This window comes from Rousettus aegyptiacus, unplaced genomic scaffold, assembly GCF_014176215.1.
Source record: "Rousettus aegyptiacus isolate mRouAeg1 unplaced genomic scaffold, mRouAeg1.p scaffold_m13_p_4, whole genome shotgun sequence".
Classification (NCBI taxonomy): Eukaryota; Metazoa; Chordata; class Mammalia; order Chiroptera; family Pteropodidae; genus Rousettus; species Rousettus aegyptiacus.
In genome coordinates, this window is record NW_023416307.1 from 40747107 (window position 1) to 41023741 (window position 276635).

At 46.5% G+C, this 276635-nt stretch overlaps 15 protein-coding genes, 1 long non-coding RNA gene, 1 other non-coding gene and 3 pseudogenes across 75 annotated transcripts; 12 read left to right on the plus strand and 8 right to left on the minus strand.

The window, feature by feature from the left end:
• The first annotated feature begins 37697 nt into the window (after nt 1-37697).
• EIF2B5 (eukaryotic translation initiation factor 2B subunit epsilon) lies at nt 37698-46089 on the plus strand. The gene is made up of 16 exons (XM_016137986.2): nt 37698-37983; nt 39018-39142; nt 39944-40129; nt 40222-40399; nt 40489-40569; nt 40842-40919; nt 41280-41592; nt 42510-42655; nt 42888-43029; nt 43151-43252; nt 43439-43546; nt 43728-43818; nt 44109-44232; nt 44813-44938; nt 45359-45469; nt 45642-46089. Exons 1-16 carry the CDS (start codon nt 37786-37788, stop codon nt 45699-45701), a joined length of 2169 nt encoding a protein of 722 aa, XP_015993472.2. The 5' UTR covers nt 37698-37785; the 3' UTR covers nt 45702-46089.
• A 5042-nt stretch (nt 46090-51131) lies between these two features.
• DVL3 (dishevelled segment polarity protein 3) lies at nt 51132-65910 on the plus strand. 7 transcript variants are annotated; one of them, XM_036218962.1, is made up of 16 exons: nt 51134-51589; nt 56645-56714; nt 57241-57362; nt 57481-57590; nt 57787-57919; nt 58097-58190; nt 58385-58454; nt 59202-59341; nt 59543-59619; nt 59734-59801; nt 59957-60106; nt 60705-60836; nt 61019-61186; nt 64149-64364; nt 64465-64875; nt 65701-65910. In XM_036218962.1, exons 1-16 carry the CDS (start codon nt 51429-51431, stop codon nt 65730-65732), a joined length of 2154 nt encoding a protein of 717 aa, XP_036074855.1. In that variant the 5' UTR covers nt 51134-51428; the 3' UTR covers nt 65733-65910. The 7 variants fall into 7 exon arrangements, with proteins under 7 accessions (XP_036074853.1, XP_036074852.1, XP_015993468.1 ...); XM_036218961.1 differs by having other exon boundaries at nt 51135-51589; nt 57784-57919; XM_036218960.1 differs by having other exon boundaries at nt 51132-51589; nt 59543-59801.
• Nucleotides 65911-69005: 3095 nt separating this feature from the next.
• AP2M1 (adaptor related protein complex 2 subunit mu 1) lies at nt 69006-78099 on the plus strand. 2 transcript variants are annotated; one of them, XM_016137980.2, is made up of 12 exons: nt 69006-69135; nt 71200-71316; nt 73090-73355; nt 74095-74177; nt 74588-74593; nt 74793-74928; nt 75021-75162; nt 75661-75780; nt 75879-76014; nt 76117-76214; nt 76700-76811; nt 77496-78099. In XM_016137980.2, the coding sequence occupies exons 2-12, from the start codon at nt 71243-71245 to the stop codon at nt 77628-77630; spliced, it is 1308 nt and encodes a 435-aa protein (XP_015993466.1). In that variant the 5' UTR covers nt 69006-69135; nt 71200-71242; the 3' UTR covers nt 77631-78099. The 2 variants fall into 2 exon arrangements, with proteins under 2 accessions (XP_015993466.1, XP_015993467.1); XM_016137981.2 differs by lacking the exon at nt 74588-74593.
• Nucleotides 78100-79957: 1858 nt separating this feature from the next.
• Nucleotides 79958-87994, plus strand: ABCF3 (ATP binding cassette subfamily F member 3). Of its 2 annotated transcripts, none has more exons than XM_016137978.2 (21): nt 79958-80159; nt 80386-80533; nt 80668-80747; nt 81249-81295; nt 81508-81605; nt 81707-81829; nt 81981-82247; nt 82582-82662; nt 82749-82808; nt 82908-82964; nt 83050-83072; nt 83188-83243; nt 83345-83545; nt 83643-83719; nt 85624-85668; nt 85747-85879; nt 86468-86556; nt 86660-86751; nt 86932-87064; nt 87187-87274; nt 87363-87994. In XM_016137978.2, the coding sequence occupies exons 1-21, from the start codon at nt 80087-80089 to the stop codon at nt 87519-87521; spliced, it is 2130 nt and encodes a 709-aa protein (XP_015993464.2). In that variant the 5' UTR covers nt 79958-80086; the 3' UTR covers nt 87522-87994. The 2 variants fall into 2 exon arrangements, with proteins under 2 accessions (XP_015993464.2, XP_036074928.1); XM_036219035.1 differs by having other exon boundaries at nt 80078-80159; nt 81216-81295.
• Nucleotides 87995-95852: 7858 nt separating this feature from the next.
• On the minus strand, nt 95853-95971 carry LOC118601904 (annotated as a pseudogene).
• A 13571-nt stretch (nt 95972-109542) lies between these two features.
• On the plus strand, nt 109543-121422 carry VWA5B2 (von Willebrand factor A domain containing 5B2). Of its 4 annotated transcripts, none has more exons than XM_036219450.1 (19): nt 109543-110727; nt 110803-110973; nt 112770-113001; nt 113168-113325; nt 113836-113967; nt 114203-114327; nt 114714-114869; nt 115323-115433; nt 115514-115722; nt 115808-115919; nt 116411-116596; nt 117445-117616; nt 117704-118017; nt 118490-118679; nt 118779-119135; nt 119929-120066; nt 120163-120246; nt 120326-120570; nt 120651-121422. In XM_036219450.1, exons 1-19 carry the CDS (start codon nt 110589-110591, stop codon nt 121197-121199), a joined length of 3780 nt encoding a protein of 1259 aa, XP_036075343.1. In that variant the 5' UTR covers nt 109543-110588; the 3' UTR covers nt 121200-121422. The 4 variants fall into 4 exon arrangements, with proteins under 4 accessions (XP_036075343.1, XP_036075346.1, XP_036075345.1 ...); XM_036219453.1 differs by having other exon boundaries at nt 117722-118017; XM_036219452.1 differs by having other exon boundaries at nt 114729-114869.
• Nucleotides 121423-121466: 44 nt separating this feature from the next.
• Nucleotides 121467-126761, minus strand: ALG3 (ALG3 alpha-1,3- mannosyltransferase). Of its 4 annotated transcripts, none has more exons than XM_016134580.2 (9): nt 126575-126761; nt 124693-124792; nt 124448-124595; nt 124183-124343; nt 123578-123698; nt 122929-123134; nt 122710-122786; nt 121930-122074; nt 121467-121786 (listed from the first exon to the last, which is right to left on the minus strand). In XM_016134580.2, exons 1-9 carry the CDS (start codon nt 126663-126665, stop codon nt 121624-121626), a joined length of 1212 nt encoding a protein of 403 aa, XP_015990066.1. In that variant the 5' UTR covers nt 126666-126761; the 3' UTR covers nt 121467-121623. The 4 variants fall into 4 exon arrangements, with proteins under 4 accessions (XP_015990066.1, XP_015990065.1, XP_015990067.1 ...); XM_016134579.2 differs by having other exon boundaries at nt 126538-126756; XM_016134581.2 differs by lacking the exon at nt 124693-124792 and having other exon boundaries at nt 126538-126761.
• A 738-nt stretch (nt 126762-127499) lies between these two features.
• LOC107504917 (endothelin-converting enzyme 2) lies at nt 127500-156356 on the plus strand. Of its 7 annotated transcripts, XM_016134567.2 has the most exons (20): nt 127500-127712; nt 132401-132684; nt 144291-144377; nt 144723-144858; nt 145069-145284; nt 145763-145887; nt 145998-146144; nt 146298-146363; nt 149009-149197; nt 149593-149735; nt 150096-150210; nt 151573-151683; nt 152699-152797; nt 152899-152976; nt 153493-153596; nt 153793-153903; nt 154022-154089; nt 154273-154463; nt 154579-154674; nt 155369-156263. In XM_016134567.2, exons 1-20 carry the CDS (start codon nt 127517-127519, stop codon nt 155543-155545), a joined length of 2739 nt encoding a protein of 912 aa, XP_015990053.1. In that variant the 5' UTR covers nt 127500-127516; the 3' UTR covers nt 155546-156263. The 7 variants fall into 7 exon arrangements, with proteins under 7 accessions (XP_015990053.1, XP_015990052.1, XP_015990049.2 ...); XM_016134560.2 differs by lacking the exons at nt 127500-127712; nt 132401-132684 and adding an exon at nt 143869-144012 and having other exon boundaries at nt 153793-153942; XM_016134561.2 differs by lacking the exons at nt 127500-127712; nt 132401-132684 and adding an exon at nt 143870-144012.
• CAMK2N2 (calcium/calmodulin dependent protein kinase II inhibitor 2) lies at nt 134117-136494 on the minus strand. The gene is made up of 2 exons (XM_016134568.2): nt 136054-136494; nt 134117-135147 (listed from the first exon to the last, which is right to left on the minus strand). The coding sequence occupies exons 1-2, from the start codon at nt 136220-136222 to the stop codon at nt 135077-135079; spliced, it is 240 nt and encodes a 79-aa protein (XP_015990054.1). The 5' UTR covers nt 136223-136494; the 3' UTR covers nt 134117-135076.
• A 1892-nt stretch (nt 156357-158248) lies between the features above and the next one.
• Nucleotides 158249-161425, minus strand: LOC118601687. The gene is made up of 2 exons (XR_004950510.1): nt 161300-161425; nt 158249-158474 (listed from the first exon to the last, which is right to left on the minus strand). It is a non-coding gene; the product is annotated as an uncharacterized LOC118601687 (long non-coding RNA).
• A 120-nt stretch (nt 161426-161545) lies between these two features.
• Nucleotides 161546-173101, plus strand: PSMD2 (proteasome 26S subunit, non-ATPase 2). The gene is made up of 21 exons (XM_016134559.2): nt 161546-161744; nt 162196-162252; nt 162630-162794; nt 163548-163669; nt 163833-164057; nt 164344-164502; nt 164662-164806; nt 164985-165045; nt 165274-165420; nt 165588-165694; nt 165874-166001; nt 169263-169350; nt 170109-170271; nt 170397-170498; nt 170682-170827; nt 171081-171164; nt 171374-171542; nt 171625-171719; nt 171917-172043; nt 172491-172609; nt 172759-173101. Exons 1-21 carry the CDS (start codon nt 161610-161612, stop codon nt 172939-172941), a joined length of 2727 nt encoding a protein of 908 aa, XP_015990045.1. The 5' UTR covers nt 161546-161609; the 3' UTR covers nt 172942-173101.
• On the minus strand, nt 166388-166506 carry LOC118602199 (annotated as a pseudogene).
• Nucleotides 173102-176448: 3347 nt separating the features above from the next.
• On the plus strand, nt 176449-195138 carry EIF4G1 (eukaryotic translation initiation factor 4 gamma 1). 15 transcript variants are annotated; one of them, XM_036218538.1, is made up of 34 exons: nt 176450-176594; nt 177414-177470; nt 177693-177786; nt 178071-178157; nt 178651-178671; nt 179256-179432; nt 179647-179746; nt 180803-180915; nt 181734-181826; nt 182033-182099; nt 182401-183225; nt 183488-183576; nt 183670-183856; nt 183951-184084; nt 184207-184365; nt 184536-184724; nt 184919-185116; nt 185339-185485; nt 185685-185921; nt 186102-186206; nt 186322-186481; nt 186687-186787; nt 187324-187426; nt 187684-187786; nt 187986-188218; nt 188364-188482; nt 188605-188777; nt 189083-189208; nt 189367-189448; nt 190957-191055; nt 191161-191295; nt 191408-191489; nt 191631-191798; nt 194516-195138. In XM_036218538.1, exons 3-34 carry the CDS (start codon nt 177727-177729, stop codon nt 194695-194697), a joined length of 4854 nt encoding a protein of 1617 aa, XP_036074431.1. In that variant the 5' UTR covers nt 176450-176594; nt 177414-177470; nt 177693-177726; the 3' UTR covers nt 194698-195138. The 15 variants fall into 15 exon arrangements, with proteins under 15 accessions (XP_036074429.1, XP_036074431.1, XP_036074432.1 ...); XM_036218539.1 differs by having other exon boundaries at nt 184539-184724; XM_036218534.1 differs by having other exon boundaries at nt 176451-176594; nt 183485-183576.
• Nucleotides 186531-186606, plus strand: LOC118602361. Its single transcript, XR_004950699.1, has one exon. It is a non-coding gene; the product is annotated as a small nucleolar RNA SNORD66 (small nucleolar RNA).
• Nucleotides 195139-195265: 127 nt separating the features above from the next.
• On the plus strand, nt 195266-208851 carry FAM131A (family with sequence similarity 131 member A). 4 transcript variants are annotated; one of them, XM_016134556.2, is made up of 7 exons: nt 195739-195936; nt 197146-197206; nt 198191-198333; nt 200497-200590; nt 200826-201008; nt 201191-201307; nt 202634-208851. In XM_016134556.2, the coding sequence occupies exons 4-7, from the start codon at nt 200521-200523 to the stop codon at nt 203107-203109; spliced, it is 846 nt and encodes a 281-aa protein (XP_015990042.1). In that variant the 5' UTR covers nt 195739-195936; nt 197146-197206; nt 198191-198333; nt 200497-200520; the 3' UTR covers nt 203110-208851. The 4 variants fall into 4 exon arrangements, with proteins under 4 accessions (XP_015990041.2, XP_015990042.1, XP_015990043.1 ...); XM_016134557.2 differs by lacking the exon at nt 195739-195936 and adding an exon at nt 196070-196480; XM_016134555.2 differs by lacking the exon at nt 197146-197206 and having other exon boundaries at nt 195266-195936.
• Nucleotides 204278-218343, minus strand: CLCN2 (chloride voltage-gated channel 2). Of its 15 annotated transcripts, XM_016134550.2 has the most exons (24): nt 218155-218343; nt 215739-215895; nt 215452-215583; nt 214977-215105; nt 214758-214891; nt 214582-214659; nt 214422-214500; nt 214173-214298; nt 213989-214073; nt 213792-213893; nt 212786-212870; nt 212521-212676; nt 212062-212131; nt 211719-211829; nt 211280-211493; nt 210836-210969; nt 210413-210585; nt 210175-210289; nt 209881-209954; nt 209585-209638; nt 209408-209446; nt 209099-209203; nt 205039-205125; nt 204278-204897 (listed from the first exon to the last, which is right to left on the minus strand). In XM_016134550.2, the coding sequence occupies exons 1-24, from the start codon at nt 218224-218226 to the stop codon at nt 204703-204705; spliced, it is 2706 nt and encodes a 901-aa protein (XP_015990036.2). In that variant the 5' UTR covers nt 218227-218343; the 3' UTR covers nt 204278-204702. The 15 variants fall into 15 exon arrangements, 12 of the variants coding, with proteins under 12 accessions (XP_015990036.2, XP_036074445.1, XP_015990034.2 ...); XM_036218552.1 differs by having other exon boundaries at nt 204681-204897; nt 209585-209991; nt 218155-218331; XM_016134548.2 differs by lacking the exon at nt 218155-218343 and having other exon boundaries at nt 204681-204897; nt 215739-216398.
• Nucleotides 218344-220017: 1674 nt separating this feature from the next.
• POLR2H (RNA polymerase II, I and III subunit H) lies at nt 220018-223363 on the plus strand. Its single transcript, XM_016134539.2, has 5 exons — nt 220018-220309; nt 221236-221319; nt 221405-221498; nt 222015-222098; nt 222993-223363. The coding sequence occupies exons 1-5, from the start codon at nt 220237-220239 to the stop codon at nt 223108-223110; spliced, it is 453 nt and encodes a 150-aa protein (XP_015990025.1). The 5' UTR covers nt 220018-220236; the 3' UTR covers nt 223111-223363.
• Nucleotides 223364-224652: 1289 nt separating this feature from the next.
• Nucleotides 224653-231641, minus strand: THPO (thrombopoietin). Of its 3 annotated transcripts, XM_016134538.2 has the most exons (7): nt 231612-231641; nt 230060-230234; nt 229695-229822; nt 229317-229403; nt 227669-227836; nt 227356-227436; nt 224653-227239 (listed from the first exon to the last, which is right to left on the minus strand). In XM_016134538.2, the coding sequence occupies exons 2-7, from the start codon at nt 230070-230072 to the stop codon at nt 226796-226798; spliced, it is 921 nt and encodes a 306-aa protein (XP_015990024.1). In that variant the 5' UTR covers nt 230073-230234; nt 231612-231641; the 3' UTR covers nt 224653-226795. The 3 variants fall into 3 exon arrangements, with proteins under 3 accessions (XP_015990024.1, XP_015990022.1, XP_015990021.1); XM_016134536.2 differs by having other exon boundaries at nt 224653-227424; XM_016134535.2 differs by having other exon boundaries at nt 224653-227436.
• A 2139-nt stretch (nt 231642-233780) lies between these two features.
• CHRD (chordin) lies at nt 233781-242772 on the plus strand. Of its 6 annotated transcripts, none has more exons than XM_036219773.1 (23): nt 233781-233959; nt 234186-234289; nt 234758-234887; nt 235041-235169; nt 235263-235362; nt 235485-235572; nt 235930-236071; nt 236184-236324; nt 236409-236491; nt 236568-236715; nt 236874-236980; nt 237105-237224; nt 237854-238010; nt 238351-238571; nt 239031-239144; nt 239476-239763; nt 239856-239949; nt 240141-240197; nt 240467-240570; nt 241020-241122; nt 241550-241704; nt 241835-241975; nt 242313-242772. In XM_036219773.1, the coding sequence occupies exons 1-23, from the start codon at nt 233812-233814 to the stop codon at nt 242715-242717; spliced, it is 3279 nt and encodes a 1092-aa protein (XP_036075666.1). In that variant the 5' UTR covers nt 233781-233811; the 3' UTR covers nt 242718-242772. The 6 variants fall into 6 exon arrangements, 4 of the variants coding, with proteins under 4 accessions (XP_036075666.1, XP_036075667.1, XP_015990019.2 ...); XM_036219774.1 differs by having other exon boundaries at nt 242316-242772; XM_016134533.2 differs by having other exon boundaries at nt 241876-241975; nt 242313-242480.
• A 22346-nt stretch (nt 242773-265118) lies between these two features.
• LOC118601976 lies at nt 265119-265237 on the minus strand (annotated as a pseudogene).
• Between the last annotated feature and the right edge of the window lie 11398 nt (nt 265238-276635).

Sequence of the window (276635 nt, forward strand, 5' to 3'; positions counted from 1 at the left end):
CTTTTTGATAAATCAGTTCTTACAGAAGTCCCTTAGGAAGGAATGAAGAAGAGAAATACATTAGAGCAGCTTTCTAAGTGACCCAGACTACAAGTTTTAGGGCAGTGCTCAGCGGTGCTACTAGGAGAACCCAAAAGGCTTGCGGTGGGTACACTAAAAGGCACCTCGAAGTGGCTGCCATTGCACCAAGGCTGAGTTTGCGTAGAGATTTGTGCAGATTTTGCATGAGGATGAAACAATGGGAATGAGGATAGAATACTGACTCAGCTCACCACATTGACTTCTACCATTTGCCTACCAGACCAGCCCATTCTCTCTGGTCCTGGCAGGAAGAGGCTTTGGCCTTGGAGAGTCTTAGTCCAGGAAGGAGGGCTCCCTTGCACCTCCCAGTACGTTTCCTGTTTTCACTCTCTGTGGAGAGGCTCCAGCTCCAGCAATAGAGACCCTCTCTCAAAGTCTCTGCTCTCTACAGGAAGAAGTGACACTTTCACCATCAATTGCTCAGGCTTTGACCAGCATGGGGCGGATCCTGCTGCCTTCCAAGCAGTGTTTGATAGAAAGGCCTTCCGTCCAGTCATCAACTTCAGCATCTCTACGCATGTCAACATCTCCTTCACCCTGTCTGCCATCCTGGAAGTGGTGAGACCTGGTCCCCACTTTCCAAGGCTTCTAATAGGGTACAAGAATGTCAACTCAGCATTGTTCTGGTTCAGTGATAAACAGTGGTACCCTAAATGGATTTCATACAAATAAAGGGTTTTCCTGTGAGATGGGGAGACATAAAGAAAAAAAGCTGCAATGATATTTCTCAGGAAGGATTTATCTTTGAGTCCTGTCTTTTCTGGAATGCTCCAGAAAGAAGTGGCCTGTCTGTCAATGAAAACCTGACTTGTACCTAGATACAAGAGGAGACGAGTAAGGGAAAAACAGTCCAGCATCTAGAACTATGCCTAGATCAATAAATTAGTGAGTATTGACAAGAGTATGGGGTGGGAGGGGGCCAAGTCTTTTTGCACTAGTAATCTTGATTGGGAATTTCTTTACCAGGATGCACAGCTCCAGCTTCTGACATTATTCTCGTGGATTAATTTGGTAAGGCATATTCAACTATCCCGTTCCCAGTTCCACTTATAAGTTTTATTTGAAGAGTAACTTAAAGGTTTTGCAACCCAGATCTCTGCCCAATGTATAAATCTCTGTGAGACAAATAAATCCATCTAGAACTGGGCTGGCCCTATAGACATGAATTTCCTTGGGCAGTTTAGGAAGGTAGAAATGTTGACCCAAAAAAATGGCCAAGTGGTTGCAGGCCCATCTGTTGGTGTGTTCCTGCATCCAAGTGGTATTAGGTTATATTTAAGGTCTCTCTGGGGGAAAATAAAAAAGGGCATTGAGGGGTACTTTGTTAATGACACATGGGTAGATAAAAAGGGGGAGATAGGCCGTGGTCATTAGGGACAAAAGTGGAGTCAGAGGATCAGAGTTTACAGAATGGAAAAAGCAGGAGAGGCTGACTGGACAAGCTATAGCATCCCTCACCTATGTTTCCCACTGCCCTGCATGCAGATTTTGGACAATTTTTTATCCATTGGAACCCAGAAGAATGTGTCAGTATCAATAAACTCGCTGTATCAGCTAAAAACCTGTGGCTCCCAGACATCTTCATCACGGAATCATGAGCTGGGAAAAGCCCGCATAAAGCCCATCTGCAAAGAACAGCCTTGGGTCAGTGCAGGGCACAGTGACACTGAAAGATTCAGACAGGGGCAAGGTCTCAATCAATCGACTCCAACAAAACACTATGAGAAATAGAAGAGAAGAGATAGAGTGATATGAAAGAGCCTAAGAGGAAAGCACAGCAGGAAAAGACCTGGGAAGAAAGGGAGACAAAATTAAGTTAAGGCACTACAGACCCACCTCTTCCTCTCTCTTACAAGCAGCATGGAAATGAGTCAGGCACCTCCAGGTCTCACCGCATATGTCAGCAGTGAGGGTCGAATGAGGTATGATAGGCCAGTGCAGGTGACCAGTATCTGTAACCTGGACATCTTCTACTCCCCTTTTGACCAACAGAACTGCACCTTCACCTTCAGTTCCTTCCTCTACGCAGGTGAGCAAGACACATTTCGGCAGCTATCTAAGATTCAGGGGGGAAATATTTAAGTGGTGTAGGTATTATTAGAGAAGAGTTTAGTGTTTCTTAACTCTGGCTGCCCACTAAAGCTTTTTAAAAGTACTAATAACTATGTATCACCCCAGAGAGTCCAATTTAATTGTCTCAGGTGGGACCCAGGCACTGTTAGTTTTTATACCTCACCAGATGTTGCTAATGTGCAGAGTTAAGAACTACTACTTTCATTCCTCGGTAAATTCGAAAACAAAACAAAACAAAAACAATAAACTACTGTTTTAGGTCTTGGATGACCCTTGTACCAGTTGAGGCCCACCTGACCCTGCAAACCTTCTAACTTTAGTAACCAACACACTAAAACCAGTAAATCAATGTAACTGAATGCCACCAGATGTCATGTGGCAGATTTGGATAAATCAATCATTATAATAGGCATGCATGTAATTATAAAAATGTTGAGCTGTTCAAAACTGATCCCACTAAAACAACATCATACAACTGGGGAATTGAGAAGGAAAATAGGAATGACTCCAAAAGTTCTTGATTCATGTCAAGTCATATCCAAAATACCCATAACAGCTTCGACTCACTCTTGTTTTCAATGAAAAAGATCATACATATATGAACTGCCAGTTCTGTAGCCCACTTCTGAAAAGCAGGATGCCCTACTTTAAAAGGAAAGAAAGGAAAATTTGTTGAAGAAACTTAGTGGGTAAGGAATTGAATTTTGTGGGCAGAAGGCTTGAGAGCATGGTGGACTAAGCTGCCTGGCCTCCTTTGCAGTGGATAGCACAGTCCTAGGCACAGACGAGGAAGTATGGGAGATAACAGACACATCTCGTCGCATCATTCAGACTCAGGGAGAGTGGGAACTCCTGGGCATTAACAAGGCCACCCCAAAGATGTCGGTGGGCAGCAGCGTATATACGACCAGATCATGTTCTATGTAAGTCCAGGGGTCACTTTTGACTTCTGATCCCATTTGCTCTGTAGTTTTCCATTTGATCTAAATCTCTTTGGGATATAAAAAGAAACTCTAGGGGGTTAAGCACCTGCTCCCCACTCCACCCTCTACCGTAATGGCCCTAAAGAAGGATCCCTAGAATCTCTGCCCTACAGAAAAAAAGAGCAACTTGACTGTCATAAGAATGGAGTAGCTACCTATCTGACGGTACAAAGGGCCCTGTCTGCCCCTAAACGTCTACAGTTGTATTCCTAGGAGGTTGGACACAAATGAAAATTAGAGAATAAATTGGAAGCACTTCTGTAGAAAGGCATGATTAAATGCATGAATTACCTAAAGAGATCATCCCATAGCCAACCTAATAGCACATCAACAAAGATTAGACAGTCAAATATACAGTTGGCCCTCGGGCATCAGTTTATTTGTCACATTCTCCACACTCTCCGCTCCCCACCAGGTGGCCATCAGGCGCAGGTCCAGACTCCACGTCATAAACCTTCTGGTGCCCAGTAGCTTTCTGGTTGCCATTGATGCCCTCAGCTTCTACCTGCTGGCAGAAAGCGAGACTCGCGCCCCATTCAAGATGACCCTTCTGCTGGGCTACAGTGTCTTCCTGCTCGTCATGAATTACTTACTCCCTTCCAGTGGCACCGCTCTCATCGGTGTGGCCTCTCCCACTTTCTGGGGAAGCAAAGGCAGCAGAGAACTGGGAGGGGGACCAGGAGAACTGATGGTCTCTCTTAAGGAGAAAAGGGGTCCTGAGGAAAAATTGATTTGGGGAAGGAAACTTAAGAAAAGTGTAGAGATGATTCTGCCCTGATTTACTTATAATTCACTTTACCCTCAGATGTCTACTTTGCCCTGTGTCTGTCGCTGATGGTGCTCAGCCTGCTGGAGACCATCTCCATCACCTACCTATTATACCTGGCCACCACCTGGCCCCCACTCATGCCTCGATAGCTCCATTCCCTGCTTCTACACTGTGCCAGCCCAACAAAATGCTGCCCCACTATGCCCCAGAAAGGAAATAGGGGTCCTGGCCTCACCCCTGCCTGCCTGCCTGGTAAGGAAGCCAGCTCCACCCACACTCTCTTTTCTCATGTCTCTGTTTCTCTGCTCCTGCCTCTTCCCTGTTCCCCTCCCTCCCTGGTGACCTTCGAAGTCCGTGTCTAGGTTTCTGTCTCTCCTTAGGTCTAAAGGAGCTCTTGGAGTTGGTGGGGAAGGTGCTAGTTTCCCGAGAGGCAGAGGTAAATGGGTGCCCTGGGCCAACGAGGCCTGGGCAGGAAGACGAGGCTCAGAAGCAGTGCTTAGCCAGTTTGTGGGTGCAGTTTAGCCACGTGAGGGACACCCTGCTCTTCTGTCTCTACCTGCTCTTCATGGCCACCTCTATCATCACAGTCATTGTCCTCTGGAACACCTAGGCAGACATCCACATCCACCTCTCCCTACAAACTGCAGCTGCAGCTTCTCCTTGTCTTAAGTCCAGCCAGGCCCAGGCTCCTTTCCTAATCTTAGCCACTTACCCCCAGTGACTACCATGTCCCTTTCTGTGTTTCCAAAACTTCAGTGCAGCCCTACCAAGCAAGTTCATTACAGCCCTAGACAGTTTCCTGACTTCTCATATGCCATGGTCCTCATTCCTGTACACTTTCAATGTCCCTTAGCCACACCTAACTTCAATAAAGGTCCAGGTCAGCAGAATCTCTTCGTGATTGATTGTTCTAATAAACGACTCTCTAAGAAGTACTGGCCCTTCAGTACATTTATGATAGGCCCACAAACACTGGAGTGGAGAGTCCTCTTGCAGAAGCTTTAATACTTCATCCCAAATAGGTGTAATCTGATTTGAGTTTAAGTCTTTCAGACACTTTCGGAGTTTTAAAAAAAATTAAAAGGTCAAGTTTGATTTGCAAAACATTTCTTTCCTCAACCATTTCCATTTTCTTTTTTTTTTTTTTTAACCTCTCATTCCTGAAATTACTCTTTGAAGTAAATATTGTATTGTTTTGTTTTGTTTTGTTTTGTTTTTCCTGAGAGTTTCCTCTGATTTAACAAAATCAAACAGAGAGGGCTTTCTGAATATACATGCTTGGAAAAGGGCCAGGAAGACAGTTAAGGACTTCAGTTAAAGGGTTCAAGTAACTAAATTCTCAAACAGCCACACAATGGAATGCTTTGTAGCCATTTAGAGTAAGAATGTAGATCTATATTAATAAACAGATCTATGATAAATAAAGCAGTGGAAACAAGTTGAAAAACACTGTGTATACACAATTTTTTTTAAAAAAGAAAAGTAGAGTGCTGGATAGAAATGCTGAGAAAAAGATATAGATGCCTAGACACCAAAACATGAGCAAACTTTATCCTGAATATTGGGATTATAAGTGATTGCTATTTTATTTTATATCTTTGTTTCCTTAAGTGTTTTCGAAAACGCCGTATTTTTTTTTACTATCAAAAACACCCTTTATCTAAAATAAAACTAAAAAAAGAGAGAGAGAGTTCCCTATTGATAGTACTTCACACCTTCATCAACAGACATCATCCTGGGGAGGATTCTAACAGCTAGCTGGAACGAGACTCTGAGGAGAGACAGGTAGTGATAGCGGACGTGAGAGAATACCACAGAAAAATATGTGAATTATATTTCAATTAGGTGAATCCTTTTCAAGGATTTATTTACATTTCTGCCTTCCCTAAGAGAGTGTGCTTTCCTAAAGGTCTGATACACTGTCTCATCCATTTTTATAACTCAGTATATGGTATCATGCCTGACTTACTTGATATAGACTTACTGAATGATTAATGTATGAACGAATGCCAGCCAACCAATAATCACTATTTTGTTAGCTCTAGGTGTAATCCTTTTATCCCATCCCAGAATATTTTATTTTATTTTTTCATATGTAATGTGGAAAATTAGCAGTCCATTTTTGCACGTCAAGGTAACTAACTATCTTTGTGTTCTCAGAGACATTACTTACAGACATTACTGGTGAAGGCATTTCTACTTCAGATCACCTTATGTTTCCCTCTTTCCATTACTTGGAACATATTTCTCACTCAGAAACTTATCCTCGACTTTTGCTAATAATTTAAAACGAAGAGTATTTAACACATCTTTGAGGAATTTCAAATTTCTTAAGATCGCCTTTGCACCATTTTTTTCCCTTCCCCATCTCTACATTTGTATTTCTCTAGATATTATCTTGCAATTTTTTTCCACCTCATATAGATGGGGCTTTAGGTTTTCTGTGCCAAGTTCATTGTAATTGACAATTGCCTTTGCAAAAGAACAATCTGTTCATATGTTAGGGTTGAGGTGAGCCTTGTGATCTAAAATATGTCCTGACAATGAAGCAAAACATCTTAAGCTAGAACTAGCCTAGACATGTTGACAAGAATGTTAGGGATATTTCACAACTTGGGAGGAGCGCTTCCGGTTTCTGATATCCTTCTCCCACCAAAAAAAAATTATGTATATCATACGTATAATACATATACACATATATTAGCCCTTTTGATAGTAACTTTATTTCATATCCTTCCATTTTTATTGTAAACCGTTGTTAAGCATGTGCATTGGAAATTTATGGCATCTTCATGAAAACCAAACCACTGACCCTGGATATACTACTCTCCTCAAATGCTTGATTATGTTTTTTCTCGGGTTGTCACTTCTACTAACTCTTCTCTTTCATTAGCAATATCCAAGGGTATCCTCACAAACTTCTCCCACCTCAGTGCTTGTTTTCTTATTCTTTAAACAATGTTGAGAAAAAATTTTCCCTACTTATTCTTTTGATATTCCATGTACCTGAGCATTCTTGCTGTATGTTTTTGTCTTATCACTCTCTGAATCTTTCCATCTTCTGGAAATTCAGAATATCTACAGGCCTCCCCATATTTCATCCTTACTCCTCTCTTCTTTTATCTCCTTGCTTCTCTCTCTAAAAACCAAGCTCCTCTTTCTGTTCTTTCAACACCATTTTCTCTTACCCTCCTGCTACTCCTCTTGTATTTTCTCTTATGCCTTCGTTATACCAACATTTTCCACTATTATTTCTCCTTTATCTTTTTACTAGCTCTTTCGAAAATCTCCCACTTATATCTGGCATTTAGGACAATTGGTCTACAGCATCATCCTTAATAATTCAGAGTCGATATCCCTGGTACTGATTATTTTACATATATAGCATAGTTGTAGAAATTTATACAAAATAAGTAACACTTTTTAAATATACCACTAGGATGTTCCATAACATGTGTGGCTACCTGTTTCAAGGAACCAGTAGAAAGTTTTGGAGCTTCCCCCTAAGCAAGTATGAGAATTTATAAAGGCATAATTTAGAAGACGGACGGTAAGCCCAATTAGGAAATAAGTCATTCTTCAAGATTCTTCCCTTCAGGGTAATTCAATAATTCTGCCAAGTTATCCGGAGCCAACATTCTCCATGCCCAGGTCTCACTTACTCCCTGGCTACCTGTTCCACCTGTTCTAACATGATCTTCACAAGACACCAAAGAAGCAGTACTTCTATCTGCATGCCGAGTTCCTACTTCTGGCAAAAGCTAAGACCACACCTCTTGCTTGTTTCCTCATACTTGCTGAAGAAAAATCTGCTTAGTCTCAGGGATCTTGAGGTCACAAACTACTTTCTTTTCACTCTTCTTAACCTTACATTTGGAGTCCAGCTTTCACGTATTATTCGAGCCAGTCCAAGACATTAGTTACCCGAAGTCATTTATTTCAATATTCAGTGATTCTTAAGCAATATCTTGAATCATTAACTCAAGCTTTTAACATTCTTTTGGTTTCATTGAATATTCAATTTAATTTATTATCTCTTTTAGCCTTTTAACCTTTTGAGTGCCACACACTGCTGGCATACCAAAACACAACAAAAAAAGGTTTTTGTTTCATCACTTGATTGTTTAAATTAAACTTTTTATTGCAATATAAAATGCATAAAGAAAAGTTTACAAATTATACATGTACCACTCAATGAATTATTAAAATTGACTACACCTGCATAACCACCACCCAGGTAAAGAAATAGACCAACTCTTGGGAAAATCCTTTATGGGGCCCCTCCCAATCATTACTTCCATCCATTGTCTCCAAACATAACTACTAACCTGACTTCTAGATTAGTTTTTGAGTTTTATGTAAATGGAATTACAGTATGTATGCTTTTATGTCTGGCTCCTTTTCCTCAATATTATGTTTGGGAGATTTATTCATGTTATATGAATAGCAATAGTTTATTCATATTAACTGTCATATAGGTTTTCATTTAATTATTTTTAGATTAGTAATTGTAGTTTTATTTATAGAGCTGACTCAAGTTTACATTAGATTAAAATCATTACTTCCTTATTAATATTTTAAAAAGTTGACAGATTGTCTTCAATCGTGCATTAAGCTGGAGAAATTAATTTTACTTGCTATCTCCTTTTATATTCTCAGATCAATGTATTTGGGTTTAATAATGTAAATCTGTTTGTAACAAGAAAGGGAGTGAGTAGGCAAATAAATACAGACATTCAAAGACCAAAAATGTAGCAATGAAAAAACTGCCAGTTTTTAATTTTTATAATATTAATTACTACATTCAGAGATTACCAATTTACAGATAAAATATATTCTAAATGTTAATTTATGAAATCATGGGTTTAGAAGTCAGAATGTACTTTCTGTAGGAATGTATTTTAAACAGCACTTGACAAACAAGTTAGGATATTTTTATGTCTGTCTAACCCACAACACAGCTGAAATACTATATACGTACAATGAAACAATTAAATATGTTAAAGAAGTTTTTTAAATGCTACGTCAAAACTAGAAATAATACAAGTAATCGATAAAATAAAAAAATTGTGAATTCTGCTTCTGTAAAAAAAAGATGTAACTGAAATCTTAATAAGGATTGCATTGAATCTATAGATGGCTTTGGGTAATGTGGACATTTTAACAATTTTAATTCTTTCAGTTATGAACATGATATACCTTCATATTTGTCTTCTTCAGTTTTTTTCATCAAAGTCTTATAGTTTTCAGTGTAGAGATTTTTCACCTATTTCATTAAATGTATCCTTTGTATTTTATTGTTTTTGATGCTATTGTGAAAGATCATTTTCTTTATTTCTTTTCAGATTCATCGTTAGTGTATAGAAATGCTGGTTTTGTATGTTAATTTTGTATCCTGAAACTTTACTAAGTTCGATGATTAGATTAACAAATTTTTGGTGGTGTCTTTAGGATTTTCTATATGCAAATTACGTCATCTGAAAATAAAGACAATTTTACTTCTTTCTTTCCAATTCTGATGTCTTTTATTATTTTTTTCTCGCCAGATTTCTCTGGCTAGGACCTCCAGTACTATACTGAATAGGAGTGGTGAGAGTCAGCACCCTGTCTTGTTCCTTATCTTAGAGGAAAAGCTTTCAGCATTTTACCCTTGAGTGTGATGTTAGCCGTGGGCTTAATATATATGCTTTATTATGTTGAAGTACGTTTCTTCTATACCAGTTTTTCAGGACGTTTTTACCATAAAAGGGTGTTGAATTTTGTAAAATACTTTTTCTGCATCTATTGAGATGATCATCTGATTTTCATCCTTCTTTGTTAATGTGGCATGTCACAATTACTGATTTGCATATGTCAAATCATGCTTGCATCCCAAGAATAAATTCCACTTGATCATGGTGTATGATCCCTTTAATGTACTGTTGAATTTGGTAAAATTTCCATGAGGATTTTCGTATTTATATTCATCAGAAATATTGATCTTTAGCTTTCTCGTAATATCCTTGTCTGAGTTTGGTAATGCTGGCTTTGTAAAAAAAGTTTAGAAGAGTTTTCCCCTTCTTCTATTTATTGGGAGAATTTGAGAAGGATTGGTATTAATTCTTCCTTAAATGTTTGGTAGAATTCATCAGTGAAGCCATCTGGTCCTGGACTTTTGTGTTGGGAGGTTTTATTTTCTAAAGAGAAAATATTGAGACATAATTGACACATTACAGTGTGTAAGTTTAAGGTATACAATATGTTGACTGATAAACTTATAAATTGCAAATGATTATCACTGTAGTATTACCTACCACTTTCATCATCACAAAGTTATCATTTCTTTTTTGTGGTAAGAACAATTGAGCTCTACACTTTTAGCAACATTTAAGTATATGATGCATTATTATTGGCTATAAGCATTGTGCTATACATTACATCTCCAAACTTGTTTATCTTATGACTGGAAGTTTGTACCCTTTAAGAAACATCTTTTGGGGAGGTTCTTTATTACTGATTCAAACTCCTCACTAGTAATTGGTCTATTCAGATTTTACGTTTCTTCATGTTTCAGTCTTGGGAGAGTTATATTTTATCTAATCTGTTGTTCATAGTAGTTTTTATGATCCTTAGTATTTCTGTATTATCAGTTGCAATGTCTCTTTTTTCATTTTCGATTTTATTTATGTATCTTGTCTTTTTCTTCATAGTCTAATTAAAGATTTTTCAATTTTATCTTTTCAAAAAGCTGGCTCTTAGTTTCATTTATCTTTAATGTTGTCTTTTTAGTCTCTATTTATTTCTGTTCTTTGTTATTTCCTTCCTTCTAGGCTTAGTTTATTTTTTTCTTAGTTTAGTTTATTTTTTTCTAGTTCTTTTTCTAAGTCTTTGAGGTATAAAGTTAGGTTGTTTATTTGAGATCCTTCTTTTTTCTTAATGTGGGTGCTTATCCCTATAATCTTCCCTCTTCAAATTGCTTTGGTTGCATCTGGTAAGTCTTGGTCTGTTGTGTTTTTATTTTAATTTGTCTCAAGGTATTTTTTATTTCTCTTTTGATTTTTTCTTTGACCCACTGTTTGTTTAGGAGCATGTTGTATAATCTCTACATATTTGTTAATTTTCCAGTTTTCTTTTTGCAACTGATTTCTAGTTTCATAACATTGTGGTCAGAAAAGATACTTGATGTGATTTCACTCTTCTTAAATTTATTAAGACTTGTTTCATGGTCTCTTATGTGAGCTATCTCAAAGAATGTTTCGTGTGCATGTGAGCTATCTCAAAGAATGTTTCATGTGCAGTTGAGCAGACTGTGTGTTCTGCTACTGTTGGATGGGATGTTCTATATGTCTGTTTGACTTATCTGGTCTAATATGCAATTTGAATCCAATGTTTTCTTTTGATTTTCTGTCAGATGATCTATCAACTATTGAAAGTGGGGTATTGAAGTTCCCTACTATTATTGTATGGCTTACTATTTTTCTCTTCAGATCTGTTAATATTTACCTTATATATTATGATGCTCCATATTTGGTATATAAATATTTATAATTGTTATATCCTCTTGACAAATTGACTCCTTTATCATTATATAATAACCTTCTTTGTCTCTCATTACAGTATTTGGCTTAAAGTCTACTTTGTCTGATACAGCTACCTCTGCTTTCTTTTGGTTTCCATTTGCATGGACCATCTTTTTCCATGATTTCACTTTTGGATATATATATCCTTAAAGCTAAAGTGAGTCTCTTGTAGGCAGCATATAATTGTCTTTTTTGTTGTTGTTGTTCATTTAACAGTTCTATGCCTTTTGAATTTATTCCATTTATACTTAAATAAAAAATAAAGTAATTCTAAACGGATATGGACTTAACTAGTGCTGTTTCGTTAATTACTTCTGGATGTTTTATAGTTCCTTTATTTCTTCCTCTCTTGTCCTCTTTCTTTGTGATTTGATAATTTCCTGCTGTAGTATCCTTTGATTCCTTTCTCTTTATCTTTTGTATATCTAGCATAGATTTTTGTCTGGTGGTTACCATGAGGCTTACATAAAACATCTTAGAGTTATAAGAGCCTTTAAGCTGATAACAACTTAACTTTAAACTTATACAAAAGCTGTACTTTTTATACTTCCTCCCTCCATATTTTATGTTTTTGATGTCACAATTTATATTCGTTTATATTGTGTATCCATTAACAAATTACTGTAGTTATGGTTATTGTTAATTCTTTTGTCTTTTAATCTTTATATTAGAGTTACAAGTGGTTTACACACCACTATTATATTAGAGTATTCTGAATTTGATAATATATTTACCTTTACCAGTGAGTTTTGAACTTTCACATGTTTTTAAGTTAGTAATTATCAAATTTTTGTTTCAGTTTGAGGAATTCCCTTTAACATTTCTTGTAATGATGGTCTGGTGGTGATAAATTCCTTCACCTTTTGTTTGTCTGGAAATCTATCTAGTCTTCAATTCTGAAGGACAGCTTTGTCAGGTAGAATATTGTTGGCTGGCAACTTCATTCTTTTCTATTTTTAAATTTTTATATATTTTTTAAATTATAGTTGACATACAATATTATATTAGTTTCAAATGTACAATGCAGTGATTAGACATTTACATATCTTACATGTGATCACCCCAATAAATCTGGTACCCATCTGACACTATATAAAGTTATTGCAACACTACTGGCCATATTCCCCACGTTATACTCTACATCCCCATGACTGTTTTGTAATTACTAATTTGTACCTCTTAATCCTCTCCCCCTAAACTTCTCCACCCTCCTCCCTCTACCCCCCAAATCCAGCAACCAGAAGATGGTCTCTGTATCTATGAGCTTGTTTCTGTTGTTTGTTTATCCTGTTCTCTAGATTCCACATACAAATGAAATTATATAGCATTTGGCTTTCTCCACCTGACATTTTCTGCTCACACAATACCATCTAGGACCATTCATGTTGTTGCAGATGGCAAGATTTCATTTTTTATGGCTGAGTAATATTCCATTTTATATATGTACCACCTCTTCTCTATTTATTTATCTATCGATGGACATGCAGATTGCCTCCATATCTTGGCTATTGCAAATAATGCAACAATAAATACATGGATGCACATATCCCTTTGATGCAGTGTTGTGGTTTTGTTTAGAAAAATACCCAGAAGTGGGATTACTGGGTCCTTCTTTGTCTCCTGTTATAGCTTTCGTTTTAAAGTACACTTTGTCTGGTGTAAGTATTGCTACCCTAGGTTTTTGTTTGTTTGTTTGCTTTTTCATAAAATATCTTTTCCCATCCCTTTACCTTCAGTCAGTGTGTATCTTTCAATCTGAAATGAGTCTTTTGTAGATAGCATATGCGACGGTCTTGTTTTCTAATCTGTTCAGCCATACTGTCTTTTGATTGGAGCATCAAATCCATTTACATTTAAAGTGATTGTTCCTAAGTATGTAGTTATTACCATTTTATTGTTCATATTTTTATCTTTTTTCCTCCTCCTTCTCCTCCTCCTCTTCCTTCTTCTTCTCCTCTACCTCCTTCTTCTTAGAGAAGTCCCTCGAACATTTCTTATAATACTGCTTTGGTGATGATGAACTCTTTTAGCTTTTTCTTGTCTGGGAAGCTCTTTATCCTTTGATTCTAAATGATAGCTTTGCTGAGAAGAATAATCTTGGTTATATGTCTTTACTTTTCATCATATTGACTATTTCATGCCTATCCCTTCTGGTTGTAAAGTTTCTGTTGAGAAATCAGCTGACAGTCTTATGAGAGCTCTCTTATAGGTAACTAACTGCTTTTCTCGTGCTGCTTGTAAGAGTCTCTCTTTGTCTTTAACCTTTGGCATTTTGATTATGATGTGTCTTGGTGTGAATTTCTTCAGGTTAATCTTGTTTGGGACTCTCTGCACTTCCTGGGCTTAAATGTCTATTTCCTTTGCCAGGTTAGGAAAGTTTTCCACCATTATTTCTTCAAATATGTTTTCAATTGCTTGCTCTCTCTCTTCTCTTTCTGGTACCCTTTCGATTTGAGTGTTGGTATGCTTGATTGCATCCTAGAGTCCCCTTAAACTATCCTCATCTATTGGGATTATTTTTTCCTTTTGCTGTTCTGATTGGGTGTTTTCTGTTACCTTATTTTTCAAATCACTAATTTGATTCTTTGCTTTATCTAATCTACTATTGTTTTTCTCTAATGTATTCTTTATTTCAATTATTATCTTCTTCATTTTTGACTGGTTCTTTTTTATATTGTCTAGCTCCATTTTTATATTTCCTGTCTCTTTGTTGAAGTTCTCACTGAGGTCATTGAGCATCCTTACAACCAGTTTTTTGAACACTGCATCTGGCCATTGCTTGTCTCTATTTCGTTTAGTTCTTTTTCTGGAACTTTGTTCTGTTCTTTCACTTGGGTCATGTTTCTTAGTCTCCATTTTGGCTGCCTCTGTGTTTGTTTCTACATGTTGAGTAGAGCTTCTAGGTCTCCTGGTCTTATGTGGCCTTATGTGGTAGGTGTTCCATGGGGCCCAGTGGCATGGTCCCTTGGTGACCTGAACCAGGTGCTCCAAGTATGTGTCTCTTGTGTGGATTGTGTGTGCCCTCCTGTTGTAGTTGAGCCTAGGTTGCTGTTTTCACATCAGTGGGAGGGGCGACCCTTTGGCTGATCGATTGTGAGGACAGGTCATGACTACAGTGGAGGAGCTATTGTGCAGGGACTGACTTTACAGAGCAAGATTTGTGTTAGCAGGGTTCTGGTGTCTGAAGGATCTGCCCTTTGGGTGTGTCATTTGTGAAGCCTCCCAGGTGCTGCTCTGGCTCAGTCCAAAGCTAGCCAGTGGGCCTCCTGGGAGAGGCCCCACCACAGGACAAATTCAGCTGCTGCCTGTGCCCTTCCCAGGGTCACCTGGCATGAATCACAAAGCAATCTGTATATGTCTTTTACCAAGCTGGGCTTGGAGGTGCCTGGGAGAGGCTAAGTTGTGAACCAAGTCCAGCTGCCGCTAGTGCCAGCCTTGGGGGTGCTAACCAAGAGTCACAGGGATGCTGAGGCCAGGTGTTGCTTGTTTGGGGGTTGTGAACCTTTGAGAGATTTTAGGAAGGCCCACAGCATGGGCCATTTATATGGAAAAGCCACTGGAAGCAACTTGGGTTGGCCCGATAGTTGGGCAGGGCAGGGTGTCAGGGAATCACCAAGATCAGGTGAAGGGTGTTAGCCAGGTTGATGGAGACTCAGATATGATGCCCCCCAGAGTCTGCACGCTGAGAGGGGGGCTCAACAAAGGAACAATGAACTCTGCCAGCACTTCTGTCTGGGAGAAAGCTGCCGCAAAGTCCTTGCCCCAAAGCCAGACAATTATACTTTCTCCCCATATGTCCCTGGCACCCCTCAAGCCAATGCCCTACCACTGGAGCTCAGAGCCAGCAAGTCCGTCAGCAAGTAAGTCTCTGCACCCACCTTGTAAGAAGAGCACCTGGGACTCCTACAGCTCTCCATCTCATTTGGCTGCAAACTCCGCTGGTTTTCACAGCCAGAAGCTGTAGGGATTTCTCTTCCTGGCACTGGTGCTCTGGGCTGGGGAGCCCTGTGTAGGTATGGGGTCCCTCGCTCCTCCCAGGGGATCTCCGCAGCCAAGGTATCCCTCTCAATTTTCCACCGCCACATGTGGAGGTGGGGCCAGCTCATTTCACATCTCCACCCTACCTACCAGTCTTCACGTGGTATCTTCTATATAGCCTTAGTTATAAAACTTTTGTTCAGCTAGACTTGAGGCGAGTCTCACTGACGGTTGTCCTCTAGCTTAGTTGTGATCATGAGAGGAGGACTGCATAGTGTTTACCTCCTCTGCCATCTTGGCCAGAACTGAGGGCCGGCAGCTTTTTTCTTTCAGCACTTTGAATATATTATTCCATTCCCTTCTGGCCTGCAAAGTTTCTGCTGAAAAACCTGCTCATAGATACAAACCTCACTGGCTTTCAGAGCTAGATGTTTTGGGGCTTGACTCTCAGATTGGACCTTAAAATTTGGGACACTAGATGTGCGGTCCAAACCTTTCGCTCCTCAGGAGAGGGTTCACGCTAGAGTTGAGAGTTTGGTTCTAATTATATGATGTTGTGCCAGGGGTGGGGTTTATGGTGAGAATATATCTCCATCTTTCCTACCCATTTCCATCTGGGTATTTTCTCACTTTCCTGATACGTAGGAGTCACTCAGTTAGTTTCCAGATTTCTCTCATAGGGAATTGCTCCATGTGTCTGTGGGAAGAGGGAAGTTTAGGAAACTCCTATGTCGCCGTTTTGGTTCCTCCCCTAAATTTACATGTTATTAATTTTTTAAAAAAGCATTACTTAACCTATGAAAAAGCACAAAGTTATTTGTTTTTATAGAAGTCAACAAGCTGATTCAAAAGTATATAGAGATTGCAAACACATAATAATTTTTAAAAGAACAAATTTTTAAAAGAAAAAATTTTAAAGAAGTGGAGGAATTAGACTATTTGATTTTTAAGTCTTACTATAAAGAGACAATAAGTGAAACAATAAAGGATAGACATAGATCAGTGGAATAGAACAGAGAATCTAGAATTAGATCCATACATTTATAGTCAATTGATTTTTAACAAGAGACCAAGATAATTCAATGAAGAAAACATAGTCTTTTTAACAAATCATGCTGGAATAACTGGATATTTATGTAGATATCTACTCTTACCTCATACCATATGCAAAAATTTACTCAAAATTAGCCATAGGTATAAATATGAAAGTTAAAACTATCAAACTTCTAGAATAAAATATAGCAAAACATATTGCAACATTGTGGTAGACAAAGATTTTATAGATTGAAGAAGGGACTACAAAGACAATCAGGTGTATTAGAAGAAGCAATATAATTTCTGAAAGTGAAAAATATAATTATTGAAAAATTTGAAAACCTGAATGGATGAGTTAAAGCAAATTAGACACAAATAAAAGAGAATTGATGACTTAGAAGACATGGCTGAAAAAATTATGCAGAAAGTGCCAGACAGGAGACAAAGAGATGAAGAAGGGAAAATGAAATAAGAAAATCATAAATAAATCCAAAAGAAGGCAAGAAAGGAGGAAAAGACAAACTACATGTGAAATAAGATGGCAGAAATAAATTCAAATATATTAGTATCCAAAAGTAATGTATATATATTAAACTTAACAATTTAGTCAGTGTTTGTAAAATTGGACACACCAAAAACATAAGGACACAGAAAAGCAAAAGGTAAATGATAGGAAATACACGTAAGCAAATACTGATTGAAAGTAAGGTAGAATTTTCTAGCAATATCAGACAAAATTTTCATTAAAACAAAAACAATTATTCAATATAAAGAGGATCTCTACATAATGATACAATGTTTAATCTAATTTGGAAGATATAAACATTAAAAACATAAATGCATCTAATAAAATAGCCTCAAAATATATAAAGCAAAAATTGAAGGAATTACAAAGTAACAGGTCTACCATTATAATGAAAGATTTCAACGTATCTCAGTGAATGATAACACATTAGTGAAAAATGATAGACTTTAACTACATGATAGAATTAGATTTAATGAGAGTACACAGAATTCTACACTCAAAAATTGGAGGATACACATTCTTTGCAAACACACACAGAATATTTATAGCAATTAATTATATATAGGCTATAAAACAAGTCTCAAAATTTAGTAGCAATCGGACTGTGTTCTCTGAATTTATTATTATTATTGTTGTTGTTATCATTATTATTAACAAACACTTATATAGTGCTGATGATGTACCAGCACTGTTCTAAACATTTATAATTATTATCTCATTTAATCTTCATTACAATACTATAAGATAGGAATTGTTATTATCATCCATTTTATAGATGAAGAAACTGAGACAAAGGGGTTAAGAAACTTAAGTAATTTGAGTCCAAGATCCTACAGCTTATAAATGTGGACCTAGGATTCACAATGAAGGAGTCTAGCTTTAAAGTTCTTGCTTTTAACCAATTTCTCTGCTGCTTCTTTAGTCACAAATAAACTAGAAATTAATAACAAAAAAAACCCTATTCTTTTCCACATGTATAGATTAGAAAGCATGTTTCTAAATAATACAGAGTTCAAAAAATAATTAATTGTATTTTTTAATTTCTAGAATTGAAAGTAGTACATATCAAATGGTAGTAGATAAATATTTCAAGGGGAATATATAGATTTAAATAAGACTATAAAGAAGGAAGGTAGGATGCAAGAATTCTAGGAAATATAAAAGTAATGTGTGGTAACAGATTAGTGGTTACCCGAGGATTATAATGGAGGTTGGAAGGGGGTGGGGGCAGGAGAAAGAGATTATAAAGGGACACAAAGAAAATTTTGGAGGATGATAGAATGTTCATTATCTTGACTGTGATGATGGTTTCACAGGAGTATACAATATATAGGCTATAAAACAAGTATCGAAGTGTATTCTTTAAAACAGTTTGTTTTATGTTAATTATACCCAATATAACTGTTTTTAAAATGTGCCCATGGAGAAAAATACTTTAAAATTTATAACAATGTAAAGTAAAAAGTTAAAGTTCTTCTACATTCCCCATCTACAACCACTAATGTCTTCAAAGTGTTCCACAAGGACCTTCCCAAGCACATCCATCTCCCTTTCCTCTAGGTAGGTAATAATTGTTCCGAATTTTGTATTTATTATTCTCTTACTTTTTGGTTTAGTTACCACATGTGCACACATTTTAAACAATATGTTATTTAAATATGTATACTTTAGAATATGCACACATGCTATATAAGATCATAGTATATATATTTTGCAGCTTATTTTTATCATTCGACATTATGCTCTTGAGATTTAACCATGTTGATGGGTAAAGTGAAGTTAACTCAGCTCTTTGCCTCATAGGATTCCATTACATAATTCTGCACTAATACTGAAGCCACAGCACTTGAAATGTGTCTTTCATGACTGAGAAACCAAATTTTTAATTTTAGTTAATTTAAATTTTAATAGCCACATGGGACTAGCAGTGCAATGCTAGAATATATATGTAGTAGCAGAATTACTGGGTCTTATGCTATCTACGTCTTCTATTTTAAGAGATAATAATAAATTGTTTTCCAAAGTGTTTTTACTCCCACCCACAGTGATTAGGTGTTCCTGTGACTCGATGGCCTCACCAACACTTCTATTATCAAGGAATAGTAGAATCGGAACCAACTGGGGAGCTTTTAAACACACACACACACACACACACACACCCCTCCAGAAGGGTGAGAGGGTGTGAGTGCAGGTGTGAGTGCAGGTGTGAATGATTTCCTACTCACACGCCTTTCCTGGTGGTATCAGGGCTGTAGGCCTTTAGAGACATTAAATTAGAAAGGAAAAGCAGGAGATTTCTGTTTTAGGAGAAAGGCAAAATGAAGGATTAGACTGGGGGAAAATAAGATAGAGGAAACCTGATAGTGCAAACAGGAATGCTGCAGATCTACACTATGGTGCTAGCCGTGGAGACAGCGTTCTGTTAGTTGAGTTTAAGTCATGAAAAAAGAGCTTAACTTCTCAATCAAGCTTCTTAACCCAATAATCCCTAACCTCCTCAGTAGGATAAAGGTCTCTAGGTCTGCGACACAATAATTACAAGTTCTTGCTTTGCGAAAGGAGTGGGTAGCCCCGCACGACCATCCCCTTCCCAGTGGTTCATGCGCTTTCTCTGAGGCACAGTTACTTCTGGAAGATCCTGATAAGGCCTTTATCAATGGTCTCACCTGCCCCATTTCCAAGTCATCATTTTCCCTGAAAAGTACTTGGAACGCATCTAGACAAGGCCGAGAAACAGGCACTTTTCCCCTAGTTTTGGCCTAACTTCCTCTCTGCCTGGAGCCTGGAAGGTATATCTGGGCCGGGCAAAGCAGGACACTCTGCTGTGACCTCTCTGGCCACAGCCTCTCTCACCAGGGAGTGGTCACCTGTCAAAAGCAATATTCAAAACTAGGAACCAAAGTGTGGCCTGAGCTCCTTTAAGCTCAAGGGTTTAGGGTCTCCTGGTGAGTCCCAAGAGAAGAATTCAGAAGAGAAGGATGAAAGGGAGGTGGTCTGCTTGCGGGCGGGGGTGGGGGGTTGGGGGGGGAGACTCCTCCTCTTCCTCAATTTCAGCCTTCTGCTTCAATGTAAGGTGGGAAAAAATAGGGGGGAAATGGGAATGCTGTTCTGGACAAAATCCAGAAGTCCTCTCATTCTTCAGAACTACAGTGCGTCTAAAATAGCTAGGTTAAGCATTTCCTTTCTCTGTAGTATCTATGGTTTGGTTTCATTTGAGGACAGATGAAAAACCCATTTTACTGAGCAGTACACACAGCCTCTCTCTCACTTTTCTGCATAGGCATCTATCAAATTGTCTGTCCTACCATTTTACCATCTCTCTGATTCCACTCCTCTAGAATATCTAACTTTCTCTTTCTAACAAGACGTAGTAACTGTGAACTGGGTAGTTTGGTACTGTTGGCAATCATGTAACTCCTTTCCCATCTCACATGGGAAGATCTCGTAGAAGAAGTGATGTGGAGGGAAAAGGACAATACTTGCTTCTCCTGGAATATCTTTCTCCTTAGTTTGGAGATGTATCTTATGAGTTAACTGGTATGGGGAAGCAGTGGAAGAGGCAAGAGAAAGAACTTACTGGGCTATAGTTACAAGAATAAGCACAGAGCCATCCGGGTTTGGGGTGCAGGTGAGGTGGGCAGAAGGGCTTTTACATTTTATTGTATAGCTTCTCCAACCACATAGTGGATGATCAATGAGATCTTCTCAAAATGATGATAGAAATGACTCCCACAGATCTTAGAGGAATTCACTGCATTCGGGAAGGGCACAGAGCACAGCACATAGGTAGTCAATAAATTCACACTGAATACACTTCTTTAAGTCTTCACATATTTCACATCACACTCATGTCTACTTCTCTTCAAACTTTTTCTTTCAGGAAATGAGGAAACATGGATGTGGGAAGGGAAAATTGAGAAACAAAATTTTAGGAAAATTTTGGTCAAGGACTATGAGGAAGAATCATAATAGAGCTAGAAAGAAAAAAGCATGGTCAAACAAGAGCCAGACCTTTAAGTGCCCCTAAAGGTTACAACTATGGAAGGAATAGAGGGATTGTTTGCATATAAATTTGGGTAGGCTTTACATGGAACAAAGGCACAGGAAGAAAGGTCTGAACCCTGAGCCTTGAAAGGTCAGCTCTCCACATCAACTTCCACCATTTGCCTACCAGACCAGCCCGCTCTCCCTGACCCTGGCAGGAAGAGCTTGGCCTTTGAGACTGTTAACCCAAGAAGGAGGGGCTCATGTGCCTTGCCCCATGTCTACGTTTTCTTTCTCTGCAGAGAGGCTCTTAGCCCCAGCGCTAGCACTCCTCTCACTTAGGAAACACGAAAGCCCTATTCCTATCTCACAAGGTCTCTGCCCTCCATAGGAAGGGAAAACGGTTTCACCGTCAACTGCTCAGGCTTTGACCAGCACAGGGTGGACCCTGCTGCTTTCCAGGCTGTATTTAACCAGAAGGACTTCCGTCCAGTCATCAACCACAGCATCCCCACTCAGGTCAACATCTCCTTTACTCTGTCTGCCATCCAGGAAGTGGTGAGTTCTTTCCATAGGCTGCTAATAAGGAACATGAAGTCTTTTATAAAAATATATTTTTGTTATTTTTCAGTTATATTTGGGATACAATATTATATTAGTTTCAGGTGTACAACATAGTGATTAGACATTTATTGAACTTATGAAGTAATCACTCTGATAAGTCTAGTAACCATCAGATAACATATACATATTATAATGCATAGTTATTATAATACATAGTTATTGCAATATTATTGGCTATATTCCCTATGCTATACTTTACATCCTAGTGACTATTTTGTAACTACCAATTTGTACTTCTTCTTCTCTTCCCCTTTTTCACCCATTCCTCCAACCCTGCCCCCCATCTGGCAACCATCAAAATATTCTCTGTATCTATAAACTTGTTTCTGTTTTGTTTGTTCTTTTATTTTACTATTTTTTTTATTCTGCACATAACTAAATTATATGATATTTGTCTTTCTCTGACTTAATTTACTTAGCATAATACCCTCCAGCTCCATCCATGTAGTTGCAGATGGCAAGATTTCATTCTTTTTATGACTGGGTAATATTCCATTGTATATATGTACAACCTCTTCTTTATCTATTCATCTATTGATGGACACTTAGGTTGCTTTCGTGTCTTGGTTATTGTAAAAAATGCTGCAATGAACATATGGATGTCTTTTCAAATAAGTGTTTTGGGTTTCTTTGAATAAATACCCAGAAGTGGAATTACTGGGTCTTTTGTCTCTTACTATAGCCTTTGTTTTAAAATTTATTTTGTCTGGAATAAGTATAGCTACCCAGATTTTTTTGTTTGTTTGTTTCCATTTTCATAAAATATCTTTTCCTGTCCCTTTACTTTTAGACTGTGTGTGTCTTTCAATCTGGAGTGAGTCTCCTGTAGATAGCATATATAATGGTCTTGTTTTCTTATCCATTCAGCCACCTTATGTCTTTTGATTGGAACATTTAATTCATTTACACTTAAAGTAATTGTTCCTAGTTATTGCCATTTTATTATTAATATTTTTTTATTTCTTCTCCTCCTCCTCCTCCTTTCTTCTTTCTTCTTCTTCTTCTTCTTCTTCTTCTTCTTCTTCTTCTTCTTCTTCTTCTCCTCCTCCTCCTCCTCCTCCTCCTCCTCCTCCTCCTCCTCCTTCTTCTTCTTCTTCTTCTTCTTCATTTTTTCTTTTCCTCTTCCTCCTCCTCCTTCTCTTTCTTCTTGAAGTCACTTCAACATTTCTTGTAATACTGATTTAATGGTGATGAATTCTTTTAGTTTCCTCTTGTCTTGGTAGCTCTTCATCTATCCTTCAATTCTAAATAATAGCTTTGCTGGGTAGAGTAGTCTGGGTTGTAGGGGAGCAAGGAGTTTTTACCCTATTAACTCAACATTGCATTGGTCCAGTGGTGAGCAATGAGTCCCCCGAATGAATTTTGTACAAGTTAGATATTCATCCTCTGGGGTAAAGAGACATGAAGAGGAATACTACCATGACATTTCTGCAGAGAACATTTGTCCTGCCCTTATGGGAATATTCTATATTAAAAAAAAAAATATTCCCACTGGGCCCCCATGATGTTTTTCCCTTACAATTTCCATGCAACCCACAATTTTCTGACCTACTTTCCTTTTGGGACTTGTGATTAAAAAGCTGAACTGTCACATGGGACCACTTAGGAAACAAAGGCAGGAGATAGACTAGGACCTGATTTCTTGGAGTTAATAATCTTGAGTGGGGAATTTGTTTTTATCAGGATGTCCAGCTTCAGCTGCTGACATCATTTCTGTGGTTAAACTTGGTATGTAAGTTCAACTTTCTTCTATCTTTCTCCTTCCCCCTTTTTTCTGGCTTTTTTTGCAAAAAAAAAAAAATCACATTTATCGAAATTGACAGTGCCCAAGGGAATGAACACATCCAACCAGAATGGGACCAGTGCCAGGGACAAATAGTTGTCTGGGCTGCCAATCAACTTTGAAAGACATAGCTGGAAAATACAAGAAGAAGGAGGGCAGTTGAATTGGAAGCTTCTAAGGAAGCTTCAGGGCCCAAATGCATCCAGCCCCCAGCTTAATATTTCTCTGAGTGGGAAGTGAAAGCCAATAAGACTATGTTAGCTGGGGCGGTGAAGGGGGGGTGGGCATTATCACCAGGATGAGAAGAAGAATCAGAGTTCAGAAGAAAATGAGCTCAAAAAAAGCAACATGTATAACAACGTATATTGTATGATTCTATCTGTGCAAATAATAATGAATGATAAAACATGTATTAATATTTTTCTAGAATGATACATAAGAAACTGTTAATAATTGGGAATATGGACTGAGTTGGAGTGAATTGAGGAGGAAAAAGATTGCTTTTTATATTATACCTTTCTGGAATGCTTTAAGTTTTATTATATACCCATAATACATATATTTAGAAAAAAAATACATACAAATGTACATATTTTTAAGGCAGTGGAATTCCTCTTCTTCAAGTTCCCCCAAATATCCTATACTTCCTGGGTCTGGCAGAAAGAGACCTTACCCACCTAGAAGGTGGAAACCCTATAAGCAGGATACCAGCTAGTTTTTCTGGAAGGATTTGTGAGCATTGGTTCCACAAATTCGACCTTAGTTCCTTAGAAGTGTCTGACCGTATTTGATTAAATGAGTGACATTCTTAACTATAACATTCCAGGCAATGCCTTGGTTGCATAACCAATGCTTGCTACTATGCCCTGGTTCAAGGGAAGACAGACTCTTATTAAATCTATCCCAACAACTGTGCTGTTATGAAAATATTATAATTATATTGTCATGAAATTAAGAATATTCAGTAAGAGTTTCCAAATTTTGGAGGGATCATGCAAGGAGAATGGTATCACCTACAAATGTTTCATTTCAGTTTATAAAAGCAGAGTCTTAAAAAAAGCAGTTATAACTCATGGATAGCTTATGAGGAAATGTAAAAGGGCTTTGTTAAATATCCAGAAAATAGAATATTACAAAAACATCAACAATAGTTCAAACAAAAACTGTAATCATCCCTCATCAGTTCTTTCAGTCTTATGTAATTAATTCTTATTCCACTGGGTCTTGGGCTAGCAGCTTCATAAACCCATTGGCTTCTCAACAAAAGTTCTAGAAATCCTGACTCATTCCACTAGTATGGGTTCAAAGTTGTTTAAGCGATGCCATCAAAAGCCTACACCACGAAGCATTTGGCATAGTTCTTTTCCACAGGATTTTGAGACATTCTTTTGTTGAAGACAAAGCACTCTGGCCTGCAGTTGATTGTCAGATTTTCAAGAGAAAACTATCTGGAGATGACAAAATATTTTAAATGGTTGTGGTTAGCTTACTAGCTTCTTACTGATAATTTTCGAAAGTGAAAGATTTGATAAAAATCTTTTACAAAACTATGAAGATAATGAGGAAATTTGGTTGTTTCTGTGGCACGCAAAGTGAGATGATGAAGTCGATCCACAAAAAAGCTTTGAACAAAATAATTATAAGCATTATGATTAACTACTTTCAAGAAGACAGTGAATACTACATCTAATTTATAAAAACAGATGAACATAATCTTTACATAGAAAAAATATTGAGACATAACATATAATCATCCTGACTTTAAATATCATGAATATACATAAGCTTGTTGTAAGACTATACCAGGAACATACTAAGAATATCATGTAAAGAGATTCAGTAAGTCTTATGTAACTCCTAAACACCTGTATATTAATTAAACTACAGTTTAACTATATCTGTATGTTAATTAAACTACTGTTAAACAATAGATCAGTGATATGAACCCCAAGTTGAAACCTAGAAGATGCTAGGTTCAAACTTTTAAAGTAAAAATGTAATCATAGTTATATTAAAAAGAAATAATGACCGAAATTATGACCAAAGGCTCCAACTACATGACTAAGAGCTCTGCTGCCCTCTCCTGGATGTGGACACCCCATGGTTCAGTTCTGGCTCAAAGGAAAGAGGACAGACACACGCAGAACTTCTAGACTTACTTTGCTTTTTCTTCCTACCCTACAAGGGATTACAGAGCATAACAGTAGTAATATTGCCCCAAAAGAGAAAGTATAATTTTAGCATTAAGATCACATTTTCTGGAGCCAGACAACCTGGGTCCTGGGTCCACCTTCTAGCTCTGCTTCTTACTAACTCTGTGACTTTGACACATTTCTTAGCATTCTGAGCCTCTGTTTCCTCATCTAAAGAGTAGAGAGACTAACAGTTCCAGCTTTATAAGGTTATTTTGAGGATTAATTCTTACAAATGTTGTGGAACCACGCACTCCGTAAATGTTAGCTATTATTACAAAACGAAAAAAAAGCAAAAATATATAAACATAAATGTTTAGTAACAAGTGTTCTAGTTTAGAAATTATCTAAACAGCCAATAAATATTTATTAACACAATTTAGTCTCAATCTAGAGTTTTAGGTTACCTAACACTCTACAAAACACATTTGAAATACGATTTTCAATAACATAAAATAATAAAATAATTACTGTCAGAATAATTAATCAATTTGGTTAAACACAAATCTATATTTTTCATAATCTTAAAAATTAAATGGAATACTAGCTTATTTAATCAGTAAATCTGCAGGGATTTGGAAGAACATACTCAAGTAGAATAAAAATATAAGCTTGTAGTATACTTAACACTGACAAATCAAAGAAAATAGCACTTTTGATTAAATTAAATTAGTTAAACCAGTCTCATTTGCAAAAAGTTTGCCTAAGTCACATGAACTTGAATTCTTAAAACAATTCAGTATCAGTTTCTATTTTCCCCCAACTCTTTAATCTCCCCTTCCCCTTCTCCTCCCAACCTACTGTTTTGCCCTCTCCCCTTAAGACCTGGATCTCTGAAGGTAGGGCATCTCCTCCCATGCACTGGGCCAGTGCACACCCTGGGCTGTGCATCCAGAGCCCTTCTCATGGCTCCACCTGGGGCAGGAACCAAGGAGCCACTGTATTAGTTTCTCTAAGAATACTTTTTAAATCATGCATATGGAAAGTATTAGAAATTCAATTTCTTTATTTTCTGAAATGTTGAGAAATATTCATTTTGTATAATTGCTTTCTTATTTCTTTAAGTCAATCAGAACACAGCTCCTTAAAGATAATTTATGATTGAATTTATTAATGTCATCTGGAAGTAGAAAATATTTCACTTTCACACCATAAGAGGTCAAAGTCTTTCTGAAGTATAGATGTAAAGACAAACAAACACAGATAGAAAGAACTTAGAGCTTAAATTATAAAATTTTAGTCATAGATCAAGTCCAGAGAATTACAAAACTCAGTGGTCCATATGAAAGAGCTGTTCTATCCCCAGTGGATATGAATTTTTCACTGATTTTAACCGAAAATAGACATATACACAGACAGAAAAGACTAACAAACCAGAATCTCTCTCATTTTCCATCCAGCAGGGACAAGGTATCTATAAACCATCAATCCATTTACAGAAATCATCACATGGTCAGACCATAAAACCAAATATCCCATGAGGAATAACTTATCAGGGAAAACAAATCACAAACAAGTTAAGTAGAAAGCAAAATTAAATTTGGAAAAACAAAGTCAGCAAAGTTTATTGCCTCTTTGGATTCACCTCTGGGAACCAAGAAAAAATGTGCCTAGGTTTATGCAGTCCATGAGGTAAACGAAGGTTACCTGGTTCTGTCAGGTGAAGTTGTTAGGCATCTTGGTGGAACTTCCAAAACTATTAAAAGATAATTTTAGGAAAAACAAAATCATGTCTCTCATACAGACATAAAAATGAGCATGTTAAGGTTTTAATTTTCCTCATATGATATTAGGGAACCAAGCATATGTTATAACTGGTCCAAGGGAAAAATCAAAAGAGTGTAAATTTATACTGAGTAAATGAACATTTAGATGTATTTCAAATAGAGACGAAATTGATTTTTCCACAGGGAGGGAAGAAGTTAATTATATCTCTACCCCACAGGAAAGAATTCACATATTTATCAGTTATCTACAACTTCCAAAGAGCTGCAAAATAGCTAACAGACAAGAAACAGTGCTGGAATCTGATAGCCCTGAAAGGTCTGCTATAGATGATTATCATTTTCCATTGAAACACAAATTTTTTTTCTACAACTGGTATTTATCATTACCTACTTTGTGCCAGGCATTGTGCTAAATGCTTCACAAGCCTATCTCATTTAATATTCACAGTAACCTTGAGAAGTAGGTACTATTACTGAGAACATTTTGCAGACTGGGAAACTAAGGTTTAAATAGGTTAAGAAAAACATACTAGAAAGACCTTTTCTTCTCTTCCTTATAACTTTAATTGCTTCTATCTCTTATACAAAAACGCACTTAAAAAAAAACTTTACTGAGATATATTTTACATATCATAAAATTCGCCTATTTCAAGTGTATAATTCAGTGATTTTTAGTAACTTTACTATGATCCACCATTACCATAAATCAGTCTTACAACACTTTCATTCCCCCCAACAAAGAAATCACTCTTGCCGTTTACAGTTGTTCCAAGTTCCACACCCAGAACCAAAAAATCACTAATCTATTTTCTGTCTTTATGGATTTGTCTTATCTGAACATTGCATATACATGGAATGATATTGTGTTTCTGAAGTTCATCCATGATCCAGCATGTGTCAGTAGTTCATTTCTTTTAATTGGTGAATAGTATTCCATTGTACGGATATATTACATTTTCTCTAGTCATTCTCCAGTTGATGGACATTGAGGTTGTTTTCAGACTTGGGCTATCATAAATAATGTTGCAATGAAAACCCATGTGCAAGTCTTTCTGTGGTTATATGTTTTATTTCTGTGGACAGTTAAATAAGAGTAGAATTGCTGGGTTGTCTCGTGGCTTTTTGTTTAACTTTTCAAGGAACTTCCAAACTGTTTTTCAAAGTGGTTTCACCACTTTACAATCCCACCAGTATGAGGTTTCCAACTTCTCCATGTCCTCGAACACATTGGTTATTGTCTGTCTCATTTATTGTAACCATTCTAGTGGGTATAAAATGGTCTTAATTTGTGGTCTTAATTTGCATATACCAGATGACTAATGACATTGGGCATCTTTTTATGTACGTAGGTTACATATACCATATTTACACAATACTTCTAGAGGGGTTTGGGACAGTACCCATAATCAAACACATTTATATTTCTGCAGAATAAAAGCATATATACTGAATGAATAATCACACTATGAGGAATAAATACAGATCATAAATAGCTTCGTGTTACTTTAGGTTAGTTTGTGCTGCTAAATCAGTTCACCCCTAACCAACCAAAATTTTTTCTATTTTCAGAACTTTCTGAATTCCAGAATTGTGGATTAAGACTTGTGGACATATTTATATCAATGTAAGAATTGAATTGGCTACCTGACAGTGTTCAGATTTTTGACATTTAATTAAATACTTATTAATTTTGACTCTTTCTTTTTCTTTTTATATTTTGATACCAATAACTTTTTCCCGAATCTCAAATATTCGATAGGCCATAGAAGTCTCTCAGGCTCTTCGCACTGTCTCTAGAGCTTTATAGATTAGATAACCCTGGATTTATGCAAAAGAGAGAAGAGACTCAGAAACAAGGACAAATACGAAGGAGCAGCATGAACTTGCAAGAATAGTGCAGGAATGTTAATGGCCAGAATACGTTAGTGCTTGAGAATAATGCCGAAATGAGGAAGGAGAACATTTACTCAGTACCTATGAAATGTCTATCGCTGAGCTAATAATTTTCACTTGTCCATTGATAGATGAATGAATAAAGAAGATGTGGAACATACACAAAGAAATATTACTCAGCTATAAAAAAAAAAAAAAAACTTGCCATTTACAACAACATGAATGGACCTAGAGGGCATTATGCTAAGTGAAATAAGTAGGGCAGAGAAAGACAAATACCACATGATTTCACTTATATGTGGAATCTAAAAGACAAAATAAACAAACAAAACAGAAACAAGCTCATAGATACAAAGAACAAACTGATGATTGCAAGATGGGAAGGAGTTGGGGAAGATGGGTGAAAAGGCGACAGGGATTAAGAAGTACAAATTGGCAGTTACAAAATAGTCATGGGGATGTAAAGCAGAGCATAGGGAATATAATCAATACCGTTGTTAATGACTACATATAGTGTCAGATGGGCACTAGATTTAGCACGATGATTACTTCAAAGTTATACAAATGACTGACCGCTATGATGTACACCTGAAACTAATATAAAATTGTATGGCAACTATAACTGAAAAATTAAGAAATATTTTTTTAAAGAAGTGTTTTTAATTTCCAAATGTATGGGGTTTTAAAATTATTTTTGTTATTGATTCCCAACTTAATCACGCTAAAGTTAGAAAACATGTTTTGAGTTAATACCTATCAAACTTTAATGTGCACATGAATTCCCTAGGCCTCTTGTCAAAATGCTGACTCTGGCTCAGACAGACTGGAGCGGGGCCTGAGCTTTTACATTTCTAACAGGCTTTCAAGTGATGCAGCTGTTCCGTGGACCCTACTTTTCAAGGAAAGGGTCTATATAATATAAATTCTTTGAATCTGTTGGTTTGTGTTTTGTATAGTTAATGTTCACAAACATTGCACAGGAATTTGGAAATAATGTATACTATCCAATTATTGGGTACAGTGTTCTGTATAAATCCATTAGATCAATATGGTTGTGATATTTGTCTTCTGCATTCTTAATTTATCTGATCTATCAAATACTGAGAGAAATATATTTGAAATATCTTGCTATGGTAGTGGATTTATCAATTGTTTCTTATAGTTTTGTCAATTTTTACTTCAAATGTTTTGAAGCTTCGTTTTTAGGTGCACAGAATTTGAAATTTAATCTTCCTGATAAATTAAAGCTTTATCATTAGAAAGGAACCATTTTAATTTTTAGCAAAGCTTACCAGCAGTTTGGGACAGCATTTGCCTGACACATCTTTTTTTCTTTCAGCTTTTCTGAGTCCTTATGTTTTAGGTGTGTTTCTTGTAAAGAGTATATTGTTGAATTTAATTTTTTGGTTCAGTCTTAACATGAATATTAAAAAGATCTTGGAATGTTTTCATTCTAATCATTTCCTTTCTGGCTTACATATCTAAGCAATTTAGTACTTTCTTCAATCCCCTATTTAGACATTGATTTATTATATATCATCAATATTTGTTTAGGCTTACACATTTACAATTTTTTTTACTAGACCTTCCATTTTGCACCTCAGACCTTTGTTCTGGAATTTTCTCCTCTGTTTGAGGTATCTCTTTTAATAGTGCTGTTCAATATGCTATTCGAGATGGTGGCAATATTCTATATCTGCACTGTCCAGTATACTAGTCGCTAGCCACATGTGCTTATTAACCACTTGAAATGTGGTGAATATGACTGAATTACTGAATTTTTAATTATATATAATTTAAATTTTAATAGCCATATGTAGTTAGTGACAACTGCATACAGTATAACTTTAGAAGTTTTATTAGTAAGGGTTTTCTGGTGACCAATTTTCTTAGTATTTTTTAATCTGAAAATGTATTTACTTTACCCATGTACTCGAAAGATAGTTTCTCTGGGAAGACAATTTTGGGTTGACAATATTTTCTCTTAACTGTTTGAAGAAGTTATGCTATTCTCTTCTTGCTTCCCTTTTTGCTCTAGTGAAGTCAATTTAATTTTTATTCCCCTTTAAGAAATATATATATACTTTCTCTCTGGCTGTTTTTAATTTTTTTTTTTATCTGTGGTGTTTTGCAGTTCTTCCACTACAAGCACCACAGTGTTGCTAACATCCTCCGACCCACCAGAATCAGGATCTCCTTCCTCTCCAGGCATTGGGGAAGCTCTGGTTATTTCTGCTGGTTGGTTCTTTAGGAGAGAGCTCCCACAACAGAACTCTTGGCTCCTAGTGACCTGCTTGTACGATGACTAACCATTTCAGTCAGTGCTCAAACTGGTGTAGTCCTGAGCAGTTGGTCATCTGACCTGTTTCCCCCTCCTTCAGACACAGCCCTCCCCATTCTGGACCACACATGTTCCTTGGGGGAGGTTGGATAGAGAAGACCAGGCACAGTGTCACACTGTTCTCTCAGTCCCTGCTGCATGTAGATTCAAGACCCTGATACTCAGGCTGATACTTTTTTCCCCTTGGCAATGCTATCTCAGGAACCCTTTTGGCTTTCTCCAGTCCAGCCCCATCTAGAAAGCTCAAGCTCTCTTTAAGAAGGATACTCTGTATACAGCTAGATCTCACAGTATCCAAGTCAAATGTTTTCCTACAGGGCTCCATGTACATCATTTATATGGCTGGGCTCCTACTTTACAGTTTTGGAACACTCCGTATGGAAAAGTACCTGAATGGTCTAAGACAATTGGTGAGTAGGTTGGTGCACAGCATAGCAATGACCTCTAGGGGGTGACATTGTCTAACTCCACTGTCCACCCTCCAGCATCTTAACAAAGTCCAAAGTATTACTGTATATATGTTAGCAATGTTTTTTTCTTAAGTTTTTGAGTGAAATTTATTTTGAATAATTCCAACATGCTTTGATTGCACTATAGAGAAATTTTAAAGGATATTTTTTTCTTAATTCTCAGTCTAGAAAACAAAGAGGATTATTATAGATTATTATGTCTCTGGAGGCCAGATATGTCTTCAGAGATGATAGTGAAGATTCCAGGAAAAAAAAAAAAAAGAAAACAGAATGAGTGAAAACTCAGAATTTTAGTTCTTCTTTCATTTCTTAGCGAGCTAGGATATGAACAGTAAAACTCAGTTATCCCATAGTGTATTTAGAAACTTCCACTTTCAGAACAACTCCAGACCCAAAAGTAATGAAAAAAATAAATAACATTCATGGCAGCAAACAATCAGTTCTGATCACTAAGAAACAACTGAACCTAGTTGAGAAGGATGAAAGCCCCTAAGATTTATGTTCCAAGTGCTCTGATGCATGCAATCACCAGAGCCCTGACTCTTTAGCAATATATGATCAGATCATATATTAAGAGTGCTCGGAAAAGGAGATATCTACCACTATTTTGACATCTTTATAGGTTGAACTTAGAGAGGAAAAAAGTGTCATTTACAAGTTAGAAGAAAACATAGGGGAAAAGCTTCATGACATTGGATTTGACAAGACTTCTTGGGTATGACACCGAAAGTACTGGCAACAAAATAAAAAATGGATAAGTTGGACTTCATCAAAATTTAAAACTCTTGTGTAGTAAACGCTATTAACAGAGTAAAAAGGCAATCTAGAGAATTGGAAAAAAATATTTAGAAATCATATATCTGAGACTGACATGAGATTGATGTACAGGATATATAAAGAATTCTTACAACTCAGCAACCAAAAAAAAGGGGAGTGGGGGCAAAAGACTTAAATAAACCTTTCTCCAAAGGTGTTATACAAATAGCCAATAAGCCATGAAAAGATGCTCGATGTAACTAGTCATTAGAGAAATGCAAATAAAAATCAAAATGAGATGCCACTTCATACCCATTAGAATGGCTATTATAAAATTTTTAAAAAAGAAAATAGCAAGTGTTGATGAGAATGTGGAGAAATTGAAACCCATGTGCATTGCTGGTGGGAATGTAAAATGGTATAGCCACTGTGGAAAGTGTATGACAATTCCTCAAAAAATTAAACATAGAATTACCATGTGATCCAGCAATTCTACTTCTGGATATATACCCAAAACAAGTGAAAGCAAGAACTCAAACAGATATTTATACAACCATGTTCACAATAGTTTAAATATGGAAGCGACCTAAGTATGTTCATTGATGGATAAATGGATAAGCAAAATGTGGTGTGTACATACAATAGAATGTTAGTCAGCCTTAAAAAGAAAGGAAATTCTGACATATGCTACAACATGTATAATAAGCCTTGAAGATGTTATGCAAAGTTAAATAAACTTGTCACAAAAGAACAAATGTTATATGATTCCATATATGTAAGGTTTCTAGAGTAGTCAGATTCATAGAGATATATAGTAGAGTGGTGGTTGCCTGGGGCTGGGAAGAGAAGGAAATGGGAGTTATTGTTTAATAGGTACAAAGGTTAAGTTTTGCAATATAAAAAGAGTTCTGTGGATAGATGGTGGTGATGGTAGTACTACAATGTGACTGTACTTAATGTCACTGACCTGTACACTTAAAAATGGTTAAGACAGTAAATTTTATGTTTTGTGTATTTTACTACAATTAAAAAAACAAAACCAGAAACATGAACCTCAGCTGGAGAGAACCCAAAATTACTTTTATTTATTTGTCTAAAGTCAATGACTAGAAACAGCTCATTGACTAGCAACAACCAGTCATTCATTCAGCAAATATTTCTTGAGCATCTGCCATGTGTCAGGTACTCCTCTGGACACCTAGGATACAGCAGCAAATAAAACAGAAAGAAAGCCCTGATTTTCACAGAGCTTACATTCTAGACTGATTGATATTTAAGACTCATTTTGAAACCTTCAATCTCATATATTAATTTATCAAAAGAACCAGAACTGAGAGTTGGCCAAAGAAATAAAACTGGTCTTTTAACGTATGAAAAGAGGTTCAACCCCAGTCAAAATAAGAGAAATGCAAATTAAAACTACACTTTTTTCCCCCTCTGTATTAGCAGGAAGTCCAAACTGTTGACAACACACTCTGTTAGTAAAGCTGGGGGGAAACAGGCATTCTCATACATTGCTGGTATAAGGGCAAAATGACACATTTTCCATGGACAGCAATTAAGTAATAACATCATGAGGATTAAGCCTCATCAGACTTCCCAGTGAGTTTAACAGCATATCCTCTGCCATGGGAATTGTACCTAATTTGAGAAGGGATTCTAAGAAGCAAATGCAAATATATAAAGACATCAATAGGAGGATGCTTGTTGCAGCATTACTAGAAATAGCAAAAACTACTAAAAAAATACAAATGTTTATCAATCAAGAAATGGTTGAATAAATAATGGTATATTCATACTACGGAATAGAATTGTTGAAAATAGCTAGGTTCACCTACATTCCACTATATATTAAATAAAAATCAAGTTACAGACAAAAATGTATCATCATAATAATAGCTAATATTTAATTGTGTTGACAATGCGTCAAAAGGTATTCTAAAGACTTTTCACATAGTATCTCATTTAATCCTCACAACACCCTTAGGAAATTAGGTGATATTATGATCCCATTTCAAAGATAAGGAAGTCCAGGCATAGAGAGATTAAATATCTAGTAAATGACTATAGCCTGGAATGGAAACTAGACACTCTGGCTCTAGAGTACCAGCATACAATCAATCATATAGTCTCTAAACACAAGTCTGTATTTAAATATGTCTATATGGTTTATGTGTGTTTAGGCATATACTGTAGTTATAGACCTAAATATATAAACTTAACAGGGAAATGGAAAGAATACCCACCAAATTATTAATACGGTTATAACTCTAGGGGCTGACTAGGATGAAATAAGTAGGGAAAGGAATTTTTATTTCTTTATGTGGTTCGTGTGTATGATTACGTATTGGTAGTTTTCAATATCTTTCCAGCAAGTTTTTCCCTCAATTTTTTTTTTGTGGTAAAATATACATAACATAAAATTTACTATTTTAACCATTTTTAAGTGAACAATTCAGTTACATTCTGTACATTTACATTGATGCACTACCATCACCACCATCCATCCACAGAACTCTTTTCATGTTATGAAAATAAAAATTAAGTTATGAAAATGAAATGAAACTCTATACTCATTAAATAATAACTCTCCATTTCATTCTCCCCCAGCCTCTGGCAACCACTGTTTGTCTATATGAATCTGACCACTCTACTCTAGATACTTCATATAAGTGGAATCAGACAATATTTGCCTTTTTGTGAGTAGCTTATTTAATTTAGCATAATGTCCTCAAGTTTCATCCATGTTGTAGCATATGTTAAAATTTCCTTCCTTTATTGTGTGTATATACCATATTTTGCTTATCTGTTCATCTGTCAGCGGGCACTTGGATTGCTTCCATGTTATAGCTGCTGTGAATAATGCTGCTATGAACTATGGATGTACAAGTATCTGTTTGAGTCCCTGCCTTCACTTATTTTGGGTATATACTCAGAAGAATTGCTGGATCATGCAGTAATTCTATGTTTAATATTTTGAAGAATCATCATACTGTTTTCCACAGCACCTGAACCATTTTATATTCCCACCAACAATGCACAAGTGTTTCAATTTCTGCACATCCTCACTAATACTTGATATTTTCTGGGTTTTGATAGTAGCCATCTTACTGGGCATGAGGTAATAGCTCATTGTAGTTTTGATTCGTAATTTCCTAATGATTAGTGATGTTAAGCATCTTTTCATGTGCTTATATTGGCCACTTGTATATCTTCTTTGGAAAAATGTTTATTCAAGTCCTTTGCCCATTTTTGTTTGTTCTTTTTTTGCTGTTGTTGTTATTGACTCAAGTAAGCTTTGAAACAAAAAAATTAACAAGTTAAGAGAGAAAGATTCTCTCTGAGATCCATCCACTAAAACTTCATCTTATCTGCTGCCTGTCAGAATGAGGCCTGGATTTACCACTCACCACTTTCAAAGGTCTCAGGAGTCATTTTAAATGATCTACAATTGTACCTACTTTCCACACCCCTCACCCCTCTCTTCCTCACCTCTTCCCCACCCTTCCCTGCACACACACCCACGGACAAACCATTAGTCCTGTTTAATCGCCCTTTTTTTTTCTGTCTGTGGGTTTGCTAGACCGTCAAACCTCAGCCTCTACAATGTACATTCATTCAATTGAAAACTTTTACTAAAATGCCTCTTCCTTTCCTTCTCCAAGCTAAATTTTCCAAAATTCTTAAGAAATGATTTTCTCTCAGCTCTATCATTAACTAATAGAGCTGGGGAAGAAATTACAGACTCTTGGCTCCACAAGGAGGGGAACTTAGTACTGCTAGTCAAGCCGCAACCGCCACATAGAAACAACGTCAGCCTTTCCAACTCCAAATCCCTATGTGAAAGGCAGGCATGGATGGAAAGAAAAGTTTGCTGAAACTCTGCGGGATCAGCCGATCTGGAATTCAGACAGTTCTCCTGCAGGAAGTGCGCTGTGCTTTGCTGGTAAGGTTCTTAATTACCAAATGACGCCCAAGCTGCTTTTACCTCTCTTCCCCCGCGTCGCAGCGTCCCGCACTTCCGCAAGCTTGATTTACTCCCTGCAGCTAGCGCCTCTTTCCCCAAATAGGGCTGCGCCTCTAGAGCCTCGGACTTTTGCGCTCACGGCCTGTTCTGGAAAGCCTGCTGCTTAACTCCAGTCCTACTCAACTTTATGGTGTTTTTTTGATCCACCCCCGCAGTTCCATTCTGATTAAGACAGAGTAGGGTTTCAATAAATGCTGATAGGCTGAATAAATGAATACTTGAAGATATCATGAAATAGTAAATTTTATCACCCACATACCTTGGCAGATAGAGTGCGGAACTGTGAAGTCACAGATTGAGCTTCAATACCATTTATTCCACTTACTAGCTGGGCAATCTTAACCCCTCTTAAGGTTCAAGAAATGTTGAACGAATAATTAAAATGTTCTCGCAGAGATGTGTGACGAATTAAATGAGATAATGCTTGCTTCGTCCCTGGCCACTATCAGCGCTCAAGAGAATTATTGCTCTCCCTACTATACCATGTTTTGCGATTATGTAGACTGTGAGTTCCTTGAGGACAGGGGATGTCTGACTCGATTCCCAGCTCCCCTCGGTGCAGGGTCGCGTTGCGCAACCGGAAAGACCGAGGACTACAGTTTTTGACATGCTTGGGGCGAGAACGATTACAGATCCCAAACGGATCTTGCCCCTTCGCAGAGACAAGTCCCACCATCCCTCGGGAATCTCAGCTTGCTCATGTACAAGCGAAGGCCTACTATACTCGCAGACCCAGTCTGCGGTCCATAGGACCCCACCCCCGGCGCTTCGCCGCGTCAAGTTCGCGGCGGCCGCGTCCCACGCCTGATTCCAAACTGCTAAGACCTCGGACACGGCGGGCGCCTAGGCGAGACGCACGCGCACTCTTCTCTCCTCGTCTCCGCCCTCCCTCCCTTCGTTAGGCCTTCGCGTTTCGGTCCTTTTTGTCCTTTACTGCGTGCCGTGTCAGTTTCTGTGCGGAAGTGGTGGCCGTGAGAGAAGAAGATGGCGACCACTGTGGTGGCGCTGCCTGGAGCGATCGCCAGTCGGGCCAACAAGCGCAGTAGCAGCGGGCCGGGAGGCGGTGGAAGCGCTGGGGGAGCCAAAGGGGCGGAGGAGGAACCGCCGCCGCCTCTACAAGCTGTTCTGGTGGCGGATAGCTTCAACCGCCGCTTCTTTCCCATCTCCAAGGACCAGCCTCGGGTGAGCACCGTGCGCGAGAGCAGCCAGAGGGCCCAGAGGTGGCGGAGCTGGAGCAAGTTATCCTTTCGGCTGCCTAGTGAGGGGAGGACTTGTGCCCACCCTCTGTCCCTAAATCAGGAATATGTAGTTAGGAGAAAGTTGAAGAAACGATCTAAAGCCTAAGTGATGGCCAAGTGAGTGGCTGGCAGATTTGGGCACTCGTAGTGCTGCCTACCTCTGGTTTGGAAGGCATGCAGAGGGCTAAATGCAGAAGCAGTGCTTTTGAGAAGCCTTCATGCGGGGATTTATCGCCCCAAGAGGAGGCTGCAATGCTTTTAGCTATCGGAGGAAAAGGGTAGTCATATGCCTAAAAAAGAACAGACTTGTCTGATACCATAGTAACAGCTGTTTTGGATCTCGCTTTTTTCCTTCCAGGTTTTAATGACAACCAGTGCCATCTGTCCAAAGAAGAACAAAATGGGTTTAGTGGCTGGTTGCCCGCAACCCCTGTATTGTTAGGGATCTGGACTGACTAGTGGGATTGCTCAGTCACTCAGCAGTCCCTGGTTCAAAGAGAGGGACCTGCATTCAGTTCGGGGAAAATCTCTTACTCCCCGCCCCACCCCCACCCCCACCCCCTCAAAAAAAATCTAACCGCTGTTCTTTTTGCACAAGTGATTGGGGTTGGCTAACCCCTGACTCTTAGAAAGGAATCAAGAAAGGAAATGCCTTGATGGTACTTAAGTTTCTGGAGATACGAGTGATTTCCAGTATTCTCCTTTGCCAGGGGTGGTCACCTAGTCTGTGGCAGTTCTGAGCTAAGCAAGTAGAATCTGTGCTCACTACATCCAAATTGCAACACTCTAGACTCTAATGTTTAGAGAATGACGTGAACGTTAAAGGCAGAAGCCTGATTACTTTTAAATTGGAAAGATAAAACTATAGTGTTTGGAAACACTGATATAAGAGTGAGAATTGTGGTTGTGGAGGAAAGGTACTCAGAGGGCCCCCACATATTCAAAACTTCATTCTTTTTTTCATCTCCTACTCTCCAGGTCCTCTTGCCCCTGGCCAATGTGGCACTAATTGACTACACTCTGGAATTTCTGACTGCCACAGGTGTACAGGAAACTTTTGTCTTTTGTTGCTGGAAGGCTGTTCAAATCAAGGAGCATTTACTGTAAGGCCTTGCAACTTTACTTTGTGTGTTTCATCATTTTTTTTTTTTTCATTTTCTTAGGATGGATATAACTAAATAAGGGGATATTGTAAGGGAAAATATGTCTATTAAGATTCCATCATAAGGTATAAGGGTATTCTGTTTACTTATCAGGAGGCGAGCAGCTGAAGCTATGACAGAAATTAAAGAACAGCAGTTGGGTTTCTTCTGAATTTCGTTTATACAGTTTGGTCCTAGGGGGTTTTGCTTTTTATTTAATGGCTCCAATACGGAAGTTAGTAGAGTGACATCTTTGTTTTTCCACTGAGCCTCTAAATACTGAGCTCTTCCTCATCTTTATATTCCCAGTGCCTAGCTTAGTATCAAACACATGTATGCACAAATGTTTGGTAAAATCTTCTTGAAAAAGAGTGAATTTCAGGATTTATGGAAGCTTAGGAAGTAACCATTAGGTTATTAACACAGTCTTCGTTAGACAGTTGCTAAACTTGGTCTGAAATTTAGAAGAAGAGTGGCAGGAAAAGTGTGTTCCCAGGATACTTCGTATACCCTATTTGGGGAAAGGGGTCAGGCTATGGAGAGGAAATAACATGTTTCTCCAACCCATAAAACAAGACTGGTGACACAAGATGCTGAAACCATTCATTATAGTTCATAAATCTCTTTGAAGTTGAGGATGCTGGCAGGAACCCAGAAAAGCCATAGAGAAGGAGTGTGAATGTTGAATGGGGGAGAAAAACAGGGAAGCGCTACATGATCTTTATGCTTGATTTATTCATTTTCCTCACCTCCTTCCTTTAGGAAATCTAAGTGGTGCCGCCCTACATCCCTCAATGTAGTTCGAATAATTACATCAGAGCTATATCGATCACTGGGGGATGTTCTCCGTGATGTTGATGCCAAGGCCTTGGTGCGCTCTGACTTCCTGCTGGTGTATGGGGACGTCATCTCAAACATCAATATTACCAGAGCCCTAGAGGAACACAGGTCAGGATGGGAAAATGGTAGGGACAATGGTTTGGGACCAGCAGAACCCTAAGGCTGCTTTTCTGCAGCACTCTCCTTCCTATCCTTTATAGGTTAAGGCGAAAGCTAGAAAAAAATGTATCTGTGATGACAATGATCTTCAAGGAGTCATCCCCCAGCCACCCAACTCGTTGCCATGAGGACAACATGGTAGTGGCTGTGGATAGTGCCACAAACCGGGTTCTCCATTTCCAGAAGACCCAAGGCCTCCGACGATTTTCTTTTCCTCTGGTGTGTGGGTATCTGGGTTCCTTGAAGTGGGAAAGTGACAGGCTCCAGCAAGAGAGATGAGTTAAAGGCCTTGTGACTTCTCCCCACAGAGCTTATTCCAGAGCAGCGGAGATGGAGTGGAGATTCGCTATGATTTACTAGATTGTCATATCAGCATCTGCTCTCCTCAGGTGAGCTCTTTGGGGCTAGGGCTGCATAATTAAAGAGTCGAACTCTGAGGGTGTGTTATTGCCCCCTTAGAAGGCCAGGGTATATTTCTTCTCCTTCTTTCTCTTATCTATTCTGCAGCAAATAGGTGCTGTCACCTTGACTCCAATATTGGGAACCTCTATGGGATTCAGGCCATTGTCCTGCTGTCATAGATAAGATCTGATAGGTCTCTTGGGGCTTTGCTTTCAGAGAATTTTATTTAATCCTGGCCCCTCTCAACTTCTCCCCACAGGTGGCTCAACTCTTTACAGACAACTTTGACTACCAAACTCGGGATGACTTTGTACGAGGCCTGTTAGTGAATGAGGAGGTAAGAAAAGGCTTCCAGCGCTTCTTTTAAAAGGGTTATGATTTCATCTCCTGTGGATAACTTTTGGCCCCCTTTGTGTTTTATCGAGCCTTAGTAGGAGGTAAAAGAAGGCTTCCAATGCCTGTTTTAAAAAAGGCTGTGATTTTATCTCATATAGATGACTTTTGGTCCCCATTTGTGTTTTATTGAGCCTTAGGAGGAAGGAAAATTGCTGAGGTTGGGAGCAAGTAGTACACGAAAGTCTCAGGCCATGACATTGAGAAACAGAGTGGAAACTTAAACAGATTGGAAAATTGTACCTGGGGGTGTTCTTCCTCTCTCGCTTGCTTGGGCAACCTCCCTTTCCTTATCCTCATTCAGATCCTAGGGAACCAGATCCATATGCACGTGACAACTAGGGAATATGGTGCCCGGGTCTCCAATCTACACATGTATGCTGCTGTCTGCGCTGATGTCATCCGCCGATGGGTTTATCCTCTCACCCCAGAGGCAAACTTCACTGACAGCATGACCCAGAACTGCACCCATTCCCGGCACAACATCTACCGAGGGCCTGAGGTCAGCCTGGGCCATGGCAGCATCCTGGAGGAAAATGTGCTCCTGGGCTCTGGCACTGTCATTGGCAGCAATTGCTCCATCACCAACAGTGTAATTGGCCCTGGCTGTCACATTGGTAAGCACAGGTGGGGAAGACAAGCCAACCATCCTAGGAGCAGAAACCTGGGAGGCCTCATGTCTCCAGAAAAGGATACAGAGGGATGCTTTTAGCTAGAGAATAAGGAAGTAGAGTGGCTACCTTAATAAGGAGGGAAAAGGGATGCAAAAACAGTAATGCTTTAATTTGTGGCCTGTGAGCCTCTTATTGGGTGACTCTTCACATTTTAGGGTACCCTATATTCATACTCAGGAACAAGTGGATAATTAACATGCAATAATAACATCTGTTTAGTGCGTTACAGTTTACAAAAGGCTTTTGCGTACGTTGTTTCATTTAGTCCTCACAAAAACCTTGTGAGATAGGTATTATTTATCCCCAGTTTATAGATAAGTAAACGAGCTCAAAGAGGTTGTGTTGCCCGAGGTCATGGCTAATAAGAGGCAGTGCCGATTATTAAATCCAGTATTCTTTTTACTCTGCCGTAACTGCTTGGTTAGTCTCTTGGTAACTCACTTTGGTTGTAGGAATGTGATGCTTCTAATAGAACTACCCCTTTAAAGGGACAACAATAAGATTCTAATTCTAAAATGTATAAGAAAAGGTGGTATAATTTGGTTCTACTTTTAGTTATGGACATGATTCTAATAAGGCTCTTAAGGTCAAGGGGTCCCCAGAAACCTTGAAGATTTTCAGGTTCTTAAGTCCTGTATATAGTTTGTAATTGTCATAAACCTGGTGAAGGGTGGTAAAGCTGAGCAATGTCCTATCCTCAGTCCTGAGCTTAGAGGGGAAGAGAGTGTTTCTGGTTGAGAGATGGAGTATTTGAGCTGGGCAGGAGCTGTGCTGGTGTCAGTCAGCTGTGTCTTCTAGGAATTGCCCTGGTCTGGAGTTGGAGCCCTGATTGACCAGGAGTCCTTCCTGTCCTGAGCCAGGTGATAACGTGGTGCTGGACCAAGCCTACCTATGGCAGGGTGTTCGAGTGGCTGCTGGAGCACAGATCCATCAATCTCTGCTTTGTGACAATGCTGAGGTCAAGGAAAAAGTTACACTGAAGCCACGCTGTGTCCTCACTTCTCAGGTGAGACCTGCTCCATACTGCATGCAGGCCCCAAGCTGAGTGATTGTCATGTTGAGCCAGAAGGGGCCTACATCCACCTATAATCTAGCCTGAATTGAGAGTCCAAATTCAGTGGTTTCATTTGCCTTCTACTTGACTTCATAAAAAAAAGTCACTTTCTTTGTCAGGGTATACTTACTTTTCCCCAACACACTAATAGATATGTGCTACCCACTCCTTTTTTCTCCCCTAGGTGGTAGTGGGCCCAGACATCACACTGCCTGAAGGCTCGGTGATCTCTTTACATCCTCCAGATGCAGAGGAAGATGAAGATGATAGCCAGTTCAGTGATGATTCGGGGGCTGACCAAGAAAAAGAGAAAGTGAAGCTGAAAGGTGTGAGACTTAGCAGGTGTGGGGCATCTGTGTGTCTCTCTGCCCCGCAGGAAAAACAGTGTTTCCTCCTGGGGGATTGGTCCTTCTGCTGGGCTTGTGCTAAAGGTCAATGCCTTTCCAGGTTACAATCCAGCAGAAGTCGGAGTTGCAGGTCAGGGCTACCTCTGGAAAGCTGCAGACATGAACGTGGAGGAAGAGGAAGAACTACGGCAGAATCTGTGGGGTGAGCTAGGCCTTATTTCTGTCGCTCCCCTCCCCCCATCCAAATCAGAATATTTTGAAAGAGAGTGCACTCTTCAGAATCAGACTACTTGTTTATTGCTTTATTCCTGCACACAGGGCAGATATATGGCTCTCTGTCAATGGCTCTTTCCTTATTTTTCTTTTTTCTCACCATATATGGGCTCAGGACTCAAAATCAGCATGGAAGAAGAGAGTGAAACTGAAAGTGAGCAAAGTATGGATTCTGAGGAGTTAGACAGCAGGGCAGGCTCCCCACAGATGGATGACATCAGAGGTGAGTGGTCAGGGGAGCAGGGTCCTAGGACAAAAGTGGAAAACCTCCAGTTTATTCTTTATCTGGATCAACTGGCCGAAGACTTGCATTCTTCCCAGGAAAGTTTTAGTATAAAGTCAGGATTAGATAATTAATGCGTTCTAGAGTACTGTTGGCCTATGAACTTTTGCTTTGATTTTAGTGTTTCAGAATGAAGTCCTGGGAACACTACAGCGGGGCAAGGAGGAGAACATTTCTTGTGACAATCTAGTCCTAGAGATCAACTCTCTCAAGTAAGAGCAGCCCCTCCCTACTTCCTTCTCCAGGCAGGTAGAGGTTCTCTCCTGTTTCTTCCCTAAATAGGAACCTGTTCCCTTGATATCCCAAATGGACAGGGCCAGTAGCATTTGGAGCAAGGAGAGCATTAAGTTCTAGCCTCAGCATAGACTTCCTCCTTCCCAAAATCATTCCCTTCTATGTTGTTCCATCTGACTTCCCGTCTCCCAATGCCCTGCCGTAGTCAGTCCTACAGCATGCTGAAAGGGCCAATGAAGGCCCTGGTGTCACCACTCTCTCCCCACAGGTATGCCTATAACATAAGCCTAAAGGAGGTGATGCAGGTACTGAGCCACGTGGTCCTGGAATTCCCCCTGCAACAAATGGATTCTCCACTTGACCCAAACCGCTACTGTACCCTGCTGCTTCCTGTGAGCAAAGACTGGGGCTGAGTACAAGGGATTGGGTGGAAGCAGATACACATCCTTGCTGTACTTGACTTTAAAAGAAATCAGGAGTAGAATGTTTTGTGGACTATTATGTTACTTTTGGTTCCTTTTTCCTCTCCTCTGGAAGCAAATTGGATTCTAGAGCAGCCTTGCCTGGTCCAGAGGAGTCAAGTTAGGTTCAGTCCTGAGTGGCCTTTGAGACTTCAGGTTTTAGACCATACCAGACCCCAAAGGTATACCCAGAATAGACTTGGAATTTCAGAGTCTCTGACTGTAAATGATTTGACCCAGAACGAGATCAACCTTTAGGCTGGGAATAAGTATTTTGAGGCAGCCCGCATATCTGACCCCCTCTCACTTTCCCCAGGGAACCTTTTTCCCCAATCCTGACTGCTAGTAACTCCCAAGTTCCTCTGACATGATTCTACAAGGCCTGTGTCTTCTCTGTCTCGTCTTCCCATATCATGAAAGACCCATGTTATCAATCTTGATTTTCTTTGCTGTTTATGTGTAGGTACATGCTCAGGGATATATTTCGGCTCCGTTTTCCTTTCTTCCGTAGCTACTCAAGGCCTGGAGCCCTCTTTTTAGGAACTACATAAAGCGTGCAGCTGATCATTTGGAAACATTGGCAGCCATTGAAGATTTCTTCCTGGAACATGAAATTCTTGGCACCTCCATGGCCAAGGTGAATACTACCTCAAGCCTCATAGATCTGCATTTGCTTTGAAAGAGGGTTTGGTGACCTCCATGGAGACACAGAACAGGTTGACATGAATCCAGTATTGAGTTGGGTTAACAGCACTGTCTGTCCTTACTATTGTTTTCGTTGCTGGGATAGTACAGCTTGTCTAGGAAGGTAACCATTTGGAAGTTACCCTGGAAATGTGCAAAGCACTACCCAGCAATCATTTCAGAAGTTATACCTGTCCCTGTACCAGAATGGACAGCTGACTCTTGTCTGTTTTGGAGGAGGCTGCTCAGTGTGTAGCAGGAAGCTGAGGACCTGGTAGAGAGAAGTACTAAGATCTTTCCTCCTCTTCCACTGTTATCCGTTATATCTTGCTGAATCTACATAGTCTCTGAGATCTCTGCTGGCCTTCTGCAGGTACTGATGGCTTTCTACCAGCTGGAGATCCTGGCTGAGGAAACAATCCTGAGTTGGTACAGCCAGAGGGATACAGCCGACAAGGGCCGGCAATTGCGCAAAAACCAACAGGTGAGTCGAGCCACCCTCTCAACATGGTAGTTGTCTGATTCCCTGGCCCTTAGCCCTAAACTGCAGGGTGGTTGGTACCTGGGGCTCTGTGGTGGTTTGTTTATCCACTAAGGAGATCAGGAGGGTTATGTGCCCCCCTCCCTCAGTAGCTCTCAACTATGCTTCCTTACAGCTGCAGAGGTTCATCCAGTGGCTAAAAGAGGCAGAAGAGGAGTCATCTGAAGATGACTGAAGTCACACTGCCTGCTCCTGTGGGTGTGGTTGATTGCCCTCCTGGCTTCTGGGCCATGGCAAGTGAGAAGCTAGTTGCAGAAAATGAGCGACCACCATCCTGGCTGAGACTTAAAGGAGCAGAGGCTGGAACTATAGTATTCTTCCCACCGCCAGCAACCATGTGCCTCGCATCCTGACTGGGGAGTTGGGATGAGGGAAGTTGGGCTGGAACAAAGCTCTGCCTGAGGAGGAGCCAGACAGGCCCTTCAGTTAGAGAAAAAAGGCCAGAGGCACAGCTTTGTGCTCTGGCTTTCTCTCCGGGAACAGGAGAGAGCAGCTGGCCCTTTCTGCTGCTTGTATTTGTTAATATTAAAAGAAGAGAGGGGGTATGTTTGGTTTCTCTCCAACTCTGACTGACTAATCAATCACTCGTTGACTTAGGTGATCAAAAAGTTCTGATGTGACAGCCTTTTCTTAATATCTGGGGGAGAAGGAGAGGAGTGTGCATGGCCACTAGGTGGTACTGTGGTTCCTCGCTAATGGGTTGTGGAGGGCATAAATTCTTTTCCAGTCTCTGGACCAGTTTCTGGTTCTGGAGTGGTTTGTCTGAGCCTGTTACAATAGAGCATCCTAGTCTGAACACTCTTCTGCCAGAGAGTGATGATGCCAAGCATATGTAAAGTCTGTTAACCACTTTCCAGTCCCTTATTTTTTGTCCAGTCGATCCAGTAATACTCCTGTCAGGGAAGCTGGGCTACTACTATTCATCTTAAAGATAAGGAAATTTGTTCAAGGTCTCATGACTCTTGAGGAGTAAAGCTAAGAGTTCGAGCTTCGTAATCCAGACTTCTTTCTGCTTCCACATATTCAGTGTCTCAGTGAAGGGAAATTGCCCCCTAGAGGCAAATATAATCCCAAGCCAACGATGGATATACTAAGAAAAGAGGGAAATCCTACAAAATCGGCTTTTCCCTAATACTGAGAATGTTTACTGTATGATAGGCATTTTGCTATAAACTTTTCACGTGTTATGGCATGGACATAGTAACTATAGGGCACCTCTGATTTGTACCTAATGGGTGGCAGAAATCAGAGTGGCTTATAGAACATTTTTTAGCAGGAAGAGATTCTTTCCAGTTGCAGTGATTAGGGAAGACTTAGAATTGTGACGCTTGAACAGCCTAAAAAATAGAAAAGTATAGAAGGGAACATTAAAAACAAAGGATTTCCATTTAAATTGGCATATTAAACAGATGGGCTTTTTACTCCCTCAGAAACCCCATTCAAATACCGCTAAAGGGAGGCACACAACTTAATGATAAGGAAAACTAGGTGACAACAATGAATGAGAGACATCAACATTTTGGAAAATGAAAAAAGATAAAAGTTGACAAAGCAGAGCAGAATGGGGTCAATTCTAACAAGAAGCAAACCAATGTGCCCTTGTGAATCCAGAAAAAGCTCAGCAGAAGTGGGTAAGGATTGGGCCTGAGAACTGGGGATGGAATGGAGGGGAATCAGACAAAGACCTTTATAAGAAAAAGCCCCCAGGTTTCTATCTCATATAATCCTGCAGGGTAGTTATTCCTACTTCTCCCCTGCGAGAAATGGGAGATTTATTCTTTGGAGAAACAGTGGGGAGAAAATTATCAACAAAGTTTTCCTAAACTCAAAGATAATGAGTTTTCAGACTGACAAAAGAACCCATAGTGCCCAACATAATGAATAAAATAGCCCTGTGAAATTTCAGAACCTCAGGGAAAACAAATTATTAGAGCTTCTAGACTCAAGCCATGGTGGGGATGAGGTATGGAGCTAGATTGAAAATGAAGGGTTAAGTAAGAGTATATGAGTATTAGGGCTCTGAATATCAGCATACACCAATTTATTTCCCCAGGCAAAAAACAACAACTGCAGAAAAGAGGCCTAGAAATACATTTTTGCCTCCACACACACAAAAAAATCTTTCTTCCACTTAATTACCCTACAGTGAACCTGTTAAATAATAAGGCTTGTACGTGGACAGTTTTCTAATCAACTTTCTAGTATCTCTTAAATATGAATAGACTGCCAAGGGCCATCAAACATTTGAGGAAATTTACACAATGTGGAAGGCAGAAACCAGAACAAAACAGAAACAACAACTAGGGAACTTTTGAAAAATTCAGGAGGAAAGAGAGAATTCTCAAATTTTAAAGGAAAATGTATGAAGAAAGTGCTATAAAAAGGAAAAATTGGAGAAAGAAAATCTTAGAAATTAAAAATAAATGGTTTTCCTCTACTGAGAATTGGAGGACTAGAGATTATATCCATTCTTACATACTTCTTGGATTTTCACCATGAATATTTTACCTGTCCAATTGGATAAGAGAAATGCTGGAAATAATGTTAAAATCTGCTAAAGGTACAATCACTTAAAAATAAAAGGAAGTGGATGATAAAGGAGAAAAAGCCTCAATACTGAAGGTCCAATATCTTTAACAGTTGCAAGAAGAAAAAAGGTAGTAATGTTATTAAATAATTCAAGAAAATATTGTTCAATTTCTACATGGAAAGGGTGCATAGCACAGTGAATGAGCACCAAGGCATATCGTCAGAACCCCAAGGATAGAAGACTTCCTAAAGACTTCCAGAATCATGTACAAAGGCATAGGAAAATTAAGAGATTGAACTGACCACTTAATAGCAACACTGGAAGCTAGAAGACAGTGGAGTGATGCCTTTAAAATTCTGAAGGTAAATCACTTTTAACTCGATCGTATTTTCAGATTGGCAAGTTTTCAAAAATTTTATTTCCTGTACTTTCAAAGGGAAGCCACTGAAAGATGTGCTTTACTAAAGTATAAGGAAGTGGGGCTTCATCATGAAGGAGAGGTAAAGGGAATTTTGAGGCGAAAAAGGGAAGTCCCAGGACAGTAGCTGTGCATAGGTCAAGACAGCCAGTAATGCAGACCAGAGCAAGAGAATTGAAGGCTCCAGAGAAGAAAATAGATGGATCGCCACATATATAGGCATATTTCATTTTATTGAGCTTAACTTCATTGCACTTAAAGATAATTGCATTTTTTACAAATTGGTCTGTGGCAACCGTGCGTCAAGCAAGTCTGTTGGTGCTATTTTTCCAACAGGATCAGATGATGGTTAACATTTTTTAGCAATAAAGTACTTTTTAATTAAGGTATGTACATTGTTTTTTTTTACATGTTATTACACACTTAATAGACTACAGTATAGTGTAAACATAACTTTTTTTGCACACTAGGAAACCCAAAAATTGTGTGACTCTATTGCAATATTTGTGTTATTGCTGTGGTCTGGAGCCAAACCCATAACATCTTCGAAGTATGCTTTTGACTAAGTGAACAAAATATGTATTGAGAAGCTATTAGATTATGTGGAAAGACTTACTGATAGGTACACTATATTACATAAATGAAAAAGCAAGGCAGTGGTTGATAACAGGAGAAACAAGTTGTAAAGAAAGCATTTTTTCATAGTCAAAATGTCAATACTAAGAACTATATTGACTTAACCAAAAGTGAGATTTTATTATTTTAAGAGGTTAGGGAGACGTGGAAGAGAGGGATCAATCAAAATTGGAAATCAATAAGCAATGTCTAAAATGCAAGAAATAGTATGAGCTAGTCAGGTATATCTCACCTTCCTAGTAATTTCATTTGTATATCCATGAAAGGAAAATAAAAGAAGCTCACAAGATAAAAAAAAAAAAAAAACAGTGTGAGCTAAAAAAACGAGTATAATGAAGTGAGAAGGGTAATGAGACAGGACTGCTATTAAAAGCTTTCTTAATACTGCTTGACTACACACAACATACTACTCTTGATAGAAATTTAAGGGAAAGGGTATGAGATGAAAATATACAAGTTGCATGCAAGGGCTAACAAATAGGTTGATTTGCTGAAGTCAAAATTTCAGCCAAGGGGCAGGAGGAAAAAAATGTTAAAAATAATAATAATAAATAATAATAAAGTAAGTGAGACCTGATCAAGGCAGAAAAAGGGCAGCTGAGCCAGAAAGGGAGATGACATGTTGGCAATAAATGAGGCACTGTATAATTACAAATAATGATTGGAATCAAGGAAAATGAAGGATAGACAAATCAGCTAAATAAGTTATCCATAGTTACATGACTAACTTAAAACATTCAAAAAATCTTTATCTTCAAGAAGATTTAAAAATATAAAAATAAAAATACTGTTAATTATGTAAAAAAATTTCAGGTAGGGTATAATGAAACAAAAGGTATGTAGAGGTTAGACTGTGGATGGCTTTAATATCATGCTACGAATATTTGTAAAGCACTGGGGAATGTGGGGAGGTTTCTGAGCAGAAGAGGTGTCTTAAGGAGGTACTTTTGAAATGCTAGTTTGGCAACCTTACAAAATGTGGGAGGAGCCCACATTTGTTACTGTGACCTAAAGGGAACTATGTAAGCTGGTCTCAGTCTACCTTTCCAACCTCTCTGTAGTCATAATAGCCTTCTTCAGTTCCTCAAATTTGTCAAGTTTATTCCTGCCTTGAGCCTTTATATTTGACTCTGCCCTCAACTTGGAATGCTCTTCCCCCAAACCAGACCTGATAGCTGTTTCCTCATTAGTTCTAGGTCTTAGCTAAAATGGAAGAGGCCTTCTCTGACAACCCATATTTCTTTCCCCTGTTATATCACAGCACTTCATTTTATCTTTTTCATAGCATTTGTCAGTCTGAAGTTATTTACAACGTCCTTCCAAATAAGCAAAGGTCCTGAGAACAGCCTTATCTGTCTTGTCTTTGCTTTATGCCTTGCACATAGTAGGCATTCAATATTTATTAAATGAATTTAAAGCTAGGGAGTAAGGAGATCTGTTAGGAACCAATTATACCTAGTTCTGATTTGGGTCTGTCTCAGTCAATGCACGCATTTTCATTATTGCACTCATTCTGTATTCATTTTTCTACTTTGCGCCTAGGTACTGAGATTACAAGAAGGAATCAGCGCTGCATCCTGGTCTGTCCTCAAGGAGCTTAATTTGGTAGACTCAATGACAGCAGCTACACTTATTAACAGATCCTAAAGGGCCATGTCAGGATCATTTCCCCCAGTGATACTTTATCAGAACCCCCCACCCATCCACCTCCGGGGACCAAAGCGACCCCTGCATTACACTCCTCCTCAACTGCGGAACAGCAGCCGGATCCCCTCGAGTCCAGAGCCTGGGCCTTAAAGAGTCCAGGAACACGGCCATCCGAAGATCTGCCCCTCCATCTCTAGAGCCCTAGGCGACCGCTGCCACGCTCTCGCCGGCCTGGGACCTGAGCGCAGGAGCTAGAGCTCGCGGTCGGGCGGGTGGGCGGAGTATCCAGGGGCCCGGCTGAGGGCCAGGCCATCTGCCGCGAAGCCAGCGCGGCTCGGCGGCAGCTCGGCGGCGGCCGGGGGCGGGGCCGCGCCGGGGCCCGGGGAGGGGAACGAGCCGGGCCGCAGACCCAGAGCCGGGTGGGCCGCGGCCACCGGAAGAGTCGCCGTTGCCAGCCGAGCCAGGAGAGTGGGGAGCGGAAGCGGCGGCCGCGGCGACGGCAGGCGGCGCTGGGACCCGGGAGCGGCCGGAGAACAAGGGACCTGGCACCGTAGCCGGCCTCGAAGCTAGGCTGAGCCACTGGGCCGCGCCGAGCAGCGCCGCCGCCGGAGAGGCCCGGCCCGGCCACCCGAGCAGGCCGCACGAGGGCCGCCGGGCCCGAGGCCGGAGCCATGGGAGAGACCAAGATCATCTACCACCTGGACGGGCAGGAGACGCCGTACCTGGTGAAGCTGCCCCTGCCCGCCGAGCGCGTCACCTTGGCGGACTTTAAGGGCGTTCTGCAGCGACCCAGCTATAAGTTCTTCTTCAAGTCTATGGACGACGATTTCGGGTGAGGATGACCCCGCCTCGTCTCTGGGAGACCCCCGTCCCCTTCGGCTTCTAGGGGCCACTCGGCCAGTTTGGACTCCCCTTGCTACACTGGCTTCGAACCCTACTCTGGATTCTAGGGGGCGACTCGGCCATTGGGTTACCCTTGGTTTTTTCAGATGCCGGAGTGCCAGACTCTCTAGGGACTCTCCTTTTGCTCTTGTGGGAGTCCTTGCCCTCCCCCGACTTTAGGGGGACTCCAACTCCCCAAAAGCAATCACAGTTCCAGCCCCGGAAGACCCCTCACCTCTCAGGGACCAGCGGCGCACACAGACACACCTCCCCACCCCTCCAGCAAGTTCCAGAGCCCGAGTACCCGATCCTTCTCCTGCCAGAGAGCCACCTTTTTAGCACAGACCTGGGGTGTTTGGCACTTGGTCTGTGCCTTCTCCAACTCCAGCTCCACAGCTCCGAGCCATATTTGGAGTACCGTGTATCTCTGGGCTGTGCTGTGGGACTTTGAACAGGGGGGAGGGGGAACCGAGGGTGCTCAGGCGCCAGGCTGTAAGCTAAGGCCTGCGGATCTGTTTATTTAGCTGTCCCCCCTTTCCTTGTGGGGTGTGTGGGATGTCGTCAAGGGAGCAGAGCGCCTGACCCCTGATGAGGAATCCCCACCAGCCCAGATGCAGATTTCCCCTCAGAATTGGGGCCTTTTTCCTCCAGATGGTGGCCTTGGAAAGGGCCCCAGAGCCTGGATGGGAGGGCCAGGAAGAGTCTCTTGGTATTCTTCATCTTGCCTCTCTGGCGGGGGTCTTCTCCTCCACCCATCTGCAAGGCTTTGGACAGGCGGAGTTTGGAAGCAGTAACTTCCCCTTTAAGAGGAGATGGAATGTTGGAGCCGGAAGGTTCTGTAGCAGCTGGCCTGGGAGGGAGAGCGGGGGCTTATTCCCTCACCCACCCACCCCTAACTCCCAGGGGACTGGGGGAGGAGGAGGCCCCCACACTAACTGGGCGCTGGGCCTGGACGCCTGTGGGGAAGGCCTTCCCAGGCCCTCCAGGCCTAAAGACAGCCCCTCTAGCGCTAGCCTGAGGCCTGCATTGCTCCTTGGAGCAGAGGCCCCAAAGCTGAGTGAGAGGAGACATTCTTCTTCCCAGTGTTCATCAGTCTGGCTTCTCTCCCAGGACCCCAGCCCTCCTGGCCCTGAGAAGCAAGCACCTTCTCTCCCTTCTGCCTGGCATGTTTTGCTGTCACCTTTCCCCCTGGAACTCGGGGTTTGATGAGCCCATGAGCTCATATGTGTGAAAGTGCTTTTACAATAGGAAGTGCTATACAGCTTCTAACTATTCTTGTTTCTGTTGTTATTCCTACCCTGGGGTGGGGTACTCCTTGTGTATAATGATTGTCTGGCTTCAGTCCAGAGACAGACACCCCTGATTGGAAGATTCTGACGAGGGATCGATCTGCAAACTCTGCAAGCTCTGCAAGCGGTGGGAATGAGGGGACAGATGCCTTGGTCTGGTTAGAGAAGAATAGAGTTAGGAGAGACCAAGATACTGCCTCAGGGTATGAGATAGGAGCAAATCAGCTGGAGTCCAGCACACTGGGTCAGTCCTGGCCTGATCCAGCTCACCCCATGCTGCTGTCAAGCCAGGCCTAACTGCAGTCATAGGAGGGCCCCCATTATATCTGCTCACTGTGTATTTAATATTGTTCTTTAAATCCATGGTCAGTCCATTCATTCTTTCTTAGCCTGGCCAAATCAATAATATGAATTCACAGGTCTGATTTTCTATTTATATTTTTTTCTAAAATATGTTAAAAATAAATATTCACTATCAAATTAAGCAGTGTTCATTCGGGTAACACCTGAACACACGTTGCACACATCACTGGCACTTAAACTGTCCTTTGCAAAATGTCAGAGTAGGCCATTTTAACAAGATCGAGAAGAATATTAAAGATGAAGTGGAGGAGTTTGATTTTTTGTTTTTTATCACCAGAAGGATTAATAAGTAGAAGACCTGGGAGAGTTATCACAGAGGACTAATAGCTGAGGAATAGAGGAATATATATATCATTCATTTAACAGCTCTTTTTATGGTCCTTATAGTATCCCAGGCACTGATCTAAATGTTTTCCACATTTTTACTCATTTAATCCTGATGAGGAAATACTAGAGCACAGAAACCTGAGGTAACTTACCCAAGGTCACATAGTCTAGCTAGTTAGTAGCAGAGCTTGATCCAACATCAGGAATCTGGCTCTAAAGTTTAAGGCTTAATCACACAATTGTAGGTATTACTATTATCACCATTTTACTGATGCATCCTCTCTGAGGGAGATGCTGAGCCTTGGCAAACTGTAGAGGTGATAGGGCTGCTCTTTATCCTAGCCCATGAGAGGAGGGTCAGGTAGAGGCCTTTGATCCCTACTGACAGATGGGAAAGTGAGTCAGGGGACGAAGGCTGCTGTCTCTCTAGTCTCTCCAGGCTTACCCTCTGAGGTTCTGGTTTGTGAGGCCTGAGGACTCACCAATACCCATCTGGTCTCCTGAAATATTATCAAACTCAGGATAGGCCCAACCCTCTTAAATTATTTGGGAAATAGAGAAAGAATAAACATTTTCAGCACTGAGGAGATGGTGGATGAAAGAACAAGGTACCCGCTCCTAGAGTGGCCTTGAGCAGTAGAAGAGGGCAACATGGGAAGTTGGGTCACTAATTATGTTGCTCTCCATTCCATGTATCACAATGTCCTTTCTCTCAGCTTCCTTCCAGAAGTACCCTATTCCCCTAGCTTCTCCAGGTCCAAATTCTCCTGTCCTCTGTGTTGAGCTTTTAAAGTTATGGTACTTTTCCCTATTTATTTATATACCTACCCAGCTACTAGCCAGGGCCTGACACCTAAATAACACTCAGCAGATGTCAATCCAGTGAACACCTCTGCTGTTCTCCGACCACTTTCCACTTTAAGTACACTGGGGCTCTCAGCAAAGGCTTTTTAATTGCATGCACGATGAGCATATTTGTTTGGTTCCTGCCCTTACACACTTACACCTAGTTAGAGAGTATGGGTCCTGCTAAAAATGGAGAGAAACTAGCTTTTATCATATGCCTAGATCATGCCAGGCATTTATGAATCCCGTTTACCAGGATGAGATAAAGGCTTGGAGAAGTTAAGAAACTTCTCTAAGATGGGAGGGCTTATAAGTGCCAGAATTGGAATTTGAACCCAGATTTGTCTGACTCCACTTGGGGTGTGAGTGAGTGCATGTCTGTGTCTATGTGATGGACCCTGAGCCATGTAGCTCCACTGTGGGAGGGGGTGGCCTGTCTGAGGTCCTCCAAGACTGCTGAAGATCAGCTGATGGTTGTGAGTCAGCAGAGCCTTGGCGACCTGTCAGTGACCCTAGAAAGAGAGGAAACATCTGTAGCTGGAGCTGTTTAGTGAGGCCTTCTGGGGGAGGGGCTGGTGGGGACTTAGCAGCAGTTTCCCACCTCAGGGAGACCCCCGGCAAAGCAGGTCACAGAGTCCCCGCCTTGTGCTCACATACCCCCTTTCCCTTTGAGCCCCAGTTCCCATAGAGGGCTACAAACTAATGGTACCCTGTGGCCAGACTGGCTGGTAGGTCTGAGCTACTTCTCTGTCCCTTCTTTCCAGCCTGTTCTGTCTCCAGGCTTTCTGTCATGGTGGGCCTGAGCAGCATGATTTGAGCTGCTTTCTTGGGGTTGCTGTGGGATTGGAAATGGTGGAGGAGCCAGAGCTGGATGGGAGGGAGGAGGGTAGGCTCGGCCTTCGAACTTGGCTGTGAGTCCAAGAATGTGAGCATCACAAGGAGCCAAGCACGTTCCCAGCTCTGGGCAGAAGCTCCTCAAAAACAGTGAGGACTAGGCTTCCCAGCCTCCTTCCTGGCTGTCTTCTTTATGTGCTCACAACTCCAGGCATGTGTCTTTCTTTTGCCCCTGATCACGTCTTTCCAGCTCTGTACTGCTAGGGTGTCTGACACGGTGTGGGTGCCCTCAAACTTTTCTAGTTCCTTTCACTACTGGCCCCAAACTGTAGCCATGGTCTGACTTCTTACCTCACTGCATGCCCCAGGCCAAACTACATGCCTGTGACCACATCTCACGTCCCACATCACTATCTCCCCCCACCCCCACAGACCCACATCATCTCTGTCATTGTACAGGGAAGAATGTGAAATACCATAGAAACAGTATGGGTTTTGGAGTCATACAAGCTTGGGGTTGAATTATAACTGATACCTTCTAGCTTGAACCTTGGACAAGTTACTGAATATTTCTCAGTTTCTTATTCATAAAATGGGGATCATATAGTCTATACAATGAGGCTAATGGGAAGATTATATATTGTAACCACAGGAAAATAAGATGGTATAATTGGTAGGAAATAAAGGCTGTGGAGTCAGGCTAACTAGGATTCAAATTCCAGCTCTTCACATACTAGTTAGTGGTGTGACTATAGGTGAATTTCTGACCCTGCTGAGCCTTGGTTTCCCCATCTGTTATCTATCTTTAGCATTGCTGCGTTAAATGAAATGATAGAGGTAAAGTGTTAGCTTAGTGCGTGGTCCATAATACATTTTCAATAAATCAGAGCAATTGTTGCTGTTATCTTAATAACAGAGGGGGATGTTAAGTAAATGCCTTCTCCTCTTCTCTTTCCTAATTTAAGTTCCTTGTCCACACCTCCTAGAGGAATGTCAAAATTTCCATTTGAGAAGGGAAAGAGCAATCAGCATGTGCTTTTTCCCAGTTTAGGGTCAGAGGAAAAGAAAAGGTCCAGCCCAGGGAGAACTGTGTTGGGGGTGGATAAGGAGCTTTTAAGATTCTAGGGGGTGGCTGCACTCATGAGGTGGCAGCTCTTTATCAGGTGTAATTTGGAATCACCTGATGGCTGAGAGGAGGCCCCAGGAAGGCAGCTGGGTCACCCCCACCCTTGCTCCCATTTGAACAGGCTTGTGCTGTAGTTTGATTTCCAATTTAGGGTGGAAGAGCCCCTGAGAATTGAGATTCCACCCCAGAAAGCTCATCGACACCCCCTCTTTCCCTGCAGAGTGGTGAAGGAAGAGATCTCAGATGACAATGCGAAGCTGCCCTGCTTCAATGGCCGGGTGGTGTCCTGGGTAAGGAGCCCTCCTTAGCCCCCTCCCCACTCAAGTTCTTGTAGTGGGCTGGATGGAGGAAAGGCATCACTGAGGTTGGCACTGGTATTGTTATGCTTCAGTATATGAATCTTCCTTGAGTTTTCTAACTGAACAGTTTCTACCCCAAATTCTGTAGCTTTGAAAAGCAGGGAAGTCATGGGAAGGGGGAAAGGCAGACACAGAAACACATATTAGAGACAAAATTGTCTCTTATGCCTTTTGAGGCACTTTGCCTCTGGTTCCCATCTGTCAGCTGCTGACCTCTGCCTTGGACCACTGACCCTTGTTCTCTGCCCCCATCCCCCTTCACCAGCCCATGCCTCCCTGCTACCCTACCAATCTGGCAGTGGTTCCACTTCTCATCCCAGCTGCCCTTGCATAGTCCTGTCTTCTCCCTTCACGTCCCCTTCTTTATTCTCCCCAAGTCTTCATGTCCTGCCAGAACCTAACCTATTTCTCCTTGGTGCCCCTGTGCCACACTACCTACCCATTTTCTCCCCATCAGCTGGTGTCAGCTGAGGGCTCACACCCAGAGCCAGCTCCCTTTTGTGCTGATAACCCATCAGAGCTGCCACCACCCATGGAGCGCACAGGAGGCATTGGGGACTCCCGGCCCCCATCCTTCCAGTGAGTGTGACCTGAGGCGGGGGAGGGCCTGTGGGGGAGGGCCCTGTCAGTTTAGCCTAAGGCTGGGGGAGGGAGCCCCCAGCTTGCCCCCTCCCTCATCAAGTCCTCTTTCCTGCAGCCCTCATGCTGGTGGGGGCAGCCAGGAGAACCTGGACAATGATACAGAGACGGACTCATTGGTGTCTGCCCAGCGGGAGCGGCCACGCAGGAGGGACGGCCCAGAGCACAGTGCGTCTTCCCTGAACAGATGCCTTCCCTACCCCCATGCCCTCTCCACAGCTTCCACTTAGCTGCCTACCTCCTCCCCTACTTCCTGAGCTCTGGATGTGCCTGGCCCTAGTGCAGACCCCGACCTGCTCCTCAGTCCTCCCTTTCCTCCTGCATTGTGCACTGTGAACCCAGCTGTCTCCATCCCCTGCAGCAGCCCGGCTAAATGGAACTGCAAAGGGGGAACGACGGCGAGATCCAGGGGGTTATGACAGCTCATCCACCCTCATGAGCAGTGAATTGGAGACCACCAGCTTCTTTGATTCAGATGAAGATGACTCTACCAGCAGGTGGGGCTTTGGTTTCATAAGTGCTGTGGGTCAGGTGACCCCTGAGGAGCCCTGAACCCTGAGGATGTTGGGCCCCTGGGAGGGATGTGAGCCTTGTGCTGGGGACCTGGGGCCTGCAGTGCCTCTTATGGGGCAGGGCTAGGCCAGCCTGGTGGGGAACGACTGTGGGCCCCACAGGTTCAGCAGCTCCACAGAGCAGAGCAGCGCCTCACGCCTGATGAGAAGACACAAGCGGCGGCGGCGGAAGCAGAAGGTTTCCCGGATTGAGCGGGTATGGGGTCTGGGATGCCGAGGATGGGTGGGCCAGGGCCAGGGCTTGTGCTTGCTTAGATTTTCTCTCCTTGAGTCAGTGTTAAAAACTTTGGAGGGGAGATGGTGCTAAGGGCTTACCTTGAGGAGGAGCTAGGTGGAAGCAGTGAGTTCCTGCCACCCCTGCCTGATGCTCAGAGTCTCTGTCTGTTACAGTCCTCGTCCTTCAGCAGCATCACGGACTCCACCATGTCACTCAACATCATCACGGTCACTCTCAACATGGGTGAGTCTGATGAAACACCTTGTGCCTACTGTATCCTGACACTGGGCAGACTCAAGGAATTCAAAGAAGCACAAGATATGTCCCCTCAAGGAGCTTCCACTTAGCTGCCTACCTCCTTGCCCTACTTCCTGAGCTCTGGATGTGCCTGGCCCTAGTGCAGACCCTGACCTGCTCCTCTTGTCCTCCCTTTCCTCCTGCATCGTGCACTGTGAACCCAGCTTTCATAAATATAAACTTGTACATAAACTGATCATTTCAGTATCTCATGATCAGGGCTATGACAAAGAGAAGCACCAGAGAGCTATGGAAGCAGAGAAAGCCATCAGAGAAAGCTTTCTGGAGGAAGTGACTTCTGATTCTTTTCCTGTTCCCATTTTTCAGCCATTGTATTCGTGCTCTCTGATTTTTGCTGTAGGTACTTTCTTTAGAAGATAGCTGGGTATAATGAAAAAAAGCCCTAACTTTGGAATTTAAGTCTAAGTTTGAATACTGTTTTTGCCACTTAATGGTTTAGAAAAGTCACTTAAATTCTCTGAACCTTAGTTGGCTGCCCTGTAAAGTGGGACTAAGAGTCCCTGCCTCACAGCCATCAAGGATTAATTGAAAGCATGTTTGAGCAGGTCAGAAACGATGCCTGATTCCAGTTCAAAAAATGTTAGTTCTCATCCCTTCCCACCCTTTTTAATAAGGGGTTCAGAATTTAGGTAGGAACCTCGCTCCCTCTCAAGGTCTTATTACTCCCTATAGAAAAGTATAACTTCTTGGGCATCTCCATTGTGGGCCAAAGCAACGAGCGTGGTGACGGAGGCATCTACATTGGCTCTATCATGAAGGGTGGGGCTGTGGCTGCTGATGGACGCATCGAGCCAGGAGATATGCTGTTACAGGTACCCTTGCTCACCATCCTGGCTGGGTGTGGATAGGGAGTGGGGAGATGTACCCTCTGTACCCTCTCATTCTTCCTATCCTCTGTACTCTGTTCAGAGGCCTCTTCTTGGTTGGGCGGGGGGACACCCTCTGACCCGCCAAGCTGCCCTACCCACCTTCCCAACACAGCTACTTATTCCACTCTTGGTCCTCTTTCCCAGGTAAACGAGATCAACTTTGAGAACATGAGTAATGATGACGCGGTCCGGGTACTGCGGGAGATTGTGCACAAACCAGGGTATGGATGGGATGGGCATTACAGAAGAGGAGGCAGACATTTCTGGCTCTCAGGCAAGGGGTTTGGTCTGGCCTCCACACATCCTGCCCTCACTAGGGACACCCTTGCTTTCAGGCCCATCACCCTGACTGTAGCCAAGTGCTGGGACCCAAGCCCACGTGGTTGCTTCACACTGCCCAGGAGTAAGTGGATGGGGGACTCAGTCCTAATGCTGGTGCCTGGCATACGTGAGCCCTGTCTCTCCTGCCTTTGGTGTTACCCTGAACCCTCACACCTACCCTGTAGGGCCTGGTACTGGGCAGTGCGGGCAGCCCCTGACTCTTCATCCTCCCTGCAGGCGAGCCCATCAGGCCCATTGACCCTGCGGCCTGGGTCTCTCACACTGCAGCCATGACTGGCACCTTCCCTGCCTACGGCATGAGCCCCTCCCTGAGCACCATCACCTCCACCAGCTCCTCCATCACCAGCTCCATCCCTGACACAGAGCGTGAGTGTCCAACCTGTCCCCTAGGCCCAGCAGACAGGACCAGGTGGGAGGGACTGATGAAGGCCCATATGGAGACTCTTGCTTGAAAGTCAGAGGGGCTGGAGAGGGGACTCAGCTCATTTCAGCTACCTCACACTGCAGCTTCCTTCAGTGGACACCTGACCCTCACTAAACAGTATTTGCTTCCGAATCAGTATTGAGCACCCGGTGAGCCTCAGTTTCCTCTTGTAAAATTGGACTAATAATATGCACTTTACCAGGTTCTTGGGCATTTAATGAGAGGATATAAGTGAATCATCAATCACAGTGTGTGACATAAAGTAAGCATACCAATAATGACTGCCATTTTTATTACCATAACACACGTTATGTACTGTGCTAAGCACCTTCATTTACATTATTTAATTCTCTTCGAACATCCTTGTAAAATAGATATTTAAGTTCCTATTTTTATAGAAGGGGAAACTGAGTGTCCAAGAAGTCAGTAATTTGTCCAACATTGGTCCATATTTATTAGATGGTAGAGCTGGAATGCAAACTCCTGTCTGCCTAACTCAACAGCCCCTTTCTGCCTCACCATTCTGCCTCCCGCCTCCAGGGCTAGATGATTTCCACCTGTCCATCCACAGTGACATGGCTGCCATTGTGAAAGCCATGGCCTCCCCTGAATCCGGGTTGGAGGTCCGAGACCGCATGTGGCTCAAGATCACCATCCCCAATGCTTTCATCGGTGAGAGGGCCCCATGGTGGGATGAAGGACAGGGTGGGGAGTGAGGGGGCTGGACAGGCCAAGGGACCCAAGAACTCCCTTGGGCCACTCCTTTGAGCTGGAGCCAGCCCTAGTCTCATGGCTTCTGTGAGGCCAGATGAGCCCAAGTGAGCCTCCCAATCAAGTGGTGGCCTTGCCCTCAGGCTCGGATGTGGTGGACTGGCTGTACCACAACGTGGAAGGCTTCACTGACCGGCGAGAGGCCCGCAAGTACGCCAGCAACCTGCTGAAAGCTGGCTTCATTCGCCACACTGTGAACAAGATCACTTTCTCCGAGCAGTGCTACTACATCTTCGGCGACCTTTGCGGCAGTACGTGCCTCCTCCGCCTCCTTGCCCTCTCTTCAGGCAGCGAATGGGGAGGTGATTAGGAATGTGGCAGCAGACCAGGGAGTCCAGAGGAGGAGACAGTGGAGCTGGGGGCTCAGTTCAAGGCCTGAGAGTTCTGTGGTAGAAGTAGAGCCCAGTCCAGCCTCTTTACCTGCCTTGTATCCTCCCCAAGGGGCTGGCACTTTCTAAGTGCCTGCTCTGTGCCTGCCACCGTACTGGTTGTTTCTAAAGCATCATGCACTTTCTATAAGTTCTCACAACCTCCTCTCCACCCTCAGGGCAATGGATTACTATCCCTGTTTTCAGATAAGGCAACTGAGACATATAGAAGTTAAAACAGTCTACTCCAGGTCTCACAGCTGGAAGCAGAGCGGGGTAGGCCATAGGTCCAGGTCTTTCTGGCTCCAGAGCCCTTCCCACTATCTGGGGCTGTCCCAGGTGTGTGGTCTGCAGAAATGTCGTCTCAGCAAGGCCAGACAGAGTTCCTTGGCCCCTGCTCAGCCTCCCAGCACCAAGCAGTTTCCACCAGGGCAAGACCTGGGGCTGGCCTGAGGCCCCAAGTCTGCAGTTTCCTCAGACCCCTACAGGTGGTCTGTGCCTCAGGATGGAGCTAGAGAGGATGTCAGGGCCAGGTTGTAGAGGACTCTGCAAGCTGTACAGAGGAATTTGGATTTGATCCAGAGCAAGTGCAAAGCCAGTGATGGTTATTAAGCAAGAGAGATCTGCATGGAATCCTCCTTCTTCTGAGCTGAGGACAGCCCTTGGGAAGGGGAGTCCTCAAAACAGGACAGCAGTGCTCAGGGCTAGGAGTTGAAGCCCACTTTCAGCAGCTATTTGCCTGAAGGAGCCTTCTCTCAATCCAGTGGTGTTGGCTGGAGTCGAAAAACTAACTCTTAAAGTGCTTCCGATTAGGTTCTAGGGACTAGAAAGGCTGTTTTCACAGAGCACAAGTCCTGGTGGAGGAAGAGTCCCTGGCGCTCAACAGCTCCAGCATGGTCCCATGGAGTAGCGATTGGGTTTTGCATAGAGTTTTGGAGTTAAACAGTTCTGGGGTCAAATCCTAGCTCCAACCTTACTGTGTAAACATGAATAAGTGACACAGCCTTTCAGTGCCTCAGTTTCTTGATCCAGTTATAGTAGAACCTATCTCATAGAGCTGTTTTGAGGATAATATAATATATATAACACTTTAGCACTGCCCTAAAAAAGTTCATTATTCATATATTTAATTGATTCTAAGATGAAAGTTTTTTTTACCTTTCAATATTTCTGAAATTGAGGTGTATCTTACACTCAGTGGCTTCTTTGACTCAATCAGATATGGTTATTATCCTGGGGCAGAAGTCGGGCCCAGCCCCAGATTTCCAGGAACACAAAGCTTTTTGGAATAGCTGTGGCTTTGCCCAAGAGACCTTATTCTATCCCTGGGGCCTCCTGGATCTTCTACCCATGGGCCAAGGCCACCAGAAGCTCAGCTCAGGGAGATGCTGACAGGCCTTTTCCTTCTTCCTGACCAAGGTCACCTTAGCTGAGAATGTGGCAGGCTCAAAGGAAAGAACTGAGGACCTGGGTAATCCCGGGAGCACACAATCACCACCCCTCCACCCCCAGAGACAACAGCCTAGAGGCTGAAATAGTCACCAGCTCTTCGAGCATGAGCCAAGGCAGGCCCCAGCTTTCCACTACCACCACCCTCCATGCTAGCTGCTGGCCTTGACAGGTTCATTTTGGGCTGGCAGACTTCACAGGCTGTTTCAGCCCCCTCAGAGCTTCCTCTCTTGACCTCCCCTGGAAGGTTGGGCTGGCCTACTTAAGGGCTTGGAACAAAGGGCTCAGTCTGTATCTGGCAGCTGGCTCCTAGTAATTACAGCTCTCTCAGAGCTCTGGGACATGGTACAGCGAGGGAGGGTATAAGCAAGGGGTGTCTCAGGCAGGTCATTAGTCCTGGTGGCCCCTTATACTCCCAGGTAGTTCCAACATTGGTGGGGGCAGCCTTGCTCTTAAGGAGTGCATAATTTACTAGAGAGAGAAAGTCATGAAAGAAGTAATGTTACTACAGTAAGAGGAGTGCTGCGAAGAACCAGGCCTGGCTGGAAATGGGGTGGAAAGCACAAAGGAGGCATCTAAGTTCTCTTTCTAGGCCCTTCCCACCTGACTCCCACCCTCCCCAGCAGCGCTAGAAAATTGATCTGGGCCAAGGGCCTTCTAAATGGGGAGGCTCTGAAAGGCTATGTTCATTCTAGTTTTTAGTGGGTATTTTTTTTTTTTAGTGCTAGGTGAAGGGGGAAGGCAGATTTTCACTTGAATTTTCCCCAAAGGCTCTCTACTCCTTAATAACACCCTAATCTGGAAAGGTAAGAAAGTAAAAAACTTTTAGCTTCTGGTCTAGCTACAATTGTGTTGACCTCAGAATGGCCATTTAACCTCACTGGACTGCACTTTCCTCATCTGGAAAAAAATGTGACTAACATCTTCATAGGATTGTGGTAACATTTGCATGAAGTGAAGTCCTTTGTATTGTGCCTAATGAATTGCTGTACCTGGTGGCGGTCTGGTATTTCAGCCTCCTACCTTCTCCTACCTTTTATCTAAGTGAACAGAGGAGAAAATTGCCAAATGAGCTTTGCCCTTTCCAGCCCACTGAGAAAGGAGGAGAAACTGCCAAAGGCTTGGTAGGGGGTCTCCATGTGACTGGGAGTTGGGTGTCAGGATTTAGTAGTGACTCAGAGCCTCCTTGAGGAAGGTGAGGGGAAGGGCTGGAGGGAGGGAGTCTGAAGGAATGAGACATCTCAGGCCTGTGCCTCCTCCCTTTTTGGGAAGAAACTACCACAGCTGTTGGTGTCATCTCAAAGGTACCCACCCGATCTAGGCTGGGGACCTCTCCCTTCTGACGGGGGCATGGGAGAGTACCACACCAGCTCATCCTGCCCTCTCCCTTCCACAGACATGGCCAACCTGTCTCTCCATGATCATGATGGCTCTAGTGGTGCCTCTGACCAGGACACGCTGGCCCCTTTGCCGCACCCCGGGGCCGCCCCTTGGCCCATGGCTTTCCCTTACCAGTACCCACCACCCCCGCACCCTTACAACCCGCATCCAGGCTTTCCTGAGCTGGGGTACAGCTACGGCGGGGGCAGCGCTAGCAGTCAGCACAGTGAAGGTAAGGCAAAGGGAGTCGTCGGGGGGAGTCACAGGCGAGCCCTAGGCTTCCTCTGCAAGCTCTGAGCATACCCAAACCGGTCCCTGCCTGTTTTCTCCAGGCAGCCGGAGCAGTGGCTCCAACCGTAGTGGCAGCGATCGGCGGAAAGAGAAGGACCCGAAGGCTGGGGACTCAAAGTCCGGAGGCAGTGGCAGCGAGTCGGACCACACAACCCGCAGCAGCCTTCGGGGGCCGCGAGAGCGGGCGCCCAGCGAGCGCTCAGGGCCTACTGCCAGCGAGCATAGCCACCGTAGCCACCACTCGCTGGCCAGCAGCCTGCGCAGCCACCACACGCACCCAAGCTACGGTCCCCCTGGTGTGCCCCCTCTCTACGGCCCTCCTATGCTGATGATGCCCCCACCGCCTGCGGCCATGGGACCCCCAGGAGCCCCTCCTGGCCGTGACCTGGCCTCGGTGCCCCCTGAACTGACCGCCAGCAGACAGTCCTTCCGCATGGCCATGGGAAACCCCAGTGAGTTCTTTGTGGATGTGATGTGAACAGGGCCCCTCCCCCATGTCCACCCTGCCCCTACCCTGGCTGGCTGCGTCCCTCTCTCCATCCGTCCATCTTTTTTACTTTGTCTGGTACCTGAAAGGGAAATAAACAGAACTAAATCCAGGCGCGCTAACTGCTCGCTGGGCTCAGTACGGGCGGGGTGCACCCACCGATCCACTAACCTGCAGGCTGCCCCAGCTTGTCCCTCTGCCCCTAACTGCTACACAGTACTTCCCAGGATCCTTCATGTCCCTGGGACCTGACTTGCTAGTCCTGCTCCTTACTCCCTTCTCTGCATGCACTTCAGGAGTCACCCTAGCGGTGCCCCTGAGTGCCTGCTTATCCCCTCCACCTTTTTCCCCCTCAGTTCCCTTTCATCATTCGTTCAGTTATGCCATTCCTCTGTTAATCTCATCCTCTCAAGCATGTGGGCCCTTCTCAACTTTTCCCCACAATACTAACACCAAAAAATACTTCATTTGTGCCTCCTCCTAACTGCCCCTTGTCTGCTGCCTGCTGCCTGTACCCTGGAGCTGTGGTCACCTCCAGTAACTGTCCATGCTATTCATGCCTGTGCTAGGCCTTTACCAGAAGCCCAGAAGGGCCCTTAGTTGCCTGATCTGCTAGTAGCTTCTATGGAGCATCTCTGCTCTAACCTACCACCACCCTGCCTTGCCTGCAATTGTGTGCCAGTTCCTTCAGATCCCTAACCCTACTAACCGGCAGGCTCATCTCATTCTGGGCCTGAAACATTTCTTTCTTTCTTTTTTCCTCCCCCAATTTTTCCTGGGCCTGGAGCAGCCAAGAATTTCGGGCTGTTTGACTTTCTGTGAGCCCCCAGCAAGGGGAGGCCCAGCCTCCAAGGAGACCAGGAACCCTGCTTCAGCAGCCCTTCAGGGCTTCCCAAGGATGTTCAGCCCTCATACCCACACTTTAACATGTTGAGTCACCAGGCTTCTGGGGAGGGCCCCCAGCCTCTCGCCCTTGTATGAGAGATTTCACTTTTCCAGAGAGTGTGTGCATGCTCTTTATTTCTCTCACACACATGTACACACACACACACACACACACACACACACACACACACGTGCCTATGCAAATCCACTTAAGCCTCAGGGCTGGTCCCTGCCCAGAGGGCTGGACCCTCTTTCCCAATCCTCTCCCAGGTTGTGGGGCTGGTCCCCTGACTTAACCCCTCCCTTTCCTCCCCTTCCTCATAGCCCTCGAGCCTCCCTTACATGTCCCTATCATCTTCATACCTTGATAAAGACCATAAGCTGGGGTCTCAAGCCGGGCTTAGCAGATGACTCCCCAGACAACTGACAGGCTGTTCTCACTGTACTCCCTGCCACATACACCCTTTCCTGTTTTCACAATCACCATGATACCCCAGAGCATGGCTGGGTAGGGGGACTTCTGGGACTTCCAGACAGAATGCCAGGTTTTACTTTGTATCTTATTTTTCAGTTTAAACAAATCATGACTTTTCCTTTAAGCTTCTTCTATAAATCCTCCTGGCTCACCTAGGCTCCCGTATTTTCAGAACTGGAGTGTTAGGAGTAAGATAAAATACTAAGCTCCAGCCTTTGGGGTAAGCCAGGGTATGGGCATTTTGGCATTCATTCATTTAACAAATGCATCCCAGGGTTTTTGGTGAGTGACGACTGTGTTGGAAGTCTGACTCAGCCTTGCCTGCCTAATGGAAACTCTGGATTTGCTCCCAACCTAGACCATGGCTTCCTCTAGCCATCACTATAGGGCTGCCTCCTGTACTTCTATTTCTTCTCTGACTCTTCTTTGTCCCACTCTCTTGAGAATTCCTCCACTATTGCTCATGTCTTCAGTGTTGGTGCTCCCATTGTTCTATCTTCAGTCCACTTCTCTTTCCTACTTACTTCCCAGATGGTGTCATCCATCCTAATGTCCTCAACTGCCACTGATACAGTGGTAATTCTCAGATATATATCTCTAGCCCCAACTTCCCTCCAATCTTAAGATCTGTATTTTTATCACCCAGTAGACATCTCCATGGATGTGTCCATATGGACTCAACTCATTTCCCCACCAGCTCCTGAATTCAAATCCTGGTTACCTTTATCACAACCTACATATGCTCACCAGCTGGAAATATTTATGGTCTTAAATTCCTTCCCATATCTTACTAGTCAGCAGATCATATCCATTCCACTCCAACAATCTTTCTTGAATTTGGCCCTCTTTTCCCCTCTGCCTTTACTCTAGTTCACAGAGCATGGGATTTTGAGTCAGGTGGTTCTGAATTGAATCTCAGCTCTACTACTTTTTGGTTGTGTGATAGGAGAGTTATTTAATCTCTCTGAGCCTTGATTCCCTCATATGTAAAATCATAATAATAATACCTACCTCACAGGGTTGTTGTGAGGATTTAAATTAGATATTGTACGAAAGTGCCTAGCACAGTGCCTGGCACACAGTAGAATAGGTGCTCAATAAATGGTAGCTATTATTATTATTATTATTATTTTATTATTTTATCTCTAAATTGGTTAGGGCTTAGGGCAGCAGTCCCCAACCTTTTTGGCACCAGAGACTGGTGCTCCTATGAGAATGTAATGCCTGATGATTTGAGGTGGAGCTGAGGCAGTGATGCTAGACCTGGGTAGTAGCTACAAATACAGATGAAGCACTTGCTGGCCAGCCACTCACCTCCTGCTGTGTGGCCTGGTTCCTAACGGGACTGGTACTAGTCCATGGACTGGGGATTGGGAAACTCTGGTTTAGGGTATTTGTTGAAGATAAAGCTTTCGGAAAGGTAGGAATGAAGCGTTGAGTGCTGATTCAGGGATCAGAAGTGCCTGTATTCAGTCACTTAATGGCTTCAAGCTATGACCATGGTTTGAATGAAGGAGATCAAATCATCCTGCCACATCCTGGCTTCTGGCAAGAGGATCCTAGGGACAGTAAGGCTTGCAAGGTTTGCCCTTTCTTGCTCTTCCTTCTTTCCCATGATGGGTCAGCCCTAACTAGGGAAGGCATTAGGGTATCTCTCCCTACATAAAAAGAAGAGCCAACAGATTTTCCTCAGGTCCTGCAAGAGCCAGGCAGGGCTTTCATGTTCAAGGGTTAGCTCTGTTTTCTCAGCTTGGATGTGAAGAGTAACACTGTTCATCAGAGAGGGGATTTCAAATCCCATGTCCAATTAAATTAACCTTGCCAACAGTTTTCTAAGCAACTTATCTGCCTGTCACTAGAAAGCACACAGGTTCTGGCCTTGAGGAGCTGACAGCCACATAGGAATAACTGAGGTAGAGCATGGACATATTCTTTTTTTAAAATAATTTTTTATGGTGACATTGGTAAATGAAATCCCATAAGTTTCAGCTGTAGACATATTCTTAAATAGCTTTATTTTTTCCAAGTATTTGCCTCCTCACTGTCTCTTTCCAAGTCTTTTTCTATTTTTATTTTTTTAACATCTACAGCACCTGGTATTCCTATGATCCCCCATCCAAGTACTAACCAGGCCTAACCCTTCTTAGCTTCCGAGATCAGACAGATCTGGCACGTTCAGAGCGGCACGGCTGTAGCCCTCTTCCTTGAGTCTTGATTCCTGGGAAAAGGCTCGTGTTTTGCACAAATATATGATGGGGAAAAAAAACTTGTGAAAATGAGAGGTGGCATTAGCAGTACGTTCAGTATAAAACTTCTATTGCCAAGTCGTGTGTTGTGTGGACAGTGAGGTCAGCCAGTCCTACGACTTGGAAACAGAAAAGGCCTACAGCAATCCAAGGCTAACAGATGAGCTTTAACAAATTGCACTAATCTATTGAGGCTCTCGGAAACACTGAAATAGGAATGGGAGTGACTTCAGAGACTACAATTCCCAGAATGCTGTGGGAAAAAAAAAAATTAAGTGAGCGGAGTGGCTTATGCTGGGCTGTGTAGGGCTCGATAAGGCCACTCCCATTCCCCCTCCCCCCCAAGGAACGCCCTCTCCTCCTTCGAAGATTCTCGAAGGCAGTCGGTAGTTGTAGTTTTACTAAATCTAGAGTGCTTAAAATTGTAAGCGAGAAGACCGACGGCCTGACGGGATTTGTAGTCCGCGCGGGAGGCAGACGCGCACGCGCAACTGAGGCCAGGGCGGGGCCGCGGCACTGCGGTGAAAGCCAAGGCAGCGGGCAGGCGAGCAGGGGGCGGGCGGACATCTTGGGATCCAGAGAGTGGCCGGGCAGCGGAGCAGGGGGCAGCGGACATCAGGTGAGCTTGGTATCTGGCATTACGGGGTGAGGGAGCGCCAGCTTTGCCTTTCTCTGCACTACGCTACTTGGAAGGCTGCCCACACCCAGGAGCTGCCTTAGCGTTCAGATCCCAGAGGGAGCTGACGGCGGGGTGGGGGCACCCGGAGCGCGGTTGCAGGACGCGCGGGGAGCAGCGCCCCCCCCTCACCTGACCCTCCTGGCGCCTCCCGTGAGAGGAAAACCTACTAGAATTCTCTTAGAGCAGGGACGCCGCGCGGCTCCCCCTTCCCTGGGATCGTGACAACACCCCTACTCCTCCGCGCTTCCTCTCAGCGCAAAGACAATCGCCCCATCTCCTAGGACAGTGACACCCCCTTGTGCCTTCTCCTTGGCCTGTGACAAGCCTCCCATCATGCGGCACCCCCTCCTCGCAGTTGAGTAACACCCCGGGGCTATTCTTCAGATCTGTGACAGCCCCCACAGCCCGTGGAATAATTTTTTTCCGCGATGTCTTTTTCCCTAGGGCGAAAAGCCCACCATCTCTTCATGCCTCTACACCTGAACCCCAGAGCAGGCTCCGTCTCCCCAGCGTTCCCTTATACACCGCTGTCAGTCCCGCTCCCCCACCCCGCGTTGTTTTTCCTCTTCAAAGCCCTGACCTTTGCCATACTGAAACTTTCCTCCAGGTGCCCCACCAGCCTCGTTGCTGCTGTGGCATATATATATATAGAGAGAGAGACAGATAGACAGACACAGACACAGACATACATAGATATATAGATATAGATATATGTCATCTGAGTATACCCCCTGGCTGTTGCTGCCAGTCTTTGCCCATACCTATTTCATTCCTGACCTGGTCCCCAACTTTGCTTCTCTGGTGCCAGAACTCCCTACCACTTGATACCTGTTAAAACTTGGTTCTTTGCGTAAGCCTCTACCTCCATTTTGCCTTTCCACTCCCATCCTCTTTGGGACTGAGGAATGGGATGAGTCCACCACCTTGAGAGACCTCTGAGTCTGGGAGACCTTGCTGGCCACAGTACTAGGCTTTATTTTACAGTTTAGAAAAGTCTGCTAAACTCCTCCCTGTGAAATTGATACCAGGACTAATCTAGGAAATCTAGAACTAAATTAACCCTTTTGTTCTTGCAAGCATTCTAAATTAGTTTGACCCAAATAATTTGGATAATGCAGGCATCCTGCCCCTTGCTTGTAGGTACTCAGGCCAGAAGTGACTTATATTGTGGGTCTGGGATCATAGACTTCCAGCTGGAAGGATCTCTTAATTTTATATTCCTGCACCCCACTTCCCCGTCCCTTTTATTTTTATTGCACTTGAGAGCTGAGAGGGAGCCTCCCTTTTTGAAAGGGGGTGGTCAAAAATAACTAGTAAGCAACTTGGGGAATTTAAATGTAGTCTGCCAGGGCTGGGGCCTTTCTACTCTGCTCTTTTTCCTGTTTATCTGACTGACTGGGAGAGGCTGGAGCCATACTCCTGGGTTCATGTCAGGGCCTAAGGCCTCCCATCTTTTCACCTCCCCCTACCCTGCACACCCTTTCCTGGAATGTTTAGACTTCTGTGAATTAGAGAGCCAGAGGGTCAGGTGCTGCCTCCTCAGGAGGGTAGTGGAGCCTGAGACTGGGTGCTCCTAAGGCTGTGCCTGAGGGCCCCAGGGCTGAACAAACTGGAGTTATTCCTACTGCCATTCTTGCAGCCGTAGGCAGGCCTTCGCAGTGACTCACTGTTCAGAGCATGAGTGAGAGTCTGCACAGGAAGGGGACGAAAAGGATCCTTGCTTAGCTCAGCTCTCTGAAGAGGGGGAGGGGGCTACACTCTGGGCTCAGCCCCAGAAAAGGGAGGGTCAAAATGGCCTTAGAATCCTGGGGCCAGCGTGGGATAAACAGGAACTGGAGCCTGGCTAAGGGGTGGGGCATGCCTGTGAGGGCTACAGGGTCACTTGCTGGAGGGTCTAATCTGGAAAAAAAAAAAAAACAACCCAGATTGTGACCTGCACAGCCACACAGGGGATGTTGGCAGGGGTTCTGAGGCCTTCCCTTACTCTGTATCTGCCTGTCCTAGGTCTATTCTCAGAGCGATGGGCTGTGGAGACTGAGCTGCCGCCATGATTGGAGGCCTATTCATCTATAATCACAAGGGGGAGGTGCTCATCTCCCGGGTTTACCGAGATGACATCGGGTGAGTCCCCTGACTGGGCCAGCTTCCTATTCCTCCTCCCCAGCATGCAACACTAGGTCCATTCCTATCAGAGGCTTGACTTGGACCACCCACACCCCCACTCCCACCCCCTGCTACATTATGGAGGCTCAGCTAGTACAGACTGGTTACCATGAGATCTGGTAATATTGGCCTGGCAGCCAGTTGCTGGCCACTAGGTGGGACTTTAAGAATGGCATGGCCCCCACAGTCTTAGGCGCTTCTGCCTTTCCTGCCTCCTGTTTTCCTTCCTGATAGACCTGGTTGCCGGAGATGAGTGCTTTTGCCTGGGCAGCTTGATTCCTCCTCTGAGATGGAGGGAGATCTGGCTCCTGTGGGTGGAGTTAGTGGCCAGGTTGGAGATACTAATCCATCTAAGTCTTGCTTTCAGAAACCTTTCACATAGTGAGAGCCTTCACTGGATTCTCTTGAAAGCCTCTCCAGGTTGCCTAATCCTCTCCCACTCTCTTTCTCAGAAGGAGGCAGGCTGCTGACTCAGCCGTTTCAGTTCCTCTGGGCCATTCCTGGAGGAGAGATTGTGAGCTAGCTTGAGGCATTCTCTGGGTCACTAAGGGAAAGGTGGAAGGGCAGAGAGGCCATGCTGTCCTTTCTGGCCTATCAGAGTAGACCTGGAATCGCTCCTTGTTCTGGGTCCCTCAGACCTTGACAAAGAGGCACAGCTTTACTTTTCATTCTGCCCCCACTGCATGCCACTGGTTTTTCCTGACTAAGGGGATGTGCCCTAGCCTCCGCAGCTCTAATGAGATTAGGTTCCTCTGGTTTGTCCTGCCCTGTTTTTCTTCCTCTAATTGCTTGGGATGGATGGTCATAGAATGGGCCTGCTACAGTGCCCCTGCTCCTTGGCTCCTGGCTCTCTGGCTAAGGGGCTGCTGTGGCCTTTGTGGCTATTTGTTGATTGGCTGGTGGTGGGGCATGAGCTAGAGTTGTGACAATTCCTGGCTTGCCAGAGCCTGGCAGACTTTACCTATCTGCACTCCCCTCCGGCTCTGGATGGACCTGGGCATACACCAGCTTGCATGCCTTACTATACTCTCCACCCCTTGCCTGTCGCTTGTCTGTTTCTACCTCATGGTATGTTCTTCCCACCCCAGTGTTTTGTGTGTCTAATCCTCTCTCTTGTTGGTGTCGCTCTCCTCTTCTTGCTGGCGTCATTTCTCTCATCCCATCTCATTGGCTGCTGTAGCAATAGGTAAGCGGCCTGTCAAGCTGCCGCCCAGGCACAGGTGGGTGGGGGGCCCTGCCCCCCATCGTTGTTTTCTTCATCTTTTTTCATTCCCTGAGCTTGCCCTGGAATTGGGCGCTGAACAAGAATGGGTGACCCAGCTCCATGGCCCCTTGGTGCTTCTTTCTCAGTAGATTAGAGCCTTCTCTGAAGTCAAGCTGGCTTTGTCTAACTTCTGGGAGAGCTGGACTTTGCTGCTGGTGGGATCACTAGTGGGAAGACTAGAGAAGAAGCAGGGTCTTTTTCTCTTGTGGGGCTGGAGCTCACCGAGAAGCTAGAGAGGGGGCAGCTGAGAAACTGGGGCCAGGCCTGGGAGTCAGGAACATACCTCCCTAAAGCTGATGGACCTCACTTTAATCAAGTTACATCTGTCTTCCTGTCATTGGGCTTTAGAGTATGTGTCATACTTTAGCAGTGAAGTGGGGGTGCTGTGGTGTTAGCAGCTGTGTTTGATCCCCATAGAGTAAGGTGTGCCTGGGTGCTGAGCAGCCTCTGTACACTCTTTTTCTCAGGAGGAACGCAGTGGATGCCTTTCGGGTCAATGTTATCCATGCCCGGCAGCAGGTGCGCAGCCCTGTCACCAACATCGCTCGCACCAGTTTCTTCCATGTTAAGCGGTCCAACATCTGGCTGGCAGCTGTCACCAAGCAGAATGTCAATGCTGCCATGGTCTTCGAATTTCTCTATAAGATGTGTGACGTAATGGCTGCCTACTTTGGCAAGATCAGCGAGGAGAACATCAAGAACAATTTCGTGCTCATATATGAGCTCCTGGATGGTGAGGCTGGTGGGGTGGTGGGCCTAGGGTGGGGATGAACCTGATGGGGCCTGGCCTGGAGGTAGGAGTATGTTTGAGGCTCCAGTGCCCTCTAAACTGTCTTTCCTGACCATCTGATCTTTTGAGCCCTGAGAAGGCCAGTCCAAATCTAGATCTAAAGGCTGCTCTGACATGGAACACAGAAATAGGCTAGTGAGTGGAGATAGGGAAGACCAAAAGGCATTTCAAGGGGCTAGGAACCTGACTAGGATTTGGTGATTGGTATACCTGCAGGAAGCACATTTCATCCTCTTACCTCTGTGGTTTGGGCCTTAGTTCATTGACTGTCCTTCCATCTTTCCATTGCAACAGCTGCTTCTGAGCCTGGAGGAGTGTGAGCTAGTATATGCCCCTCAGGTGTACTGCATTGTTCATCATCTCTGTTCCCCTGTAGGGTATGATTTAAGTGAGCAGAGTTTTTTTACCTTCCCAACTCTGTTTTCCAAGGCTCAGAGCTCGACCTCTCACCCACTGGCCATATAACTCTTCTGCTGATTTTCTCTATATGAAAAAAGTCTGACATTTTAACTTTTCTTATGAAGTACAAATCTCAAAATAAATACTATAAAACTAGAAGATTTTGCTGCCAGTAGTCCCACACTCTTCTGGAGCTGTGCTGACTAGTCATGGCCAGGGGAAGGATGGGAATGAAGGAATGTTTAGCTTTTTCCAAGGGCCGATGGTTCCTTTTCTTTTTCAGAGATCTTGGACTTTGGTTATCCACAGAACTCAGAGACAGGCGCACTGAAAACTTTCATCACCCAGCAGGGCATCAAGAGCCAGGTATTCGAATTATACATCCACATTCAGGGTTGAACCCAACCTCCTTTCATCTAAGCTGGCCCCTGAGCCTTGTTGTAGCCAACTTATGAGCCTGCCTCTGATGGGAAGTGCTGGGCTGAGCCTTCTGCCATTACCGCAGGCCTATTTTGCTCTGCGTGACCCTCTCCCAACTCAGGAGCAGCCGACTCAGCACCTGTTACTGGAAATATAGCTCAAGGAGTTTCCTTCTACACTGGGAGAAGGGGAAATTTGGCTTTCTGTGGAGGCCTCATGTTCCTTAGGAGGAGAGAGCTTGGGCCCTATGGGATCCAGGCCTCATAGCCTTCTTCTTCTCCTTTTCTGCCTGCTTCTTCCCGTCTGTGTTCCCCTACTGCTTCCTGTGGGCTCCACATTGGCCTTGTGGCCTCCAGCATCAGGTAAGCTATTCCCTCAGTTTCTACCCTTGCAGCTTTGCTCCATTTTCTCCAGGCCCTGTCCCTTGGGGCTTGTGGGGAAGGATGGGTTCTAGGAGGGGACTAGAATAGAGGGGAGATGAGGGCGGAGTGGGGATAGAGACAGGGTGATTGAAGGTGGAGAGGAGTGAGGCCATTGCTGTTTGTTTTTATCTCCACGCAGACAAAAGAAGAGCAGTCCCAGATCACCAGCCAGGTGACCGGGCAGATTGGCTGGCGGCGGGAGGGCATTAAGTATCGCCGGAACGAGCTTTTCCTGGATGTGCTGGAAAGTGTGAACCTCCTCATGTCCCCACAGGGTGAGGGCCCTCTTGTGATAAGCTGGAAGGGGACTGACTGGGACAAGGTCCTGGTCCTCATTCAACTGTTCCATTTATGTGTCTATCACCAGGGCAGGTGTTGAGCGCCCATGTATCGGGCCGGGTGGTGATGAAGAGCTACCTGAGTGGCATGCCTGAGTGCAAGTTTGGAATGAATGACAAGATTGTTATTGAGAAGCAGGGCAAAGGCACAGCTGATGAAACAAGCAAGAGGTACTGGTAGGAGAGGGTGGACCGTGGAGAGCTGAGTGGGACCTGATGAATCACAGGTTCCTTCTGGACACCATTTCTGCAGCATTGCAAACTCCCTCTTCCCAAGGGTGAGCTTGCCTGGTTGCTCTTGACTTCTGTGCTTAAGAGAGATGAGGGGATTGCCTTCATCCTGCTCAAAGTATAAGCCCCTTTGTTTGGTCTCCAATACCAAGGTTCTTCTGTATATACTGATGGCCTCTGCCCAGTGTACCTGAAACCTCTGGGTCCCAAGCAACAGAGCTTTCAGAGATGATGGCCTTGCAAAGCTCCCACTCATCCCTAACTCTGGGGCAGGGACTACTGAGTCAGAAAGCTGCTTCCTGGCAACTTTCCTTAGTCTATAGTGGAAGCCTTCCCCAGGTTCTGTCAGCATTTAGGGGAGGAGGGGTAGCCTCTCTACTCAACTCCTTCCTGCTACTCTCCCGTACCAGTGAGGAGACTTTCTGCTCCTTCTTGCAGCGGGAAGCAATCAATTGCCATTGATGACTGTACCTTCCACCAGTGTGTGCGACTCAGCAAGTTTGACTCTGAACGCAGTATCAGCTTCATCCCACCAGATGGAGAGTTTGAGCTCATGAGGTGCCATTGGGGTGTGAACAGATGGGGGGCTGCTGCTGGCAGAAAGGGAGGGAGGAGGACAGGGTCTGCTATACTAACCTTGCTCCCCACCTCTAAAGGTATCGCACCACCAAGGACATTATCCTTCCTTTCCGGGTGATTCCTCTAGTGCGGGAAGTGGGACGCACCAAACTTGAGGTCAAGGTAGTCATCAAGTCCAACTTCAAGCCGTCACTGCTGGCTCAGAAGATTGAGGTGAGGACAGGGACTTGGGGAGGAAGAAGCACTTGTCTCTGAGAATAAAGGCAGCTGATGTCAGGACTTGACAGAACTCCCTGACAGGTGTGTCACTTGTAGGTGAGGATCCCAACCCCACTGAACACAAGTGGGGTGCAGGTGATCTGCATGAAGGGGAAAGCCAAGTACAAGGCGAGTGAGAACGCCATCGTGTGGAAGTGAGTCTTTCCTTCATGAGGCCACAGCAGGGCTCAAGATGCCTTGGTGTACCCTTTTGTTCAGTTTAACTTTCGTCCTCTGAAGTGTGTATGTTGGCAGTGGGGGTGGGTAGGGAGTGCCTGTCTGCTTCTCTTGGAGCCTCTGCTTATGCTCTCACCCCTTAAATCTTTGAGTGTGCACTTGTTTACACTTGTTTGTATGTATTTATTAAGATGTTTTAACATTTCCCCATTTGTCCTTGTAATGTGTCTGTGAAATAGATGGAGAGTAAGGGATGGCATACCCATGTTATCTAAGCAGAAACTGCAGCCCACAGTGCTAAAGGAAAGCAGACCCAAGGTTTCATAGCAAGTGGTTATCAAGGTCCTCACCACATTTCCTTGTCCTAGCACCTCCTACAAGCTCCTGAATTTTCTCCCCCACCCCTTTGAAATTCCTCCAATCTACCAGGGGCACTTGCTGCCCATTGCCTGTGTGTTCCCAGGATCAAGCGCATGGCAGGCATGAAGGAATCACAGATCAGCGCAGAGATTGAGCTTCTGCCCACCAACGACAAGAAGAAGTGGGCTCGACCTCCCATTTCCATGAACTTTGAGGTATGGCAGAGGAGGGGCCTAGAGCCATAGCAGGGTATGCTAGGAAAACTCTTAGAGATCATTCAGATTGACCTCTGTACCTTACCACCTGCAGATAAGGGAACAGGCCTAGAGAGGGGAAATGACTAATTTATAGACCCATTCTTCTCCCTTCAGGACTCCAACTAGAAATTGTTGTTCACTCTAACAAAAATCTTTAACTTCTTTTGGCTTGTAGTAAGGTAATTCTTTGGAAAATTTTAGATTGTTTGAATGCTATTGAATGCTAGATAAAACAGTGTTTATCTATAGACAGGAAAATGGGCTGACGTTGCTTTGTGCATGTTAGGCGCACAATTTTCTCCACCTAATTTTTTTAAGTCTGAAACATTGAGTAGGAAAAGGATGTTCCAAAGCAGCTCTTTGGTTGCTGCTTCTTGTGGATTAAAGGAATTTATTCAGGTTATCAGAGGCAGAACCTGACTTCAAACCTAAATGATTGCTACTCTTGGACATGCTTTCTTCTTTAGTAATCTCTTAGAGGGACCCCTCACTACCCGCCTTCCCCCAGCTTCTTTCAGGATCCCAATCATTCAAATACCTGTAGTAGAGAAAGATGAAGTAGGGTAGGGTTATGGAACTTCCCAGAGGAGAGTGGCTGTGAGAGGAAGACTACATTCCTAACTGGAGCTGTCCCTTGCCCAGGTGCCATTTGCGCCCTCTGGCCTCAAGGTGCGCTACTTGAAGGTGTTTGAACCGAAGCTGAACTACAGCGACCATGATGTCATCAAATGGGTGCGCTACATTGGCCGCAGTGGCATTTATGAGACCCGCTGTTAGCTGCCTAGTGGCAGTTAGCCCGCCTCCCCACCTACCCTCTTCTACAGGTCCAAGTGCCCCTGGCCACCACACATCAGTGTCTCCTCCCTCCTGCTTTGCTGGCTTCCCTTTGCACCAGCCCAAGTCTAGATCTGAACCAACCATATCGTAAGTGGGGCTGGTGGAGCCATCCCTGGGCTTCCTAGGCAGTGTGACTTCTGGGGTTTCTGCTTTTCCATCCACGTCTGCCCTGGCCTAGTGCCAGGCTCTGAGTTCTGTGACCAAAACCAGGTGGGCTCCCTCTCCTTCCCTCCCCTGTGGCCACATCTTTTGAGGGGGAGGGTTTGCTGCCCCTCACCTCAGAGCTCCCTGATGGCCAGTAACGGATCCCCAGCCCCAGTCCCTACTCTGCTTTGGAATAGTGTGAACTTCATTTTGTACGCGTGTGACTTTGTCCAGTTATAAACCCAATAAACTCTATAGAGTGGCATTGCTGGCTAAATGTTGATGTGGGAGCTACTTGGGGAGGGGAACTAACTGGTGGGACTGCTCTTCTTTTGTCCTGTACTGCCTCCTTTAAGTAGAATTGTCTATTAACTCTCTCAAGGCTCTTCCCTTGTCTTGGTCTCAATTGTTAGGACCCTCCAAGGCCATCCAATCCCTAATTCAGAATTGAGTTAGCCCCAGGTCTTCTGTTTCTGAGAAGGAAACTGCTTCAAGGGCCAGCAGCCCCACATGGCTCCAGTTCTGCAGGAAGAGATTCTTCTGATTCAACCCTAGCCTTTGGCAGGTATTTTCTAATTAGCAGAGATTAAGCAAAGTTTATATTTGTTCTTTTTCAGCCTTCCTGAGAAACCAACAGACCTCTTAATTCCATTTTCTTCCTAACTGCCCAGTTTTAGGAAACATAGGTAGGTGGGTGGTAAAAGAGAAGATTTGACTCCCTTGGCCTCTATAAATATGCCTCCCTTCTATACTACCCTCTCATCAAAGAATCTACTCACCGGTTTTCCCTTGCTTGGTTTCAGCCTTTTTAAACCTAAAAAATAAATTATAGAATATTTCAAAAATAAACAGAAGTATGGTGGTAAACAGACAATATGCAAATGTCAAATTATAATGTACACCTGAAAATTATGTAATTGTATTAACCAATGTTACTCCAATAAACTTAATTTTTAAAAAGTTTAAATAAACAGGAGTAGCAAAATATAACGAACCTTCATGTTCCATCATCCAACTTCAACAATCAACGCAGCCAGTTCCTTAATGTCACATCCAGTCTGTTAACACAATCCAAGTGTCCTATAAAATTTTTTACAACTTAGCATCCAGATCCAAACAAGGTCCACCATAGTTGGTGAATGCTTCTACATTTTATAATTTATAATCAGGTTCTCCCTCAGCTCTTGCAATGTATTGAAACCAGATAGTTCCCCTGTGTAGAACTATCTGGTTTCTTCAGAATTCCATTTCCTATGAAGTGGTTATTATTAGCTCCAGGGGCTTTTAATGGCTTCTATAACCTTTAAGTATCAGGATTGATTCCTCACAACGAATGTATAATGGTGTAATTTTAGGTGTCAACTTTAGAGCAGAGATTATTCACGTTAAATGTAAAGTAGCATCATTTTGGGGAAATTACTAACTTCTACCTAAGGATTATCAGTGAAAGTAAATAACCTTCTACAGTCATTTATTGAGATTCATGGTGAAGTCTGCTTTAGGTGTAGGTAGGGACTAAATACCAATGAACTTACACAGGCCGTGTTGAGGATCAGGTTGTCTTGCCCCTTGGCAGTGACCAAAGCTGTGCCTTAGTGTGGTGGAAGGACTGAACGGGTGTGGGTATAATTCGAGTTGAGTGCGGGTCGCTGGCGGGCAGGCCACCAGGCTGAGACCAAATACCCGTTAAGCCTGGGAACTGTAATAAAACTTGGGGCTGCACAGACATGCGCAAGGGGCTTCTGAGAGCTCAGAGACAAGCGTGAGTCAGCAAAGCTCTAGGCTTGCTCCAAGATGGACTCGGCCGGTCACGCAGCAGCATACGCGCCTTAAGGGAGCGCGTACACTCTAGCAAGGCCAGTGTGTTGTATCAACCACCTGTCTCGCGAGGTTCCCACCCGCTGGACCTTTGCTATCTAGCTCCCTAACTACGAGTTCCCTTGCACCCCGCCACTGTCCCCTCTGGGATCCCCACCTCCCAGAAGGCAACAAAAACCGCACATGTGGCTTTTCAGCGGAAAGGGCATTGCGCAAGCGCGGAGGGCCCCTCAAGCGTAGACTGAGGAGCGCTTGCGCACGGCTCCTCTAGCTCCATTCACCCCGCCCACTGGGTTCGGCGCACTCCACGCCTTTCTTACGTCAGCATTACGCATGCGCTTTGGGAGGAGGGCTAGATTTTTTGGGGGCAGGGTAAGGGGCGTGCCTTTGCCGAGGTCTCACGGCGATTGCGTGGACGGGAGCCCGACTGGAACATGGCGACTTGCGCTGAAATCCTGCGGAGCGAGTTCCCCGAAATTGACGGACAGGTCTTCGACTACGTGACGGGTAAGCAGAACCGAGTCAAACTGCTGGGGAGGGCGAAGTGGAAGTCTGGGGTTAAGACTAAGGAAAGGCAGCGTTGGGGGCCGCTGCTAGGCCTCTCCTCTGCGTGACCTCTTGTCCCGAGGGCTGGTTGGGTCTGGAGCCGGGACTGGGGATGCGGTTCGAGGACTAAAATTGCCGTGTGTCCACCCTACCCGGTGTCTTTCTCGTCCTACCACGCCTGGCCCAGGCGTGTTGCACAGCGGCAGCGCGGATTTTGAGTCTGTGGATGACCTGGTGGAAGCTGTTGGGGAACTCTTGCAAGAGGTGTCCGGAGACAGCAAGGATGACGCGGGCATCAGAGCCGTGTGCCAGCGCATGTACAACACTCTGCGCCTGTACGTGCCAGGGCAGGGGGATTTGTGGAGGTGTTGGGAGGACGGTCAGGAGACAAGAGGTGAGGGAAGAAAGTCCGATGGCCGTAGAGCTTTTTCCTCAACTCCTAACTCTGCGCTTTGTCTCTACCATCAAGGGCTGAGCCACAGAGCCAGGGAAACAGCCAGGTGCTCCTAGACGCCCCCATCCAGTTGTCAAAGATAACGGAGAACTACGGTGAGAGTCAGGGAAGATTGAACTAGCTACCCTCTTCTTTTTTCTGCTTTCAGTCCCCAGTCACCTGCTCCTTGGAGCTCAGGAATCTTGGTACCTCTTTTCCATAGGATAAGATTGTAGAAGTTAGTCGATGTCTTTACTGAAGGCAAAAGAGCCCATTGATGAAGGGAGTAGGGTTGGAGGGCTCTTGTCAATGGTAGGAAGCATATGGGCTTTGGAGCTGGACAGTCTTGGGTTCCTCCGTCCCAATTTTGTGAATTGCTAACCAACTGCATGCTCTTGTAAGAGTTACTTATCTGTCCCAGTTTTTGTATGCTTAATCTATGAGATTTTCTTTTTTTCTTTTAATTTTTATTTAAGTGTAGGGTGGAGGATAGCTAGTTGTCTTCAGTATTGTAAGGCTTTTCTGAAAATGTTTGTATCTGGCTCCTATTAGTTACTCAAAATGTTAAGTTTCCCTTCCCTCAGGGAGAAGGTGACTGCTTTTTTTATCGCTTACAGACTGTGGCACCAACCTTCCAGGACTGCTAAAGAGGGAACAGTCCTCGGTGAGGAGAAGGAAAAGGGGAAGGGGCTGTGTTAATGGTTGGGGTAGGAGTTGGCTGTCTGTAATATTGGAATATCTATGTGGGGATTTCTGATTATGTCATTCCCTGAGTCTGTCATCGGTAAATTGAGATGGTTAACTCAAGTTGTTCTCTCTGGGGGTTCCTTTCTGAACCTACATGCTAGGGTGAAATGGTTGTGTTTGGACCCTTAGACAGTGAATGCAAAGAAGCTAGAGAAGGCTGAGGCTCGACTGAAGGCAAAGCAGGAGAAACGATCAGAGAAGGACACACTCAAGACCAGCAGCCCTCTGTGAGTGTAACAAGAAGGGTTTAAAAGAGAGCAGAGCAGTGTCTATGGGGATAACAGGGTGGTTGGAAGTGTTAAAAGACATCCCTTTTTTTCTTTAAAAGAGTCTTGGAAGAGGCTTCAGCCAGCCAGGCAGGCAGCAGAAAGGAGAGTCGGTTGGAGTCATCTGGCAAGAACAAATCCTACGATGTGCGAATTGAGAATTTTGATGTGTCTTTTGGCGATAGGTGAGGGAGTGAATGGTACTTAGATGTGTGTGATGTTTTTCTCTTTTGACTTAAAGGAGAATTTGGAGAAGTAAAAATAATTTGGGTTTCTGTTAAACTTGCTATATACTTATGTCTAGATCACCCTTTGTCTTCTTCCCGCTACCTGCAGGGTACTGCTGGCTGGTGCAGATGTGAACCTGGCATGGGGCCGCCGCTATGGGCTGGTGGGTCGGAATGGGCTGGGGAAGACAACGCTGCTAAAGATGCTGGCCACCCGGAGCCTGCGGGTTCCAGCCCATATTTCCCTGCTGCACGTAGAGCAGGAGGTTGCTGGAGATGACACCCCTGCCCTGCAGAGTGTGCTGGAGAGTGACACCGTGCGAGAAGACCTCCTGAGACAGGAGCGGGAGCTCAGCGCCCAGATTGCTGCTGGCAGGTGAGGGCTCCAGGTTAGGGAATAACAAGAGCAGCATGAATATGAGACACAGCCCTCCTTCACAGAGCACCTGCCATATTGTCACAATCTATAATTCGCATGCTCATCCTAATAAGTAGCAGAGCTTAGAATTCAGCACTGTGAGGCTCTCAAACCCTTGTTCCTTTCACAGTGTCCACGGCCCTCACCACTTTGAGTAAGTCCTTCCTGTACTCTATTCCTGTCCCAACAACAAGGCAGCCAGTGGCCTGCTTTCCAGTTGCTTAGGATGCAGGACATCCTTTTGGACTGCCCCCACTCAAGCTGATTGCTCTTCCTCCCATTCCCACCACAGGGCCAAGGGCTCAGAAGCTGCACAGCTGGCAGAAATCTATGCCAAACTGGAGGAGATTGAGGCTGACAAGGCACCTGCCAGGTATTTTAAATTCCCTCATCCTTCACATTTTACCTTTCTCTTCTGTTACCTGTTCCAACTGGGTTCTTCAACTTCTTCACCCATAGGGCGTCAGTCATTCTTGCTGGACTTGGCTTTACTCCTAAAATGCAGCAACAGCCTACCCGGTAAGTGGCCCTTGCCATTCTTGTATTTGAACACTGTTGGCCCTGCCCCTGCCTGCCCTGGTGAATACCCACGTCTGATGCAGCTCTGTCTGTCTTTAGGGAGTTCTCAGGTGGCTGGAGGATGAGACTGGCCCTAGCCCGGGCCTTGTTTGCTAGGTGAGTTTTCTGGGCCTTGGCTCTTGGGAAGTAGCAGTGAGTCGCTGACCTAAAACCTCAAGCCGTGCATTTTTCTTTTTCTTAGGCCAGATCTTCTCCTTTTAGATGGTGAGTTTGAAATGAGGCACCATGACTTCAGGGTGGGGGAGGGTGGCAGTACCCCAGTTCCTAGTTCTCTATCCCTTTAATCCTATATGTGTTCCCCCCACACACACATTTTAAGAACCCACAAACATGCTGGACGTAAGGGCCATCCTGTGGCTGGAGAATTATCTGCAGGTAAGTGCCTGTAGGTGCTGGAGTACATCTGGGGAAAGTCTGGGGGACTGGAAGCTGACTGCCCTCTCAAACTGGGCCTGCTGTCCTGTGACCCCTCTCAGACGTGGCCTTCCACAATCTTGGTCATCTCCCACGACCGAAACTTCCTGAATGCCATAGCCACAGACATCATCCACCTGCACAGCCAGCGGCTAGATGGTTACCGGGGAGACTTTGAGACCTTCATCAAGAGCAAGCAAGAACGGCTACTCAATCAACAGCGTGAATATGAGGCACAACAGCAGTATCGTCAGCATATCCAGGTATGAGAGCAGGCAGGGCTGGGGGGGCGCATCCCATGGGTATTAGAGTTGTAGAGTCTGAGGGAGCCTGACCAATGCCTACGCCATCCATTCGCAGGTTTTTATTGACCGGTTTCGCTACAATGCCAATAGAGCCTCACAAGTACAGAGTAAACTCAAGATGCTCGAGAAGCTGTGAGTACAATGTCCTTGACCGGATCCTGACTCCTGTTCTCTTAGTTTCTTGGCTCATTTTGCAGGCCACTCCTAGCCCTCCCATTCTAGGCCTCCTCCTCTCTGGAAACCAACTTTAACTCCCTCCTCTGTAGGAAGGAAAAGTATTCTGTACTGCCTTCATTTAATCTTGCCCCCAGACCTCAGCAACCACTGTACTATTTTCTGTCTGTGTATATCTACATGTTCTGAATGTTTAATATAAAGAGAATCATAACAACATAACCATTATGTCTGGTTTTTCTTTAGCTTAGCATGTTTTTTAGGTTTATCCATGTTGTAGCATGTATGAGTGCTTCATTCCTTTTCAGGCCAGATAATGTTCTGTTGTATGGATATGTTGTATGGATATATATATCACATTTGTTTGTTGAATCATCAGTTGATGGACATTTAGATTGTTTTCATTTTTTGACTCATGAATAATGCTGTTATGCACATTTGTGTACAGATTTTTGTGTGGACATATATTTTCAGTTCTCTTGAGTACATACCTTAGAGTGGAATTGCTGGGTTACATGGTAATTCTATGTTTAACTTTTTGAGGAACTGCCAAACTGTTTTCTGAAGCAGCTGTATCATTTTATATTTCTACCTGCACTGTATGACGGTTCCAATTCTCTACACCCTTATCCACATTTATTATCTGTCTGATTTTAACCATCCTACTGGGTATGCCATGATATACCATTGTTGTTTTGGTTTCCATTCCTTAGTGACTAAGGATGGTGAGCATTAAAGGTTAATCTTGAAGCAACCTTTCTAGAAGTACTGGTGGTAGGAAGCCTAAAATAAAATTATAAGTCTTAGGATTTTGTGGTATTGAAACGTACATTACAATATGTTAACTGGGAGGACAAAAAGGATCATCTTATTTTTTCAGCATATCATGAGTTAGGAGAATGTACAGTCATGCACTACTTAACGAGGGGGATGTGTTTTGAGAAATATGTCATTAGGCGATTTTGTTGTGTGCAAACATCATAGAGTGCACTTATACAAACCTAGATCGTATAGCCCACTACACACCTAGGCTGTATGGTATAGATTATTGCTTCTAGACTGCAACCCTGTACAGCATGTTACTGAGCTGAATACTGTAGGCAATTATAACAATTGTAAATATTTGTGTATCTAAAACTGAAGGGTTCAGTAAAAGTATAGTATAAAAGGTAAAAAAATAGTATACCTACTATGAAGAGAGCATGCAGGACTGGAAGTTCCTCTGAGTTAGGGAGTGGATATGAAAGCTTAAGACATTACTGTACATGATTGCAGACTCTTTAAACACTGTATGCTTAGGTTACACTAAATTTATAAAACCATGAGGTTAAATCAAACACAAGAGAAAATGATGCAATCAGGATATATGAGGCTGCTGCCAGCGTGAAATGGCATACTATTTTACAGCAAACTTTGTATAAACAGAGCGTACTTTAAAATAAAAAAATGTATAGTGTAATAAATACATAAGCAGGTAACATGGCCATTTATCATCATTATCAAGTATTATGTACTATAAATAATTATTTGTGCTATACCTTTACATGACTGGAATACGGCAGGTTTGCTTATACTAGCATCACCACAAACACGTCAGTAATGTATTACACTGTGGTGTTATGATGTCACTAGGCAATGGGAATTTTTCAGCTTTTATAATCTATGGAAGCACCTTTGTATGTGGTCTGTTGTTGATGGAAACGTCGTTATGTGGTACGTGACTGTATTCTAAAATAATGTTATCTGGGTGTTGGAAATACAAGCTATTTCTAAGTTTTCTCTGAAAGTATATTACTTGTGTGATAAGAACAAATAGTTATTTTTTTAAAGTCATAATTATAGAGGGCCCCTTTTCTCCTCAGACCGGAGCTGAAACCCGTGGACAAGGAGTTGGAGGTAGTGATGAAGTGAGTGCTGGGTCGGAGGGACTGGTGGGGAAGCTCTTGTTTCTGGCCCACCTGGCTCTTCACTTCCACCTCTTGCAGGTTCCCTGATGGGTTTGAGAAGTTCTCACCACCAATTCTGCAACTAGATGAAGTGGATTTCTACTATGATCCTAAGCACGTCATCTTCAGTCGTCTCTCTGTCTCTGCTGATCTTGAGTCTCGCATCTGTGTGGTATGATTACTATTTCCCTGTTCTATGAGTTGAGATTCTCCCACCTCCAAATGTACTGTGGATCAGCCCAGATGCTCGTGCTACAGAGGGAAGAGATTCACAGGAGCGAGAGTCAGGGCCTGAACCAAGGACTTTTCTGTACTTAATTGTCCCAATCCTCCAACTTCACAGGGCTGCCCAACCGAGATGAAAAGCCTGGCATGTGGTACTTTATGAATACTTAGGGCAGTATTTTGTCTTCTTGGTCTCAGCTCTGAGTTTTCTTAAACCGTGGAACATAAAGGAAAGCATAGGCTTCAGTTTCAGACTTCAGATCCTGAGTGCCATTTCCAAGCTTAGTTACTAAGCAGTTTTTTTGTCCCTAAAAGGGAGATAACATTTACTGTACTTGGTTATTGGGAGAATTAAATCCCCAGCACTTAGTAGGTGCTCGGATATATAGGTTCTCTTTGCATCTTTAATACTTCCTTCATTTTTCTCTTTAGTTCCTTAAAAATATTTTTTTAGTTGAATCACTGAGACTACCCAAGATTAATTCTCATCTCCTTCCCTCTGTGTCTCACACACATACACTCTTTAAATTTATAGGTGGGAGAGAATGGGGCCGGGAAGTCTACCATGCTGAAGCTGCTTATGGGGGACCTGACACCTGTTCAGGGCATCAGACATGCTCACAGGTAAGGCCCACACTTCCACTCCCCAACTAGTCGTACACTGTAGCTACACTCCTTTGTGGTCATTATCCTCCATCCCCTTTTCCACCATCATTTCTGTGTGCAGGAATCTGAAAATTGGCTATTTCAGCCAGCACCATGTGGAGCAGCTGGACTTGAATGTCAGTGCTGTGGAACTACTGGCACGCAAGTTTCCTGGTGTGTTAGGAATTTGAATTGAGGAAAGAGGGCCAGGGATGATGTCTACAGCTAGACCTACCTTGGGGAGGTGCAGAGAAGCCCTCCCGAGTCTAGGTGTAAGGACATGGACCTTTGGAAGTGGGCTGGGGAAGGATGAAGGGAGGGAGTTGGGCCATGATGGTGTGGACCCTGTTCCAGGACGGCCTGAGGAGGAGTATCGTCACCAGCTGGGCCGGTATGGCATCTCTGGAGAACTGGCCATGCGCCCTGTTGCCAGCTTGTCTGGTGGCCAGAAAAGCCGAGTAGCCTTTGCTCAGATGACCATGCCCTGGTGAGGCCTCATTTTTTAGAGCTCTTACCTTCCCCTTTCCTTCTCTTGCCTTAGTATCAGAGAAGTTCTTTTTCTCCCACCCTTATATAACTGACCACACCTTCCTGGGTTCTGCCTTTCAGCCCCAACTTCTACATTCTGGATGAACCCACAAACCACCTGGATATGGAGACAATTGAGGCTCTGGGTCGTGCTCTCAACAATTTCAGGGTGAGAGAGCCTTCACACTGCCCACTCCTCCCCAGACCTCAGCACTCCTTAAGGCCCCCCTGAGTGCCTTCTGTCTCCTGTCTTTCAGGGTGGCGTGATTCTGGTTTCCCATGATGAGCGCTTCATCCAGCTGGTGTGCCAAGAATTGTGGGTGTGCGAAGGAGGCGGCGTCACCCGGGTTGAAGGGGGATTTGACCAGTACCGTGCCCTTCTCCAGGAACAGTTTCGCCGTGAGGGCTTCCTCTAGGGCCATTAGGCTGAGGACTGTGCCCAGGACATGGACTGGTCTTTCAGACCCCTGGGCCACCACAAAGGCAACCATCTCCAGGCTACAGACTTCCCTTGGCCTTGGGGACAGCCTTGTCCCCAAATCTCTCCTTTTGACTAGAGCATCCTCTGTACAATCCAGGGAGCCCCATCTAAGGGTCTGTGAGGACTGGTCTTCCAAGTGGAAGAGGTGGGAGGTGCCCTCTGGGTTATAGATTCCCCCCACTGCCCCAGCTCTGACTGGGCGCCAAGTGGCTGCTGTATAAATTAAATCTCCCTTGCCTCATCTCTGCTGTTCTCTGGCAGGGCTGTAGTGTGTTAAGTGGTGTGGGCTCTCTGATTTGGCGTTTTCCTATGACGCTTGTATCAATCACACATAGGAGGCCATGGCATCACCCACCAGTCTTGTCCCTGGAAGGAGACATCATTAAAGCCATTGGGGCTTAGAGGTCATCTGTGTGAGCTTGTGGTGGGCTGAGCTGGTGAGATGAAGGACACTGTGTTAAATCACTTTGGTGTTATAGCCTGGGCTCAGCCTCAGCTGAAGGGGTCTTGGGTTCTGCTGTCTCAGCCTCACTGCTTGCGAGAGTGAACTGATTTGTAATCTGATTTGGCCTTAGACATGGTTTGCCAGCTGCTTTCTCCAGTGGTCTCTGGCCCAGGTTCACTTTGCTTTTCTGATCTGACCCTCAGATGAGGCTGAAGAGAATCTGAGAAACTGTCTTTGCCCCTATTTTGCTTGAGTGGTTTCATTTCTTTATTTTTCCTCTGTGTAGGAGGGGCCTAGGAAGTAGGGGATTGATGGGGGTCTAATAGGAAGAAATAGAACACTCTTCAAATTAAGCAGTCTTTAAAAGGGAGTGTTAACAAGAGGTAGTATGGTTTATAAATATTGTTTCTTGAGGACTCAGCTGCTTTATGTAATTGCTCCACAAAAGACCCTAAAATAGAGAAATTGCTTTGCTCTCTGACAGCAGAGAAACCAGAGTCAATAAAAGGAACTTACTGGCTTCATGGAGAATTGTAGCCACAAAGCTCAACCAAGGAATCTTAACTCAGCTACTGGAGTTATTATAGTATAGGTAGGAGAATAAAGACAGAGAGGCTCTGTTGATTACCACAGAGCTGTTCGTGATGGATGGATGAAGCCAGCAAAAAAGCACCTCTAATGAGCCTGCCTCCTCAGTCTCCCTCTTTAAGAAGTCCAGAGGAGTTCTTCCAGCTGTGTTTATGGCTGTGCGTACCTTCACACTCCTGAGAGCCTTCTCACAGCCCCCATCACTTTCTACCAACCTCAGACCTGCAGATGAGCCAATTGGAGGCCATCTGATAAAGGATCTGCACCTGCTTGTTTGCCAGGTTCTCAGCTTCTTCACCCATCAGGCTTGTGAATCCAAATATGAATTCTCCCAACTCAGAGTAGGTGGAAGTGTAGCAGAAAGGTTCTGTGGCACAGAATCTGCTGCTTTTGGAGGTAGGTGGTTTTGTGTATGAAGAGCACTGGAGCTGAAGTTGGGTCTAAGATCAAGTCCCAGCTCTGTTGCTGGTGAGAGAAGGGATCACCAATATTAGCTGAGTAACAAATCAGTTAACTTTTTTGAGCATCTCCTACTTGTGGTTTCTTTATAGGATTGTTATGAGGATTAGCTGACAAACACATAATACTTACGTACTCAGAAAGTGATTCTTGTGTGACCAGTCTGTGATTTGAAAGACTGTTGTACGGGAAAAGTGACTCCAAAGGTAGACCAATTTGGGCTCAAAGGAAGGAAAACTTTTTTTAATAACTCACGCAGCCTTCTGAGAATGAGGTCCTGTCTCTGGGACTGTTTGGCCCTGCCAGGCTCTAGAGAAGGGCTCTCTTTCAGGTAAGAGACAGCATTAGATGGCTTCTGGGTTGGCTTCCAATTTCATGGTTCCATAAACAAAATGAGAAGAGCCTGTGTAAATGACAATATGGGCCTAAGCTGTAGGCCTTCAGAAAATTGAGACAAATGAATTGCAGCAGCTAAGAAAAACCTTATAGTAAGCAATTAGAGATGGGGAGTTGGCATAGATGGTTGTCTTGAGGGCAAATGTAGACAATGTTAGCTCCATTCCAGAAAGTGCAGAATAGAGTGTAATTTGACATTAAAGGGTGAGAGCCCTCAATCACAACAGACTGCCTGTCATGGCGGCAACCCCTTTCATGCTTTGGAGAGCTTGTCTAACCCCAACAATTGTGAAGCTCATCCTTTCACAGCTGCTGACACTGGAGCTGCCCTTCCAACATTAGGCCTTAAAGCTAACAAGCTAGCCAAGTTTAAAGGCCTTGGTCTATAGAGTTTTTTGAAATCCTGGCTTCTGCTGGCCTCTGTAAACCTGGCTCATCCCCAGTAGGAGGCAGAGTGCAGAGGCACAGAGGGGTTCTGAGTCTCTCTGTATCACTCTTCAAGAAGGCACTCAAAGATGCCAGTCAGAATTGTTTATTTCACTGGTATTTGTCGGACATAGACAACGTTTTGCCAAGTTCTCACTTGCCTTGGTGTCCAGGCAAATTTTAGCAGAATAGGAGAGATGGTGCCATTTAACCCTTGCTGGCCATGCCCCCAGCCTAGTTTGTCATTTTAGAAGGTAACATCCTAGTGAGAGCCATTCCCAGGCCTGGGTCTATCCCACCCCCAGATGCAAACTAAACAACACCTCACTCCCTCCAGTATCATCCCAGAAATCTGCACCAGCCTCACCATGCAGACTAGATATCCGAGCCTGTGGGAAATCTTAGGCTAGCTGACTAGATCCACAACCTGGCTGATGGGCCTCTAGGATCCTAGAGTGATGGACTCCACTTAATCTTGCCCACTTCTAAGTGGGCTTCATTGCACTTTACCTCCTCCATTATAAGCTGCTTTCTATTATTAAAGTTGTAGATCCCATTTTACCTTGTATCCAGGAAGGCCAGGCCATGACTTGCCCACCTGTGCATCTTCTGGGCCCATCACAGGTTGGGTTTCCTGAGAAGCAGTTTGAAGAGTAAGTCAGCACACAGGGTGTTGATTAGGGGGTTCTCCCAGGACCAACACCAGGATTAAGCAGAGGGAGTTGAGCAGCAATGAAGGTTTCAGCTCCACATTTCTGGAGCTGGGTAACCCTGCAGAGCTGTCTTGAGGCAATGTCTCAGGACTTTATTCCACTAAGTTGATAGGTCTTTGGATGCTGGCTGTTACCAGAAGTATGTGAAGGTATAAAAGTTGGGAGAGGAAGTTTTGTTCCTCTGAGGCAATTCCTCCTGAAAGGACTGACAGCTGAGGACTTTCTGCTGACTGCACTCTCAGCAGTAAGTCCTTCATTCCTGAAGGGGAGTCTGGGTAGCTCATTACAGCATCCACTACAGTGCCTCGCACATAAAAGGTGCTCAATAAAAATGCTTGCAAAATAAGTTATTTGGGGGAAAAGTGGAGAATGATATTGGAGGAGAAAACAAAAACTGAGAAACCAGCAAGAAGACCATGACCAAAATCCAGCCCTCAGGGCACGGAGTTAGCATGGTGGAGGTGAAGGCGGAGGCGAGACTAAGGAGGCTGGTGAGCAGACAGCAAGGGCTTTCCGGCACTGCCCAAGCAGGGAAGGACTTCTTTATCTGGGCCAGAGTCTTGAAATGAAAAATAAATCTTCAGGACATGAGACGGATTAAAGAGACCCTTTTTGTTTTTAAACTCCTCCTTGTTTTCTTTCAAGACAATGCTAAGGAAATGATAGTTAATATTCGTCGAGCTCTTATTGTGTAACAGGCACTGCAGTAGGTGCTTTACCCGCTGTAACTCACAACCCTATGAACTGGCACAGTCGTTATCCCCATTTTATAGCTGAGGAAGCAAGGAGTTGGCATAGCGGGTGGCAGGACTGGGATTCAGGCTAGTTTGGCCTAGAGTGCAGCTCTGAACTGTCACACTGCAGTCTCTCAGCTCTCAGTATGACCTGAATAGCCAGTTTGTGCATTCCATCACTTAAAACTCATTAAGGCATGGGGCGGGATGTGGGAGGTGAGGGATTTGAACAAGCTGCTCTCAGGAGAGCAAACCGATGAGTAGGAGCACCTGGCACTAGCTAATATGCTGGGGGTTCAGTGAGTAGTTGTTAAAGTAATGATTAAAAACGTGGTGTGGAAAAGTCATGCACTGGGATTAGTCCAGCTTTACCACCAAGAGCATCTTGGGCAAGTCAACCTCTCCAGAGTAAATTATTTTTATCCATAAAATGGGCATTACACAGTTTGTCTTGCCTGTTTCTCAGGTATTTGGAAGGATTAAATGAGATAAAGTCCTGTGTAAACTGAATACATTTTATTTTTGTAAACTGTGAGGAGCTATGGATCCGAAGGGTGTCATTTCATAGATGAAGTGATAGGGTGGCAGTCTGGAGCCTCCTCTGGAGACACACAGACTGGCACATGAGCATACAAACACTCTAGGCCATCATCAAGATGATTGCCCCAGGAAGGCCACCCCACAGCCCTCCTCTGTGGAGCCAGGCATCAGAACACGCATGCAGAAGCGCAGCATGAGGCCGCCTGGCACCAGCTGAGTTGCCTGGGGTAAGACAATCCACTATGCAATTGAAGCTCGTTCTAATAATATGTATAGGTCATGCCCTGTTGGTAAGTCTAGGTTTCTATTTTCTTTATGTTAAACAAATGGGTGGTTTGGAAGTGATTTGGGCTTTATTGTATAAAGAGACCTTTGAAACCCTAAATTAGAATAAATATTTGTCAACCCTTGTTATGGCATTTTTAACACTGAGAAATGCTTTTGCAAGCCATTAAGTGGCTCCTGCTGAGTTATTCCCATTTTACAGAATTGGAGTCTATGCATGTAGAATGGGGCAAGAACTGAAGTATCTGGGTCCCCAGCCTTCTCACATCTCTTCAGATCACTATTCTCAACTTTGTTCCACAGTTAATCACACAATGGGTGATATTCTCCCCTCACACATGCCCATGTGCATACCCAGGGTCATGCAACCTTCTGTCCTTTTAGGGAAGTGTCTTAAACCTGGAATGAGGGAGAGTGACTATGAATCTGACCTGATCAGAATTCCTAGTATTTCCATAAATGTTAGCCATTACAATGATTATTAGTGTTTGTTGTGACCTTCGGTGTTTCATTAATTTTTAGTGAGATATTATTTACAATGCCTTATGACTGAAACCACTATATTTAGTCATGGTACCTCAGCCAAAATGACATACCCACACCTCCTACTTTTTAAAGTCTGGCTGATCCAAATTGCCTAAAAAGAAGGACATGTCAATCCACAGTGTCCATCCCAGCTTTGCACAGTAGAAGAATGGCTGGGAGGCTGCTTCAAATCCCAGAGCTCCTAATACTTTCCTGTGGAAATGAATGGACTGGACATTCAGAGCCTGGTGCTATCAAAGTCCTAATCACAAAGTGTCACCCCATCCCCTTGTTTTGATTCCATGTTCACATCCTTGAGGGTCTCATTCCCCTGGAGATGGCCTACTAGAGAAAATATGGCCAAAGCCTAAGCCCTGGACCCAATCATGGCTACTTACTTTGCTGGGCCCTATCACTTACCAGCTCAATGCCCTCGGCCAAGTTCTGTAACCTCTCAGAGTACAGTTTTTCTTTGGATAAAGTGGGATGCTAATTTGCATAAGATTACTGAAGAGAGTAAGAGAATCCACAAGGGAGAGGAGAAATACCTCATAAGGCAGATGAGTTCTGTAAAATGAAAAGCTTTAATGTCTTGCACGTTAAAGTTAGGGGGCTTCGGCACTGGAGTAAAGGACTGTATGACTTGGCCAGATGTGGTGGAAATTCTAGAGTTGAGGTGTTGCTAGGGTGGGAAGGCATGATAAAAGATACATGTGGTCTGAGGGGCACCTCAGAGAAGGAGGACAGAAGACCAGTGCCAGTTTCCCAAAGGTGAGATGGCCAAAGGACATTTAAGAACAATAAGGGTTTATTCTCTGAAGTTATTTGCATTTCTGGGATGCAAAAACCTCCTCCAGTAATGTCAAATCTTCAATAAAGTCACTTATTTCTGTTATTGTTGCTTTTATTTTGGCTTTTTGAAATCAAGGAAGGGACTGGATCAATGCAGTATGGAACAGATAAAATAACGAAGCAGGAGTTCTGAACCAGAGGTGATCATAAGAATAAATACACAAATGCCCAACTGCTGGGAACTTGCAGAAAATTTAGAAAGGGCTTTAATGCACGACTTAAATATACAACCTTCCCCATATTTTCAGCCTTTTTTTTACTCTCTGTAGTGTGATCGTTGCACTTTTTTTTTTCAGATTAACTTGAAGCTATTGCTTTAAGTTTACCTGATAGTGTCTCAAGGTTGTAGAAAAACATAATGAACATTTTATATGAAAAAATAACTAATATATTGCTAAGTATAAGTTTATCCTATGCTGCTCACTTTCATGGGTTAGGCTAGGCTAGAAATACACATTTAGGCAACATCGCTCTATTCTTTTGTAAGATTCTAAAGCCATGACTGAGACTATGGCATCCTCCACACACACCCACTGGTTGTTGGCAGGAGGCCTTAGTTCCTCAACATGTGGACCTCCCCTATAGCTGCTTGAGTGTCCTCACAACATGGTGCCTGGCTTCCTCGGAGTGAGTCATCCAAGAGAGAAAGCCACAATGCCTTTTATGACCTAGCCTCATAAGTCTTCCACCATCACTTCCAATAAAGCAAGTCAGTAAAAATAGCCCACACTCAAGAACAGGGAAATTTGGCTCCACTTTTTGAAGGGAGAGTATTAAAAACATTGTGGACTTATTTAAAATCACTACAATTGGCATTGTGGTTTTAACATTTAGGCTTGGACAAACCATGTTATCAACTCACATATATATGTATTTATAATGTATATATGTGTATACATGTATATATACACACATGTATATATATGTGTATATTTGTGTGTACATATGTATATATGTGTGTGTGTGTGTATGTGTATGTGAGAGAGAGAAAGGGGATTCATTTCAAGAAACTGACACACGGTTGTAGGGACTGGCAAGGCTGTAGGCAGGGCGAAGGCTGGAAACCCTCAGGCAGGAGCTGAAGCTGCAGTCTTGAGGAAGAAGTTCTCCAAAAAACCCGATTTTTGCCCTTAAGGCCTTTCCACTTGTTGCATGAGGCCCACAAACATGATTAAGGTGATCTCCTTTACTTAAAGTCAACTGATTATTAACCACATCCACAAATACCTTCACAGCACCTCTAAATTAGTATTTGACTGAATAACTGTGTACTCTAGCCTAGCCAAGTTGACATGGACACCAACCACAGCATCAACCTCTAAGCATCTAGTTCTGCCTTTACAGTATGGAAAACATGCTCTCTCGCCCCAGTAAATTTCCTGGCAGCTACCTCCTGAGTGCTCCCCTTTTCGACATCAGCCAATGCTTCACAATATCCAGTCCCAGCCCTTTTTATTATAAAGACAATATAGCAGTAATGCAGGGTGTTTGAAAGTAAAGGGAGAAACTACGCTTTCATTAGTATCTTTCCTAATCTTTATTTATGACACTATATATTTACATTTTACAGTCATGGTACACTTGCTGTTTTCTGTTTATCTTTTACCATTATATTGAAAACTATTTTTTGTAATTGCTATTACAGTTTTCATACTTAAAATTCTCTATGGCTACAGAATAGTCTACTGAGCAGATGAACCACAGCTTATTTAAATTTATCCCTATTTTTGGCCATTTGGGTTGCTTCTAGACTTTCACTATAGTGAATAAATGTTACTATGAACATCTGTGCTCACATTATCTCTCTTTTCAATTAGTAGTATAGGAATTGAAATATTTACACCAAGGAGCTATAACCATTAAATGAAATAATGTATAAAGCACCTGATATAGGGCTTTACATACAATGATATGAAATAAACAGTAATCACTATATTATCAGAACATAATTTGCACTGATTTTGGCAGAACTTTCTTCTGTGTACATGCCAAAGACTTTCAAGAGAGGAAAAAGAAGCAAGGAATCTTATGGAATCTGAAAGGATGTATCATTATTCATTAAAGAACTGCTACAGTTCTCTGCACTCAATATTCTCATTCATGCAATTTTTTAAACTTTCCTGAACTTTATATATATATTTCATTATATTTAGTAGCTTTATTTTTCTACAGTATTATAGAAATCTTGTTTGGATAAGTTATAATAGAATTTTTTTTTTTTTTAAGGCGAGGCAACCCTTGGTTGACCTCACAGATTGCAAGAACCTTATCAGCTTACAATCCCTTATATTTTAAATTTTTTATGCCTAGAGCACCTGGTCTTTCTAGGTGGTCTCCCATCCAAGTACTAACCAGGCCTGACCCTACTTGGCTTCCGAGATCAGATGGGATTAGGCTTGTCTGGGGTGGCATGGCCGTAGACATGCTAGAAATTTTAACATCAACTATTTATTATCTATCTATCTATCATCATCATCTATCATCTATGTAGCTCTGTTTATCTCTATCTTTCTCTTGGTGTTGCATTCCCTAAATCCTGTTGAGATTGGAGATTTTATGCTTCTGAAACAGTGAAAATATAAACAAATTTTGTGCAGCCAAATGCATTGAGCTGCATAGAAAAGGCAAAATTACCCACATCTCGAAGGACAGTTGAGCACTTGTAGAACATGCTACAAATCAAAGTATACAGTGTCAGAAAAGTAAACAGAAATTAGGATAATTCCTGATAAAGGAAGAAGGGAAGCAGCATAGACTGTCTCAAGGTAACTTTGTTTACGAAAAGTCCTTCCTCCCAAAACAATCTTCCTTTTCTCTTTCTGGGTTCCCACGACTCTTTGCTTCCAACCTCTCTGTCCACATTCTGCCTTGAAATAAGCATCTGTTGCATCCAAATTGCAGGACCAGGAATTCATCCTGGAATCTCCTCATGGGGCCACCATGAAGCCACGTACACAATAGCGATACTCTGAAAGGTTTGCGGAAAGGAGTCGTCTTGTCTCCATAGCTTCGCTTCACTGGCTTTACCAGCCGGTATGCTCACCAGCCCATTGGAGTATTTGTGCATTATGGTGATGTCTGTTTTCTTGGTTGGAAGAGCTGGTGCAGCTCCTTTGGAAGCAAAAATATGGCGAAGCACTGTTTGGACATCACTGTCACCCAGGTTGCTGGTCAAGATCGTACTTGTGCACTTCTGCTGCTACTGAGCTTAATCTTGAACTTTTAAAAAAATCATGCTGTATATTCTTTTTTATTTTGCAGCACATATTTTAAACGATTTATTGTGGAAAATTGCAAACATATACAAGAGTAGAGAAACAGAATGACGAACGCCTATGTACGTTACCCAGCTTCAGCAGTTACCCTTCATGATTCAGATTAGTTAATCTTGTTTCATCTACACCCTTATATTTCTCCTGCCCTGTGAAGAATCCTGCTCCATTCTCTTCCATTCGCTACCCCACATCCCTGCCCCAGAATAATACTTGTTGGTATTACATACTCCCATCAGGAAGACTATGTTAGATTGATATTTTGTGATAGTTTTTTAATATTTATGACACGGTAAGCTTCAGTTTGGGGTTTCCCTTCATTTTCTTTGCAGTTTATAAAAAAAAAAATTTTCTTATAGAATTAGTAATGTAAAATATCATTACACATACAGCTATTTTTCAGTAATCATGATTGTACTACATAAATTAACACATCATAAAGATATAATTTTCTTGCAAGAAGTAAAATTCTTATCTTTTTAAAAATAGGCTTTATTTTCTAGAGCAGTTTTAGGTTCACAGCAAAAAGGTATGCAGATTTCCCATATACCCCCTGCCTCTGTATGTGCATAGCCTCCCCTATCATCAACATCTTCCATCAGAGCAGTAAATTTTCACAACTAATGAACCTATACTGACACATCATTATCGCTCAAGGTCCATAGGTTTACATTAGGATTCACGCTTGGTGTTGTACATTCTATGGGTTTGCACAAAGGTAAAACGACAAATATCTGCCATTATAGTATCATACAGAGTGGTTTCATTACCCTAAAAGTGCTCTTGAACTTTTAAAAATTGAAAGTCGTCTTCTTTCTTTCCCTTCCCTTTCTGAATAATTCAGTTCTGAAGTCGTTCGGTGGGGTAGAGCAAGGTAGCTGTCCACACTAGCGACCCAGAGCAGGATGTCAGAACCTGAACAGGGATAGAAGGGCATCTGTGTAGGAAGGTTGCCCAGTGTGAGGTGTCAGGGCCTGAGTAAGGTGAGGACATCCATGCATTGAAATGGCCTACAGCACTGAGCGTGGGAGTGCAGGCTCACATGGGGAGTCAGAGCCCAAGCAAGACAAGAAGGGCATTCTCGAGGAGGGGAAGACCAGGACAGGGTGTTAGGAAAGTTTGGGGTGAGGAGGGCATTCACTGAGGGGCAGGGGGACAGCAACCCAACACGGAGTGTTGGAGACCAAGTAGAGTGAGAAAGACATCTGAATGCAGAAAAGGGCGGTGGTGATAGAGGTATGGGTCTTATGGATAAGTGTATTAGGGAAAACGGGAGCCAGGTTTCTCATGGTTGAAGAAGGAAATTACAAACATAGAAAGGGAGAAATCTAGGATGAAACTTCAATGCTGGATGAAAATTAGAGAAATTGGCATGAACTCATGGTTTTTAATACAAAGAGATAGATATAGACATAAATACAGGTTCAAGTGTCTATGTAGCTCTGTCACAGGTCTGACTATTAAGAAGTGATACCCCCACCCCAATGGCAAAGAGCGCACCCAGTGCCAAATCTTGGCTTCTAAATATCATTCACTGGTGTTCCCTAGAGAAAGAGCTGATTCTAGGGCTGAGGGAGAAAAGATACAAGATGAGCTTAGAAATCTTGTATTAGAAAGCAAAGAAATACTGAAAGAATGAGACATGTAAAAAGAACAAAAAGTCAGCCTGAAGTGTTCCCATTGGACAAATTAGGGACAATTTGACCATTAATATAAATTGATTATAACCCCTGAATAAAACAGAAAATCATGAGTTGATACCGATATACATAAGTATGTGAATAAATTAACAGTTTGATGAGGAATGACATACTTAGATACTTTCAAAATACTTCACTCCAAACATTTATTCATTATAAAGGGAAAAGAAGTTACTTTACAGTAAAGGAGCCTAGCAGACATCACATTAATCAGGTAATCAAAGTCAACTTCATTGGTAATGTCAAATCAGAACCACATGCTACCCAGTAGGATGCAATCAGGAGAATGCAGCATCACTTCTGCAATATTCCTGCCAAAGATGTGTAACCTGAATCTCATCACAGAACAGCATCAGACAAACTCAAATGGGGGGCATTTTAAAAAATACTATCCTGTACTCTTACAAAATGTCAAGGTCATGAAAGTCAAGGAAAGACTGTTCCAGACAGAGTAAAGAAAAGACTACAGAGTTGTAACAAAATGCAACATGTGATCAGAACTGGATTATTTAAATTATAAAGTACATTCCTGGGACACTAGGCAAAACTGGAGTGGGATTTGAGAATTAGATGGTAGAGATGAATCAATATTAATTTCCTGATTTTGATGACTGTGCTGTGGTTACATAAGAGAGTGTTCTTGTTTGTAGAAAATGCACATTATGTTCCGAGGACGATGGAACATAAATTGACTGCTTGTAAATGGTTCATGGGCAGGGAGGGGAGTTCTGTACTTCAATTTTTCTGTATGCTTGAGATTGCTTTAAAATTTTAAACTATTTCAAAAATATAAATGTAATACATGAGTGTTGTAACAAGTTGAAGAATGCAAATAAAGTTAATATCCTCCTTCCTCCTCATTCTTGTCTCTCCTTCCCTAAAGAAACCATTGTCACTTGATTTATATATATAGATATCTTTCCAAATCTAATCCATAATCACATGAACATGCAAAGCTGTAGATTTATAGGCATGGCAACATCCTCTCACATTTGCTAGCGATTAACTTTCCCCTTAGTGTGCTTCACTAAACAGAAATTCTTAATTTTTTAAATATTTTACTTTGAAATAATTTCAGACTTTGAGAAATGTTGAAAAGTATCACAAAGAATTCTGTTCTTCCCTTCAGCCAGATTCCCTAACATTAATATTTTACCACATTCGCTTTATCATTCTCTGTGTGTATTTGTATGTGTACAATTTTTTCCTAAACCATTTGAAAGTTTATTTCTAAATACCCCAATATGTTGTTTTCTAAAAACAAGGGGTTTCCTTATATAACCATGTTACAATTATCAAAATCAGAAAATAACATCAATACAGTACTATTATCTAACCTATAGTTTATCCAGATTTTGCCAATTGTGCCACCAATTTCCTTTAAGAAAAAAGAAAAAAAAATTATTTTATCCAGGAACCCATTAAATTGCATTTAGTTGTTCTGCCTCTTTAGCCTCCTTTAATCTGGAATAATTCAGTCTTTTTTTTATCTTCCATGACCTTAACACTTTAGAAGAGTACAGGACATTTATTTTGTAGAATGTGCCTCAGGTTGGTGTTTCCTCATGATTAGATTCAGGCTATTCATTTTTGGCAGGAATATCACAGAAGTGAGGCTGTGCCTTCTCAGTGTGTCTTATCATGAGGCATGTGATATCAATTTGTTCCCATTACTGGTGATGCTAACTTTGATTACTTGGTTAAGGTGGTATCTGCCAGGTTTCTATGCTGTAAATTGCTTTTTTTCCCCTGTGTAATTAGTAAGTGTCCTCTGGACAAGAAACTTGATTTTTATATAATCAAAATCATCAGTGTTTCGCAACAATGAGTTATTGTTTTGAAGTGTTTGGGTCCTTCCCCACCCCCTGTAGGTGACAGAGATCTTCTGCAACATTATTTTTCTATTAATTGTATAGTTTTATTTTTCTTCTGTAGGTTTAATGTATCTAGAATTCATTCTTGTATGTGTTGCTATATAGGAATACAGTTTTCACCTTTCTCCATATAGTGAACCAGTTTTCCCAACATCATTTACTTAATAATCAATTTTTTCCTCATGATGGTGGTGTTACATTTATTGCATATTATGTTCTCACTTTTACATTATGTTATATCATATTCTATTATATACATTGGTCGGGTGCTCTACTGGTTTATTCTTTAATCAGTACCATATTTGGTAGGGTAACCCCCACTTTTTATTCTTCTTTTTATATACTGACTTTGCTAATTTTGAAACTTCAGTTCTCTGTATAAATAATAGAGTAAGTTTTGGGAAATCCCCAAAGATTTTAATTGGAATTGTGTTCAATGTATAGATTAACTGGGGAAACCTACCATTGTCAGATATTAAGCCATTCTATCCCAGCCAGTGGAATATTTTTCTAGTTTGGGTCATTAATTAGTTCTTCAGTCATTTCCATCTTATTATTAGTCCTATCTATAATGTTCTTTATTTTAACTGTAGTTTTCATACCTAAGAGGTCCACAATCACTTATTGAAAACCTTGGGCCACATATTTTTCAGAATTTAGAATATTTCAAACTTTAGAAAGTTATAGAGTACGACAATACTCTAATGTAATAGTGTATATTATGTAACACACCCTGTGGGATCTGGAACAGCATCCCTGAAATCAGATGCATTCATACTCCTGTAGTAAAACATATGAATATTCACAATGAGTGGGATAGCTACTAAATGACTATGTCCCAAATATTTTTTTTTTTTTAATGCTGGGATTTCAGAGTTTTTTTTTGTTGTTTTGTTTTGTTAATTTGGATTGTTGATATGACATTTTGATCAGTAGTTCCACTTGGTTATTTGTTTGTTTCTTAGGATTTTTTATATTGCTGACATCTTCCCTTCTCTCTTTAGATGTTTATCAAAAAACCTATCCTAAATTCTTGATTCATCTGTTTGAATACTTTGAATACTTCTACTTTAGAAAGCATATGTTGTCTAGGTTGTTGTCTTTCACTTGGACCTCCCAACTGTTTGGTTACTCTGGCCTGGGACTTCATATTTCTCTGGGGGTATCGGCTATTCCATCTGGTAAAGGGTATTGGGAAAGGACCCAAGGCCCACTCCATTCACAACAGTCCGCTGGGTTCCAGGAAAGTGGAGGGAAAGAGCCCTGGGGCAGAGAGCACAGGACATCACAATTAATCTCTCCCATTTGCTGCCACCCAACCAGATATTTAAACCTTTTAAGTCCTTAGGGAGAAGTAGGGTGGGAGGAGGTAATTTACCTGCCCTGGAGTTTTGGAAAGAAGAAATGGAAGAATGACCGCCAAAGCTATTCAGTCACCTTCTGTTCTGTCTGTTTCTCTCCCGGCAGGTCTTTTGCATTACCCTTATATTATCTCTAGAGGGCTTTCATAATTATTTACTTTGCTAAAAATGAAGTCATACTATACACATTAGTCTGCAATTTGCTTTTTTCTTTTATCCACGTACAAAAGAAGAGCTCATTCTTTTTAATAGCAACACAAGACTGCACAATATTTCACAATATGAATGGACCATCACTTATTCAACATTTTTCCTTTTGCTGGACAATAAGATTGTTCCCCTCTTTTTTTTTTTTGGTCCCTAAAAACAGGTTTGTATCCTTGACTACATTCCCTTACACACTTCTGTACTTATTTCTATAAGATAGCTTCTCCAATGTATCTGGTGGAGGAACAAGAAATACTGATAATAGTGATTATTTCTAAAAGTGGAACAGAGGAAAGAAAGGGAGGGTGACTGTTTACTTTCTACTGAATACCCATTAAGATCTTATATCATAATTATGCATTAATTTTACAATATTAAAAAAGAATTAAAGCACAACAATATGACTATGCTTAATGCCACAGAACTATGCACTTAAAAATGGTGGTAAATTTTATGTATACTTTACCAGATTTAAAAAAATAAGATATAAAATTAATTTAATTGAAATAAACTCTACATGATCACATCATTCCCTAGCTTAAAACCCTTATAATGACTTTCCACTAGTTTTCAAGTACATTTGAAAGTCCTTAACAAGGCTCTAAAGCCCTGAATAATCCAGTAACTACACAAAACTTTCCATTATTCCCTGTAAGGCTCCAAGCTTTCTCCTAACTAATGGCCTCTGTACACACTGTTCCCTCTGCTGGAAACCTTCTCCCCCATCCTCTGCCGAGATAGTTCTTCAAATCTCAGTGTGTCAGAGTACCTATCTCTTGACCTTTCCCCTAAGACTAGGTCAAGTTCTTTTATCATGATGATTGCACAGAAAAATGTAATGTCTTGTAGCCATTATCATAATTACAGTTTAAAAATCTAAACCAAGAAAGGAATGAAAAAAGAGATCTAAACAAATGGAGAAACTTACCTTTTTGTAAATTGGAAGATTCAATATAGTAAAGATATTAATTCTCTCAAATTGATATACATACAGGTTTAGTGCAATTTCTATCAATATCTCAGCAAGATCTTTTGTAGCTGTAGACAAGATTATATATTCTATAATTTATACGGAATAACTAAAATAATTTTGAAAATATGAATAAAGCAGGAGGAGGAATCAGTGTACATGATTTCATGACTTATTATATATCTTATTACATATCTGCATAATCAAGGCTGTTTGGTATCAGCAGAGGGGCAAACGCCCAGACCAATGGAACAGAATAGAGAACCCAAAAAGAGCCCCACATAAGTATAGTCAACAGATTTTTGACAAAGGTGCAAAAGCAATTCAATGAAGGAAGGATAGTCTTTTCAAATTGTGCTGGGGCAATTGGAAATCCATAGGCAAAAAGAAACAAACAAACAACAACAACAACAAAACACCCCACAAAGAAACAAACAAAACCCTTGACCCAAACCTCACACCTTATATAAAATTATTTCAAATGAATCAAAGATTTAAATGTAAAACTATACCACTTTTAAGAGCTAACACAGGAGAAAACCTTTGGGATCTAGGGATTAGTGGAGAGTTCTTAAAATGACACAATAAGCACAATATATAAAAGAAAAAACAATAAATTGATGTTATGATTTGCGTTGACAGGATGTGGAAAAATTGAAACCCTTGTACGTTGTTGGTAGGAATGTAAAATTATTCAGCTGGTATGGAAAACTTTGACAAGTTAAACACCGAATTACCATATAACCTAGCAAATCAACTCCTGGGTATGTACCCAAAAGAATTGAAAATAGATGTTCGAACAAAAATTTCTATACAAAGCTTCAGAGAAGCACTATTTACAATAGTCAAAATGTGGAAAAACCCAAATGTTCACAAACTGATGAGTGGATAAGCAAAAGTGGTGTATCAATACAATGGCATATTATTCAGCCATAAAAAGGAATAAAGTACTGTTACCTGTTACAACACAGATGAACCTTGAAAACATTATACTAAGTAAAAAAAAGCCAGGCCACATATTGCATGATTCCGTTTATATGAAATATGCAGAATAGGAAATCTATGGAGACAGCATATTAGTGGTTTCCAGGGACTGATAGAAGTGGAGAATGGAGAGTGACTTTTTAATGGGTATGGGGTTTCCATCTGAGGTGATATAATGATGGTTGCACAACATTGTGAATGTACTAAATATCACTAATGGTAAATTTTTATTTATCTGTATTTTACTACAATAAAAATGGTGAATTTTATTGTATATAAATTATGCCTCAATAAAATTGACATAGTACAATGGTAGTTACAAAATAGTCGCGGGGATAAAATACAGCATAGGGAATACAGTCAGTAATATTGTAATAACCGTGTATGGTTCCAGGTGGGGACTAGACTTATCATGGGGATCACTTCGTAAATTATATAAATGTCTAACCACTATGCCATATGCCTGAAACTAATATAAAATTATATTGAATGTCTGTAATTGAAAAAAATAAAAATAAATTAAAAAAATAAAACCAACATAAGATATTAATTAGGACATTAATGGATGCTAAAACTTGTAGGTGAGATTTTGATGAAATTGGGATAGTTACATAGTTACATAGACGTAAACTATCCACCCACAAAAGTACTTATAGAATTACAAAAATAAAAAGATAACATTACAATGGAAAAACCTAGCAACCATGCCTGTGGTAGTTTATGTGTCAATTTAGAAGGTGATTTGGATGAGATTAACACTTAAATTGGTGAACTGTAATTAAGCAGACTATTCTCTATAGTGTATTTGGGCCTCATCCATCCAGATGAAGGCCTGAATAGAATTAAAAGACTAGCCTCTCCAGCAAGAAGAGATTCTCTAGCAGACTTCCTTCATATTTCATGCACACCATCAGTTCTCCTGGGTCTCCAGCCTGCCAGTCCACACTGCAAATTTGAACTTGCCAGCCTCCATAATTGGGTAAGCCAATTCTTTAATAAACAAACAAACAAACAAATAATAAATATAAACACACATAGATATATATATATATCTCCTATTCTGTTCTTCTGGAGAACCCTAATATACCACCTTAATCCAGTGATCAAAGTTAACATCTCCAGTAATAGAAACTGACATTCACGTCCTGATGTAATATAGTGAGAAGGATCTATCACCTATGTGGTACTCCTGCCAAAAGTGAATATCCTGAACCTAATCATGAGGAAACAACAGACAAACCCAAACTAAGAGGAATTCTACAAAACAGTACTGTAAAAGACAAAAAGAATGAGAATCTATTACTGATCAAAGAAGACTATAAAGAGAACTATCAACTAAATGCAATGATTGATTCTAGGTTGAATGGAGGAGAGGAATATCTATGAGGAATATTTTTTGCAATAATTAGTGAAATTGGAATATTGTCTGTAGGTTAGAAAATAGCATTGTCTCAATGTTAAGTTTCCAGAATTTGACAACTATTCTGTGGTTATGTTAGAATTTTTCTTTCTTTTTTCTTTTTTTTCTAGAATTTTGTACTTAAGAGACACACTCTGAAGTTTTTATGGGTAAAGAGATGGGATGCACACAACCTATTTTCAAATGGTTCCACCAAAAAATGGTATTCCTGCAATTTTTGTTGTTTTGACGTAATTTCCAAATAAGAAGTTTAAAAATTAATTGTATAAATTATTCGATGTCTTTCATGAGAAAAGGGACCTACCACTGTTTTATTTCCTGCTATAGCATAGCTCTAGCACATGGTGGGTACAACAAGAAATATTTATTGAGTGAATAAATAATTGAATGAATGAACCAAACTATCTTCTGATTTGGGCTTCAGGCAGGGGCTGAGACTTTGGAAATCAAACCTGAGGCAGGCAGGAGGCCAAATTCTTCTCTTTCTCTATGCCTTACTATCTTTCAGCTCAAATTTTAGAGTGTAGATGCTTCTGAGGCTTGGGGAAACAAGACCACTGCCCCCAAAGAAAGGAGGCAGCCCACAAGTATAAGACAATTGAGTCGTGCTTTGCAACAAGTGACCTGGCTGAGTGTCATTTTCTAAGGCCGCTTCCCTTCAGGTTTACCCTATCCCCACCCCCTATCACTGCCAACCTTGATAAAGGTTGTTAGCACCTTCCTGCCCCAACATGGGAAATGTTAACTTAAGTTGAGGGCGAGTTCTAATCTTCTGCCTTGGGTCAGATCAAAGGAAAAGCAGCACCCTACAGGCCAGCTTGGTGGTGACCGAGGTCAGATGTCTTGGACAGGAACCTCAGTGGCCTAGCTGCCTGCTTCACACAGAGATTAGAAAATAGAGTCAATTTCATTAACAAGCCGGTGGGTTTCCTCATGTCATCACTGCAACTGAGTCAGCCAACACCTACTGTGTGCCAAGCCCTGTGGTAGGAAGAGAGCGTCACTCCCAGGATTCTCAGGGGCTAAATTGGCCAAGATTGGTTGCAGCTTCGACCACACTCATCCGTCTCACTCCCTGCCTGGGCTACCAGTTCCCCCTTCTGCCCACTGGCTTGGCACTAGGTTTCCCTGCCATGACAGTAGGGTAGATCCTTTCTCTACGTGTTTCTCTTTTTTTGAGGTCACCCAAGACTAATGGGAGTTTTCTAAAGGAAGCATGTTAAGAGATTTAGGGAGTCTAAGTGGATGTTAACTAAATCTATGTGGTAATCATTTTGCAATATATACATATATCAAATCATTATGTTATACACCTAAAACTAGTACAATGTTATATGTTATATCACAATAAAAAAAACTTTGAAAAAAAGAGATGTATGAAAAGTCAAAGAGAAATAGACCAAGAAATAAACATCAAGAAAACTATATTGTCAATGGTAGTAGTTTAAAAACAAGGGTTCTGAGGCCAGACCATCTGTGATCAACATCCTGGCTCTACCACTTTACTAGTTTATGATGATCAAGTTACTTACTTTGTCTGGGCTTCAGCTGTAAGATAATAATAGTACCTATCTCTTGGACTGTTTTGATCTTAAAAGAGGTAATTCATGCTTAGTATAACGCCTGGCCTATAGTAAGTGCTTGACAAATATTAACTAAGAGGAAAAAAACAAATACACACCTACTTATACTTTCCTTAGTCCCTCTGGCTCTCTCATCTTTTTCTGATGAGCTGATCCATCTGCTTGAAATATCTCCCCCTTCACTGATCAACTCCCATTTAGGACTCTGCTTAAACGGAACCTTCCCCTCCCTTTACCACCATGACCAGGTTAGGTGCTCCTCTTAAAAGCTCCCTGTAAAAATCTTTTATAATATCCATTATATCTCTGTAACACGGTACTCGTCTTAATCTCCTGTAACTGTATATTTGTCTTTTTCACGAAAGTATACGTTTTTCCAGACAAAGGCTTGTCTTTTTTGCTCTATATTCCCTCTCCCTCCCCTATGCCTGGCACACAGCAGACTACCCAAGCTCCATGCCATCCCTTAGCCCTGCCTCTGATCTCTTCCACCTCCTGGAACCTGATTTGGGACCCTCTGGGGCTGAGCTGTCCCTTCCTGTCCTCGGCTGTCTGCCATGCTGCAGCTCCACCACCAGATTGCCTCCCAGCTGGGCCTCAGAGATCCTGGTTGCTATCCCCACAAAGTCCTTCTCCTCCTGGTGCCACACAACCTATACTGCCCTGCCCTGTCCTGCAGGATGCTTTACATCTCTTAAGCTGGAGCTGCTGACCTGTCTCTCCCTCCTTTTACCTCAACCAAGACAGTCTTTCCAGCAGGATCTCGGGGCTGGTCCAGCTTCCCAGCAAAGTTGAGCTTCTGCTAGTGTGTTCTCTAGTCTCTGACAGGAACACCATCTTCTTGGGACACTGTTATACCTCCAAACTCTCCTTAGGACCAAAAACAAAGACCTCTTTTTCCATTTCTGTGTGTTTGAGGCCCTTTAATGACTGCTTTCTGGAGCTTCGTGTTTGGCCCAAGGGCCACATGTACCTCTTGGTAAATTTGCAGAAGAGGCAGAGCACAAAACATCTGCCGGAGGTGGTTACTGCCTGGGCTTACATGGAGCCTTCAGGGCTTGGACTGCTCCTGCCTGGAGACCTGGAGTGCCTGGAAGGCCCATTGCTTGCTCACTATCTACTGTTTCTCTCCAAGCCTGTAAGAGGGACACTCACTCAGAATTTGGCTGGGGGCCAGTTCAGCAGAGAAGGGAAGAAAGGTGTTAATAGAACCATGGCTCAGATAGTGTGGAAAAAACAGAGGGAGAACCCATCTGGAGCTCCCTGTGGGCTGGATCATTGTGATGGTGTGAATGCTTTCTACATTGTCCTTGTGTATATTCATCCATGAAGTTCCCTGGGAAAAGGCCAAGCTAAGGCTACCATGCTAAGTGGTTTAAACAAGGAAAGGACTGTGGTTGAGGGCTCAGGTGCTCAAGGAGGCAGGGGATTCCCCTGGGGCCAGTAAGGTGATGGTGACTGGAAACAGAAGAAAGGAGTAAGTGGGGAGTGGAGATAACCTAAGTCTGGCTTGAAAGTCCACTCCCTGCTTGCTGCCCGCCACCTCCCTCCCAGCTCCCCACAAGTTCTATTTACAGAATGAGTGTGGACTCTGCAAGAAAGCTTGCATGGGTAACCATAACCGCCCCCCCACACACACACACTATGGTCACTTCCCCAAAACTCCCAGACTCTTCCTCAGGGATCAGGGGAGAGATTTTACAGACTTCCCTAACCTTTTGCAGCAGAACACTGTCAAGCCGCATAAGAATTCTGCCAATATCAAGGTACCTGTTTACGAGCAGAAATGATTTTTTCCCGTGGGCTTTTCAGTGATGAGGTGGGGGGCACTGCCATAATGGAGTTAGTCTACAGTCATGAGAAGGTTCTGCAGACTGGAAGGCTTCACTTTCAAGGCAGTGACAACTAAGTACAGGGAGTTAAAGCCCGAGGGGATGATCCTGCTCACCCTCCCCACCCCCAGAAAAAGTGGAGAGGTGGCACTGCAGTGGTGGGAAGGCTGGCTGCTCCGTGGCGGGGTGGGGGTGGGTGGGTGGGGGAGTCGCTGCAGTGATGGGGGACCCCTGCATGGAGCGAGTGGTCACTGGAGTTATCACACAAGCCGAAGATACCTGCAGTGATGGGTGAAGGTTTCTGCACGATGAAGGAGCACTTTGCAAAGGAAAGGGGCTGGCTTCTTGGGACGTGTGTGTGTGTGTGGGGGGGGGGTCCAATGGTGATAGGATGCTGGGGTTCGCTGCAGTGATGAGGGAGGGTCACTGCAGTGATGGGTAACCTAGCCAGGGCTGGGGTGCGGAGGAGGAGTGATATTGGGGTAGCTGTGATTGCCGCAGTGCCGGGGGTCTGCAGATAGAGCTGTTCTGCTAGATGTGCAGGACGCCTCACTTCCTGAAGAACGGAAAGGGTGGGGCTTCGGTCCCGCATTGATGGAGGGCTGTGCGGTGGCGGAGACGCGGTCCCTGCACTGCGGTGCCCTGTCTGGCTTGAGCGGCCAGGGCTGGCGCGGAGGCGTACAGCGCCCGAAGGGGGAGGTGGCTAGGGGAGTGGGGAGCATCAGCCGGGTTGCAGAGGCAGGAGGGGAGGAGGCGGGCCAGAGCAGCGGCCTTTCCGAGCGTAGGCGGGACCAGCAGCCGCAGGGCCGACGCCCCTGCGCGGACCCAGAGCGGCCACAGCAGGAGTCCGGAGCGGGATCGCCGCAGGTGCCGGGATTGAGTCCGGCCTCGGGGGCAGAGGCGGCACCACACACCCTTGTCCCGTCGTGGCGCCCAGAACTCCGCAGAGGACGCGACGGTGAGGCTGAGGCTGCCCGCGGGGAAGCAACGATCCCTAGATCCAGCCCGCAGCATCCCGTGACCGCTCGACTGAGGCGGGCGGCGGCGGCTGCAGCTGCCCCCTACTCCCAGATGAGCTATGCCAGGGTGGGGAGAGGTGCCCTGGACGGAACCCATGAACTCCCCCTGCCCCATCACTTCTCTCGGTCTAGTCTCCGAAAGACCCCCTCCCTTCGCTTTCCCATATCGTTCTTCCCAACCCAACCCCCTCACTCCTGCCTGCAGCCCCTCTCAGAGCCCGGGGCAGATGAACCGCTAAAGAGAGAAAGACTGCGGCCCTTCGGCTCCCCATCCCACCCCGCCCCTGCTGTCCCTTCCTGTGCTAGGGACACCCAGGAGGGTGCTGGCCCTTTAATCCCTTGCTTCCCACCCAGACCATCTTCCATTTCTCCACCCGCGCCACTTCCGACAGCTGGCAGCCGCGGGGAGCCCCGGGGGGCCGGCAGGTATGGGGGCGGCGATGAGGCCCAAGAGCGGGTGATGGAACAGCTGTGACCTCCCCCCGCCCCTAGAGAAACTGGCAGCGGGACTGCTGGGCGCCTGAAGCGCCAGTTAATCATTAACCCTCCGCTCCCCGGGTCCTCGCGCTGCGGGGAGCTGCGCTCCACCCCGGCTTCCCAGGTAACTGGCGAGATGTGAGTCTCGCCATCGCCCCCTCCCAGCCTCCTTTTCGCCCTTTCCTCGCCACCTGTCGGCTGGGCCTAAGCCGGGATCGTCCTTGCGCCCTCTGCAGGTCCTGTCTTTGTGCCTCAGCTAGATTCTACCAGTGGGCTTCCCGGAGTGTGGGTGGGTTGCCCCTACGCACCCCTTCATCCAGCACTCCTCCCCCAGTGCACCATGCCCGGCCTGTACTGCCCCTCCAGCTGGACGCCGCTGACCCTCACGGACTCCTGGGTCCGGGCCTGCGCCAACGGACCCTGCCTCAGCTTGCGGGCCCGGCTCACCTACCACAACCCGCAGCCACAGCCGGTGGACGGTGAGGCTGGGTTGGGCGCGGGCGGTAGGGAACGGGTGCCGGGCGATGTCCAACATTGCTTGTGTCCCCCGCCAGGAGTGTTCGTGTACCCGCTGGCCGAGGCCGAAGTGGTATCAGGCTTCGAGGCAGAGGCTGCCGGACGGCGCGTCTCCTTCCAGCTGCAGAGCCGGCGCCGCTCTCAGGCCGCTTGCTGCCGCGCGCTGGGTCCCGGGTTGGGGGCCTCCACGCCCCGCCGCTGCGCGCAGGGTGAGTCCAGGGCTCCCCAGCTCCGCCCTCCAAAAGCCAGTCGCACTCTCGTTTCTGCACCCGCTCTGCGTCTCGCCCCTCCCTGTCTCTCCCGCAGCCACTGATTTTTTCATTCATTGATTCATCCCTTTATTTAACAGTTGTGGATTGGGTACCTGACGGGCGCCAGGTGCTGGGGGACTGACCCAGGTCCAACCGAGGGAGACAGACAATGCAGACAGTCACACATCTGTCTCTCCCTTTTGAGCATTAGCTCTTGAACCTGGGACAGGGTTTTGGTCATCTCCAAGTCCCAGCATCTCACACCAAGGGTCTCAGTGAGTGCTGAGTGAGGACGAAAGCCCATCCCTGTGCAAGGTTTTGTGGCTTGCACTTCATTCTTTCATTTATTTATTTGTACATTCATTTGATTCCTGCACGTGGGATTTGTCATCCAAGCGGGAAGAGGCACAGAATCCAGTGGTGTTGAAAGCTGGCATAAGCCCAGAAGGTAAAGGCCAGAGTGAGGAATGTTCCAGAAGGAAATAGAGCTAGCATTTGACTGAAAGAAAGGATAGGATATGTTAAAGTGAAGAAGAGGGGAAAGACACTCCAGACAGGGGCTATGGTGTAGGCAAAGGTCTGGAAGTACGTTGTACTGGATGATGATAAGAAAATACCTCCCTCATGTTTATAGTGATTTACGTTTGACAAAGCCCATTCACTGGTATCACCGTATTTGAATCCAGAGAGGTATGTAATGCAAGTGTTGTTTTTCTTCCCTTTTATAGGTGATGAAAATAACAGCAATGGTCCCTTGTGTGTTATTCCTCACTATGCTCCTTGAGATAGAGTTTTTATGATTCCGATTTTACAGAGGAAACTGAGGCTTCTCAAAACCTGAGTTATCAAAGGACAGAGTTAGAAGCCACAGAGCTGAGATCCAAACTGTACTTTCTCCATTGTAGCAGGCTGTCCCCAAGCCTTAGCTGGCCAGGAAGGAAGCCCCTTTCTTCTTACCATCCTACTCTCCTTCCATCTTTTTCTTCCCTTCGTTTATTCATCAAATATTTCTCAGAAAGAATGGATAAATTATTGTTGGGAAATGAGGTGAAGTAGGGCTGTAAAGGTAGGCTGGGGCCAGACCACGCAGGGCCTTGAGTACTGCTCTACACACCTGGCTATTTTCCCCTCAGCAGTAGTGGTGACCAAAATGACTCCACCAGTCCCCAAATAAACCTACAATCTAAGTAAAATAATGTGCTTGGGACACAAATGCAGCATTATGTCTTCTAGTAAGCTTCTAAGCAGATTATTTCTTCTAAACTTCTCTTGGGTAGAAAATTCTGAAACCACTCCTAGTGGGCAATGGAGGAACCTCTATTCATGAGCAGGGGATTTGTGAGCAGAATGGATCCCAGGCTATGGGAGATAGTCTACAAGGGAGGGTACTTTGGGCAGATGATATGCAAGGGTTGAATGAATAGGGGCAGACACGGAAAGGGGGGCGGAGGATATGGGCCCCCCAGGATCTTGGGGTGGAGCGCACATGCCCCGTTCTCCTCAGCCTTCCATTAGCAGTGTTGTCACTGCTCCCTTTCCTGATGACAGCCAGATCCTTTTACCGTCAATCTGTTTCTTTCTGCTGTCATTCATCTTGTCTTTATCATGCTTCGCCAACACACTAGCCCATCATCTCTCCAACCACACAGTCCACCTTGCCTAGGCTCCCCTGACTCAGTGCCTGCTCCCACCTCTATCTTACCCCATCTCTTCTGCTTCCGGCCTCCCCTGACACCTTTTCTCTTTTATCATAGGTCATCTCGTCTTGGATCTGGCCCAGGCCCGGTCTGCACTTGTGCTGCCCACTGGCCTCATTGCTGCGGCTGGCACCATGACAGTGACCCTGTGCAGCAGCCGGGAGCTACCCTCAAGGCCTGATGGGGTGCTGTGCATGGCTCTGCCCTCCGTGCTCACCCCGCTGGCCCTGCCAGGTCCGCCAGGACCCCCCAGACCTCCCGGGCTCTGTGACGACAGGTTGGGCCTATGGTGATTCTCTTCATCCCTCCCTCGGCTTCTCTGGGTCTAGTGAGGGTGAGGGGACTTTGGCAAGGTGCCCGGGGGATGGGTGGGGTGGAGAAGGGCTGAGGCCAATCAGCCAGAGGGCTAGGGGCCATAGTAGTGTCCCAATGACCCTCCTCATGCTCCCTTCCAGCCCTACCAGCTGCTTTGGGGTGGGCAGCCCTCAGGAGGAAGGGCTGGCCTGGGAGGAGCCAGCTGCCCCTCCGGATGTGTTCTTAGGCCCTGCCCGCTGCCCTGCCCCATACACCTTCTCCTTCGAGATGCTGGTGACTGGGCCATGCCTGCTGGCAGGTGGGTGCCACTCCCAGTGTAGCTGACTGGGAAATAATTCAAAGTTTGGGGATGGGAGGAACACAGACAAAAAGAAAATAGGGACCTAAGACTGAGGAACCTCCAGTCCCACAGTGGAAGCATCCTCTGGCCATTTCTACACAACACACACCTAGGGTTGTCAATGTCATTTATTTATATCCCATTCCACTCACCAGTGGGAAGAGAGAGGCTTACAATGAGATCAGTCCAAGTGATGAAGTGAAGTTTCATTGTGCAAAAGGATGCTAAATCAGCAGTTGGTTGGTATATAAGTCTTTGATGAGCCAGGAACAGAATCCACTTTCTAGCCCATGAACGCAGACAAATTCCTCCTTGTCCATCCAACTCTATAGATCAGGCTCCAAAAGCTGAGCTGAATCAGTCGTGATCCTTGCCACCATACCAATTGTGGTCTGAAAAGGTGATGTTTATGCTTTTAGTACTTGGGGTAGAGCAATCATCACCCTTCTCTGCCTCTATGTCCCTCAGGCCTGGAGAGCCCCTCTCATGCTCTGCGGGCAGATGCCCTCCCTCATGCCAGCTCTGCAGCCACCATCTGTGTCACACTGGCAGAGGACCACCGCTGCGACCGGGCCTTGGAGATCCTGCTGTACCCCAGTGGTGAGAGACTGAGGAACACAGTGGGCCAGTTCTGACCTGCTTCAGGACTACCTGGGTAGCATTTTTTCAAGTATAGATTTCTGGGCCCCATTGAGAGGGACCAACTCATCTGTGAGGGTAGGCCTGGTAGTGTAGGGAGGCTGGACCTGCAAGGTCCTCCCAGGACACTGGGACTGGTCAGCAGGGGTCCAGAGATAGGGCCTTCCCTGACAGAGCTATGTCCCCTCCTCCCCAGAGCCCCACCAGCCACACTTGATGCTGGAAGCTGGCAGCCTGAGCTCAGCAGAGTACGAGGCCCGGGTGAGGGCACGCCGGGATTTCCAGAGGCTACAGAGAAGGGACAGTGATGGGGACCGGCAGGTATGGTTGCCTGGGGGCCTGACCTGACTGCTGGCCTGACTGCTGGCTGCATTTGTGCATGAGGAGCAGGCAAGCAGACTCATGCTGTGGTGGGTGGAAGTCCTCTGCTCTCAGTAAGACCTCTCAGTAGCTGCCACCACCATCCCAGAGGACTGATGAGTGTCGTCACAGGAAGGCCCGTGCAAGTCTCCCTGGGATTTCTCAGAGAACAGGTCTAAGTGTGACATAGGCAGAGGATAGCCACCTGCCTCTGCTCTTGCTTTTACTCAAATGACTACAAAAAGTGCCTCCTTAAACAGAAAAAGTTTCCAGGCTGGTCCTGTTGCCAGCTCAGGTTGCAGTTGCACTAATCCTGTCCCAGGATGATTCTGGGATCCCATGTTCAGGTGTGGTTCCTGCAGCGACGCTTTCACAAGGACATCCTGCTGAACCCCGTGCTGGTGCTGAGCTTCTGCCCGGACCTGAGCTCCAAGCATGGACAGCTGGGCACAGCTACGCGGGAGCTCCTTTTCCTGTTGGATGGCAGCAGTTTAGCACACAAGGCCTGTGGGGGCACAGCGCGGGCAGGACTGGGGGTTGGATGGGGCAGCAGGTCTGAGGTGGGCTGCAGCACACAGACACACGTGTGTACGCACACACACGTTCCCTCTTTCTCATATTCACACAGACATCTGACTCTCCCAGATCAAGAGCTTCTCTCATACATAAAGTTACATTCAGTCACACCTAATGTGAAACCCAAGTGTCATATACACCTCCAGAGTCACATATACAAATGCCTCTCACAAATACTCAGAGTCTCCCTCACACTCCCAGGTTCTCACTTGCAGAGTGTTTCTCACATCCAGTCTCACACACACAAGGCCTCTCCCAGATTACTTCATCCAGGCCCTCATTTCACACATGGCGTGGAGAAGGCAGACAATCTGGCATCTCTTCCTCTCTACCAGTGCCCATAGGGCCTGTCTCACACTGCCCTCCCTGGCTCTCCTCAGGATGCCATTGTTTTGGCTGTGAAGTCACTCCCGTCCCAGACGCTCATCAACATGGCCATGTTTGGCACATCGGTGCAGCCCCTCTTCCCAGAGAGCCGGCTTTGCAGTGATGTGAGTGTGGTCCAGGGATTTGAAGGCCTAGTGGAGATGCTTCAGCCCAGTATGGCGCAGCCTGTGCCTTCTCTTTCCAGGACACTGTGCAGCTGATCTGTGAGAGTGTTGAGACGCCGCAGGCTGCGAGTGGTCCCCCGGATGTTCTGGCTGTGCTGGACTGGGCCATGAGGCAGCCCCAGCACAGGGCCCACCCTCGGCAGTTGTTCCTGCTCACTGCTGCCTCACCGATGGCCACCAGTACCCACCAAACCCTGGAGCTCATGAGGTGGCACAGCGGGACAGCCAGGTATGGGGTGGGCAGAGACAGGTGCCTGAGACTGACACCCCCAGGAGGCTTCTGAAGGTCACAGTTGCTTCCCTTCCTTCATCAGGTGCTTCTCCTTTGGGTTAGGGCCTGCCTGCCACCAGCTGCTCCAGGGTCTGTCTGCCCTCAGCAGGGGCCAGGCCTACTTCCTGAGGCCTGGGGAGAGGCTGCAGCCCATGGTGAGCCTGAGCCTGGGGCCTGCTCCCTACCCCTGGAAGTCCTCTCAAGTTACACTGAATCTGAAACAACCCAATCAGGTCGTGGGGTCAGACCAGGACTTCTCTACCATTCCAATCCCTATTCTCCCTTGGGATGCCAAAGGGGAGGAGCTGCCAGTGTTGCTGTGAGGTTCTTCAGGAGGCTAAAGTTGGGGGCGGGCACAGCCTCTGATCGCCCCCAGGTATTATTCTCAGTTGTGTCCTGGTACTGTCATATGCTTGATAAGGCTTGCCCCATCCATGCGGCACAGCTCAGGCCAGGAGATTGACCAAGCCCTGAGGGCTGAGCATTCAGTCCCCTTGCTTGTTCTTACCCCCATTCCTTCCCATGACCCCAGCCTGACCCTCCTCCCCTCAGCCAGAGACTGGGCGGATGGCTTCAGGGGAAGGGCAGTTTTCTGGCTCAGTCAGCTGTGGGGCACTTTTCTCTCTCCCATGGTCACTCCTTACAGCTGGTGCAGGCTCTGCGGAAGGCACTGGAGCCCGCTTTGAGCGACATCTCTGTGGACTGGTTTGTGCCTGATGCGGTGGAGGCACTACTGACCCCCCGGGAGATCCCAGCACTCTATCCTGGGGACCAGCTGCTCGGTTACTGCTCACTCTTCAGGGTGGACGGCTTCCGGCCCCGCCCCCCTGGGGTAGGCCTGGGCTAGGGTTTGGGAAGTGGGCCTGGGATGGCTGAAGCTCCAAACCCTCCTTCCATTTCCTGTGCCTCTTTGCCAAACTCTACTATCCCCAGGACTCCTCATAGATCACACAGGGTCCCCCAAGGTGGCTGCAATCTGCCCTCTCATGAGGTCTTCCACTGAGTTGTCCTGTAAAGTGTTGCCATTGGCTTTTACCAAAAGTCACTAAACTACACAGAAAACAGCTCCAGCATTTGCTGTGAGATTTTTGCCAAAACTTGCTCATTATTTTACACAGTGCTCTAAAGAAAGCACCATCCAATTATTTCCTATAACATTCATGGACAGATGGAGCACAGTCTAGATGAAATCTCAGATCTCAATTCTGCCATGCACTAGCATCGATTTTAGGCAAGTCACTTAACCTCTCTGAGTCCATTCCCTCATACTGATTTTTTTTTCATAGGATTGTTGTGATAAGAGGCCATAATATATGCGTTCTTGGTAAAATACTTGACACATAGTAGGAGTTTAAGAAATGATACTTATTTTATTATTTAAAGCTTTCTCTAGAAGAACTAAGCATACTTCCTCCTTTTTTGATCGTGAGAGCTATGTAATGGACTGTTTGCCTTTTTGCCTGGTTGCTAGGAAGATCAGGGCCAAACCTGAAGCTCAGTTACAGCAGCTATATCAACCCTACGATTAGCACTGATGCTTCCTCCTTACTTAGTACTGGGATTTTATTTCTGGTTTATTAACTTTATTGCCTCCTGCAGTTAGCCATCTTAAATCCTGTTTAGAAAGAGGTAGTGTGTAACTATAATCAGTTTTTTTCCTCAATGATTATCCCTCTCTAGGGCCAAGAACCTGGCTGGCAGAGCTTGGGCGGCTCTGTGTTCCCATCCCCAGAGGAGGTGCCATCTGCCACCAGCCCTGGCACTGAGCCCACTGGAACCTCAGAGCCATTGGGAACAGGCACTGTGTCAGGAGAGCTGTCCAGCCCATGGGCTGCTGGCGACTCAGAGCAGAGTGAGTGCTGGGTGCATGTGTGTGGCTGTGTTAGAAGAGCAGTGGGCAGTGGGAGAGGGCTGGGGTCCATTCTCCTGCCTCCATCAGGTACTGATGTTCTGACAGACCCAGTCACGGACCCTGGACCCAACCCCTCTTCTGACACAGCCATATGGCGCCGCATCTTCCAGTCCTCGTACATTCGGGAGCAGTATGTGCTCACCCACTGCTCTGCCAGCCCAGAGCCAGGCCCAGGCTCCACAGGCAGCAGTGAGTCCCCTGGCTCCCAGGGCCCTGGCTCCCCTGAGGGCAGTGCCCCCCTGGATCCCCCTTCTCAGCAGGGTTGCCGAAGCCTGGCCTGGGGAGAACCTGCAGCATCCCGCTCTTGCCCCCTGCCTCCACCCCCACTGGCTCCAGTCAAGGTGAGAATCAGTCCACATCCATTTACTATATCTCTAGCTAGTATTTGCTGACCATCTGCCGTATGCCATACATTGTGCAGTGGTTACTATTAAATCTAGCTGAAGAGCTAAATGGATAAATCTATGATGATGATACCATGCAACATACAGTGCTGAGCCTAGGGACGTGGTGTTATGGGGGCTCAGAATCAAAGCGACTAACCTCGAGGGAGTAAGGAAAGAGCTAGGTAAAGAGGGAGACTACATGAACAAAAACAAAGACGAGCAACAACCTTAAGTGAGACATAGGGTGTGGTGGAGTGAGATAACTTTGAGAAGGGGGCCGGAGGCCATAAGGAGCCTTGCCTTCCTCCTAAGGGTGAACAGTCATTCAGGGTTTCAGACAAAGGCATTGGTGGCCAGTTATGTGTGCATGTATGATGGCTGGGAGCTTTAGATTCCTTGACCAGTGGACCTCACTTCTCATATGCAGGTTGGGGCCTTGAGTGCTGAGGTGCTGGGCCGTCAACACAGGGCAGCTCTTGCTGGCCGAAGCCTGTCATCACCCCCAGGCCGGGTGAACCCAGTTCCTGGCCGCCCCCGGCACCCCTCTCTAGGTACAGCACCAGAGGAGCCAGGCCCTGAGCCAGGGCAGCAGCTGGGACAGGGCCTGGATGACTCAGGTAAGGGTTAGATAGGGGGCTGAATTCTGACACTAAGAAGGCCTTGGGGAGGTGGAGCCCAGGGTACCACACTGCCTGTCACTGCCATTGTCTCCTCAGGAAACTTGCTCTCCCCAGCCCCAATGGAGTGGGACATGTTGATGGAACCACCCTTCTTGTTCACGGCTGTGTCCCCCAATGGGGAATCGGCCCCCACGGCAATGCCATTGCCTCCCCAGACTCCACGCTGCCATGTGGTGATCCGGGCCCTGTGTGGGGAGCAGCCTATGTGCTGGGAGGTGGGTATTGGGTTAGAGACACTATGGGGGCCTGGGGATGATGGCTCACTGCCTCCATCACCTGCTGAAAGAGAAGGTGTTTGGGACCAAGCACTCCATCGGCTGACAGCAGCTTCCGTGGTCCGGGACAATGAGCAGCTGGCTCTCCGAGGAGGGGCTGAGACCACAGCTGACTGGGGTGAGTTGCTGATGGGCCCAATCAGGGCCCAAGGAGCCTGTATGGGGAAGAGTGACAGAGGTATAGGTCTGAGTGTTTGATCACTCTTATACCTCCACCTTGCTCACAAATAACGAGGTGGCTCACCCACATTGACAAGGGAAAAAAATTAAGCAGGGCAATGGGGAAAAAAAGGATAATAAAATGGAGTTGAGAATTAAGTTTTATTAAAGATGCACACCATGAGGTTATAAGCCTTTGCAAAAGCCTAGGACCCAAATTGGCAAGCTTTTTAGCAGCCAACAGAGGGAAATGTGATCTCGTAATGATTCACAGTACCCATAACATTTTTTAAAAATGTCATTCAGGAAGACTGTGAAAATCTAAGTTAAAATTTCAGTTCTTCAGTTGCACTAGCCACACTTCAAGTGCTTAACAGTCATATGTGACTAGTGGCTACCATATTGGATCATGCAGATACAGAACATTTTTACCATCACATAAAGTTCTATTGGCAGTAATGAAATGAGTGGACAGAAAAGGCACCAGTCAATGCTTCATGAATGGTGTCCAAAATGTTGAATTTCTGGGTGGCCAGGGGGCCTACCCTTGCTATGGGTTGAGGTTTCAGCCTAACCACTTCTTGTCAGAGTTGGGGAGTCCAAGCTGGTCCTGACCCTGAGAAAGAACTCCACTCTGTTCAAAAGTGGACAGAGGGAGCAGTGAGATTTGTTTCTATGAAGCCCTCTGTAGAGGGAGAGTGATAGGGCGCACACCCTCCTGCTCCTCAGCATACTGCTCCTTGGTTTCACAGGCCATGCCCGGAGGTCCTGGCTCCGAGCCCTTCAGACAAGCAAGGTCAGCTCTGTTCCCTCCTACTTCACCTGCCCCGTTGCTGTGGACGCTACCACTAGGGAGGTCCTGCCCTTCGCCTTGCAGGTGCAGAGTTCAGGTAGGGTCCCACCCAAGTGACCTCTCAGGTGCTGGCCCTCACCTCATTCGCCACCCTCCCACACAAACTTTGGCCTTGTCTTCTGTGCCTCTGCAGAGCCAGCAGAGCCCTCAGGTACCCCTCCTGCCTCTCAGGGCCATCTAGATACAGCTCCTCTGACCACAGTTGTCCACTCTAAAGGTAACATTCAAATCTAGGGAAATGGTAGGGAGCAATCGGGCTTAGGGACCACCGCTGGCACTGACTGGCTCCATTGCAGGACTTCAGGGAGGCTCTCTGGCAGGTGGTTGGGACCTGGACCAAAATGGCAACTCCAAGTCTGCTATGGGGGACCCAGCAGCCCCCACTGGAGATCCTCACTGCCTGCCCCCCAAGCCTCCCTCTAGGCTCAGCCTGGGCCTTCGGAAGGCCAGAAGCCCAGGCAGCCGTAAATTCTGCAGTCCCAGTATGGGCCAGACCAGTGACCACAACAGTGAAGGCAGCAACCATGACTACCTGCCCCTGGTGAGGACTCGGGAGGTGGAGGGTGGTGTTGTCAGGCCGTTGTCTCAGCTCACTTCTCCCCCCACCTCCTCTCTCCTCAGGTACGGTTGCAGGAAGCCCCTGGCTCCTTCCGCCTGGATGCACCCTTCTGCACAGCGGTGTGCATCCCACAGGAGCGTCTGTGCCGTGCCTCACCTTTTGCTGTGCACCGCGCCAGCCTCAGCCCCACCTCAGCCTCATCTCCCTGGGCACTTCTGGGACCTGGTGTCGGTCAAAGCGACAGTGCCACGGCCTCCTACAGCCAATCTCCCAGCTCAGGCTCCGAGGGTCCAGGCCAAGCGGACAGTGGGCGGGGCTCAGACACCGAGGCCTCAGAGGGGGCAGATGGCCTGGGAGGTGCTGACCTGCGGAGCAGGACCTGGGCCACAGCCGTGGCACTCGCGTGGCTGGAGCACCGCTGTGCCGCTGCCTTCGGCGAGTGGGAACTAGCAGCGGCTAAGGCCGACCGTTGGCTGCAGGCACAGCACCTGCCCGATGGTCTTGACCTGGCCGCCCTCAAGGCTGCGGCCCGAGGGCTCTTCCTGCTGCTGCGCCACTGGGACCAGAACCTGCAGCTACACCTGTTGTGTTACAGCCCAGCAAACATGTGACGGCTGCCCATTGCTCAGCCTGCGCCCCCCAACACACTCAAGTCACTGCCACCCAGGCCGGGTTCTCGGTGCTGGGAAGGGGTAGGTTGGTGACAGCCTGCCCCCCACTGCTTCCATCCCCTTCCCACTATCCTCTTGCCCTCACAGAAAGTGCCTGTGTGTGCTCTCTCCTGTTCCTCCCACCCTCCTTTCCCCTCTGAGCTCTGTAGTGCAAAGGGGAGAGAGCCACAGTCCCCAAATCCTATGCAATAAAGTGCCTCTTAGGACTGCCTGCATGAGTTCTTTATCTGTTGGATGCATGCCCCTTACAGCTTGGTCCAGGAACCTCCATGTAGGCTGCACAGAAGTGGACTTGGTAAGGTTTATTGGGAAAGTCACAGAGTCCATCTCATCCAGGGTCCTGAGAATGCGGTAGAGGTGAATCTCAGTGGGCTTTCTTGCTGTGCTGAATACTCTTGGGGAAAGGCTGGGGGCCCAGCCAGAGCTGCAGCAAGATGACAGCATGGCATACATGCAATGCAGCAGAGCTGCAGGATGTGGATGGGTATGTGTTCCAGGAGAGCTCAATGAGCCCCAGCACCAGCAACCTGGAGATGAGAAATAAGCTCCAGGTTTTGTTCTGTTTCTAGGCCCCATACCTTCAGCTCACCCTCAGCCCCTCCAGGGTCATAGCCTTGGGATGAGGAGCTCTCAAGCCCTTCCCATTCCCCCAGGTTGTCCCAGATAGTACCTGAGCAGGTGTGTGAGCCGGCGTGCAGGCGTAGCCCACAGGAGGTAGGGCAGTGTGTGGAAATACCAGACGTAGAACTGGTAGTGGAGAGAACGGCTAAAGCAGATGCCGATGAAGTTGGAGGTGAAGAGGGTAGAAACTATCTGTATGCAGTGGTCAAGGCCAAGGGCAGGAGCAGAAGGGGTAGGAGTTGGGGGTAGGGGTGGGATAGGGGTAGGCGAGGAGGTTCTAAAGCAGAAGGGTAGAAGTTTGGGGGTCAGATACCCCCCTGGCTCTGCTATTCTTAACTGCATACCTTTGGGGAAGTTTTGTAACCTCTCTGGACCTGCTCCTCAATCTAACTTGGAGATAGTAATACCTAAAGCTGTAAGGCCTAGTGAGTATCATTTACTAGCTGGGCAACCTTGGTAAATTACTTAACCTCTTAAAGCCTAATTCTGCCATCTGTAGATGATAATAAAAATATGTCCCTATATCAGGATCTCTTATAAGGTTTAAATATTAGAATGTGTGTAAATCTCAGCACAACACCAGACAGAGTGTGAGCACTCACAGTGCTAACTCAACAATATTTAGACTCGAGAATAAAATATGCTAGAATATGTAAGTGTTTAGCAGAGTGCTTGGTACACAGAGTAGAAGTCCTATGATGAACCCTGTAGCTATTACTGGTGCCTCTTTTTCCCTCCCCTAGTCCCCAGCCATCGAGGGCTACCTAACCAGGGACCCCATCTACACCTAGAGAGGGCAAGACTTACCTTCCCATGATTTAAAGGATATGATTGGGTGTGAGGGGCTGGGGTGAAACTTTCCTTTTGGAGGGATCCTTCAGCAGTGACAGGATACTTTCCCCAGTCCTGGGGAGAAGTCGTTCAGACATTTATAAAGCCTCCATTATGGGCCAAGCTCAACTCACCTGCATAAGGTCAACATCTCCGCTAAGCAACCCCTAAGGCCCAGGCCCCCAACTCTGCCCATGGCACTGCTCCCCTTTCTCACCTGTGCCACCTACAGAGAACGAAGAGCAAAAGCATGGTGAGGTGGATGGCCAACAGTGCCAGGTGGAAGGCACGATGCAGGAAGAGGGCCTCGGGGAGGAAGCGCCAGTTCACTGTCCAGCGGAAGAGAAACTGGCGGCCAAGGTCAAAGGAGCGGGAAAGGTAACCGACAGGGTTCTCCAGCAGGAAGGGCAACCCCAGCACCACCTAAGGATGGGTATGATGTCAGCAGAGCTGCCCAGACTCACCATCAGCCTCATGTTAATCACTGAGCAGAGTGGAAATAGGATGTAGTCTCAGAGGGGCACTGATTCCCAACAGGAAGAGCAAGAAAGCCAGCTGCCCTCACCACTCACCCCCACCCCAGGCCAGAGCCTGGGCCAAAGAAGCCGACACAGGTAATGATACTGCTTTATATTGTGATTCACCAAATCATAAATGGGCAGAGGTAGAAAAGTCCTAAGAGACCATCTAGTTCAATACCCTTATTTTACAGCTAAAGAAACCAGAGCCCCGAAGAAGTGGCTGCCCAGCCCAGAATCAACTTCAAAGTTCTGTCTCATGGTTTTGAGGAAGTCTCAAGGATGGAAGGAGGCCAGACAGAGTGGCCTCCCCTTCAGTGAAAAGGGGAATGAGTGAGGCAAGAGTACCTGTAGGACAGCACAGATGCCCAGCTTGGGGAGGGCCCCACGGAGGCCAAATTGTGTGAGGAGAAGAAATAGTAACCCAGGGGCAAAAAGGAGCACATTCATCTTCACAGAGACTGCCAGGCTAGAGTAGGTAAGAGAGAGGAAGGGAGATCAGTATCAGGGCCATGTACCCCAATCAAAGATGTCCCCCGACCACCACCATCACAGCAACTCTTCCCCTCCCCTGCTAGGAACCTCCAGAATGGGGCCCACACTCCGAACTGCTAGAGGGAGGGTAAGGCAGCCTGGGAGGAGGCTGGAGGTAGGAACAGATACCTAGTCTCTATGTCCAGACTGAGCAAGCAAATATGTATTGCATATTAAGAATGTTCAACAATCAGCTCCAACGAGAGGTGCTGTCTGGAAGGAGAAGAGGATGGGGAGAGGAAGAAGTGTGTGTGTGTTGGGGGCCAGGTGGAGACCTTCTATAGATCCTGGACTCACTTAGTGGGACCCTGATTGACCCACACTATCTGGCCACTCCTTTACTCCCTCTGCTGCAGAAAATTGAGGAGAAAGTGATGAAAATACAAAAAGACAGGGGACCAGAAGGGAGGGATGTTGACCTGAAACAGCAGCAGCCCCAGCCCCAGCGCTGGGCCAGCAGAAGGTTGATACTGAGGAACAGCAGCACCATGGCCACTGGATCATTGAAGAGCCGCAGCACGAAGATGGAGTGGACACGGTAAGAGGCGCAGCACATGAAGAAAAAGACGAAGGGAGGTACCTGAGAGGTGGGCACAGTGGGGAAGTAAGCTCACCAATCTTGAGCCATCCCTACTCCTTGGCCCTCCCAGGTTGGGGACCCTGATTCTGGTAGCACAGACTCACCTTGCAGGTCTGGTGGTAGATCAAAAAGACAAGCAGCAAGGTGGCCAGGTAGAGTACAGCAAAGATGTACTGGGCCATGCGGATGTCTGTGCCCTGGCCAGTGGCGTAGTATAGCCCCATAAAGATGTACACGAAGCCGGCTGGGTACCTGGAAGATGAGAGGGAATGTGAGTCTGGGTCAGGCTACCCAGCCTGGTATCAAGTCAGCCCCTCATGTACTTGCTGAACTTCCTATCCCCACTCACACAAGAGGTCCAGTGTCACCCTGCAGTTGGGTATAGTCATAGGTGCCATTGATGACACCCTCCACCTCAGCCATGTAGGCCTTCCAGTCAATCTCTGTATCTGGAAAAGGACAGGATGGTGTGGTTACTTCCAAGTCCAGAACTTGTCTGCCCCCCACACTGCCAGCCCATCAAAACACAGAGTTCCAGCTCATTTTCAGGACTTCTGTCACAACCCCTTATCTAACTGCCTACCAGATATCCTCTGGGTAAACCCAGGTATCTCACACTCAACATGTCTGAAATTGAACTCATAATCTCCTACTCCAAATTCGTTCCCCTTCCTGAGTTCCATGAATGGCACCATCAACCTCCCAGCTGCCCAGGTCACAGATCTGGGTAACATCTTTGATACTTTCTTCTCTCTCATTTCCTACCTTCAACAACCATGTCCTGCCTATTCTTAATCCTATATATCTCTACTATCTTATCCTTCTCTACTATTACATACCTAAATGTGGGCCTAACATAATCTCTAGCCTCAATGATACAATAGCTTCTTAATTAGGCTCCCAGCTTCCACATTTGCCCCACCACAATATATTGCCAACCTGCAACCAGAAATTATATCATGTGTCTGCTTAAAACCCTTCAATGATTCCTCAAGGCTCTTAAGATAAAGACCAAACTCTATTATTCTCATTTTCAGAGGGGGAGGAACCTATAAATTATTGCGGTTAAGTGACTAGCTCAAGATCAGCCAGCTAAGAAGAGTAGAGTTGAAACTGGAACTCATGGAGTCCTAAATTCTTAACTACCATGCTAACTATCTCCTTAACACAGCTCACAGACCCCTTCATGATATGGTCTCAACTTCTGTAATCTCATTTCTTGGTATTACCCTCCCTTGCTCTAAAAGGAATCCTTTCACTTCCTCAAAGGCACCAGACTTCTCTTTTGATTGGTTTTTGATAAAGGATCCTTTCTGCCTAGAGTACTCTTCCCCTTCTTATCTCTTCCTCAACTGGCTAGCTCTTGCCTTTCAAGGGGGAACTCCAGAAAGCCTTCCTTGACAAACTGAGTCTGCCTTAAGTGCCCTCCTGTGTCCTTTATATTACCCTGTTTTACTGCCATGTCAAATATGATGCATTGTAATTTTCTGCTAACTTATCTTTGTACAGGCTTACACATCCAAGTAGGAAATGTGTCTTTTTCACCACTGTATCCCTAGCACCTAGCATAATGTTAGGCATATAATAAACACCCAACAAATATTAATTGAATTGATAATCGTCTTTAGAAAGAAAACCTTAAGCCCAGTGACTTCAGCCTGGAAAAAAGCCGCAAGTAATGCCAAACAGACTCAAGTGGTCATAAAATGCCATCGTTGAGAAGAGACTTTCAAGATCCCAGAACTGAACAGATGAGAAAATTGAGACCCAGCAGGGGAAGTGATGTGTCCAAAGCCACAGACACAAGCAGCAGCAGCAGCAGCAGCAGCAGCAGCAGCAGCAGCAGCAGCTGTACATTAACTCCGACCCAGGTCTTCAGACTTCTAGGTTGGTTTACTTTCTTAGCTTGGCAGCTGGACGTTGCGGGCAGAAGGCCAATCTCTAGGGTCGTCTCTTCCGTCGTAGGGGAGGAATTAAAATAGGGTTTGGTTTTCTGTGGAGCAAGCTTGCGACGTGGGTAAAAGGTATGAGTCTGTAAGTGATGACTGAGTGGATCAGGGGTCTGGTTTGAGCTCCAAATCTGAGGACAGGTTTGGGTGGGCGCTCGAGTTCAGCTCCACCTCCCTCACTCCTCTCCCCTCCCCTCCCCTCCCCTCCCTTCCCTTCCCTTCCCCCTCCTCCTCGGCGCACTCACATGCCACCCTGTGAATGACCCAGAAGGTGATGCCCACCTCCGCCAGGCAGAGGCAGGCGGCCACCAGCAGAGTGTAGCGCGGCTCCAGCAGCAGTAGGCGCCGCTCTTGCCAGGCGCGCCGCAGCCATTGCCCGCAGAATCCAGCTGCCCGGGCTGCGGGTCCCGCCCGGCCGCGCTTCCGCACGCCCGCCGCCATCTTGACGGTGCACCACTCATGTGGGCCCGACACCCAGGAAGCCGGAGCCTTTGGCTCTTAGGTTCCGCTCCACGCACTCGGTGTCCTAACGCAGAGAATGTTGACCCGAGTTGCCCGAGTTATTTACTCCACTATAATTTACTTCTACATCGGTCTCTCCTGGTGGACTGCACGCTCCGTACGAGCAGGAATGGTCCCACTCCTTAGTATATACTTAGTCCTGGGTACACAGGAGCTAAGGTGTATTGAACTGCTGCCTAGAAAAACAACCTTCCTGCCCGCCTACCCCCGCCCCTCTCCGCCCAGCATAACATGTCATCTGTGTTGGGAACCCCTGTGTTCATGCCAGTCTTTCCTGGAGGGCAAAACTTGTGTCACGCCCCTCCTGCTACCCCTCAGTGCCTTCCGGGTGCTCAAAACTGGGAAGAAATTAATCTTCCATTAATTTTCAGACTTAATAGAAGGAGCTGGTCAAATTGAAAATATGAGCGGGGGCACTGATGAGCCCAAGTTAGTCTGAAGCGTGGCTCTCAGAAGTGAGAAGTACAGCGAAAGGACTCATGGTCTGGACAATATTCTTTCCCCAACCGGAGGATTCTTTGGAAGAGCACTTAGCACAGGACGGAAGTTCCACGTGTTTATGTTGAGCAACTGCTGTTAAAGGGCGGAGACACAAAGGCCACGCCTTCTCTTTCATTCCACCATCCCGATTGGCTACATAGGCGAACCAAGCCCCGCCTAAAGGTGCTAGCCAGCTCCCCTACAGGCCTCACAGCAGCAAGCATGGCCTCTCCTGGGTCCCTGGGTCCCCTGCCGGAGTTACCAGAGCAGAACTGCAGGTACCGAGAGGTCCAATACTGGGACCGGCGCTACCGGGGCGCTGCAGAGTCTGCCCCCTACGAGTGGTTCGGAGACTTCTCCTCTTTTCGTTCCCTCCTAGATCCGGAGTTGCGGCCCGAGGACCGCATCCTCGTACTAGGTGGGTAGTACTAGGTGGGCGCTGCCTAGCCCAGGTGGAGTTGACTAGACCGGCTCCACCCCGGCCTGTCCCCATTCGCTTTCCTCGCGTCTGTCTGCCCCTCTTAGGACGCCCCAGTCAGGAGTCAAGATCCGGTACCTTCAGAATCTTGGGAGAATTGAGCCGGGGCAAACAGGAGCCAAGAGATTCTTAGTTCGCTCTCGCCCCCTCCCAGAGAAAGACAGTTTAAGTCTGAGCGTGGTAGGTGGCCCAGGGCCCTGTTCTGAACCTTTGAAAGGCAGCCTCCAGCTGGAGAGCCCAGAGGATCTAGTTCAAGTCCCAGCATTAGTTGGCTCTATGACTTAGGACAAGTTGTAAACCCGTTCCGAGCCTGAGATTCGCTTCTAGAAATGAGACTGCGAGCTCAAGTCGGATAAGGCACATGCAGGCACCTCGAGCATAATGCCTACCGCTTTTCTGTTTGTGCTGATGGGCACCGGGAGCCATTGTCACCTAGATTTATCACTCTCCAAGCTCTAACTAAAACTTGGGCCTGTACCCCGGGTACAATGCGGATGAGGACAGCGCCATCTGAGGTCAGAGAGGAAATTGCAGCCGAGTTTGGTGCGATTTCCCCAAAAGGGACAGGTTGGGGCTCTGAGAGGTCCAGCTGCTCCCTCGGGGTTCTCTCCCACTGCCAGTCTTGGGGGCTCTAGTGAAATTTGAGCAACGGGTTTCCTTCCAATTATGGTTTTTATTTTGGTGTTTGTAAAAGCATGTATATGTTTAAGTGAAACATTTCATACATAGATAAGAGACATCTATAATGAAGTATATATACATAGGGTGTAACAAATCTAATATGTGTGTGTTTACCCTACTCAGTTTGAAAAATGGAACATTCTTAGGACTAGAAAGGAAGTATAAACTAGTGCTTAAGAACTTGTTCCTGGAGGCAGCCAATTCCGTTGGAATCTAGGATCATGTAATCTGGGATGTGGAATAATGGGCAAAATCATGGAATCTTAGCTATGTAACACCAGACAAAATACTTAAATTCTTGTGCTTCCTTTTCCTCAGCCTTAAAAAAAAAATTTAGAATACTTATTTATTGGGTTTTAAAGATGATTGAGTATGAAAAAAAAAATCTAACATAATGCCTGGCAAAACAAAAAGCCTCATATATTCAAAGTTTTCTGTGTGGTCCTCCCAAACTCTTTCCCCCCAGAGGTAAAAACTCTTTAAAGTTTGTGCTTTTAAACCATTGCAGTTATTTATAGAATTACCATAGATCTGAGTTTTTTAAGTTTTAGCGTGCATCAGAATCACCTGTAAAGCTGCAATCGATCCTGAGATTATAATTCCAGGGATGGTCTAAGATGGGTCCTAGGACTCTGTGTTTCCAACAAGCCCATAGCTGATTCTCATGCTGGTGATTGGCAGAGAAATACTACCTTAAAATCTTTTCAACGGAGAGGTATCCTTTTTTGGAGAGAGGGGAGAAAAGTCTAAAAATCAAAAAGGAAAACTTTCCAGGCATTATTCCTAAGATCTAAAAAGAGGACCCACAACTGGGAGAGTACCCTATGTTACATTCCACCTACACAGATAAATTGAGCACTCGATAGGTGCTTGGGAATGTGCTGGGCCCTTTCTAACTTTTTAATCTTTATGACAACCCTGACGGGTAAGTGATAAGGATTACTAGACTTACTCTAGGTTAGAGGTTAGTAAAGTCTTTCTGAAAATGGCCAAATAGTAAATATTTTGGGCTTTGTGGGCTGTACAGTTTCTGTCACAAACTAGTCAGTACTGCTGTTGTAGGAAGAAAGCAGCCGCAGAATACGTTAGTGAATGAGAGTAGCTGTGTTCCAATAAAAATCTTTATTTACAAAAACAGGCAGCAAACTGGATTTGGTGATGCCTGCTCCAGGTCATTGTCTCAGGTCAGTCCAGAAGCAAAATCCTAAGATTAGGATTGATGTCCCAGTCATTAGTTAGGGCAGTGCTCCCAGGAGAAATTGGTAAGAGGAGGAGGGAACAGAGAAGAGAAAAGGTCAAGCAGGATTGTGGTCACAGGCAAAGTTTCCTTGAGGGTAGTTTCAGTCTAAAGAGTCACAGATGCAACCTGTTAGAAGCAAGCACACACTAAAACCTAGGGACACTCCAAGGGGTTCTGGTCAGAGCACTAACACTGTCCACTACTGTCATGCAGCAAGTAAGTGGTGAGGTAAGGGTGACATCTGCTGCATCACACATATAGACATAGAAAGGCATCTAGAACTCTGTCGAAACTGGTAAAATGACTACACAGTGAATTACAGCCTAATGGTCATATCGATATAGCTAAAGAGAGAATGTCACAACCAAAGATGAGTAGACCTATTGAAAACTGTAAGACAGTTTGGTATAGTGGTTTAAACGCTCTGGTTCTGGCGTGAGACAGGCCTGTGTCCAAATTCTGATTCTATCACTGGACCATGTGACCTTGGGAAAACTTATCCACTTTGGGCAGTCTCACTTTTCCCATCTAGAAAATAGTAATGATATAATAGTTATCTTCTATATGAAGGTACTATGAAAATAAACTGAGATAATTCTTTATCAAATGCTTTGCATAGAACCCAGTGTTCAATCACTGTTAGCAATTATTATTTTTGAAAATGGGAATCAGAGGAACAGTTTCTCACGGACTGTTCAGAAAACAGAGTACCCTGTCTGAGGACTTGTGTATCTGGCCTCTATGGCTAGAATATCCGCATAGCAGATGAATGAATAAGGCTGCCCCAACTTTGCCATCATTATATGTCTCTGATTCCCCTTCCTTGACTCCATGCTCTCAGGAATCTTCTGATCATAATTTGGCTTCAGTTTGTATTTCCTGTATTGAGAGAAGAGACTGACCAGAGGATTGACTGTCGAGTCTCCATGGTGGCTATTTTTCCTGTTGTAAATTAGTGAATTGGTATTTTGGCTTACGCCTGTCTCTGTGTTGGGATAGCATGCACATAGCTCTGGACTCTCATGTTATATGTTCTTGGATCTAGCTTAATTCTCCAGGGCCTTCTCAAGCCCCATCTCAGTTGCTAGCTTCAAATCACTGAGGCAGCAGGATCAGAAATCATTACTTTTTAAGTATGACTGTCCTGTGGTCAGATTTTGGTCTTCATCTTTAGTGAAGTTCTTTTGGAAGATGCCATTCTTTTACCAGGGAGAATAAAGGAAGAATATTTGGGTTTGTCTGCAGTTGGACAGAGCTCTGCAGGCATATGAGGTCAGCTGTAGGGTGGTAAGGGGGTTGTGGGTCAGTTAACCCAGTGGGATTTCAGCCTGCACTGAGTTAGGATCTCCTCTTCAGCCACCCTCACTTCCCATCCCATGTGGTGTATCTACTTAGAGCCTGCTGTAGGGAAGCATGCATTGATCCACTGCACCCACCCCCCCCCCCCCGCCCTGGCAAGACAGCCCTCTCCCTGAGCCCCACGTCCTGAGGAGGAAAACAGAAAGGGGCAGCTGAGGACCAGCCAGCAGCCTCTGGTGCCCTGACAGGGTGCCAAGCCCTGCTAGATTAGGGCTATCCCAACAGCTGATCCTATGATCCTCTTAGGGACACAAATAGGGATTAAAAACAATCTAATCCCAAGAGCTGGGCATCCCTATGTGGGGCTACCAGCCCCATTTGCAAGCTGAGACTAACCATAAGAGAGCCTGGAAGGAAGTCATGCTGTCATCTTCAGAGGAAGTCATGCTGTCTGGGCTATAGATCCATATCCACCCCTCTAACCTCCACCCAGTCTCTCACCTGACCCTGCCCTCTTTGGGACTGCTTTCCAGGCACTTCCCACTAGAATATTGTGATTTTTTCAAGACTCTTCTGATTGGTTGTCAGCTTCCCTAAAACCGTTGCCCGACCCAACTGAAGTGGAGACAGGGCCACACTATGTGCTCCCACAGCCTCTTCCTGTTGAAACACTCATCACATTATGTGGCAGTTGCTGGATTACACATCTGTTCCTGCCACCAAAGCATGAGCTCCTTAAGGGCAGGGACTCTTACTCATCAGCAGAACCCAATATGTAGTGCTCAATACATATATTAAGGAATTACAATGGATCAGCTCCACTGTGTCCCCACCTAGTTTCCCCTTCACTTGTTAATTCTGGAAACCAAAGTAGGTTAGGTTAATAACCCCTAACATGAAGTCTTTCCAGAGGTTCTCCAAGAGGTCAGGGATTAGGATAATACTAATATTATCCTAATAATGATATTATGATCCTAATGATGCCAATATTACCCTGTTCTGAGTCTGAGGAAACTGAGGCTCAGAGTTGACAGTGTGACTAGGAATATCAGAACCCAAATCTTTGAACTCCTAAGTTCAGAGCTCCTTCAACTACCTTCCAGCTGTTTTAGTTTTTAAATTTAGTGCAGCACATCCTGCATGCAGGCTAGGTCTTGCTGTCTTCATTTTCCTGAATAGGAAATCCAAGTTTCTAGTTTCACATGGATAGGAAATGATAGAGCTGGGATATGACTCTGTATGGTCTATTTGACTTCAAACCTCATACTTTTTTCTGTACTATGCTGCTTCTCCCTCAGTACAGGAGGGTTTGGGCTGAAAGAAAATGGGCTAAGAGTGGATCGATAATTGGGGAGGGGAGAACCAAAGCTAACCTCACCCTTTTGCTGCCCACCTCTTCCCACCCCAGGCTGTGGGAACAGTGCCCTGAGCTATGAGCTATTCCTCGGGGGCTTCCCTGATGTGACGAGTGTGGACTACTCATCAGTAGTGGTGGCTGCCATGCGAGCTCGCTATGCCCATGTGCCCAAGCTGCGCTGGGAGACCATGGACATCCGGGCACTAGGCTTTCCAAGTGGCTCCTTCGATGTGGTACTCGAGAAAGGTACACTGGATGCCCTTTTGGCTGGAGAACAGGATCCCTGGACCGTGTCCGCTGAAGGTGTCCACACTGTGGACCAGGTGCTGAGTGAGGTGAGGGAGCAACAAGAGAGGAGGGCAGACTAAGAGATGGCATTGAGGAGTTTAGGTTTTAGGAGATTGGGAGGCATGTTTAGGAGGAGGCATGTTTTGGAGCAGTCACTCTTAGGACTGTGGTTACCTGGAGGAAGAGGAAGGTTACGCTGGGCTAAGATTATAGGAGGCTGAAGTGGCCAGGCTCACAGAGGTTGATGATTGGCTACTGGGTTGCCATAAGGATGAGGTAGCAGGCAGGTTCCAGATAGATAAGACTGGGAGGATGAGCAGTTGGCAGGAAAGCAGTGTCCCCTGCACCTGACATCACTTCCATCCTCCTGCCTGTCTAGAATACCTACCCCCATGGAATGACCGGGGGCACAGGAGGCTCACTCTTTTGCCATGGAAAGCTAGATGTGGGATGGTACTTGGGAGGGTATCTGGGGCAATACTGACCTTAGAGAATCTGGAGATGGACTCACCAGTGGCTTCTCTCTCTGCCTTGCAGGTGAGCCGGGTACTGGTCCCTGGGGGCCGGTTCATCTCGCTGACCTCTGCTGCTCCCCACTTTCGGACCAGACACTATGCCCAAGCCCGTTACGGCTGGTCCCTGAGGCATGCAACCTATGGCAATGGTTTCCACTTCCATCTCTACCTCATGCATAAGGGCAAAGAGCTCAGTGTGGCCCAGCTGGCCCTTGGGGCCCAGATCCTCTCACCCCCCAGACCTCCCACCTCACCCTGCTTTCTTCAGGACTCAGATCATGAGGACTTCCTCAGTACCATTCAGCTGTGAGGTTAGAAGATGGTCCTCCAGCCCTCTATGCCTTTCTGCTCTGGACTCCTCGAGTTGCTGGGATTCCTGACCCAGGGCTTAGGGTTGGGTCCCAGGTGCTCACATCCCAGGGGCCTCATGCCTAAGAGAGACCTGATGGGAGCAACCCCACATGAAACAATATAGCTCAGGCTAAACTAGATACCAAATCCCAAGTTTCTGGCTTTCTTCTTCCTCAGACCTCCCCTGGGTTCCCCAACTTCTTCTACCTCCATACTGAACCACTAGTGGCCCATCCCCTGGGGCAAATCTTAGCACGGCCCCTCTGTATGCCAGCTAGACTCAGAGACCTGCATCCCTGGGGCCTGTTGTTGCCCCCCATTCAACCTGGATTTACCCACAGGTGGCTGCAGACTTTGACTCTAAATTGCTTCATACTTCTGACCCTCGTTCCAGCCCCAATTCTGGTGATCTGTCCTGCTTAGGTTGTACATTTACCCAAGGAAGCTACATTGTAATGATATTCTCAGGATCACCTGCCTGTGTTTCCTTGGCAACCCTTCCTTGCCAGCAGCATGCACCTGAGATTCCCAAGTACCTGCTCCCCTCCCCAAAAGGGATTAGAGCCATTTTGGCCTGGCTTCTGAACAGACTGAAATAGTGGCCACACACACACACAGGGAGGTCTGTGTTTATTCACACACTCCTGGTACAGTAAGGATGGAGGAACATTTACAAAGGACACCCCTGTGTTGAGAACATCTCTAGGGCCACAAGTGTCATCCGAAGGTGCAGAGCAGTCCCCATTAGGGTTCCCAGGGGGCAGGGCGCAGGGTCCATGGTAAAATCAGACCTGGGCCCTTGGAAGGTGTTACCTTGAGAGGAGGGGTCTGCCAGAGAGCCACTGGGGGTCAGGCCCAGGCAGACTGGCCATGTGTTGGTTACCGTATTGGGGGCTTGTCCCTTCCTAGCCTCAAAACCCGTCCTATCTGCCAGGCGCAGAAGAGCGAGGATGAGACCTAGGAGGGTAGGGCACGAACCATGAGGGGAGCCAGTAAACAAAGAGTCGGATATAAAAATACAAATGTGCTGAGGAAGTCCCTTAGAAAGAGGCTGAGGCTGGGGTCACGCCAGACAGGGGTAGGGGTGAGGAGCGGCCTGGAGGGCTGGGCTCAGGTGGGTGGGAAGCTCATGCAGATACGCAGCCAAACATCCCTGGCCACACGCGCGGTCCGACACCGGCTGGCAGCTGGGTCTGCGGACCAGACCGGCCAGAGAGGGCGGGGCAGGGGAGCCGTGCGGGAGGGGGAGGACCGGGGGCTGTGGGCTGCAGGTCTCTGTCCGTTCCGGTGTGCGGGGTGGGGCTGCGGCCCGAGGTTCTAAAGTGCATGAGCGCAGCGCCTGGCTCCAGGCGGGTACGCGCCGCCGCTACCGCCGCCGCTGTGGTGCTGAAGCGGACAGCTCCGGAGTGCCTGGCGGCGGCGGCAGCGACTGTAACCCGGAGGCGGCGCGGCCCTGCAGCCCCCGCCCGCGGGCGCCTGGGCCGGGGCGGGGGGCGCCGGCAGCCGCATCGCCGGCCCGCGCTCCTGGCCGCTGCGGGGCTGGGCCCCGAGCCCGCCGCCCGAGCTGGCGCGTCTACACTCCAGACGGTGGCTTCTCCCCCATCCCCTTCAGCACGTCGTCTATCCGGTCATCCTCGATCACCACTGCGCAGGGAGAAAGCGCGTCAGCCGCGCGGCCTCGGGGGGCGACGGAGAGAATGGGCCCTGCGTCCTTGTGCCTCGCTCACCTACTGCTCGTGGCTCAGTGACGCCCCTCGATCCCCATGCCACAGTGCCCTCCTCATCCAAACTCTCTTGTCGGCCCAACCCACTGCCGAGCCTAGCTCCCACAGGCCCTACTCCCCTCCCCGTGGAGGAACGCCCCCTCTTCCTAACGCTCCAGCCCAGCCGTTCAACCTTCCCGACCAAACCCTCCCACCCCTGAGCTCTCCTCTGTCCGAGCTGATCAGAAACCTTTGGCTCACAGGATCCCCTTCTTCAACCCTCACTGCAACTGAAACCTGTCCTCAAACGGAATCTCCATCTAGTCCAATCCTCTCTTCAACCTAATCCTCTTGGCGCTTGAACCCCTCTTCTGATCCTGGCACCAAGAGATCCCCTTCCCAAGCAAATAACCAGGACATCTGATCCCCCTGCTGCCCTGCCCTCCCTCCAATCGGACGTTCCTTCCCACCAGAAGGCTCTTCCCGTAGCAGCCACCGACTCAGCGTTTGTTCTGAAGAAGCGGCCCGTCGCCCCGCGTTCCCACTTCCAGGCAGCCCCAAATGCCCCGGCCGGCCCCTCCCCCTCGCCAGGTGCCAGGACTCTACTTCTAGAGGTGGCGAGCATCGAATCCGGGGCACTGCGTTCCCGGGAGAGGGGAAGAGAGGGACAACACTGCAGCGGGGACACCCCCCCCCCAAAAAAAAAAAAAAAAAACCCCGGCCAGCGAGCGGCTGGCCGCGCTGGTCTGCGGCAAGAGCTGCGGGCGCTTGGCGGGGAACCGCAGCCGGGGGGCGCCCGGCAGAGGGTTTCTGGGTCAGGCGGCGACTCCGGGGCCCAGCCGCGTACCTCTTTTGGCTCGGCCGATCTGGCCCAGCTTGGGGGGTCGCTTGGCTTGGTTGCCCGCAAAGAAGGAGTTGGTGTCCTGGAGGCGGCAGCTGAAGGAGAGGTCGGAGCCCTCGGAGTCAGCGCCGAAGCGGCCCATCTTGTCCTCACTGTAGGGCAGGATTTCGGACATGGCGGGCGCGGGGCGGGCGCGGGGTGGGCGCGGGACTGCGGCGGGGCGCGGACGGCGGGCTAGCTTCTGGACCGGCCCTAGCTCAGCAGGAGAGCCGGCGGAAGGATGAAGTCATGCAGCATCCGGGGCTGCGGAGCCAAGCGGGCCTCCTCCCCCGCGCCTCCGCCTCCCGGGCTGCTGGGCAGGCGGCGGCGGCGTCGGTGGCGGGGACCGGGCGGGGGCGGGGGCGGGGGCGGGGGCGGGGGTGGCGGCGGCGGCAGCGAGAGCGGAATGACGATGAGCGCCCGGCTGCCGCAGAGCGCGGCGGGCGGGGCGTGGTGGAGGCGGGGCGGGCACTGGCCCGCGGAGCGAGGCGGGGCTGGGGTTGGGGGACAGGAGCTTGCGGGGCTCTCAGGGTAGAGGTGGGGAGGGAGCAGCAGTGGGAGGGTCCTGCACAATGGCGGGAGTAGCGGCTGGGAGAATGATACCGGCAAATGGGTGCTGGATCTGCTGGGGAGCGGCAGGACAGGATGGGGTGGCGATGGCGGGAGCGAGCCCGGCGCCCAAAGGGCGAGAGGAGGGTCTGGCACAGAGGCTCTGAGAGCAGAGCAAGTGGGACTGGGAATTGGGGTGCAAGTCAGGCCAGAAGGCGGAAGCAGGGCTGTCATTCTCAGGGAGGGGCACTAAAAACGCGGTGCGGGAGAGTCGGGTATCCGGCGAGGTTTGCGGGACTTCGCGAATCCGTAGGACTCGAGAATTGCTCACACCAGTGTCTCCGCCGTTGGTGCGCTCTTGTAGTGGGTGCTCTTCGGATTTTAAAATGTTCATCTGGAGTCTATGTTTCTCTGACCTCCCTCCTGTGTCTCCTATCTATGTCAGTCTATCTTTAATGCGTGTATGTTTGTATCTGGCTCTGTGCCCCCTTCTCTCTTTGTATCATGGTTTCCGTCTACGTCTGTCTCTTAAGCGTCTCTGGCCTCTGTATCTGCCTCCATGCTTGGCCCCTGTACCTATGTGGCACTGTCTCCATCTCCTGAGCCTCTGTGTATCACGGTCTCACCAGGGGGAGGTCTCTGTAACTGGGCCGACACGCGCACTAGGACAGACACACACCCCCAGCCTTGCTGCTGGCGCCTAAACTTGGGTTCAAAGCGCCCGCTGCGCCCTGCAGTTCTCCTGGTCCCAGAGGCTGGCGCTGCGCGTGCAGAGTGAAAGAAATGAATGGCGGCGTCGCGGGAGGTGCCCTGGCTCCAGGTAACGCGGGGAAGCCCGGAGCGCCTGAGGACGCGGCGGGCGCGCGCCTGCGTGAATCCAGAGGTGGGGGGCGGGGAGAGGGCGCCGAGGGCTTCTAGTTCTTGCCCCACCAACAGGAACACGCCCTCATCTCACCGCCCCGCCCCCCCCCCCCCCGCCCCTCAGCCCCAGGCTGGCTGTCAGCTTCAGCGTCACCTGCTCACTAGCGCTCCAGGGCTCTGGCGCAATCACTGGCCTTGGGGGAGGAGGGGATGCCTCACTTTTGGCCACAGTGACGACAGCGCTGATAATGGTAATAATTATCCTGTAGATTCAGTAGATACCCGAGGTCAGTCCAAAACCGTGGCGGAGGGGTCTCCACTGTTTCTGAAGTGCATTACCTCCTTCCCCCACAAATCTCCCACCTAGCAATACTGTCCGGTGCTGGGTTTTCTTCCTCTAACAACTTACCAAGTGCTAGTCCCTGGAACACAGAGTAAAATGTAATGACGGATGCTCTTGGGACCGGGATTGCGGGGGAGTGGGGGTGGGGTGCGGGCAGAGGATGCGTCTGTGCCTTGCTCTATGCCCCAGACTTGGGGACCCATCCCTATCAAGCCCTCCTCTGCTGTGTCTTAGTCTCTGGAATGAAGGCGGAAGCTGGAGGTGGAGGCCCAGCTGTAGTGAGAGGAGCCTGTTTTCCCCATCAGACCTGGAAGGAGGATAGATTGGAACTCAGGGTCACCAAGAGAGAGTCCAGAAATTCCACCCCCACTGGAGGTTTTCCAACACTAGGTTCTGGTCTTGGCTCTGCCACTTTCTGTGTGACCTTGAATTGAAGGCCTATACTTATTGTTTTAAAAAATTAATTTGTACTAATAACATTTTAGGAAAATATAGAAAATCACTCCAAACCTTTGATATACATATATCCTTCCAATCTTTTCCTCATGCATTTGAATAATATGCATACCCCTCTGAGCCTCCATGTTCTAGTCTGAAGCACAGAGATGATAGAACTTACATTAAGAACAATTTCGTAGATGAAGTTGTTGTACTGAGGTGAAATGAGTTGTTTCAGGAGGTAATGGACTGCCACTTACCAAAAATGCTAAAGGGGCCATAAGGATTCTTGCCAAGGATGAGATGAGAACACTGGTTAGGGAATTGAAACAATTTTCCTCCCACCCCGCCCCCAACCCCCGCCCCAGAATGAGGGAGATTGGAGGAATAACAATTTAATTTAGAATTCATTTGGTTAGCTTCTTCTTAAATAATTTTATTCTTGTCCCCACTGTGTGTGCTGGATCATGATTAAAGCAAAAGACATAAGTGCAAAATCGTAAAGATAGAGAAATATATAAACTTCTGTTATGTGTTAAAAATGTGTGTAAGTGTTAAAAATGGTTCTTTAAGTTATGATCCCTGTCTAAAATTCTGATGTTCTCCAACCCTGCCCATGAGACAAAAAGTCATTTTCATAATCAAAATAAAATAGTTTGTTTGGAGTTTTGCGAGTGCACATTTTATTTCTCAATTGAAACTTCCTCAAAACCTAACGGACTCAATCCATATGTTCTAAACAGAATAATATGCCTTTTGACAATTGAGTATTAATGGCATTTTTATTTGAGTAGAAACTGTAGGCCCGTGTAGTGAGTTGAATAGGATCCCACCTAAAATTCATGTCTACCTGGACTCTTAGAATGTCACCTTATTTGGAAATAGGGTCTTCGCAGATGTAATTAGTTAAATTAAAAGGAGGTAATACTGGATTTGGGTGTGCCCTAAATCCAATTATTGGTATCTTTATAAGAAGAGGACAGGCGCACAAAGACATGTATACACATAGGGAAGAAGGCCAGATGAGGAAGGAGAGATAGTAGTGATGTGCCTGCAAGTCAAGCAACTCCAAGGATTGCTGAGGGCTACTAGAAGATGGAAGATGCAAGGGGCATTCTAGGGAATATGGCCCTGCTGATATCCTGATTTTGGACTTCTCGCCACTAGAGCTGTGAGAGAATAAGTTTCTGCTATTTTAAGCCATCCAGTTTGTGATTTTGGGATGGTCTTTTAACATCTTCCATAACTATGTTCCACCTTTCTTAAACTCTCTGGAGGCTCTTTGCTGCCATCCCGTCCACTCAAAGGAAGCCTACACCATTGAGAGGATTTCTGGGACTCATTCTATTTAGCAGAGGCTGATAAATCACCAAAAAGGAAGGCAGATCTGTGGATTAACATGGTAAGATCCCCAAGGCCTGCCAAAATGTCACCAAATAACAAGTGTAGAATAGGGTTTCATATATGTGAAAAGAAGTATATAGACATACCTATGCGTACATACCTACACATGCAGTGTATGTGTTGGCATGTAAATGCATATAAAAGAAAGATCTGGAAAGATATATGCCAAACTGCTAATAATGGTTACCTCTGAGGAAGTTACCAAGATTTCAGCAGAATTAATTTCATCTTTTATTCTATGTACTTCTGGAGTATACTACATTTGCAATAAAATGAGGTTTTAATGATTTTTAAAAAAGGTTTAAAACAATAATATAGTCCATTTACCAAACATCACATCTGGCCCCAGACAAATCAGTTGACTTAGTAGATAAGAGCATGGCTTACACACACACACACACACACACACTCTCTCTCTCTCTCTCTCTCTCTCTCTCTCTCTCTCTCTCTCTCTCTCTTTCAAAAAACAAAAACAAAAACCTGTGCTTTCATACTTTTTGCTTCACAAATAAAGATTTTGTAACCCTTTTTCTCCTGGACTTAACTATATAGAGAACATTTCCCCATAGCATTCACTCTTCTTTTCCATCATTTGTAAATATTGCATTGTATTCCATTGTATGGATGTTCGATATTATTTCAACAAGTCCTTTACTGTTGGATGTTGAATTTCTCCTTTATTGTACTTTATTTTTTGTTATCATAGTGCTGCGATGAACAAATATTGTAGGGAAAAATGGCCCATATGTTTTGTAGCTCTTCCAATCAGTGTAGAGTCTATTTCTCTAACCTTGAATCTGGGCTTGATCTTCTGAATCGCTTTGCCCAATAGGGACAGTAGCAAATGTGATGCAAACAGAGGCTTGGAAAGTGTTCATGTACTGGGGCTTGCCCCATTTTTTCGTTGCTGGGAATCCTGACGCCACCATATGAAGAAGCCTGGGCTAGCTTATTGGAAGAGAGACCACATAAACACAGGGTCCAGGCATCCTAGCTGAGGCCCAAACAGGCAAATGAAGCCATTTAGCTAGATTACTCAGTTCCTGCTGAGCTGACCTAGACCTGAAGACCCACTCAGTCAAACCACTGAATAAATGTTTGCTATTTTAATTCACGAAGTTTAGGGAGGTTTGTTATATAGCAAACGCTGGTTGATACAAACATCCTGTAGATAATCATTATTTCCTAGAACAATTTCCTAGAATCATACTTTCTGGATCAAAGACTGTGTACACTTGTACCTATTGATTCATATTAACAATAAACTTGTATCAATTTATAAGCCACGAGCGATATCTGAGAGTGCCCATATTCCTCATCTTTGTCAACATTGAACATGAATGTTTCTTGTTATCTTCATGACTACATTATCCATGTAAATTTAATACATAAACCATTGTCCATTTCTTCTCAATTTACAATCAATTTAGAGGGAAAAAAAGATTACTCCTATAGGAAAAGAGCAGACGAGAGGAAAAAATAATAGAATGAGAGAATAAAAGAGGATCAAAGATTATAAACACAGAGGAAAGAAAATAGAATTATAGAATAAAGCAACCTTCAAGCCTCTCATACATAGGGTACCTAACATGTAGTGAAGAATAGTTGTGAGCATAATAAATGATTTAGATCATGAAAGAGGCATGGAAAGGAAATGTCCATTTAGGCCAAGCCTAGTGAAACTGAGAACACTGTAAAAGTAGGTACAGGCTCTTTCATGTGTGGCTGCATTTAATTCTTACGGCAACTCTTTGGGATAGGGATAATTGTTCCCATTTTACACATGAAAAAAATTAAGGGTCAGAGATTTCAAGTAACTTGATAAATATCATACTGCTGATAAAAAATTGAACCCAGATTTGAGTCCAGGTATATCTACCTTAAAACTGATGTGTTTCCCCTTACTCTTCCAGAAAGGTTGTGGCAAAAGACTAGCAACCACTGTTGGGAGGCAATATATCATCCTTTTGATTCATATTACCAAACTGTCCTCCAGAAAGGAGCTAGACCACTTGGGTTTGAATTCCAGCTCTGCTACTTATTAACCATGTGAATTTTAACCTTGCTATGCCTCAATTTCCTTATTTTAAAAAATGGTCTCATAAGTGCCATGAGGGTAAATGAGTACATAGATGTAAAGGATGTAGGACAGTGGCTTGCACATAGTAAAGTGCTGTATAAGCTTGCTATTTCCAGCATGGCATTGCGGTAGCCACGGGACTATTTCTAGTGAGCCCGTTGTCAGGAAGTCCATATACAGTAACTTCGGTTACACTCACATGGACATATCCTGGTAGAATTTCCCATGGAGCAGGACCAACACTGCTGCCATGTTTCCCTTCATCCAGTCTTGTGGGGAGAGGGGGAAGAGGTGAATGCTATGATGCCACGTTGTCACCAGAGTGAACATGAGCAACTCCAGAGACTTGCCACAAGTGGATATCCCAAGGCCTTGGCTGCTGCAGATCCCAGTTTGGCTGGATGTAAAAGCTTCTTGGTCAGGGAATCTGACTATCCTAGACCCCACCTGTCTCCTCTACTATCTGGGTAATAGAACAAGCTTCCTCCAGCCCTTCAATTCTTATTTCTACCTATAGGATTTTAACAACAACAACAACAACAACAACAACACTAGTAGCTGCTAATGTATTGAGTACTATTATGTGCCAGACACCGTCCTAAGCACTTTACAAGTATTATTTCATTTAATTCTCACAACAATCCTTTGAAATAGGTACTATTCTTGTTTCAACTTTACAAGTGAGGAAATTGAGTCTGAATCCAGACTCTTTCATCCTAACTATAATACTGTACTGTCTCCCGTTTCAGAACATGCAGTTTGGGGTGCAAAATGGCAAAGAAAGCAATCCAACATTTCTGGGCCTTATCTATTCATCATCCACCCTTTCTCAGCCACAAGAGCATTCCATGTGAGAACCACCTGCAGCAAGATGTTTGAGAACTGAAGTGAGAGTTAAGAAATAGATTATGGATTTGCCACCACTCCAGGTCTTCTCAGGTCAAATTCATGTACTGTGTCAGGTAGGAGGGTGGAGGATGAGATGAGACACTTTAAAAAACAAAAAACAAAAAAAAACTGTGGTTAAAAAAAAAAAAAAGAAAAACCACCAAGCACTCTTTAGTGCAGCAGACTGCAACACCACCAGGCCTGATTAAGGAATGACAATATGGAAGGCAGATGGCAGATGCATAGATGCCACACTATTGCTTTCAGTTAAATATTGCTTGGTTTTTTTTTTTTCCCCTCGTAAACTTCCCAAATAAAACCGTTTGCTTTCCTCAAGTTTAAAGTGTTAGTAAGTCTTTTCTTTAAATATCTGTGGATGGCTGTTTTTTTCCCTGCCAATTTTTCACCATCTGTAACCCTCTCTTTGGGAGACGATCTGATGACAACAATTATCTTGGAGTGTAAAAGTGCGGTCTTGGAGCAACATGTAAGAGCCGAGTCAGAATGTGGGCTGTGTGTGTGTTGTAATGTGTGTGGCATGTGTGTACTGAACCACAGTGTAGTTTGTGTGTTTGGGGGAGCCTTGTGTATGTATACGGATACATTGTGTGTAAGTAGGCAGTATGTACATTCAGCGAATGTCTTGTGCATGCATGGACTGTGTTTGGGCTGGGTACTTGCTTGCCTATTTTGTGTCTATGTGCTTGCTCTCTGTGTAGATGTCTTGTGGACACCCTGTATGTGGTCGGCTCCTGTTTGCTGCTCTGTATGTGCTGGCTGAAGAGGGGCTGTGTGCACTGCCGAGGGAAGATATTCCTCACTAGGGTATAAGTTCTCAAAGGTGTTTAGAGGAGATGGAGAGGGCCTGCAGTTTGGGAGTTTGGGCCAAAAAATATCAGCAGGGTTTGGGTCTGAGTCAAAGGAATGTAAATTATGAGTGGCTTCCAAGGGTGCTGCTGGGATGGGGTGCTGACCCTGAGCGGGGTCTCCGGCGTTTCTGAACGGCTGCTCGCTCCGGCTGTGGCGGCATATTCGCGCAGCTCAGCGGGTCGGGCCACAGGCTCCCAGCGCGTGGTCTGGGTGCTGCGGATGGCAGCGAGCGGTGGGCGCGCTCCTCCCCTCCCCCACACCCACACCCCCGGGCGCGGCGCCGCGGGAGGCGGGGGTGCTGGGGCAGGCAGGGGAGGCAACGGCCCCGGAGCCAGGGACTGTGGCAGTGGCTGTGATGGCGGGCGGCGGGGTCGGACGGGGGACTGAAGACGCGGCCTGGGCGAGGGCCAGTCTCCGGGGGCCCTGAGGTGCCGCCTGTCCCAACTCCACCATGAACGTCGCGCTGCAGGAGCTAGGCGGCGGCGGCAGCAACGTGAGTAGGGACCCCGGGTTCCAAGACAGAGGCCCCAGGCGGGCGGGTGGGAGGCGGTGAGGCCGAGGGACAGGCGGCATCTGGCAGGGGCTCCGGAGTAGGGGCTGCGTCCTTGAGGTACGGGGATCGGAGGGACCCCAGGCCAGAGAACCGGGCAAGAGGGAAGGGCCTCGCTGCAGGCGGGAGGTGGCCCGGCCGGGCAAGGGGCACTGGGACTGGGCCATGGGCAAACAGCCCTCTCTGCCTGACCTGGGTTGGCGCCCCCGACTGTTTGGCAGATGGTGGAATACAAACGGTCCACACTGCGGGATGAAGACTCACCAGAAACCCCCGTAGAGGGCGGGGCCTCCCCGGACGCCGTGGAGGTGGGCAAGGGGGTTCCGCTTTCCTCACCAGGCCCAAGCCCTGGCATGACGCCTGGCACACCCAGCAGCTCTGGGCTGCCCTGGAGGGTCACCTCCCCCCACCTTTGCTCCATATCTGGCCTCTGCGCTAGGACTATGGTGAGGCGATTCTAAGCTATGACGTTGCACAAAACAGGCTCAAGGCTTAACTCAGCCTGCCTCATTGCCCCTAACCCCAGTAGCATCTTTGCTCCGTGGCTTTGGAAACTGGCTGTGCCTTCACCCTCTGGGAGGACTTATGTGGTCTTGGATCCCCGCTCCCCCCACCTGCAGCTTGCTAGCTCTCTGTCACCCTGTGTTCCCCAGGTAGGATTCCAGAAGAGGACAAGACACTTCTTAGGCTTGCACACCCAGCTGGAGCTGGTCTTGGCAGGTGTCTCTGTACTGCTGGCTGCACTGCTTCTAGGCTGCCTTGTGGCCCTGGGGGTCCAGTATCACAGAGGTAGGTGGGTCCACACCTCTCACCAGCACTCCTAGCTGTGGGGGCTCTGGAGGCTGAAGGGCCTCTAAGATATTCTCTAGTTAGGGCCACCTTTCCCCGGCTTTTCTTTTTCCTCTTAACCTTCCTGCTGTCATGGCTCCTGTCTAAGCATTTGCCTTTCCCAGACTGGCTGACAGCCCCCTATCCCTGTGGCCATGTCCCCTGTCACAGACCCATCCCATAGCACCTGCCTCACAGAGGCCTGCATTCGAGTGGCTGGAAAAATCCTGGAGTCCCTTGACCGTGCGGTGAGCCCCTGTGAGGACTTTTACCAATTCTCCTGTGGAGGCTGGATTCGAAGGAACCCCCTGCCTGATGGGCGTTCTCGCTGGAACACCTTCAATAGCCTCTGGGACCAGAACCAGGCCATACTGAAGCACCTGCTTGGTGAGTGGGCCTGTTAGGGAGGCTCGTACCTAGTATGTGCTTCATATCCAGGACAGGGCTTGGCACTTAGTAGGTACTCAATAAAAGGCCACAAATGAATTAATAAGTGGATGACTGGGAACACTGCTAGGGTAGGGGGCGCATAGAGCAGAGGGCTCCTGAGAGGTGGAGATGGGTTTGGGTGGAGGGCGGGGGAGAAGACCTCTAAATATAATGGAGGGATGCCTCTCTGTATGGTTTGGAGAACTGCTGAGGTGTGGTAGACACCAGAGACTCTGTAGTACTTAGAGACCTTTGAATGCTTGTGGTTTGTGGACAGAGAGAGGAAGCCACACTTTGCTGTTTTCGGCCTGTCTTCCTGGGTCTACATTAGGAAGACTGCCGCTTGAGAAAACAAAGAAGAGGGACCAAGTAAGGGCCCGGGACCCCTCTCAGCAGTTAACATAGTTGCCACTCAGACCTGTATTCTACTCCACAGAAAACACCACCTTCAATTCCAGCAGTGAAGCTGAGAGGAAGACACAACGCTTCTACCTATCTTGCCTACAGGTGGAGCGCATTGAGGAGCTGGGAGCCCAGCCTCTGAGAGACCTCATTGAAAAAGTAGAGTCCTTGGGTGGGCTGCGGGCAGGGGGAGCAGGACGGGAAGAGAATGTGGCCCCAGAAAGTTTTTGGGGGCCCCTGACAAAGGTTCCACTATGGTCTCTATTTAGATTGGTGGTTGGAATGTTACGGGGCCCTGGGACCAAGACAACTTTATGGAGGTGATGAAGGCAGTAGCAGGGACCTACAGGGCCACCCCCTTCTTCACCGTCTACATCAGTGCCGACTCTAAGAGTTCCAACAGCAATGTTATACAGGTACAGGGCTGGGGAAAGGTGGGGAGGGACTTATGGACCATTTACTGAGCCCAGACTCCACTCCCCTATGATAGGCAGGCTGGGGTGGCCCCCCTTGCACAAGAGTCCAGGTTTCGGTGGGGGTGGGCTCAGCCCCTTACCTTGCTGTTTCAGGTGGACCAATCTGGGCTCTTTCTACCCTCTCGAGATTACTACCTAAACAGGACTGCCAATGAGAAAGTAAGGAGCATCCTCAGAACCTCTACCCCTAACTCCTGTTGAGCTAGTCTGATCCATGATTACTTTTCTCTTTGCCCAGGGTAGGGGTGGGTGTTGGTGGTGGTGGTGGAACATGAGCCTGTCCTGTCACCTAGTGAGCGGACTACCCTTCCTTCTTTCTTACTCCCTTCATTCTTTCTTCCCTCCCTCCCTCCTTCCTTCCCTCCTTTCCTCCCTCCTTCCCTCCCTCCCTTCAGTCCTTCCTCTTATTCTCCCAGGAAAATATTTTATAGGCATCTGCTTTGTGTCAATGCAGCGGGAGGAATTCAGAGATATATGTTTCAGAGTCACTGTTACAGGAAGCTCTCAGTGTAGGTGGGATCATGAACCTAGATATCCGAGAATAAGGCTCAAAGAGGGTCTCTGGAACTCAGGAGAGACTCAGATAGCCAGAGAAGTTTTCCTAATGAGATTCAAGCCAGGCTCTGTAGACTATCTATGGGTGGGTGGTAGCACGCTGGGTAAAGAGAACAATTTAAACAAAAGTGTTACAGAAGGACAGGCTAAGATGTGTTTGGACCATGGGAAGGGGTTCAATTTGGCAAAATGTAGAGCTGAAAGCAGCTCAGAGGCTAGAAAAATGTGTAGAATCTAGTTATGAGAGGGACCTGGAATGGCACACCGAGGAGTTTTTGTTGTTGTTGTTGTTCTGGCCTCAGAGCCACTGCACGCTCCAGAGCAGGGAAGGATTGACTAGTGCTTTGAGAAGCCAGTTTGGCTGGGTGTGAAAGTAGATGCCAGAGGGAGCCTGGAGATCAGTTAAGAGTCTCTGCAGTACTTATAGACTCAGCCTATATTTGAGTCTATAAGGACTCAAATCGAGGAGGTGGCAGAGGGAAGGTTAGGAAGGGGAGGATGCAGGAGACATAATCAAATCTGAATGGTGAATTGTTGGTGACTGGATATAGAAAAGAGGAGTAGAGGAGGAAGAAGTGAAGTGAGTTGAGGCTATCAGCCTGAATGGTGGTAGGATGGCAGGGTCCTTAGAGAATTAAGGGTGCCTGTAGAGGGAACCAGCTTAGGGCACAATGGGGCAAAGGAGGCAGTATGATGTCACAGGAAGAGGGAAGACTTTGGACACTGACCTTGATTCCCGGTCCCAGCTCTGCAGCTTGGTACAAGTTGATTTAGCTCTTGGAGGCTGTTTTTCCATCTGTAAAATGGGATCATAGACTCTACCTCATATAGTGTTTGAAGGGACAGGATGCAAGCTATGCTCCTGCATGTGGCAGACACTCAAGGAGTGGGAGTTACTCATTTTAGACATGTGAGTTTGAGGGACCTGGGTACCGTCTCTATGAAGCGGTTATCAGGCAGCTGTGAAAGCTGGATGGAGTTCTGGAGAGAGGGTGAACCTGGAAGGAGCTGTGGGCTTGAGGGACATCTCCTTAGAGATTTAGACAAAGGCTTTAGGAGACATGAGAAAAAGGGGAAGAATAGAGAAAGAAGAGAAGGAGAGCCTTCTTTTTTGAGGGCAGCAAAGGAGACTGGTATGGAGTAGAACAACCAGGAGAGTCATTTATCCTTTCATTCATTCTCACTTACTGGGCAATCCTCAGCCAGATCCTCCTGGAGGCATGTGGTGAACAAGACATTGCCACTATCCTCTAAGTGAGGGAGAAGACATGAAATTACTCGGTAGATCCTGTTTACAGTTTGTGGGACTGTTCTAGAGGAGAAGGATGGCATTCTGAGAGTGAGTGTAACAGGTAGCCAGCCTAGTCCTAGGATGAGGGTTGACTTTAGTGAAGGGAGAGGGTTCTAGACAAAAAGAAAAGCTTATGCAAAGGCTCTGAGGTAGAAAGGAGTATGGCCCATTGATGGACTATAGAGGAAAACAAGTTAGGAGAGAGGTCCAAGTCCTTCTGGACAAATATATAGACTCATTATGCATGAACATTGTGAGCCAAGTTGAGCATTTATCCCAAAAGAAATAGAAACTCAGAAGTGGTGTGAACAGATGTGTGGTTTCGACATCACCTGAGTCAGGGGAGGAGAGAATTTTGAGAGTGCGGAAGAGACCCAGTTTGGCTGTTTGCATGTTGCTGGTTGTCTTGGGCAGTGAGTCTTCTGTGCCAGCATCTAGGGGAAGCTGCAGCACCAAAGGTTCAGATAGGATAAAAACTGAGGAGTAAAGCAAGGTTCAGAAAAGTATCAAAAGTCAGCCTTAAGCTGAAGGCCAGGAGGTAGGGAGAGGTGAAAGGGGTAAGTCAGGTGAGCAGGGTGGAGGTCAAGATCACTGGCTGAATAAATTATCCCCCTTAAGGGCTGGTATTGATACTCAAAACTCTTCCTCTGACAGCAGCAAGAAAAAGGAGAGGTGGAAAAAAGAAAATTTGAAATACAGAGAATGGATATTAAGGGACCTAAAACTTCTCAGTAGAGTGGAAGAGGAGATGGCCTTTGGTGATTAAGGGAGCTCAGGGTGGGGTTTTGGGGCTGGAGTAAGGAATGGTCTCAGAGAGGAGGGCCACAGGGAGTCGATGCTGAGCAGTGCTGAGGACCAGCAGAAAAAATGGTAAGCAGAGGCGGCAGCCAGAATAGACCCTCTCAGCCTTGGGCAGGACTTGTTGTTGGGCTCTGAGGATGACTCTGGTTTTTGACAGGTGCTCACTGCATACCTGGACTATATGGAGGAACTGGGGATGCTGCTAGGTGGACAGCCAGCCTCCACGCGAGAGCAGATGCGGCAGGTGCTGGAGTTGGAGATACAAGTGGCAAACATCACAGTGCCCCAGGACCAGCGGCGGGATGAAGAGAAGATCTATCACAAGATGAGCATTGCAGAGCTGCAGGTGGGGCCTTTGGGGAACAGAGACAGCTAGGAGGGACCAACTCCTGGCACAGACTGCCCAGCTTCTCTTCAGGTCATCTTCCTGAGGCAGCTTTTCCTCCTTTTTTTGCTTTTCTAAGCTTCCTGTTTGCAGCTTTGTTATCTTAGAAAAAAAGTGGTATCCATTTTAGGCTACTTCTCACTGGGCCATCCTTTGGTCCCTTTTATGTTTCCTGGGGGTGCACAGAGTGATCATGTTAGAAACCTATAACATCTTGTATAAGATGTCCACGAAACAATCAGAAGAGATATGGAAGCATCTCCTGAAGGGCTCCCAGGCTCCGTTGTATTAATAGGCAAAGGGTCTGACAGAAGCTAGTGGGTAGGCAGAGAGGCTTGAGATTTTTTTGTTTGTAGGCCTTGGCACCTTCCATGGACTGGCTGGAGTTCCTGTCTTTCTTGCTGTCACCGCTGGAGCTGGGTGACTCTGAGCCCGTGGTGGTGTATGGGACGGATTATTTGCAGCAGGTGTCAGAGCTCATCAACCGCACGGAGCCAAGGTGTGCGGGTGGGGCTCACGGGCTCTGTGCAGGTCCCAGGCAGAAATTGGGCATAAGCAACTGGCACAGACAAATAGAGCAGCATTTGACAAGGCCCTGGACCTTCCAAACATGTAAACAGAATGTCTTTGGGCTATTCTCTTAGGCCAGGGCTTCAGAGGGGAGGGTCTACTTATGACCTGTATTCCCACACCTTGCTCCAACCTAACTTCTACAGGCAGATGTGTGGTCCTAGGGTGAGACAGAGGGTTTCTGGGACAGCTCCCACGTATGCTTCTCAGAACTTCTGCTGCTTGCACATTCATGGAGGTGGGAATAGTAACCCACTTGCCATATCCTATGTTCTGGTCTGGATGCCAGTGTCCTGAACAATTACCTGATCTGGAATCTGGTGCAGAAGACAACCTCAAGCCTGGACCAACGCTTTGAGTCTGCACAAGAGAAGCTGCTGGAGACCCTCTATGGCACTAAAAAGGTGGGCTCTCTTTCTCTGTCCTTACTTTTGGCCCAGTCTAGCTGATACTTCAAACCTACTGTGTGTTGGGTATAGTATGGTATAGTAGGAAGCACAGAATTAGGAATCAAACTGACTTGGGTTCCAACACCAGCTCTTACATTTTTTAGCCTATGGAACCTTAGGCATGTCACTCAGCCTCTCTGACTCTCCATTTCCTGGTCTGTAAAACAGGAATATCTTGCAGAGTTGTCATGAGGACTAAGTTAATGTAAGTGAAGCACCTACCCAAGCATGGTATGTATAGGCAGCACTCAGCTTTGATGATGATGGTGAAGATGATGAATAAATGCAGTTCTTAGTTTCAAGATGCTCCAGTAAGTGAGGAAAGTGGACATGTAAACAACCATATTATATTCAGGGGTGATAAGTGCTCACATTGAGTGAAAGACCTTTGTGTAACAGTACAGAGGTGGGGACAGCACATTCTGCCTGGAAGGCGGGGGGTCGTCAGGAAAGGCTTCTCTGAAGAAATGAAGTTTGAAGAATGACTTCTCCATGAAGACAAAGGAGAAGGGCACCCCAGGCAGAAGAAACAGGATGTGCAAATTCCCAGAGGCCAGAGGGAGTGTGGTGGGTTTGCATGGATTCTGGTATGAGCTTGAAAACAGGGCAGCTGAGAAGCTGAGGAGGGTGAGGAGGGCCTGGGGCATTTCATGAAGGGACCTGAAAGTTGTGGTAAGCAGTCCAAAGCATGAGATGGTTTTAAGGAGAGGAGTAACCCAGTTAGATTTATGTGTTAGGTCATCTTTCTGGCAGCTAAATGGAAGATAGAAGGGAGTAACAGAGGTGGGGACATGAGGATAGAGTCGGAGTGTCTAGTTAGGACACCACGGCTATCTTCAGGCAAGAGATGATAGTGTTGTAGGACATGGAAGTGGCAACGGGGTGGACAGGGGAGAAGATTAAGAAGTAGAGTTTGTAGAAACTGGTGATAGATTGAATGTAGGTGGAGGGAAATGGGGGAAACTGGTGACTCCCAGGTTTCTGGCATGGAGGACTGACTGGATAGAAGACTGAAATGTGGAGCTGAGCAAAGAAATGTCTGGACCCCAGTGGGAGTCTTAGAAACTTAAGAGGAGAGTGCTGAGAACAGAGTGGGCAGCATACATGTTGCTCCTGAAGTTTTGCTGCTGGAGTTGGCACACTTTGTGATGTTACTCCTCATTTTCCTTGGTGTCCAAGAGAGAGACACCCCAAACCTAGGCCTCTGTCGTTCAGAGCCAAGAGGAGCTGGACAGAGAAAGAGACAGAGACAGAGAAAGGCCCTCAGCTTGGAGGAAAGAGCCATCTCTGGGAGGCCTGGCTCTTTGTCCTTTACAGTCCTGCATGCCAAGGTGGCAGACCTGCATCTCCAACACAGATGACGCTCTTGGTTTCGCTTTGGGCTCCCTTTTTGTGAAGGCCACGTTTGACCGGCAGAGCAAGGAAATTGTGAGTCTTCAGGGTTCTTCCAACACTACCCCTTGTTTTAGTTAAAATTCACTGTTCATATTTGTGTGTATGTTTAGGAAAACATCGTGAAGGAAATTCATTAATAAATTAATAGTGATTACTTTGGGTGTGGGGATTATGGAGGATTCTTCTTGTCCTTTAAAATTCTCTGTATTTTCCAAATTTTCCATAATGAGTTTGCTTACTTATTTACATAGAAAAACCATTTATTTATTTATTTATTTATTTATTTATTTATTTGGAGATAATCATGGATGTGCTTAAAGTATTATCTACAAGGATATTTGTGGCAATGTTGTTTATAATAAGGGAGAATAAAAACATCTTAAAGGTCCAATCATAGGGGAATGAAAAAAAACTGTGGGTAAGTTGGACTATGATGCAGCCTTAAAATTGATAATACATCTTTAAGTGAAAAAAGTAAGTTACTATATATAGTAAGGTGTGTGTGTGTGTGTGTGTGTGTGTGTGTGTGTGCGTGTGTGTGTGTATAGTTGTATAAGATAGTTCCATAATACATATGTACATCTGGGCAAGGAAGACACTAGAAGTAAGTAGATAGTCAAAATGTGACCTCTGAGTGAGGGATTCTAAGTAGCCTATTTTCTTCTTTGATTCTTCTCAATTTTCCAGATTTACTGCTCTTAATGCCTTCCCTTCATAATCAGATAAAAAGCAGTGAACTGTTTTTTAATAATAATTTTAACAATTATAATTTAATACTTTTTAAGCATTATAATTTAATAATAAATTATAATATTAATTCAGTTAACTTACCAATTAAATTTTATTAATGAGGAAATGCTGCCCATAGTCCCAGTACCTTCACAAATCATGTTTCCTTCTCATTCTCCCCATATGCTCAGCCTTGTTTCAAGAATCTGGGCACGCCCACATGCTTCCCTGGAAGGACAGGGATGGAGCACAAGGGTGGACAGGGAGAAAGGATTCATTAGAGCGAATGGGAGGCAGATTTGTGCTTCTTCTTTCCCAGGCAGAGGGGATGATCAGCGAGATCCGGGCTGCCTTTGAGGAGGCCCTGGGACAGCTGGTTTGGATGGATGAGAAGACTCGCCAGGCAGCCAAAGAGAAAGTGAGTTGTGGCCAGGGTTGGGGCGCCATCTTGAGGTGGGGATGGAGGATACGATTTTGGGGGAGCCTAGGGAGGGAAACCCTTAACCATGTTCTCCTCAGGCAGATGCCATCTATGATATGATTGGCTTCCCAGACTTCATCCTGGAGCCTAAAGAGTTGGATGATGTTTATGATGGGGTGAGTACCTCTGCTCACCACTTTTGAACCTTAGCATTATTTTCTGGGCTCAGTAATAGGGACTCAAGCACTAGGAGAGAAGGAGGTTCTTGTTGATATTTTTTTTTAAAGGCAATGCAGGCAACTGACAGTACTCAAGTGCTGGCTCTGTGCCAGGCTGAAAGCCTGACAGTAGTACAATGCAGTGTTATCCAGTAGGGATTTGTAGTCAAACCCGAGTTAATCCTGTTTCTACCTCTACCTGTGTAATCTTGGATAAGTTATATAACCTCTCTGGGCCTCAGTTTCCTCATCTGTAAATTAGTGTTGTTGTAAGAATAAAAGGAGGCAGTATGTAAAAAAAAAAAAAAAAGCACCTACTTCATAAGTACTCTTTAAGTATTGATGATTATTTACTAGATATTTTACTCCCACTTTTCAGTTGAGGAAGCTGAGGCTCAGTGGTAATCATTAGCCCAGCTGGGCCTATTATCTTCTTCGACATGTTCTCTTGCTTACTTCCCATCATTTCCATAGTATGAAGTCTCCGAAGATTCCTTCTTCCAGAACATGTTGAATTTGTACAACTTCTCTGCTAAAGTGATGGCTGACCAGCTCCGAAAGCCTCCCAGCCGGGACCAGTGAGAATAGAGGGCCGCAGACACTTGGGGCAGCAAGAGAGGCAGGGGAGATTTCCAGGGCTGGGGCTGGGGGCAAGCTGATCCCAAACCAGAGACACGGGTCCTTGCAGGAGGTAGGTCAGGGCTGCTGGCCTGGGAGGAGCTGCAGGAGAGTCAAGAGCTGCAGCCTCTCTCTCTCTCCTTCCCCCATCCCCAGGTGGAGCATGACCCCGCAGACAGTGAATGCCTACTACCTTCCAACCAAGAATGAAATTGTCTTCCCTGCCGGCATCCTGCAGGCCCCTTTCTATGCCCGCAACCACCCTAAGTGTGTCGGAGGCAGGAGGGACTGGGTGCTGGGAACATGGTGGGCTGGGAGCAGGGCTGGAGGTGGGATCCAGAAGTCCCCCTCACCATGACCTCACTCAGCATTCCTCACCTACCAGGGCTCTGAATTTTGGTGGCATTGGCGTGGTGATGGGCCATGAGTTGACACATGCCTTTGATGACCAAGGTAGAGGCCTATGGAGTTGTCCTCTCCACAGCCTATACTTCCCAGTGGCTTCTGCAAAGCCTTGAGATATTGAGGGCAGTCCCTAGGGACCCTGGAGTCTGTGGATTAAGGTGGATGGGGGAGCTTCTGACCCCAAGGGTTGAGCTCTGGTTTTGGTGGGGTGCAAAGGTTCATTTTCCTCAGGGCGTGAGTATGACAAAGAAGGGAACCTGCGGCCATGGTGGCAGAATGAGTCACTGGCAGCCTTCCAGAATCACACGGCCTGCATGGAAGAGCAGTACAGCCAGTACCAGGTCAATGGGGAGAAGCTCAATGGCCGCCAGACACTGGGGGAGAACATTGCTGACAATGGGGGGCTTAAGGCTGCCTACAATGTGAGTAACCTGGCCAGCCTTCTAGTGGCTGAGGCCCACCCTGAGGTGGGGAGGGTGCTGGGTGGAGGTGGTAGGCAGGCCCTGACAGAACTGTTACCCCTGTACCCAACCCCAGGCTTATAAAGCATGGCTGAGGAAGCATGGAGAAGAGCAGCAGCTGCCAGCTGTGGGACTCACCAACCACCAGCTCTTCTTTGTGGGATTTGCCCAGGTATTGCCCTCCTGGGTGGCCTGGGATCTGCCACTCTCCCTCTCTCTTCTGGGCATGTCATTAGAAGTCTGGGGCATGTAGGAAAGGGACTGGGAAATGGGGCAAAAATTGGGGCGTGGAAAGTGGCCTGGGGAGGCCTCAAGCTCAGAGCCTCTTGGCTGGGGCCCACCAAAGCTTGTGAGGGGGCTTTTGTAGATCTCAAAGGGCAGGGCCCCGTTTGAGGGAGAAAGGGTGGGGAGCAGGATTGATCCTTACCATGTTCCTGTGAGGTGGCTGTGGAGGAGGAAACTAAAGTTCAGGGACAAAGTAGCTGGTCCAGGGCTACTCCAGAATAAAGTAAGTGGCAGAGCGTGACTCGGGCAGGGTCTCCTCCAGGTACTTTGCACTATAGCAGACAGCCTAGGGACTGGGCTTCTTCCCCTCAGATATACCCATCCTGGGCAACCCCATTTCCAGGGCAGCTTTGAAAGGCCTTCAAGGAATTTTGGAGGGAGGGTGCGGTCCCCTCTGTTAGTGCTGACAGCAAGGGGTCAGGACTGAGATGCTGGCTGAGCAACTGCGTTGTCCCTGAGGCCTCCTGAGCTGAGGGGCAGGGCAGTGTTGGTTTGTGTTCCTGGGATGGCTCTGCTGCAGCTAAGTTGTGGCCCTGCCTATACTAGACGCCACATGTCCCCATGTCTGTCCTGGTCCACAGGTGTGGTGTTCAGTCCGCACACCCGAGAGCTCTCACGAGGGGCTGGTGACCGATCCCCACAGCCCTGCCCGCTTCCGTGTGCTGGGCACTCTCTCCAACTCCCGTGACTTTCTGCGGCACTTCGGCTGCCCAGTCGGCTCCCCCATGAACCCAGGACAGCTGTGTGAAGTGTGGTAGACTTGGGTATGGGGAGAAATGGCCAGCTGCTGCTAGGGCCTGGGGAAGCTTGCCCAGCAAAGCTGTTTGCTCTGGAGTTTGGAGAAGGCAAATGCCAACTAGGCTGTGTCCAGCCCCTCCACACAACAGGTGACATGAGTCCCAGTCCCTGCTCAACCACCACATTGTGCCTCTGCTTTGGGGGTGCCCCTGCCTCTATCAGAGCCCCCACTATTCACTATGACATCCTTCCATGTCACTTTGCCTGGAGGAGGCCTGGGTGGTGGTGGAGGGGCACCAGCTCCCACAGGAAGGAGTTAGCCTCTGTGGTCCCAAGCTCACTGGGTTTGGTGGCCATGGGGCCTGCTGAGCCTGCCACACTCTGACCATGCAGGGCCTATGTGGTGTGTCTCCTGTGCTTCTCCTGGAGGCTCATACAGTGCTCACTTGGGAGTGGACTCAGCTTCTTTGAGCAACCCCCTTAGGGGCTGCCTTCCACCCCATGCTCCCCATGCTGCTGCTTCTCATACTACCAACCCTCACTGACAGACCAACTGTGCTCATCTCTTAGTGGAAGCCTGTGGGCCTTTACAAGCTTTCCTGCTGCCTCCTGATTTCCCTGGACTCAGAGGGGAAATGTGTATGTATAGGGAATGCTAGTTCCTATGTCTTGGGGCACACATCTTAGGGGGTGACTGAGTCTCCTTGGACTAAGCAGAGAAACAGAGCAGGGAGAGGAAAGGACAGAGTTTATTTTTACAGGAAGAGGGTGGGGAGGGAGTGGTCTTGGCCCTGTAGGACCCTGTGCCAATAAATAGACACACATCACTCAGCCCGTCTCTTCCTTCAGTCTTGTTTTCATTTATTCATTTACTCATTCCACCAATATTTATTGAGCACCTACCATACACCAGGCATTCTTCTGGACACTCATTTACTCACTAATCAGACAGGAGACTGAGATTTGAAGCCCCAAGAAGACAGAGAAAGAGGCAACATGGAGGAATGGAATTAAGTTGGGTCTGACTGGGTGGAGTACATTCTTTGCTCACTGGTGGCCATAGTCCCATCGCTGGCTATTCTACATCTGAGGGATTTGTCACTGCTCTCACCTGGTGTATGTGGCTGGGCCTGAAACTGCGTCTGCGTAACTACTGGGCCAGGGTTGGCTTGAAAGATGGGTGGCCCTCACCCTACGATGGAGGAAAGCCCTGTCCAAGGAAAGCTCAGCGCACCAGCCTCTGCTTGTGGCGGAAAAGACACACATTTCCCCATGGCCTCAAAGGCTTAGTGCTCCTGAGAGTCACTCATCTCACCTACATACACTCGTTAATGCCTATCAAGTACCAGGCGCAGAGATTACAGATACGGCTGCTACTCTCCAGAGCGAGGGAGGGAAAGAAGTATTTATTGGAAACCTCTTGTTTCAAGCACTTCTGCTAGGTGGCTCATTCTTTATTCATTCATTCATTTATCAATTTATACATTCATAAATAAATTTCTTAAAGTGTCTTGATTATCAACGGGCACTGGTGATGCAAAGATGAATAAGGTGGTTACTTCCCTTGTGATTCTTCTTCTGTTGGCACTTTCACCTTCGTGAGCTCATGTGATCCTCATAACAACATATTTTGTAAGTGCTCCAGTTTCCATTTTACAGATATAACTCTAACCACTTCACTGAAGTCAAAGAGACATGGATTGAAATCAAAGCTCTGATATAGTGAACCTGAGCCTGTTCCCTAACCTCCATGAGCCTCAGTTTCTTTATCTGTAAAATGATAACTAGAGCAAAACAGTGGAAAGAGTCCAGTCTCAGTTCTCTTTAAAACTTAGTGTTCCCCACAGTGGGGGTGTGTTTGTTGAATTTGTAAAGGTAAGAATGACGCTTTGCCAGTGACTGGTGCTGGGGTTCCTAGTCCTGGTGATGGCACTAGCATGTGTCTGGCACTTTGTATCCTGTCCCAGCACCAGACTCTCCCCATAAAGAGCTATATTCTAGCCCCTGTCAAGTTAGTAGCTGCTCAGAAAACAACAAAGTGGCCTCAGGAACTCTAAGACCAAGGAAAGGTATGGCTTGAGCCTCTGAGAGCACAACTCTAGGATGGAGAGCAAAATGAATTGGAAATAGGAAGGCCATTGCATTGGGAAACCTGTTTCTGGCTCTAGCTTTGCCATCCCCTAAATGTGTGACATTAGGCATGACTCATCCCCTTTTTAGGGCTCGTTATCCTTAGCAGTCTGTAAATTAGTGAGTTGGATGAGATGATGTCAGAGGACCAGTTCAGCTTTAATGTTTTAAGAAGGAATTCATGGCTTAGCAAATTCTGAAACTCAAAGAAATATCAAGAACTGATGTGCAAAGTTTCAGTGTTGCATAGAGGATGAGATTTATGTCACATAGCATAACTAGTGAGGAGAGAGGCTTGGTAGAATAAAGCCTTGCCCTTCCCTTGACATCTGATTTCAGAGGCCAACTTAGGATGCTGACCAGCTGGCCACTGTGACATAAAAACTCCGTATTTGCAGAAAGGTCAAAATGTCTACTACTACTAATAATTATTATAAGCTTTCATTTATTGAGTCTCTATTTTGCTTAAGCTCATGCTAAGCACTTTAAAAACATCATCCCATTAAATTCTCACAATAACTTATAAGGATGTTCTATCACCGTCTCTATTTTATAAGTGGAGAAACTAAGGGAAAAGATTACATAATGCCCAATGACAGATAAGTCAAATTTTATTAAAATAATATTTGGGACCCAGATGCTCTTAATTGCCACCATTTAGTCTTCTAAGTCATGACAGAGTTTAGACTCAAGCATAGACATCTCTCTCCTGGGCAATTTCATTGTACTTCCAAGTGAGATCATCACCAGCAGGTGCATTTCCATTTTACCCAGCTCCCCTGGGTCAGCACGTGTGACAATCGGGAAGCTGCAAGAAACCTAGGCACATGTTGAGCTGAAATTAAGCCAGATAGCACCTGTTTGTTGAGTACTCTGTAGGTTCTTAGTTCCAGTGGCAAGGTGAACATCAGGTGACAGAACTTCACCCTTAGTAACCCTACCAAACTGATGAATATGCTTCTGTGATATGCCCTGGTGTGTTAAGAGGGTGATTAAAGGATGGTGCTCCTGGGGGACCACGAGAGCAGTTATTGGTAAGGTGTTGGGCCATACTCTACACCGTCCCATTGGGAAGTTAGAGTAATTCTCATGCACAATTAGGTAACATATGCCAAACAATATGATTTCACACTGGAAATGACAGGCTGGAAGGGAGTCCCCTGTAAAATAAGCACAGTTTCAGTCACTATTGTGACTCATAAATGGAGAACCCAAACACATTCTCAATGCCTAGCTCTGGGCTCCAAAAAAAGTCCCTGCTGGGCCATTATTATACATAAAGATGACCTGAAAAGGAATTCAAGAAATATTTGTCAAGGCCTACAAGGCTGCAACGGGTTGGGTGCTAGGGGCATAAACATGAACAGGACACAGTTTCTGTCCTTCAAGAGTTCAGAGTCTAGGGAGGGAGAGGTATGTATCGAACATGGTGGGAACATAGGGAAGAAATGAATAACTTGATGTGTAGAACAGGAAAACCTTTCTAAATAGGTGACTGGAGTGAAGAGGATGGGAGAATTCGTTAGCTGAAAACAGTGAAGGGTATTCCATACAGAAAGAATAGTAACGTGAAAAGGCTGATCAGCTTGAAGGGCAGGGCAAGTTCAGAAATGGCAAAACGTTTAGGATGATCAGAAGGGGCAGGTGAAAAGGGCATAATGCGAGGCGAGTGTCTGAAGAAGGGAAGTTGTAACAGTATGTATGAAAAGAAGGGATTGGAATATTTGTTATTCTGCAAATTAACAGTAAGAAGGACCATAGTGCAATCTGACTGGAAAATATTGCAGGAAGAAAGTAGCGACCCAGTGAAAATGGGGCAATGGTGTCCTGCTAGGAACACTTCCGGTGTTATGTAAGTGATACTTTGGTTTAAATAGTTCTCAGATGAGTAGAGCCATCCATTAGATGTGTAACTCTATATCTAAGGCCATGAGTTTAGAGGCAGCATGGAAGGCTCGTGGATACAATTTGAAGAAAGGTGGTAGGAAGGGACAGGTGACAAGCCGGGCCTTGATTGGAGAGCAATTTGGCCATAAGGCTGGGAGTTTGGTCAAATGGTAGGAAGACGTGCTTTTGGGAGGGCAATATGATTGAAATGAAGCTTGAGACAGGACATCAATGTTATTTTGAGGCCTTGAAAATAACTGCCAGATATTTGCATTTGCCTAAAGGGCTTTGAGCCTTGAGTGGTTGGAGGTGGGAAGCAGGAAACAATGTTTACCACAGCCCTGCAAATCTGAGGTAGTTGGAAAATGACAACTGCCTGCTTTCCAGTTGCCAGGCACCTAGCTAGGCACTTTATACACACTGTCTTATTTCATTCTCATAACAACTTATGAGAGAGATACTTTATTACCCACATTTCACAGAGGCAGAAACTTGGCTGAGAGAGGTTAGAAAACTTCCCAGTTATCACAACTAATGAAGGGCAGAATATGGTTTTAAAAACCAGATGTGTCTCTCTAGTTTATGTTCTCCCATTCACTCTCAACTTTTTATTCTGAAACATTTCAAGCACACAATAAGTTGAAACATAGTACAATAAACACTCATATACTCTTCCCTGGACTCACCAGCTAGCTATTAATAGCTTTTATACTATATCACCCTATCTCCTCTTAGGTGCTGGTTGGGACAAGACTGGTATAAAAGACAAAATCAGTCAACTGATAGAAGGACGTCATGGAAAAACAAGAGATTTAGGAGAAAGATCTTTAAGATGACTGAAGAAAACATGACAACATATGGACATCTTGAACTTGCTGCAGACAAGGGCTGGGGGAGTCAGTGGCGATGTAAATGCAAAGTTGTCCCCTGAATCCTAGCATTGAGTGGAAAAGAGCAACAGGCTTTAAAATGGGCTTCAGACCTTTACATCTATATGTATACAAATATTTAGCCGACATTCATTCAGTGCTAACTATGCTATGTTAAAGTTTATTTTTTTTTTCCCTTAAACAAACTTTCTGCATTCTTTAATGTCTGAGAACTCATAAGACTCCAGGGGAAACGGTGAGTGTTCTCACCAGATGAAGGGGAGAATTACTTCCTTCTCTCTCAATTCTAGATACATACAATTCAATTGAAGAAGAAACTCTGAGGTTTGCCTGAAACAGTTAAGAGCTCGAAAGACGGAAAGATCAATGTCCATTCAAATCCTGATTCTACTTTTTACTATATTTCTTCTGGAAAATGGAACTTTAGCAAGCTCAAAAGATTGTGAGAACAATATGTAATATTTCAAATCAATCTGGACACATAATCAGTAGTCACACCCCTTCTAAGTCATGATAGGAAGAGGAAGACCAAAAGGCCGGCTGAGGGCAAAGGCCTTGTCTTGTTCTATTTTTAGCTCTGAAACTTAGCACTGGAGCATAAGGCTGTATGTATTAATTTCTACTCTACCCGGCTTCGCAAGTGGAGTTAAGATAGTAGCCATATTCTCACGGTAATATTAGATCACTCTCCTTCGACTGGGGGTGTGGCGGGGAAATGTTCCACAGTGATATGTGGGGCTACACATAGATTATAAAAACTTCATGCAGACGGCAATCAAGCGTCCCGGCTTTCAAGAATCTCATCCACCACTCAGCCAGCTGGGGTGTCACTGTGGATGCTAATCACACAGGTATGAGGAAACTTACGGGTGGTCTCTCAGCTCGTAGTCAGCTCACCTCCTACAGCACCGAGTACACTGGAGTCCCAGATCGTAGTCCGGCGGCATTCCTCCAGGTCAAGAGGCGGCGCTTATGGCGCGCGGGAGGCTGGGAATTGTAGTTTTCGTGCGGCTTCCGAGGGCGGGGGCGAGGGCTGGGACTCCTTGGCCGGGGCGGTGTTCCTCGTCGCAAGCGGGCTCTGGAGGAGGAGGGCGCCGTGGGCGGTGCGCGCGATGCTACCTGGGAAACGGGGAGGTGCGCGCGGTGCGCGCGCAGCCGGCCGGCAGTGGTGGCGGAGATGGAGGAGGGCGGCAGGGACAAGGCATCACTGCAACCCCAGCAGCCCCCAGCTACGGCCCCCGGCGGCGCGGACGAGAAACCGGGCGGCAAGGAGCGGCGGGATGTTGGGGATAAGGATAAAGAGCAGGAGCTGGTGAGGCGTGGCTCCGGGAGCCGGCGGTGGAGGCCGCGGGGCTGAGTCACGGCGGCTCTGCAGGCCTACGGCCCGACTCCCAACGGCCCCACCGCGCCCAGGAGAGGGCGGATGGGGCGACCCTCAGGGGTCCTGGCACAACTCCTCTCTGCCTCTCATCCTCCATTCCGCTCTGTCATCTTTGTTGACCCCCACCAGACCTTACCACCGTCTTGCGAGGTGGGCCCCGGGCAGGTCATTGTCGCTCCATTTTTTTAGGATGGCATTCAAGCAGAGCCTGGTCCAGAAGCCAGGCTGCATTCGCACCAGGGCTTCCCATTCTTGTTCTCTTTCCTTGTCCACCTGGTCCCTCCTAAGAGGGAGGCTCACTGGCCACCTGCCCCAGGGCGAATGGGAGGAGGATGTGTTTGGGATTCCTTCTCTTGATGAGCTTTTTACCCTAACCTTCCAGTCTGAGGAGGACAAACAACTTCAAGATGAACTGGAGATGCTCGTGGAAAGACTGGGGGTGAGTCATGATAATGTTAACGTGAGCGGGTGCCTATTTGGAGCTTTCCCACTTGGTTGCTTTATCACGTTTTAGATAACTTCTACGTGAAGTATAGGGAAAGATGGACTGTATTCTAGGGTCAATGTTATGACCATGTTGTGAGGGAGGAAAGGAACAAAGGATAGTTGAAAGATTTTGTAGCTTTCTCTAGTGGGAGAAGCAGTTCTTGAACTCTTAATTGTGGTCATTTGTTTTTGTGACAGGCGTGTGCAGGTAGTTAGGGAATCACAGATGAATAAAACGGTGACCTTTCTAGGGAAGTTATTAGTTAAACACCTGTGTATTATGACTTGAGGGATGTGACTCCTTTTTGTTTGACCCTAACATCTGATCAGGAGAAGGACACATCCCTATACCGACCAGCGTTGGAAGAACTGCGGAGGCAGATTCGTTCTTCTACAACCTCTATGACTTCAGTGCCCAAGCCTCTCAAATTTCTGCGTCCACATTATGGCAAGCTGAAGGAAATTTATGAGAATATGGCCCCTGGAGAGAATAAGGTAAAACTATTTCAGAAGCTGGTAGTGGCTTAGTTTAGGAATTCTTTTTCATCTAGACCATCGGGCTCATGAGGAGTTACAGTAAGCCTGATAGACCTGAGATCTGAGCTGGTGAACAGAACTTATCACAGTAAAATTCTCAAAAAAGCTGACAGGAGGATTACCTTTTCAAAAGACACTGTTTCAGTCGTATATTTTAGACCTTGGGATTTCATTATGATCTGTTTTTAATTAAGTTTGACTTAAATTTTTTTCTCTCTTGATATCCCATTTACATTTAGTTGTTTTATTTCTAAAACACATCCCCAGTTCAATTACTTCTTTACCTATTGGAACAACTCCAATCCAGGAAATCTTCGATTCTCACCTGAATTGCTGAAGCAGCCTCCTCACTGGCTTCTTCCTTTTGTTCTTGATCTCCTATACACTTTATCTTTCATAAAGCACCATAGTGATCTTTCTAGATTGTGCGTCTTTTTGCTTGAAATCTTTTAATAATTTAGTGGTGTTGTTAGAATAAAATCGAGAGCCCATCTCTTCCCCTTATTACCACCTTTCAGCTATGTTGGGTAAAAGGGAGATAGCAACACTAAATGTTATTGTGAGGCTTAGCTTAGATAACATGTAAATTTCTAGTATAGAGGTTAGTATATAGATAACATTTAGTTTTGGGGATAGTGATAGTGATCTTGGTTCTATAATATAATATTCCCCTTACCCTGGATTCGACTTTAAAGACTGGTTTCTTTATAGCGTTTTGCTGCTGATATCATCTCTGTTTTGGCCATGACTATGAGTGGGGATCGTGAGTGCCTCAAGTATCGGCTAGTGGGTTCCCAAGAGGAATTGGCATCATGGGGTCATGAGTATGTCAGGTAAGACCTTTTTTTGGGAATCTGAAGGGAGTTCTGAGGTAAAATTCTTAGTTTGGTCTTGGAGTACTTTCTGTCTTGGAGTACCAGACACTGAATTCCTTGACCCACAGGGAAGTACTTCCTGTGAAGCTGTGCTCTCCTAATGATCTGGGCCTATCCATAGGCATCTAGCAGGAGAAGTGGCTAAGGAATGGCAGGAGCTGGATGATGCAGAGAAGACACAGCGGGAGCCACTGCTGACCTTGGTGAAGGAGATTGTCCCATATAACATGGCCCACAATGCGGAGCATGAGGCCTGTGATCTGCTCATGGAAATTGAACAGGTGGATATGCTGGAGAAGGACATTGATGAGAATGCATATGCAAAGGTCTGCCTCTATCTCACCAGGTGAGTGAGCATGGTAGAGAATGGTGACAGACCGATTTCCCCAGCACTTCTCTCTTAATTGTGCCTCCTCTATTTTCTCAGAGCATCTGCATCAAGGGTAGCATTAGACTGTAGTTAATTTATTATTTCCTGTAAGCTTCTTGAAGACAGAGCCAGTAGTCTCAGCATCTAGCATAGTTCCTTGTATATATAGTATGCATTTCATATTTCTTCTGGTTAAGTGAATTAAATGGGATAAATTAATATCTGGAACTTCTGATTACTTTATTATTCTTTACCTTCATAGTTGTGTGAATTACGTACCCGAGCCTGAGAACTCTGCGCTATTGCGTTGTGCCTTGGGTGTGTTTCGAAAATTCAGTCGCTTCCCTGAAGCTCTGAGGTTGGCATTGATGCTCAATGACATGGAGCTGGTGGAAGACATCTTCACCTCCTGCAAAGATGTGTATGTAGGGAAGAAGTTGACAAAGGAAGAGATAAGCTCATGCATGGGTGGGGCATTGCATGAAGACCTGGGACTTGTAGTTTCTGGTTAGGGTTTGGAGTACTTTTCTGTGCCCTTAGTGGATGGGGGCTGAGCAGATGTGATGGCTTTCTCCCATAGGGTAGTGCAGAAGCAGATGGCATTCATGCTAGGCCGGCATGGGGTGTTTCTGGAGCTGAGTGAAGATGTGGAGGAGTATGAGGACCTAACAGAGATCATGTCCAATGTGCAGCTGAACAGCAACTTCTTGGCTTTAGCTCGGGAGGTGAGATTCTGCCCTTTTCACCATCAAAGCATTCTTGGTTGTGATTCTACCTGGCATTTCACCTCTCTGATTATAACTCTTGACTAGACTATTGGTTAGAACTGCAATTGAATAGGATAGCAGAAGAGATAGCTAGGAGAAGACTGGGGGAGCACTTGTGACTCTGATTTCTCTTCAGCTGGATATCATGGAGCCCAAGGTACCTGATGACATCTATAAAACCCACCTAGAGAACAACAGTGAGTAACCTCCTGCGTGTGTGTGGGGATTGGAGGATTGCTAATTGTCCTCTTGAATTGGGAATGATAGCTTGCCCCAACACACTTATCCTATAGAGCTCAGAATTCCCACATACCTTTTCTCCAGGTCACTGTTGGAGACAAAGGTAGAGGATCCTAAGGGGCCGGCTCAGAATCAGACCTTTCTTGTCTTTCTCTAAACCTGCTTTCCTTCTCCCTCCTATGCAGGGTTTGGGGGCAGTGGCTCTCAAGTGGATTCTGCCCGCATGAACCTGGCCTCTTCTTTTGTGAATGGTTTTGTGAACGCAGCCTTTGGCCAAGACAAGCTGCTGACTGATGATGGCAACAAATGGCTTTATAAGAACAAGGACCATGGTATAATTCTATTCCTGCTTTATCTTTGTGTTGCTTTGGTCACTCTTGTCTTCCTAGGTCCATACGTTACCTGCCAAGTGATCTCTAATGCAGATCCTTGGTGAGCTCTTTATAATCATTTTCTCAGTGTAGGACCATTTTAAGACTGAGATTTTTCCTTGGTATAGGTATGTTGAGTGCAGCTGCGTCCCTTGGCATGATTCTGCTGTGGGATGTGGATGGTGGCCTCACCCAGATTGACAAGTATCTGTACTCCTCTGAGGATTACATCAAGGTTGGTCTGGACACAGCCCACTAAATGGGGACATTCCCTTTCCATGTTCTAGAGCCCATAGCGTTTCCCTTTCACGGAGAAGGTCTACCTGGTTTTTAACTCCAGGTAAGGCAGGTTACTATCCTTTGCAGTAAGGAAGGTAGAGTAGCCTGAGTGAAGGATCTGTTTGTATTTTGCAGTCAGGAGCCCTCCTGGCCTGTGGCATCGTCAACTCTGGGGTCCGGAATGAATGTGACCCTGCTCTGGCACTGCTCTCAGACTATGTTCTCCACAACAGCAACACTATGAGACTTGGTTCCATCTTTGGGTAAGGTTTCTTGCATCTTCTTGTAGCACTCAGCCTGAATGCTCTGTGAAAACAGGGATTGCCCCTTTTCATCTTTGTGTTGTATATTTTGACAATATTTTTATTTTTCAATTATAGTTGGCATACTATATTAGTTTCAGGTGTACAGCATAGTTATTTACATCTATGTAACTCAAGAAGTCAGCACCTCAATCTAGTACCCCTTTAACACCATACACAGTTATTACAATGTTATGACTATATTCCTTATACCTTATATCTCCATGACTTTTATAACTACCAATTTGTTCTTAATTCCTTCCCCTTTTTCACCAACCTCCCTAACCCCCCTCTCATCTGGTAACCCTCAAAATATTCTCTATCTATGAGTTTGTTATTTTATTTTACGCCTGTAACACCTGGTCTTCCTAGGTGGTCTGCCATCCAAGTACTAACCAGGCCTGATCCTGCTTAGCTTCCGAGATCAAATGAGAGCAGGCATGTTCAGGGTGGCATGGCTGTAGATGAGTTTCTGTTATTTTTTTTTTTTTATTTCTTTAGATTCCAGGTATATGTGAAATCATATGGCATTTGTCATTTTCTGACTTACTCCACTCAGTACAATGCCTTTTAGGTCCATCATTAAGTATAATTTTCTATTCCTTTACTTTCAACCTGTGTGTCTTTTAATCTAAAATGAGTTTCTTGTAGGCAGCCTGTGGAAGGGTGTTGTTTTCTTATCCATTCTGCCAACCTATCTTTTGATGGGAACATTTAATTCTTTTTCATTTAAAGTACTTGTTGATAATATGTAGTTGTTGCCATCTTTTATTCATATTTTTGATACATATATTTTTGATACATATAAATTTCCTGTAATACTGGCTTGGTGGTAATGAACTTCTTTAGCTTTTTCTTGTCTGGGAAGCTCTGATGTACTTTATCTCAGATATTATGTTCTTTATATCTGTCCTTCAGTTCTAAATGATAGCTTTGCTGGGTAGAGTAATCTTGGTTGTAGTTCCTTGTTTTTCATCACTTTGAATATTTTGTGTCAAGCCTTTCTGGTCTGTAAAATTTGTGTTGAGAAATTGACTGACATTCTTATGGGAACTCCCTTGTAGGTAACTAATTGCTTTTCTTTTGCTGCTTTTAAGATTCTCTCTTTGTCTTTAACCTTTGATATTTTAATTAGGACGTTTCTTGGTGTGGGCCTTTTTGGATTCATCTTGTTTGGGACTCTGCACTTCCTGGGCTTTATGTCTGTTTCCTTCATCAGGGTAGGAAAGTTTTCCGTCAGTATTTCTTGAAATAAGTTTTCAATTCTTTACTCTCTCTTCTCCTTCTGGTACCCCTATGATGTGAATGTTACACTAATTTAATGTTGTCCCAGAGGCTCCAACTGTTTTTTGTTCTGATAGGGTGTCCTCTGCTACCCCATCCCCTAAATTGCTGATTTGATCCTCCGCTTCATCCACTCTTGTTGCTTTCCTCTAATGTATTCTTTATCTCAGATATTGAATTCTTTTTTTTTTTTTTGACTGGTTTCCTATTAGTTTCCCATCTCCATTTTTATGTTTTCTATCTCTGTCAAAAAGTTCTCACTGAGTTCATTTACTCTTCCCTTAAGTTCATTGAACATCCTTAAACCATTGTTTTGAGCTCTGCATCTGGTTTATCGTCTCCATTTTGTTGAGTTTTTTTTCCGGAGCTTTGTTCTGTTCTTTTATGTGGGACGTGTTTCTTTGTCTCCCCATTTTGGCTGTCTACTTGTGTCTGTTTCTATGTATTAGGTAGGGCTCCTAAGTCTCCTGGTCTTAGTAGAGTGGCTTTAGTAGAGTAGTAGGTATCCTGTAGGGCCCAGTGGCACAGTCTTGCCTAGTCACTTGAGCAAGGTCTCAAGGTGTGTGTTTTGTGTGTCCTGCTGTTATAGTTAAGCCTTGGTTGCTGTTTACATGCCAATGGGAGGGATAGACTTGGGTTGATTGGTTGTGAAGACTGGCCAGTGAGCAGCTGACCCTATGGATCAGGAGTCACTTTAGCAGGTCGCTGGTGCTTGCCCAGTCTGTCCTGTCTGCCCTTCGTGTGTGTCCTCCTCAAATGCAGCTGGTAAAAACAGGCCACTGGCTAATCTGGCCCAACGGCCTCCAGGGAGGAGGCCAGCTGCAGGCCAAGTTCAGCTGCAGCCTGTGTACCTCCAGGGCCACCCGTTGAGAGTCACCAAGCAATCTGCAGATGGCTGTCACCTGTGCTGGGCTCATAGGTGTCTCGAGGGGCCAAGCCAAGAACCAAGGCTGGCTGCCATTACTGCGGGGCTTGGGGCTGCTCACCAAGAGGTATGGGGCACACTGAGACCAGATGTTGCTGCTTTGGGTTTTGTGAGTCTATGAGAGATTTTATGAAAGTCCACTGCAAGAGCCAAGACAGGCCATTTGTATGGAATTAACCACTGGAAGTGATTTGGGTGGGCCCACAATTTGGGAGAGGTAGAGTCTCAGGGAATCCCTGGGTGGAGCAAACTATGTTATCCAGGTTGATGGTGACTTGTGCATACCGGGAGCTGGGGAAGGCTCAGTAAAGGAACAGTAGATACTGCCAGCACTCACCCTGAAACCGAACAAATCAGTGTTTCCCTTATGTCCCAGACACCTTTTGAACTATTGCCCTAGGGCTGGAGTTTAGAGTGAGTCAATCTGGGCATGGGCCCTTTAAGGGGAATGCCTACAACTCTTGCGGCCCTCTGTCTCACTCAGCCACAACCTTCACTGGTTTTCATAGCCCGAGGTTGTGGGAACTTCTGTTCCTGGCACTGGAACACTGGGCTGGGGAGCCCAGTGTGTGGCTGGTACCCCTCGCTGCTCAGGTGGAGGAGAGGGCTCTGCAGCCACGATAACCCTCCCAATTCTTGATCACCACACGTGGTTGTGGGATCAGGCCATTTCATGTCTCCGCACCTCCTATGGATTCAAGGTGACCTCTTATGTTTGTCCCTAGTTGTAGGGTTTCTCTTCAGCCAGACCTTAGGCAACTCCCAGTGATGGTTGCTCTGAGTTTCATTATAATTTTAGCATGATTGCGAGAGGAGGCATGCACAGCATCTACCTTCTATGCCATCGTTTTCACATATTCTTCACTTTTGTACTGTATTACTAAGAACTACTGCTTGGTCTATCAAATATTTGGCTCTTGTTGACTGTTGAAATGATGAATGAATGACCAGTCCTTTTTTTTGTTCCTTTCTTGTCTTATCCTTTGGTGTGTGTTGGGGACTGGCTTTTGCAGGCTAGGCTTGGCCTATGCTGGCTCTAATCGTGAAGATGTTCTAACACTGCTGTTGCCTGTAATGGGAGATTCCAAGTCCAGTATGGAGGTGAGTAAAGGCTGTTGGTCATTTTCAGGTGGGGGGGATGGAGAATGTGCTCTGAGTCCTACTGCTCTCTGTGATAAATAGTGGTGAGGAAAGAAATGGGGGGAAATTAATAGATAAATAAGAAATGGGAGTGGGTTTGGGGAGGGGGAGGTGTTATCATTTTTAGTGAAATCTCTTGGAACTGGGATTCTAAGCCCCCAGTGGTGTTATAGCTAGAGTTAACATTTTTGAGTTTTGAGTTTCAGCCCTTGGGATCCATGAAGAAGTACCAGACTAGAATGGGGAGTAATTTAACCCAGCTTGTGGGGGATGATACTCGCTGTTTCAGTTATTGACCGACCCTAAATTTTCTTACTTATGCAGAGTCATTTTAGTGATGAATAAATGTAGTAGGGTGGCTAAAAACAGACCTCAGTATAAATCCTGCCACCTCTGCTTGTAAGCAATGTGATCTTGGACACAAAACTCAATCTATTTAGGCTTCGTTTTTCTCATCAATGAAAAGGAATAAAAGCAGGACCTGTTTCATGGGGTTATGAAGATTAAATGTTAATAGTATAGTAAGCAGTTGGCATAGTAGCTGACATATAAGTATTCAGTGAGTGGTTGCTACGATTATTTGACCGACTATCAGAAATGGATTATTATCTAGCGTGGTTATAGTGGACTGTAGAAATTGGTTATCTTGAATTTAGATGGGTAAACATCAATTTTAATAACTTACTGTGCGTAATAACTACTGATTTTCCTGTTTCTAGGTGGCAGGTGTGACAGCTCTAGCCTGTGGAATGATAGCAGTGGGATCCTGCAATGGAGATGTCACTTCCACTATCCTTCAGACCATCATGGAGAAGTCGGAGACTGAGCTCAAAGACACTTATGCCCGTTGGCTTCCTCTTGGACTGGGCCTTAATCACTTGGGTAAGGGGATGTGTCCCTATTTGGGCATAAGGCTGACAGTGACTGTATATAGCAAGGAAGGTTTATGTGTCTGGCTGTGCTATATGGAAGCAGATGTCCTCTGACCCCTTAACTCTGTCCTATAGGTAAGGGAGAGGCCATAGAAGCAATCCTGGCCGCATTAGAGGTTGTGTCAGAGCCATTCCGCAGTTTTGCCAACACATTGGTGGATGTGTGTGCATACGCAGGTCTGTGTCTTTGTGCTTCCCAGTGACTCCTCACTTCTTTCCCAAACCTTATTTCAGATTGCTTTTCCTTTCTCAGTGTTTCTGATCTGCATTAAATTCTTTAGCTTCTTCTATTCCTGGAGTAAGCTTTTCTTTGGCGCCTTCTCATTTCTACCATTCTTCACCCTTACCATCCTGCTGCAGGCTCTGGGAATGTACTAAAGGTACAGCAACTGCTCCACATTTGTAGTGAACACTTTGACTCCAAGGAAAAGGAGGAAGATAAAGACAAGAAGGAAAAGAAGGACAAGGACAAGAAGGAAGCCCCTGCTGACATGGGAGCTCATCAGGTTCTATGGGCAGCTGGGCACTCTGAGGCTCTGAGAAAAGATAAGCATGTAGGGAAGCAGGGAAGCTGGGTTTGGGTTTGTTTTAGAGCCCCTTTGAGTATTGCTGTGTTGAAATAGCACGAGACTGGGTTCCGTACATGAGGCATAAGGGTATGCTCCACAGGACATCTTCTTCTTTTTAGGTGGGACTTGAATCAAGGGTGAGTTTTTTGTTCCCTGAGCTAACTAGGTTTTGCTGCCTCTTCAATTGCAGGGAGTGGCTGTGCTGGGGATTGCCCTTATTGCTATGGGAGAAGAGATTGGTGCAGAGATGGCACTACGAACCTTTGGCCACCTGGTGAGTATTGCGTGGAGAAGATGGGAATGATGCCAGGGGTACCCCAAAGGAGACTTTTCTAATGGGTGTTCGTGGTTGAGAAATGTTTTCTTTCTGTGCCCCTTCTACAAAATTTGATTAAAACCCCTTTTACCTGTTAGTCTGTTCCTGTAACCAAGCTTGTTTTTAGTGCTTTCTGTGATACCCTTGTTATTTTCTTTTATCACTAGCTGAGATATGGGGAGCCCACACTCCGACGGGCTGTGCCTTTAGCACTGGCCTTAATCTCTGTTTCAAACCCACGACTCAATATCCTGGATACCCTAAGCAAATTTTCTCATGATGCTGACCCAGAAGTTTCCTATAACTCCATCTTTGCCATGGGCATGGTAGGCAGTGGTGAGTATCAGTCAGAAAACTATTATAAGCAGCTTGGGGGAAGGCCTTTTTTTCAAGCCTCTGCAATGCTTAACATTTTCAGGTACCAATAATGCCCGACTGGCTGCGATGTTGCGCCAGTTAGCCCAGTATCATGCCAAGGACCCCAACAACCTCTTCATGGTGCGCTTGGCACAGGTAAAGAATGGAACTCCTTTCTTTAGAGTGTGCCAAGGGAATTGTCTGCAGGGATGGAAGAGAGACATATAGTGACATGAAAGGAGACCTTGAATTTGATCTGAAGGGAGGATGTGAGTTGGATTTCTGTGTGGACAGGGTAGGTGATATCTTTTTAAATGTGACTCTCTACCTTCACTTCTCTCTATATTTTTTAGGGCCTGACACATTTAGGGAAGGGCACGCTGACCCTCTGCCCCTACCACAGTGACCGGCAGCTTATGAGTCAGGTGGCCGTGGCTGGGCTGCTCACTGTTCTTGTCTCTTTCCTGGATGTACGCAATAGTGAGTTCCTGTTAAGAATCTTATATGGTGGCACATAGTACCCAGTCTCTACCCTTGCCAGGGATACCTCAATAATTTAGGAGCAAGACTTTGAGTTAGCTCTGTACCACTCCGGATTCCTGAGGTTCTTAGGGTCTGTGATGGGCCTCATGAGACTTTCATCTTTCCTACTTTTGATCTGACTCAAAGGAATTTTCTTTTGAGGATGGAGAACTGAACCCAGTATCTACTCTCGAGTGATTGAAGGAATATGATTATCAAGTATGAGGACTGTGGGCAGAGTAAGGTGGGGACATCTCTGTTTTGTAGCAGGGTATTTGAGGGGAGGAGTGTGGGTTCAGCTATACGACTAAGGGGTTAAAGAGTCAGAGCTGGAGTGAGTCCCAAGGTTCAAGCCAGGCCTGCCCTGATGCTTCTAACTATGTTTGTCCCATGTTCTTCCCTCAGTAATCCTGGGCAAATCACACTATGTATTGTATGGGCTGGTGGCTGCTATGCAGCCCCGAATGCTGGTTACATTTGATGAAGAGCTGCGGCCATTGCCAGTGTCTGTCCGTGTGGGCCAGGTAAGGGGTTAGGCAGAGGGGAGGGCTCAGACTATATTCTAGAACTTGGAGAATTCACATATACCTGCTTCTCTGAAACTGGTATGGGCTCTGTGTTCCTGCTACACTCCCATCTGGAGTCCCTTCATCTCAATTTTCTCACCCTACAGGCAGTGGATGTGGTGGGCCAGGCCGGGAAGCCTAAGACCATCACAGGGTTCCAGACACACACAACCCCAGTGTTGTTGGCCCATGGGGAGCGCGCAGAATTGGCCACTGAGCAGTTTCTTCCTGTCACCCCCATTCTGGAAGGTTTTGTTATCCTTCGGAAGAACCCCAACTATGACCTCTAAGTGGCCAACAGGGGCTCTGGGCTGCAACTGATACGTCAGCGGGCCATGCTTCTTGCTGATAGGGGTGAACACTTCTCCAGACCTTTGGGGGAATTGTTAACCTCCTGTTCTTTTGTTACTGAGTGAGATAACTCTGTTGAATAAAGACCTTTATCCCTGAGGTCTCTCTCTGTTTTCTGGGGTATTGTGACAAGAGGCCAGAATGGGGTGGGGAGTGGATGTGAGAGGGCATTGCTTGTAGCAAACTCTTAGTCTAGGCTAGCAGGGAGACTGCCCTGAACAGAAAGAACTAAACCCCCTTTCCTTCTCCTCTCTTAATGCCTTAAAACTGTGGTTCATCTTTAGAGGCATGAACCGTTGAGATGCTGATAAATATAATGGACCTTTTTTCTAGGAGATGCATATATACAATGTTTAACATTAACTCTTACAAATAACTTTCCAAGCGGCTTGTGGATTCCATATACCCCGTATCCCCATCCCATCAATGCACACCCACCTCAAGGCCACCATTCCCTGACTTCAGACTAAGGATCCCTGCTCTAAGAGGCAGAGAGGCAGAGAGTTAGCCCTAGTTTTTATAATTCGATTTTCGTGCTGCCGAATGAAAAGGAAAGGGATATCTTTATATCCTGTGACCCTCTATCCTCTTGGGAGCCTGCTGTTTGAGAGAGTTGATCATGTTAATATCTATTTCTGGGTTGTCCTTGCAGAAACAGTATGAAAAAGCTTGACCCTGACCTTCCTCTTAGTGTAGCAATGGGAAAGAGAGGTGGCCTCCTTCCTGGAATTAATCTTCCAGATGGGACTGGTACAAGTATAGCTACACTGCCTATTGGATCCTGGATATCTGTGGATGCAGTGGGGAGAACATGCCTGGCAGTAATTGTTAGTATTTTTCAAACACTTATTGTGGGTTTAGCCTCCAGTGACTGGCACTTAACAGGTCTTTATAAAGGTTAAAAGGCTAATTCTACATATGTACAACTTTGAGAGGTAGGTATTATTTGTGTGTATTGGTGAGGAATGTAAAGTTTGGATAGATTCAGTAACTTAAGGTTGCATAGTAAGTGCCAAGTGCTGGAGCCATGATTGGAATATAAGTCTCCAAAGTCCATGCCCTTATTCACTATATTTATGTCTCTCTAGCCTTGGAGACTTGGATCTCATTGAAGTCCAAGCTTTTGGCTAGTTGGAGAAGCAGCAACTTTGGATCGAGTATCTCCATTGTGTGCTCTCACTTGGCAGCCTGTATAAAACCTGTATAAAAGGTTGAAGCACAGAACTTGAGAGACAACAGACCTGTAAAGCCCTTTAAATGGGACCTATTTTCCTGAGCAGATCAGCATGTCTGATGAGCCTCTGTCATCTGTATAATGGGGATATAGTAATTTCTTACATGATGTCCAATGGTGATGATGTTTAGTGATTTTTAAACTGAAAAAAGGATAATTCTCTTCCAAATTAGTGCTTCAGAGTAAGAAAATTTATAGTGGCTCAATATTTCACAGTCAGTGATTCATCAACAAATATTAGTGGATCCTTATTCTGCATTTGGCATTATTCTAGTTTGTGAGGATGCAAAGATTTTTAAAACATTCTCAAAAAGCTTAATGTGATGGAAAAGAAAAACAATTGTGACATATTGTAATTGATATTGTATCAGATGTGAACAATGTACCCTGGGGATCATTGAAACGGCCTAAATGACTTGGTAAGTAAGGGTAGATTTTGAGGAAACATACTTGGAGGAAGATGAATTTGTCTAGAGGAAAAGAGGTCGGATATAGCTAAAGGACTGACAACAGTAGGAAGGAGGAAAAGCTATTTGTTTTCAGAAACCATGGAGAACCAGGGAAAAGTATGGGTAGGAGATAAGTTCTAAACCTCAGATCAGGTTTAGAAGAACTTTGTTGTGCTGAGAAATTGACAGCATCTCTCTATCACCGAATGAGAGCAGGCAAGTGACATGATCAGGGACCAGGCAATGGAAATGAGTGCTTGAATTAGGGCAATAGAAATGGGATGATGGAAAAGAGCAGATTTTTAAAAAATAAAATCAATAGGACTGGGTTTTGATCCAAACATCAATAAGACCTTGTGTCTAATTAGCTGTAGTATGTGGATGAGAGGAAATGTAGGATGAATCCTGGGTTTTCTGGTTGGGCGTTATTTTTGAAAAAGAATACATGAGCAAGAACATGGGAGTTGAGGTGCAGGACAGTATTGAGTAGGGAGAGATGACAAATTTGTGTTTGGACATACACAATTTGAGATACCTTGTACTGACAAGTTCAAGAGTGGTTTCTGAATTAGGAATAAGTTGGCATGTAGGGAGCAATTGATTTTTTTTATAAGAAACTATTTTATTTCAAACAGGTTCAGTAGTATATGCGCTATAGCAAAGGCTGATTGTAGCAAAGCAATTGAGTTTAGTTTTCTCGGAGAAAGAAAAATGAGAAGAGTAGAGAAGGGAGACATATGATAGTCACAGCGCTCAATGGGACAAACAATACTTGATATGAATTTTCAATCTCACTATAGTTTCTCCTCTGTGGGCTTACTTTCATATAGAATTCTCATATATAATGAGAATGATAATACAATGTATTTTGTAGGATACAGTTGTGAGCCTTGAGATCACATAGGTCATATATATTAAGTGACTAAGTTCATCATTGCTGCTAAGAAAATTTTACTTCTGAAATTAGTGTATACATAGGAGAGAGGAGGGAGAGAATAGGAACCTTTGCTAGGTACCTAGGCACTCTTTTAAGCACTCACATGTGACTTAACTCTTTAAATCCTCACAATCCAGTAGAGTGGACATTTATCACTGAGAGAAAGTATGGTGGTTAAAAGCTCAGACTTGACCCACACTGCTTGATTTCAAATCTTCCCATTTTACAACCAGTATTAAGTAGGGAGGTAATAAGTAGGTACATCGCTGGGGAGTAAATAGCAGAGTTTGGATTAAAACCCAAGCTATATGACTTTTAGTACGTGGATTTGGCTCTTTGGGCTAGGTGGCTAGGGTTTTAAGATTACTTTCTCCATCATTCTGAATTTTCCATGATCGATTTCTGACACTTCCTGGGAGTGGCTGAACGTTGTGAAAGACAAATATACTCACTAGTTCTCTAGTTAAACTATTTCATTTCTTTAAGTGTAACATTCAGTTTAATAGGTCTTTCAGTGATCTTAACTACATTATTTTCAAAGGCTGCATAATTCGCATTTCTGTATTTGTACCATGATTTATTTAGGGCTGTCTTTAATTTCAGTATTCTAGTCCCCCAGTCAGCACTTCGCCTAACACTGACTATGCACTCAATAAATGTTTGCTTAAGGTATGAATGAACTAAAGAACCGCGGAACAGAGACTCAGAGGGGGTCGGTCTGGGAATTCTAAAGTTCGGGAGGGGACACGGGGGCTGGCAGTAGCTGTCACATGACGAGGCGGGGCAAAACCCATGTGCTCCGTCGCGCCGGGCGCGACTCCGCCCTTTGCGCCGGTCACGTGGGGGCGCCGGCTGCGCCTGCGGAGAAGCGGTGGCCGCCGAGCGGGATCTGTGCGGGGAGCCGGAAATGGTTGTGGACTACGTCTGTGCGGCTGCGTGGGGCTCGGCCGCGCGGACTGAAGGAGACTGAAGGTAAAGCCGCCATGTCCGGGCCCGACCCGGCCCCCCCACCCCCTCCCCCCGCATCCGCCGCCATCCGGGCCGGGACCGGCCACCCTATGCCGCCGCCCGGCGTCCTGGCTCCGCGGCTCAAGCCCAGGCCCTGGCCTGCCAGGGCCCGATCCCTGGCCCACGTGTGCTCCGCCTGGCCCGGCCTTGCCGCTGGGTGGGGGTGGGGGAGCGCGGCACCGGAATATGCGGTCCCCGCGGCCTGGGAGGGCGCTGGGTTCGCCGGCCGCGAAATGCCACCGCAGCCCGAGCCGAGGAGGCCCCGCGGGCGCAGGTACCGCGGCTCCGGGCCCGCCGCCCCCTCCCCCCTTTGCGGCCCGGCCGCCGGGAAGTGACACGTTGTTCTTTGGCACTGGCCGGCTCTGCGCAGGGAGGGCGCAGGGGAGGGAGGTGGCGGCGGCGGGCAGGGAGGAGCCCCCGGCCCCGCCCGCCCTCCAGGCCGACCCTCACTTGCTTCAAACCGGCTTCTCTTCGGCCGCCGCCCGCCTGGCCTTTTACGGCCCGACTCCCGCCCTTCCTGGCCTTCACTCCCGGGCGGCGGCAGGCTTCGCCTCTGGCCCCGTGCGGGTGTCCCCGCGGCCACCCACGGCACGCGTGCCTTGTGTGCCCCTGGGCCAGGCCCCGAACCCGGTGTCCCCAGGTGGGGGGTGGGGACACCACGGCCGAAGCTGCTAGCTCCATTTGTGATCCGGGAGCCTGGTGCCAGCGAGACCTGGAATTTCCGGTCTGGTTGGTCTTGGGCCCCACAGAGCCAGGTTGATACCCCTCACCTCCCAACCCCAGGCCCTCGGATGCCCAGAACCTGTAGGCCGCACCGTGGACTTTTTCTTAATCGAGGGGGTGAGTGAGGGGTCTGTTTCAGCAGGTCAGGGGGGTGGTTGAAGTGATGTGGGTTTGACAGCGTGTTGGTGGGGACATAAGCAGTGTTTTTTTCCTGCTCATTTACCCCGTTTGCGCCTCCGGGGTCGGTATGGGACCTAGCTCTTGCTTCAACTCCTCCCCACGTCATTTGCCTTAAGCTTGGGTCCCTTCGCCTTTCCGAGCTCCAGTCTTTCCCAACAGGTGCTGGGGGGACCCTGATGTGGCACCAAATGAAATGAACAAAGCTCCACAGCCTACAGGCCCCCCACCCGCCCCATCCCCTGGACTCCCACAGGTAATTAGGAATTAGCAGAGTCGGGTGGGGGTGGGGGAGACCAGGCAGCAGGAACAGGTTCCAAGCCTCTGGATTTTCCCACCCCCATCTGTGTCAGGGCAAAGTGCAGCTTCCTGCTGCCAAATTGAGACAGGGCCCCTGGCTGTTCCCAGGGGCTGTCATGGGGAGGGGGCATATGGACTGCTGAAGCTCTTGCCACAGATCTGCTCCCCTTACTTCACCAGCTTGCGTTTCTGCCCCACCCGGGTTTCCCCTCTTGCTGAACTCTGGTCTCCTCCCTTCAGCCAGCGTTTCCCCCGGGGCAGACAGCACCGGTGGTGTTCAGTACGCCACAAGCGACACAAATGAACACGCCTTCTCAGCCCCGCCAGGTGAGGGGCTGTGGGGAGGGGAGTAGGGGACCTGGGTGGGAGCCATGGAAAGCTTAGCCAGCTTGGGCCTAGGATGGAAACTGGAGGCCCTGTACCTGCCCCGATTTCCTGACAGTTGCTCTGTGTTCTTTCATGCGGCTATGCACTTTGCACTGTTGATTACTTATGCCCCTTAGGGAGTATGTAGTTGGTGGGAGTGGCATTACTGGGGGTCCTGGTGCCGTGAGAATTGGGGGCAGTGCTTTGGACCCTGCTGCCAACTCTTGTTTTCCTATTTCCTCCTTTTAGTGGGAGGCTGCCATTGCTCCATTCCTTTCTCTTCTCTTTGGACTATGGCGAGATAAACATTCCAGCTGTTTTTTTTCCCCCTTGCTTTGTTCCCTAAATTTTTGTCACTAAGTAGTAGGAGAATTTTTGTCCTACTTTCTTTACACCTCCTCCCCTCATCACCTTGGGGATAATTTTCTTCTTTCCTGTCCCTATGTGCTCTCAGGGAGGATTCAGGTCTCTGCAGGTAATAATATCCCTTTGCTTATCCTGGACCTTCTTCTCCTGGTCTCACCCTTACTCTTCATCCTAGTCAGGGGTTAGACACAGGGACTGGGAGGCTTTAGGATGGGGAATTGTTTGCTGTCCAGATTCTCAGTTTCAGCTGATTGGTGCATGTTAGGGGCTAAATCTTGCTGAGTGCATACCTGGGAAGTGGGTGGCTGTTGCATGTTAGCTCCTCAGTACCTTAGAGTGGAGCAGTGCATGCTGGGGACTGTGTTGCCCGAAAGGGCTTTACTTAGTTTAGGCATAATGCATATGGATGTTAGGGAGCCTCTGTGGAGGGGTAGCCTGGTGGAGATGATATGAGTATGCATGGTAGTGAGGGAGTAAATACACAGAGTACAAAGTGTATACTGGAGTGTGGAGGGCATGTGTTGAGTATAAGAGGCCATGTAACACATTTGATCAAGTGGGTCTTGGAAGGACTGGTCCCCATGCTCCAAAGTCCCCAGTACTTCTCTCCAGACTAGAGACATTGTGGAGTGGCCATTTTGCTGTCCAGTCCCGCCTCTTCCCAATATCAACTGCCTTCCTCCCTCCTGACAGCACTTCTACCCTAGCCGGGCCCAGCCCCCGAGCAGTGCAGCCTCCCGAGTGCAGAGTGCAGCCCCCGCCCGCCCTGGCCCAGCTGCCCATGTCTACCCTGCTGGATCCCAAGTAATGATGATCCCTTCCCAGATCTCCTACTCAGCCTCCCAGGGGACCTACTACATCCCTGGACAGGTGAGGCTGGAGGCTTGGGTGCTGGAAGCCACAGAACTTTGTACCCCAACCCTGACCCTCCAGTCCCATCCCCTGTAGAGGTGGGACTTCCTTCTGGTCACTGCCCAGAGTTGGCTTGTCTTGTCTCGCCCTACATTCTCTTTGTAGTCTGATATGGTACTCAACTCCCTCAACTCCTTTTCTCCCCTCCTCCTACCCCTTTCCGCTCCACCAGGGGCGTTCCACATACGTTGTCCCGACACAGCAGTATCCTGTGCAGCCAGGAGCCCCAAGCTTCTATCCAGGTGCAAGCCCTACAGAGTTTGGGACCTATGGTAAGCAGGGGAGAAAGTCTGGTGAGAGAGAGTCCGAAGGAGCATCTTAACTCAGTTTTTAAGACCTTTTCCAGGCTTGTCTCTTGGTCTAAAAATGATAGAGTTGATAGGTAGAGGGGATTAGTGCTTAATACGCATGGGTTGGGCAGTGAGCTAGGGATTTTATCCTATTGCCGAGAGTTGGAGTTTTTCCCACCTCAAAGAATATTGGATCAGGCACCAGTTTGAGGGCCTGTTAGTAAATATTTCCCGTGACACTTGTTCCATGGTTGGGGGAGCCCATGTAGCATGGATTTAGAAAGTTTTTGTAGCTGTTTTCATTTATATTCTAGGAAAAGATTAGTCTGTAATTTATAGCAGTGGTTTCCAAAATTTTTTGGCCATCAGGAAAAATTTTGAGTATGTACCTCTAAAACATGTATGTTTTTGTTTATACGTATATATAACATAAACACTTAATGTTGTTTGTGAGAAACAAGTAAAGATTGTGGATGAGATTAAAGAATGCATCCCATTTTGGAGACCATTGCTTTAAGGAATTAATTTTTCCTCATCCTGGGTCCCAGTTCATAATGTTACTTTTTGTTTCCCTGCCCCTGAGCAAAGGGTTGGAGACTGGAACTGGACTCAGGTTGAGTGGATCAGGGTTGGCAAATCTGTTTTTCTCATTCTCAGCCAAAGACCTGATTCTGTTTCAGGTTAAGTGGTTGCTCAGAGCATGTGTGCACATGGTGCCAGGGGGTGGGTTACAGACACGGCACCTTATGGAGTAAAAGAGGAATAGACAAGAGTCCTGGTGTGTGGTAGGGAAGAAGTGCCTGCCTACAAGGGGTGTGTGTGTGTCAGTGTCAGGAATTCTTGTAAACGCGGTTCAGACTGGTTTCCCAGCTTTGATAGACACCTAATTCCCTTGGGGAGGAGGGTGGGGCAGGCAAGGGGCTGTCTGTGGGTGATGAGAGGTTCTGGGGCTGGGAGGTGCTCAAGCAGGCATTTGTATATGGTTGGGACCTGACGCTGCCACCATTCTTTCTTTCCGTGTGTTCCCCCTCCCCCAAGCTGGCGCCTATTACCCAGCCCAGGGTGTGCAACAGTTTCCCGCTGGTGTGGCCCCCGCCCCAGTTTTGATGAACCAGCCACCCCAGATTGCTCCCAAGAGGGAGCGGAAAACGGTGAGTAGCAGCAGCAAGGGGCTCTAGGACATCTGGGAAAGGGAGAATCAAGGTTAGGCGTATTGTGGGTCAGGGAGCAGGAAGTTGAGGAAGGCGATCATCAGCTGAAGTGGGCAGAGAATGGGGACCTGTAAAGTGTTCAGGTTCTTTGTAATGTTCTAAGATTACAGTATAGAAGCAGCTCACGTGAAGACTCAAGTGGCTAATGGGGAAATTCCTGAGATAACTGGGTTCTGGGGTCCAAAAGATCTGAGTTTGGTTTGGGGTTTCTGTTGGCTTACTTTAGAAATGGTTTGTTTTCTGTGGCTCCACCCCCCACCCCCAAGTCCTGGAAGCTCTTGAGGCCTCCGCCTCTGCTCAATCCTCAAGCCCTGGGCGTGGTGCCCAGAATAGGGTGCCAGGGCTGGGGAAGCCGCTGAGTCACCCTGGCTCCACCCACTGGATCTGGGCCCTGCCCCCAGAGATCAGGCCGACTAGCCACAAGTGAGCCGGATGGGTGCTAGATGCAGGGGTCCTGGGCCCCAGGGTGTGCAGTTACTGACTTGGGGGACTGCTGGTGGGGCAGGGGTGAGGGAGGGAGGGGCATTGTGATGTACGGGGTTGCTCTGTGAGGTCAGGGGTCTCTTAGGGGTGGGGGCCAAGGCAGGGACTACAAGAGCAGCCAGATGGGTTGATAGTAGAACTCATGGGGTTTCTGGCACCCACCCACCTACTTCCCAGAGGAGGGTGGGGGGCTAGCCTGCAGTCTTAGGAGTGGGGCAGGGTGGAGAGGTGGGCTCCTCCTGCTTTCCACTCATTCCGTAGCTTTCTTTCCCCAGATCCGAATTCGCGATCCAAACCAAGGAGGGAAGGATATCACAGAGGAAATCATGTCTGGGGCCCGAACCGCCTCTACACCCACCCCTCCCCAGGTACTGTCTGCTCTTTAAGTGATTGTCTGGCTGGGATGGCTGTTTCGCCCTAGACTCCCAAGTCCCTTGTTCTTTTCCTTCAACTGAGGGATTTATTTCCCTGCTTTCCTGAATTTCTAGGCAGAGCTAAAGTAGGAATGGCTCTAGTAAAGAGGGTTGTGGGACACTTCAGGGCAAACTTGGTGGTAACCCTTTGTGTCCTACAGACGGGAGGCGGTCTGGAGCCTCAAGCTAATGGGGAGACACCCCAGGTTGCTGTTGTTGTCCGGCCAGGTATGTTAGCATGTGGGGCAAAGTTTTTGCAGGGAAAAGGAGTGTGACAATTTAAAATGCCAAAGGGGTGTGGTGATTTGAATTGGGTGCGGGAGAAGAATGACTGGTTTCAAGTAGTGGAATTTTGAGGGATTGGATTTTAGGGTGAAAAGGGAAAAGGCTTAGTTAGGTGGGAGAAGATTGGCAGGGGTGGGGGTGTTAGGCTGAGAATGCTTTGACTGTGATGAGGAAGAGGAGGAGGAGGAACAGCAGCAGTGAAGGACTTGCCTCTAATTATTCATTCTTCCTTCCTGTGGTGCAGATGACCGGTCACAGGGAGCAATCATTGGGGGCCGGCCAGGGCTGCCTGGCACAGAGCATAGTCCTTCAGAATCCCAGCCTTCATCACCTTCTCCGACCCCATCACCACCCCCAATCTTGGAACCAGGGTCTGAACCTAATCTCGCAGTCCTCTCTATTCCTGGGGACACTATAACAACGGGGATGATACAAATGTCTGTAGAAGAATCAACTTCCATGTCCCGTGAAACTGGGGAGCCATATTGCCTCTCTCCAGAACCCACTCCCCTTGCTGAACCCATACTGGAAGTAGAAGTGACACTTAGCAAACCAATTCCAGAATCTGAGTTCTCTTCCAGTCCTCTCCAGGTTTCCATCCCCTTGGCATCTCCTAACATGGAAATTCTTCCTGAACCTAATGGCACAGTCCCATCCGAGGATCTGGAACCAGAGCTGGAGTCAAACCCAGAGCTTGCCCCTCTTCCTCCCCCGGCTTGTTCCTCCGAATCCCCCACGCCTATTGCCCCAACCGCCCAACCTGAAGAACTGCTCAACGGAGCCCCCTCACCACCAGCCGTGGACTTAAGCCCAGTCAGTGAGCCAGAGGTCAAGGAGATATCAGCACCAGTGGCTCCCCCAACCGTCCTCACTGCCACTCCAGTTATAGTTCTTCCAGCTACTTCCCCTGCCCTGGAGGAGGAAATGGAGGAAGAGGAAGAAGAGGAAGAAGCAGGAGAAATGGGAGAAGCTGAGGGTGAAAAGGGAGGAGAGGAACTGCTCTCCCCAGAGGACACCCCTGTTCCAGTCCACCTGTCCCAGAATTTGGAGGCAGCAGCAGCCACCCCAGGTAAGGTGTGGCTGGATGGTAGAGGTGGGGCAGGCTGGAGGGTGTGGTTCTTTCTTCTCCTTGATGATCTCCATCCATTCGTGCCATTATGTCTGGGTCAGAAGCCCTGTGATGGAAACTAAGCTGAATTAGGTAATTTTAAGTCTAGAGAGGGTGCAATGGAAAGAGGAAATGTTACACAGTGGCTGCTTTTTCTTTTTTCTAGGAGTCAGGGGTACTTTTTAAATTATTTCTAGTCCTTTTTTTTTTTCCTCTTAAGTAGTGGCAGTATCTGTGCCAAAGAGGAGACGGAAAATTAAGGATCTCAATAAAAAGGAAGCTGTAGGAGACCTTCTAGATGCCTTCAAGGAGGTAAGGGAGAAGTAGTAGTGGAGGGGAGTGGGCAGAGTTTGGGCATTGAACAGTGGTCATACTGCAACCAGAGTGAATGTCTCGTGGTTATAGGTGAACCCAGGAGTACCAGAGGTGGAAAATCAGCCTCCTGTAGGCAGTAATCCTGGTCTAGACCCTGAGGACAGCAGTGTGCCCCCACGGCCTGAGGAAGCAGATGAGACCTGGGACGCAAAGGAAGACAAAATTCACAATGCTGAGAACATCCAGCCAGGGGAACAGAAGTATGAATATAAATCAGGTATTCTGAAGGAAAGATTAGAGAGGGCTGAGTACTTTTGTCAGGGCCCCAGGAAGCAACAGTATGATTGGTGTTTATCCTGTCTTCCTTGCAGATCAGTGGAAGCCTCTAAATCTTGAGGAGAAAAAGCGTTATGACCGTGAGTTCCTGCTTGGCTTTCAGTTCATCTTTGCCAGTATGCAGAAGCCAGAGGGATTGCCCCATATCAGCGATGTGGTGTTGGATAAGGTCGGTGGGCTTGAGGGGGAGGCTGAGTTTATGCTGGCTAATAGCTGGGGAAGAAACTGAGGTCCTAAAAGAGCAGTCAGTAGCCTGAGCCTGTTTCTGATCCTTCTCTGTCCTTTTCACAGGCCAATAAAACACCACTACGGCCACTGGATCCCACTAGACTTCCAGGCATAAATCATGGCCCAGACTTCACTCCATCCTTTGCCAACCTTGGCCGACCAGCCCTTAGCAACCGTGGGCCCCCAAGGGGTGGGCCAGGTGGGGAGCTGCCCCGAGGGCCGGTGAGTGGGACTGGCTAGAGGGGTAGATGGGCAAGGGGAATTGGGAGTGTGTGGCTCCTCTGTATCTTGCTGGGGGATGTGGAGACGTCTGCCCTGGAGATGTGTGGTAGCAGTGTCTCAGGTTGTGCTGACTACTTCTGCATCTTCTCTCATCCTCATTCCTTGCTTAGCAGGCAGGTTTAGGACCCCGGCGCTCCCAGCAGGGCCCCCGAAAGGAGCCACGCAAGATTATTGCCACAGTGTTAATGACTGAAGATATAAAGCTAAACAAAGCAGAGAAGGCCTGGAAACCCAGCAGCAAGCGGACAGCAGCTGATAAGGACCGAGGGGAAGAGGATGCCGATGGCAGCAAAACCCAGGTACCAGCAGTCCTGCTTTTGGTCTCCATTCCTTCTCTTCTGAGCCAACTTTGCCTTTTTTCTTCTTTCCATCCTTATCACTAGCATCTATCTTAATTAAGTCTGCACCAGCTTCTCCCATTTTTCTCAGCAGCCTCTGTAATTCTGAGAACCTCACTGGATCCTGTATCTTCTCTGTCCCCCTTCCCCACCAGGACCTGTTCCGTAGGGTGCGCTCCATTCTCAATAAGCTGACACCCCAGATGTTCCAGCAGCTGATGAAGCAGGTGACGCAGCTGGCCATCGACACAGAGGAACGCCTGAAAGGTGTCATTGACCTCATCTTCGAGAAGGCCATTTCAGAGCCCAACTTCTCTGTGGCCTATGCCAACATGTGCCGCTGCCTCATGGCGGTTAGTTTCTACTGTTTGCTAAACCCGTGGTCTGGCTCCCTACTTGTATTCCCAAGATTCCTTGAGTCTGGTTTTTTTAGTTGTTCTTCGCCTTTATTGTTTATGGCAGCCAGGAGGAGGCAGAACCAGGGCTAGAGGTCTTCCTGGGTTAGGTAGTTAAAGACTGGGAGGGCCTTCCCTGCCCTGGACTAGTCTGAATGTGAAATTCTCTTTGATATACAGCTGAAAGTGCCCACTACAGAAAAGCCAACAGTGACTGTGAACTTTCGAAAACTGTTGTTGAATAGATGTCAGAAGGAGTTTGAAAAAGACAAAGATGATGATGAAGTTTTTGAGAAGAAGCAAAAAGAGATGGATGAAGCTGCTACGGTAAAAGAAAACCCATCAGCTCCACTGCCCACCCATGTACTACTTAGCTGTAGAATTAGGGGTGGGGATAGTGGTTTGGGATTTCTCCACCTCAGGATACGAGTGCTTGTTGTTGGGTTTAGAAATCCAGATAGTGGAGGAGAGCATTTTAGCTGTATGGCTGGGTATCTTGATGCAATCCCTGTCCCATGATTGGCAGGCAGAGGAACGGGGACGCCTGAAGGAAGAGCTGGAAGAGGCTCGAGACATAGCCCGGCGGCGCTCTTTAGGGAATATCAAGTTTATTGGGGAATTGTTCAAGCTGAAGATGTTAACAGAGGCAATAATGCATGACTGTGTGGTTAAACTACTTAAGAACCATGACGAAGAGTCCCTTGAATGTCTTTGCCGTCTGCTCACCACCATTGGCAAAGACCTGGACTTTGAAAAAGCCAAGGTATGGGGTCCTGTGGTGTGGAAGGGGACAGGCTGAAGCATGTGGGACCTGCCATCTACTGACAGGCTCCCCATTGAGCTGTTGTTCTGGGCCACTGAAGCCACAATAATGGAGCTGAAGTCATACAGCCAAAGGTGAGGGGTTAGAAGCTCCTGGCCTGATCCCTTTGCTTCTCCCTAGCCCCGAATGGATCAGTATTTCAACCAAATGGAAAAAATCATTAAAGAAAAGAAGACTTCATCCCGAATCCGCTTTATGCTGCAAGACGTGCTGGATCTGCGACGGGTATGTGTTCCTTGCCACTATTGATATGCCTCTTTCCCCATAGCCCCAGTTCCCGACACTGCTTTCTGGCCCTCTCTGATGTAATTACCTTGTGACTGGCTTCCTGTCTCCGCAGAGCAATTGGGTGCCTCGCCGAGGGGACCAGGGTCCTAAGACCATTGACCAGATCCACAAGGAGGCGGAGATGGAGGAGCATCGGGAGCACATAAAAGTGCAGCAGCTAATGGCCAAGGGCAGCGACAAACGTCGGGGTGGCCCTCCAGGCCCACCCATCAGTGAGTTTGAGGCTAGGATTGAGAAGGGGGCAGTGTGAAGGGTTGTGCTTTCCACTGATGACTTCTTGTTAGTGCCACGTGTCTGGGCCACTGAGACCCCATGATGGAACTGAGGATCTGAGGAAGCAAGGCTGGGGGAGCTGCTCAAGGGGACAGGGCTACTAGTTCTTACTCATTATTCTAATATGCTTTCCTTTCATCCCAGACCGTGGCCTTCCACTTGTGGATGATGGTGGCTGGAACACAGTCCCCATCAGTAAGGGCAGCCGCCCTATTGACACCTCACGACTTACCAAGATCACGAAGGTATGGGTGTGTATATTATTGATGTAGATAGGCATCAGTCTTAGTCCCCTCACTCTCAGATTGGGAAGGTGACAGCTGAACTTTGGACTAAAGACAGGACCGCCAACCCTGGGAGTGTGTTCACGGTGGTCTGGGCCACTCAGTGGTCAGCAGACTGACATGCACACCAGATTTTGCCCATTCCTTGCTTCCATACTTCCCACAGGCTAAGAGTGGTTTTTACATTTTTTAATGGTTGAAAAGAAGTGAATACTGTTATGTGGCATGTCATATAAAATTTATATTTCAATGTCCATAGTTTATTGGAACTCAGAGTCACATTCATTCCGTTTATCATCTGACTGCTCTTATATGAAAGCAGCAAAGTTGCATAGTTGAGAAAAAAACTGTGTAGCTGCAAAGCTTAAACTATTTACTGTTTGGCCCTTTGCAGGAAAAGTTTACCTGGCCCCTGGTCCAAGCTGTTCGTGGCTGTGTGTGGCTGGGGGCTTTGGCCAGATCAGACCCATGACTCTCCACTCCCTTTCCTTCCTCAGCCTGGCTCCATTGATTCTAACAACCAACTCTTCGCACCTGGAGGGCGATTGAGCTGGGGCAAGGGTAGCAGTGGAGGCTCAGGAGCCAAGCCCTCTGATGCAGGTATGGAGGCCACTGTAAAGAGCTGGGTGGGAATTAGCTCTTCTGAGGGTAGAGCCTTTTCTGTGCGGCAGGCTTGTTTCCTTGTCTCTGTGGGAGGGTTTCATAAAGTGGTTAGGTGATACAAGATCCGTGCACTTGGTAGGACTAGAGATGGAACTCCTTTAATGTTGGGATTAGAACCAAGTGTCCTAAACTGGCAAGCAGGTGATAGGGCGTAAGAAAATAGGGATTTTATTCTTTATTTTCTGCCTCCTCAGCATCAGAAGCTGCTCGTCCAGCTACTAGTACCTTGAATCGCTTCTCAGCCCTTCAACAAGCAGCGCCTACAGAAAGCACAGAAAACAGGCGTGTGGCCCAGAGGTGAGGTTTTGTAGGTGTCTTTGTATTTCACACGGATACTGTAATTGGGTTTGGGTTGCTGCCCCAGGAATCCACACACATTTGTGATGTTCAGAGGCATTGGCTGAGGTTAGAGTAATACTCCTGACACCAAGAGTAAGGCCTGACCACTGCTTAGCATGGGTGGTACAGGTGAGAGGACCGTGTGTTTGCCTTCCAGGAGTAGCTTGAGCCGTGAACGAGGTGAGAAAGCTGGAGACCGGGGAGACCGTCTAGAGCGGAGTGAACGGGGAGGCGACCGTGGGGACCGGCTCGATCGCTCTCGGACACCTGCAACCAAGCGGAGCTTCAGCAAGGAAGTGGAGGAACGGAGTAGAGAGCGGCCCTCCCAGCCTGAGGGGCTGCGCAAGGCAGCTAGCCTGTCAGAGGATCGGGACCGCGGGAGGGATGCTGGTAAGGAGCTGGGAGGAAAAAGGAAGGGAATGGTGTAGGCTGGTTGAGGACTAGCGAGTCCCTAGGCAGTCTTCAAAACTCTAGACCTTGTTTACTGAGAAGATAGAAACTGAAGAGTCTTTGACCTGTTTTTTTGCCCTCTCAGTGAAGCGAGAAGCCACCCTGCCCCCTGTGAGTCCCCCAAAGTCTGTGCTCTCTGAGGAGGAACTGGAGAAGAAATCCAAGGCCATCATTGAGGAATATCTGCATCTCAATGACATGAAGGTTAGCCATGGGAGGGGTCTGAGTGATGGCTGAGTGTGCGGAGACCATGCTGACAGATATGGAGTGTAGTGTCTGGGCCAGACACTGACTACTCTCCCTCTTGTATCCTTTGCCTCTTGCAGGAGGCAGTGCAGTGTGTGCAGGAGCTGGCCTCGCCTTCCCTGCTCTTCATCTTTGTGCGGCATGGCATTGAGTCCACACTGGAGCGCAGCGCCATTGCTCGCGAACATATGGGACGGCTGCTGCACCAGCTGCTCTGTGCTGGCCACCTCTCCACTGCTCAGTACTACCAGGGGTATGACCTACTTCTGTGGGTCTCCACTTCTTAACCACCCACAAGTTTTCCTCCTTTGTAGGACCTGTGGAATCTTGGATAAGAGTGTAGGCTCCTTAATTGTCCTTGTCAACATTACTTTCGGCAGGGATAGATGTGAGCTATCTAAGGAGGTGGACTTAGCTTGAGATATTATGCTCCATGTTTAGAAAATGTTCCTGAGGGGCTCATAGTTGATCTTGTAGCCATGTTGTGTTGCCCCAGAAGAAGGGTGGGGGCCTGGCTCCTTTTTCCTAGAATTCCCTGACTTTAAATCCCCTTTGCAGGCTGTATGAAATCCTAGAATTGGCTGAAGACATGGAAATTGATATCCCCCATGTGTGGCTGTACCTAGCGGAACTAGTAACACCAATTCTGCAGGACAGTGGGGTGCCCATGGGGGAGCTGTTCAGGTGAGCTCCCTTTGGTGGAATTCAGAGGAGGTAAAGACAATTAGAAAGAGGGAAGGGGAGGGAGGGACAGCAGCTTAAGACATCTGGGTTTAGGGAGGAATGGGGTGTGGTGTGTTGAGAGGGCTTTGGAGGCTGTCAACACTGGAGTTTTCTTATAGGGAGATTACAAAACCTCTGAGGCCCCTGGGCAAAGCTGCTTGCCTATTGCTGGAGATCCTGAGACTCCTGTGCAAAAACATGGTGAGTAAGAACCTTTTAGGGTTGATGTGTTCAGGACTTTCCGCCGTGTGATTTTGGCTACTTGTGGTGACATTGAAGCCTCATGGCCCTTTGGTGGGATGGGGTTAACGGGGATGATAATGCTATGTTGGTACCTGAGAGTGGCTGGCACTTCCCTAGACCCCCGTTCCTCTTACGAGTTCTGGCTAAGGCTGGGGACTGGGAATTCAGATTCTTGATTGATTGATTCATTTATTCAACGAGTGTTTCCCGCCCCCCCCCCCCCCCAAACATAACATATTGCATACTAGGCCCTAGGAATACAGTGAATAAAACACAGGAAACAAATTGGGAGAGAAAAAAGTAAGAAATGATAGTTCATTAAAAACAAAAAGGTGTGAAATAAAGTAGTTGAGATGGAGTGTCTAAAGTACTGTGAGATTGCAAAGGAGTCTCTGTCAGTGTTCATGATGGTAAGCTTTTCTGAAGCTGCCTTGTGAAAGTTAATTGGTGACTAGCAAGTGGAAGGGTGGAAAGATGGGAAAGGCAAGTTGGGTGTGGTGATTAGTGGTAGTGAGAAGTTGAAAAGTACAGTTTCAGAAGAGTTCATCTATCTGGAACCTGGTAGAATGAGATTTTGAATTGAAAGGGATTGTTCTTTTGGCTTCATGTTAAAACTTTCAGATAGAAATATGTATCAGGGTAATTTCTACTTAAAAAAAAAGAAAAAGCATGTTGAACTGCTTATGTGTTTTCGTTGACTCCAAGGTGACATAGATTATAGGATCTATTTATGCTGTGAAGAAAGAGGACTTACTGTCGTATTCTTTAAAGGCAACGTTACTGGTGAGACAATTCCACTTTAGTGGTGGTAAAATAGACACCTATAAAATCCATGAACTGCAGTAATCTTGTCAAGGGTTGATTTCATCATTTCGAGTATCTGTTATAAAAGAGTGACTTTAGAATCGCCTACGTTTTATAGAAAATGGGCTCAGACTGCTGTTTATGTGAGGAGTTCTGATTTGTGTTGGGGGTGAGGTGTATATCTGCTTCTAAAATTTTCTGTACTTAGGAACCAAATAAGCATATACTTGTTAGTAGTTTCCTCCCTTAAGCATTTGTTTCTTGGAATAATGAAAAACTAAGTTATTTTAGGAAAAGAAATGCAGATGAGTGTGGAAGGCTGGGATGAGAGATTTGGATTTGGTTGTTTCCTTTTGTGGTCCAGTAATTCTTTGAGAATCCTGTGGAAGTTAATTTCACCTTTTCTGGAGGCTCTTCAGTTCCCTTACCCCCAGTCTCAGCACTGTGGCGGTGAGTTCTTATGTCCATGACTGATGTCTGTGCTCAGTTCTAGACTGAATGCATGGAGGGACTATGCCTGTTTGGTACCTCTATAGCATCTTGAGCCCCTAGCCACTAGCAGACACCTCACGGACTTTCAGTAAATATTTGATGGATGCCATTTGTAGGGCTGTTAGATTATTGAAGAGAGAGAGTTGGTGAGTTGGCCTTGTGTTTTTTAGGGTCCCAAAAAGGTGGGAGCATTGTGGCAAGAGGCTGGACTCAGCTGGAAGGAATTTCTACCTGAAGGCCAAGATGTTGGCGCATTTGTCGCTGAACAGGTTTGTGGTTGGAGTTAACTCTATTTGGAGCTGGCTGGTCTTCTCCCTCTTTTCTTATCTCACCTTGTTCACTTACCTCCTGGCTTTGGGCCTTTTCACTTGCAGAAGGTGGAATATACCCTAGGAGAGGAGTCAGAAGTCCCAGGCCAGAGGTTGCTCTCCTCAGAGGAGCTGAGCAGGCAGCTGGAGAAGCTGCTCAAGGAGGGCAGCAGTAATCAGCGGATATTTGACTGGATAGAGGTATGTTTCTCCTGGATATTGGGAGAGAGGGATAAAGGAGAGGTATTCTTAGTGTGGTTGTGGGGTCATAGTTCAGAATTTAGGAGCCATATGTTTCTTTTCTCCTACACAGGCTAACCTGAGTGAGCAGCAGAGAGCATCCAACACATTAGTTCGAGCCCTCATGAAAACTGTTTGCTCTTCTGCAATTATCTGTAAGAGGAGCCAGGGAGATGGCGGGGCAAGGGCGGGCCCAACAGACAAATGGGGGGAGGGAAGTTTTGGTATTTGCGTCCTAGTTCTGAACCAAGCTGAGGGTAAATGATTTCATTTATCTCTTGTCTTTCTACCTGTAGTTGAGACTCCCCTCCGAGTGGATGTTGCGGAGACTTCCCTCCGAGTGGACGTTGAGGTGCTGAAAGTGCGAGCAAAACTGCTACAGAAATACCTTTGTGACGAGCAGAAGGAGCTGCAGGCACTCTATGCCCTCCAGGCCCTTGTAGTGACCTTAGAACAGCCTCCCAGTAAGAGCCAGGCTAGAGGGACTGGGGTGGGGTGGAAGAACTGCCAGATAGGTAGCAGGGGCAGACATGGAAAGATTCTCAACCCGAGAAAGGTGGGTGGTCATTGGAGAGCACAATGCTCTTAACGATTGATTCCTACCCTCTACGACGTTTGTTTCCTTGCCCACAAATGGAAGAAGTTAGACTTGGTCTTGAAGGTTAATTGACTACCTGTTTTGTGCTTAGTTCCCTGTTAGATGCTAGGAGTGCAGAGGTGATAAATGATGTTTCCCTCTGCCTTACACAAGGCTGAGATGATGATGCTTCTTTTTTCTTTTCTTTTTTTTTTTTTTTTTTTGCCTCATTTAATCCTTACAAGTGTTGTTTAGGGTAGAGGTGTTGTCTTCTATATTGGGAGACTGAGACTTTGGTTAACATACCTGAGGTCATATAGTTAGCAAATAGGTATGTGCTAGGGCCCTGGGATATTAGCAGTAAGTCAAGCACAGTTACCATGCTATAGGTCATAAGTGCTAGAAGATAGGTCCTGAATGGTGGTCTCTGGTATATGTGTGGGGAGGAGGGGTGGGGCGGGGCAGGATGTGAGTGAGGTAATACTTAGTCTGAGAGGATGAGTGGGAATTGACAAATGGAAACTAAATGACAAATGGGAGGAGGGAAGACTTAGAGTAAAGGAACTATGTGTAAATGAAAGCCCTGCGGTAGAAAGAACTGGATGCAAGGTAATAGAACTGTTGAAGGAAGGCCGTTGTGGGAGAGTACAGTAACCAGTCATATGTGAGGCAAGGTGAGGCTGGAAAGATGGACATGGGCCAGGTTACACAGGGCTGGGTAAGCCATGGGATGAGTTTTGCATTTTATCCAAAGTGTGAGATTTTACAAAGCAAGGAATAAAAAGATTATCTTAGTTTTTAGATCATCCTGGCCATTGGAAAGAAGAGTGGTTTGAAATGGGTGAGGGTGAATGTGGTAGGATAAACAAATTAGGAGTGTTTTGGTAGTAGCTCAGCCTGGCTACTGGCAGTGAAGATGGGAGAGGAGTGGGCAGATTCAAGATATTCACTGGTTTCGGTAGAGGGCGATGAGAGAGAGAAGTCATGAGTCCCAGGATGGTTTTTAATAGGTGAGGTAGTGCCCACTGTGTGGTAGGGAACACTGGATCAAGTTGGGTTTGGTCGTATTGAGTTTGTGGTCTGTGGGGTGGAGGTGATCAGAGATGTTGGTAGACAGTGGGTATCTGAATTCATTTGTAGAGGAAGAGGTGAGGGCTGGAGGCTGATCTGTGAGTTGCTGGCACAGGGCAACACATGTGCAAGTCACAGGAAAAAAAGGGATTTCCTGAAGGAGAGTGTAGAGGGCCTGAGATAGAATCTTGAGGAAGTAGAGGACCCACAGGTGAGGATCAGAGGTGGACAAGATCCTATGAACAAAGGACAGTAATTGTAGGAGAACGAAGTAGTCAGTAATGCAAGATGCTGCGTGAGAGTTCCATGAGAAAAGACCAGAGAATTAAGGGCTTTTGGAATGTAAAAACATGGAGGCCACCCTGGCAGAAACATTTGATAGAGCAGGGGCAGAATCTGGATTGGAAAGGACTGAGTAATGTTTTACTGAGACATAGGAAAAGAAAACAGCAAATGTAGACACAGTCTTTGAATTCTATTGATCTCTTATCAAAAGACAAAAATCTTTTGTGTGTCTTAAGATATCAGTTGTAAAGGAGGCCTTTTGTGTTGAGATGGGAGAAACTTGGGCTTGAAAATATAGAGCAGAGTGGATAATCAATTGTACAGGGTCCCCAGGTGGGTGTGCATGGGATTTAGAGCACAAGTTTGGGATTAATGGTCACCTGCTACCGTTGCTGTGGGATGGGGGTGGGAGACTGTCCACAGGGAGTGGTTGTAGATTTTAGGGTGTGTGAGCCCTTGGCTTGCAGCTTCTCATAGATGGTTCAGTCAGAGTTTCACAGATGGACTGGACTCTAGATCCCATGCTTTTATTCAGAAGAAATGTATTCACTACTTGATCTCTTTGCGCTTAGAAATGTAAAGTTTGCTTTGGAAATACTGGCAGTGCAGTGCAGAGAAGGGAGTAGGTTGTATTCAGGGTTATAGGACAAATGTTTGGGAAGGCTGACTCGTAGCCAGGGGTGAGGGAGAAAGAGGATTAGATCTCAGGGAGTTGAGCCTGAAGGAATTCACTGGGACGGTGACAGGAAAAGATGTTCCTGGTAAAAGACATAGCACACGTAAAAGTGTCAAGGCCAGAGAGGGTGTGTATGCTCAGGAGATGTGTGGAAAGAGAAAACGGGGATCAAGAGTTTGTCAGAATCTATATTCGGGGCCAGTGGATGTTAAAGGTTATATGCCCTTAACTTGTGACATATATCTAGGGCTGGTGATTCACCAAATTCAGTAGTACCAATTCTGCATATAGTTTTCCCATTAAATATGAGTGGAGAAATTTGAAACTGCCAGGGTGAAGCTGGGTGGGTTTGTAAGATTTGGCCAGGTGACTGATAAGGGCACACCAGTCTCTTGGATCATGAGATTAGCATCCTGTCACAGACTTAGTCACTTTGAAATGGCGAGACACACAGATGTCAGAATGGTGGGTCAAGGGCCTTGTTTTAACTGGAGTTTGGGAGGGATCCGTTAGGGGTGGGTTGGGGTGGCTGTGGGTAGCATGCCTCTTAACTCTGTCTTGCCTGCTTGCAGACCTGCTTCGGCTGTTCTTTGACGTGCTATATGATGAGGACGTGGTAAAGGAAGATGCCTTCTACAGCTGGGAGAGTAGCAAGGACCCAGCTGAGCAGCAGGGCAAGGGCGTGGCCCTTAAATCTGTCACAAACTTCTTTACATGGCTTCGTGAGGAGGAGGAGGAGTCTGACCACAACTGAAGGCGGGTGGGGCCGGGGACTTGGAGCCCCATGGACACTAGGATGGCCCAGCCAGCTGCCCGGACTGCAGGGGGGTCAGCAGCGGCGGCGGCGGCGGCAGTGGGTGCCTGTAGTGCGATGTGTCTGAGCTAATAAAGTGGCTGAAGAGGCAGGATGGTTTGGGGCTGCCTGGGGCCCCCTCCAGGATGCTACCAGGTGTTCCTCTCCTCCCCCTGGGGCACAGAGATATATTATATATAAAGTCTTGAAATTTGGTGTGTCTTGGGGGGGGCACCACTGCCTGCCCCTGGGGTCCTTTTTTATTTTCTGAAAATCACTCTTGGGACTGCCGTCCTCGCTGCTGGGGGCATATGCCCCAGCCCCTGCACCACCCCTGCTGCTGCCTGGGCAGGGGGAAGGGGGGGCACGGTGCCTGTAATTATTAAACATGAATTCAATTAAGCTCACTGCCTCTCTGCTTTATGGCCTACTCCTTCTGGAGAAGGTACAGATCTGTGGGCAGCCTCTTTTCCAGAGCTGGCACTATAGCACTGTTCCTGGCACCCCTCTTGCCTTTTCCCTGTGCATAATTGTGAGGGCTGGGGTGTCACTTTTCTGAAGGGTTGGGCTCTGGAAGTGGATGTGGTGGGGTGCCCTGCTGATGAGGGGAGGAGACTGCTGTGGGGTACTAAATAGAGTACACTTGGCTGGTTTCCCCCTATCAGTATGTGATCCAGACCTCTGCGTGGAGAAGATTCTGGGTTTCAGGCTGTTTATAGCGGGCAAAGCCCTTTATGGTCCCAAGAAAACAAGGGGACTGGATGCAGTCTTATTTCCCCATGCAGTGCGACTAGCAGTCTGCGCCCAGTGAGTGCCTGCCTATCCGTTGTCACCTCCACTTATACCCCGTCCCAGCCGCCTTAAGGGGCCGCTCCGCAATTGGGCCTGGGAGCAGAGGACAATATCGGTACTCCGCCCCCAGCCGCCCCTGCGTGGCCATGACGTTGGCTCGGCCCCGCCTGCTTTGTGTGGTGACGCGAATGGCCACGCCCCCGCGCTGACGTCACCGGGCCGGTTCCCTCTCCCGGGAACGGCGGCGGATGTGCGACTCACCCCCTCCCCTTTCCAAGGTTCTCCCCTCCCCGGTGGCGGCTGCGGCCCGACCTTCTGCAAGCCGATGGCCCATGTCCCGAGCGCGGGCTAGCGTGCTTGGGTGCCCGGCCATGGGCTGTATCGGCTCTCGTTGCCCGGCGGGTCAGGGTAAGAGGCAGAGGCAGGGCATGGGTTGGGGAGTCGGGGCTGCGGCTGCCTGGTGCGCGGGCTGCGGGTGGTGGGGGCCTTGAGGAGGGGGCCGGTGTCGGGAGAGGGAGGAGCCTGCATCAGGGAGGCGGGCCAGGCAAGAGGAGGGAGCGGGCCTCAGCGGGGAAGGGGCTAAACCGACTTGGATTCGCTCCCATGGCCTGCCTGCTCCTGGGTTCTGCAGGGTAGACTCCTGTATTTCCGCCTGGATTCCCACCACCAAGGGTGGCAGGAAGCTCATGGCCTGGGGAAGGGCTAAACCTTTGCAGCTCATGGCGACTGGCTTCGTCCTCCCACATACACTCACCCCCTGTACCTGCACCTCTCCTCTCGCTGTCCTGGAAGTAGCCTTATGCTGAGAACCTGCCTCTCCCAACTGTGTCCCAAACCCTCTTCAGCCTGCAAACGCTGGCCAAGAACCCTACCAGGGAGTTTTTCATTAAACCTTACTCTGCACTTCAATCAGCTGGTTGATGAAGAGGACTGAGGCCCCACTTGGGCACCTGTGAGCACCTGATCACCTCTCACCTCTTAAAACACTTAGTTCCCTTATTCTACTTCCAACAGCAACAAAAAATCACCCTACCCTGTGGAGGGAAACAGGAGCCCAGAGGGAGTCCATCAGGGTTTCCTTCCCACAACTGCTGACCCTTGCTTGGGCCTTGGTTCCCATGGATGGTGCATGCTGGGGCCTGGCCTTTGTCCTATGAGTCTGAGGTTGGCCAGCTACTTTATTCCAGTGTCATGGAGTTTTCCAAGCCTAAAGCCAGGCAGGAACTTGTGACATTGAGGGCTGGATTTGGAAGGGGTCCTGGGCTTTCAGGGCAGGTGGTCAGTCACACAGGCCTTAGTGTGGTTGGTATTTGAGGTTCTTTGTAGCTAAGACTCTAGCTGAGATTTGTATTTTCCTTGGGTTCCCATGAGGAATTCTGGGACTTGTAGTCCTAACTACAAGTAGTCCTAAAAAGTCCTCATGGCTTTTGAAGCTGAGAAGCAGCAGGCTTCTCTGATCCCTCTGGCCCTGCTAAAGCTTGGAGTACAGGAAGTCATTCCCTCCTGTAGTCAGGGGAGAGTTTGGCTGACCTCAGGACTTGCCTCAAGAGCCCTGATTAGGTACCAGCTGGGGGCCAAGGATGGCCTGTAACCTTGTGTCTTCCTTCTGGTTGGTAGCGTTTCTGGGGACCACCAGCTGGCTGAGGCTCAGGGACAGAGACGGCTGCTCCAGCTAAAGGTCAGTTGTGATATACATTGCCTGTTGGCGCTGTCTAGGGGATGGGCCTCAGCTCTCTGAGCTCCATAGAGCTTGGCTGGGCCCCTGGCACTCCCACCTCCTCAAAGCCATGAGGCAGGAGTGTTCTCCTTATGTGACTAGGCACAGGTTCCAAGTGGGGAGGGGACTGGCTCAGCATCCGGAACCAAAATAGGAATAGAACTGGGAGCTGAGCCTGGAGCGGTTCTGGGCTTTTGGTTCTCTGCATCAACAAAGCCAGCATGCCTATGATTTCTGTGCTGGGTAAAATGTTTCTGTGGCAGCGTGAAGGGCCCGGAGGACGATGGACTTGTCAGACAAGTCGCAGAGGTGAGACCAGGGACCGTAGATGTGATCTGGGAGGTGATGGGAAGCTGAGGAGTAGGGTGCTCAGGTGGCAAGAGGAAAATTACTCTGGCTTAGAGCAGAAACAGGAACAACCAGGCTGGGGCCAGACAGGGCATCAGGAAAAAGCTTTAGAGGACTGGGGTGAAAGTCAGAAGAAAATCATGGGTTTACAGAAAACAAGAGTAAAGACTGCATACCAACTGAGGCTGGCAAGAGGAAAGAACCAAGAGAAGGCAGGCAGAAAGCCTAAAAGGGTCCAAGGTGGTGTTGGGGAGGGGGCAGTGTTGGGGAGAGGGATAGCGTTGTCAGGGGAAGAATGAGGTGTGCTTTCCTAGAGAAATGGGTAGGCTGAGAAACCAGAAAAGGTTCAGAATTTATCAGTTTAGGTTTCATCCCTAAGGTGTTGATGGCAAATATATCCAGAGGACCCCAGGGACCTAACACTCAGGGCTGCGGGATAGGGGCTTTTAGAGTGTGGAGAGCACCAGGCGGTTGCTGGCATTCTGGGAGATGGGGAAGGGGTTGAGGAGGAATGAATGATAGGGCAACACCGGATGAAAAGGGGGATCTTGGCACAACTTGGGAGCCCAGCTGAACAACCTTTCCCCCACCCCTCAGTGGCCTCGGACCCCGCGTGGGCTGTGGAGTGGATCGAACTTCCTCGGGGCCTCTCTCTGTCTTCTTTGGGATCTGCTAGGACCCTCCGAGGCTGGAGCCGGTCCTCTCGCCCTTCCTCCGTGGACAGCCAGGACTTGCCAGAGGTGCTGGGCCCCTGGTGTTGGTAGGGGGAAGGGGGACAGCATCCACATGGAAGAGATCTGTATTCCCCACCTCCGCCTTGCCAGCTTGGTTCTGGCTCCCTTTGCCTGTGAGCGGAGGCGCGCTATCCGGCCGGCAGTAAGGCCGCCCCCGCGCTGGTCTGCTCCTCTTGGCGCGGTGCCAGTTGCAGGCGGGCTGCTAACGCCTTCCGCGCTGACGTCAGCGCATCCCGGGCCGTATCCTGGGAGACCCTGTTGCATGGTGATGGGTTGCCAGGGAGACATACACCTTTTCTCTGGGCCTGGGCCGCAGCTGCGCGGAGCGCTGGCACGGATGGCGGCTGGGGGGAGTGAGGGGAGGGAGGGAGAGCGAGCCAGGAAACACCCAGCAGGTGCTCCTCCCTCCAGGCCTGGCCAGAGGTTACCGGCGCCACCCTTGGGGGCCGCGTCAGCCAGGTACCGAAGGGGAGGGACAGAGGGTGGTCCTGAGGTCAAGGGGCAGGTGGAACCCCTCTTGGGCTTGGAACATGATGGAGGAGAGCTAGGCAATGCCTGGGAGGGGGCGTGTGCTTCCTACTTCATTCATTCCTTGAGGGAAACATTTGTCAGCGCTTGCTGGGGAGCACTGAGCCAGATGCAGGGTAGAGGTAGGAACCCAGGTGAATCAAGACTCAGGCCCTGCCATCTGGAGATCCCTCAGGAGAGATGCAAGGGCAATGCTGGGGTGGGGGTGGGGTTGAAGAAGACAGAGATAACTGGACTGGAAACATAACAGGAGGTAGCACTGGAATCAGGCCTTAAATGTTAGGGAGCATTTTGTTGGTCAGGGATGGCAGTCTCAGCCCAGGGGAATTCTTTGCTTGGAGGCAGGAGGGCTGCTTGCTGACAGGGAAGGTGGAGAAGTGGAGTTTTACTGGGGAGAGATCAGTGATGGATTTCAAGCAGGCCTGGAAGGAGGCAAGGGCTTCACAGAGTGGGTTCCTTCCGTGCCTGACTGTGAGCTTGCACTTCATTGAACAGTAGAGGAGGAGTCCGGAAGAGATTTTAAATAGGAACATGTTGTGACTAGTTGCACTCCAGGAAAATTGTTTACATTTATACCTTGCCTTGTTCATTCAGCTTGTGTATTTTAAGAGATTGCTCTCTACCAGGCACTGTGCTAAATACTGAGGTGCAGCAGTGACCAAAGGAGACTGAATTCCTCCAAGAGCTAAAGAACAATGAGGGAGACCCATAATGAAACACAAAATAGATCATAATTACAGACATGGGGTACATTGATAGAGGATGCTGACTTTTTACAGACTACAGAGGGAGGGTGGACAGTAGGGTGGTCAAGAAGGCTCCTCTGAGGGAATATTTTAGCCAAGACCAAAAGATGAGAAAGAGCCAGCCAGACACGAGAAGGGGCGAGAAGAACACTTCCACAACATACTAGGCTGAGAAAATAGCACAGAGTTGAAGGAGCTTGGGAGACTGCCACTTGTGCTAATCTGGGCAAGGGGTTTGAGGACTTGAGGAAGACCAGTGGCGCTGGGAGTAGGAAGGGTTAGGGTTGTATTAGAGGCAGTTCGAAGGTGGAATCATTAGGTCTTTAAAACAGATAAGTAAAACCTAGGGTCGATGGTCATGCTGAGGTTTGGGGCTAGGTTGAATGGGTGAATGGTGGGGTGGTGCAAAGTAAGGAAGTCTGGAAGCAGGACCAGATATGTTAGAGAAGATGTCGAGTTTGGTTTTGGTTCTGCTGAGTGTGTGGCCCTGGTAGGCTCTAGAAACAACTAGAATTTGGGTCTGAAGACTGAGAGGAGGAGAGGAGTAAAAAGGAGGGGACTTGGATGCTGTGTCCTTCTTCCTTCTCTTTTTTTCAAAGACCCTACTCCGTGGTTCTTTACTTCCTGACCTGCCTCCTTCCCTTCTGGGAGCTGGGAAGGTGGAGGGTTAGCTACAGTTCTGCTCCTTTGGGCCTGCCCGAGTCTCTGTTGCTCCCCGGGAAGACATAGTTTGTTGGTACTGTCGTCTTATCTTCTTACATATCCCAGCAGCCATTGGGACACATGCTGTCCTGGTATCTCTTCCCAGCTCCCATTTTCCCTTGATGCCTGGGGTGGGGGTATGGGAGGACACTGCCGTCAGAGGAGCATTTACCTTCTGATGCTGTCACCCAAGGTGAATGTTGGAGACACAGTCGCGATGCTGCCCAAGTCCCGGAGAGCCCTAACTATTCAGGAGATCGCTGCGTTGGCCAGATCCTCCCTGCATGGTATGCACCCCTTCCCATGCCTCTGGCTGTTTGGCCCTCCCTTTTGCACACGTCCTGTCCTTCGGTATTTTATCCTGTGAGCTCTTTCTGGGATCTCCCTTTTTCAGGTGAATCCCAGCCCCCTCCGTCACCCAAGGCACCTGTGGACCTTAACTACCACCACCTTTCCACTTCTTTCCCAAATGCTCCCCGGCCCATGCTCTTACCAGGCTTCCTGATTCTGCCCCACCTCCAGGTATTTCCCAGGTGGTGAAGGACCACGTGACCAAGCCCACCGCCATGGCTCAGGGCCGAGTGGCTCACCTCATTGAGTGGAAGGGCTGGAGCAAGCCAAGTGACTCACCTGCTGCCCTGGAATCAGCCTTTTCTTCCTATTCGGATCTCAGCGAGGGTGAACAAGAGGCTCGCTTTGCAGCGGGTGAGTAACAGAAAGGGGTTCAGCCATGCATTTTTCATAAGGATGCTCTTTCTCATCTACTCAGGCCCGATGTGGGGGTTGGAGTCTTTCCACAGCCCTGAGTCGTCCCTCTCCTGTCTCTAAGCTGAGCCTTAATCTTAACTCACCTTCTCTGCTAATGAATTCCATGTCCTCCCCAATAGGAGTGGCTGAGCAATTTGCCATTGCAGAAGCCAAGCTCCGGGCATGGTCTTCAGTGGATGGCGAGGACTCCACCGATGAATCCTATGATGAGGACTTTGCTGGGGGAACTGACTCAGGTGAGGGGCATCCCATGCTAGTGCTGCCAGCTGGGGTGGGACTGCCTGATAGGCCCTGTGATTCAGAGCTCAGCCTTCAGAAGGGGAGATCCAGAATGTCCTCAACCTTTGGAAGGGGAGAGGAGAGGGATAGACTCTGTCCAGGCAGTCCTGGACATTCCAGGGCCAGGATCTCTGTTTGAGCTCTTGTGTAGGCAGTCAGCAGGTCCTGAGCCTTCTCAGTCTGTCTGTGAAGTTGTGCCTTGCAGTCCTCAAACAAACAAAAGACTCAGAGACCTCACCAACACTTTATGTACTACCACATCTCTGGGAGGGTCTGCTGTGCCTTGCCTCTGAAAGTCCTCTTGAGGCAGCCTCAGTCCTAATGTGGCGGCACAGATGAGGTACAGTGCAGCAACACAGCATCTCATCAGGCTGTGGCCCCAGGCAAACAGGAAGCCTTGCTGGACCGCCCATAGGGCTGCTGGCTCCAGCTCAGCAGCATCCTCACTTTCTAGCTGAGACCTGCCGGTGGGCCTTTCTCTGGGCCAGTGCTTGCAGAGGAGACCCTGTGGGGCTGTGCAGCTGTGCACAGCCGTTCTTTATTCTTCCAGTCTCTGGGCCACCTGGCTGACTTTCTCTGTAGCTTCTGGGCTCAAGCCTCCCAGGCCACTATCCCCCCACCCACCTCTTTGCCTTTGAAGATCGCCTTCACTTGCCCCTACCCCTTCAGCTAATAAGTTCTCCAAGGTGGGCAGTACATTAGAGTAGATTAGAGACTGCTGCTGTGCTCCAGAGGCGAGTGATTTGGATGACTGAGACCAAGACAGACCCGAATCACAGCATTTTTGTTTGATTGAGTTCCAGTCCTGCTTTGATCCCTGGTATGATGATAATTAACATTTATCCAAGGTCTCTACTAGCCCATGTGGGATCTGTGCAAATTAGAGAAAGGCAGCCCTTTCTCTGGTGGGCACAGGCCCATGCCAGGGTGTGCTGCTTGGTGAGCAGAGTGTGGGCTGAATTTCTGCTCTCACTGCCTGGACAGGCTCCCCTTGTGCAGTGAACAATCTGCATGATCATGTATGGTATCACTGCATTTATTGCTTCCTTACTGTATGCCAGACTCTTGTTCTCTCAACAACCCCAAAAGGTAGGGTATATTAGAATTTCCAATTCATCACAAAGGAAATTGAGGTACTGAGAGGTTAAGTGACTTGTCCAAAGTTCTCCAGCTCCTGCCCACCATCCCCAGAACTGTGCTGAGGGTAGAGCGGAGAAAATGTGGCTTCCAGATTGGTCAGTTGAGCTGGGGCTAGCAAGGATATCTTTTCTCTCCCCCAACAGACATGGCTGGGCAGCTGCCCCTGGGACCCCACCTCCAAGACCTCTTCACTGGCCACCGATTTTCCCGGTCTATGCGCCAGGGCTCTGTGGAGCCTGAGAGCGACTGCTCACAGACCGTGTCCCCAGAGACCCTGTGCTCTAGTCTTTGCAGCCTAGAGGATGGGTTGCTGGGCTCCCCAGCTCGCCTGGCCTCCCAGCTGCTGGGCGAAGAGCTGCTCCTTGCCAAACTGCCCCCCAGCCGGGAAAGTGCCTTCCGCAGCCTGGGCCCACTGGAGGCCCAGGACTCACTCTACAACTCGCCTCTCACGGAGTCCTGCCTTTCCCCCGCTGAGGAGGAGCCAGCTCCCTGCGAGGACAGCCAGTCGCTCTGCCTGCCACTGGTGGGCAGTTGGCAACAGCAGCGGCAAGCCTCTGACGTGGCTTCTTCTGGGGTGGTGTCCTTAGATGAGGATGAAGTGGAGCCGGAGGAACAGTAACCCAATTCATGCCTGGTGGTGGCATGTGTCCCCTGGCTGCTGCTGGGGGAAGAGCCTCTGTGCCCAAGTGTGGGCATGGGGCTTCCAGCAGAGCTCCAAAGCCTAGAGGGCTCCTGGGAGCACTCACTCCTCGTTGTGTGTTTTGCATGAAAGTGTATGGAGAGGAGACAGGGGCCAGGCCGGGGGCGCATGTCCTGCCCCCACTCCTGGGGTTTGCCGGGGTTTGCCCGGGGCCCCTGGGGCATGGCTACAGCTGTGGCAGACAGTGATGTTCATGTTCTTAAATCAAAAACGCCACATACATATTTCCTCCTCAGATGACGTGAACCCCTGAGGGGACGGTTGTGACTGGGCTGTGTGGGATAGAGCAGGAGGGAGCCCGGCCTCCCCCTGCCTCTCTCCTCTCTGCTCCTCTCCTCACCTCCAAGTCCACATGCAGTGCTTGATAGACTCACCCCCACCCAGGGAGCCTAAGGATTGAGCTGTCCCCCAGGGTCCCTTCTCCCAGCTGGGCTCGTGCCGTGCTTCACCTCTTCTTCATCTCCAAACCACCTTCTTTTTCCTAAAGAAAGAGGGGTTTTGGTCTGTTCTTTCAGCTGGATCTTCTCTGGGAGGCATTGGAATGATGAAAGTACGTACCCTCCATCCTTTTCCTGGCTGCCCTGACGGCGTCCGGGCCCTTTCCCAGCCCTGTGTAGTATGTGTGGGTATGGGCCTGGCGGCTCGCAGCCCATCAGGCTGCTGCATTCACCGAGTTCTTTATGGGGACGGCTGTGGTTGCTACAGAGCTGTGACTTCAATGTTCTTCCAGAGAGGGCCACCAGGGGGCCACACTGGTGGCCAGGTAGTTGTCTGCTGATGCCTGAGCAGGGTAGGAATTGTGCCAAGTGGTGACAGTCATGAGGGAGTGTCTCTCCTTGGGGAGGAAAAAGAGAGTAGTGCCTTTCTTGGCTGAAGGAGAGGCCAAGGCTACAGTACTGGGGGCCTCTCTCCCAGCCATGGTGTTGATGAACAGGCAGTGGGGGCCACTGCAGATTCTGCATTCCAGATCCTCTGGAGTTTTCCGGCTGGGTGGGGGCGGGGAGGGGGGTGGCTGCAGCTTTCGGGCCTTGTAGCCTTCACAGGTAAGAGAGCCCAAGGTAAGAACAAGAGCTGATGGGCACAGGCATTCTATATATAAGTGGCTCAGTAGGTGTTTATTTTGTTCTATTTAAGAATTTGTTTTATTAAATTAATATAAAAATCTTTGTAAATCTCTATATACATCTGGTCATTGGAGGTTCCAGTATAAACCCATCTCAGTTCTACCCCTTTCTCCCTCAAATGGGCGATAGGGGTTAAGCGACCCCACCCCCATCCTGCCAAGGCAGTGCCGATCTTCCTGCCCTTGGGACGCTTATTGCAGGTGGGCACTGGGTCAGATTCCAGGCAGAAGAAACCAGGAGAAGCTGGTACCCCCAGTCTGGGAGGGAGGCTGGGGCTCCAGCCTTCAGCTACAGCTCCCTACTTTCCCAAGGCAGAAAGAACAGGAGAGCTGCAGGATCAGGGCTGACAGCTCCGGCCAGCACCATTCCAGGCCACCCGCCGAGGGGTTCACTGGCACTTGTCGTCGCTGTCAGAAGGGCTGCCTTCCCGGGGGAGGCTGTGGCGGAAACGGGGACCCCAGAGTGCTTGCACCTCAGTGGTTTCTGTGTCACTGCTGCTGGTGGCACTGTCACGGAAGCTGGCGAGGGGTGGCCGGACTTTCACACCCTGTGCTGTGACAGAGCCCTCGATAGCCTTTCGGAGCTGGAAAGGTGAGAGGGTCAGATGTGTGGACTTGGAGCCCCTGCTCAGACTCCTCCCCAGCACTTCCCCCAAACGAGCTGCACGTAAGTCTCCATGCCTTTTTGGAAGTTGAAGTGGCTTTGATGGCCACTGTCATCTCACCTCCTTTAGGGTGACTATTCCAATGAGTCTGCCAATACTGGTGACATAAGCATGGTCCACTCCCAGCAGTGAGAAGATGGTGTGAGTCTGAAGGGTGGTGAGAAAATACATTGGACTTTATGCATGAGGATAAGCTGTTGGGAGTGGGGGAATGGAAGGGTTATCACAGATGGTGGGGGCAGGACCGCCAGAGGGAAAGAATAAAGAGAATGTACAAACTTTATAGTGGGAATCTTTATGTTGTTTATGTTGATGAAGGAATGGACAAAGGAAGGACTCTGTGTCCCATGTTAGAAAGGAGGATGGAGGAGAGAACGACTGTTCGAATATGACGTCTAGTGATTGGCTGGGCACCTGGCTCGGTCTTTCTTATATTAGTGTTTAATTTTAGCACCGTCCAGAGAAGTATGATACCCATTCTATAGGACAGTCATTTCACTGGTGAAATGACTTGCTCGGCTACTTTTCTTCACTTACTGTAGTCCTGGATATATCTGGGAGAGAGGGTCCGCATGCCCCTTTTGGGAAACTGGCCTTGAATCTCACCCTACCTTTGGGACTGACACGTGCTTCCCCCTTTGCCCTCAGCTGGCTGGCCAGTTAAGGTAATCCCTTCACGTTGGCTCCAACCTCCCCCAACCTTAGCCTGCAGCACTCTGTCGCTCATGCAGTTTGCCTTTTCCAGGGAAGGGAGCATTCCCAGGTCCTGTTGAGATGTAGTTTGCAGTCCAGAGGACAACTCCCCCTTCCCGCCTATGTTTTTCTTACTTTGGGCCCTCCCCCAAGCTTTCAAATGTAATCACCAAGGGTTCAGAAATTGTCAGCCAGCTCCCCTTGTACTCTAAATGGATTTTCTTGGGCCAGATGTCTTGAAAAACACTACTGACTCAGCAGTTCTTGGAATTTTTGGCCTATCGTTTATCACACTGTTTTTGAGTTTACTTGTAAGCCTCCTGGCTTAATGTTTGAATCAAAATGGGCATTAATATCCCAGCTTCTTAAGTACCAGTTACTCAGAAGTCATTGTAATTGTCTTAACACTTAAAATTTTTTTCTTATACAGCTGCTGAATTCCTTAGGAAAGGACTTCCATAACTTTCCTACCTTTCTCCTAAGGCATGACAGTTCTTACAAAAGGAGCTAGAAGTTTAGTTTTAGCATAAGCTTTTCTGTGCTCCTTTAATACCTATGTCAAAACTGTCATGTGGTTAGCAAGTTCTTCTTCATATCTAACTTGAATCCTTATGTGCTACAAGTTATCGTTGATTTCCTCATCTGACTTTGGAGGGAAACATCTTTATTATAAGATTTCCTGTTTTAATAATCCCTTGGCCTTGTCGTCTTACTGTTTAATAATCTCTCTCATCTTCTCCCAAGGATCTTATTAAATCATTCCCCTGGATTTTCTATTCTCCATAATCCTAATCAGAGTGAGCTGGCAGGGTACATGCCTTTTACGTTTGTAAACTACTTGCCCTGGGCGGTCACCAAGCCTCACTGATCTACTTTATGAATATCCTGGTCATTCTCCCCAGCTTTCTCACCATTCTCACCAGGTCGGGGCTGTGACATCCTAAGGGGTTCTGCTTTCCATCTCCCTTCCAATTTGGCTCTTTAGTCCTTTCAGCTTTCTCAAACCTGAGTTAGAGCCTGGACTCCCCAGAATGGCTCATAAGACCTTTTCCAAGCCCAGCTGTCTTTTCCAGCCTCGGATTATACCAGGCACCCTAGCTTCCAGCCTCACATATCACTCATCCTTTTATGAAAACATCGATGCCTTCCATACTTCAGCCTTTCCCTCATTACACCGTTTTTAAAAGTCCCCTATTGTTTGCCCATCAGTATAACTAGCGGCAGCAGCAGTAGTAATTCCTAATATATATTGAATACTTACTGTGATTCAGGTACTGTTTTAAGTGCTTCACATGTATCCACTCCTTTAATCCTCAGGAAACCCTATGCTGTAGGTACTATGATCCCCATTTTACAGAGGAGGAAAGCGAAGTACACAGAGGCTAAGAAATCTCACAAGGGTACACAGCTAGCTGACACAAGGCAGAGTGAGGATTTGGGTTCAGCCAGTCTGGCCTAATGCTGCCATTGTAGCTTCCCGTATACCTCAACCCAGAGTTTCTCTGTCGGTGGCCTCTGAATGAATGAGGTACTTAGCTGGTACAGTGATCTCCAGTTGCACAGGTTCCTAAATAGTCTCCAGTGTATTCTCTCTCCCCTCAGAATGTTCCCCTCCTGAACTTAATCGGGCTACTACTTATTGACTCCTCAGGCCTGCAAGGACATTTTGAATTCTAATCTTTTATGTTCTTATCACTTCTAGTTCTTTGTACTTTTGTTAGTCGGTTCCTCAAAGGCTTCTTCTCTTCCTCTGATTTTTAAGTTTGTAACAAACAACTACTTTGTTCTTTTTCATTTTAATTTAGTTAGACACCAGGGAGCTCATTGGAGAGCCTGCATTTCTTGAGCTTGGGAACAGTGAATTGACAGGGGGAGGGACAGCATGGCCCAGTGAAAGAATCCTGGGACTGAGGCCAGGACATCTGGGCCCTGCGCCTGACTCTGCTATACTGACTCAGGCAAGTGACGACCTCACTGCCTCAGTTTCCCCATGTATTAAACCGGTTAAGTCCACAGGCTTGGGTCAGACCATCTTGGATTCTAGGCCTGGTTATGCTACTTATTAGTTGTGTGACCTTGGTCAACTTGCTTAACCTTGCTGACTCTCAATATCCTCATTTATAAAAACTGGAATGTCACAATCTAATAGTGTGGTTGTGAGGATTAAATTAAACATGTGAAGAGCTTAGCCCAGTGCCTGGCACACAGCAAGCACTACAAAAATGTCAGCGTTATTATCATCATCTTTATGCAATGTTTGAGGACTAAGTAAGATGATGGAAAAGCTTTAGAGATCTTTGGAAGAAAGGCTTTAAATAAAAGCCAAATATATTATTCTCAGGTCTCTTTCCTTTTTTCTTTGGAACTGAACTGCAGTTCCCCACTCACTCTAATCTGAGGTCTTTTACCCAAAGGCTTATAAGTTCTTTTATTAACTTTTTGCTTTGTTTGTTTGTTTGTTTGTTTGTTTGTTTCTTGTCCCCTGTCCTTCCTCCTAGGCCCCTGCTTGCTCTCACTAGGGTGGCTCTTAGGCGCAACTTGCGTTTAAGCTAGCAGTACAGATCTTGGGAGTGCTCCCTAACTGCTGCCCCTCTGCCTCAGAGGTTTGCACATTAAATCTAACAATTTAGCTAAAACGCCCCTCGCTTTCTGCCCTAGCAGCCTGCTGCGTGTGCCTGCAATCACCTGCCTTTACTTAGAAGCCTGAGGTAGCCAGCCAGTGATGCCACAGTCCCATTGTGGGGAGGCAGTCCTCCACAGAGAACCCCTGCCCTCCTCTAGTGTCGGCCTCACCCCAAACCAATCTGCCTGCACTCAGGTTTTCTCCCCATTTCCGTAGGCCATTTTGCCCTTCTGCTGAGCTATCTTCCTGTGTCCTTCCAGTTTTCCTTTGACCTACATTAAGTCGGACTTTCTGGGGTCTGACATTCCAAGCCCCCTGCCGGGCTTTTCTCATCTTTGTTTATCTCTTCTCTGCAGTGTCCCCACCCCTACTTGGATGTTTGTTAGCTTGTTTATTAGATTTTCTTATCCTGCCTGTTTCTCACTCATTTTGTTCAGTGTGGGCGTATCAGCCTTGTTGGGCGCTGGCAGCCTCCTGCCTAGCTCTGACCCTGGCCTGGCCTTCTGGCTTCCACCCAGCTTGAGCCCTGTCTTTGTTTGCTGCTTTGGTCCAGAGTTCCCTGGGGGCAGGGCTGAGAAGAGGAAAAATAATGCCTGACCCCACCACAGGCAGGAAAAGGCTAAGGGGACCTGGCTTTTGGCCTCTCATCATTTGAACTAATGTGTTTGAAAAACATCTCAGCACAGAGCCCACTCTCTACCGTCCCCTTTTCCCTCATTGGCTTAAGTCCAAACTTGTGGGAGGACCTAGATCCCCACCCCGTGATCCTGAGAGCCCAGGCCAGTCCGTGGTTGCTGGCCCTACCTTGTGCAAAGAGGTCCTCTCCACCAGCTGGAAGGGGGCAGGGTCAATTTTGCAGTCACTGAAGTTGACAGGTTCATCTAGTTGCTGCTCCTCCCACTCCAGAATCTGAGGGTATAAGACTAGGGGGTTTAGGAAGAAGGTGCCAGTAGCGGCTCTCGCCTCCCCAGGAGTGCTCCCAACTGGCGCCCCTATGCCTCAGAGGTTTGCACCTTTTTCCTACCCCATGGTCCCTCCCATGGGAACAGCAGCCAAGATGATGACTGAACACACCCTGAAAAAAACAGGGTCCAGAGTCCAGTCACACCTTACCTCCTCAGGGGTCATCTCATTTTCCAGGTCTGAGTCACTCTGCAAGAGAGGGAGGGAAGCTGGCAACTGGGGCTGGGGAAAGGGGGTGTGCCCCCCACACACTGGGGGAGGTTTACCACCTAGACCTGGCCTGCCCTGTCTAGCGCTCCTGAGCTGCACAAGAAAGTGGGCACTTACCGCCAGGGAGATTCGGACCCGCTTCAGCTTGCGTTTATCACATGATTCTGACTTCTCCAATTTTGTTCGAGCCGAACAGGAGAGAAAAGGAATTGATGTTATAAGGAGGAGGAAGGTGAAAGGGGTAGTGGAGCCCGGGAGGAAGGGCACAGTACAGGGACAGAGCTGACATCTAGAAGGGCAGAAGGGCAGGGAGAATGGAGACAGGCACTGCAAGGCTAATGGAGAGATGATTACAGCATCAGAGAGAGAGCGAGAGAGCTGGAAAGCAGGATGGAGAGGCTCTAGCCACTCACCTCTGAAGCAGCCTTGGGGGGTGGACTGCCACAGAAGAGGCTCCTGAGGGCAATGCCAGCCTGCTCCACATTCCCTGTGTTTCCAAACAAAAGGCCCCCAGGCATTTTCATCTTTGGAAAAAAAGAATGGAGGGCAAGGGGAGAGGAGGCCTTGTTCTACCCCTGGCCCATCCAGGCAGCCTTAGCTGAGATGAGCCCCAACCAAAAGATATGTGGGACCCTCCTGTGGTCTCAGGGGCTGGGCTCTGGCTCTGTTGGAGGATGGAGGGAGGCGCTAGTGGGAGTTGGGCTCACCTGGGGGACTTTCCCCAAGGCTCATGGAGTTGCTGGGCCCCCTCTTGAGAGCAGGCTTCAGGGGCTTGTGGGTCTCCCCCTGGGCTGCGGGGAAGCCCGAATCCTCTGCGTTCACCTGCACAGGCAGGAAGGGGCTGGTGAGGTGGTGGCCTCAGACTAACCCTAGGTTGCCTTCCTGATCAATCTACACAATGACATTTAGGAGGAAGTCTGTGTGGCTGTGGGGCTTTCCCCTCACCTGGAAGCGGACAGAGGTCTCAGGGCTCGGGGGACTCTCCTGATCGGGTGGTGGAGAGGTCTGGGCTGCTCGACGCGCCTGCATGTGCTGCCGCCTGCGGGTTGGGCTCAGCTGGGCCCCAAGCAATGCTACCACCTGTGAGCGCTCAATGGAGCCCAGGAGGATCATGGATTCTGGACAGAGCATGTGGGAGGACTCAGAAGCCGAGGGTAAGGCCCTTCTCCCCCTCCCCTGGCCTCTTCTCACACTTAGGACTGGGGCATTGGACACAGGCCACACACCACAGGGAAAGCCCCTGACTGGCAAATGCTGGCCATGCCCCTTGAGACCAAGGAGACTGGTCTTGAGCTCCTGTTCCCTCCCCTTTCCTGAGTAGTGACCCTGGAACACATCCAAAGCACCTGGGCCCCATTCTGGTCTCACCAGAGGACTCTACTAGGGCCAACATGCGGCCCTTGGTCCTGTGTAGTGCCAACCGCAGGTCTCGGAAGGTGCAGCTGAGGGCCACATGGGGAACATCTCGAACCATGATGTCTTCTACTCGCACCCGGTACTGCCTGGGGGCAGAGAGGCACTTGACTTGTGGTCAGTATGGGGAGAGTTGCCCAGAGAACTTCTAGCACAGGGCCATAAGGATGACCCCAGAGCCCATGGGAATAAGAGCTAAGGGGCAAGGGGTACTCCCCGCCTTTGTTCAGATCAGGTGAAGCCAGCCACAGCTCCCCCAGAGTGTGGACGGAGCAAGGTGGCTGCTCTTCCAGCTTCACTGGCCAAGGACCTTGCTGGAAGAGGATGTGAGGGGGTCCTAGGATGCCTTCTACCCCTTATCCACATCCCCCTTGTCACCGGCCCTCCGGCCTTCCGTACTGGTGGCGGCCCCAGCCCAGCTCAGGCAGATAAGGCAGTTTCTTGATTCGGATGATGCTGTCATAGAGGGAGGGCTGTAGGCTCTGGGCAACGGCGTTGGCCAGGATGACAGCGATCATGACGGGCAAGATGTGGGCGATCTGTCCTGTGAGCTCGAACACGATTACAGCTGTGGACACTGTGTGTGTCACTGCTCCTGCCAGCGCAGCCGCCCCTGAGGACAGCCACCTTTAGTCTCCTCATGGTGCCCAGGCCCCAGACAACCCTCCCTACCCGTGGACAGATCTGTGGGGACCCTCAGGGCCACCCAATACAGTTCTGGGATTAGGCGTCTGTGTCGTGGTTAAGCCTCGTTTCTGCCAGCAGGGGGCACCAGAGCCCCGGACCCTGTGGCCCCACCAGGGGTTTTCCAGGACAGATGGAGACCCGGAGCACTCACCCACTACTGCATAGCCCCCAGGCACAATCCGGTAGGTGCTGCTGTCCGTGTGAATCCCATCTGGGAACCAGGCGGCCATGCTTTCACCCACCAGACGCCCAAATGCTGCTCCTTCAGGAAGGGGGTTGGGAAGAGAAACAGGTAGTGGAGGGGGAGGGTGGGGGCACTAGAAAGAGAGAGGGTCAGAGGGTGGGGGGAGGGGCCAGTGGGTCATTCAGTGTAGGGGACAGCCCTGTGGGGTTAGGGGCTGGGACTGGGGCTGTACCAAAACCCACTCCCAGGCAGGGTGTGGCCAGAAGGTGGGAAGGGTGCAGGCTGGGAGAAGAGGCAGATGAGGACTCACCAATGACAAAGACAGGCATGAAGGCCCCACAAGGCACTGGGATGGTGGTGGCCAGTGCAGACATCCAGAACTACAGGCAGGTGGCAGTTGAAACAAGTTAGAGGTGCTGCCTGGCTTCAGGCAGCCCCCAGCTCCACCCAAGGAGCCTACCTTTCTTATCAGGTAATAAATGTCCCAGCTATCCCAAAGTTCCCGAGAGGTGCAGGGATGGGCAAGGACTTGGGAACCACATGGCTTGGGTTCAAATCCTCATTGTGCCACTAGTTGTGTGACCTTGGGCTAATTACTTAACCTCTTTGTGTCTTGATTTCTCATCTTTAAAACAGGGGTACTAATAGTACCTTTCCATAGCCTTGTCTTAAGGCTCAAAGAAGTTAATATGTGGAAAGTGCTGAGAACAATGCCTGGCACTTAGTAAACTTTCATAAGCTTTAGATTCACATCTGTAGGGAGCCCCACCTTCATCAGAATGAAAATGACCAGGGTGAGGAAGACGTTCGCACGTGGCGGGCTCCAGGCCTGTGAAGTTCCTGGTGGCTCTAGCTCTTCCACCAGGCCCTGGCGGACCCACGTCCGATTGTCAAACAGGGTGACCAGTGTCTCTTTCTGTGAGAGCTATAGGTGAACAGTATCTCAGGCTGGGAACAGACAGATGAAGGGAGGGGGCGCATAGGGGAGCAAGGGCTGCATCCCAAGCAAAAGCACAAGTTCTGCCTGGGGTTACCTGTCCGGCCATGAACTGTCCCAAGCCAGGGGGGAAGGTCAGAGTGGAGATGAGCAGAGTCACCAGAGCCGGGAAGAGCAGGCGTCTAGAGATGTAGGTTTTATAGCATCAAACATGGGTGGTGCACTTACTACAGACTGGTGAGAGGCCGGGTGCCCTCACATACCTCAGGGTGAGGTCACAGCAGAACTTTGGCTCTTACATAAAAACACAGCGCTGAGAGAAGGTCCCCTTTGCCATTCATGATATGATGGCCCCAAGGGGGATGGCCATCTGGGGTTATTATGCATCCAAACAACTTTCTTGGCTCCTGACTCCCTAAGTGGGTGGCAGTGGCATAAAGTCTATCCCCGCAGCCCTCTCCTGGACACCTCTGAGCTCTGTCGTCTCCCTCTGTGCTCAGGAGCCCCGGCTGAAGGGCGTATTGTGTGAAAGTATGGAAAAGTTTCTGCCTCTGTTTTTCTATGGTAACTTAGAATAAAAGTCAGTGTTAGGGAAAGCCGGGGCCACTTAGGTGCCATCGGGAGCATGTTCAGTTGGCTGCCCTTTCCCTGAAGGAAGTTAGTCCCAAACAGGCCTCCCCACTCCTAATCCTCAGGGTCACAACTGAGAAAGTTGTGCTCAGAGATTTAAAAAAAACAAAAACAAAAACAAAAACAAACAAAAAAACCTCACCCATCTCCATGCTTCACTGGAGGAAACTAAAGCTCTCCATGGAGCACTGCTATCTGGGCCAGACCAAGGGCCTAAGGAAGCCTTAGTCTTTGATCCACAATGCCCTCTGCCACTGACTAAAAATTCAAAAGTGCCAATTTTCGGGGAGTCCACATAAGAGCCAAAATGTTGGATCTGCCTGGAAAATGCCATTGGCTGATTTCCCCAAATGAATGCTTGTTTTTAACTGGGTCACTATATGCCATCACACCTGTCACTGCCTCCGCCCCCATCCCCCTGTCACCCCCACACAACCCAAAGTGGCCTAGAGAGGAGCCCAGAGCCAACTGACTTCTTCATGAGGAAGCGGTTGATGGTTTTCTGCTTCCGTATCACCTGGACAATCTTCCTGTTCAGGTAGACAAAGAGTGCGCCCCCAAAGCCACTCGCAATACTGGAGAGGAAAGAGGCATCAGATAAAAGGTAGGCTTCCCTCTTTTACCTCCTCCTCCTCCTCTCCAACATGCTACAGATCCCTCAGCTCCTCACCCAATGACAGCAAAGGCTGGCAGCTCTTGGAGGTCAAAAGGAAAGTCAAGCCGGAACCGGGTTTTGAAGAGAGCAGTGATGGTCTCTGGAGGGAATGCAGAGTAGCAGAGGGAGGCAGGTGTAGTGTCGAGGGCCCCACCTGAGCCATCTTAGGGGCTCCCCTCACCCCACAAGTGCCCCCCACCTTCATCACGGTTCCAAACTGCCAAGACCCGGAAGATGAAGGCACTAAAGGTGGCAGCAAAGAAGCCCCGCCAGTAGTTCCGCACTGCGAAGAAGGTGGAAGTGACCTCAATACTGAATAAGACACCTGCAAGGGGGCAGGAAGAATACCACCTGAGGCCTGGGCCTGGCCTCAGGACTCAGACCCAGATGACGGAAGCAAAGTAGGTGAGGCCAATGGTAGGGCTAGGGGCCTGGACACACTGCCCACCTCCAATAGGTGCCGCAAAGCAGCAGCCCACTCCTACGGCACAGGCGGCAGCCAGCATCTCTGTGTTCCGAGATTCGTTCTGGCAAGTGGTACAAAGGGGAGTCGGCATGGGCTCAGCAGCCCACGTCTCTCCTCTGCCTTCTCCCAGGGTCCCCCTTACCTCATAGATGCCCCCAAAGAGGGAGAGGAACTTGCTGAGCAGGGCGGCACACATGCTTGCTATATGCACAAAAGGGCCCTGAGGGGTGGGGGGCAGATGGTGAGTGGGAAGAGGCACTCCCTGACCCTGACCGGGCTACTTCCTCATTCCCCTGTTATTCCCCAACCTGCAGTTACCTCTTTGCCAAGCGGCATCCCGCTGCCTAGGGCACAGGTCAGCCCAATGACCTTCGCTACAAAGGTCTTGAGGGTGAGGTATTCCTTTAGCACCACACCCCGCAAGATGGTCTTCATCTCGGGGATGCCAGATCCTGGAGAGGTACAGTCCCAGGAGAGTCATTTGATGTGCCCATTTCAGAGGTCCCACCTCTGTCCAACCCTCCTCTCCTACAGTACCGACAGCCTGAGGAGCCAGGATCTGTGTGAATCCAGCTGAGAAAGTGATGAGGACGACAGGATAGGTAACCCAGGCCAGGTACTGGAGCAAGAGGCTGGTATTCAAACCCCGAGACATCCACTGCTGAGCTGTGGGGAGAGGATGTGCTGCTGGAGCCCTGATGTGCATACCCAGTGTCCGCCTGGCTTCTGGGACATACTGATATGACGGGCTGTCCCAGAGAATATCATACAGAATCCTGTCCAAGGGGTAGGGAGGGGGCCCTAGAGGGTCTTCACTGGGACAGAGATCACTGAAGATGAGAGGGTCAGTTGCAGAGGGGAGACAAGAAATCGTGGCCTATGTGAGTGCCAGTGATTACATCTGAAGATGGACACTCAGGCTGGCCAAGTAGCCAAGATTCTTGGACAAGTGTGGCATGGAGGATGCAGGTTGGTGCTTCCTGGCCCTCCCACCACCAGCCCTTGTCCTCACCCTGAAGACAGGCAGCGATGGCATAGTCCATGGCCCAGCTGACCAGTGCCATAAGGAGCCCCAGCAGGATCAGGAAGATCCAGTCTTCACCAACCCTGGACACTAGGAACTTATGACAGCGTATGGAACAGACTGGGAGCAGGGAAGAGAAAAATGGGAAGGCTGGCACCAAAGTCCTCCTACCCTTGACCCCCCCCCCCCCGCCAACATCCAATGTGCAGCTCTAATGGCCTCTGTCCCCCCTTAGCACAACACATATAGATCCCCTGCCCCAACCCAGGTCTCACTGCGGCATGGGGCGCAACGACTCTGTCCATATTCCAGGAGCTCTGGGAGAGCTTGAGGGGAAAGCGGACCCCTCCAAGGATCGGGCCCTCCCAGGCGGATCCGAGCAGCTTCTTCTTTGGCAAAGGCCCCAAGGTCTTGGGTATACCGGCCATACATCTGAGCAGTGGGGAAGATGGGGGTTAGCAGATGTGTGTGGGCTGAGTGGGGATGCAGGGAGGGCTCCTGGGGCCTCAGTTCCCTTTCTCCTAGCCCCCACATTATATACCCCTCCTTGAACCCACAGTTCCCACTTTGGCTTGGTATGTGGGAACAATGCACATTGTAGACTGTGGGGGCTGTCCTGGCCGAAGTGATGGGGACAGCCAAGGTACAGGGACACAGCTGTGGGGGTGGCGGAATAATCAGTCCTCTTCTCACAGGCCTGGGGGAGAGGGGAGCATTGAGGAGTAGGAGGGAAGGCCTTAGAGGAGGAAAGATGGAAAAACCTAAGGCAGTCAGAAAGTGGGAGGAGGGAAGGTCAGAGAATAAGGGATGGTCAAGGGCATATGGGTAACAATAAGGGCCTCAAGGAGCTGGGGGCAGCTGAATTGGGCCTAGAAGCAGGCGGGGCTCCAATCCTTATCACGTTCCTCCTGGGCTTCTGGCCTGTGACTGACTGACTCAGCTGCACCCCTCCCACCCACCCTAATCCCCTTGTCCCCATTCTCCACCCCCACCCCATACCAGCTTGCTAGCCCAGCTGGGAGTAGACAGTCTCTCTGGGTGGGTTAAGAGAGTGTGGTGCCCTCTGGAACTATGCTGAGTCCATGGCGGGCTGGGAGAGAGCAGAAGCTGATAGCTGGGTTGTGACTGGATGCTGGGGTGGTGGGACGGGAGAGTCTCTGAGCCATGGCTAGACCCGCCAAGCTGGGCGTGTGTTGGGGGGTGGGGAGGAGCAGATTCCGGCTGCCACCCGCAGAGCTTCTGGACACAAAGGGCTCCTGTTGGGGTTGGGGCGGGGGGAAAGGGAGGGAAAGATAGAGAGAGAGAGAATGATAGCAAGGAAAGGGAGGAGAGGGAACCAGTGAGCGGAGAAGGGGAAAAAGAGAGGCCAGGGGAAGGAGCAGAGAAGAGAAAGGGGAAGAAGGGAGGAGGAAGGGAGAGAAAGAAAATAGAGTATATAATAGAAAATAGCCGGATACAGCCTGTGGAGAAAGACAAAGGGATGGAAAGGAGAAGTGGGAGAGACTGGAGCAGTGAGTGCCTGGGAGAGAGCTTGACCCTAAGAACTCATTCCAGAGCTAGAGACCAGGCGAAGGAGATGAAGATGGAGCTGGTGTGACAGATAGACACCATTTCCGGGCCAGGTGCCTGGCTTCCTTGACCAATGCCCCATTCTCGGCTTGTGTAGATGGTCAGCCACCTCCCGCCCTACGTGAAGGCCTGCGCTTCTACCCTTGCTTCACCCCAACCCGTGCCACCTCTCTCTGTCATCTTGTTTCTTCCAGTCACTCCCTCTCTTAATTGGGCACCTCCCAGCCTCAATTACAGCCTGGGGGCCCCCTCCTCCTGGAGAGGTTACCTCCCAGCCTCCTTCCTGGGCAAATTCCAGAACCAGCTGTTAAAAAGGAGCCACAGGGCTCACTCCCTTCCCTAGAGTTTGGGTCTTCCACCCGTGACACAGGAAGGGGCAAAAGGCTTCTCAAACGCTAGGTTACACTGCTGGCCATGAGTCAGCTCAGAGCTCAGGACCTCTGCTTCTAATGAGGTCAAGGGATACCCCTGGGGTGGGTGCAGGCTAGATCCTCAGGGCGAGCATGGACAAAGGTCCCAATTTCCACACCCATTCCTGTTTGACCCATACTCACTAAAGCTCCTGTTCCCCAGGGTGGCAGGTCACCTTTGTTCCAGGGAATAAACTGAGAGGTTCCTGCTAATGTTGGGTTGCCAGCCTGCAGGAGTAGGGGCTTGGGCTGGGCTTGGGTCTGACCATCTTCCTATATACACACTCTTGTTTCTATGTCTAGCACAGTGAAATGCACGTACTGGGAACAGAGGGAATGTCCTGGGTGGTGGAGATAGTGTAGAAAGTTCAATGGTGTGAGCGATTCTGGGTAGGGGTAGTCGGGTGCTGAGACGGGTTCAAGTGGTGAGCGGGACGAGCAAAGAAAATGTGAGTGGGGGAGGTAAAGGGAAGGATACTTGGCATAAGCACCTGATGTCCTTGTCCTCTGCAGGCCCCCCGCCTCAGCCAGAAACCTGCATGCAGTTTTCCAACCATTAGCCCTCCAATCCCTCTGGCCCTCAAGCCTCAGTTTCCCCAGCTCAGAAGGCTGGGGAGGGGTAAGGGTAGGCCCCCAGTTCTCGAACTCCAGGGGTAACCAGAAGCAGGGGTCCCGGAGCGTACTCCTCAAGAATCTGCTCTGCTTCCCTTACCAGGGTCTGCTCGTACTGCAGCGCCCGCGGCTCCATCCCTTCCTCCGCCGCCGCGGTTGCGGCGGCCGCCATCTCCGCGCACAGTCCTCAGGCCTCCCGCTGCGGCTCGGGCTCCGGCCCGGACTCGGCTCCCGGCCCCCAGCGCCCGCGCGGGTACCCGTCCTGTCTCCGCAGCCCCGGCAGCCGAGTGCAGAAAGCCTACGGCTCGCGTCCCGTCCTCCGCGGGCGGGCCGAGGGCGGAGCTCTCCTCGCTGCTCCGCCCGCCGGCCGGGGTCTGCGTTGGGGCCGCCTCCCAGGCTCCAGAGAGGCGGTAGGGGGCGCTTGAAACTCTGGAGTTCGCGTCACCTCGGCCGAGGCCGGGGGCTGAGAAGGGGGCGAGTCTGCTGGCGCGTGGAGGGGCCGAGCAGGGTCTGCGGCTCTCTAAGACGCGACGTGAGGGGTCTGGGCTTAGCAGGGCTCAGAGCCTTCTAAATCAGACTCTTCGGGCTCCATATCTCTCTGGAGAGGGCGGAGCGGCGCCCTCTCTTGCTTCTCCGGAGAGGCCAGCGGCTCAGATGCGCTGCAGCTCGGTCGGGGATGAAGCAAAGCTGGGTGGGACTCGGAGCGGAACGCTGGGCCCAGGAAGGGGGTGATGCTAGGAGCTGAGACCCTTGATCTCTTTCATCTCCTCCCTCCTTTATTTCCGGCGGCTCCCCTAGGGAGGTGTACCTGGAGCAACCTGGCCTGCGGGGTGTGCGGGGTGTCAGGGGTGGGGCTGGAGTTGGAAGTAGGGAGGGAAAGAGTGAGGCCCAAGGGAAGGGAATGTCTAGGTACTGGAGAGGCCACTCCTGGGAGGCGGGCGTGGGAGGACAGAGGTCGTTTCTCTCAGGCAGGCCCCAAGGAGAAACCCGAGTAGCTGCTGACGTCTCGCTACCTTGGGGGACCGGCCTCTTGGGGCTCCGCGTTCTCTATCGCTGTCTAGAGAAGGATAGAGCAGAGGGTGGGGCGAGCACAGGGTGGATAGGCTGTGTGGGTTTCAGAGATAGTGTCGGGGAGTGCTCAGGAAACGGGCAGTGTGCGGGAGGAGGCAGTACCAGGATGAAGGGACATGTGAGAGGCAGAGGTGGTGCCCAGGAGGAGGGGGCAGTACCCAGGAAGGAGGCAATATGAGAGGAGCCAGCACCCAAGAGGAATGGGCAATGTAAGGGAAGAGTATCCGTGAGAGAGGACAGTGACAGGATGAGGAGACAAGTAGGAGACCAGAGGCCAGAGGGAGAGGGCAGTGGTGAAGAAACAGGCAGTATCAAAATGAAGATGCAGTGCTCAGGAGGGCAGTGGGATGGGGTCAATGCCAGGTTGAAGGGGTAGTGTGGGGGAAGAGACCCCGGCTCAGGGGACGAGGACAGTGGAGGGGAGGGTGCAGTACCGGGAGGGAACACAGCAGGCTTTCCTCTTTCCCTTAGTGACATCATGGCAAATTACCAGACTGCAAGGACCCAGCTCGGGTGACATCCAGCAGGGCCGAGCCGGCCCCGGCCTGCCCGGGGGGCCTCGGTGCCAGCTGGAGGGTCTGGGTACTGCTCCCTGCTGGCCCAGCGCTCTGGGGGCGGGTTTCTGCTCCGCCCTCCCTCGGCGCGGGCACGCGGACCGGCAGGGTCGGGCTAGGGCCGGGCTTTTCTGGGCCAAGGATCAAGGCTCCTGGCTGGGATAGGCTCTCACGCCTTCCAGTCTTCCCGACTGGGACTCTGAAGAGGGCGCAGTGGTGTCAGCAGACAGCGAGGAACCGCACCACCTCGGCTGGAGGTGGGATCTATCGTGACCCCGCCCAGGGCGGAGTTATCAGGACCGGAGACCCGCCCTCAACACTGAAGTCTCTGGGATGCAATAGTTCGGGGCGGAAGTTAGAAAGCCCCGAGAGCTAGGCGACGGAAGTGGCCCCTTTACTGTTTGTCCGTGCTCAGGCGTTATTCTATTCCCTTGCTGCTGCTCTTCAGGCGCTGCTTTCCCCTCCCTCTCCTCTCTCTTCTCCACGCGCGGCGGTGCGCGTACTTTTAATCGTGGTCGCGCACTCAGCTCCTGTGCTACTCTCGTGGCACTTTCATCATGGCGGGCATCCTGTTTGAGGATATTTTTGATGTAAAAGACATTGACCCGGAGGGCAAGAAGTTTGACCGAGGTGAGTAAGATGTGCAGTGGCTAACCTCGTGCTTGGGGCCACACCCCTGGGCTCCAGGTTCCCCCAGCTCACGTGGCCTTCCCTTACCGGCAAGTCCTGATATAGAGACCTGCCTCAGGAAACGATTTATGGACGATAAAACGGAGACTCTGGACTCTCCCTGGGTTCACAAATGGCGTGCCCGGTGTCTGGGTGGCCTTTTATTATGGTGCTAGTAAACTGAGCTTATTTCTAGTCGCTACCCACTCTGTGCTAGGAGCTACAGTATGCACCTTGCACATGTCTTATTCCTTTCAAGAGTCTCCATGAAGTAGGTGGTGGCGTACCCATTTTGCTCTGAGAGGTTAAGTAACCCACCAAAAGCTGCACAGCAAGTAATCCGACTCCAGAACCTCTATTCTTGTATTGCTCCTAGAATCTTTAGCTCTTTGTGAAGTCCTCCCGGGGTTAGAGTTGACAGCTTGGAATAATAAAAAGAGTTGCTCTTTATTCTGTCATTGACCAATAATTGTTTCTCTGTCTTTGGAGACAGAAGTTGTTCAAGACAACACTAGTTCTTACACTTCCTGAATCCCCTCAACACAGCGCCTGGCACAGAAAGATAAAACCTTTGAATGAATGAAAAACTTGCCCAAGTCAGCTTGTTTCTTAATCACCTAGGCAGGCCTAGAATCTGGATATTGTTGCCAGAGGACTTTTGATTCTTTTCTGGGGATTCTGTCTACTTGCCATTATTTTTCACTCCTTTTTCTCTTGCACATCTGGTTCTGATTGAACCTGCACTTCTGTGAGAGCAGATGAGAGGCCAGTGGATGAAGGCTGGGTTGGATTTAGTGTTCTATTGCATACAGTCCCCCAAAGTAGGTCTGCAGGGTTGGCACTGGCCAGGCATTTGTCTCTGCCACTCTTTCTCTACTTTCCTCCAGTGTCTCGACTGCATTGTGAGAGTGAATCTTTCAAGATGGACCTTATCTTAGATGTAAACATTCAGATTTACCCTGTAGACTTGGGTAAGTATTGAATACAGACAATAGTAGGAGAATTTTTTTGCTATTTCATCTGTTCTTTACCCTTAGAGATTTCCATTATTTTCAGGTGACAAGTTCCGATTGGTCATAGCCAGTACCTTGTATGAAGATGGTACCCTGGATGATGGTGAATACAACCCCACAGATGACAGACCTTCCAGGTGAGGGAGTGGTGAACAGGGTACTTGAAATATTCCTGAGGACTAAGTAGACAAGTGGTATGGAAAGACCCTTATTTAATTCAAGGAATAAATGATTATCAGCAGAATTTGAGGAACCTCAATGAAATTGCTGCATTTAAAAATTCAAACAACCAGGTGTTTATCTGGAGCAGTGGTTGCATGGTTGTGAGTTGTATCTTCTTGATGGCTGAGGAAATGGCCACTGAGTGACCTAGGCTATGTGGGTCTTGCATTTTGGGAGGGAGTTTGGTTGATGGGAGTTTGGAGCCCCACTGAGTTCAGATCTCAGCCCTACCACTTATTTGTTGAATATCTTAACCTTTTTCAGCCTCAGTTTCCTCATCAGTAAAAGACAGATGTTCATACCAAGGTCACAGGTGAGGATTAAATGACATTGAGTTTGGAAAGTGCCTATTATAATGCTGGCACTTAGCTACCAGTTACCACTTTTATTATTAACTACTTTTAAGAATAACTACCACTGTTGTTCCACAGGGCTGACCAATTTGAGTATGTAATGTATGGGAAAGTGTACAGGATTGAGGGAGACGAAACTTCTACTGAAGCAGCAACACGTCTGTAAGTTCCTTTATCTTGTGAGAACCCTTTCCCCCTACCTTTTTCTGAGAATTTGGGCCATGCTCATGCTTCCTGTGTTGGAGCCCTCTCCCCAAGCTCCTCAGACCTTAGTGGGACCCAGAAACTTCTGGGAACAGTTTTCAGTCTGAAATGTAGGCTGCTTACTTTGCCCTTTGTCAGGGCCTCAGGGCCTGGTGGTCCACACAAGAAATGGGTAGTCTTGCTGTGTACAGTGCAAAAGAAGGTTGATTCCTCAGGAAATAAATGCAGCATTAAGTAATAAAACTGCTAGGCTTTTTTTTTGTTTTGTTTTTGTTTATGTGAATGTGTGTGTTGCTACTCTGCAACCCAATCCCTAGTTCTTTGGTTTCCCTGTCCAGCTATTTTTTCTTTTCTTTAAAATCTTATTAAAACAATATGTTCCCTTTGTAAGAAATTTGAAAAGCAGAGAAGTAATGTGAAGAAGGAAAAAAAGAGTCACCTATAATTCCATACCCAGAAGGGAACCTTTTACATAAAGTGTTAGACATTTTAGTTTTTTTCCTCTGTGTGCTTTTTTTCTTTGAGATCACATTTTTCATTACACTGTTTTCTTCTGCTCCTTTTGTGTTTAATGTTATATAAAACAATTTCCCCATGTCACTTTAAAGCTTTTTGTTTAAATGGATATATCTTAATTGACCATTTCCCTTATTCTGGGCCTGTAGTATTTTCTTCCTTTGCTAATATAAGGAATACTGCCTTGCATATATCTGTGCATTCATGTTTGTCTGAATTTCGTTCTGAATGACAAAACATTAGAAAGGTGCTGCTTTTCCTTACACTGTGCTGGAGAGTCACTGAGTAGCAGCTGCTCCAGAGCTCAGACTCATGAGACTGGACCTTCTGTTTCAGCTCTGCCTACGTCTCGTATGGGGGCCTGCTCATGAGGTTGCAAGGTGATGCCAATAACCTGCATGGATTTGAAGTGGATTCCAGAGTTTATCTGCTGATGAAGAAACTGGCCTTCTGAACCACCTGGGAAGCCAATCTTGCTGCTTGGTCACTTAGCTCATGGACATTCATTCAAGCCTGAGCAGCAGTTACTGTTGTTCGCCTGTCTAAGAGGGCTGGATTTGTGTCGATTGTGCCTTGCATCTTTAGGTGGTGTCTGAACTCAATGGGAAGTTGACTTGCCTGTGAAAAACCCAGTGGGACAGCTTAAAAGGAATCAGAAGTTGTGTGTATACGATTTTTTAAATTAAACTTCTCTTTCTCAGACTTTCTTCCCTTAAAATATATATTTCTTTCTGTTTACTTTAAAATAATTTTTTTTCCAATTTGCCTGTGGTATATTATGTTTCTGGCCCACAGCCATATGATCACATGTCAGTGTAGGAGCTATCCCAGCCTCTTGGTATCTGGGTTTAGGGTTTCTCATTCTCCTGGCTGACTATCCCCATCATCCTCTACTGTGATTTTCTATCTGGGAGAGGGAGTGTCTTGCTTTTGGCTCCTGAGGGCACCCCATGCCCGGAAGATACCACCCATTTGGCATAGAATTTTGAATTGGCAAGGAGTCCTGCTTGTTTCCTTCTAACACTTTCAGACTCTTAGGAAGTCAGATCACATTGACTTGAATGAGTCACTTGCACAGCCTAGAAATATTTATTATTTTTATGGAAGCTTTGGGTAGAGGCTTCTAGACAAATGCATGTGACACAACTATGAAGAGAATAGAAGAGTGGATTTGATTGTTATGAGAGTAGGTGGAGGAACTAGTTGTCTGCTCTACATTCTAGTGGTGACCTGGAGGGAAGAGGGTAAGTGGTGTTTCTTACCAGTGACACTGAACTGCACAGACTAGTGAAGTGGACAGGGCAGCAATACCAATGAGGTTGGCAGTCCAGTGCCAGTACCTGGAACAATGCAGCAGCCTGACTGCAGTCACTAACTTAAAAGTCGGGGAGGAACACAGTTGAGGAAATGATGATGCTTACAAGGACTCCAGCATTGGAGATGGCTCTTCAGCCTAGCATTTGAGGTCTCTGAGGAAATATAAGGGGCTTTGATTTCCCCTGGGAAATTCAGGGTACCTATCCAGAAAGATTGTGAGTGTGTATTAAATAGCTGGCTCTTTTGATCTCCCATTCTGCTTTGGGAGCTGGTCCCCTACTGAGATGCCTGGGGTATCTCTTTTCCCCATCATTTTCAGGTCTTTACGTGAGGTGTTAGAAATGGTATTTAGGGAAATGGGTTGAAAATGAATGGCCCCTGCAGGGGGTAGGAAAATGTGTTTCTTTTGCCTTAGTATGGGGTGGGGAGGGTGGAGAGGGAAATTGGAGATAGGATGGGGGTTTGGATGAATATTTTTTGGAATCCAGAACCTTTGCATGGAGTCAAATTTTTTTTTTGTCAGGGGTTGGAGAAGGATGAATTTAGGTTAGAGTTGGGGAACCTAATTACGAGTAATAGTTTGTGAGGTAGCATAGCAGACTATCTTAGCTGCTCTGGGGTGGCAGAAGAAACTGGTATGAGGTTGAACAGACATAGAAATGAACTGGTTATAACAGTGTTTTTTTTTTTTTTTTTTTAATTTTTATTTGTGTGTGTAAAGGGAATAAAATCATTTGGAAATGGTTTAGATCATCAGTAGGGACAGAGTAGTTCACACTAGAGAAGCCCATGGGTTATTTACATTTGCCCTGGAATAAGTCAAATGCCAATACTGGATGCCTGGAACTTTCTGGCTACATACTTCTTGCAGTTTGCCATCTTTGTCTCTCATCCAACTGTGCTGAGGACCCCTAATTCTTTGTCTCTTGTCCCTTTGGCATAGCTTGTCTTGGGTGCTATCTCTTTTTGTACCATAAAGTGCTTCATTTGAGTATTAGATTTAATCTACTTTAGAATTTCAATAAGTTAAAATTTCCACTTACCATTCCCTTGACTGCATGCTGGAATTTGTAGTGTGTATGAACTGATTCTTTCCCATGTAGGAACTGACACCATCTGAGATTTGGACAACATTTTTTGAGCTTTGTGCATTGTTGATTCCTATTCCATGGTAACTCTTCAGTCCATGATGGGAGAGAGGGACAACTGGAGGTGTCTAAATTGGTCGCCTTACCAAGAGCTTTGATTTTTAACTCAGAACTCTAATTGTTGATATATTAACTTCTTAAGGACTTGGAAATCTTTCCCAATAAATAGAATCACTGAATGATATACTGGACAGTGCACCACACTGGGGAGAGTATGGGCTCCAGACTAAATCAGCCTAGGGTATTCTTTTCCTCCTCACAGGCTATAAAGCCATTGAGAACTTGCCTGACTTCTCTGGGCCTCATCTGTAAAATAGAAATGATAATGCCTACCTTAAAGGGTGTGAGCCTTAAAAAAGGTAATGAATGTAAGGTTTCTGGCACACTCTGACTTTCATTTTGTTTTAGAATGCCTTTAGTAATCATGGAGTATTTGTGGCAGTGTTTGGAACTCTGGGTTCCTGGCTCCTGTACCTACATGGTAGCCTTTCCTCTCCTCTGGGGAGTTTGTGGGGAGGGAAGAGGAAATAGCTTCCATTAGTTTTCCCTACATGAGCTTCTGGAGGTAAGTGTTGACCTTTGCAGTGGAGTTTTTGTTTGGGGCAATATAAAACTTTTCCTAAGCACCAAGGCAGCATTTATTGGCAAAGTCCCATACGCCTGGCTTCTGGAGATACCATGACAGAGTTTAATGGTGGTAACACAAGGCCGCTTTTTCGATACTACTCACTTCTGGGAATTGGGAAATGAGCCTTCAGTTTATACTTGACTTGTACTTATCTGTCATGCTGTGTGAGCCCCAGGAGACTGACTCAAGCCACTTCCTGCACTTCCCCCTGACCTCCACAGGAGGGAGGCAGGAACCCATCCCTGGTGAAGCTTCCTGCGGAGCTACTGAGGCTCTGGCTGTTTGCTCAGCTGTTACATCCACATCTTGTCTTGACTGAACTGTCTGCACAGCCTTACCTGAGGTGTGAAGTTCTCCTGGGCTTCCTGTTAGCTTTTGTTTTTTGTCTTTTCTTAGGGAGGGACAGATGTGTTGCCCCTGAGAAGAGCAACTTTCTTTTCCTTTTGGTTAGTTTTGGGTGCTCTCATTTATTCATTCTTTATTTATACAGCCTCAGTTTTATCTATTATGTAGGCATAGCCTTTCTGGGAGAAAAATACTCATTCATTTCTCAAGAGTAAGGACCTCCTGAGGAAAGGACAGACAGAGTTCCACTGAAAATGACAGTAAATAGGTAAAGAGATTAACCTTAGTTCTGAGTAGAAAACCAAAGCTTGTTTTCTGTTTTCTGATATATGATTTGTTTCTACCTCTGTTCAGAGGCTGGGCCAGTCCAAGCCTTTGAGGAACTATCATATACAAAAGAGCATACAGAGAATTCATGAGTTGTAAAGTTGTGCAGAAAATAGACCAAAGATAACGAGCTGCTCTGGTGAATATTATTGATAGCTTAAAAAAATAGCTTCTGATGTTTTATACAGTGAAAAATGATCCTTTTTCTGTCTTATGTATCCACTTTTACCAGGGCTTTGGGTTTCAGGTGAAAGCAGGAAACTTGGTATAATTGCAGTTGTTTCCCAGGGCCTCTCCTCCAAGTAAGGGAATTACATATGGGAGACAGTGCTGATGTTGGCAGTGCCTGAGTACCTTACTCTTCCTGAGACAGATTATGGAAGTGAGGGTGGGCTGCAATTAGAAGAGGACTGGTAATGTTGGGCATGATAGCAGAAGGGTCGGGAAGTGGGAGCTGGACCGTGGGGGTGGGCAAGGTGTGTGGAGGAGAGAAGAGTGTATATTGTCCAGTGGGTGGATGGGTTAGGGGAGGAGAATATCCAGGCCAGAGGTCGGGTGGCAGGGATCCTGTGTCCGAAGTTCCTGGAGGAATATTCAAGGCTCCCAGGGCCCTGGGTGAGGGTCCAGGAAAGAGTCCATGAGTTCCATTCAAGGGTTGATGTGTCCTGTTCAGGTCTCCAGAGATTTGCTCTAGGAACCTGGAAGTTTGGTTCAGCAGACCAGGAATTTTGGCTCTGAGTCCCTGCAGTCTCTTCAGAAGTCCAGAACCAGTAGCTCTGGCTGACACACTGGAGTTTGTCTCCAACAATCCAGAAGTCCTGATTGGGAGCTTGTTCATTGTGAGGAATAGAAAGGTACTGCTTGGGACAGCTGTGGTGGGTAGGGCGCGCTTGGCACAGACAGTGGGCCCTACTACATGCAGCAGGAAACGAACCTTTCCTCGGAGCAGTTGTTGGAAGCTCAGGAAGATGGCACTGGGGTCTCTGTGAGCTGTGGTCCTGCCCTGTGGAGGAAGCTGAGGGCAGAGGATGGGCCTGAAGCCAGAGACCTGGGCCATATATCATTCCTCCCTCATCTATGTGGGAAAATAGGGTACCGTACCCAGGCTTTATAGCTGGGAGGGAGCATTCCTTGATAAATCATCTCTTTTACCTCAAGATTCCTAAAATTTGTTTTTCTTCCCTCAAGTCTTCTAAGGAGATAGGAAGGAAGGAAAATTTCTATAGTTCCCTTGACTGGGAACTTACCTGGGTTCCAAGGAGACCCTGCAGGGCCCCAAGGAGGAGGCGGACCTGTCCAGAAAGCTGTCCCAGTAGGGTTGAGAGGCAAGTGGGTCCCAGTTGTCCCCGTGCTGCCATCACTCCCTCCAGCAGAAGGGTCGTCGCTCCCAGAACATCTTGTGCCTTGGTCTGCTCCTGGGAAAGAGATGGAAGAGAGAAGCAGAGTGCTTCAAAGGGCATGCTAATAGCGGGTGGGGAGCCTGTAGGAGTAGCCAGCAGAATGAATCATAAGAGCTGAGAACTGGACAGGACCAAGGTCCCACCCAGCACAGGAATTCCCTCACAGTCTCCCGACAATTGGTCATCAGCCTCTGCTTGAATAACTCCAGTGTCTGGTAACCCAGCCTGGTCTTACATTTAATTTCAGTCAGAAAAGCTGTTTGTTTTTTGTTTTTTGTTTTTTTTTCCCTCCCTCACATTATGTTGAAATCTGCCCTTTTATAGCTTTACCTTTTGGTTCTGCAAATCTTCTTCTGCTACAAAATCTTAGGATCATATGATTTCCTTTTAACTTGATGTAGAGATGAAACCATGATAAAGGGCACAAAGATGAAGGGAAGGGGCTTCCTGATAAATGGCAGAGCTGGAACTACAAGGGCTTCCTAGGAACTGCCCTTCTTCCCTAGCCCAGTCTCCCTAGATGACAGAGGGCAGAAAGGGATTCCGGGGAGTCTGAGGGTAGAAGAGTTGACTTACCAAGGAGTGCTCCCTTCCTGTAGGTTTCCTGAGTCTCAGACTAAAGCACTTCACGCCATACCACAAGACTGCCACTTCCTCCAAGCTAATTAGAAAAGCCGTTTCTCGCATAACATGTTTCTAACCTCTCACTGTTCAGGCTGCTTCCTCCTGGACACATGCTTAATCAGTCCCTCTGAATAAATTAGCATGTTTCTAGAGGAGGATGTCTAGTACTCAGTCTAGTATTTTTAAGTGTACTCTATTCAGAATAGTTTTATAGGAATATTTCCACAATGTGGGTACTAAATACCTAAAGTGGCCTAGAATCACTAGTATTTTAAATAGCTGCTTCGGTAATATTACATGCTACGTTTGGGGTCAACACAACCCTCCCAGATCATTTCCATAGTAAATTCTAATGTTAGGAGTTTATATGAGGGAAGCAAGGGCATTGTGGCCTAAAAGCTGGGATAGGACTTTACTCAATTCCTTTACACATTAGAATTTTTAATGTATTTCTGTTAAAATTTCACCATGTTTTGGACCTAGCTTTTCAGTGAATTGAATCTTAATTCTTTTGGTTTTCTTTTTTGCTGTGGTTCCCAGCTTTGTGTCATCTGGATGACAGGTCAGTCTTCTTCATTCCAGCTTAAGAAGGTTGAATGGGAATAAGTCAAAGGCATGGCCCATGAGAAACTTCTAACTAGCTTTTCATGGTGTTCAGTAGATTCTAGAATCTACTTAGTGTACTGGGACTGCAAACCATCACCTTGTCCAGAGGATATCATCATAGTACAATATAGATTGGGTGAGGGTGGCCCTGCCGAAGGTAAGATGTTTTCAGGGAGCTCAGGAATTTCGAAGAATCCATGGGAAGCAGTAGGAAACTGATGAAGACAGGACTTAGAGAAATCAAGGGAAAGTCTGGCTTTCTTACCGTCTGGGTTTTCCATTCTCCCAAGCTAAAATCCACAGCAGGCAGCAGGACAGGTGAGGACAAAGGGTTAACGTCTGGGCACTGGCTCTGTTGAAAAAGATTAGTGTGGGACTGGGAGAGAAGGGAGCTGAAACGGAGGGGGTATGGTGGCCCAAAGACCAGAGTAGGTTTCTATGAGGAATATATCCAGACTAGAACTTTTAAAGGAGGGCTTGATTGCAAATCACTACCCATCTCAAGGAGTGGGGATCAGGAATGGTCTTACCAAAGATAACATTGGAAAAATAGTGATTGAATCAGGGAACGAGAAGAAGTGATGCGAATGAGGATATTGCACCAGTTAAATGGATAGAGGGAAGAGTGCTTTGGGATTCTCACCAGTCTGCCCTGAAGGACATGGGAATCACGAAGCAGTTTATTTAGGAGTCGTGGGTCACAGGCAGGAGGAGCTGGGCTGGACCAAGTTAGTCTTGCACTTAGGAGAAGCACGGCCATGAGGAGTAGTTCTTAGATGAGGAGAAGTGAGGTCGAAAGGGATGGATAAGGAAGAAATCATTGTCGGGCGGTGGTCCAGGAATTCCTATTTAGGACCCAGACCTGAAATCCATGGAATCTGCCACTCAGATGCCTCATTCCTGGGAAACTGGGTTCCCGCAGCCCTCCCTTACTGTAGCACATCTCCTTTCTCTTTCCCCCTCTACTAAATTCTGATTTGGCCCTTGGCCCCTCAAATGCCTTCTTACCAGTCAGCTCCATTCTGACCCGGCTGTGTGGTTGGAGTGGCTCCCTGTATGGGGCCTCTCCCCTGAATCCTTCCTGGGGCCATGGAGGCGGCTTGGGCTTGGGCTCTTGTACTTCCGGGCAGAGTGGGGTGAGGTACAGCACAGGTAGGCCAAGGAAGAAGGTCTGGAGTCTATCCTGCAAGTAATAGGAATAATGAACACTTAATCAAGTTTCAAGGAAGAGACTGGCTGGCTGGCGGAATAGATGCTGGGGGGGGGGGGGTGGTTGTGATGCTGACCAGCCTAGAACTGCTAAAGCTCTGACTGCTCCCATGTTTTCTTGTGATTATAGCATTGATGTCTCCTGTCAGGGTTCCTCAGTGAATTTCGTATGGATTTGGTGCCCTTGTCCCCTGCCTGGGAGCAGCAGGACAGGATATGCACGCGCACGCGCGCACACACACACACATTTTAATTGGTCCCAAATTCTGAGCAAACTTTATTGGTTGGTTGGGGAAAATCTGGGATGGGGATAGAGAATGGAAGTATTGTGGCACAAGCCTGGAGAAGAGAGGGGAAAACATGTATAGGGCCAGGATGAGGAACTAGCAAACTCGCGTAATGTATTGAGAGGTAGCTTGGGAAATGGGGTTGAGGAGTGGGATTAGGCAAAAATTAAAAATGAAGCAAAACAAAACTGGATTACTAGAGGTCAGTGATTAAAAGATTAATAAAGGGTGATGTGGGAGAAGTTAACCTCTCATTCTTTCCCTATTTACCCCCACACATAAAGCCTCTTAGAGTTTTTCTTTGCACTCCAAGTTTTAAAATACTGGGTTTTCCAAGGCAAAGAGATATGCTAACAATCCTGGGAACGTCCTTCCTGAGGCAAGCTGTCCAGGAATGGGCACCCGCTGAGTGAGGTAATGCCTACCTTACATGGCATACCTCACCTTAGACACCCACCATATCTGTCTGGTAGCCCACACCTTCCTCCCTGCCCCCTCTTCAGACCCCTTCCAGTTCCTTCACAGGACCCCCCACATGGCTTCCTCCTTTTTTCACAAGTTGTGCAAAGAGTCCTGCACCTGATTCAATATTGGGATTTCCTGTAGGTCTGTCAACATGCATGAGCCCTCCTCCCATTACCCTTTCCTTGTGCCCTGGCTTGCCTGACCCAGCCTCCCCAGCCTCTGGATTCAGAACCTTAACCTAACTAGGCGTGACAGGGTAAGAATGGGCATTGGGACTGTGTCCATCTTGGTGCTGTGTTCCCTAAGCCCTAATGTATCTCCTTTCTTATTTTCTCCCTGAACCCATGTCCCTTTTCCTTAGGGCCAGCCAGGACTATGCCATATTCCACCAAGTCTGTGATCAGTCCCTCAGAATCCAGCACCCCACCCCCTACTCCTGTTCTGTCCTGCTCCTCCCATTCTGGGAAGGCCATACTCTTCTCGACAAAGGTCAGTGCCTGTAGGTTCCAGTTTGCCTGCCCCTCCCCCAGCTGGGAGCCCAATTCCTCTTTCCTGTCTTTCCTACCCTCACTTAACTCCAAACCCTGCTTACCACTCACCGGGTGTAGAAGGGCTCCAGGACCCGGAATGAAGAGGAAGCAGTGCTCTGGGGAGCAGATGGGTAGAAAGGCATGTGGCGTTGGGGCATAGCCCCTTCACGGCAGTGGGGTCACACGCCTGCCCTGGCCATTTCTGCCCAATCAGAGAGCAGGGAGCCACCAGACACTGGCGAGGGCCCCCGGAAGTGACGCCTTCTCCTCCCACTGTGCTGGACCTGGAGCCCCTGCCTGGACCATGGTCCACTAGCGGAGCCTAGCTCCTCCACGCACACACACCACAGGGATGATTTGAATAGGGGGATCTGTCTTTTCCTAGGAGATGGGAAACCTGGGACCTGGCTGGAGAGGAGATGGGAGAGGAACAGGTTTTTTAGAAGAAAACTAGCAGGACATTTTTGTTTTCAGTTCCTGTGGCCAAATTTCTTTTCCCTGGATACCACAACTGTTGCCGAAAGCCCAGTAGCGCTCTTGCCTTCTTGCTTTTCTCTCCTATAACCCCTAGGGGGGTCATGTCTTATACCCCTTTTCTGAGTGGGGATGTAGCTATTGCCTGTATTGGAGAATGACCCCGTGTTAGGGGTCAGTGTTATGGGGAAAGGGTTTGGACAGTTTGAGAGGACTGCAAGGTGAGTGGTATGTGTGCTGGGCTCAGATGCTCCTCTGCTGGGGCCCATTGGCTCAGACAGCTAAGCTCACTTATCTCTGTCTGTGCCCTCCTTTGCTTGCCCCTTCTTTCTCCCAGTTTCATCTCCTACCATTCTGTATGTGACAAGAGGAATAACCAGGCCCATGTGTCCCTGTCTTAGGAAAGACAGCTGCTGAACCTCCCCCGCAAATACCTTCTGCTGGCCCCCCTCTTCCTTTGGCCCTGGCTCTAGTTCCTTTGCTTTCCCCTCAATCCCAGTCTCCCCACAGCCTCTGTCCTCAGGGGCCTCCTGGCCTGACCTTGTTCCCATCCCCCTCCCCCAGTTCTTCCCCCAGCTCTCTCCTGTTCCTTCTCCCCAGGATGGGGCTGTCTGCTAAGGAGTATGGCCTAGATCCCGGAATTCTCCAGTTCAGCCAGATGAGATGCCTCCCAAGATTAGGAAGGAAGGTGCTGGGATGGTTGGGAGGATGGTGGGTGTGTGTGGGCGGGAAGGGACAAGGAGGCAGTTATGACCAGGAAACCAAGACAGGGGAAGTTGGGATGGCGTAGAGAAACTGGGGGTCCCCTAGGTGAAGGAAGTGGGAGAGAAAGCGTGTCAGGTTGGGGATCATGATGGTTGGATGGGCCTGAGGACAGGTTACAGCAGGGAGGGAAACACTGTCACCAGACAGAGAGGAGACACTGTCTGTTTATAGCTAAGTTTCTGTCCTGAGAACAGTAGAATGAGGAGAAATCTCAGAGAAGAGGTAGGGGCACCAGCTAGGCAGTGAGAGTGAGGGGTGTGAGAGGTGCAATGGGCCCAGAGTCAGGGGGAGATCAGTTGGTGGGCCTTTCCTGTATGTTGTCATCCTTAAAGACAAGTCTTCATCCTTCAGCAGGAACTGAATCTTAGCCGGGTGGCTGGCCCAGGCCTCTGGCCCAGTCTTTGCCCCTCCCTGGCCTGGGGCTCTCATCCTGGGCCGGACCGTACCTCCTGCTCAAATTGCCCTGTGGCCGCCGGCACTGTGGTGGTGGTGGTGGGGGGCTCCAGACCCAGCCTCTCCTCCTCTCTTCTGTGCCCCCAGTTCCCTCCCCTCCCCCTACCCCCTCCTCTCCCCCTTCCCCTCCAGCCCCTCCCTCCTCTCCTGCCCGGTCCCAGCCCCTCCCTCCCCTCCCCCACTCGTGATCCGGGCCGCGGCTGCTGGGCCGGACCCCCCGGGCTCAGCCCGGCCCCTCGCCGAGCTGCCGCCGCCGCCCCGTTTGCTGAGGAGGAGGCCCCCGGTCGGGGTGCGGGGCGCGGGGCATAAAACGGGCCAGAGCCGGCGGCCGGGGCACTAGAGCCGCGTACGGCCCGGGTCAGCGCCCGCTCGCCCTCCCGCGCTCCTCCCGGCAGCTCCTCCAGCCCAGCCCGACTCCGCGCCGACTCCGCCGCCGCCCGACGAGCCCCTCGCACTGCCGGGGCCCTGGCCCCGGCCCCCTCCTGCCGTACCGCCCCCGGCCCGGCCCTCCTCCCACCTCCCTCCTCCCTGCCCTGCTCCCTCCTCCTCCCGCCTCCCCAGCTGTCCCGTTCGCGTCATGCCGAGCCTCCCGGCCCCGCCGGCCCCGCTGCTGCTCCTCGGGCTGTTGCTGCTCGGCCCCCGGCCGGCCCGCGGTGCCGGCCCTGAGCCCCCTGCGCTGCCCATCCGGCCTGAGAAGGAACCATTGCCCATTCGGGGAGCGGCAGGTAAATGGGCATTCCTGGGAGGTGCAGGCGGGGAGTCCGGCTTGGGGCAAGTCCGCGCCGGCCCGGAGGGGGCGCGGGGCGCAGGTGGCTCAACGCAGCTGGCTGCCCGGAGGGGTGGGCGGGGGCCGCGAGGCGCAGCGTGCCTGGGGACCCAGGGCCCTCGCCGCCCTGGGCGAGCACACAGCAGGAGCGGGACAGCGGCCACCAGCCAAGCCCGTCCCCGCAGGCTGCTCCTTCGGCGGGAAGGTCTATGCCTTGGACGAGACGTGGCACCCGGACCTGGGGGAGCCCTTCGGGGTGATGCGCTGTGTGTTGTGCGCCTGCGAGACGGTGAGTGACCTCAACCCGCTGTGGCCGCGACCCTCGCGGGTGAGGGAGCGGAGGGGTTCTGGGACGTCGGAGTGGACTCGGAGCTGCTGAGGAAAAAGAGCCTGCAGATCTTTGGGATATTATCCTGGCAAAGGACGGGTAGGTGGGGCGCCCCCTTCAAGTCTCAGGTGTCGATTATTGATCGCCCACTATGTGTGAGTGTCTTTGCCAGCTCCATTTCGTCTCTCACTTAACTCGTAGTACAACCCTGCTAGATAGATACTATTATTATCCCCATTTTACGGATAGGGATCCAAGCCCCAGAGAGCTTAAGTAACTTGTCTAGGTTCCTGCTGCTTTTAAATAGCAGAGCGGTCTGCCTCTGTGGGACCACTTTGCCTTGGTCCCATGAGTCTCCCCCGCTAGCCCTTGGGTCTTATGCATCGGCGTCTTGCGCTCACTTGGTTTTCCCGTCTTCTCCGCGAGCAGCCTCAATGGGGTCGTCGCATGAGGGGCCCAGGCAGGGTCAGCTGCAAGAACATTAAACCCGAGTGCCCAACACTATCCTGCGGACAGCCACGCCAGCTGCCGGGACACTGTTGCCAGACCTGCCCCCAGGGTAAGTCGCGTTCAGTTGTGAGAGGAGGACCGCCGAGCCGCGGTACTTGGTCCTGAGCCCTGCGGATGGGGTGGAAGGAGCGGACGGAGCTGCCAATTAGCCCTCCCAGTGCCCAGCTGAAGCCCGCGTCCCTTCTCCCATTCCCCTGCGCAGAGCGCAGCGGTCTAGAGAGGCAGCCGAAGGGCTTGGCCTTTGAGTATCCACGGGACCCAGAACACCGAAGCTACAGTGACCGTGGGGAGCTGGGCGCTGAGGATCGGGCGCGTGGAGACGGCCACACCGGTAGGCAGGGACCTGTCAGGGACCGGGGTTGTGGTTTTGGCCCTGCTGCCACAGCAGGTGGTAGTACTAGGGGACATCTTCCTTCCCTTGCAGACTTTGTGGCGCTGCTGACCGGGCCAAGGTCTCAGGCTGTGGCACGGGCCCGAGTGTCACTGCTGCGCTCTAGTCTGCGTTTCTCCATCTCCTACCGGCAGTGAGAAAGGGGAAGGAGGGAGGAAGGGTGGGCTGGGCACCAGGGGCTGCAGAATTGGGGGAGGTTGGAAAAGCCGGTCTGGCCCAGGCTCAGAATTCATGCTCACCAGACCTCTGTTCTAGGCTTGACCGTCCCACCCGGATCCGCTTCTCAGACTCCACTGGCAGTGTCTTGTTTGAACACCCTGCAGCCCCCACCCAGGATGGCCTGGTGAGATGATGCCATTATAAGTGTGCTGAGTGGGCACTGTGCCGAGGGTGTGCTCTGTATTGCTTCCTTTGGTCCTCATGACAGCTCAGTGGGAGGAAGGCACTGACATTATGATGCCCATTTTACAGATGAGGGAACTGAGGCTCAGTACCAGAATGTGATTTGCTGGAGGTCACACAGCTAGTAAGTGGTGGAGCCAGGATTTGGACCCCAGCATCTTGATCCAGGGTCCCTTCTTAAGCTTCCTAGGAGGGCCTGGGGGCTCCTTCCCATGTTCCTTTCTCACCAGAGCTGGGCCTCTTAGCTGGCTTGTCCTACCTGCGGTCTGAATAAGGCCTTCTTGTCGCTCTGCTTTAGGTCTGTGGAGTGTGGCGAGCAGTACCTCGGTTGTCTCTGCGGCTCCTTAGGGCAGAACAGCTGCATGTGGCACTTGTGACACCCACTCATCCTTCAGGGGAGGTCTGGGGGCCTCTTATGCGGCACCGGGCCCTGGCTGCAGGTGAGGGAGCAAATGGCTTTTGGGTGTGGAGTTCTGTTTTCTCTGTCCCCAGGAGTAGAGTGGACTGAGGAGGGTTTTTTTTGATGGGCTCTTACGGTCCACCCTCCCCCAGAGACCTTCAGTGCCATCCTGACCCTGGAAGGCCCCTCACATCAGGGCACAGGGGGCATCACCCTCCTCACTCTCAGTGACACAGAGGACTCCTTGCATTTTTTGCTGCTCTTCCGTGGGCTGCTGGAATCCAGGAGTGGGGGTAAGTGGGATATGGAGAGGGCATATAAGAAGGATAAGGAGAGCACCTAGCTCACAGAGGTGTCCATGTGTGCCATTGTTGCAGGACTAGCCCAGGTTCCCTTGCGGCTCCAGATTCTACACCAGGGACAGCTATTGCGAGAGCTCCAGGCCAATGCCTCAGCCCAGGTGAGTTAAAATCTGGCTTTTGCTGCTACCTGCTCTGGCCTCTTGCTATGTCTACCATATCCTCCTCTGTCCCCAGGATCCAGGCTTCGCTGAGGTGCTGCCCAACCTGACAGCCAAGGAGATGGACTGGTTGGTACTGGGGGAGCTGCAGATGGCCCTGGAGAGGGCCGGTGGGCCAGGGCTGCGTATCAGCGGACACATTGCTGCCAGGCAGAACTGCGATGGTAAGGCAGGATGGGGCCTGGCACTCTGCTCATGTACAACTGAGAGGTATAGAAAAGTGCCAGGGGTGGGGCCAGGGTGCGTAAGGGGGGATCTTGGGAGCTGTGGGTATCAATGGGCATGGGGCCAGCTTGCCTCCACTTGTCTTGCTCCTCTGCAGTCCTGCAAAGTGTCCTTTGTGGGGCTGATGCCCTGATCCCAGTTCAGACTGGTGCAGCTGGCTCAGCCAGCCTTAAACTGCTAGGAAATGGCTCCTTGATCTACCAGGTAAGAGTCAGGGGCTATAGAAGGTGGGAGGGCAGCAGGGTTGGGTGGGGCTTTGGCCCGCATTGGTTTAGGCCCCAGGCCTTCTTTGCCATTCCAATTTGCCCTCCCCAACCCTGTCCATCAGGTACAAGTGGTAGGTACAGGCAGTGAGGTGGTGGCCATGACACTGGAGACAAAGCCTCAGCGGAGGGACCAGCGTACTGTCTTGTGCCACATGACTGGACTCCAGCCGGGAGGATACATGGTAAGTGCTGTAGGCAGAAGTAGGCCACAGAGCCCACATACCATGACTGATAATTCAGGCGCTGTGAGAAGCCAGGTTGGATGACCAGGGAGGTTCAGCATCATTCACTCTCACAGGCTCTTTCATTGATGCATTGATTTCCTGGACACATTTTTATTGAGCCTCAGGCCAGGGACTGGAGTACAAAGGAAATCAGATGTGGCCCCTGTCCTCAGCTAGCTCATATCAGATGGGAGGAGTTAGACAGGGAGGCCAGTGCAGGAGATCATGTAATAATTGTGATAGCAGTGGCTGCCACTTATTGAGCCTTTCTCATGTGCTACATCCTGTACTGATTGCCTTACTTATGTTATTTTTGGCCCTCACAGTACCCATTTTAGAGAAGATGAAGTGAAGGATCAGAATGATTAAGTAACTCCTCAAGATTGTTACATGGGTAGAAAGTGGAAGAGAAGGAACTTGAACTGGGGACTGCAAGGTCCTTACCCAGTGTGTGGAAGTGTGTACGAATGTAGTGGGGGCACAAAACATGGAAGGCTTCACGATCTTGGGCCTGTGTGAAAGCTGAGGAGGGGTTTATCCAGGATCTGGCAGGCTGCAGCAAGGGCGCACCCTTCCCTGTCCCCCAGGCCGTGGGTGTCTGCCCTGGGCTAGGTGCCCGAGGGACTCATATGCTGCTGCAGAATGAGCTGTTCCTGAACGTGGCCACCAAGGACTTCCCAGACGGAGAGCTGCGGGGGCATGTAGCTGCCCTGCCCTATAGTGGCCACAGTGCCCGCCATGACAGTGAGTGCACCAGGGGTCTGCCTGCCTTTTGCTGTCCTCTAACCACGTGATGGATGGTGCCAGAGGGCCGCATCCTTGTGTGTCTTTCTCTGTGCCTGAGGTCTAGGTTCGCATCTGGAGACATACAGGTGGGGATGGGATGTTTAGTGTGGCCCTGCTGGGAGACCCTTCCTGTTATCATGGTGTAGAGGTCTAAGACTTGCTGTTCCCCCAGCCCTGGGCCTATGGACAGTATCTGCCAGCTCATGGAGTCTGTGCTGGTGGATATGGGGAATGCTGGGATTGAGTGGCTGCTCTAGGCCACCTTCTCATCTGTTACTTTTCCTCTGTCTGGATCCAGCACTGCCCGTGCCCTTGGCAGGAGCCCTGGTGTTGCCCCCTGTGCAGAGTCAGGCAGCAGGGCATGCCTGGCTCTCCCTGGATACCCACTGTCACCTGCACTATGAAGTGCTGCTGGCTGGGCTTGGTGGCTCAGAACAGGGCACCATCACTGCCCACCTTTTTGGGCCCCCTGGGATTCCAGGGCCCCGGCGGCTGCTGAAGGGATTCTATGGCCCAGAGGTGAGGTGATGGTGGGAGGCAGCTTGGAAAATATCTGCTTTTTAGCATGAAGGGCTGTGTGGGTATTTGACAGGTGAAGCAGAGAACAGGATGCTATATATGGCAGAGATGACATGGGCTTAGGAGTCAGACAGACTTGACTGTGAATCTGACCTTAGCCTTTTATTGTTCATTCTACTTCTTGCATTCTTCTCTGGTGGGATTCCTTGGATAGTATGTAATATCCTGGACCTCTGGAGAGGTCGGTGTGATGACCAAGCCCCCTGAAGTGGGGTGGGTTGCCATGGATTTGGCATCACGTAGATGTGGCTTATGAGTTCCATACCATTGTTAATAGGCTTTGCTACCCCGGAGACTTTATTTAACCTCCCTGGGTCTCAGTTTTCTCATCTGCAGATTGGGAACGGTAGGCTCAGTCCTAGAGTGCCTTGTTCCCTCCCTTACCCTGTCTACTCACAGGCGCAGGGCGTGGTGAAGGACCTGGAGCCTGAGCTGCTGCAGCACCTGGCACAGGGCACCGCCTCCTTGCTGATCACCACCAAGGGGAGCCCTCAAGGGGAGTTGCGAGGGCAGGTAGGCAGGCAATGAGGGCCCGTGGGGATGGTCGGAGTTGGGCTGGCACTGTGCCTTTGCGCTAGTCATTTGCTCTTTCCAAGCCCTGGGGATGGTAGTGTCAAACTCCCTGGCTGCTTGGGAGGATGAAGCCATACAAGATACATAAATAAGGAGGTTGACAGCAGGCTACACTATCCCTGGCAGCCGGGATGATTGCTGTGGCTAATAGCATCCTCTTGGGGCTCAGGAGTGCCCAGCGGACCTGTTACAGTTGGCTGGAGGGCTGGCTGCTGCTGGTGGAGACACGAGAGGGAGCTCGGGCACTTCCTGAGCCGGCCTTTCCTCCCAGGTGCACATCACCAATCAGTGTGAGGTGGGAGGCCTGCGCCTGGCCGAGGGTGGCGCCCAAGGGGCCCAGAAGGCTGGGGCTTCCGATGTAGCAGCAGCCGATGTAGCAGCAGCTGCGGTGCCTGCATTGCCTGCTGTGCTTGGCCCTGACACCCCAGCACCCGCCAAACCCGGCAGCCCCTGGCGAGCCCGAGACCCCAATACCTGCTTCTTCGAGGGGCAGCAGCGCTCCCATGGGGCTCGCTGGGCGCCCAACTATGACCCACTCTGCTCGCTCTGCACCTGTCAGGTAGGAGGCCTCCAAAGGGCAGGGCGGAAGGGCGCACTGGGGCCCGGTTCCTGGGGTAAGGGTCCCAGTCAACACCCCGCTTCTCCCTGCAGAAACGCACAGTGATTTGTGACCCTGTGGTGTGCCCACTGCCCAGCTGCCTGAGTCCAGTGCAGGCACCGGACCAGTGCTGCCCTGTGTGTCCTGGTGAGTGTCATGGAAGGCCCAGTTGTGTGGAATGAGGCCTCTAGGGAGGGAAGGAGGGTGATTACCCTCTGCCTTTACTATTTATCTGGCTACACAGAGGGTCATGGAAGGCCCAGTTGTGTGGAATGAGGCCTCTAGGGAGGGAAGGAGGGTGATTACCCTCTGCCTTTACTATTTATCTGGCTACACAGAGACACAAGACGTCAGAAACCTGCCAGGGCTACTGAGGAGCAGGGACCCTGGAGAAGGTGAGCTGGCAGTGTATGAGCTGGGGTGGGGAACTCAGAGGAGCTTTTGTGTGGGACCAGGAGGGGGACAGGAGGGTGAGAGTATATATGGGTAGGGGTGAAGGCTGAGGGGTGCAGGTTTCAGTGACACTTGATATGCTTCATTAGGGTTACTGGCCCTTTGGAGGCCTCTTATTTGACCGTGGGGGTTGGCCTGAAACTCAAGCCTTGATTTTGGGTCTAGCCAATGAGCTCAGTACTAATGGTAGCTGGGTACTGTCCCCCACCAGGCTGCTATTTTGATGGTGACCGGAGCTGGCGGGCAGCGGGTACCCGATGGCACCCCGTTGTGCCCCCATTTGGTTTAATTAAATGTGCTGTCTGCACCTGCAAGGTATGGCTGCTCAATCTTCTCTAGTGCCATAACACAGACGGGTCTGTAGAGGTGGGGAGGGGGCTGCCAGGAGAGAAAAGCCCAGCCTTGATGAGGAAGGATCAGGGACCAAAAAAAATATGAGAAAAAACCCTTTGGGTTTTGAGAGTTGGCTTCCTGTAGGAAAAGGTATGAATTCTGGCTCTGCCAGATAATTAGCTTCGTGTAATTCCTGGCACTTTCTGTACCTCCCTGAGCTACACTTTCCTCTCCGAAAAGCAGATGTGATAGCACCTACCTTTCAGGGCTGCAGTGAGGATTAAGTTCAGGTATATAAAACACCAGCCCAGGGCCTCTGAGTAGAAGGCCATGGATATATTACTTGAGGTGTGGGGAAGGAGAGGGAGGAAGCAGGAGGCTTATTTGCTCCCCCTCCTTCCTGACACTCCTCACACAATGGATCCCTACAGGGGGACACTGGAGAGGTGCACTGTGAGAAGGTGCAGTGTCCCCGGCTGGCCTGTGCCCAGCCTGTCCGCGCCAACCCCACTGACTGCTGCAAACAGTGTCCAGGTGAGGGGGTGGACACTAAGGCCTCTTGGGGCAGATGAGGCCCTTCACTGCCTTTTCCTGGGTGAGGGAATGCATAGTGAGGGTGGATGGAAGGGAATTCTCAGCTAATTCAGCATTTGCTGAGTACTGTTCTGTGCCTAGCCCTAAACACAGTGGGAAGAATGTGCATGTATTAGTGGGCTATGATGGATTCCGGTTCCTGTCCCATGTATCCATCCATCCGTCCGTCTGTCCGTCCATCCGTCCATCCATCCATCCATCCATCCATCCATCCATCCATCCATCCATCCATCCATCCAAATTTATCACCTACTAAGTGCCAGAAACTGCTAGGTACTAGAATGTCAAAGACAAAACCTGGGTGGTGCTCACAGAGTTCATATCTGCTGATCTCTTCCTCCTTCTCTCTTTCTCTCCCTTCCAATAGTGGGGTCAGGGGCTCAACCCCAACTGGGGGACCCCATGCAGGCCGATGGGCCCCGGGGCTGCCGTTTTGCAGGACAGTGGTTTCCGGAGAGCCAGAGCTGGCATCCCTCAGTGCCACCCTTTGGGGAGATGAGCTGCATCACCTGCAGATGTGGGGTAAGTGGGGAGTGGGGGGCTTGTGTAAGGTGAGCATTAGGGACTTGGCCTGGAATGGGGAAACCTTCTCATGGGGGCAGGCTCCTGGAGGCAGGCTTCCCCAAAGAGGCTAAAGGCTGCTGTGCCCCAGTGCCTCTGGGGACCCTCAGGATCTGCTCTGTCCTGCACCAGGCAGGGGTGCCCCACTGTGAGCGGGATGACTGTTCACTGCCACTGTCCTGCATCCCAGGGAAGGAGAATCGCTGCTGCTCCCACTGTACACTGCGGCGGCGTAAGTGAGGGTGTCGGGCTGCCTGGGCTGCCTGGGGAGGGAACAGACCACCTACCCTGTGCCAGGAACGGCACCCTCTGCTTCAGAAGTGCCATTCCATTCCGCCCTCACAGCAACCTTGTGGAATTGTTATGGATTATCTTTTCTTTACAAAGGAGACTTCTGAAGCTCAGAGGAATTAGGCAATTAGACTAAGGTCACACAGCTGGTATGTGCTGACTTGCTTAGAAAATTCTGACCTTCGTAGGATGAGAACAGAGATGCTCTGCTGGGCTCTCCGTGCCACCCCATTCATTCCCTTTCACCTTCTCCAAAGTTTACTCCCTTCTGTCTCCAGCAGCCCCAGAAACAAGGACAGTTCCAGAGCTGGAAAAAGAAGCTGAAGGTTCCTAGAGAGCAGCCAGAAGACTGCATGACCAAGAGGATGGGGTCTGGGCTGGGGGAAGGAGTGGCGCCAAGGGCCTTGCAGGCTCCTGTGGGGAACCCAGTGCCTTTGGCTCCTCTTTTCTGCCTCTTCTCCCTTCTCCCACTACCTCTGGGAATCACAACTCCGCAAGGGGGAGGGGCAGCCAGGGCAGACCAAGGCCATGTCCACTCCAACTTCTGCCCCATCACCCTCTGGCCTCTGCTTCAGAAGCCCAACCCCTTTCCTTCTGTACATAATGTCACTGGCTTGTTGGGATTTTTAATTTATCCTCACTCAGCACCAAGGGTCCCCTCACTTCACTCCTGCTGCCCCTGAGCTGAGCAGAGTCATTATTGAAGATTTTTGTATTTATTAAAATGTTTTTTTCTCAGCCTTTGAGCTCAAGGTTATTTCTTTGTGGCGAGGGCCTGAGTGGGCTCCAGTGGAAAAGGGTCTGAGAGGAGGCGGGGAGAGAGGAGCTCTGGCTCCGGGGGCTTCCCTTCGACCCTTGCGCAGCAGTTGGCTGGCACACCTAGATTCCGCAGAGGGGCTTGGGATTGCCTTTGAGAGGGACCAGAGCCTCAGGAACGGAGGCCACCTGAAGCAGGATTTAGATGTAAGTTTAGTTTCCACTGGCCTACCTATGGCTGGCAGTTTTGCTCTCCCCAGTGTTTGAAGTTGCTCCTAAGAGAGAAAAATGTAACCAGCCTCTACCTTCTTTGACTAAAATGAGACAAATGCTTCCTGTTATTCTGCTTTCCTGGAAACTAATTGTGTTCCAGACCAGTTCTGGGCAAATCTGGATCGGAGTTGATTGGAATCAGCCCTGGTCGAGTTCTTGCCTGAGCTTATCTTGGGATCGAGTGATGTACAGAATAAGATCAGACCCCCAGCCCCCTTTCTCCCCATTCCTGCCACTAGCAGCTGGGCAATAACAAAGACCTCACCTGCTTGAGGGAAATAAGAGTATTAGGATAGAGAGGTGTCAAATCTGTGTACATGCAGATCTATCTTTTGTATAAATCACGTTAGATAAAATGAATCTGGAATTTTATGATCTAGTAGGATAGTGGGAAAGGGAAATCATAGCTTTCTTATTTGGGGTTAGGCATGCTGTGTGTGCTTGAGAAGTTATTGCCTTAGTCCAATGAAGCATCAAGTTCCAGTTCTGCTGTTACCTAGCTGAGTCATTTAACCTCCGTGAGTCCCTGTTTCCTTTCTGTAAAACATATCTCCCTTACAGGATTCAATCAGAATTTCTGAATTTTTCAGCTCAGTGCCTGGCACATATTTATCGGAAAGGCATTTTAGCTGAGGTAGAATTCCTGGAGCTGGTTTGAAATGAAAGGCAGGGAGAAATCTGCAATGGTTTTCAATTATGTTTGGCGTGATATTCTGCTGACTGCCCATGGGGGGTGGGGAGGCCAGGCTGAGGATGAGGGGATGCTGAAGACAGGGATAACTAGACTTGGCCTAGAGCCCTGGCTATCAGTAGTGGGGATTGTGAGGGCAGATAGGGAAGAAAAAGCATCGGGATTGGCCTGGGGCTAAATGCAAAGAATCAAGTACAACACCACCATGGTGTGATGGAGGATTTGGCCCAGAAATGGATGCACAGGCAGTATTGTCCTCCCTGGTGGGGAAATTTGGTGGGAAGAAGGGAAATTCTGATCCTTAGATTTCACATGAGTTTGCTGCTGAAGCGCACAAGACAAGAGAAAGGGTAGAGGTAGTGAGCATCCACAGGGTGGCTCGATGGGCTCCGGGAGGCAGGAGCTGACTCCCAGATCCTCCCCTGCAGGCACCCGGCCTGGCTTCAGAGCGGCATCAGCGGATCTCAGCTGACCAAAGGAACCAACAGCTAATGGGTCCAGGCAGACCGCTGTTTCCTTAGACAACAGTCCTTGAAACATCTTTCCCCTCACAGCCTGCATTTCAACCAAAGCTGGCCAGTTCCCAGGGCCTGCGGAATCCTGGAAAGGTGGTAAAGTGACCACAGAAGTCCAGCTTTGCACAGTGTGTGAGTGACATGTGTCAGATGACATGGAAGCCCTGACTTACAGAGACCTCAAGAGGGCACTCCATCCATTCCTCTTCAGGCAACTGCACCATCTCAGAGAGCCCTTCCCATTTTTAAAAAACAAAAACAAAAACAAACCCCTAAAACAACAACACACCACCACCAACACCACCAACACCACCACCACCACAACCCCCACCCCCACCCCCACCCCCACCCAAGGAGAGGCTCATTTTTCTGGGTAGAGTATTTTAATGTCTCCAAATGGTTGCTGGTAGGATTTAAAATTTGGTATCTAACCCTGGATCACTCAGACCTACTTTGTAAAGGGTTTCACTGAGTCTCTGAGCTTCTCAGGAGAAAGAGATGGAAGGCAGTAATACACAGGGGCTCTGTAAGGCCAGAGGAGAAATTCGGGTGGATCTGATACACCTGTTTTTTGGAGAAAACTCCTTCACACAGTCTTCTAGTTTGCCACTTCCTACTTGGGAGCACTTTTATGCATTCTGCAGTGATACCTTTTTGCCATCTTTTGCCACATCCAAAGTTTGGTATGTCAGGGGAGAAACCACCACTGTGAGCTATCATGTGGTGGTGGTATTGCTGGCAGCCATCAGCTCACTTTGGGATAAATCAACCAGAGCAGTGTCTGTGCAGGTATTTGAATAATTTATGGCAATGACTTAAGGATGGTAGTTTTCAAACTCTGACTCAGATGTGTGAAGGTGCTTCCAGGAGAGGGGAAAATGGGGGCTGGGGAGAGTGGAACTGCTCAGTGCTTACTGGGAGTGGGGACTCTCGGGCCCTCCCACTCTACTACCAAGTCAGCTGCTCCATTTCTTGGAAGACTTGCTTTCCAAAGAAGAGTTGGTTGCTTTTGAAAAAGTTTCAGAACAGCCATTTTATTGCATCTCACCCTCGGTCTCTTCAGAAAATAATGAGAAGTAGGAAAACAAAAGTGTGACACTTCTCACACAACAGAAGTGGCGTAAGCGGGAGGTCTTATAAAGTAACACAACCGGAACAAGCAGGGAGTTCAAGCATGCTGAAAGGGACACATTTTGGCTCATCAGATTTTAGGTTAGCTGCCGATGCTGTGTGAAGGAAAAAAACAGACTACATAGGGAATACTGGAAACTCACTGTTAAAGATGACGAAAGGTGAGAAATTGTTAGGGACTATGAATGAGGCCCCCTTTAACACTGTTTGCTTTGATGTGAGTTTCTGTGAACCAAGAGGGCTGCAGGAATGATTTTTGCTCACCGTAAAAGTAAATCATTGCGGAAAACTATAGCAATACACAAATGTATGAGGAATAAAGAAAAATTTACCTGTTAGAAAGAATTCCAGCCCTTGGATAACTGCTATTAACAACTCACCGAGTATTTTTCTAAGTTTTTGTTTGCCTGGCCCCAGCGCCATCCTGCCTCTGCGGCACCTCAGTCCTCACTTGTAAAGTGGCTGTGGTGTCTGTCCTTGACCCAGCTGAGGGTATTTGTATGATAACCTCTGGAGCTGGAGCACATATAAATCTGTACAAATAAGGACAGCAGGAAATTGCATTTAGAAGAAATCTAACCCTTTGTTTTTAATATAGGGGAGGCAAAATGCCAGAAATTTTGAAAAAATTCTCACCAACTCAGAGAAGTTGGCAAATTGGCACCCAGTGATTTGATTTTTAGCACATTGACTGGAGTCCACCAGTGGAGCTCCAGCTCCTCATCTGATGGGTGTTGGGCAGGCCTGGAGGTTGTCCCACCCTCATGTGGGCAGCAGAGGCTGGCTAGTGGGCTGTAGTTTGAAAATCTCTCTGAATCCTACCTAAAGAAGCACCATGCAGAAAACACAAATAGGATCCTGAAAATGCTCAGGAGAAGGGTTCGTGTGAAAGAAGGGGAGCAGGGAAAGATGATGTGGGGAGTTAGTTACCTGGTAGACTAATGCTGGAAAAGCAGACTCTAGATGTTGGAAGACCTCATTCTCCCCAGCAGCTCCCAGATCAGCCACAGGTTATCTTCCCAGGGAAGCAGGGAGCCTACATGGGCAGCAGCCCAGCACCCCTCCTTCTGACTCCGCTCCCCACCCCTCTGGTCCCAGGAGGTCTAGATCAGATTCACTTTCAGGAATCATCCCTTTCTCCCCTTGTCACAAACATTACTGCACCTGCTGGCTGGTGCTTGAAATTCCTTTTAGAAGAGACTTTTTCCTTCCACAACTAAAAGATGGGAGTTTTAAAATATAAAAGACTGGTTAAAATCTTAGATCATCTGCTACAGTATAATCTATCAGTCAACAAATGCAAATGATTATTGTCAGATCCTGTTCCTTTTAGACAAGAGGAGAGTTAGAAAAAAAGTAGAGAGTGGGTGAATGAAGGGTGAAGAGGTAGGAACTGGGAAGTCGCAGACAGCCTTCCTTCCAGGCAGGGACGGTGACAAGGGCGGAGGCTGTTACCTCCCAGAGCTCCTCGAGGTAGAGCTGGAATTTCTGTCCCGCATGTTTGTGCTCTCTCCCAGCTTAGAGAGAACGCGGCCACTCACACATATGATTCACATCAACAGTTTTTTCTAACTTTTAGTTTTTTTTTTTTTTTTAAAGGAAAGGCTGATGTCATTATGAAGGAACTTTTTTTCCTCATAGGTTTCAATTGAGGGATCACCTAGGTTCCAACTGAGGTACCACTGGAAATGGCACCAAGGAAGACCTTTCAAACGTTGCTTTTTAATTTTCCCTCCAGAAATAGATGAATGTGAGGACTTCCTGACAGGGGTGAAAGAAGTAGTTTTTTATTTCTGTTTGATCATAAATATAGTAATTTTTCATTGGAAAAATTTTAGCAAACAGAACAGGATGAGGTGAAGAAAATTTCATGTTAATTACTTAATAAAAATAAAACAACTCAGAAATAATACTCATTTACCTTTGATTCCCCCCCAATCTTTTTCTGAACATAGTATGCCATGATTTATTTGAAGATTTCAGATGGTTATTTCTAGTGAATCATTTTTTTAAATTATAAAAATAATGTTTGCATGAAGTAGAGAGTTTGGTTAAAGAAAAACCCCAGATTTTTTTTTTTGGTAGAAAATATAAAGTTTTTAAAATTATTTTCTTCCTTCTGTGTGTTTTGTTGGGCTTACTTAGCCTGTGTTTATAGTTTTATAACCCTCTTTTCTTCACTTGGCCCTGTTATCATCCATCTCATGAATTTTGCCATGGATTGTTGGGGTTTTAAGAGAATTTTTTTTTTTTCACATCTGGGTGAAGCCAGATGAAGAGGCCGAGAGTGATCTGAAACCCCAAAGCTGGGAGTGCAGGGGTGGAATAAACTCGGTCCAGCGAGACAATGGCATGGCAGTGCCATTTGGCAACAGCACCTGGGATGAAGAACGAATGAGTTTGGACACCTAAAATGAGCCACAGTCTGGAGCAGCGGGGAGCCATGAAGGAGCTGGAAGGTGGCAGTCAGAAGGAGCCAGAGATGCAACGAGGGGGAGGGGGAGGGGAGAGTGGGTCGAGGTGAAGTGGTGGGAGTGGTGGGGTGGTGGGGGGTGTGGGGTGGGGGGGGTGTTGGGGGGTGGGATGTTGGGGAGTAGGGAGTGGGGGGTAGGGGATTGGGGGGGCAGGGGGGAGAGTCTCTCTGCCTGAGATCAGGCAAAAGCTGGCTCCAAAGCTGGACCGGCTCTCTACATAGTTGTGGCTGCCTTAATAGTTTGCAACGTGTGTATTTCTTTTGGTTGCCAAGAAGACTCAGCTGAGTGGATTTGGGCTCAGTAGATGACATTTTGCAAGAAGAAGGGAGGCGGTTGTTGGGGGCGGTGATGTAGACAGATCTGAGGAGCAAGAAAAGCCTGCTTTGCTAGAGACTCTTTTGGTCGCTTGACCTCTATTGCCTGGGTTTACTTACTTGTAAAAACTTCCCAGAAGCATGGTGTGTCTTGAACTAGCAGCAGCTTAGTATAGCGGTTTGAATCCAAGGCCTAACATTAAAAAAAAAAATGGAGGTGACATTAGTAAGTAATATCATATAAGTTTTAGGTGTACAGCGCTGTAATTCGGTATCTGCATACACTATAGCATGCTTACCACCAAAAGTCTAGTTTGCATCTGTCACCAAACATTTGACCCCTTTTATCCATTTTGTCCTCCCCCTACCTGTTCCCCTCTTGTAACCACCACTTTGTTGTCTTTATCTATTAGTTTGTTTTTTGTTTCATTTCATTTATTCATTTGTGTCTTTTTTGTTTTATATTATGCATATGAGTGAAATCATACAGTTCTGTCCCTTTCCATCTGACTTATTTCACTTAGCATAATAGCCTCAAGGTTTATCCATGTCATTGCAAATGGCAATATTTCACCTTTTTTTATGGCTGAGCAATATTCCATTATGTATATACCACATCTTCTTTATGTATTCATCTGTAGAAGGACACTTCAGTTGTTTTCATATCTTGGCTATTGTAAATTATGCTGCAGTGAACATAAGGGTGAATATATCTTTTTGAATTAGTGTTTTCATATTCTTGGGATAAATATCCAGAAGAGGAATTGCTAGATCATACAGTAGTTATATTCTTAACTTTTTGAGGAACCTCCATACTGTTTTCCATAGAGGCTACACCAATTTACATTCCCACCAACGGAACACAAGGGTTTCCTTTTCTTCATATCTTCTCCAACACTTGTTTTTTCTTGTCTTTTTGATAATAGCCATTCTAGTCAGATGTGAGGTAATAATAGCTCATCATGGTTTTGACTTACATTTCCCTAATAATCAGTGATGTCGGACATCTTTTCATATACCCATTGGCTGTCTATAGGCTTGCTTGGAAAACTGTCTATTCAGATCCTCTGCCTATTTTTTTAACCAGTTTTTTTTTTTTTGAGTTGTATGAGTTCTTTATGTATTTTGGATATTAACTCTTTATCAGAAATGTCATTTGCAAATAATTCCTTCTATTCCAAGATCTGACAGTTTTTGGCTGTGTGACCTTGGGCAAGTCATCTGACATAGCTGAGCCTTAGTTTCCTGCAACATGGTGATAATAATGGTTATCTGCATGATTGTTATGAGGACTATAGGAAAGGTATAGTAACATGTGTGGCATATAATTGACACTCAATGACATCACTATAATTAGATTTAACATTAGGGAGGGGGAAAGTACTATGCTTGCCCATGAAAGGGTACGGTTATTCAGAGGTAGAGGAAACTGAGTACTCAGGCCTCCATAATGTGATGGGACAAAAATTATTACTGTGGACATGACCACAGCCTTTCTACTGTCTAAGAGAGTCTTTCATAGCCAGCCTAATCCTCACTCTCCTTTCCAAGCCCAGAGAGGAAGGACACCTTCTTGCTGGGAGTGAGGCTAAGCCGATCTGCCTCATCAAGTGGTGAGAGAGGTGGTGCAGGGGCAAAGGTTCCAGGGCTGGGGAAGAGTGCGACAGCATATGTAGGGTGAGGGGGAAGTGGACGTGAGAGCAAAGAGGTTCTCACGTGTCGTCGTGGGCTGCATTTATGAGTTTCCTTTAATATTTTTCAAAATGTGAATAAAACGTGGAATTTGTCTTTTTTCGTAAAATATATATTACATGAAATCTGCCATTTTAATTGTTTTTAGGCATACAATTCAGTGGCATTAGATATATTTATAATGTTGTGCAACCATCACCACTATTCATTTCCGAAACTTTTTCATTAACCCAGACAGAAACTTGTACACTAACTAACTCTCCATTCCTCTCCAGCCCCTGGTAACTTTTATTATACTTTCTGTCTCCATGAATTCACCTGTTCTAGGCACCTTGTAGAAATGGAATCATACAATATTTGCCTTCTCAGTTGGGTTTATTTCACTTAGCATAATGTTTTCGAGGTTCTTCCATGTAATAGCATGCAACAGAATTTCATACTTTTGTAAGACTGAATAATGTTCTGTCGTATATCTATTTCACATTTTGTTTATCCATGCACCTGTTGATGGATTATTGGGTTGTTTCCACTTTTTGGCTATTATAAATAATCCTGCTATGAACATGGTTATACAAGTATCTATTTGATTCCCTGCCTTCAATTCTTCGGGTATGTACCCAGAAGTAAAATTGCTGGCTCATCTGGTAATTCTATGCTTATCTTTGGAATTCCTCTTAAAGAGCTCTTGGCTGTGCATCTTTTATTCTTATTATGTTTCTCAAATTTTTTCATTCCGTTATAGTCCCTCCCCCCTCTTCATTTCATGCCAGTGTTCGGTTGGAGAACCTGGGTTATTTATCTCTACAGAACAATCCGCATTCTATATTTATTTGTTGCCTCCTCACAGTGCCATTTAAATTTGTTCCCTCATCCCCTATATTTCCTGTAAACTGAAAGCTAAATATAGAGCCTTGATTGGATTCTGGTTCAAGTTTTCCATAGGAATATTTCTTAGGGGTGCTCTATATTTCCCACTGGGTCATGTCAGGAGGTATAAATTGTACTTCTTAAACACAAATCTATTCTGAGAATGAACCATCTTGGTACCTGGGCTTATTAGGACTAAGTGTTTGGAGCTGCGACTTATGGGGAATAAGTAGGGTCAGGAAATAACGGTCAGTGGCAGCAGCATGCCTTCTCGGATTACCTGGGGAGTGTGTCCCCTCTCCCACTTGAGCACCACTGAGGACCTGGCCTGGCCCAGGACTCTGAGATGAAGAGTCTGGTCCCTCAGAGCTTCTGTAGCTCACCAGGGAGAGCCAGAGGGGAACCTGAACCCTTGCCAGAAGGGGAAAGTAAAGAATGAGAAGAGAGGGCTTCATGCCTGTCTCTGGGCCTCGAACACAGCTGATGTCCAGGGATGTGGAGCAAATGGAACTCTCGTACTTTGCTGGTAGGAATGAAAAATGGTACAGCCACTTTGGAAAACAGTTTGGTAGTTTCTCATGAAGTTAAATACATATTTACTATACATCAAGCAATTTTACCCCTATTTACCTAGTGAAATGCAAACTATGTTCACACAAAAACCTGCATGTGAATATTTACAGAAGCTTTGTTAATAACTGTCAACAACTCAGAACAACCCAAGTGTTTTTGACAGGTGAACAGATGAACAAACTGTGCTACATCATTCAATGCAACAACTACTAGGCAATAAAAAGTGATGAACTCCTATTATGCTCAACAACGTAAATGAATCTCAAATTTATTATGCTTAACAAATGAAGCCAGACTTAAAAGTATGATTCTATTCATATGATATTCTAGAAAAGACAAAACTCTATAGTCAGAAAAGATCTGTGGTTCTCAGGGACTACGGCTGGGGGAGAGGTTGACTACACAGGAGCACAGGGGAATTTTTTTGGGTGATGGAACAATCCTTTATCTTGATCGTGGGGGTGTTTACATGACTGTGTGCATTTGCTAAAAACTCTCAGAACTGAATACTAGAAAGGGTAAATTATATTATATGTGAATTGTACCTTAATACAAATTGGGAAAAAATGGTAGGATAGTGATCACTTGTCATTCTGAGGCTTCCAATCAAATCTCCAATTTTATGAACTCCCAGATCACCTGGGTGATCGTCCAGTTCAGAGATCACCCACCGTCTCTGAGTTCTCCACTCGGAGAAGTCTTGGTAAGAAGCATGCCCACAGTCCATTGTGTAAACCAGAGGGACCACTTGTCCCTCTCTTAGACAGCTGTGAATAGGCAGATGAGTTGGGCTCGGCCAATTGGATACTTTTTCCTGAGATTTTGAATCTTGAGAATATGTGACCAAAGGTTTGAAGACGGTGGCAAGTGAATTTCACTGTGTCAACAGCAGAGGCACATGGACAGATAGTCCTGTGCAGAGAGCTTGCATTCCTCTTTTGCTCTTGAGAGCTTCCCTTCTTCCTCCTCCTTCTCCTACCAATTCTTGTTTTGCTTGCAATGGCTAGAGTAAGTTTCTGTTGTTTGTAAGTGATGAAACTTGATGATGCAGATAGCATAAGAGCAGGTAGAAATGAAGAGAAGGACGAAATAGAAGTAACCGTGGAGAAAGAGGAAGATGGGAGAAGAGGAAGTAGAGGCAGGCAGAACCGAGCAACGAATCCAGGGCAAGCCCACATTAGGGAGGCCAGTCATTGGTACAGGTGAGTGTGTCTCGTTTGGTCCTGATACTGCTATGTTACAAGCAGTGGTACCTGCTCCCTCGCAGTTATGCTTTGTGGAAGTGGTAGTATGTGTGTGGTGTTGTTATGGCAAATGTACTAATGTGCTCATTCTGTCCTATCTGGTTTAGGGGTAACGAAACAATGAAGAACAACAGCTGTTATTTATTAGATGCCTGCTCTGTGCTATGTATTTTTAATTTCATCCACAATGCCCTGAGGTATCTACTATTATTCCCACTTTATAAAAGAGGAAACTGAGGTTTGGAGAGACTAGGCAAGGCATTCAAAGACACGCTGTCAGTAAGTGGCTGAACGAGGGCTCAAATGTAGGTCTGACTCACGGAACATAGATTTAAGGGATCATTTCAGCTTTAAGGGAGGGTACAGCCTGCCCGAGTGTCCTCAGATTCGGTGCCCAGGATCTAGGTCCTCTTGAGGAAGGCTTCATGGGGCCTCATCCAGTTCAGTGAAGAACTTTCCATCAAGGCAGCCTGCCAGGGAAGGGGGCAACAACCTTGGTATACTGTGGGCAAGAACAATGGTGATAATCTGTTATACATACCCATGAGAAGATTGTTTTAGGGTCGTACCAGAGGGCTCAGGGAACTCTCACAGAAGTCTCCTAAACCCTCCATATATGTGGGTTCTGGGTAAGGTTTGTCCCTCCAGTGTGCTTGGTCAATTGTTGTCACCTGCCAAAAGGTAGGGCCAAAATCCTTTCCCCTTATTGTATTTCTCCAGGTGTCAAAGATGAGAATGGAGACAGGGATGGGCAGGTGGGCTGTGTCTCATTTAAATTAGAGCAGCCCCCTGAAGCTCTTTTCAGTTGCTGTTTTCACCATCTCTCTGCTCTATTGTCCACCGTACCCCATCTCCCTGCCACGGGGCTCTGTTCCTGCTGTTTGGCAGTCATCTCTGACCACTAGTCTCTGGCTCCTCCTGCATCTCTCCCTTGGTGCTGGCTTCTCATGCAGAGATGATGACTCACCCTCATACCATCCCTCGGTCATGGGACAATGCTCACTGTTTCACTGTTGTACCGGAGTGCCTTGCCACTTATCCTCAGATCTCCGGGGCTCACAATCGCCCCAGCCCATTTTACTCTGCACCCTCTGGGATGAGGCGTGACTCTTTCGCCTTCTTAATTACTATAATGACCATTCACTGAATATTCAGCATGAAACGAGAAGCTCTTTGATGAGTTAACATACCTGTGGTCCCCCACACAACCACATGAGATTATTAGTATACATCTCATCCTCATTTTGCAGATGAGAAAAACAAGGTACATAGCTCAGTGGGTTCTCCATGACATATGTCTTCCTCCCCACACCCCTTTAATCTCAGACCTTTGCATTCCAGGAGTGGCCTCTCAGGCACCTTGATCTCACTATTGCCCCTGACCTTCGTACTGTAGTGTTGAATCTGGCTCACTTCCTACCTCATGGTGATTTTTTTTCTGGGGTCCTAGTTACTGCTCATGTTATGGGTCTCTGTTGGATCTCTTCAGCACCCACCCAACCATGCATTTATTTATGGCCGTCTATACATGTATGAACCTCAAATATGATTAGAGTTCAAGTTATTTTCCATGGGGTACAAAACACTTCTTTTCATGTCTCCAAGCATTTTGTGACAACTTAGTTGGAACAAGGGTACCTACAAGATGGTGTTACTCAACTCTACAGACCATGATGTGTGTGTGTGAGCACATGTGTGTGTGTGTATTTAAGGTAAGAAGCCAAATATTAATAGTCATGAATGATCCCAGAGTGTCAGGCTTCTTATTGAAAAACATATGTTGTTTTTATTTACAAGTTTTGCCATATTGAATATTTAGTACTTATATAATAAAAGTAAAAATAAATGTAATCCGGGAAAAATTTTAAAAGCTTATAAAGAAGAGAACTAAAATCACCTGTGATCTCAATATCCAGAAATAACTACTGTTAACATTTTCTTATAACCATCTAGTCTTTTGCCTGTGCTGTTACATATACATATGATTGGGGTTGTCTTGCTCTTTTGGTCACAAATAAGAGAAATCATTTCCATCTCCATCTCCAGTAAGATTAACTAAAAAGAAATAATTGTATTTGGAGGATGGAGAGGTGTCTAAAGGACACTGGAGCTTGGCTCTCTGAGGCTGTGAGGAGCCAGGCATTGCTCTCTCTGCTCTGAATAAAACTGAGTTAAGTGGACTTTTGGATTGCTCATCTTGATTGTCCAGCCAAACCCCTTCTTCTAGAGCCTATGGGGACTCCTCCTCCAGCCCACCTCCACCTCCAAATACATGCAGACATGCCTGGGGAGGGTGTCCATCAGCATTCTTGGCCTCACCTATTCACTCAGGGCTGGCATGTAGTACCAGCAGTGTCTAGTCTTTGTGGGCAGAGCCATGAACTTGAGAATTCTCATTTCCTGGCCACTTCTAAAAACCTTTACACCTATGATGGCAAATAACTAGATCCAAGTAGAGTCAAGAGGTGGAGAGAGGGACGAACCTCTACCGCATGGACACAGCTGGGTCTGAAGCAAAGCAGACTTTTGCTTAGCAGTTGAGCTACAGCCATTCCTTTTTCCTCCATCTGGTTTGATGCGGGTTCTGTCACTTGTTTCTGAATTAGACCTGACCAATACCCCTGATCTTGGTTCATCTGCTGAGTTCCCTCTTTGAGACACAGGAAAGGTTTCCTTTCGAAAGACAGGGTGGGGTACCCACAGCCCAGGGACTACAGAGACACAGTCCCAGCTATGCTCAGGGACTCCCTGGCTATGTTTGATCCCCAAATCCCTGGAGAGGGAATTTAGGCAGAGAATGGAGTCACACAGGAAAATAGTGGCTGCCTCTGTGGAGGCGTGGGTGAGTAGGCAGGCGAGGAATTCACAGACAGCGAGGACCACTGTGAGCCAGGCAGACACCCTATAGGCGTTTCCTAGGGGCAAAAGTGTCCTTACGAGATGGGTACATTTTTGTGTGGGCAGCAGTGGTACTGGTGCCACAGACGACTTGGCTTCTCTTGTACGGCAGGTGTCAGGACCTTTCTTTTAGTATGAGTCCCCTCCTCTTATCTCCTCTGGGCCCTCTTGGTTCTTTCCTGGGCACCTCCCCTACCCTCCTCTCTAACTATGGCTCTGTTCCTTAGAGACCTTGCCTTCTGGGTTCTTAGTGTTTAGTAAGAGAGATCTGGGATGTACCTAAAATCCCATGACACTGAGAAAAGAGCGATGAGTACAACAGGTGAGGCCAGTAGAGATCTGGGGACAGCCATACTCCCAGCTGGGGCAGTGGAACAGACCTCACAGAGGTCTGGGCTGAGCTTGGGAAGATACTTAGCTTAGCTAAGCTTTAGATGTTGCGAGTGGAGGGAAGGCCTCGGGATCCAGGGTTGGGAAATAGCAAGGGGAAAGTGCGGGCTCAGTGGGGTTGGAGAAGGAATATGAGCATGAGGTTGGACAGACAGGCCAAGGCTTCCTGGGGATGGCCTTGAATGTCATGTATATATGCACCAGAAAAAACAAGAGCCCCTGAAAGTTAGTACTGAGAGATGGTTTGGAGGTAAACTGTCTCCTTGGGCCAGCATTTCCCTCAGATGTGGAGAAACAGGTCCCTGCCCCAAGCCAGGCCTCAGAGGGCCCAGTGCTTTTCAGTGTCTTCCTCAGAATGTTCTAACTCTGTCTTCCCAGCAATGGATGTCTGAGCTTGGCACCCTGAGCCTGCACTATGCTTGTGTGGGTCATGGCCTCCAGAAGCCTATTCCTCAAAATTTTCTAGATCTCATTCTGATGACCTAGACCAGCCAGAGCTGCCCTTCTAGCAGAGTGCCTGAGCCAGGACGAGGACCCCTGTGAGCCCCGGGCCCTGTTACTCTCCTCTGTGTTGTCTCTGATCCTCTGCTCCCAGTGTGGGTGAACCAGTTGCCCTGAGGGGCTCCAGAACTCATACGAACAGTATCATCCTGGGGCCTGTGCATGGGCCCCACTTCCAGAAGAGCAGCCCGGGAAGTATATTCTCCTGCTGGCCAGGACAGTATTTTTATTGTGGAATCACATGTCTTTGAGTTACTTGGAACACAGAACAAATTCAAGCCTCTGGGTCAACCAACGACTTTCAGGCTTGACCATACGTGTGTCCTTGCTTTGGTATCACCTGGCACAGACACACACTGCTTTGGATCTGTAGCACCTGAGGGTGGTGGGGTTGGCAGCAAGGGCTCCCTGTGTGCCCTCCCCACCTTGCCAAAGGCACTAGGCAGTCCCCCCCGCTGGCTTCTGGGTGTCGCCCATCTCCTCCAAGGGCTTTTAACACCAGCTCAACAACAAGGGGCTTTGTCCATGGATGTCTTTATTTGCTGCAATGGTTATGGCGAGCATGAATGAGACTGTTCTTTTCACTCTGGCAATGAGTCTTCTCACCTTTCCTTCCTGTGGTCTGTGGAAAGCAGGGGTGTAGTCAACAGGGAAAGAGATCACATTCTCAGAATGCAGTGATTATAGCTGGAAGATATACTACCTGTGTTTATGTTATAAAATCACCAAGGGTAAATTTGACATGATCTGAAAATAAATGCTGACAATTTTTTGCATACTCTGGGAAGACTTGCATTTGTGATCATTTTCAGGGGACCACCATTGTAACCTTTGAGAGAATCACAGGAAGCCAGCCGGCATTCATGACTGCGCTATGGATGAGTAGCAATGGAACCAGCATTAAATAAATGATGCTAGGGAACCGCAGAGGCAGGGGGGTCAATATTGTTTCAATATAAACAAGTTCTGAAGAACCACCGCATTTTGAGTAATAACAGCCTTGCTACCTTTTCCTCGCAGCGAAATTTGTGAAGTTAGCCAGGAAAGACAAACAGCATGAAGAGATTGTTCCTGGCCTGGACAGAATGAGATAGGGCCTGTACATTATGGTGTGCCTTCATGTGCTCTGAGTGGACAATAAACAAACATGTAAGTATCTCTTCAGTCATCAGTATAGCTCACGTGGGCCCATGAATTTTGGTACTATATTATAAAATCGAATTATTCATATTGACAGGAGATCCATCAGAGCCTGCATACCCTGGGGATGGTCCTACCTTAGGCAGTACTTGAGGGACCACAGTCTCCTACTCCTCACCCCTGTGGACAGCTCCATCCACCGTCCTCCCCTACCCTGGGATGTAGGCCATCATCCTGTGCCTGTGTGCCTGCCTGGTCTCACGCACCGGGTAAACATGGGGCTCAAGAGATGAGCAATGGCATAAGAGACTTGGAATGGGAAGGAAATGGTCACAAGCCAGAAGAAATTTGTGAGAATGCATGGGGGCAGGCTCTTTTGGAACCAGGTAAACAGAAGCCAGGGCGCTATATAAGCTCCTCCTGTCCTTGACTCCTTGTGGGGGTCACTGGGTCTCGCCAGTGTGCTGTAAGCATTGAAGCAGGAGGGGCAAGGCTATCAAGAGTCTTCAGGGATTTCTTCTTGGGCTGGCCATTGCTCGAGATGGCTCTTTCAGTCTCCTGGCCGGGGGTTAGGAACCTGGCTGCCAGTGTTGGGGGAGGAGGCTGTGGTGTGGCATGTCTCAGCATTCAGCATGCACCCTGCGTTGGATCCCATTTTCAGTGTGGTGCCCTGCCCTCACTCTGCCTGGCATGCCAGTTCAGACACCTTCAATTTTACCCTTTTAGAAGAAAGATACCTCTATTGTCAAGGGTACCAGGTGCCACCAATTCTTCAACCATTTGGCAGTTCTGGGGTATAAATAGAATTTTATTCTTTACTTGCCCCACAGCTCAGGATTGAGCTTTCTTGGTTCTACTACATTGCTTTCCATTTGTTTAGTTGCTTTCCAGCTTCCAAATGTTTCTACTGACATCTCTCTTTTTCTCTTTTTCCTTATGGATTTTTAATCTTAAAAAAAAAAAAAAGAGTTTCAGGAAGCAGTAGGGATGAATGCATGGGCCCAGTTCACCACCATTAAGCCATCAGAGCTGTGTTTCTAACGTTTAAATCTGATTATGTCTCCTTTCTGTTCAAAATACTTCCATAGCTCCCCATTGGATAAAAAAATAGAAATCTTGTGCATGGCATTTTTTTAAGGCTCTGTCCTAAATCACAGTTTACTTCTTTCATAGACTAGACCATGGTGAATTCTGTTAACTTTAATAAAACAGAAATCTCAAGACACCTAGAGGCAGAAAGAGTCAAAAGTTCACTTTTGTTCTCTATTAAATGCCGATGCTGAAGCAGTATTTGGCTGTCACCTGTATCACTTTCAGCCCTTTTTCTCTGGACAACTTTAATTGTTGAGTGGCCCTGAGCTGGCTGGGGTTGGGGCGTAATGATGGCGTAGTGGTGTGCGTGTGTGTGCGTACGTGTGCATACGTGTGAGAGCGTGTGTGCATGTATGTGTGTGTGTGTGTGTGTGTGCGTGCGCGTGTGTGTGTTCACACCTGCTGCCGCAGCCCCGAGTTGCTGGAGGGAATTTCCCGTTTATGTTGCCAGCGACGAGAAAGCAGACTCTTTTTTCTGTACTCTTTCTGGGGGATAAATTGCAGCTGATGATAAAATTCGTTCAGTCTCCCTCACTATGAAATCACATTGGACAACACAAATGCTGTGCCTGGGTAATTCTGTTAGACTTGCACTACAGGGACAGATTTTCCCAAGATGGATTAGGAAGACGTACAACCACAGGGAGAGCTGGCAGGATCACCAAAAAGTGGGGGTGTTGACATCTGTTTTCTCCCCTCGTGAAAACATGAAGGAATTATTATAAACAAGAGGAGTTACATTTGGTAGACCTTGCTCAAAAAGAGAATGTGTTGATTTATTTGCTCTATTACCATATCAAAGAAAAATGCCATCATGAGTGGCTCCAGCAGAGTGTTATGACCCATGGTAATTTTGCTGAGAATCTCTCAAAAAGGCAATGAAAGCTCTTCGTTGTGTCTTTCTTTACACTTGTGTCTCTTCCCCCAAACAAAGCACATTGGCTTTCTGGTTCAGCCACACAGAACCACCCATACTTGCCAGGCAATGCCCTACTTTCTTTTATATAAAGTTTTGCACAATCTATTCCCTCTCCCTGGAATACCTACTCTAACTTTTCTATTCCACCTAGTTCGCCTACTCACTATTTTTCAAACATGCCAGTCATATTCTCACCTCAGAGCCTTTGCATTGGCTATTCTATCTGCCTGGAATGTTCTTTCCCCACATCTCCACGTGGCTACCCCCTCATTTCATTGTCTCCATTTCAATCCTACCTCTTGGTCAACACTGTCAGTGCCCTCCACCCAAAGACCACCAGGAACCTACCTGCAGTGGAGCGAGTTGGGTTTATTGCTTGTTGCAATGAAGGAGAACACCCACCATAGGGAACTGTGAGATTCTCAGTATGAGGATGGCAGAAAGGACTTACAGCATTTGGGCTCGTTTTTGTCTAGATCCGTCATGGTCACAGAGTGGCTTTGTTTGATGTTGATGTTCTGTGAAATTGTTTACATTCAACAAGAGAACACCACAGCCTAGCTGTGATGTGAGTGCCAGGCCAAGATCTGGATGTCAGGATTGCTTTCTCTTTACTATCATTGAATCCTTATTGCATAGAAGAGAAACTGGAGGAGAGGGTGGCAGGTGTTAAAGTTTGTCCTCGGCAAATTCTTAACCCACATTCAAGTGCTCAGCCAGAGGCTTCTGTTCTGAGAAGCTGTCGCTGATTATCCCAGGCCGAACCTGATCTATGCTTGTACTATGTGCTGCAACTCTCTTTAAAGCAGTTATTGGACTTCATTAACCAATGTCACCATAAAAAAAATAATAAATGAAAAAATAATAAAACACACTTGGCAAATAAATAAAAAATATGCAACTAAATTAAAAAAAAAACAAACAGTTATCAGAGAGTCATGCCGTGAGGGCCTGTATGTCCATTTCCCCACACTGCTGTGAATGCCTTGGGGACAAAGATCACCTCCTTCCCCTTAGAAACCCAGTGCCAAATACAGAGTGGCTACCTAATAACTTACTGACTGACCAGCTGAATGCTCAGCTTGGCTGTACCTGAATCACGCCTCCGACTCAGGTTCCAGAATGCTGTGAGTATTCTCCGAGAACACGATCTGCAGGCCACTGGGTAGGAAACAGTTAAACAGGAGCCACCCAGGCACAGGCAGCTAGAGGGTATGTTTGTGAGTTTGCGGTTCTCAGGGACAGCTTCAAGCCACAGGACTTTGTCCTTCATGTGGGGCTTCTGCAACGTGAACTACATCTGGGCCTGGTTCCTCCTAAAAACGTCCCCTCATCTCTGCTGCCCAAGGCCCAGAGGAGGCTGATAGAAGCCTGCAGGTCCCAAGAATGGGATAGGAAGGGTCTGTAAGAGCCTAGGCATCTCCAAAACAGGGGCCGCATACAGGGAAGACAAGGAGTTATCTGGTCATCTGGTTCTATTTTCACAGCGACCCACTGAACTATGTACAGTAGTATCCTTATTTTATAGATGAAGAAACAGAGGCACACAGAGCTTAAGTAATATGCCCAGAAACACACAGCTAATGAGTGACAGAGGTGTGATTCAGACCCTGGTCTTTCTAATCCCCAAACCCATGTTCTGGGTTCTGCGCAGACTAACTTTCTACAATCCTCTGTGTGGCCTTTATAGGGGAGTCTGGACATTTCAAAGGAACCCATTCAAAGAGCTCTCTGGATCAAGTGACCCTCAGAGTAAAGGTTCTGATGCTTAGAAGAGAAAGGCAAGAAGTGGCAGCCTTCACAGTACACGCCCACGTAGAGTGGGCTATATTTTGGCATAACAAGGGAGACTGTAGAGAGAATTCCATCCTGGGACCTGTGTAAGTGAGACCTTCCAGCTGTCTGTGCCATCTCCACAGGTCCCAGATTGGCCAGGATTCGACGATATATGTGGAAAACCTTAACTCCTGCCAGCATTTCCTTGGCTGCAGGCACCACAGCTTCCTCTTGTGGCCACTAGGGGGAGGCGCACCTAGGTCCCTTTTCAATGGCCCAGGCCACTCCTTGCTGCTATCCTCAGGCCCAGTTCTACAGAGTCTGAGGAGAGAGGACTGGATGCTGATAAGGCCTCATCTGTATCCTTCCCTTTCAAAGAACAGCCCCCAGAGTGTGTGTGTAGAGTGGGCGTGTGAGTGACTGGGGAACACATGTACTCTTACATCTCTTATCTTGAGGGAAAAGCATGTTTCATCAGAACCACTGGCCCTCAGATAGTATTCATAGCAAAGCCCATATGTAAAAGCCTACTATATTTTTATAAAATTATCTCTCCTATTTTACATTTAATAAAAGGAAACATGGGACTTCTCTAGAAGTTTGGCAACCACACATTTCATTTCTCAATTTCTAGCCAAGATGGCATAGTGAGTTCATGCTGTGGCCTATTCTCTCTCTTCCAAACACAAAGCAATAACAAATAAAAGTTAAGAAATGATAAACAAAAGCACATAGTTGGACCCCAAACCAAGATAGAAATCTCTGTGTATCAGAAACAAATAAAGGCTTAACATTCTTTGGAAATTAACAAGAAACGAATGGGGGGTAGATAAAAATAATATGAGAACAAGTGGGTATAAAAATCAATTAGAAATCTTGGAAATGAAAACTTTGTTCATTAAAAAGTGCAGTAGACAGAATCAACTGCAAGAGGAATTGGTGAGTTAGAAGACATTACATAGGAATTAACAGAATAAACAGAGACAAAGAATAAAAAATATAAAAGCAGTTATGAGACATGAAAGATAGCATGTATGCAGGACAATGTCTGTCCAATAGGAGTTTCAGAAGAAAAGTTAATGGAGTCACAGTGAAGCGATATATAAGGAAGTAATAGCAAAGAAATTTCCTTGAGGAAATTACAGAATATCAAAGGCAGAGAGAAAAAAACCTAACAGCAAACCTGAGAAATAGGAAGATTACTTACAAAGGAACTTCTAGCCTCAGCAAAAATTGAGGCCAGAGATGATGCAGTAGCATTTTCAAAGTGCCAACTGGGCTTTTATACCCAGCTAACTTACTGTTAAAATTAAAGCAAAAAGGGGCATTTCAATACAGGTAAAGTACAGACCTCCACTGAAAGAATTATTATAGGAGTACCAAGAAGAAAAATAAATCTAGAAAGAAAAGAAAGGATACAGGAAACAATATTAAGTATAGATATGGATAAAAAATATGTTGATAAATCTAAATGAGCATCGACTAGAAATAAAAACTTAAAAATTTTTCATTTTTATTAAAGACATACATATTCATATTTTTGAAAGCCACTTAATTCTCTAAGTCTCCAAGGATGATCTCCAATGATCCTTGCTTTCTGATAGTCATGCCTTTTTGTTATGTTCTTCCACACTGAATAGGGCTGACCTGTATAACTGACAGCATATTACAGAACATAATGGTATGCGATGTTTGAGGTTTAAATCATGAGGGACATTGCAGCTTCCACCTGGTTTTATCTAGGTTTACTCACTGTGGGGGAAGGCAACTGCCTTGTGGAGAAGACACCCCAGGAACCCCAAGGAAAGGTCTGTGTGGCAAAGAACTGAGACTTCAGGCTGACACCTAGCACTAATGCCAGGTATGTTAGTGGGCCACTTCAGAAGGGGGTCCTCTAGCCTCAGTCAAGCTTTCAGATGATTATAAGCCTACTTGGAATCTTGACGGCGGTCTCATGAGAGGTTCTGAGCCAAAACCACTTAGCTAAACTCCTGAATTTCTGACTCCCTGAAACTATGTGACACAACAAATGTTTATTGTTGTTTTAGGCTGATTAGTTTTGGGTGTTTTGTTGTACAGCAATAAGTATTTAATGTAACTTCCAATGAAAAGTTGCAGCTGCCTGTACCATCTTCCCCCAGTTCAGTTCCCAACCCCTAAAGAGAAATACTTTCAATTCCCTTTAGATAGCATTTTGTTGCTATTGTTGTTATTTGCCTCTATATTCTATATATTGTGTTTATGTTTTTCTTATTTTTTCATTTTGGATATTATGTATTGATTTCCTATTATGGAAAATGATATATTTTCTCCTCCATCTCAAATTCTTGCCCCTTTCCTTTCAAGGCAATTACATCATACTTTTGAATTATTCAATGCCCATATTAGTATTACCACATCGATACTGTTTGCAGCCAAACCTTATATTGTAATATGATTACACGTCCTTTCTTGTATACCTTCTTAATGTTTTTTGTTTAGATTTCTATTCTTATGAATAACTCATCCCCTCTCAACATCAGGTAACCTACTAATTTTATCTTTTTCTTGAGAACATCTCCTCCTAAAACCCTCTTTCCTCCTGTTTCTGTCCACGCTGGCTGTACTCTAGGCCTGCTGTAGAGCCATCTCCCTCAGACATTCACTCTCAGGAAGATGCCCTTTGCCTATGTTCTGGGTCTCCTATTTTCCTCTTTCTTGGTTTATTTTCTCACTTTGATGGAGTATATTCTCCAGTGGCTTCCTTAAGCAAGGGTACATAGGCCTAGGCACATTTTTCAAGAGCTTTCATCTCTGCAAATGTCTATTCTACCATCACACTGAGTGACGATTAATCCTATACATGTAATTCTGGATCGGAAATAATTTTCTCTCAGAATTTGAAGACACTACTTCATTATCTTTTAGTTTCCAGTGTTACTGTTTAGAAGTCCATTTCTATTCTGATTCCAGATCCTATAAATGAGACCTTTTTTCTCCTGGAAGAATTTCAGGCTTTTTCTTTGATCCCTATTGTTCTGATATTTAATGCTTACATGCTTGGGTGGGGTCTTTTTAAAATTAATCGTCTTGACAATGTGGAGACCCTCTTACTCTAGAAACTCATGCCTTTTCTTTTTAGAAGTTTTTCTTGAATTATTTCTTTGATACTTTTCTTCTTCCATTTTCTTTTTGTAGATTTTCAATTATTTGGGCGTCGGACCTTCTAAATTGATCATTTAAAGGTCTTACTTTTTCTCTCCTATTTTTAATCTCTCTCTCTCTCTGTTTTACTTTCAGGGAGATTCTTTAGTTTATTTCCAAACTTCTTAGTTTTTTCATTTATTATCAACATACCTCTGATTACCTCTCTGAGAATATTAATTATAGATTTTTAAGCAGTTTTCCTTCCAATTGTCTTTATTTCCTCAAAATTCCTTTTTATATATATTTTTTGTCTTTTCATACTGTTATCCGTGTCTAAGAGTTTTTGTTTATTTGCTTGTCATGTTCATTTGTTGCTATCACACGTTGGTTTTCTGTCACACATATGAGTGAAACCATATGGTTCTAGATTTTTTTTCTGTCTGACTTACTTCACTTGGCATGATGAGGCATGAAAGATAGCATGTATACAGGACAATGTCTGTCCAATAGGAGTTTCAGAAGAAAAGTTAATGGAGTCACAGTGAAGCGATATATAAGGAAGTAATAGCAAAGAAATTTCCTTGAGGAAATTACAGAAGTTTGTCAATTTTATTAATCTTTTCAAAGAATCAGTTCTTATTGCATTAATTTTTTCTGTTGTTTCTTTATTCTTTATTTTATTTAATTCTGCTCTATTTTTTTTTTTTTTTTACACCTACAGCACCTGGTCTTCCTACGTGGTCTCCCATCCATGTACTAAGCTGGCTCAACTCTGCTTGGCTTCCGAGATTATACGGGATTGGGCGTGTTCAGGGTGGTGTGGCTGTAGACTAATTCTGCTCTAATTTTTATTATTTCCTTCCTTCTGTTGACTTTGGGCTTTATTTGTTTAATTCTTTAAGATAGAATGTTAGGTTGTTTATTTGGGATCGTTCTTGTTTCTTGAGATAGGCTTGTAATGATATAAACTTCCTTCTTATTATTGCTTTTGTTGCATCCCAAAAGTTTTGATATGTCATATTGTCATTCTCATTTGTCTCTAGGTATCTTTGATTTCTCCATTTATTTCTTCTTTGTACTTGTTCTTTAGTAGCGTGTTGTTTAATACTACCTATTTGTAGTTTTTTCTACTTTCTTTTTGCAGTCAATTTTCAATTTCAAAGCATTTTTGTCAGAGAATGTGCTTGGTTTAGTTTCAATCTTCTTAAATTTGTTGAGGCTAGTTTTGTGTGCCAACATATGATCTATCCTTGAGAATGTTCAATGTGCCTAGAGAAGAATGTATAATCTGGTTTTTTGGAATGAAAGTCTCTGTAAATGTCAAGATTATTCATTTGATGTATCATTTAAGGATGATTTTTTAAAATTGATTTTTCTGTTTGAATGATATATAGCTGTCAATGGGGTATTTAGGTCCCTTACTATAGTTGTATTTTTGCCAATTTCTCCCTTTAGTTCTGTTAGTAGTTGTTTTATATATTTGGTGCTCCCTGATTGGGTATATATATTGATCAGTGTTACATCTTCTTGATATATTGTTCCTTTTGTCATTATAAAATGTCCATCTTTGTCTCTTGTTACCTTTTTTATCTTGAAATCTATTTTGTCAGATATAAGTAGGCTACACCTGCTTTTCTCTGGATGCCATTTGCTTAGAGTATTATTTTCCACTCTTTCTCTTTGAGTCTGTATTTGTCCTTGCAGCTGAGATGTGTCTCCTGAAGGCAGCATATGGTTAGATTTTGTTTTTTTAGACAATTTGCTACTCTGTACCTTTTTATTGGTGAGTTCAGTCCATTTACATTTAGAGTGATTATTAATGCATGAGAATTTCCTATAGCCATTTTATCTTTTGTTTTTTGGTAACTGTTTCCATTGCTTCTTTGCACTTGTGTTTCTGTCTGTTATTTTAGTTCAGTGGTATTCTATGATTTTTTCCCATTAGGTTTCCTCAATTTTATGTTATATGTCTCAGTTCTGGATTTTTTTTGTGGCTACCATTGATTAATGCAAAAAGAATTTTGTGTATATAGTAGTCCTTTTTCTTCTGAATGAATCTTATCTCCACTCTCCTTCGCAAATTCAAATCTTTACCCCCTCCTCTTTTATGTTTTTATTGTCACAAATATCCCTATTTATGCCGAGTTCATTTCCAAGTTGCAGTAGCTATTGTCTTCTCTTTTTAAAAAATGTTTTTACTTCCTTTAACTTTTATGCTATATTTAAGTGTATAATACCGTATTCTGTCTGTGAGTTATCTTGCTCATAGTCTAGTATCCCTTCGTCTTTCAAAATAACCCTCTTCAATATTTCCCGTAATGCAGGTCTTGTCTTGGTAAATTCCCTCAGCTTCTGTATGTCTGGAAAAGTCTTTATTTCTCCTTCAGGTATAATGGATAACTTTGCTGAATATATTTTTCTTGGCTGGTAATTTCTCTCCTTCAATAGTTTGAATATTTGATTCCACTCCTTCCTAGCTTGTAGTTTCTGCTGAAAAATCCAATGATAGTCTAATGGGATTTCCTTTAGCGGTTACTGTCTTTTTTCTCTGGCTGCCTTGAGAATTCTTTCTTTGTCATTATTTTTTTGAAAATCTCAATATAATGTGCCTTGGAGAAGACCTTTCTGGATTAAGATAATTAGGTGTTCTGTTTGCTTCTTGGATTTGAACATCCAGTTCTTTCCATTTTCCATAGATTTGGGAAGTTCTTGTCATCTATTTGTTTGAATAGGCTCTCTGTTTTCTTCCCCCCTCTTCTCCTTCTGGTATACCCATTATCCTTTTATTGCTTGTTCTGATGGAGTCAGTTCTCAAGTCAGTTCTCATAGAGTTCTTTCATTTATTTTATTTTTTTAAATTCTCAAGTCTCTCTCTTCTTCCATCTGCATCATTTTTAGATTTCTATCTTTGATATCACTAATTCTTTCCTCCTTCTGGTCAGTTCTATTTCTTAAAATTATTGGTTCATTCTTCATCTTCTTTATTGAGTTCTTCAGCTCCAGAATTTCTATTTGGTTCTGTTTTCTTAAAGTTTTGACCTCTTTGGTAAAGTATTCCTTTTTGTTCATCGATTTTATTTCTGAGTTCGTTAAACTGCCTATCTGAGTTCTCCTGCATCCCGTTGAGTTTTTTTCATAATAGCAATCTTGAATTCTTTGTCATTTAAAGCACATATTTCCATGTCTTTAAGTTTATTTTCTGGAGACTTTTCATTTTCTTTCTGAGTTACCTTGTTACCTTGGTTATTCATGTTATTTGATAGGTTATTTCTCCACCTTGGCATTTATGGGAATGAAACCTGCTTTTCTTTTCTTTCTGTTTCTTTTTTTTTCTTTCTTTCTTTTCTTTTTTTTTTTTTTTAATTTAAGAGGAATACCTCTTTAGCAGCTTTTGTTTTTGTTTTGTTTTCCAGTAGGTGGTGCTGGAACATAAGTGTTTTATTTTCTCTTGCACTGCTCTGACTTCTCAGAGCTCTGTGGGGTAGTGGAAAATGCCTTGTATTCTCTCTGGGGAGGTGGGCACATCTCTGTGACCAAGTTGCGTTGGTCTCAGGGCACTATCCCCTTGAGAGACTGTGGTGAGTGATTGGGTTCCAAGCCCATGAAATCCCAGCACTGCCACCTGCAGCCAGACACAGTGTTGCACTTCCCAAGGTGTCCCAGGTGCCCCTGCTGGAATCAGCTGCTGATGCAGCTTAGTCTAATATGCTCAATAAATTTAGAACATAATATATTTAAAATATGAATGCGACAATTTTGAAATATTAACTGCATATCAAGTGAAAGAGATGTCAGTCAACATCATGCAAGTTATGTTCTTTGATCAAAAAGCAAGTATGTTAAAAATTAACAATAAAAACAATCTTAAATTTCCCACATGTTTAGAACTATTAGAAGTCACCCTCAAATAAATGAGTTAAAAAAGATGTCATGATGGTAATTACCAAATATTTAGAACTAAATGAGAACAAATTTACAACATACCAAAACTCATAGTATGATTAAAAAATAATTATAATTTTAAGGCATTTATTACAGACAAGATAGATTTAAAATTAACTAAGTACTTGATACAAGGAACTAGAAAAAGTATAACAGAATAAACCCAAGGAAAGTAGGGGAAGGAGAATAGTAAAAATATTGGAATTTAGTGAAATGGAAAATAAACTAAAACCAAAATGGAGTTCATTGAAAAAGAAAACTAAAAAATAAACAAACTTCTAGCAAGACTCATCAAGGAAAAAATTAAAAAGTCACAGATAAACATTATTAGAAACAAAAAAATAGGCCAAACTAGAGAGTAGAAATTTTAAAAAATAGTAAGAACAATAGAACAGCATGCCAATAAAATTAAAAACAATAAATAGATACTTTTCTAAAAAATGTGAATAATTAAATTTGACCTAAGACAAAATAAAAAGTTTGAATTAACCAATAATAATTGTATAATTAATCAAACCTCTCTCCCTTCAAAAGAAATGAGTTTTAAAACAGAAACAGACTCACAGACACAAGGAACAAGCTGATAGTTGCCAGGTGGGAGGGAGTTTGAGGGGGTGGGGTAGAAAAGGTGAAGGAATTTTGAAGTACAAATTGGTAGTTATGAAATAGTCATGGGGATGTAAAGTACAGCATAGGGAATATAGTCAATAATATGGTAATAACTATCTATAGTGCCAGGTGGATACTAGATTAGTCAGGGTGATCACTTCGTATATTATATAAATGTCTAACCACTATGTTGTACATCTGAAACTAATATAAAATAATATTGAATGTCAATTGTAATTGAAAATTTAAAAGAGGAGGAAAAAGTAAGGGGGAATAAGAGGTTCAAATTTCCATGTATAAAACAAATTAAGTCATGGGGATGTAATGTACAGCATAGGGAATATAGTCAATAATATTGATAGCATTCACAGTGTCAGATGGTTGCTGGACTTAGGGTCATCACTTTTTTAGGTATATAGATGTTGAATACCTATGGCATACACCTGAAACTAATATAATATTGTATGTTAGCTATATTTTAATACAAACCTTTAAAATTAAAAAAAAAGTAAAAATTGGATGTGAGTTTTGCAGGAAGGTTTTACTGAAACTTCAAAGAACTGCTAAGATAATTTAAACAGAGAAATTAGGTTTTGAGGCTAGTATATTCTTGATACTAACCAAACAAGGTCAATTCAAAAAAAAATAAAATCATAAACCAATCTCATTGGTAGCCCGAATTGTCCCCAATGGCTTTCATCTCCTAGTACTCACATCCTTGTGTAGTACCCTCCTACAATGAATCATGGCTTATCTATGTGTCCAATGGGATACTGTATGACACTAGGGTCTTATTCATAAAAGACTCTAAAGCTTCTTTGCCTTACACTTTTGGATAGCTCACTTTAGAGGAAGCCAGCTACCATGTCATGAGCACACTCAAGCATTCCTATTAATAGGTCCGCCTGATGAAGAACTGAGCCTTTTGCTAACAGCTAGCACCAATTTGCCAGTCATGGGAGTGAGTCACATTAGTAGTGAACCCTCCAGTCACAGTCAAGGCTTCAGATGACCATAGCACTGGTCAATGTCTTGACTGCAACTTCATGAGAAGCCTCAAGACAGAACCACCTGGTTAAGTTACTCCTATATTCCTGACCCACAGAAACTGAGAGATAATGTTTATTATTGTTTTAATCAGTCTGTTTGGGATAATTGTTGTTATTGCAATCAAGAACTGATACACTCACTTAAGAACCTAGATGCATAGTTATGAATAAAATTCTAGCAAAATGAATTTAGCAGTGTATAATTAAAGTTTATCCCAGAATATAAGAAGTTTAATTTAAGAAAATTTGTTAATGTGATTCACTATGTTAAAAATTTAAAGGAGAAAATACGTGATTATCTTAACAGAAGCAAAGAAACATTTAATAAAATTTTACATTCATTCATAATAAAACTTACCAAATTGAGAATAGAAGAAAACTTTTGAACATGACAAATTTATCTACCAGTAATCAACAGCAAGCATATTCACATGGAAAAATTTCAGAAACATTTCTTTTGAACTCAGGAGAAAGATAAGATGCCTACTATCACCACTTCTTTCCAAACCAAAGAACCAAGCCTGTGAAATAGCTTACAGAAAAAGAAGAAGAGGTATAAAATTTGCAAAGGAAGAAATGCAAGTGTTATTTTTTTACAGACTATAATTGTCTACATTGATAATTCAAAAAAATTTACAGATAAACTATTATGAGTATTAAATTCATTCAACAATATTGTTGGACACAAGGTCAACATAAAAAAATGATTACTTTTCCTACTTATCAATCATGACCAATTAGCAAATGTGATAGGAAAAACAAAAATCTCATTCATAATGGCACAATAAAGTATGAGGTACCCAGCGATTAAACTAGCAGAAGATAGGAGAATTTTTAAAGAGAAAATTGCAGAACATTGTGGGAAGAATGCAAAAGAAGACCTGAAAATAAGTGAAGAGACATATGTTCATGGATTAAAAGATTCAATATCCTAAATATGCCAAATTTTCCCAAATAATCTAGAAATTCAATTGAATGTTAATAAAAAATTCTCAACCAAGTTTTGTTTTTGATAGAACTTGACAAACTGAACTTAAAATTCTGATAGGAGATTTAAAGCTAGATAATTTTAGAGAAGAACTCAAGAAAATGGGATGGAAGGAAGGCTTAACCTGCAAGATATAATATAATACTTAATGGTATTATAAAGGAATAGTAATTAGAGAGTGGGGTGACGGTGCAGAACAGAGAGCCCAGGAAGAGACCCACGCACATATGGAGAAGATATATAACAGTTGGTGTTTCAAATCAGTGGGGGAAATAAATTACTTTTAAAAATAAGTGATGCTTGGAAAATTTGTTATCCATGTGGTAAAACATCAAATTACATACCTAATTCCATACTCCAAAATAAATAACTAAAAAACTGATCTTTAAAACTTTTAGAAGAAATATGGAGAGACCTTTATGAGCTTTGAGCAAGTAATGATTTCTTAAACAGAACACAAAAATAAATCATAAAAGGAATGAATGACATTTACAGAAAAACTTCTGTTTAATAAAGGCATCTTAAACAAACTTGAAGACAAGACTCAGACGGTATTTGCTACTCAAAAAGAAATTCAAATGGGCAACCTCACTAATAATTAAGGAAATAAAAATTTAAACCATTTGTGATATCATTTCACACCCATCAGATTGGCCATAATTAAAAAAGGATGCTACTGAATATTTACAAGGATGTAGTACATCTGCTGATAAACAGAAATTCTCATAAGCTGCTGATAGGAGAATAAATTAGCACAATCACTTTGAAGAACAATTTGGCATTATCTAATAAATGTCAGATGTATATGTCCTTCAACTTTACAATCGACTTCTAGGAAAATCTTCATATGTGCTCACAAGGAGACACATACAGGGCGTGTATAAAAATTCATTACAATATTGTTCATATTGGAAAAACTGGAAATCATCTACATATTCATCAACAGGAGCGTGAATAAATAAATGGAATACTAAAGAGCAGTGAAAATACTCCATATATAAACACGGATAACTCTCAAAAATACAATGTTGAGGAAAAAAGTCACTTTGCAAAATGACATAAAGAGTGTGATAAATTTTACATGAAGTTTGAAAACATGAATATTATATATAGTTACATATATATTTTATAGTATACAGGGAAAAGATAAATATCAGAATTCCATAGAGCTAGGTGTTGGATATTTAGATATAAGATATGTTAGTGTCTTCGCTTCTTTGTTTGCTTGAAATATTATAGTAAAAATCATTATAATCTAGATCCGCATAACTGTCAGTTCAGACAGAAGGACTCCTGAGCTCCCTGTGTGTGTATATTTCATGACACTGGGCTTCTTGGTGGCCCTTTCCCACTAAATCTCAAACTCCCTCAGGAGCATCGTCTTTTTCCGTTCTATATTCCAAAGGCCTTGCATATTTAGATGTTCAACCCATGTCTGTTGGTTAAGTGACTGACTGAATGAATGAGTAAACGGAGCAAGGGAGGAATTCAAAAGGAGGAGGTTAAGAAGAGGATCGGATACAGAGAGTGAGGCAATGCTTTCACTGCCTGCATCTAACATGACCTCCTATGGAGAGAAGTGGATGGACTCAAGAAAAGCTAGGGAAACGAGCTCCGCTGTACTTGAGGCATGGCTAGAGGAAGAAGTCTAAAATATTTCCTGAGCCTTTCACTTGGGAGATGGTGATGGTAGAGTCACCACCTGACATTTTTCCTGTTTAGGTAGAGAACACTGAAGTTTTAAACACACAGATTTAATAAGACAATGAGTTTAAGTTTAGACAGTGCTGTGAGACCTCCAGGTGTAAATATTCAGCTTGTAATAGGACATATGGGTCTACAGCTTAGGAGCGAGGCCAGGGTCAGAAGTGTAGATTTGGTTGTTATAGGAGAAAAAGGATAAGTAGCCCGGTAGTGCATAAGCTTCTCTAGGGAGAGAAGACAATGAGGAGGGCAGGCGCCTGCAGACAGACCTTGGGGAGCATCAACACTTAAGGCCCGAGTGGAGAGAAAGAATCCAGGCAAGAAGGCAGAAACGAGTCCAGAGAAGAAAGAGGACATGAGAGGCAAGGAAAAATGTTTTGGGGAAAAGGGTGGGGTCAGATAAGGAAGAAAGGTCCAAAAAGATAAGAACTGAATGGTGTCTTTTGAATTTTGTAAAAGAAGGCCATTTGTGGTCTTTGCTGGAGGAGTTTCACTGGAGAGCTGAGAGGGGCAGGAGACTGCATTATATCATGAGCAATGATGAGCTGAATATGAGTACACGTGGAAGAGTAAATCTTGAGACCCATTTCTTTCAGATGCCCGGACTGGAGAAGGGAGAAAGAGAGATTAGTAAAATCAAAGGTGGATATAGGGGTTGGAAGACAGTTGACTCTGAATAAACTAAGTGAAGAAATCTGAAGAGAGAGGTTTAAAATATGGGAGAGAGGAGAGATAATTGATGAATCAGGGTTTTGGTAGAAATGGAGGAATGTACTAATACTAATACTGGCAACACTAATTAGTACTAGTATTACTAATCTAGCAAACACTTATAGAGCATCTACTATGTACCAGGTGCTCTTCTAAGTGCTTCACATAAAATTAACTCATTTAATCCTTACAACGGTCGTATGAAGCAGGTACTATAATTATCTCATTTTACAGATGAGGAAACTGAAGTACTGAGAGGCAAAGTATTATTATCATTACCATTTATCGAGCTCTTTTTATCTATCAGGAGTATGACTGCTGACGAGAACTCTGTAATATATTATATATTAGATACAATAAGAAAACAGTGTGAGGAAATAAGGATACGAAAGGAGAGTTTGTCTCAGTCTCTGATTTTGGAGGGCAGGATGGATGTGGTCGCTATGATGGATGTGGACTTAGGGGAGGGGTGGAGAGAAGGCAACAGGAATTTGAGGCAGTTTAGGCCAATGGCTTCGACTTCTTTGGCAAAGCTGAAAAGGAATATATTTATCATAGAAAATACAGGTAACAGTAAAAGAAAATAAAAAAATTTAATTCCAAGCCATTGCTGTAACTACTTTTAACATTTTGTTGTGTTTCCTTACAGAATTTGCTCTAAGCATGTATATAGGCATAACTACATAATGGGGAAACGAGTCTTTTGTTCTGATCAAGAGAATGAAAGTCAAAATAAACAAACCCAGAAGAATTTAAACTCTATAATTTTGGAGATACAGACAGAACAGTTCTCAGTGTACAGGAGATAGCCGTTTGACCTTGCTCCCTTGCCCTGAAAAATCTCTCTCTGGCTCTTTAGTTATGTGAGTCCTGCAAAGAGCCTCTTGAGTACAGAGGTCTGAGGCTCTGTGATCTGAAGAAATCAGGCTGTCTTGCACAACCTCTTGAAAGATCATCTTTGCAGTTGGGCTGGAGGGGTGCGGAGGGGTGCATCTCTGCAGACTGTTTATTTTTGGAGAAATGTTTCAGACCTAAGTATGAATTTAGCTCAATCCTGGCAGAGTAATATACCTATTATGAGCTGATTGCATGTAAAAACAAAACCAAAATAATATTTATATGTGGATTTGTTTCAAGGTAGATTACCCTAGATTAAACAAGTGTGTGTGTGTGTGTGTGTGTGTGTGTGTGTGTGTGTGTGTGTGTGTTCTTCACTGAGGAAGTGCTAAGAATACATTCTGGCTTCAGAGATATAACCCTATCAGAAATTGGGGGTGGAATGGGACCAGGCTTCCTGGAATCATGAAGGGAGCATTCAACAGGTGGTACCCAATGAGTGACCTAGTCATCTGGGGAAATGCCATGGAGTGTGACAACTCCTTTTAATTTGAAGGGTGTGGAGGGCTGAGCAATAGACACCTGAGAGAGGATGTAGGAGAGCTTGAGGTGAGGTGCTCTGACCCTAGGAAGTGGAAGAGGCTGGGCCCTGTCTTGCCTCCACACGTTTGGGTCAGCCTGAGGATAAATAGGAACTTATTTGAAAGGTGTGATCCCAAGACCCACAGCGACTGATGGAGCCAAGCATTTAGACAGCTCCTTTTAGATTTGTCCTCCAGAAGTGCGTGTTCAAGCAAGAACACTGATTTTATAAAGATAGGATCCTGCTTTACACGTTCTTCACCTAATAATATATTGTAAGTATCTTTCCATATAATTAAATGTTCTACATTATGTTGTTCGGTGGCCACTACATTGTTGATAGACTATGGCTTATTAACTATCCCTCTGTCATGGAGATGCCCACCAGATTAGACCTCATTGGAGACCAAACTAAACTTACCTTGGGAACTGGCCAGTGTCATATCCTCGCTCTCCTGTAAGGACCAGCCAAGGCAGTTCCTCCATCTCCCCTTTCTCAACATCTTCCTGCGATGGTTGTGGACCATCTGTTGAAGCCCCAGCCTGCCTTGTTCCCAAGCACACAGAATTCATGGAGAAAAAGAGGCCCAAACACACTGAGAAAACACCAAGGCAAAGGCATGGCTGGGATCTCAGCCCAGACTCCTCATCCTCCTGCAGTTCCAGTCTTGGCTGAGCTGAGCTCTTTCCTCACAGTGTTTGGCTTGGATGTTAGACTAGGTGAGTCAGTCCTCCTGGCATCCTCCTTCAAGCTGAAAGTGTCATTGAGATGGAGTTGTCGCCAGATCAGTAGAAATATCAGTCTCTCCCACAACCTAAGTCCTTTCTCTGAAACTAGGTCCCACAATGTGAGGGTTTGGGCAGGACCAAGCCACAGGAGCTGACCTACATCAGCTCTACAGTAGCCTGAAGACTCTTGTGGTACCCTGGGGCCTGGGCCCTAAATAAAGGAAAAACTTCCCTCTGTGTCTCCAAATTCTTTCTTCGGGCTTGGGACCAGTGAGCACGCACCACCCAGATGATGCTAGACACACCTGGTTGGAATCCCAGCTTTATCACTGACTGCTTGGGTGACCTTGGCTTTACCTCTTTGAGCCTTCCAGATAAGTTTTCCTTACCTTTAAGATTGAAAATGTTATCTGTACTTATGAACATAAAAAGAGTTAATGCATATAAATGTTAACAGAGGCTTAACACTAAAATTTCCACCAGGCACCAATATGTATCATAGATGCAAAAATCCAAATTGAGATGCCAAGTTACTCATGAAGATTTTCTAAGGAAATGCCAAAATCTGTCTCAAGACTTTTGAAACCCCTTGACCATTTCGATACTCTGAAAAAGTAAAAACAGAGGAGATAGGAAGATTTTGCGAGGATGATTTTCTTGAACAGAGCTGTGCTGGAGTCCCATCTTGGGAACAGGGTGAGTTCCTGCCCTCTTACCTCAAACCTAGTAAGGGTGTGTGTGTGTGTGTGTGTGTGTGTGTGTGTGTGTGTGTGTGTGTGTGTGTGTGTGTGTAGGCAGGGGATGGGATGGTGGTGGGAGGGGGTGGAGGGGGAGAGGGGCAGCGGGACTACTCCAAGAACAAAATGTGTGACCCCTACAGCTGGGGTGTGGTAGCCTGGGCTCTGGTCCCATCTTGGATATTTGGAAGGTGAGAAGAGGGCCCACTAGCTGCTTTGGTTGGGCTGCTGCCACTATGCTGGGACCAGCCTGTACTTCCAGATTTTTTTTAGGGTATGAGAAGCACACAAGTTTCTGCTGGACAAACGAAGGCCTCACAGTAGAGAGAGTCCGTAAGAAC

Excerpts from the sequence above, each read along its gene's own strand:
- EIF2B5 (XM_016137986.2), top strand. The coding sequence starts at position 37,786 with ATGGCGACCACTGTGGTGGCGCTGCCTGGAGCGATCGCCAGTCGGGCC. Across the intron at positions 43,253-43,438 it reads ACTACGGCAGAATCTGTGGG|GACTCAAAATCAGCATGGAA; the intron begins GTGAGCTAGGCC and ends ATATGGGCTCAG. Across the intron at positions 44,233-44,812 it reads ACTGTACCCTGCTGCTTCCT|CTACTCAAGGCCTGGAGCCC; the intron begins GTGAGCAAAGAC and ends TTTCTTCCGTAG.
- DVL3 (XM_036218959.1), top strand. The coding sequence starts at position 51,429 with ATGGGAGAGACCAAGATCATCTACCACCTGGACGGGCAGGAGACGCCG. Across the intron at positions 56,715-57,240 it reads ATGGCCGGGTGGTGTCCTGG|CTGGTGTCAGCTGAGGGCTC; the intron begins GTAAGGAGCCCT and ends TCTCCCCATCAG. Across the intron at positions 57,920-58,096 it reads GAAGATGACTCTACCAGCAG|GTTCAGCAGCTCCACAGAGC; the intron begins GTGGGGCTTTGG and ends TGGGCCCCACAG.
- AP2M1 (XM_016137980.2), top strand. The coding sequence starts at position 71,243 with ATGATTGGAGGCCTATTCATCTATAATCACAAGGGGGAGGTGCTCATC. Across the intron at positions 75,781-75,878 it reads GGAGAGTTTGAGCTCATGAG|GTATCGCACCACCAAGGACA; the intron begins GTGCCATTGGGG and ends CCACCTCTAAAG. Across the intron at positions 76,015-76,116 it reads TGCTGGCTCAGAAGATTGAG|GTGAGGATCCCAACCCCACT; the intron begins GTGAGGACAGGG and ends TGTCACTTGTAG.
- ABCF3 (XM_016137978.2), top strand. The coding sequence starts at position 80,087 with ATGGCGACTTGCGCTGAAATCCTGCGGAGCGAGTTCCCCGAAATTGAC. Across the intron at positions 80,160-80,385 it reads GGTCTTCGACTACGTGACGG|GCGTGTTGCACAGCGGCAGC; the intron begins GTAAGCAGAACC and ends CGCCTGGCCCAG. Across the intron at positions 80,534-80,667 it reads ATGTACAACACTCTGCGCCT|GGCTGAGCCACAGAGCCAGG; the intron begins GTACGTGCCAGG and ends TCTACCATCAAG.
- VWA5B2 (XM_036219450.1), top strand. The coding sequence starts at position 110,589 with ATGCCCGGCCTGTACTGCCCCTCCAGCTGGACGCCGCTGACCCTCACG. Across the intron at positions 110,974-112,769 it reads GCCCCGCCGCTGCGCGCAGG|GTCATCTCGTCTTGGATCTG; the intron begins GTGAGTCCAGGG and ends CTTTTATCATAG. Across the intron at positions 118,680-118,778 it reads ACAGGGCCTGGATGACTCAG|GAAACTTGCTCTCCCCAGCC; the intron begins GTAAGGGTTAGA and ends TTGTCTCCTCAG.
- ALG3 (XM_016134579.2), bottom strand. The coding sequence starts at position 126,733 with ATGGCGGCGGGCGTGCGGAAGCGCGGCCGGGCGGGACCCGCAGCCCGG. Across the intron at positions 123,699-124,182 it reads TGGGGCTGCTGCTGTTTCAG|CCTGGCAGTCTCTGTGAAGA; the intron begins GTCAACATCCCT and ends TACCTACTCTAG. Across the intron at positions 123,135-123,577 it reads GCATCTGTGCTGTCCTACAG|GTGGTGCTGGGGTTGCCCTT; the intron begins GTACTCTTGCCT and ends ACCCATCCTTAG.
- LOC107504917 (XM_016134567.2), top strand. The coding sequence starts at position 127,517 with ATGGCCTCTCCTGGGTCCCTGGGTCCCCTGCCGGAGTTACCAGAGCAG. Across the intron at positions 152,798-152,898 it reads GCCAGGCAGCCAAAGAGAAA|GCAGATGCCATCTATGATAT; the intron begins GTGAGTTGTGGC and ends TGTTCTCCTCAG. Across the intron at positions 154,090-154,272 it reads ACATGCCTTTGATGACCAAG|GGCGTGAGTATGACAAAGAA; the intron begins GTAGAGGCCTAT and ends CATTTTCCTCAG.
- CAMK2N2 (XM_016134568.2), bottom strand. The coding sequence starts at position 136,222 with ATGTCCGAAATCCTGCCCTACAGTGAGGACAAGATGGGCCGCTTCGGC. Across the intron at positions 135,148-136,053 it reads GATCGGCCGAGCCAAAAGAG|TGGTGATCGAGGATGACCGG; the intron begins GTACGCGGCTGG and ends CTCCCTGCGCAG.
- PSMD2 (XM_016134559.2), top strand. The coding sequence starts at position 161,610 with ATGGAGGAGGGCGGCAGGGACAAGGCATCACTGCAACCCCAGCAGCCC. Across the intron at positions 170,272-170,396 it reads ACTGGGCCTTAATCACTTGG|GTAAGGGAGAGGCCATAGAA; the intron begins GTAAGGGGATGT and ends TCTGTCCTATAG. Across the intron at positions 170,499-170,681 it reads GGATGTGTGTGCATACGCAG|GCTCTGGGAATGTACTAAAG; the intron begins GTCTGTGTCTTT and ends ATCCTGCTGCAG.
- EIF4G1 (XM_036218536.1), top strand. The coding sequence starts at position 177,727 with ATGAACAAAGCTCCACAGCCTACAGGCCCCCCACCCGCCCCATCCCCT. Across the intron at positions 181,827-182,032 it reads CTACACCCACCCCTCCCCAG|ACGGGAGGCGGTCTGGAGCC; the intron begins GTACTGTCTGCT and ends TGTGTCCTACAG. Across the intron at positions 183,577-183,669 it reads TTCTAGATGCCTTCAAGGAG|GTGAACCCAGGAGTACCAGA; the intron begins GTAAGGGAGAAG and ends TCGTGGTTATAG.
- FAM131A (XM_016134555.2), top strand. The coding sequence starts at position 195,777 with ATGTGCGACTCACCCCCTCCCCTTTCCAAGGTTCTCCCCTCCCCGGTG. Across the intron at positions 200,591-200,825 it reads GGCCAGATCCTCCCTGCATG|GTATTTCCCAGGTGGTGAAG; the intron begins GTATGCACCCCT and ends CCCCACCTCCAG. Across the intron at positions 201,308-202,633 it reads TGCTGGGGGAACTGACTCAG|ACATGGCTGGGCAGCTGCCC; the intron begins GTGAGGGGCATC and ends CTCCCCCAACAG.
- CLCN2 (XM_036218549.1), bottom strand. The coding sequence starts at position 215,997 with ATGTGGGGGCTAGGAGAAAGGGAACTGAGGCCCCAGGAGCCCTCCCTG. Across the intron at positions 213,894-213,988 it reads CCAGCCTTTGCTGTCATTGG|TATTGCGAGTGGCTTTGGGG; the intron begins GTGAGGAGCTGA and ends TTTCCTCTCCAG. Across the intron at positions 209,992-210,174 it reads CCTTGGGGAAAGTCCCCCAG|ATGAAAATGCCTGGGGGCCT; the intron begins GTGAGCCCAACT and ends TTTTTTCCAAAG.
- POLR2H (XM_016134539.2), top strand. The coding sequence starts at position 220,237 with ATGGCGGGCATCCTGTTTGAGGATATTTTTGATGTAAAAGACATTGAC. Across the intron at positions 221,320-221,404 it reads GATTTACCCTGTAGACTTGG|GTGACAAGTTCCGATTGGTC; the intron begins GTAAGTATTGAA and ends CATTATTTTCAG. Across the intron at positions 221,499-222,014 it reads ACAGATGACAGACCTTCCAG|GGCTGACCAATTTGAGTATG; the intron begins GTGAGGGAGTGG and ends GTTGTTCCACAG.
- THPO (XM_016134535.2), bottom strand. Across the intron at positions 229,404-229,694 it reads ATGTCCTTCAGGGCAGACTG|AGCCAGTGCCCAGACGTTAA; the intron begins GTGAGAATCCCA and ends CTTTTTCAACAG. Across the intron at positions 227,837-229,316 it reads GAGAATGGAAAACCCAGACG|GAGCAGACCAAGGCACAAGA; the intron begins GTAAGAAAGCCA and ends TCTCTTTCCCAG.
- CHRD (XM_036219773.1), top strand. The coding sequence starts at position 233,812 with ATGCCGAGCCTCCCGGCCCCGCCGGCCCCGCTGCTGCTCCTCGGGCTG. Across the intron at positions 233,960-234,185 it reads GCCCATTCGGGGAGCGGCAG|GCTGCTCCTTCGGCGGGAAG; the intron begins GTAAATGGGCAT and ends CCGTCCCCGCAG. Across the intron at positions 241,976-242,312 it reads CCACTGTACACTGCGGCGGC|CAGCCCCAGAAACAAGGACA; the intron begins GTAAGTGAGGGT and ends TTCTGTCTCCAG.